The 272,845-nt window shown below is 39.2% G+C and overlaps 6 protein-coding genes across 9 annotated transcripts; 2 read left to right on the forward strand and 4 right to left on the reverse strand.

Moving 5' to 3' along the window:
• Positions 1-12,312: 12,312 nt before the first annotated feature.
• On the reverse strand, positions 12,313-50,370 carry epb41l5 (erythrocyte membrane protein band 4.1 like 5). Its single transcript, XM_063887327.1, is given in 27 exon segments — positions 12,313-14,469; positions 15,408-15,535; positions 15,795-15,857; positions 16,678-16,742; positions 16,745-16,757; positions 17,525-17,606; positions 18,768-18,890; positions 19,984-20,051; positions 21,002-21,136; positions 21,332-21,429; positions 21,853-22,004; positions 30,407-30,525; positions 30,764-30,809; positions 31,454-31,472; positions 31,640-31,746; positions 32,540-32,709; positions 34,380-34,449; positions 34,552-34,640; positions 34,756-34,843; positions 35,718-35,838; positions 38,033-38,085; positions 39,947-39,991; positions 40,313-40,391; positions 40,675-40,717; positions 41,903-42,007; positions 48,563-48,774; positions 50,189-50,370. Coding segments are annotated over 26 exon segments (2,331 nt in total). The 5' UTR covers positions 48,743-48,774; positions 50,189-50,370; the 3' UTR covers positions 12,313-14,399.
• Positions 50,371-51,902: 1,532 nt separating this feature from the next.
• Positions 51,903-139,014, reverse strand: ptpn4a (protein tyrosine phosphatase non-receptor type 4a). Its single transcript, XM_063887786.1, has 27 exons — positions 138,501-139,014; positions 107,296-107,450; positions 97,977-98,084; positions 96,259-96,301; positions 95,547-95,625; positions 93,336-93,380; positions 92,556-92,608; positions 85,355-85,475; positions 83,990-84,077; positions 82,955-83,043; positions 78,261-78,324; positions 75,139-75,311; positions 74,122-74,190; positions 73,870-74,004; positions 72,766-72,930; positions 66,693-66,852; positions 66,135-66,218; positions 65,861-65,917; positions 64,534-64,690; positions 62,628-62,794; positions 61,749-61,839; positions 61,529-61,590; positions 59,692-59,838; positions 58,854-58,982; positions 56,308-56,456; positions 55,756-55,891; positions 51,903-55,670 (listed from the first exon to the last, which is right to left on the reverse strand). The coding sequence occupies exons 2-27, from the start codon at positions 107,431-107,433 to the stop codon at positions 55,245-55,247; spliced, it is 3,135 nt and encodes a 1,044-aa protein (XP_063743856.1). The 5' UTR covers positions 107,434-107,450; positions 138,501-139,014; the 3' UTR covers positions 51,903-55,244.
• Positions 139,015-142,239: 3,225 nt separating this feature from the next.
• Positions 142,240-145,520, reverse strand: tmem177 (transmembrane protein 177). 3 transcript variants are annotated; one of them, XM_063886991.1, is made up of 3 exons: positions 145,438-145,520; positions 143,553-143,818; positions 142,240-143,291 (listed from the first exon to the last, which is right to left on the reverse strand). In XM_063886991.1, exons 2-3 carry the CDS (start codon positions 143,751-143,753, stop codon positions 142,560-142,562), a joined length of 933 nt encoding a protein of 310 aa, XP_063743061.1. In that variant the 5' UTR covers positions 143,754-143,818; positions 145,438-145,520; the 3' UTR covers positions 142,240-142,559. The 3 variants fall into 3 exon arrangements, with proteins under 3 accessions (XP_063743061.1, XP_063743060.1, XP_063743059.1); XM_063886990.1 differs by lacking the exon at positions 145,438-145,520 and adding an exon at positions 144,931-145,256; XM_063886989.1 differs by lacking the exon at positions 145,438-145,520 and adding an exon at positions 144,951-145,247.
• Positions 145,521-153,135: 7,615 nt separating this feature from the next.
• Positions 153,136-173,766, forward strand: mrasa (muscle RAS oncogene homolog a). 2 transcript variants are annotated; one of them, XM_063887604.1, is made up of 6 exons: positions 153,136-153,288; positions 164,807-165,064; positions 165,942-166,095; positions 167,664-167,763; positions 168,872-168,951; positions 170,384-173,766. In XM_063887604.1, exons 2-6 carry the CDS (start codon positions 164,872-164,874, stop codon positions 170,481-170,483), a joined length of 627 nt encoding a protein of 208 aa, XP_063743674.1. In that variant the 5' UTR covers positions 153,136-153,288; positions 164,807-164,871; the 3' UTR covers positions 170,484-173,766. The 2 variants fall into 2 exon arrangements, with proteins under 2 accessions (XP_063743674.1, XP_063743673.1); XM_063887603.1 differs by lacking the exon at positions 153,136-153,288 and adding an exon at positions 162,062-162,124.
• A 35,077-nt stretch (positions 173,767-208,843) lies between these two features.
• LOC134867842 (uncharacterized) lies at positions 208,844-210,849 on the reverse strand. The gene is made up of 3 exons (XM_063888697.1): positions 210,720-210,849; positions 210,027-210,142; positions 208,844-209,795 (listed from the first exon to the last, which is right to left on the reverse strand). The coding sequence occupies exons 2-3, from the start codon at positions 210,075-210,077 to the stop codon at positions 208,989-208,991; spliced, it is 858 nt and encodes a 285-aa protein (XP_063744767.1). The 5' UTR covers positions 210,078-210,142; positions 210,720-210,849; the 3' UTR covers positions 208,844-208,988.
• Positions 210,850-222,809: 11,960 nt separating this feature from the next.
• On the forward strand, positions 222,810-264,877 carry pth2ra (parathyroid hormone 2 receptor a). The gene is made up of 12 exons (XM_063888062.1): positions 222,810-222,887; positions 225,040-225,138; positions 225,729-225,844; positions 228,521-228,618; positions 233,702-233,885; positions 238,587-238,740; positions 243,259-243,319; positions 246,900-246,966; positions 249,157-249,251; positions 253,622-253,757; positions 262,532-262,573; positions 263,148-264,877. Exons 1-12 carry the CDS (start codon positions 222,818-222,820, stop codon positions 263,532-263,534), a joined length of 1,509 nt encoding a protein of 502 aa, XP_063744132.1. The 5' UTR covers positions 222,810-222,817; the 3' UTR covers positions 263,535-264,877.
• Positions 264,878-272,845: the final 7,968 nt, after the last annotated feature.

Consider the following 272,845-nt stretch of genomic DNA (forward strand, 5'->3'; position numbering starts at 1 on the left):
TATGGTGGCAAATTCAAATGTTTTTTTTATGGGAAGGGGGGATTGTGGACCATTACAATTTGGAAGCCTTTCAAATAATTATTCTTAAGACTTAGTGTTTTTCAGTCTCTCAAAAAGTGTCCGTCAAAAGTACATACATGCACTCACAGGTAAACCTAGTAAAAAAAAAAAAAAGCTTACAAAACACATAGTATACATTAACACACACATGTGTTACTGGCGCCTGGTTTGCTTTCCAACTGAGAAGCATTGGCACTCACCCAGGCTCCCTTGTTGAGACTAATAAGACCTCTGCTCAGGTAGGGTGGAACTATGCTGGGAATTCCATGAAGAACACCAAATCCAACATTTTAAAAAAGATGCAAGGGGAAATAATACCCTATGTGTGTCAAGAGGTGAGGAGGTGTCAATCAAGCCCAGACTGTTAACGACCCCACTGTACTGAGCAGAGGTCTAATTGGCCATCAAGTGAAAGCACCTGTGTGGGCACGGTAGGTGAGAACCGCCTTTAGGAGTGGATGTTCTGTGACCTGGGTGAATAATTGGTAAGTGCAATGATAACTATTTTCTTGTAAAATGTGTTGACAGTGTTGAAAGTGTGGACGTCTATTAAAACTGCTGTTAACCCACTTCAGTGGTTAATAAGCTATTATGCCAGTATTTCTAGGTACAGGGTGGTATCAGTTTTACAAAACAAGAACTCACAAAAATAACAGGTGGGAAAACCAGGGTATAAATGAAATAATACTTTAACACAAATATTTGGTGGATAAGGTTTCATTAATACAATAGATGATTGGAAAGATATAAAAGATGGTGAAAGTATGTTTAAAGGTAGAGAGGCTTACATTTGGTCTGTAATTCGATCTGCGTTGCGATGTTCCGCTTCGACCTTCTTTAGAACAGTGTTGTTGCTGATTTACATGCTAGCTCATGGCAGACATGAGCAGCTAGTTTGCTAGTATCGATTGTTTTCAACTTTTTTACTCCACCCTTTGGTTAGCACTATCTGGGAGCTGCAGCCCACAAAAATGTAGCTCCAGCTGCACTCATTTAGGTTGTTTAACTTGTATGAAAATCATGCTGTTCAAGAGGTTACCTTTTAGAGCCTAAATGCAAAACCAGCTAAATGCTAATGTCCCCATGCTAACATGTGAAACAATGATAATGCTAACATGCTCATCAGATAATGCTAACATGTCTGTGTAATATTTTAGCATGCAGACATTTAATGACCAAAAGCTCATTTAAATCCAAGCTAAAAGGTTTCAAGGTTTCAAGGTTTTATTGGTCATATGCACAGCATATACAACGTATATGGCAATGAAAATCTTATATCCCATGCTCCTCCAACAACTCAACATACATGGTGCAAATAAGATAAATAAAATAGTGTAAAAAGAGAGAAGAATATTTACAATAACAACAATAAACATTTGAGGATGTGAAATATATACATATGTGGAATACATTGGAAGTGTTTAAATACTTTATACTGTTGAATGAGGAGGTATGGACAGATGCATATATTACGTATAAACAGATGTATATGGCAGATGTGTATAATATATATATATATAGATATATATATATCTATATATATATATATATATAGATATATATATATATATATATATATATATCTATATATATATATATATATAGATATATATATATATATATATATATATATATATAGATATATATATATCTATATATATATATCTATATATATATATATAGATATATATATATATATATATATAGATATATCTATATATATATATATATCTATATATATATATAGATATATATATATATATATATATATCTATATATATATATATATCTATATATATATATAGATATATATATATAGATATATATATATATCTATATATATATATCTATATATATATATATATGTATGTGTGTACTATAAACAGATGTGAGTAGACATTCACAGAGCTCAGGAGTTCAGCAGTCTTATAGCCTGTGGTATAAAACTGTCTCTGAGTCTGGTGGTCTTGGTCCGGATGCTGCGGTACCGTCTGCCAGACGGCAGCAGACAGAACAGATTGTTGCTGGGGTGATGGGGGTCCTTTCATATCCTACCGGCCTTCTTCCTACACCGCTGGGTGTAGAGGTCCTCCATGGATGGCAGCTCCGTCCTGGTGATGTGCTGAGCAGTTTTCACCACCCTCTGTAGAGTCTTACGGTTGAGGGCGGTGCAACTGCCATACCAGGCGGTGATGCAGCCAGTCAGGATACTCTCGATGGTGCACCTATGGAAGTTGCAGAGTATGGAGTCCATGTTGAACTTCCGCAGCCTGCGGAGGAAGAAGAGCCGCTGTCGAGCCATCTTGGATATGACCCTGGTGTGTCCATGTCAGGTCCTCACTGATGTTTAACCTGAAGCTGCTGACTCTCTCCACAGGAGTCCCGTCGATGGTGATGGGTGTGTGTGCCTCTCTCTGCCTCTTCCTGTAGTCCACAATCAGCTCCTTTGTTTTGCTGACATTGAGATGGAGGTTGTTGTCCTGGCACCAAGATGTCAGTGCTAAAAAACTGACTTAAAAGGTAGTTAGTTAGTTAGTTAGTAACAATTAATGTATTTATGAACAGAAATACTCGTACTAAAAAGAAAAAATACCCTCATGCTACATCTGATAATATTATAGAACAAAATGTATACCTCATTCTGCATTTCCTAAAGGGTGTTAATGAAAATCCTCCAATAATATCCCAAACAAACTTCTTCAGAAGCTTACACATCTGCAAGAGTCACAACCTGTTTTTCATTCTTTCTTTCTTTTTCTAGTCATTCACAGTCATTTTTACACTTAACAATTACACTGTTATGTAGATCAATGAGGCTTCCTGTGAACAAACATTTCAATGTGTTTTAATGAGCTGTTGCTGCACAAATGATCCTCAGCCCAAGCCCCGTTTCCGTATCATTATTTTTAAAGATAAAACCCAGTCAAAAAGTATAAACATAATTTGCTGTTGTCTCGGCAGATGGTGTCTCTATCGCACATTCACAGAGAGAGACCCGTCTGTATTTAGGCCCGCAGACTGACAGAATTACACTCCACTAATTAACTTGAATAAGGCAGCTTGACACTCTACCCGGAAAGTAATGCAATGCTATCAGTCAGTGTGTGTGTGATCGAGAGATGAAACAAAACGAGTGATGCAAGCCACATGGTAATGAGTAACTAATCATATACTTTCAGTTTGAATCGGTGGAATAATAGCATCTTCTGTTAAGCAAATGTGACCCATTCTGTCATTGACATATTTCTGAGTGTGTGTTTGCAACATGTGCATGGACAGTATGTGTGTCCATAGGCGTGTGCATCCTTCCCTTTTGAGTTAATTGACACTCTGCATAGACTGCAGTTGCCCGTCTCAATGATGGTTGTTATGGAAACGATGTTTGGTGTGACAGATGCGTTTGTGGCGGATCAGGATGCGGCAAACCACGCGGGACACACAAGGACCGGCAAAAAGAATAATTACACAATACAAAATCATCACAACGGACAGGGTGGATGAACACATTCATAAAATAAAAAAGGATTACTAAATGCCAACAAACCGGTATGAATATTTCAATCTGCATTATTATTCCGCCTCATTAAAGACAGAGACGTAAATAACAGTAGCCTAAACAGTGAATCATATCATTCCCAAGTGCAATCCTAAAAGGTTTCTCCTGTGTTATTCTAATTACTTTGTAAAGTTTAAATTGGGTTTGCAAATATAATTAAGATAAGTTCCGCGGCGCTAAACTATGCCTCTGTCAGTAAATATGACAATAAAGAGCTTGAAAGGCATTTCTCTGAAAATTAATACAAACTTTTCTGTTAAATCATTGAGTTTAATAGGAAGTAAAAAAAACTCAGGACGGACTACTCAGATCCTTTACCAAAAAATACAAATAAATACTAATACCACATTCAAAATATACTCCCTTACAAGTAAAAGTCCTTAGTTCAAAATGTTACTCAATAACAGACAGTACAATACAGTAGTATTATCAACAAAATGTACTTAAAGAGGTCAAAGTATTCATAGTGCAGAATTGCTCTTTTAAAATGTGTAGAATTATTAAAGAAGGTTATAACATTGTGTTTTTATCACAAACAAATAGATTTTAGAGTTTGTGGTTCATTAAAATGAAGCAAATTATGCATACTTAGTCTTCTGCCAAGTAGATTATTAGTGTAAAAATCAAATAATGTTACTAAATTGGCAGGAAAAGTACCTCTAACTGATACTTCAGTACAGTCCTTGAGTAAATGTACTTGCTTACATTCCACCACTGGCTAATATCCATTACTTTATATAGCACTCATTGGGTGGTTCATAAAGAAACACAGATGTGAAAGCTCACCCTCCGGTTCCCCCTCAAGTTAGTGCTACAGTATATACAGTATGTAAGCTCTGTCAGCACGGTTGCCAGTTGTTGTGTTTCAGCGCGATTAGCTGTTAGCTATAAGCCATTGCCATGTTATGAACCATTTGGTTGCGATCTCCGTGCTTTATTTAGAAACCTTATATGCATACTAATATTACACTATTATTACAAATTTCACAATGTTATCAAATCTATATGTTTCATGTAAACAAAATATTCCAGTTCATATTTGAATATGGGATTTTCTGCTTATGTGGGATATGCACATTTTATTTGGGCTTTAGGTGCAATCTTTAAACATTTATAATGGTGTTTAAGAATATTTATCGCATTTGCCAAAGGTCAATTGATTCTTTAGCTAATCTTTGCCTTGTACAGAAGAGTTTTAAAGTTGCAGAATGGTGAACATGAGGGTACAGGAGCAACATGTCTGCGGTTGGAGCTTAGAGTGGTTTTAAGGGTGTAGCAGAGGGATGTTGGGCATTTTACATGAATTGGTTGCATGTACACAGGAATATTAGTAGAATACAAAGTTTCATGAGCTATTTAAACAGGTTAGTAGGAATATTGTCTTTTTCTAAATAAGGATAAAACTGAATATTTGCACATGTAAATGTTGGCAAAGAACCAATAGAGTGGATGATGTGTAGATGGTCAACAAACTGCTCATTTATGAAAATTGGCAGCAGCAGCGTTTTTGGGGTTGTTTTCTATTTCTGTGCTTCCTTGTATCCTTTGATTCTCAGCCCACATTAGATTGGGCCAGGAAGGTTTGGGCAAGGTATGGGCCTGATTTATTCTAATTACTTTGGGCTTGATCTGGTCAGGTTTCATTTTAATCTGCAGGTTTTTTCCCTTTCGCTAACAGTGTGAATGTGACCCCCTGGAGCCTGACAGCACATTCAGTGACATTCTAAGAGCTTGTTAGTCCACTCTGGGTTACAGAGTTGACACAAAATGTGTTGGCTTATTAATCATGGCAGGGGCTCAGGCTTTGATCAGGTTTAAACAGAGTCCACGTCCATATGAAGCCAGATTTTGGGATCTAATAACCACATTTCCCTTTGTTAAAAATGATTATGTTTGCAATGTCAACTTGACAGTTTATTACTCATTATCAGCCTTAGAAAGTATTTTATTGCCTTCGCCAATGTCTCTGGGAGGATTTTGTTGTTGTTTTCTGACATTTGTAATTAAACAATTTATAACATTTTACAATAACTCATAAAAATTCAACAGAATAATTAAAAATGGAACTATCTCAACGGATAAAAGCACTTAAATGATGCTTAATTATTGTAATATCGGATTAGAAACATTCATTAACTGTCTTTGGTTGCCAACTGCAAAGTTACCAGGGAAATACTGTGTTATTTCTGCCCACCCTGTAAGTGCACACTAATGAATTGAGATGTCAATGTGGTCTTGAATTTGTTCAGGTTATGTACACAAATTTAAAGAGACAGTCAGAGGAAAATATGTAATCTGACTTTCATCATTTGATACAATGAGGCATCATTCCAATACCGCGACCAGGTGTATCCCTACTAATGAGAGCTGTACTCCTGCAAGCTTGGTGCCAAGTGCATGCACGGCTGTGTGTTGTTGTGTGTGTGTGTGTGTGTGTGGTCTGGATGGTGGGTAGATGTATGGTCCCCTCGGCTACCGGGTGATTGGCAGCGCCAGTTTGGGAGTCATTGATAACACACAAGAGGGCCACTGCCACAGATGAGCTCTGTCAAGCTGTCTGCCTGTCAGACACCCACCTATAAACACACACATACACTCCTCTCTCTCTCTTTTTTCAAAGACACACACATCCACACACACAGTCCCACCAACCTACCACTCAATATCCTTCCAAGTTCTTTCTCTGACTGTTTGCGTTTAACCCAAACAGAATCCCTCTGCCTTCACACACAGAAAAAACCACACACACACACACACACACACACACACACACACACACACACACACACACACACACACACACACACACACACACACACACACACACACACACACACACACACACACACACACACACACCTGTCAGCCCACTTGAGGCCAGCCATTGAACCCGTTATACTGATAACAGTAACAACAACCCTCCCCGCTGCAGGAAGAGAAAGACTCATTCATATGTATCTTGTGATGTGTCAGGAGTTCTCTGTCACTTGTTTGTCACTGTGGAGGCTTGAAAAGAGCAGGCTGACATTTGGAGGTATATTTCAATACAGCAGCTGAGAATGAAACCATGCTGCTTCAATGCTTTGGCAGCCATGTTCAGATTGTCTGAGCCTTAGTTTAAAGTGGGAGAATCCTTTCTCCACCATACTGGTGACATCTTTTGTCATCAAACCTTTGTGACAGAATAATGAGAGGCACATGGGGAAGTTTTTTTTATAACAATGCAAAATGTACTAAAAAAGGAACAAGTTTCTCTGATGTAATAATCAGACCTGTTTTTAAGGGGCCCATTTCTACTTTTTGGGGGGTTTCCCTTTCCTGTAGTGTGTTATATAGGTTTGGTGCATGATAATGGTCTGCAAAGGCTAAAATCCCAAAGTTCTTTCCAGATGGACTCCTTTGTTTATCTTCTGTAACATAGTGACATCACTATGTAACACTCACGTTCATATTGGCTAGCGCTGCAACACATTGTTAGTGATAGGCTAAAGGGCGGGACATCTTTGCGATTGACTAATCACAACAGAGCCCCCACGTTAGCTAGGGGTCCTCAGTTTACTCAATAAACAAAAGCATAGGAAAGATGGGGGAAATGTTGCTCAAAATGCTTTCGTCTTGGTAGAAAATAAGTATACATGCACTTCATCGTCTTGTGAAGAAATGGGTATTACAACAACAAACGCTTGAAAGAAAATCCTGATAAAATATGTAACTGATAAAATTTAGAAAAATGGATTTCCAGATTGTCTCTCAGGACTTCCGTGGCACACCTGATAAAAAAAGACAAATGAAAGACCTCACCTGGCACATACATAACCACATTCATAAAATGCACACTTACTGACACAATGCAGCCCTTTGGGGATCTATTACTGCTCACTCAGGTCTTATCATCTCAAAGCTTTCACTATGAATACCTACCCTCTACGACACACTCTCTCACACGCCAAGGCTATAAACCTATTTTGATAGTTGAAATGTATAAGCTTCTTTTCAAATGCCCTGTCAGAGAACGCTATCTCCTGCAACAGCTCGCCAAACAGCACAATAGCCTTTATTGTAATGACTGACAGAGAGAAGTGTGTGTGTGTGTGTGTGTGTGTGTGTGTGTGTGTGTGTGTGTGTGTGTGTGTGTGTGTGTGTGTGTGTGTGTGTGTGTGTGTGTGTGTGTGTGTGTGTGAAGGACAGATAGAGAGACTGTCTTTTTACCGGTCGACACACACATACAGTACATAGCAGTATCTCATGGTGTCACCTCTCACCGTACAGCTGTGCCACCATTTGTTCATCTTTTGCTGGATGAAACTTTTCCATTGAGGTTAGTTTATTCTGCAGAAACAGCAAACTTTTTCAGAACAGAGAAAGCGATACAGACAGATGCAGAGGCAGTTGTAGAGCATCTGGGTTTGTCCAAGAATGAGATAAACGTGTTTTAATTGGAACATGCTTGATAAAGTTTTCTGGTCAAAAAAGAGATCTGAAATTTCTTGGGAAAACTTCCCTTAAGAAGAAGTTATTACAATGTTCCTGCTTAAATTGATTTCAAACAGAAGGGATGCATATTGTATCACTGTACCGTTTTTAGCCGCCTGTGATTATTCACCCCAAAAAAGCAATGTACCTACTGAACAGAGGTTAGCTCAAAACTAGCTGGCTACAAACAGGGCATCCACATAATGATCACTGACCTCAGCCCCCCATCTGTATCCAGCCACAGGCAAAATGTTAGCATGCTTACCCTTTGGGTCAGACCCAAGGGGACACCTGTGGGTATGAAATGTGGAAACAATGCAAATGTGCCTTCAACCTGCATTTTAGCTAATGGCCAACTCCCCTGGTTACAAAAATAAATCAGACTTAATGGAAGTCTATGAGAAATTGAACTGACAACAACTCACCTGATTTATAATCTCCTCAAAGATTTTTCAGATTAGTTTATAGTCACAATCCCTATATTCAAGTCTTATCCGCTACAGAATGATGTTCAATCTGCAATGTGTTGTTTAATTTAGAGTACAAAACGGGGATGTTTTCGGGCATGGCTAGATTGTTATTGACAAGTTACTACCATGGCATCGGTTATACTTCATTGTTCTTAGCCTGGTTTAATGCTAGCAACAACAACAAAAAAACCCATCCCAATTAATATCAAAGTTAATGTAAATGACAGATCTGCCTTTCTATTTAAGCTAGCTTTAGCAAGTAATTTTCCAATTGGTAAATCCACCAACTAAAAGGTGATGTCAGACGATTCATGTCCACTTCTCCGGCCATCTGGATAATGCAATATTTACCATTAAGCATGGAAATAACGTTTGGCTATATAAAAAAGGCAATCATTTTCACCCGTATGTAGTTTCTTCTTTTCTCTTCTTTTTTCAGATTAGCGGTGCTGGTGGCTAACTCTGCTGCTGCAACCTGTGCTTTTGTTAGCACAAAATGCGGAATCAAAAACACATTACTCTTGCTGTTGAAGTAAGTTGCGAACATGCCGAAAACATATTTAGCTATTTGAATGAATTCCAAATTAAAAACACAACAAATCCAAGCAATTGTATATGATTTATAGATCAATGAAACACACATACGTGGTTTAACATCTGGAAGCTAGGAGCCTAAAGGTTTAGTTGAGTTGCAAAAATCTTTATCTATTAACACATTGCAAAAATGTGGGGTTAAAGTTCAGAAAAACAGCACTGATATAATTTGAAGAATATAAAAAATGAGGACATAATGTTTGCTTTAGTGGGATCTGATCTGGTGACATCCGGGCACGGTCCTCGAGCCAAAGCTCCATGAATCCACGGTGAGCATGCTTAAGCAATCATGACCTGGCATAAGGTCCATGTACGTAATCAATTATTCATTTGGAGGTGGGTGAAGGCGGCCCATCTGCTGAGGGGAGCAGTCCTGGCTGAGTTATTGAGCTGTGCGCTGTCTGCTGTTTAATAATGCTCCAGCTCTGTAGCGCGGACCAGTCGCAGTCAATCACTCTCAAATCGCTGCATTTTGAAAATGTAAACCAATATGGCAATTGACAAATAACAGCAGAGTCTTTGCTGATTTTTTCCTGGTACTGATTGAACATTTTTCTCACATGATGAAATCCAGTGTTCCCCCCAAAACAAGAACAGCCTCCAAACTGCGGTCCATAATGAGCTGGATTTATTTGTTTAGTCTTTATTAAAATCCCATTGGCATTAGCACAAGCTATTTATATTGCCTCAAAGGCACACGATGTGTTCTGTTTTCATTAATGAAGCAACTGAAGAGATAAAGGAAAGTTAATTTGTAAAAAAAAAAAAAACAGGAGAGCTTTGACTGCCCAGAAGAGAAGCGAGTGTGAGCATTACCCGATGCATGTTCTCCCCGCTAATACCAACCCCCTCTCACAAATAAGTGCTGTGACATCGCTCATATCCAATCTGATTATCAGGACTCCCTGAGCAAATGAGACACTACTCTTGAACCTGGATATATTACAATTTGATTTATAGACATGGCAAAGTTTGTCCTGGGGGAAATATTCACTCAAATCCTGGTCAAATCGTTGGATGGGTTTGTGAAGATTTGTATAATATCATGAAAAATGATAATTGCTTATGGTTATGGTGTGGAGCCACACTACACAAACACAGACAGTAAAATTAGAGCAAACTCTTCCTTTAGAACATGTTGACAGAGCCTTCAAGCCAATGTGTTGTGGACCTATGTTGTTTAAGCTAAGGGTGCACCTTGCATAAAAGTTAAATTAACGGCAGCTACTTTCAAGGGTTTCTGTTCAGATTGCCTAGATTTTAAAGTATAAAATAGCTGATTTCATGCTCCAACTTTGTTCATGCCTCATAACTTAGATATTATCATTTCTGCAGGAAGAGCATGGAGGAGATCTGAGGAAAAAAACTACATAGTTAAAAATGGTACTGTGCTGCCACCCAGTGGTGACTAGGCTAACGTACATTAGAGCCTGTTAACAGCTGGATAAACTGCAACTGCAATTAGTTCACAGTTCAGGGACTAACAGAAAGAGTGCGGACATATAATCAAAGATATTGGTCCAACTGAAAAAGTTAATTTATATAAACTCTTTTTGCTTCCTTTAGGCAACGGTTAAAGTCTCAGTGCAACCATCATATATAACGATTTAAAGGACCAAACTCAAAATACAGTCGACACATTTCATGCATTTCAACTTTTAACTCTTGTATTGCCAAACATATATTAAAAAATATATACAATTTTGGTTTCCAAATAGTCCAAATGGTCTTTATCATTGAAGATCTTTGGAAATGAAGGCGATCCATTAGGCAGTTTCAGGGTCCGGCTCCTGTGCATGCTAGAGTCGATGTTATTAGGAAGTCTGTGCTACCTCTATAAGAAATGTTAAAGTCTGTTGTTTAAAAGTACGGGAAAAAAGGCATACAATACCTAATGTATCGTCGTTCGGCCTTCACTACATAAATTGGAGACTTTTACGCTGTACAAACAGTTCATTGAAACATTGTCCACATCCGATCAAAGTGTATACAGTATGTAAAGAAAAGTCGGGGGGGGGGGGGGTGGTTTAAAAGTTCCCTATTATACTCTTTTTCAACTAAATATTGTAGGTCTCAGATATATACAAAACATGTCTCCGAAGTGTTTGGCTCGTAATACCAAACAGATCGAAAATTGCTGATTCAGTGTCTGTAGCTTTAAATGCTAATGAGCTCCTGCTGGCCGCGCCCCTCTGAAGTTATTGATTTACTAAAACACAAAAAAGGTGCTCTAGGAGGAGATTCAGGGGATATTGTGGGTGGATGTTAGCTTGGTGTGTTATTGGCTAATGGTCCCACATCCCCCAAAAACATTGAGACATCACAAAGTGGCCAAAATCTGATCATCAATCAGCTCCTTTTCAGACAGCTTTTATATAATTGGCTCAGGACAAAAAGAGAGGGAATCTTTTTCCTGAAACTTTCTGAATCCCTAAAACAGAGGGGACACACATTTATCTATAAAAGTGGATCTTAAACAATAGGCAAAATCAAAAATAATTCCCACAGTCAGCTACATAAAGTTGAGTCAGTGAATTATACAGTGCATTTATATCATAAAAGCCAAAGGGTTCTGCTTTTGGGTGTTAAGCAATAAGCAATAACTGAGGGAGGGATGGTCTTTATGGTTTGAATGGAGTAAATAATGGTTTGACATGAGCTTGTTGTTACTGAAATTATCTTATTAAATTATGTCCTGCGACTTGTCAGCACGTTTCCAATGGCGCATAAGAAGAGTTAGTTTGATCCTTTCTAAGTAGCACACAAGATCTAAGAAAACCATGTTGATTGTTTTGGGGATTGCTCTTCAAAAAATAAAATTGGGAAGCTGCGAGGGAAAGAAAAGCAATTTGTTACTAAATAGCGCATTTCATTATAAGAGACATGCACATACACTTCAGTTGTTATTGCTACACTTCTGAAAGTGATACACTAGCTTCCCAGAGCAAGGGAATTTAAAGAGTGCAAAATCTGATTCTTTCCCCTCAGTGATCCGGGTCATTGTTTCATAGCTGGTTTAACATGACGAAAATCACATCTGGCCCAGCAGACAGTAAATCAGATTGTGTAGTCTCTGAAATGTAATCACTGATAACCTCCTCTGCAAGCAAATCATTTCAACAGTAGCCAGACGGTTATAAAGAATGAAGAACAATTGACTCCTACTGTAGCAAAGCTTTACTGAATTATGATCAGGTATTCCAGAAAAAATAATAAAAGTTTATATAAAATTGCATTTGAGACGTCACTACTTGTTTTCTAGTCAGATGATCAGTAAAATGTTCCCTACTTCATTAGAAAATACAACAATGCAGATATCTGCTCAGTGTGTATACTGCCAACATCATTTTCAAAAAATATATATAAATCTACTTCATATCTACAGCCAGCTGATGTCATTATACTGACAATACATAACTGCACGCTACAACACTTTTGGACAACATGTAATATTTGAACAATTACACTGAGGATAGCATAAATAACTGTCGCTGCTAAGAAGACATGGTAAAAACAGTCGGTCAGCTTCCCGTGTTCGGGACAGATCACCTTCAGACATCATTTAAGTGAGCGTCCAGACAGGGTGGTTATTACGAACAGGGGACTGAGATCAAAAATAAAAATAAAAGTCATTAATAACTCAGAAAATGTATAAGTAGGCCTCGATTTCACATTTTTAAAACCAGCTTTTAAAGATACTTCACATGTTTTCCTCCAGGTATGTCAGCACATTTAGATCAACACGTTTTCATACTGTATCTTCTCCAGCATTCTCCGAAGAGATTTTTTGAATACATTCATTTCCATAAGGCAGGGCAATATCTACAGCACGTTAATACCAGGAGAGATGTGGAACAACAGGACATATTGAGGCCTATTTAAAAAATAAAGCAGAGGGAGGGGGGCGATATTCAGAGATATATTTTTTTTTAAATTTATATGTAACTACTTATTCTCAGATTACTCTTCCATAGTCTCCAAATTATATAAACTATAAAGTAATGTATTTGTATAAAAAAAGTCTCAAAAATTAAGAAAAGTTAAGAAATTATGAGAAAGAAACAACTAGATATGGTGCTTTTTGTCACTTTTCTGACTGTATTTTCAACGGTTATTATTTTCTGTCTTAGATTGGTGAGTTTTTGTGAACAACAAACCCTTTTGTTCTCAGATAAAACATATTGGAATATCACAGCTCCTCCCCCAGCTTGTGGTTATATTTATTTTCCTAAAAAGGCCTGAATACCCCGCTGTAATTCCAGTGTTATATTAATTAAGATATCCAGTTTGGTAATCGAGCTGGGATCACAGTGGACTTTAAAGTTTTCCACAGTAACACTCCTGCATTCACATTACAAACATAGAAATGACTGTGAATGAAAAATTGTCACAGGTAGAGGCAGAGATTTCAAGAGGAAACCAAGTATATGATCATATTTATAAATCCTGATGAGATCCATAAAAAGACACAGAACAATTGTACGGTAGTGATGTTCGAAACGTCCTTATGCTGCTACAAAAATATGACAACTATGATGGGCAAATTAAACACAAGTAAAAATAAAGAGCAGGATAATAAAAACTGTTGAGAAATTAAAGTGGTCACCTCTAGTGTCGTCAAAAAAAAAAGGTCCAGTGTTGCAAAAATAATCCAGTGAAGTTCTCATATCCAGTGGCTACCAACACAGTAAATGAAGTATAGAGTGGGATTTAAAAAAAGAAGGACAGTACAGTGTCACATCCATCATGTTAAGAGTCCAGGCGTTTGGGATCCACATTTTAAGTCTTTCTTTTTTTATAGATTTTAGTCCTTTGTCCAGTGTTCTTCAGCTCTACATGCTGTGTGTGTTCACAGCAGCAGGGATCCAGTGGATATGCAACAATAAACAGCACGATTCAGAAAGGGGGGAGGAAAAACCACCTACCCCTTTGAGTCTTGTACCTTACAGTGTCATGAGATTTAAACACTGACCGCTAACTCGTACAGTGGATTCACAAGTGTTCTGAAGAAGTTAATACTGGTGCTAAACGTTGTTTTAACTAGGCTGTGTGTTATTGTGAAGAACGGTCATATCTCTATTCTCTGTGTGAAGTGAAGGGTTTGCCTCTTCCCTGTTTCCTCTTTCCTTGCATCCTTCAGCACATCTGGTCCAGCTTGCTTGTGTGTGTGATGGGTGAGGAGCTTGGGGAGGTGGGAGAGCAGTCAGGGAGGTGAATGTTGTGATGGCTGCTCCTCGTTCTCTCCATCAGAGCTCAGTGGTCAGGAGACCTCTGAGTTTGGCTCCATCCTCCGGGGCTGGCGGCTGACCCACAGTGCTGCGGGGGAGGGGGGGATACAGCATGAACACATGTTACCTGAGACCTCGTTGTTATAGGGAGTTTTAGTTCTAGAAGTGCCTTGTATCAGAACATACTGGAGTACACAAATGTATTCAGAATAAAGTAAATGAATAAAAGCAGCATTAAAAAGTGCATTTGTGCACAGACCCCAGTTTGACTCCTGTCTGAACTTGGGTAAAAGCACAAGCGCATTTGCAGGATAATAAATGTAAAGTATCACCAGGACTCCTCACAGTATACTGTATATAAATGAATAAATGGTGATTATGGATGCAATTCTGTGTCCATTACAGCTGGTAAACGTGAAGCTAATTTTAATAACTGCTGCAGGATTTTAACGCATAATAATGTGAATGTTTATGAAATAATCAATGTTTTTTGTAATAATCTCAAAATGTAAAGTAACGCCCTACTAAAGCTATCGAAGAAATACAGTGGAGTGTAACGTAGCATAAAATACACAGGTAAAGTACAGGCATTTCAAAAAAATTCTTAGGTATACAGTCCCGGAAAAAATTAAGAGACCACTTCAGCGTTATCATTTTCTCTTCTTGTATTATTTATAGGTATGTCTTTGAGTTAAACGATTTTTTAATTGTATTCTATAAACTACTGACAATTTTACTCTGTGTTGGAATTCAACAGACACTGGAAGGGCTGCCATACATGTAGAGATACAGGTTTAAGAAACATTTGGAGTGGACTTTTCCGGAGCTGTATGTACATTTCCCCACTGTTAAGTATGAGTTTCTAGTTTGTTTTACTGACAGAAGCCATAAAGGGTAGCAAAGACCAAGCAACAACGGCAGTGAAGAGCCAGCCTCACGCAGCAGTGTTGCTCCTGCAGGGGTCAGCAGGCTACCAAACTTGCTCTTAAAACAAGCTTGACTCGCTCTGAATCCCAAGAGTTTTACCTGGCCGAGATGTTGTTACGCGGGGGGAGGACTGGGGTGAGAGCTGCTCCCACTTCTGCAGGGAGAGGAGGGTTGACCTTAGCGGGGGGGTCAAGGTCGAGCAGGCCGTTAGTAAAGACGCCGGGAGGCTGCATTAGAAGGGGGTAAGGGAGAAAGCAGGATGTCATTCTCTACAGAGCAGCTACACCAGCCAACGTGAGCAGCGACTAAGCGCGTGCTTATGGAAAATAATCACTGAGTCATGAATCACCTGCGTCAGGGCAACAGACGCTATTTTAAGTAACTAAATACACATGAACATCTTTAATTTCAATAGAACCTGTGGGGAAAAGGCAGGCAGACAGTGAACAGGAGAGAAGTTGGAAGGATAAACAAAGTGATACTCACAGCTGTGGTAGGAATGATCCAGCGAGGAGTGATGACAGGCTTGGGCTGCGGCACTGCAGGCAACTGGAAAACAATCAAAGTATTGTCACACTACATAGTGTCAGCTTTTCCAGGTTAAAAATACAGCTCCGGAACCACTGCAGCATTATCAGTTTCTCTAGTTTTTACTATTTCTAGGTTTGTCTTTAAGTTCAATTATTCTTTTTTTTGTATTATTGTATTCTATTAACAATATTTCTCTGTGTTGGAATGCAACAGACACTGGAATGGCTGCCATACATGTAGAGATAAAGATCTAAGAAACATTTGGAGTGGTCTTTTAATTTTTTTCCGGAGCTGTATATCTGAAATAAGATCCATGATAAAACAAGCTTATGAGATTTACGTTTTGTTGTATATGTCAGTGAATACCCTACTTGTAAATGTCTGAAGATTTTACATGTCTTAAAAAAAGCGGTTTCTCAAAAGTGGCTGAATAAGACAACTTAACGCCATCCGCCGCTAAGCTAAAGGCAGTGGTGGCTGAAGTCATTACTTATAAGTAATTAAGTTATAATAATACTTTTTATTTATCAAGCATTTTATCAGGTGCTCAAAGGCGCTTTACAGAGTTAAAAACTAAATTAAAATCAGGCGATAAAACAACATTTATCACAAGGATACAGCGTCAATCACACATTAAAAGCTACTTTAAAAAGGTGAGTTTTGGTCAGTGAACTGAAGGTGGGGAGGCCAGTGCAGTCTCTGATGGGTTGAGGGAGGGGGGAGTGATAGAGAAGGCCTATAGAAATGCCTTTGCACTTAACCCTGGTAGCATTGGAATCTTAAACGTATGTTTTTCATGAATTGTAGGAGTTTTACATGAGGTGGAACTACATCTTACCACAGGAGTTGGATCGGTGAAGTCGATCAGGTTGTCAGACAGAGGGGCGGAGCTTGGCAGGTCAACTCCTCTGCTTTAACCTGCACAATGATACAAACCCAAGTAACACAGGAAGCTGAGACAAGTTCTTTATTCATCAATGTTTTTACATTTGGTTTCACAGAGGAACTATAGATGTGGAATCCAAAATACATCTTTAATAAATTGATAGTCACACTCTCAAATAAGAGCTTAAAGCAGCACTTTACATGAAAAAGGCTAAACATGTTTCCTTTCCTCTGAGAGAAATACATGTTTAGGTAAGGAGCTAACATTTAGTTAGATTTTAAAATCTAGATTTGTTTTACTTTTTTTATCTTTTAATATGTTCTGATTAATATATGTCCCATTCTAGATGTGTTAGTAATAAATATTGCTTGGCAATAATATAATAATAATAATTTCTGTTTAGTGTTTGGGTTACTGTTCTAAAGCTTTCACAATAGCTTATTGGGGTATCCCGTTTAGCATATTTCCATTATGCTTTTATGACTGTACCTTTAATTTAAAAATTGTTGTTGAATAAAATATAGTGACAGCGGAGCCCCTGACGCAGTGTATCGTAGCAATGATGATTTTCTGGCAAAGTCAAAGTTGTCCATCTTAAATAATAAAACGGGCATCTTTAATCCCAGTTAGATATAACGTTTAAAATCCATGTACCTGTACCCTTATTAAATCAAATCTGTTATATTGCTGACTGTACATGGCATTTTAACTGAACAGTGAACACTATGGCCTTTATTTCCATGGTGAAAAACTGTAAACGCACCACAGTAAATAATTCAACTATTAATAATCGTGTTACCTTTGGTGCCATGCCTTCGCAGACGGGCTCAGAGGGCATCTTGGGGACAGACGGGTTTACATCTTCAGCCAGCCTCTCGACACTGATGGATCATGAAAAAATAGAAAGAATAAGCAGTCGTATGGATTTATGTTCCAAGAGAAAGACAAATCCTCCCAGCACCACAGAAATGTCCCTCAATCTTTGAAAAAAAATTGAGTTAACTGGTTATCCGTCTTGATGAAATGCTCTGTGATTGACTTATCGATAAAAGGACTTCATTGTGTCAGCGCAGCGCGAGTGAACATTCTCCAGACGGTAGGAGATAAAGAGGCTGAACAGAGCCAGCGTTTGCTGCATCAATGAGCCCGGGGCCTTGGGGGCCTTTTGTGAATTGTCTGGTCAAGCGTCTGCATTTCTGTGTCATCCTACTGTCAACACTTATTGAGCAGAGACGGCAGCGGTATCCAGGCAGAACTCAAGTCATGTGACTCAACAAACACGCACACACATACTCAAGCACACCAACAGATGTCAGCAAAGACCAGGGAACACCTCGGAAGACAACATCTTAGATTACTGTGAGTTTTATATTTTACTGCTCAGATGATTCCACTGAAGGAAAAGCATGTGGCTGCTACATTCATTCACTCTGGTTTTCTTTCTGTCTTTATACTGTGACTTATTATTGTTTTTTATCCTCTATCCATCCATTCTAGAGATCTGAATGGTCAAAGCCCTTTCTTTCTTCTTACTCTTAATGTACCAACAGCTAAAGTAGATAAAAGGGGCCCTTTTTGTCTTATTTCAGGTTCATATTAGTATTTTGTGCCTCTATTGGGACATGTTTCCATGCTTTAATGTTCAGAATGCTCTTTATTTTCCTCATACTGCCTGTGCTGCAGCACCTCATTTCACCCTGTGTCTGAAACCAGAGCCCAGTCTGCTCTGGTTGGTAAGCTAGCCGGCCCTGTTGTGATTGGTCAACCACTTAGTGATGTCCCACCCCTTCACCTATGACATACAATGTGTTGGAGCGCTAGCTAATAGAAACGCAATTGTTGCATAGTGTTGTCATTATGTTACAGAAGTAAAGGAGGGAGTCCATTCGAGGCGTTTCATGCTGGGGGGAGGGAACTTTGGGATTTTAGCCTTTGCACACCGTTGACATACACTCAAACCCAGGTTCTTGGTCTTTCTGTCAATATCTGAAACCATCCAAAACTTTTGGACTACATTTACATTAGTTCGTACAGACACTCACCTGGCCCCGGCTGATGAGACCACTGAGGCCGGTTTGAGCAGGTCCCATGAGTCCTGGTTGTCGGGGCGACTGCTGACAGAGAGAGACGAGTTACTGCCCATCCGTCCCGTACGCACCTTCAACCTGGAACAGACGGCACAAAAGTCCTTTATGCCAGGGATTATATGTGTCTATCCTTAAGATCATAAACAACTCCATTATTCATCAAGACTTGAGTGGTGCATCTGGGAAAATACACCAAGAAAGTGTAAATGTATTTATTAATACTTACATACAAACTGTATAAATTGTAACTCACACATGTTTACATATGAATTGTTGTTTTACATTGTACCACAATAGGCACTTTTTTGCTTTAACTTCTTTGGTTAACATAAATATTTGTATTCAGTTTTATTTTATCTTCTTATCGCACAATTCACTTCTTATGTTTGTATAATATTTCTTCAATTTCATTTTATTTATATTGCATTGTATGTATGTATATTTATTTATTAAGTATTTTGATATTGAAACAGCATCTGCCTCGGATACCTCCCAGTGACAGGGATTTGCCTGACAGTCTGTGAAAGCCTTGCTTGTAAGAATGAGCTGCAGGTGATGTAATGTTTTGAGCCACAGCGATAATCCTCATGAATATTCAGGGAGATAATCAGCTCTAACAGAAGGCTGTGCTGAGATTGGCTGAGACAATGTGTTGACAGTTGGCATGACTCAGGAATATGGAGGAGGAGGAGGAGGAGGAGGAGGAGGAGGCCTAATTTCAGGACAATGGAGCACGACTGACAATGGCTTTCTTCCTAACCATGTAGGCTCTGTACTGACTGATTCCACTGTACGGAACATTTAAAAAAGGAGAGGAGAGTTTGCTGAAAAACTTATAAACAAACACAACATGTTGAACGGCTGAATATGTTTTGGTTGCCTTAGCAAATCCTGCTTACTGATCTATTTTGTATTTCTAAATCATAGAAGTATTTGAATTTGAATTAATAATGTTTTTAACAAACTTATGATAAAACAACAGGATGCAAGTTGCAGATTTTTATTTTTATTTGAATGGTTGTGTGTATAAAGTATCATATGTTTATATATTTTATTGTATTGGTAAGTTGTTCTATTAAAGTGTATTCTAACGTATTATGCATATTCTATAGACATTTAGCTTTCTACTGTCCCCTCTACTGTAATGAGTGATTCCAGTGTATGGTCATACCTGACCGAGGCCTCCTGCACGTTACAGTTTTTATCTCCCACAATGACGACGTGTTCCTCCAAAGATCCCTACACAGAGAAACAGCAGAAGGAGATGAGTGGACGGATAGATAGACGGGGTAGAGGACTAATAATACAAACATGCATTTCCATCTCACTTCATAGCAGTTTAACAGCAAAGCCATGACATTAACATGGATATTTTCCATATAACTGATACAGTCTATCTGTATTTTGCAGAAACAGAGACACTGAAGCCTACATTGTTCTAACTTGCACAGATTACTCTGGTTTTTGCCCTTATTTAAAAAGAACAAAACAATCCTACTAAGCTGTTTACACTGCCAATGAAAATCAATACTCTCAAAAATATTCCCACTTGAAAGTGTATGACTGTGTGCACATAGCCTCCATCATTCCTTCAACCACCTTCTTGAAAAGGTTTGCGTTATGTCTATTCACGTTCAAAAAAGTGCCGACGTAAAGCAGTGATGAGGCTGTGTATACATTCCCAGAGAATGCTCCTAAAAAAAGAAATGCAATATTATCCAAATCTGGCAAACCCCAAGTCTTGATCAGAAAATGCTTCATCCAAAAATATTTCAGATTACCCACTGAATATGTTATTCACATGACCCATATCAAATTTGGAATATTAGTGGGCATGTAAAGAAGTCAATGTTTGAGCTTAAAAGGGTTGTTTTGAAACCAAGGCCCTAGATTAATTCCATTATACATGCATACATGAAAAGTATCAGATTTTGGTTTTAAAACCAATAAGCAGCATTAAAAGTGAAAGAACCCGATAATATCCCTCACTTCAGTTTGACTTTTCATGGATCACATTAGCAATATCTGGATTTTTGGTACTTAAAACAGCAAGGCTACAGTACTTTCAAAATATTTCAATTCAAGCCAAAGGGTTACCAGTGCAGACAACGGACCCCCGTTCTAGTCTCACTGTTATTCAAATTCTAATAAAACGAAGCATTTATTTTCATTTGTGCTCTGGTCCTCACCTTGAGAACGGCAGCCTCAGCTTGTGCTTTCAGGATATTACTCTTCAGTTCCTCAGGGACACACAGAGGAGTGACGGCAGGACTGCTGCCTGTACTGCTCAGAGCACACTTCTCTGTCAGCTTCAGCACATCCTCCTGTTGGAGCAGGAACACCACACAATGAGAGAGACATGGGTTAGATAGAACTTCTAAACAATCAGACAAAATGCTATCGTTTCCGTACGGTTATTTCTCCATGTTTGTGATAGCAGTCTTTTTCTACAAGAACAACATTGTTTAGTATTGTTAAAGTATAAAATACACAGAAATACTTTATAAACAATGACCCACCTGATTATTCATGGCCATGTTGACATTGATGTTATTTTTTGGGGTGCTAACAAGCGGACTGGTCTCCAACTCTAGCTGCTTCAGACGGGCCGCTGCTTCTGGAGAGACATAACCATTAACCTTAATACAAGTACAGTGTGATAGTTCACAGCATGCACAATAAAACAACAACTCTAAGGAAGTTACATTTACATGTTCCTCTTTTCAGAATTCTCCTTTTACTTTCCTTCTTTTTTCAAATGAACACATCTGCCCTGGAGGCTGTCTTTAGTTAAAGTAAGTGGAAGGATTGTTGGAATGAAGAATGGGAGCAGTGATGTATTACATGTGAATAAGATGGCAGTGAGTCTAAGCGGTGGTGTCAGTGTCTCGTAGTCTGACACATTGTCACTACACTGTATTATCTCCTGAAATACATTTTCATGGAGTGGATTTTAAGAACAGATTTGAATTAATTTGACATTTTCATTACATTGTCTTTGACGGTTTGAATTTACTTTGTGTTTTTTCTGTACGCTCACCAGCGAGACCCAGAGGATCCTCCCCGTTGGCACTTGGGGGGGCGTAGGTGCTGCTTGCTCCGGCGTCGTCTGCAGCCATCGCCGTGGGGACGACAGGAGCCCGGAGGACATCATCAATGCACGTCTCCATCAGGTCAGTAACCATGGGCAAACTAGAGACGGAGAAAAGGAGACAAGGAACTTATGAAATATCAGCACATCAACTTGGGGTTTAAACATGTATCATGATCAAACAGAAACAATAATGTGATAATAATTATTAAAAACATACAACAGAATTACTCTGGATCAATCAGCTGTACAACTTACCAGCGGCAGCCATAAGACATAAATGGACTCAGCAAAGATGTCAAAACTGGACCATGATGATGATGAAAAACAACTTGGCAGAGCAAGGATAACCGTTACGCTACTGTTCTGTTTGTTTTGTGCCAAGCTAGGCTAACAACCCTGTCAAGCTTTATGTTGACCTTTTTATTAAACTACCGTTCAAAACAGAGCATCAGATATCCATTTACATGCTCTTAGGATGGTAACATTCACAAAGTTATGAAGTCTATCTTCTTTGGTGAGTTGATTAGGAAAGATGTTGCTTTTTATTGCACAGGGCATTAAAACAACTAACAATTGTTGAGTTGTTATTGAAAGGGAAACATAATGCTTGCTTTTGTCCTGCAATGTGGATCTTTTACAACATTTAATTGGTTCTTTCTTGGCCTATTGGACACTATTCTACCAAGTTCCAGGAAATCCAGGCCAATATGCTTTGCTGGAATCCGGGTGACAGATAAACCAAAAGGCAACCCAGGCTCAAAACATGCAATATACAGTATCTACATAATATATTCGAAGATCCATTTGATTCGGCGAGACAATCCCACAATCATGAAAATGCTGTTGACAGGAAAACAACAAAGCAAAGCAGTTATTGTCTTTTCTACCAGAACATAGGAGACTGTGTGTCCAGAGAAAGAGAACATATCATTTCTGAGGGAGGTCTTCTTAAGAAGCATGATTCAGTCCTTGGAAATAAGTCTTCAGAGAAAGCAATATCTTTAGTGGGGAAAAAAAATTGGAGTAATATCCTCAGAATTTGAAGTGACCCGAAGCGAGACATCTGATACATGGATTACGGTGGAAGCTCTTCCAGCAGCGCAGTACTTATTACCTCATATTTCTGTAGCCTGAAGACACAGTGAAACATGAGAACTATATTACTGCCTGTGAAGAACATGAGCTCAAGCACAGCGAACACAAAGATATGAAGAAAAGTACAATGTGTTGCCTTAGGACTCACAAATAGAATGTATATATAAACACTCCCACATGTTTAGTTATCCATGAAGGAAATGGTGAGGAGGCATCCAACGCTTATGTGAGCAAAACACACAGTGCATTGTTCTTATTGTATTTACACTGATGTGGGACAAAAACAGGGATACCATTGGGAGATAAATCTTTTCTTAAATACCCCAAAAGTTCAAGACAAGAGACAGTCCCTCTGGAGGGAACTTTGGGATTTTAGCCTTTGCAGACCGTTTACATGCACACAAACCTATATACACACTACAGGAAAGAGAACCCAAATAGTACAATACGGCCTCTTTAAAGATATGTCACTATTAAATCCTTAGAGTTTCATTTATTTGTTTAAAGTGTCGTGGACAGTCCCCATTAATCAACGGTCACAAAAAAACAGTAAATGGGGCAGCTTTAACCAACATCGCTCAAGTAGCTTTATGTATGTTTTTTTGTTGTAATTGAGCTAAAATCGAAAGCATCAATATACCAACCAACTACATGCGGCCATATTTTAAATCATATTTATTATGTGTTAAATAGCTTCGGTACAACTTGATAACATCAAAAGAAAGAAGACATCAGTCATTTTTTGGTTATTGTTCTCCAACAGTGTGCATAGCATAGTGTGATAAAAGTCAATCAAATGCTACATTCTTTCCTGTATCAAGAGTAATCCTGTCTTTATTCTCTGGAATTATTAACAAAAGTTCAGTAAGATATACGTCCTTTGGACAGAGTTTTGATGTAAACATTAAACTAAGCAATAATATTATAAAATCTTCTTCATTGGTTGAACTGTTCAATAAAAGAACTAACAGTGATGCAGCTGAGGTGTGCAGTAGGTAAGCATTAAGTGATTATTTGCCTTCTACAGACCTTTCAGACAAACCCAACAGTAGCTTAGTGGCCATTGCAGTTGTGTTCACAAATTACAGTAGATAAATCATTTCCATTTGATTTTGATATACTTTTAACCATTTTAATGGTGTTATGCTTGTTTGATTGTTCAGAAGAAGTTGGATGAGAAGGTCAGAGAGAATTCAATTCCTGAGTGTTGAGTCCAGGATAGGTTAAACAAAAAAGTATTTTGTGCCTCTACTGTGACATGTTTCCATACTTTAATGTTCAAAAAGCTCTTTATTGTTCTCATACTGGCTGTGCTGCAGAGCTTCTCTTCACCCTATGTCTGAAACCAGAGCTCAGTCTGCTCTGATTGGTTAGCTGTCTGTTGTAATTGGTCGACCGCTTTGCATATACAAAGAATGTGTCCGAGCGCTAACCAATGGAACGCGAGTGTTGCATAGTAACTTCACTAATAACTTTTAAGGAAGTAAACAATCATCAGACTACAATCATGGCGCTTCAGGCAGGGGGAAAGGGTGTGGGAGAGAAACTCCCTCTGGAGGGAACTTTGGGATTTTAGCCCTTGCAGACTATTTACATGCACAAAACACTATCCAACACATAGCATAATAGGGTTTTAAGGGTAGCTTAAAGCATGGACAAACTGCTTATTTCCAAAATGCCTAAGAGCATTTCTAAAATGTGTTCAAAACACAAGAAACAATGTGCAAAATGTATTCATTCAGATTTTTTGAAGCACCTTCGACAGAGCTAAAACAACCCTGTTGACCTGCTTCATTTGTTTGTGCTAAGCTAGGCTAACAACTTCTCAGACTTTATAGACAAGAAAAATATTGACCTTCTCATCCAACTACCATTTAAAACAGAGCAGCAGATCCTTGAAACGTGCAGATCAGATTTAATACACAATAGAGAAAATCACATTTTCTAACTTTAAAAAAAATCACTTCATGAGCTTATTAAAACAGCAATTGGAATATTATAAAAAACACAAAACTTATTTTGAGAGAATTGCAATGAGAACAGAAGAGGGCTTAGTTAAACCTTACTGGAACTATGTGACACTGGAAACTATTGTTTCCTTGCAGAGTGGGGTAGAATTCCTAAGCCTAACATCGAAACTATCTCCCCCCAGCAGGCTGGTTTCACCATGAGGGTCAACAGTGAAGGTAGAGGACAGAAATAATGTGTAGAAGGTGAATCAATGAAGTGGTGCAGGGATGACATATTTTTGTAGTTAGCATTGCAAGGGCTACCTGGACGAAAAGCAATGGGGTTCTTTCTATTGGATTTTCTAAACGTGGCAGAAAATAAGATCTTGGGCAAACAAACGTTTATGATACTTCCTCCTTTTGTTCAGCAGCATGATCTCCACGTATGATGTTAAAGTGTAAATGCAATAAAGTAAATAGCTAAAGTTTACAGCTACAAACAAACTACATCATTCGCATGACTTCACATCAGGACCGCTAAGCTAAAGAAAGCTAATGTTCGATGTGACGATGTTTGCTCGTCTTATTTAGCCGCTTTTAAAAGACAAACACAAGCTTTTTCAAAATTTACCTAAGTAGTATTTACCGACATAACTTTTGTCGTAGAATACAACATTCCTTAGGTTTGTGTTAACCACAGCCCTTATTTCTGGTATCCAACCAAAAACCCGCTGATAAAACTAGCAAACTGGAAGTGCTAAAATGCTAAGTCTTTCCAGGTTTAACTACTCATTCCTGCACTACTATATGGAGAACATAAGAGAATAAAGAGGAGAAAATGAGGACTCTGAAAGAGATGCGAGAGTCTGTGTTTCCAGAATCTGTCAGACGTAGAGCAGATTGTGTTGAGGAATGTTTCAGTAAATAGGGCTTCATGTCTTCATTCACACCAAAAGTCTCCTTCCATGTGGTACAGTCACAGCCACAAATACCACACGTTTTGTTCGAGGGTGAGTCCCTGCTGAGCTTATCAGTGTGCCGTCCATTGCATGTCAGTACAAAGGGTGAGACCGTTGTCATTTCTTCGGATGGGTCTGACTTCACGTTGGAAGCTTTGATGAGACATGAGCAGGAAAGGTGGAGGGAAGAGGAGACCTGAGGAGAACAGGGTGGAGGGACGTGGACAAACAGCAGGGGGATGTAAAGAGATGGGAGGTGGGTGAGAGTGTAGGTACAGTAAACTGGTAAGCAATACTGGTGGAGGAAAGGAAGGGAAGCTTTGAATGAAAACAGCAAAGAGAAGGTGATTGTATGCACATGAAGGTGAGAGCGATAACACAAACATTGTGAAACTCAGATATAAAGCAACATACGAAAAGAGGAAGAGCAGGAAGGCAAGAGAAGAGAATTTGAGGTAGCTGATGAAAACCTTGAGTCTTTAAAGGGTATTTCATTACATATGGCTTGACATTTAGACATACTTTTTAATCTTTAAAGATTTGCTATCTTTAAAGATAGTATAATTTCGGAAATAATTTCATTTTGTACTACGACTTAACCAAAATGTTTTTTTAGAGGGCATAACACAGCATGAATAAATAAATGAGCTGTTCATGGTTGTGTTTATCTCGTCGGTGTCAGGTTACTGTATAAGACAAGTAACTTATGGTACATTTCTTCAGTTACACTGTACACTGGCGTGCATTTAAGTGTGCTGTGACAAGTGTGACTTGCACACTTGAGTGGAGTGAAGTGGACTGGGTGTCTCTGGAGCATCAGTGACCTGGCTTTGCAACTCTGGCAGCTGATGGCCTATGTCATAACTGCATTTATATATTCAGTGCTGGAGGCCCTGAGCCAGAAGCTGTTATTCATGATGACAGCTCCACTGGGAACACAAGAGGCAAGGGAGCATACAGTTTCCCATCTCCACTGTTAAACAGTGACTAACTCAATGATCTTTGACTAGATTTACACGGGATGAACTTATATTGACCTTTTTAATTTTCCCATTTCCTCTTGTTAGGGATGGAGACTAAAATGTGATGAATTTATTCCAATGGCATTAATGTAAGAGTTATCTACTCTCACTTATGATAATGGGGTAGTGAAGGATATAGAAGTGGAGCAGTTTACAAGAGCGTGAGGAAAGGGTCAGAGAGAGGGCAACAAACACAGACACAGCACTACATGACAAAGTAATACAGCTGTTTGCTAGTACGGCATACAAGGGCCATTGTAGGTAAAAAACATTAAGTACAGAACCAGTATGATGGGGTAATATTCAGACAGAGAATATTTTCTGAGATGGTATATTCATTTATAAATAATAATTTCGATAAGGTTGAACCAACTTTTAAGGCATATGGTTCCTAGACAAAACATATTTTATTTTTATGAGTTTTTATCTACATTGGTTTTACGAATGTATAACATCAGAAAACATTTTTTTCTTCTTATACATCTATGAGTTTTTCCCTCACAAGTATCACTTTAATTTAAGAGAATATTAAACTCAGATTTAATTCCGAAAACATTACCCCCCTCATCCTGCTTCGTCATTTTTAATGTATCATTTCGATTATATTGTAAGTATTAAAGCATCATATCATAACTTTACATGTATGAGCAATAGGCTTGAGCATATTAGAATATTTTCTCATTTGTTTCAAGTAAAGTTGAAGTAACACAGATAGAGTAGATTAAGCAGCCAAGGGCTTTACTGATGCATGCAGGATCAGTGACAAGGGAGAAAGGATTGGAATGAGAAAGGTGAGAGCTCCAGGAATTAGTCTGAAATATAAGCGGTATAGTCTCTTTCGAAGCATCCTCCTCCTGTCCGCTGTAACTGCCGCCACATTGTGCAATTATTATTATAATTTTTTTTTTAAATCAGAGGATACATTTTTTCCTCTAGAACACTGGACTAACACCGAGCAATGTGGGCCTGGAAGACCTCTAAACATATGGTTCCAATGGAAAATGCCTTTATACACATTTAACACTTACACCAACTGCCAAGTAAAACATTGGAAGGCATTGCTTTCCAGCTGAAAAATAATCCTGTATCCTGAACATTTAAAAGAGTTCCAATATCGCAAAATGACTGTTATCTAACAAACAAAGCTGTTGTTTTTATATCTGTGTAAAGAACTTTTTATTATTTCTGATATTCACTTTAAATCATCCTACAGTTCACTGTTAGCCAAGAAAACGCGTTGTTGTCGTGTCATTGCCTTGACATGTCGATAAATCTGGATTTGTATGCCCTCATGTTGTGTCAATGAAAATGTAATCAAGTATTCCTATTCTTTCCTGCTAAATAAAATAATTACATCTGTTTTCTTCATGATTTACCATTTAACCTTCGACCAACAAAGTCTAAAAGAGGAGGATACAGCCAAAGTACTGTGATAGCTCATCACTCTCTATGCATAGCCCGATCCAAGGACCTGTCTGTGCATTCTGTTTCTCAGGTTATTAAATAAAAAGGGAAAAGCTCCTGCAGTATAACTGGCAATCCTCTTAGTATAACAGAAATATTCTTTACTAGAAACAGGATCAGCCTGAGCTGTAAATCTGAATTAGCTTTGTTCCCATGAAGCTTGATAAGTCTTATCGGGAAGTAAGAGTACCTACTTTACACTGAAAAAAAAAAGGAATAAAACACGTCATGTTTTCTTACCAGCGCAAATCTAAAATCTGTTTCGGTAATGCCTTAGCATCACTCATTATATTGGCTGTAGATTGGTTGGCAATGTCCATTCATTCACAAATGTAATTAAAATATTGTGTGAACCTTTTAACAGATAGAAAAATAACTACTGGTAGCAGGTAGTTGGTTAACAGGATGCACAGCATGATATTAGTTTACTGAACGTAAAGACGTCTACAAACTTGAATGCCCCAAAGTCTTCAACAGAACAGATCCAAAGCTGAAATCATGTCACATCATTGATTAAAGACGCGATTAGGAAGAACCCAGCACAGCACCCGAAAAAAAATCATAATATTTCCAACACCAGTTAGCTTGGCATTTCATGCTGATCAAAAGCGGACAGACAGCAAATTACAGGAGACAATTCCATCGCAAGAAAACCCTTTTTCCAAGCCAAAAATCAGAAAGCCCGACACTGCAGAGCAATTGATTGGTTAGAGCCAGAGTGATGGCGAGGTTCACTTGGTACCTACCTGGCCTGTTCCACACAAGACCAATCTGTCCTCAGTACATGTTAGTACTGGAACACACAGGGGGGACATTGCAGGTTTATAACAGAGTTCATAGATGTTTGCTTTGCTTGTTCATTAACACAAACTTTAAAAACACATGAAAATGCATCCATAAATAACAGAATTATCCCAGGCTACAAACAGGCCTATCATTTTTGGAAACACACGGCTCAGAAGAATACACTCACTGAAGAAACACGGGAAAACATTCAGTAAATCAGACAAAAAGAAACCATGTAATTCTCAAAGCACATAGGGTGAAGTGCATCCCTATCTGTGCAGCCAAGCAAATGGTGTCTAAGTGCTCCTGTGCTATTTGCACATATTTAAATTAGGTCATGCGTCTACATTTGGTGAAAATTGTATGCAGACTCAAAACTTTAGCTAGACAGCCGATTTAGATAGCGGATGCTAGTGATGTATTATTCATGAAGTCTGTTACATGTCTATCTGCAGTCCAGTTTACTAAATAGGAACACATGCATACAATAATCCAACATCCTTTCTCATCCCTACTCTAATGTTTTTTTGGTTTGTGCACGAGCATTGTGCTTGAACTGTTTTTCTATTTTGCTTGACATGTTTGTCTTGGTTGATATATTAATAAAATTAATAACTGCAATCCATCTTTCTTGAGCTTGAATATGCCACCTTGCTAAATATTGTACTTCTGAATTTCAATATCTGATATATGGTGCACTCACACATACATGACAAGTAAATGCACACTTGACTAGGACTTGTAAATAGAACAGCCAAGCATGGAAGAGATGTGCAGGCAGAACAAAACACACCAAAATACTCTGTCTCTGCCCTCCTCGCTTTCTTCCGTGTCTTCTCTAGTCACAGCGAGACAGGGTCAGTGGATAAGCCATGTTAAGCCACTCTTGTGGCATTAGAAGACGAAAAACACACTCAGCTATGGAGCCACTTTCAGCAACCAGCAGGGTTATAGTCCCACCCAAACCTTAAATAACTTGGCCCTGTTCCACAGTGAGTATTGTAAGCTGTCGATGGAATAAGGCATGTAAAATGACAGTACCTCAAAAGTATCCATCCATCTAATAACCAATCCACTCTCTAAAATAAATGTAAAGCTCAGGATTGTAAAAGCCTGCAGCACATTTCAACAAATATAAAAAGAAAGGTGAGTTTTAAAAATGTAAAAAATTAAAAATGAAATAAGAAAGCCTTTGAAAGAACTGATGCTGAACTCGTGTACCAACCTCCTCTTTTCCCCTCCAGGGCTTCTGGGTAGAGCCTCGATTTCCATGGGTGCACAGGCAGAAGGAGCTACAGGGCTGACCACAGGCATAGCTGACCATGCACCTCTAATGTTAGTAGCCTACAGGTGAAAGAATAACAGAAAATATGTCAGAGTAAGGATGGAAGACGTAAAGTGATGGGCACTGAGAAGGATGAGACTGAAACTATTGAGAAAGGGAAATAATTATTATACCTTTTATTGTAAGTTGACATAGATGGTTCTAGACTTTTTATGCAGGCTATCTCTAGTCATACAGAATAACTCTTTGTTTTGTAAGTAAGAATAGAAATACACACGGCAGTATTCTACTACTCACCTTGTTTACTCTGCTGGAACTGAAGCCATTGCCAGAGGAGAGAATCCTGAGCAAAGAACGAAATGTAAGATGTTATTCAGAGAACAAATAGAAACCACCTTGCAAGAATTATGAATATTACATAAAAGATTAATTTCCAAACACTTCAACAATAAAGCAAGGTCTGTTCAAGGCTCCCACAATGATTTCTCAGACGCTCAAATTATATGACAATAGATTTTACATTACACTTGTTTTTGAATGTACCATGTTTTCCGTGAGCCATTTTGCAACTCCCAAGCTACATCTTTCTGAAAAAGCACCTAAACTATCCAATCAAGTGTGATACAAGGTCATACAAACATTCATCACAATGTTTTGAGTCAACTGGTCCCATGACATCTTCAAGCTACCACTGACATCATGTCTTTATCCAACACACACACACCCCAGGGCTACTTCTGCAACAAGATTACAAGTCAAGGCTTATGGTGGAACTGAAATCATTTAGAGTGGGTGCGTTTTTGTGTGAGTCAAAGCACGTTAAGCACTGTAGATACTTTTATATGACCTTCGACTAAGTGTTTTCCAGTGCTTTACTTTACATGTTATTTTAAAACAGGATTACACAGCAAAGATGGCTACAATAATTAATAAGAATTTAAATCAGGGAATGGCATGATAACATTGTTATAATATCAGTGTACTCACTCTTGGGGATGGTATGGTCCTGTAAAAACACAAAGAACAGACAGTTCAGAAAGATTCTAAAACATAAACATATACAGTACAGGTTAAAATCTCACAGTATGTAAACAAGGGCTTGTCATGCAATACATTTTAAGTTTTGATATTGTTATACGCAGAGATTTGCAAGTGTTTGAGCGCTGTCCTCACCTCTGTTCTGCATGGTTCTTCTGGAGTAACGTCGACTGGGCCTTCTCTCAAAAGATGCTGAGCGCCTCGCTTTATTGCCCTTGGTTGTCTGATACTCCGTTTTTCCACTGGAAACACAAACATATATGAACACTATAATTGTACCCCTGACCAATGCAGGAATAAATGCAAAAGAGACATGTTCTTATGATTCTTTGCCAAATCAAAAAGGAACAATAAATTAAAAGGGCCCAGCATTGACCCCTGGTGAACTCCGGACCCATCCGAGTGATAACCATCTATAAACAACAAAACCCTGTAACCTCTGGGTAAAACCAACATGACTGCCAATGCTAATCCAAACTGGGTTATGTTTAAACACACACAGAAGGGAGCTAGCTGGCCGCAGCAGCATGTTGACATTGAGTGCCTGTCTTGTACCACTGCAAGTATCTGTGTGTACACACGTGTTGTTTTACACGTCAAACTGGGATTATCTTTGCTTGTAGGTTGAGACACATGGCACAGAAACAAACACATGGCTCTCTTTGTGGCATATCAGCATTTAACACACCTCCTACCCACGCTTTTTTAAGCAATCCAAGCTGCGTTTGTTCTCGACCCTTATCTCAACTATATCTCTCTTCTTAGGTCAGTAGTGCTCAGGATGTGTTGCCCAAAACACACAGAGAGAAACGCCCTTGCAGACCATTTACATGCATAATAACCTACACTACAGGAAAGGGAAGACCCCAGAAGCATAATAGGGCCTCTTTAAATATTGCAAGACAACTTAATAAGCCCTGTGTATTTGATACAAAAGGATATTGAACCCCTACATATTAACTTGCAAAAGAAAAAAAGAAGCCCCTAATTGAAAAATCTTTAACCCTTTGATCTGCCTGTACATCCGACTGTTACCTGTATCTGAAGCGTGACCCCATGCGGATGAATCCGGACTGGGCGGCATTCTTCTGTACCGGCCCTCTCAGCCTAAAGAAAGCATGATGCTCCACGGCACACTTCCACAGGTGCTTACAGGCCTTAGGGTGGTCCATCCTGAAGACAAAGGTGTGCTCCTGTTCTTTGCCCTGGGAAGGATCGTTTGTCAAATTTGGGCGACACAGAAGAGTTGATAAGTTCTCACTTAAGGGACATATAACATGTTCCTTACAAGGTGGACATCAGCAGTTAGTTTATGCTGCAACAGTGGCAGTGTTTGTCACCCATGAATCATACAAGAGGAATGTCAGAGTCACTTGAAAGCCCTCAGCCCAACATATTCACAAAGCTTATGTGCCAGCTCTCGCTTGTTGAAGCCGAAAAAAATAAGACCAAATATCTATAAAAAAAGACCTTATAAAGCAAGACTACCATCCTCCAGGTCAGAATGTCATTCAAGAAAATGTAAATTACTTTTGAGAAAAGACTGGCATACAACATAACTGTTGAGGACAGTGCTGGGTGGCAGGAGTGTGTGTTTGTGCGTGTGTGTGTAGGAGAAAGGTGCATACCAGAAATACCAGAGAGGGCAGGCTTCTTTATTAACCTCACTGACAGACCTCCAGGTAGACATAAACAGACTGTCCTTCTCTCTCATATACACTAGCCTCTGGGCAGTACAATACTAAGCCTTGTTTCATTTCACTTTGGAAGCAGCCTCTTTTAGGGCTCAGGCACTGCTTAGGCAAACGTTTTAGGAAGAATTACCTTCTTAAGTTTGTTTCTTTCAAGTGGGACAGAGTTTTGGATGCTTTGTTAAGTATTTTGTGAAATGTTGAGATTTACTTAGCTCAATTGTTTCGTTTCATTGGAAATGCTCAGATATGATGGAGACGGTGTTTTACAATTTCTTATAATATCAAGTTACAAATATGTTGCACTTCCTTGAGAACATCAGCTGAATTTAACTTGCTTTCACTGAGATACTGTGCTCAGATGTTTTCTATAAAGCAGACAATCATTGGCATTGGTAGTAGGGCTGAAATATGAATCAACATTTTATTGAAATTGCAATATGGACAAGTGGGATATCCAAAATCGCATCAAACGCAATAAAAGCTTAATATTAGTAATTATTCCGAGTTAAGTACAGCAACATAAAAAGTCCCGGGCTACAAACCGTATTCTACAGACTTTAAATAATCATTTTTTGGCGCATTTAAACAGAATTGTATCTTATTTTATTATAAATGATGTTACTTTTGTCCAAATTGTGCATCTTTATTTAGTAATGAATGACCCATGTGAATAGCTTCCTACATAATGAACAAACAAAAGATGTATATTCTTATGAGAGACGCCTCCCAATGATAAAAAAACAAAACAAACTTTGTTTAGCCTGAAAGATGAATTGATTTAATGAACAGATCTGCTGTCATTCAGCATGAAAAAGCCCACACCTGCTTATGATACCATCCATAATTAACTTCTATTAGTTAATAACTAGTTATTTAATTGAATGAGTTAACTTACAAGTGGTGATTTAAGTATGGCAATTACAGTACATTCATTATAATGATTACATAAATATGTAGGGAGCATTGGGATTGGGTCATTCACGTTGTCAAGAGGGATTACTGTGAGTAATGAATTCATGTTTGGCATTTTTTACATTCCACTGTATAGCGAGTGTGTGTGTGTGTGTGTGTGTGTGTGTGTGTGTGTGTGTGTGTGTGTGTGTGTGTGTGTGTGTGTGTGTGTGTGTGTGTGTGTGTGTGTGTGTGTGTGTGTGTGTGTGTGTGTGTGTGTGCACACTCACCTGGTCATCGTCCTCCACTACCACCAGAGTCAGTTTGCTCTTCTTGAAATCCAGACAAGTGATCTTGGGCCTACATCCAATACGTCCACAACAAACACAGAGAGAGGAAAGAATGACGAAATCTGAAAAATGTGTTTCTTTTAGGACCACAGTAAATGAAAAATAAACAAACCAGAAGAAGAGCCCGATCTTTGTTTCTCCTTCAAACACCAGAACTCCAGTGGGTGTCAAACCCAGACTGTACTCATTACCATCCCTAGCCTGCAGAAACAAATAAGATACGGTCACACTTTTTCTTTTTACTTCCTCTCTTCCATATAGGACCATTTTCATGTTTTACAGTACATGCTAGTGAGACAGAGTGAAGGTCTGTTACCTTGACCATATGCATGTCCACCCCATACATTTCCAGCCACTTGGCTTTATTCAGGTAGTTAATTTCAGCTTGGGCCGGCATCTGTCCTCTGCAGGAGAGGAGGGAGGAAGGGACGAGGAGAAACAAAACATTTATGACGTTTTGCATCTTCAAAAAGACAATGGCAGCTTCAAACCACAGAATTCAAAGCAGAAGTAACCATGCAGTGATGCGCCGTAATGTGTGCAGTAGTTTAGTGGTAGTAAAACGTCTGCTTCCCTCTCTTATAAAAGACATTATTGGAACTGTACAATTCACTATGGGCCTAAATCTCAAACACATGGGTTGAGTAGAATGAGTCTAATATAGAGAATCCATCAGGAGTAAAGAACAACAAAAAGATAATTATATATATTTAAAAAGGACCATGTTGAAACACCATGTGCATGCGTGTGTTCCTATGGTTACACTAGATGTAAAATACAAGAAAAAATGTTAGAACCATTTTTTGTTGATGTGAATAAGTCAAAAAATCTGGAGTCAGGGAATAAAAGACAGGTTATAATTCCCACCAATATGTGCGGAATACTTAAGAGACCAGTGAGGAAGACGCCGCTGAGACAGAGTTGTTAACCGTTAAATTATTTTACGAATAAAATAAGAGAAAAAGACGATCTAAGTTTGTTCATCATTTTCTTTGAGTTCTGCCTCTTGTTTTGACAATTATAAAAGCCTATTTTGTTTGTTGAATGACCAGGAAATAATTTTATTTTAGTTTGATAACAACAAGCCATCATCAGAAGCCCTCAGAACTGTGGGTAAAACTAATAAATTAAAAGATACTGCTTTACAAAATATCTGATTAAAGAAGTCTAAGTAGCTTAAAAGCAAAGGAGGTAAGGGGCCCTATTTGTTATTACTCTCTTGGAAAATATGCATTAAATCTAAATGGAAAAAGAAAAGAGTTATGGTGACATGCTTACCTGCACTCTTTCCAGGCGTTGTATATTGCTAGCTCCACGTCCTCCGTCTGGTTGGGGATGAAGCGAAATTCTGACACCAGGTCCAGATTATGTTCTAATGGGTCACAATCGCCGAGTTCAGCTGAAAACACACACATATTGACACAGGTTTACAACATAGATTTGTAGTTTAGTGAGGGGGGGCTGTAGGTGTGTTAATGCGCAGATCTACCAATCAGTGGGTCAGTGGTTCGATCCCAACCCCTGCAGTCCAATCCAATAGGAATGCATACGGTATTTAAGTGAATGGAAATTGCTTAGGATGTCATTCAGTGTACAATTAAACTGAAGACTTGTAATACTCCTAAATGAATACTTTTGTTAACTCTTCTTTATCCCTAGGAGAGTCCCTGGTAAAGTAGTAGGAGTGAATTCTAATGCTAAAATAAAGAAACCCTCCCTACATGTTTCTGCACACATAATGTTGGGTAGCATCATGTCAGAGGTCATGGATTTGGAGGTGACAAAAAGAAAGATTGGTCAGTAAATATAACCTAAATCTCTTCTAGATAAGAATGAAAATGGTGTTGAAAAGGAAGAGGAGAAAAAACCCTTATCTCTGGTATGTGGTGTAGAGAAACAGGACGGACTGAAAAGGCTTGGTTCTGATTACATGTTGCAGTGTTTGGGCAGATAAGAGAAACTAGGACCTCACAGTTTAGCTAGTCCAGCTGTGAGCATAGCCTCAGGATACAGACGAGAGAAAGGGAGATTTTATCCTTTCCCTATCCCGCCGACTGTCAGTGGGCCAACACATAATTCTGAATAAAGGAAAAAGAAGGGAGGAAGCTGAACCCGAAGGAAAGAGAGAAGACAGAGAGGGTGCTGGATTAGGGGGCCTCCGATGAGGATGGAGCACTAATGAGCTGGCATTTACCCCACAGCCACTGTGCGAGTGTGTGTGTTCAAGAGTTGGTGCACGCAATCTCATTCCATGAAATGCCTCTAATGATTCAAACTTGGTTCCTCTGAGGCAGCACTTGTTGTATTGCTCTTGCAGTAAAAAGCTGAATTTCATAATATTAGGAAGAGCAAATGTGTGCCATGTGTTTCTTTATTTGTATATGTACAGTATTGTAGGAGTGGAAATATAAATTGCTCTGAAACGGACAGCGGGACTTGCTTCTCTTAACGTTGTAACTGAAGGTTTGATAAGCAAATATCGTTCGGAAACAGAAGATAATATTCAGTCTGATGCAAACACTTTAACGGACACTATTAATTCATAATGTGAGAGGTACAGTAGTATAAAACATAGGACAGTAAGTACTGGTTCTCCTGTAAAATATATATTTATTTCGAGCCCATGAGACTTTACTTTTTTCCCCAATATATTTCATCATATTTAGGAACAAATATGCATTATAAGAAAATAGCTGTACTGTAGAATTTATAAGGAGCACAATCAATGATTCGGTATCTATAAACCCATAAGATATTGGAAAAAGTAGATGGCATTTGGGATATTTATTAAACACTTTTTCTTATTTAAAAAAGGATGATAAAGATAACTCTTACAGGGACATAAGGGGACAATCCAAGCCAACTGGAAGTGAGACTGGCGCACATTTTCCTAGTGGCCAAACAGTGCTACTACAAATTCCATGACATTGACGTGAATTTTTTTCCTCACATTACATCCATTTATTTGGATGAGCCGAGAGTGGACGTGACGCTGCAACATGGAGGCGGGAGTTAAATGAAAACACAAGCGCGCCTGCTCTATGGGTCTAGATGGGACATTTTTGGGAGTCAGGTGACCTCTAAGCAACTTCCATAGGATTGATCGGGCTCTGCCTCCAACACTGTATCCAGATCTCTTTATACATCCATGGGCCACTCTCCCAGCAGGGATTGTGAGTAAATGTCTCTGTCTGGTGAGTATTTGGTTGCTCAACTATGATTTTGGGACATAACTTTAGATTTAATAGTTACAAAGTAGGTTCGGGGGTTAGGAACTGTAACAGATGTAAGCCATAGGGACAAAAATAAAGTAGCTAGTAGGAAAGGGGACTTAGTCACTGCAGATTAAAAACCAGCAGACTTCTTGGTTTGTGAGAGTATCGTGCTCCAACCTACAACTGATGCTTGTCTGACTCACACCACACTTCCTGGTATGAGCAGATGCTGTATTTGTGTGGCTCTGTGCAGTGAACACAGTTCATGTCTCAGCTCTCCAGAGGAGTGTGCACCGCAGCATAGAAAATAATGGCGGCTATTACAGAGGTGAACCCAATTACCAAACACACAGATGGAGAGAAGCCTGCTGCGCTTACCCTGTAACGAGAAGGCAGCCAACTCCACCGCTGTGTCAAACGGACATTCTAGCCTGAAAACACAAGACAGGGTGAGGGTCAGACACAGCAACATCAATAAGGATAAAACACAACAATAGGCCATTAAAAATCCCCCATTGTTCTTCACTGAGTCCTATTTGTGTAGTGTTAATCAAACAATGCATAAAATGTTGCTTTTGTAGTTAAAACTTACACTTAAGTTCCATTCTACTTACTGACCACTGTTTATAATTCAATCTGTTCCCCAACATGTAATCCTTTAAGCCTCTTATAGTAACATGGCAGTTCACCTCATGTTTAGAGGGGTGATTACTGATGAAGAAAGGCAGCAAAGTCTATTGTCCTGCTCAAGTGATAGTAGATATTTGTCTGAAATACTCAGTTAAATGGCAAGACAGCTGGGCTATGAGTCAGCATTTTAGCCCTTTCGATTCTTTCATCTCGAAGTCAACAGCTTTTTTTTTTAATGGTTAGATGCCTGAAATAAGGTCTGTGCTTAACAAAGAGATTCCAACGTTGTGTTCTACGACATCAAATATGTCAGTGAATATCCCACTGGTTGATATCGGATGCTTTTTTTTATCTTAAAACGTTTGATGCCAACTATTGGCTAAATGACACCGCTAAACGTCATCATACCGAACATTAGCCGCCTTTAGCTTAGCGGTGGTTATGCATAGCTATGTGGCTGTAATTCAGTACTAACTTTAGCTTTTTACTTTGAGCAATTGCATTTACGCTTCAAAGACAATCATATGCGTTTTGCTCAGATCTTTTTATCCTGCAATGTTCCAAAATCCAATGTTTCTTTGCCGTGAGAACATGCTAGCTTGCGATGCTAACTTCCTGTTCAGCCTAAAAATATGTCATCACTGCATCAATCTATTACGACGATAATGGGCCAGGAAAACCTCGATTTTTTACACAGTGCAGAGCTATGTTGACCACTCTGAATGCGTGAAATAACATGTAAGCCAGTACTTTGAACTACAGTCAAAAATTCAAGGTTGTGTTAAGTGTTCGCTAGGTCTTATCATAAGGAAAACAATAAATCATAATAATTTCTATAATTGAATGTTATTATTATTTGATTTGAAAGGATTCTTTACTACTGCTAACTGCAAGAATATTCAACAGACATGCTTTAACCAGGTAATGGTTCATTTATTTGGAGAATCATAACCCTATGTTTTGAGAATTCTGTGCTTGGCAATTGATTAAAGCTGAAGTCGGCAAGTCTGGCTAATCGAGGGGACTTATGCAACATTTTGAATGTTTACTACTCTCACGCCCCTCCCCCACTGCCAGCAAGCTCCCTCCCATCGAGTTTGTGCTCGTCAGTGCGTGTGCACCAGATTTCTGTGAACGCGCCCGTCTCTTCAGCATCGATCTAATTTAATGCCGGTCCGATGTTGATTCTGGTTTTATCACGGCCACGGTCGCTTTCTTTCTTTGTTTCCTTCTTTTCTACAGGTGTTTTCTTTTCCTTGGTTGTTTTGGACCTCCTAGCTTCAGTTGTTAACTGAGGAATTGGAAGCTTGTTAGTCTTTCTCTCCGCCATCACGCTTCGTACAATCCAACACACCTGCGAGTGCGAACTTGAGGCGTGTGCATGTAATATTGTAACGTGCGCGAGGGGGGAGTGGGGGATCTGTTGCGTGTGCACGAACTGTAGCCCAGCGCTGATTGAACCAGAAGAACCGGGCGCGGTGGATTTTTGCAAAACAAATAACAGGCTCTAGGTGGAGGTAGAGACGCATTTTCTAAAACCGGCTGATTTATGTTGTTCTGTCAGAGCATAGTGTCGGTTTCAGTGAATATGATCAAAACAATCCTGCCGACTGCAGCTTTAATATGGAGGGAAGTTAACAGTTAAAAAGTAAAATGACTTACTTGCCACTGAGGATGTCTTGCTTTAACTGCAAAACAAAAAGGTATCTGGAAAACAAATAAAAAAACAGTTAAATATGTTAATAAAATGGGTCAGAAAATAATAATTGCTTAAGAGGAATGGTACACTGAGGAAAAGGACATTTTGTGTTTAGATCAATGGATAAGTATCCCCAACATATCGGTCTTACAACCCCTAAAGTAGAAGTGAGCTGATCTAGATAAAATAAAGCTGCAGGAACCCAACATCACGCTGACTTTCTGAGATGTATAAAATGTACTGATTTCCAATATGAAATCTTGAATCTTGAAATTGTGAGTTCCAGGAAAAGCAAGGCTAGCGATTCAGATGTGTGTAGTGTCACTGACCTGGTGAGCTCCTCGTGCAGGTTGTTGGGTTCTGAGGAGTAAAACTTAACTCTCAGGTGAAGGCAGTATGGTGGCCCAACTGGAAGACACAATGAAAATACAACTCAATAAATTGAAACAAGCTTAGCAATCATATATTATGTGGTAACAAAACAAAACAAGGTCAAATAGTTTTTGAATAAACCACATTCATTTCAACACATTGTGTTATTCAAGGACAAATAATGACACCTCTGCCTAAACACACAGAAGTGTACACAGCGCAGTTATTTGCATAGTATTTTTATAGATACAGTTAGTAATCATGCATTTTAGGGGAAGGGGAAGGTAAATAGATAGAGGGATTGCCTCCGTATACTCACTTTTCACTTGCTTTTTGATGCTTTTTGTAACGTCAAGCCAGTGCTGAAATGACATAAAGGCAATACATTTAAAAAATAGATCAATATCAAAAGCAATTTAATCAAGTAGTCCACTTCTCCACCAGCCTTTATTACCATTTTTAAACATTAAATATGTATATGTAAAGCTGAATGAGGTGCATAGTTATGTAAATTAAGAGCGGTGTGAGGTCACACACACTAAAGTCATTATCCTGCTCTGTGCTCGGTTTTTCTTGGAAGCTCAGGCTCTATGAGGCATGAAAAATGTCAAGGAGAGGCGGTGCATATGCAAGTTAGAGAGAGCGAGAGATAACAGGAACTTTCTAGTCTCCTCTCCCCCACATTCTTTACCACGGCCCTCCCCCTCCCCCTCTCTCTCTTCTCCACCTCTCTCTCTTCGGTGTCCCTCCCTTCAGTTCCATCCTCCCACCAGCTTTCCTTCCTTCACAGAGTCAGGGTGAAGGAACAGGGTCAGTGGCAGAGCAATGACTTAAAACGGTTCGTCTCCCAGCACAGCCTGACTCCCAAAGTGCCATAACCAATCCCTTTAGCCCGATGGCTGGCAGGGAAAGTCCCCGCCTAAAGCTCCCCCTTCAAACGGGCGAGAAGTGATTTGGACTGAAACCTGAAGTCTGGCTGTGAGCAGCAGCAGAGAAAACTCCACGGCTGGGTGAAATGTAAACCAAAAGTACTGAACAAAGTTGTTTATTTTGCAATATATAGGTGGGATTTATATATATTTTGAAACGTTTTTCTTATTAGCATTGAAAATATATTACAATGATCATGGTGTGATAAAAAAAAAAAGATCTGCACCTAAAGGAGCCCTATTATGCTCATTATCAGCTGTAATCATTTTGTTTCCGTGCTTTAATGTTCAAAAAGCTCTTGATTTTTCTCATACTGTCTGTGCTGCAGCACCTCTTCTCACCCTCTGTGTGAAACCATAGCCCAGTCTGCTCTGATTGGTTAGCTGACAGGCTGACTTAACCTATAATGTGCAATGTGTTGGTGTGTTTTATACTGATGTCATAATGTTATAGGAAGTTAACAACCGAAATCTCCAAAAAGCATAATAGGGCCCCTTTAACATTTTGATTATTGTGCAGCACTAATGGATGGAAAAATCACAAGAACAGTGAAAGTACCAAAATTAAACGTGTAAAAGAATGAGATATTATTTTGTAAGGTCTATCTTTATTCTTACCGCCACTTGTGCAGAGTCCATGAAGCGCAGGCCGAAGTAGTCCTTCTCTACGATGTCCAGGTGGTACATGATCTGGTCAAACAGCTCCTCCCCTTTGGCTTTTTTCTGAACAGAATAAACAGAGAACATATCTGAGTGAGAAATCTAGGATCATGAAGCACAAGGTGTAAACAAGTGTTATTAGAAAGAAGTTTACAGTGTGAATATTTAAAGTAATAATATTGATTTAGTCAAGAACTGTAAGCAGAACTAGAATTCTAAGTAAGGGGGAAATGGGTAGCGTACAGGTTGTCAGTCCTGAAGATTAGGTCACATTACAACTCAGAGATCTGCAATGTGGTGCGACTCCTGGGGAAGTATTTCCTGCCCTTGATCTCCACCTTTCAAATCTGCCTCTATAATGAAGTAACCCAAAAATAATATCCTTACATTTTCTGTTGAATACATCATTGATTAACCAACTGTAACTCCGATATCAAATGATTTAGGAATAAGTATTTGTTTCAAATGTATCTCATTCCTCTGAAGTAGTTTTTAAGACCTATTTTTCCCTCTGTCCAGGGAAATGCTCCAGCCTGGACCTCTTTTTTAACCTGCAACAAATTGCAAGGTGCAGAGCTTTGAGTGTGCTCAGATTTGTTTTTCATGGATTTGCAAAGAGAGATGAAAACATGTTAATATGAAGAACTGAAGTTTGAAAGCAAGGTGTGGCCCTTTCTGACAAGGCCGTACCAGTCACTGCCTGGGTTCAGCCTGAGAGATCTCTCTCTCACATGCACTCTCACACACACACATCCAACTTCCCATGAGGCACAGTGACAGAGTTGCCATGGTTACGGGGGCTGAAGTGCCCCAGACGCCAGGAGCTGAGGGGAAGTGGGGTGGCTGAAGACATCATGTGATCATCTGGCTCTGTGAGCCCTTCACTAGATCAGGGAAAAATGCCATCCAGGATCAGGCTGAGTTTTCTTCCCATCTAGATTTGTATTACTTTGGTTGTTTTACTGACTTTCATTGAAATAAATAAAAATGTTCTCAGAAAGACGCTTTTAAACTCTTCCAACGCTTGCATATGATCTAAGGTTTTACCTTTGTTGGTTTGGCACTGTGTCAAAAAGACCATCGCAAACTCAATTCTTTTTTTTCACAATTCCTACAATTTTGCCTCTATGCTTCTGGCACTGCGGACGATGTCTTTAACAATGTCATGATTAAGACTTTCTTACATTTTTCTCAGAAGTACACACTTCCTGAGCCTTTCCCATCAATTTGCAATGCAGGAAAAGAGACCACACACTCTGGCCGATGTAACGTAGCAGCGATACGTTCAGAGGCACTGAAGTATGGGTCTACATCAGTCTCCCTAAAAAAATGGAACTAGTGAATGGGAGTTCTGAATCCTTTTTGTTCTGGCACTCAAATATAAGAGTTTTCTTGCAACAAGTATGGTTGCAAGAGAAAAGAAAATTTACAAAAGTGTGTTAGAACCTTGAAAACATCCACATTGTTTTCCCTTTGACCGCTCATGTGGACATTAACATCAAGTCCCCATACAGAACACAGAGTAATGGTCCTGGCATCCATGTGACTGGCCTCCTAGTAGTCGAGTCCAAAAGGTATCCCTTCAGTAAATCCCCGGGGTGTAAGGAGGTTTTTTGTCTACTTGTTTAATGACACACTAACCGCTGCAACAACTAACTACTGTAACTCTAGCAATGGGCATGGACTCAGGTCCGCAGTAACTCAAGATTGTTTGGGATTTATTTCCAAATTAAAATGAGCAGACACTTTTGATGCAGGTATCAGAACATAAGCATGTGTTTGCCATTTTTGTTGTACTAGTTTAATTAGCTTTTACCATTTATATGCAAGATGTCCATACAAAAATCAGGAATAAATCACTGTATGTAGAAAAAGAAACACACACACTATTTCTTTCTCACAGACCCCAGAGAGCTCCTGGGCAGCTGAGGGTGGGGGACTAGCCCCATGCTAGCTGGCATAGTTGACAAGGCATACCGCACCCCTACAGTACCCAGGGAGAGAATACAAAGGACTCATTGTGTGTGTGTGTGTGTGTGTGTGTGTGTGTGTGTGTGTGTGTGTGTGTGTGTGTGTGTGTGTGTGTGTGTGTGTGTGTGTGTGTGTGTGTGTCCGTCTGTGTGTGTGTTGCACTCAAGGCCTTGTTATATTGCCTGCTGTATTGTTGGGCTGTTTGCAGTCTTCCTGCCGGCCTGTGAGCACATATTTCTGTCTCTCAGGCACTGCGTCACAATGTTCAAGTTACAATCAAGGTGTTTAGCCGATGCGCTTATCTCCTGCGATTTACAACTCCATTCAAATCATAGGGTGTAGTAACGCAACCTGTGTAAAGAGGGTAAACACGATGTGGGAGAATAGCAGATTTTGAGAAGGAACATCAGGTGGTTTGTTCATTTTGCACACTTGCCTGATGATTTTCTAGCACAGGAATGAGTCAAAAACCTGGGAATGAGTTAGCATCCTAGCAATTGCAGGATCCCTAGTCTTTATTTAAACAGTTTATTTACTTAGGAGCCCAGAATAAGGGCTGTGGTCAAGAGATTACATGTTAACGTTTTGTTACACAAGATAAAATATGTCAGTAAACACCCCACCATATCTAAAGCTTTTACGCGTACTGAAAAGGCTGAACATTAAGCACCTTTAGCTTAGCAGGGTTGATCTATAGTCCCTAAAATGTCATGAAGTTGGTTTATAGCCTAACAATAGCTATGAAATGTTGATTGCATTTACGCTTCAGCTATTGTAAAAGAGGTGTTAATACGTGGAGATTATCCTGCTGAAGAAAACATGTTGGTATCAGAAATGTGTGTCACTATCTTGTTTTCTGCTATATTCCAAAATCCAATGGATTAATACCATTGGATTTAGCAGAGAGAGCCCTTTGCAATGCTTACTTTCGGGTCCTATAATCTTCAGGCCATGAGTACTCATTACACGGCGAGAGATAAGCTATAGCGAGCTTCTGTTTGTCCTCAAAGGTGCATCACTTTGCAGGACCATTAAAGTAATAAAGTCCCAGTGTGTGACTCGGGAAATTCCACTCAACCACAACAAGACAAAAGATGACCAGACAGCTCGGTAATAAATCGGCTCCATGCATTTGAGTTATCACCAAAGTTATAAATGCATCTTGAGTACTCTTCAGGGACGCAACCACGACTGCACTTTAAAAAAAATGCTGTTTGTATTTTGGGAACCTTAACATTGTGAAAATTAACAGGAAGTTAAAGGGCAAGGTTAAACAATGGATAACCAAACATGGCTGCACATTCGCTCCAGTGAAAGTTGCTTAACAACTGCAAAGATATATACATTGTGGGTATATTTTCAACCTATTACAGTGTGTTCCAAATTAATCCGTTTCTATTCTGTGAATGCTGCATAGATCTATAATCTACATGGTTTTACTGTTGGTAAGTATGTATTTACTGTTGACGGTTTTTTATTTTTTAAGTCATATAAGGCCATGTTAATATGCTCCAGTAGGAAAAAATATATACCAATTTGGAATCAATTATAGATAGCACATAGAACAAAAATAGAACCTTAAAGTTGGATTCCAAATTAAATTAGGTTGCTTTAATGTCGAGCTATTCAGATTATTATTCTATTGGATATCCTTTCCAATGGTGAGCTGTACGGTTTTACAAATCAACAGAAATACCTTTAATTAAAAAAAAATAAAGCTAGCACGTCTTCTCTGGGATACAAATCTACATCGAGAGAAAAGGAGGGTGGAGGGGGTGACAGTGTGGGAGGCAGGAGGGAGGGGGAAATAAAGAGAAAAGACAAAAGGAAGTAAATAAATGTATAGGGAGGAATGCCAATGGTAAGGCTGTGTGGAACTCTGTTTGGACATGGCTGCGGCAAACAAAAGTATCCCTAGGAGTCAACTTCAGATGGCCTTACATGCCACACACACACACACACACACACACACACACACACACACACACACACACACACACACACACACACACACACACACACACACACACACACACACACACACACACACACACACACACACACACACACACACACACACACACACACACACACACACACACACACACACACACACACACACACACACACACACACACACACACAGACAGACAGACAGACAGACAGACAGACAGACAGACAGACAGACAGACAGACAGACAGACAGACAGGTGGGACGTTGCCAGGAGTTCAATGTAAAGCCAGGACACATTTAAAACACCTTAAAATGAAAACACGTAGTCCTCTTTTGATGTCTTCCCTTCTACAGCTCTTTTCTGGTTGTATTCAATACTGATGCTGTTGTTGGTGCAACAGATGTGTAGAAAGCTAACAGAGCAATGCTCCTGACTGGGGTCTTGTTAGCATCCTATCACTTAGAAACAGATGGATGATAAGACAGAAGGACAACCTATATCTGGGGGATGGGAGACACCAAAGACAGCTCCTTTTGAAACCTAACACAAGCCCAGGGCTCTGCTGGAATGCACTCAGAAATCAGATTTTCCTTCAGGCGCACACAGAAAAGCATGAAAACACACTTAGGCTCTCACAAGGTCAATTTAATTCACCGATTAAATAGGAAGTAATAAAATCCAACAAAAAAGGAGAAAGAGAAACAGTGAGAGAAATAGAAAGACTCTTTGCACACAATACTGAGCTGATAAGAAGGGTTACATTATTTGGCAGCTCTTACAGATAGACCGACTCAAACATGTGGGACATAGTTGTGAGAGTCTCATAGTAAAATATGTTCATGCATTCTTGTTAAATAAGCTGGTAAGGAATTCTCCAGTTTTCCACAATTAAATACCACTGCTTAATCTCAGGCCTGTGTAACACCTTTACAGAATGAAATATTTCTTAAATTAGAAATAAGGGAAGAATGTTTTTTAGACAAAACAGAAACATTTGGGGTTTAAGCATGATAGATGCAGTAATGTTGAGAAAGTGAATTCTCTATAGCACATCTTCCATGTAATTTATGCCAGAGTTAGATTTTAAGATAAGGTTGAGTCATTTAGATACAAGACTGGCCTCACTGGAATGCAGCAGGTTTGCACATTGAATTCCAGCGGAAACATGGTAGCAAAACTAAAATAAGGATGACAAAGGGAAAAATATTCAAATAATCAAGCCCTCAGTCTTGATGCTATTGCATTCTATTGTTTGTTGTCTGAGAAATAACTCGTAAACTAGGGAAGAACAAATTTAACTGCAAAACATTGGTATCAGATGATGGCTTTAGCTGATTTTTATCTGCGGTGTCAATTTTACGCTGACTAAATGTTGTTTTAGGTTTTTTTTGTTGGACTCAGACAATAGTTGTCATACCCAGCTGCTCTTTAGATAAGAAGTCACTGGCTTGACACGACTTTTGAGAGCGGTGAGAACGCAACAGGTGTCACCGTGCAGGGTGTGTTTACAAATTAAAATGAAAAGAAATGAACCTCTGTAGGAATTTTCTTGGAAATACATGTGCTAAACAGAAATGTGACTGCACCTGTCTGCTCAAATAAGCCTTAGTAGATACTGGGCTATAGTTATATAGCAGGCAAAGAAAGGAAATAGTTTTCATGTGAAAGAAGACTATATTAAAGGTTCTATCATACATTTGTATATAAGAAGGTTTAGGTATTTTTTTAATATTCAAATGTAGTTTTTCCTTCCTGCCCGAACACATTGAAAAGGCAGATAATTAACTAAATAAACTAATAAATAAAAAACAACACCCAGCAATTCTTATTTTAAACATATGTATAGACAGAGTATTTCAAAAACTTTAAATGAAACACTTGAAGCGAGAAGAAAATATGGGAAAAATTGGAGGGAGAAGAAGAGGTGAGTCCACTTGGCTAGATGGGACCTAGATGTCATGTGATGCTGTCATGTGAAAGAGTGTGTGCTCCAGAGAGGATCATGGCATTACAGGTAATCAGCAAGACTCGCACACACACATATCTTTCCACTACATAGGCTCAAAATTACTGCTCTACTGACACTGCGGTGACTAGTACAGTGTTTGCCCTTTAGCTTTCCGGCTTCCACATAAACACATAAATACTGTTGGTTATGATTTGCACCAAATTGATGTCTATTACATGACAAATCATGAATAAATGTATCAAAAGTATTGCTTTCCAGCTAGCAAAAGAAAGAACAAGAGTGTTAGTGGCCATAAAAAAAACAAGCTAAATTAGAAATGTAACTAGTTGTGCTAGTATTGTAATACTTTCCCTTGTGTTAGACCACTGATGTGTCGCCATATTGTCGTTCTTTTAAAATGTTTGAATCGTGCTTGAGCAAGATACTTAACTCTAAATGGCTCTCAATGGTATGGCTAACATTGTATAAATCATGCGTGAATGTTAGTTTCCTAAGCAGGTGGCACCTTGTATGGTATCATGTTTGCCTCTGTATGAATGTGAATAAAGGTTATGTGTATTAGAAAGCTCTTTGAGAGGTCTATGTAAAAACAGTCTACTAACAGCATGCTGAACCCAACATTCAAGGAATAAAGATGCACAGTCTCAGAGTTGATGGCTAAAGATCAGAAACATTTGAGTAGTGATCACTGTGCAGAAAAACAACACAAGGCCTTCTCCTTACCGGCAAATCCACACTGACGTCCGTCCCGTCCAGTAAGGACACACGGCAGGTGATGACAGACTTTGCGTCCCCAGCAGCAGGGATGTGGGTGACGGCACGCTGGGCTTCCCGTAACCGACTTTTCTCTGCGTGTTTCCGGATGGAGCGTCGCCCCAGCGTCCTGCGCAGGAAACTCAGCATGATGAGGGAGAGGGAGGGTCACACTACCACACCTGTAAAAGAACAGAACATAACTGTGTACTGCACGTGCCTTCAGAATAGAAACAGTAGTGAACAGGTGTATGCTACGACAACAGGAAAATAAAATGTTTTTTTTTGTAGTCACAATGGTTACCTGACAAAAAACTGCAAACTGACAGGTGAGCCCCTTATTCATTTGATTATATATCGTTATTTAACATTACATCATATTATGGGTGCAGAGGAGGCAACTGTTTACCTTGTTTGTTCCTAACATTAAGTGTATATTAACTGAATAGTTTGCCTGGCAACCAGTGGTGTAACTAAGTAGATTTACTCAAATACTGTGTACCTTTACCAGCTTTGTTAACACATTAATGTATCAATAATTGTATTCAAAAAGTAATCTATATTATTCTGAAATGGGCCAATCTGCATAATGAGTTGTTTACTTTTGGTGCTAATACTTTAATTGAGTAACATTTTGATTGTAGGACTTTTACTTGTAACAGTGTTTTCCTGCACTCTGAGTATCTGAGTATTACTTCATCCTCTGCTGGAAACAACCTCGGTGTGACATACACCAAGATAAATGTTGGTTGACAGAGTTAGCTTTAATCGGCTGACAAATAAAAAACAAGGAAAAATAAAGTAAGCTAGGGTCCATCAACGGATATAACGTTTTATAAAGTAACTCAGTTGGGGAATGGAATAATTGACATCATTACATTATATACTGTTAACATTTAAGACATTCATTCTAAGACTCTGCTTATTAATAATAACGGTAACAATTGGTTTTAAGGTGAGCTAGTGCTAACTGTTATTTCCAGTGTCATAATGCTAACACTAATACAACATTAAACTAACGAGGATTAAAGTAAAGATTGAAACGTTTTATTATTGCTTTTAACGTTAGTGCGTAAAGCCGAGAAAGACAAATAATCTTTTTGAAATATAGTTATCACCACATTTAAAGTAATTTGCAAAAGTAACCTAATTTAATCGACTTAAACATGTGTAAACTTGTTCGGTGTTTGTGGTGCAGGTCATCCAGAAAAAGAAACCGCTGAGATAGACTGAGTTTACAGGGCTGCAAAGACCCCTTAAACAATCTAAATTAGAATGACAGGCAAAAAGCTTCCTTTTACTTCCGCTAAAATAATATTATTAAGTCAAATAAATCAACAAGTACCCCTTGGCTTTAAATTGAACCCAGTTTAGGCCTGAGGTACCTGATGAAAGCAAATGCAACAGGTGTGCGCTAGTTTTATAGCACGAGCTAACCGTTAGCACCGAACGCACTAGTACACTCAAGGATTCGACCGTACAGGCGCGTACCGTTCAGCAAAACAAACACCGCCTTTGCTCAGAAGGCTGTATCCGACATACACTTGCTCCGCAGCCACTTGTGGATCCGTGTAGGTTTTGATAAAAGGTACTTACAAAAACCTCCTCGAATGAATTCACGGTGAAGCACGTCCGCTTGCATTTTAGACGACTAAAAATGAACCCAGTACATTTCCAAGGTGTGTAACTTTTTTCTCTTTCTTTCTTTTCTCCACTTCGTTACCTCTGCTGGATAATTTTCTCTCCCAGATTCCAACAAAAAGTAGGAGGCAAAGCTTTCCTCAGGATGTGACGTCACGATAAATCCCTAACAAAAACGTAATTAGCATTTTTAAAGCGACACGCCTTTTTGTTTGAGTCGGCATGGTTAAATTAAGTTTTTTATTAAATCTTTTACGTATTAAAAACACCACGCTGAATTACTTTTACTTGTCGGTTTAAATCAAATTAATTCCATTATTATGTAATTTCTTAATAAATGGTATGAGAAAATAGGGTTGCTGCATAAAGAAACAAAATATGTAGTCAAATATATAAATAACGGAACATTCATGAAATAGGTGTCATTTCATTTAAAACGTATTGAGGACATTGGACTGTTTATTATATTCTGAATCAAGCCGCCCTAAGGTGTTGTCACCACTACTGTATAGATTACTGACTCTATTGGACAGCAGCACCCCCTTCTGGTTAGTTTAGGAATAAATGTTTAGAAATGTGACTACTCATGTTTTTTTGACATGCAGTTCCTACCAGGAGTAGGGAGCACTCTTAACTTTATCCTAAATGTCACTTCACTAATTCTAAACATAAAATGTGTTTCTGAAGCACATCACTTGCAGGTGCAGGTCAGAAGCATTGCAAACAATAAATGCCCAAATCTAACTTATCATGGGTGCTTCTTTCTATAGAACATTAAGTAAGCATGTTTTTGTGTGTATCAAGTTTGCCGGAACGGTACGGTATTCCTATGATGAATGTGGATGATGTACTTCCTGCACAGTGTTACTCTGCAAAATGCCTAACGATACTGCCTCAAAAAGAGGCCTGTGCTCTGCCACAAGTAATCTCATATTAATGATCTAATATGCTGTTATGTAACCCAGCTGTGGACTATACATTCAAGTAGGCCAACTTGATTTATTTTAGGCTCATACCATCTTTAAAAGTGAGAATTGGCCCAGGCCGTGGCACAACTGGCTGGGGCACCTGCACCTTACGCCGGCGACCCGGGTTCGATCCCCGACCCGTGGTCCTTTCCGGATCCCACCCCGACTCTCTCTCCCACTTTCCTGTCACTCTCCACTGTCCTATCCGATTAAAGGCAAAAAGCCCCCAAAAAATGTCAAAAAAAAGTGAGAATTGAAATACTTCCGAAGACTGGCAACTGCTTTTTTTGTGTTTAATTTACAACAATGTTTAAAACGTAGTCCTAACAGTACTAGCATCGACTTTATAATGCAGTAATACCTCTTTTTAATCGCATCCAGCTCGATAATACCAATTTAAAAGGAGATGTAAGTTGTAAGTTATTCTATGAGATAATTTGACGTTATCATAAAACTTAAAGTTCTTTTTTTTACGTTTAAGTTAAATAAAATCTAGAAACTATTGAAAAAGTTATTCGGGTTGAGCACTTGTTCTTCCCGCTGGTCACGCTAACATTTCCAAACCTCACTTGTACAGTGTGGAAAAAGTAAAGGGATCCAAAGCCACGTCTCCATGCTTTGAAAGACAAGCTTTAATTGTTCACAATCAAGCTTATAGACAAAGCACCGAAAAACAATGATATCAGAAAGAAACAAGCAACTGAAGACAAAGGTTTTTATGACACAGGTAGGAGTTAACCAAGGGTATAATACGGTAAAACATTTCTCAATTCTTTTGTGATTCATTATATATACACTCGCTGTTATAGATTATTATCTCAAAACAAAAAAAATTGAAATTGCAGTCTTGAAATACACACCATTTGTGTCACATTTAAATCATCTGAAAAAAAAGGGGGAAAAAATCAAATAAAAACAAAATCTTTCTGCTCACAAATGATTTTCCCTTTTATTTTAAAGATTTTTTTTTCATATACAACATTGTATTTACACGGTCTAGTATTATTTACACAAAATTAACAAGTGGCACTGTGTAGTTAGGAGTTATTTTCTTTTTTTGCCCCTACCGGTCTTATTTTGAAACTAAATAAAAACAAAAGAATAAAAACAACAGAACTTAAATGCTTAATATCAATTTTTTCCAGTAGCACTACCTGCCACTCAGCCTTCTACGAAGTGCTGTCCTTTGCCTAACCCGACTACAGCTGTTTTGTTTATCTTTACAAAAATACAACTAACCCCGAGCCCTCCCTATGTCTGGTCCCCTCAAACTACCTTTGATCAGTACCCTAAACACACACACAGTACCAATTATGTGTCAACAATGAAACACTTTAAACACAGATGGCGGCCTTGATTTATAACTTATTAACTTTTCACAGCGGGGCCCATGTTTTAGTTCCCTGTTAAAAATGGTCAGTTTTGTTTTTTTTGAAATCATTGATTCATCATGAGGCCTTCAGCGTTAATTAAATTTGATTTCACCCTGCAGCTGAATAAAAAACGTTAACAATGCTAAATGGTTGGGGGTTTTTTTAGCTCATACACACGGAGTCGTCCAATGAGAAAAACAAATCAGTCAGTCATTCCCTGGCTACAAACTCATGGTATTCTACTCATATGTCATTTGCCTTAAGGCTATTTAGAGAGTGGAAAATTATCACAAAAAAAAAGGCATCTGGGGAACAACAACACGAAAAATAAGACTGTGGATGTTACGTAGGATCTGAGAGAGGTCAGGTTTTGAGAGAGGGCCATGATATAGGTGAGTTTTTTTTAAAAACAGAGAAAGATAGCTTTTGTTGATGTGGCCGAAGTATGATTCAGCTGTGTTGACATGTTTACAGGCATAGATTCAGCCTTGTTTTTAGGACAGGCTTTAAAAAATAAAAAGACACTCCCCAAGAAGGATCTATTTGAGTTTTTTGGAAAAACTTTAGATTAGGTTTGTGTCACTATGGCACAACCCTTCATTCCAGTTAATGGACAAGCAGGCTTAGACCAGACAGCTAACAGACTACATGTTAGAAATAGAGGAAGGACAGAGATGTATAAAAAGATCTGAGAACACACACTCTCACACACTCACAGCAGTAAGGGTTTTCCAGCAGAATCCAATGACAGCAGGTACCAATAAGTAAAAAGATTCCAATTGATGAAGAGGCTACACTTCATTCCATACCACTTTGTTCAGTTTTACCTGTACTGAGAAAAAGACTCTATTCGACGCTGGGTTTTGTGAATTAAAAATACAAATCTTGTTACTCATTAACAAATCATCTTGGCACAACATGTGCTTAAAATTAAAGTACCATTGGGAAAGATTATTTATAAAAAATAGAGGAAAATTAATGGGTGAATGTTCTGTTTGTGCTGCTTCTTTGAACTGTCAACTGTACTCTGGCAGACAGACAGATTTAGAGACAAACTAAACAGCAAAGGTTGGTCTAAAGCTCCACTCCAGTGACCTCTGAACCCTAACCAAGATTTTAAAAAGTATTAGAAATTCTTTGGAAATACGAACTTAATGAGTTTGATGCATGGGTCATATGACAACTCCATTTTCTGCAAATGTTTTAAATGATTTAAATGTCCTTAAAAAGTGGAGAGGTCAGTGGAGGGAGCCTTTAAAATGTTTACGATTCACGCTAAAGGCTGAGATCAGTTCACCGTCAAGTTATCAACAAGTTAAGTAATTCTAAAATGGAAATACTGGTTGCATAAAAGTTTAAGCAGCTTTTTACCACTTTAAAACTAATTAAAAGTACTTGTGTCAGATGTTTTTTTTAACATTATTTGCGTACCAGGTTCTAAAACAATTTTTTTATTGTCAGTGTCTGGCTCAAGGACACTTCAGAAAGGGACCCAGAGTTGATTTGAAAATCAAATTGAGTGAATATCGATTTGAATAAATAAAATGAACTGACCTCATCCTTGATTCTTTAGCTTTATCAGCCACGGTGGCTAGGAATTAGCTTAGATTGTAGCTCAGTGAGGTCGAGTGTCTAGCGGGGCCTCTCTTTTTGACACCAAAATCGTCTTCCTGTGTTAAATTAGCATTAGCATTACATACTGTAAGTGAATTTGTTTTGTTGAAATACATAATTTTCTGTCCCTGTGTCATTCAGTGGGAGGCCTAGAGTAGAGTAAAAGGGGTGAAAGAGAGGTGCCCAGTAAACACCGGCCGTAAGGATTGTAGATTTTCTCCACCACGGCAAACAAAGTTTGCTTCGGAGCATTTGTTGTCCGTAAAGCTCAAAAACACAGCACAAAGCAGAATCAAAAACACAGCTTGCCGCAGCATTGAACAAGAGGTGAGATGTCCATCTGTCAGTCTGCACTGTCAGGAACTCAGAAAGCCAAGAAAGATAAGTACAATAAATTAAATCAGTTTTTTTCCCCCATCGAAAAAAGGCAAAAAGAAAGTAAATAAGTAGTTAGAAGAAGAGGAATACTTTACTACCTAAAAACGTAATCAGGAAAGCATGAAGCTCTAGATTCATACAAACAAACATACATGTTTCTTTTTTTGTTTTGTTCAGTGGACAGGGTTTGACACAAACTAAAAACACAATAAATACTCTTTCTGAGGAACAAAAGATACGGTATATCTCTTTATCAGCTAAAAGGACACTAAAAAAAGGCAGGTCCGTCTGGCAGACTCGCTTGGAAGGGGACAGGGCGACCCTTTGAGGAAAAAAAAAACGTTCCATCCATTGGGGTGGCGGCCCTTCCCCTTCGTACTTATGGCACTACAGCAATTCCCCATCCACGTTTTATCCTTTCGAACTTTTCTCCCTTTGTAGACTTTTATTTTCACCCGGAACATAGAATATCCCCCTAATGGTACCTTTTCAACACGTCTGGGATTCTTTTTTTATTCTAGCTTGTCCATGACTTTCACGTTTGTTTGTTCATTTGTTCGTTTGTGTGTCCTTTTTTTATTCCATTTTCTCAGCGTAAAGTGCAACAGTGCTTTTGTTCTCTCCTCCGGTCGCCTGGCAACCTCCCGGTAAACCCCGGTGACTGCCAAAGGTCAAAAGTTAGGGGTGAGCAGGGTCGGGGTCAGGGTTCTCGCTGGTCTCCGTGTTAGCGCTAGCAGCACTAGCAGCACTAACGGCGCTGGCGGCGCTAGCGACACTTGCGACGCTAGGCTCCTCCACCTCCTCGTCCTCCTCGTCCTCTCCGTCTTCTGTCACTTCCCCCACGTCCAGCACCTCCACCTCTTCGTCGTCGTCGTCCTCTTCATCCAGACCTTCTTCCAGCAACTCCACCGCAGACACCACCTCCCCGTCTTCCGACGCTTCCATCTCCGATCCTTCTGCGGCCTCCTGCTGCTCTCTCTCCTCCTCCTCCATCCCGTCCTCCTCCACCTTTTCTCTCAGCTGGTAGACAACGGTCATGAATGGTTTGACCAGGCCCTCCTCGTACACTCTCAGGATGGCCTCGCACACAAAGCGGTACTGGCTCTGCAAGGGAGATAGAGAGACATATTTTAGCGCAGGGTATAACATGTAAGAGCAAAGAGACAAAAACAAGGATGTGTCTACGTACTGGAGTTTGTATCATCATGGCCCTTTGGTCTCTCATGGTCCTGACGATATCCAGAGGAAACACTGGCTGACCGCACTCCATTAGACACAACGCCGTCTCCATGGTGATCAGAACCCCTGTTCGACCAATGCCAGCACTGGAAAAAAGAAACATTTTATTTGAAGAGAATTAAAGTAACAATGAGAAAAAAGTTGCCCAAAATAGATTTTCACATTTTCTCCCAAATCAGATAAAATTCCATAAAACATCAGAATTCATGACTTTTATGTTCCTCTCACAAATGTGTAATAATTCTGCACTAGCAGCGTTGATTAAAGTCAACGCAATCATGAAAAACAGTTGTGATAGACATAGTAAGTGGACTGCGTGTGCCATCTCTGTTATTTTACTTCAGTGGGTCTTTTGAGGACACCATTTTCCCATTTTAGCAATACATCTGCACTAAGGCTTGCATTGTGAAAGTAGCTGAGTTCAGTCAATCGTCATCAATCACAGAACATTTTTGATAACGGGTCCACCTCTTAAAATATTTCCCAGAAAGAATGAGCATACCTGCAGTGCACCACCATGGGATGGTCCTGTCCTGCCCGTTTTGTCCGCACCAAAGCCACAAAGTCCAGGAAGTCAGTGGAGTCATCAGGAACGCCGTGGTCAGGCCAAGCTAGGTACTGAATCTGGGTAAGCTCTCTCTGCTGCTCACTCTGAACACACACACACAGAGGAAAAAGAGAAATGACTTAATACTACATCTCCATGTTCCTTTCAGAAAGTCTTCTTTATTATCGGAAACAAACTGAGAGGCTTCTCTCTCACCTCAGTCAAGACCTTAAGCTTAGTAAGTGATGAATAATTCTCAGATATCGCTCATCCTCAGAGCCCAAAACAGGTTATTGTATTTCATGTGGGCGACCTCCAAGCTTTTCTCATTGAGCTCTGTGTCCTGGGGGGGGGGAGACTGCACAGCACCCTGTTTGTGTAATTATGGCCTTTAAACACGTTATGAAACAGGGCAATGTGAATAACAAACAGTGGGTTTATTTCTTCCGCTCCGCTGGGCCACTTTGTGATTCACGTTGTTCTTTAAACATCAGATACTGGAGACAAAATCTCTGCAACTGCAAAATCGGCATTTAATGTTGCTGCAATCAAACAATGAATATATGTCAAGCTTTATCTTTTGTTCAATTAAAAAGGGAAAGGAAAACTGTAGCAAAAAGTGAGATTTAAACCCAACAGGGACACAATGACAACGACACACACACACACACACACACACACACACACACACACACACACACACACACACACACACACACACACACACACACACACACACACACACACACACACACACACACACACACACACACACACACACACACACACACACACACACACACAAGAATGTCCTCACAGAATGGGTTGTTTGTCAACGCTTGGGCCCCACAACTATAGCAAAAAAAAGACACATATACACAAACACACAGCAGATAACTACTGAACGCGGTTTGATGTGCAACTCAGAGCCCCACGGTCCTTCTTTAATATTGCCATGCTGCATCGCCATGGTAACACATCTATCTCCATAGCAACAATCACAGGCAGAGGAGAATGCTAATTGCCTCCTCCAACAGCCATATATTTCAAAAGGTCACCATACATAGGCGACACACGGGGAAGTTATCAGTAGAACACAGACCTAAGGAAACGACGAGGATCATTCTGCCATTAAACGTTAATTTTTATGCAGCACCCCTTGCCCTCAGCTTAGTGGCTGAGGGACACTAAACAATGAAATAGAAAATGTAAGGGGACCTTTTCTGAAATCATTTTAAAACCTTTAACTCAAGACTTATTTCTCACTTTAGTTTTGTCTTTCTAATGTTTCTCTGTAAATGTTCAATCTGTATGAATGTATCAATTTTTAAACTTCTCTTATTCATTACTACTACAGTGTTAATATCAAATATTATACTCTGTTGCAGTTACTCATCTGTTATTTTTTTGAGTTGATTTTGTTAACTTTTCATTGCAATTCTTTAGAAAAACAAATAAAGGCCTTAACTTTAGAACAGTTTTCCTCCTGCCTTCACAAACTTTACACAGGTATTTACAAGTATTGATCGTCTGAATATAGAGAAAAAAAATTCATAAGCTGCAAGTCAAGACCTCATCTCTTTCTCATATCACAAAAGTGGAAATAACCAAAATGCAAGTTTAAAAAAAAAAATAAATCCATGTGTGTCTCTGAATGAGCCGTAGCGACACCGGACTGACTAACAGAGCAGCACATTCTGTGAAGAAGCAACCGACTGTTGGTTCTGGTTCCGCTGTTTTTCGTCTCGGTTGCTGAAGCAGACTTTGCTCCGTTTTTGGTGTCGCTGTACCGCTGTAACTAAGCTCTGTCACTCACTGCCTCACTCTGCCTCACACAGTGACTGAAGTCGCATCAGTGTGCATGTCACAAAACCAGATGTGTAGGACATGTAGTTTATGGGCAACGAGCTTCTGTAAAGCTGAGTGTAGCCATATAATAAAGGTATAATATTCTTTGAAAACTCTCACGGGCCACATCAAATGAGTTTGCAAGCCGGATTTGGCCCGCAGGCCTCGAGTTTGACACGTATGCTTTAGAAGATGCAACCAAAAAGTTCAGATGATGTGTTGAAGGCATCAAAAGGCTTCAACGTTAGTAAGTAAGACAAACACACATTGTATCTATTTATGTTTTCCAAACAACCATCGTCCCACTCTCTGTTCCTCTCTTACTGTTTTTTTCCTTCCTATTCCACTAATGTGACTGACTGGGGCGGTTGGGGTTGTCATAGTAACCAGATCCCAATATGTGTCCCGCATACTGCAGCGTGAGCCAGAAAAAGAACAACCCACACTGGTCACTATGGCAACACACCTCCTCGGGGTCCACGGCGGCTCATCCTTCCTGAGACGCTGGTGCTGCGCTCTGATTGGACGCCGCGCCTCCCTCTGTGCCGCCTTCGCCCTCCTCTTTCCCCTGCTCTGCTTCTTTCTCTTGTTCCTCTGATTCAAAGCTAATTTACCTTTCTTGTTTCTTCTCTCTTATGAATTTGTGTGTTTACCTGTATGTGTTCCAGAGTCATCTCCCGGACAAGGAAGGCCGAGTTGCCCTCTTCGTTGTGGCACGTTACTGTAAAGTCTCCGTAGGTGGCGCTGCAGTCTGGATTGGGCCAGTACTGGTGACACTTTACCTTTAAAACACAGTCAGTATACCCGTTAACTAAATGTCAACTGGTCACAACTGTGCAGGAATCACAGGTCAAGGCTACTGAATAAGAATGCCCACTATTAAACTGGTTTAATTCACAAAAATATAGCATTACATTCACTCAGTCAACCTGGAACCATTAAAAACTTTCAGCAGAATATAAAAAGTATTTATTTTTATTTGCTGCCAAGATATTTCCCCTTGGGAATAAATACTTATTTCTTATTTCAAAAATAATAAGCAAACCATGCCTACTTAAACATTTATACCGGCTTTGATGATTAAAGGGGCCCTATTGTGCTTTTTGGGTTTTCCCTTTCCTGTAGTGTGAAATATACATTTTAGTGCATGTAAATGGTTTTCAAAGGCTAAAATCCCAAAGTTTCCTCCAGAGGGAGTTTCTCTCCCACACACGCCCCCCCCCTGCTGGAAAAGCCTCCATTAGAATCCTTTGTTTACTTCTGTAACATAGTGACATCACTATGAAACACACACATTTAACATGATAGGCTGTGAGCGGGACATCTTGAAGCTTTATTGTATAGTTGCGGCCAGCAATGCCACATGTACAGCTATTGTTTCTGAATATTCTTTTTCTGATGAATTTACACACAGCAATATCTTTCTCTCAACATGCTGCAGTCCATATGTGTTTTGAAGGTCTCGTCTTTGAAGTTTTTTGTCCTACATACCCGTCCTCTCTCGACCTGTGTAGTCAGCATGACCACCATGGATGAGCCCTGCTCCCACGTCATCTGCCAGAAGTCGGGGCAGGTGTTGGGCAGCGGGCCCTGGCACGCTATGTAGCGGTTTATAAGACTTGAGGCTGGAATCTCCATCTACAGAGAGAACAACACAGAAATAGAGACACACAGATATGAGGTCGACATAGCTTCGCTTTAACAGCTCTAAATTATTTTCAATTTAGAGGATGGCTTTGTGTATTTTTAGCCTTGTAAAGAGCTAAATGTTCCCAGGTTACTCTAAAACAACTTCAACTTTTGCCAAAACAAATCATGCTGCTTCCAGACACACTCTTTAATACTTTATCGTGATCTCAGTGGTTGGTCTCTGAGTCTCTCACAGAGCCAACAACGTTATTGTGACTCCATGCCATGCGATAATGCCAAGTTAACAGCAGCACAGGGTTGAATAAACAGAGGGATATGTTGAGTGAGTTGTGCAACTTTTTAAGCTGCTCTACGATTCCCAAAAAATCTCAACTTCTTTGTAGCCATAAAAACTATATTGATTATTTCCATAATCATTTCTAAGTTACTTTTTACCACACAAAATGGTAATTGGTTTAACACACCTGTAAGATCTACATTAGAATGTAAATATATTTGATAAAAAGTATTTATGCTGATTTGACTGAGTACATAGGTGTTAAATATCATGTGAACTCAAGTTTATACATTTTGCACAGTTAAGTATATACTGATATGCTGAAGTTATGCTTCTGTTTGTTACTTTTCTGTTATAAAGTGCTAAATGTCCTTATTAACGATAAGTGAGAGGGTTGTAATGCAGCTTTCAGTGCACATAGTCAAAAAAAGTTTTTAAACAGTAAGCACAATGCTGGAATTTAGCAACTTTGAATATTAACGTTCTTGACATGGTAACCAAGTTTTAGGTAGTTAGTTTTATGATGCAGTGTTACAGAATTAACACCAAATCAAGGTGATAGTGGACACGGCAAGATAAAATATGTCTGAACATCAGCTGTCGTGGCGCTGTAATTGAATTTCTATAAACGCTTGCTCAAGTTCTACCTGCCTCACATGTGCATTGAATAAATGATTTGAAATATTATGGAATACAATTCACATCGAACAGCATGAATACTCAAACATTTACCATGCAAAGAAAATTAAATGAAAATACCACCTTCATTTCTTGTTTTTTTTTAGACTATGCTTGGTACCATCTGTTTTACAGTAGGCAGCAGGATGTGTCTAATGAGTTATGACATTGATGAGAAAATGTAATGTAAAGGGTTTATTAGATGAGTGAGAGGCGGGGGCGAGTGTCCTTCACGCTCACAATGAGCCATTATTAGGCTACAGAGATAAACAATCAGAAAAGTCTATCCTTGTTTTACACAGCCTCTTAGAAAACTAACAATCATTTTATTCCCTTACATCTTTTAGACCTTACTGGCTGTTTTACATGTGCAACTCTATCAATAAAGGTCCTGACAGGTTCAATATAGCCATTACAAGGGTCTGTGTAACAAATAGCTTAGGTTCACTTAAAAAAAGGCATTACTTAAACAGATGTCTGAAAGGGGCTTACAATAATAGCACCCATAAGCTGATGATAGCTATATTGGCCAACTCGAAAACATGCAAAACATTAACTCACAATGTTTTCCACTTGTGTTTGATTCATTCACCACTATGGCGACCCATAGTGTTTAAACATATGTTTTGAGGGTTAGCAAAAACAGACCACCCATAAAGCCTCTAACGGGCGAAAAACACTGAGGTATTGTTGCGAGAGAAAAATGAGGAGGAACAAACTCACATTGATGTAATTTGCATTGATGTAGTCATCTGTGCTTTTCAGAATGACTCGCGTGGCATCATCTGCGGAGAACAAGACAAGAGAGGGGGTTGAGATTACAGACAGAAAGACAAAAAACTACTGACAAGGAAAAAAGAAAGAAAGAGTATGATGGAAGAAACATCTGAACATATTTAGGTAAAGAAGAAAACTGAAATAGAATGCTGTGTGCCCTACGTACAAGGAGAGATGTCTCTGTAGCGATTTTTGGAAACGTTCTGAGGTAATTTGGCACACAGCATGGTCATCCCCGGCCTCTTCCTGTACAGTTGCTGTAAGAAAAGGAACACATATTAGAGTTGTGGTAACTGGAGGAAGCTCAGTACTAATTTGCTAAGTATTTTGTGAGCATGAGTGCTTTCCTGCAATGGGTTAATTTGTGTGAATGTGTTTGCATCTAACACGTTTTTAGGAAAACAGCAAGCCGTATTGCTGATAAGGATGAAGGACAGGAAGCAACGGAAATTTAAATGAGGAAATAACTCCGGCTGCTTAAAAAAACATTAAACAATCAAAAAAAATTCCAAAAAAATAGGGTTAGGGACAAAACAGGTAAAAAAAATGGATTGATAAAAAGTCCAAAGTAGGGATTTTCCAAAAAGAATCTGAAAATTCTGATGTGAAGTGGAAAATAGATGAAAAATAATTGGATGCAGTGGAAGAACTATTGAAATTATAAGTTGCAATTTGATTCAGCAATAGGGAAATACTTGTGAAATTACCAAATTATCATAAATGTTTGGACGTTTTTACGTTTGTACATAGCTGTACATTGAGTCTTTTCATGAGAAAATAACATACTGATTGGAGTTAAACACTGTTTTAATACGTTTTTCACGTAAATCTCAGAGAAATTATATTTGTTTTTTGCAAAAGTATGACTTTATAAATACTGAGAATATTTGAGTTGTACATTTTAATCTCAAAAGCTTTTCCCAGAGTAATACTCTCCTTCCTTGGCTTTTTATTATGACTTTTTTCCCTACAATGGCCCTAATACGCCACTATATATATATATATCCATTCATGTGTGTGTTTATTGCCATGTCTTTGTCCTTACATCGAACTGTGCCAGTATGGCTCCACCCATCAGGCCGTCCTTCAGTGTGACCATGGAGTCCCTCAACGCATGCTGGTCTAGCTGGGCGGGGTCCTGAGGGGACTTCTCAGGGATATACTGAAAATCTGGCTCCGAGTCAGCCTTCTCCTCCACCACGTCATAGATGGCTGAAACAAACAGAAAATAAATATATTAAGGTTTATGTACACACAGCTGTTTATGTAGGTTGGGGCTCGGGGAAGGCGATTTACCTTTTAGTACATAATGAAGGAAAGCGTCACAACCTTAACCCTGCACCTTAGGGATATACAGTGCATCTGATTGCAAATATGTACATGCCTTAATACATTTAAAAAACTGCAAAATTATATAATATGAAATATTAGGAATTAAATACATTGATGCAATCTTATATTGACTGATGTAAGACGAGACCGAATCCATAAAGCCCCCTTTGACCCAGTTTGAATACCAACAATATCTATGTTTCATCATTTTTGTAAAAGCTCCCCTCCCACATCGCTGATGCAGATTAAAGAAAACGATTTCCATCTCCCTACACAACGCACACATATAGCTGAGATGTGCAGAAAGCAAAATGTAAAGTTTTATCTCCTATAAATTACCAGAGAGATATTAAGTGGTCCAGAGAAGAGCAGAAGAGTGAGCACTGGTGAGCAGATGTGGAGCTGTTAATCTTCAGGAGTGTTGCACCAGGTGTTTGCGTTTTACACGTTGCCTAGTGCTCACTAAGGGGCCCTATTATGCTCAGTCTCAGGTTCATAATTGTATTTTAGACCTCTACTGTGACATGTGCACACGTTTTAATGTTCAAAAAGCTCTTTATTCTTCTCATACTGCCTGTTCTGCAGCACCTCTTTTCACCCTCTGTCTGAAACCAGAGCCCAGTCTGCTTTGATCGACCGCCTAGCACGTGCTATGTGTTAGAACACTAGCCAATAGAAGTGCTCACTAGTGATGTCATTATGTTGCTGAAGTAAACTAAGGAGTCCAATGGAGGCGTGTGTGGGAGAGAAACTGGGATTTTAGTATTTGAAGACCATTTACATGCACAAAAACCTATATAACACACTACAGGAAATGGAAACCCCCCTCTGTAATAAAAAAATTTAAAAAGTGGAGATGAAGGCAGCACTGTTACTAAATGGGTTGCAACACACAAAGTACTTATTAAGGAGATTAGCTTTTATAAAATGTTTGCACTCCTAGTTTAAGGCAGAGGCGGAGAAAAGTGTTAAAAAGAAGGAGACGGAAACTAGTTTTCAATAACGTTCATGAAGGTTTGAAATAGGCCTGGCTAAAGGTTTTAAGAACTGCTGGGTGAATGTAAGTAGGGTTACGTTTGTGCTAAGTATTGGTTGCTTAGTCACCTTTCTGATACCATATATGAAAAAAATGTTTTACAGCAACAAGAGCGATACCAATTTGAAGAAACAACAACAATGTAAAGATTAATGAAATATCAAAAAGGCACAACCAAAAAAAGGGGAAATAAAAACAATTACTTAATTTAACTATCTTATGAATGAAGGAAAAGATAGTACATATGGGGAAGGTAAATAGTGGGGCTAGTCTTTAACTGTCATACACTTCTTTTCTTAATGTACTGTATAGAGGATAGAACAGATAGCATGATTTAAAGCATCATAAGTGATGGTTGTTGAAGTATTTTGAAAACTTAAATATACAGAAGGTGGCTTAATCAACAGCAATATCTTACATTCCAATACAACAACAGACACAGCAACCTTTTTTAGACTGTTGTCATCACACTGGGATTACACTGTTCTATTACACTGCGCATTTTTTATTTGCCCCTGTTGTTACCATCTGCTGTATTTGAGGGTAAGTTAAAGTGGAGATCCGACCGATGGGAAGCACTCACCGTTTGGCCTGACCAATAGGATGAGCTCTCCAGAGTGGCTCTCGCAGCTGGCTTTGATGAACATGACCACCTGGTCGTGGGTGTGGTCAGAGATGTCCCGGCCATTAATTAGGACCACCTGGTCGCCCTCGTTAAGGCGAGGCACACACAGGTCAGCCTGAAGGGAGGAGAGGAGGGAGGAGGAGGAGGAGGGAAGGGAAGGGAGGGGAGGAGGAGGGGAGAACGGGGGGGAGGAGGAGGAGGAGGAGGAGGGGGGGGGGAGGAGGAGGAGGAGGGGGGGGGAGGAGGAGGAGGAGGGAGGAGGAGGGGGGGAGGAGAGGAGGGAGAGGAGGGAGGAGGGGGAGAGGAGGGAGGAGGAGGAGGGGGAGAAAGGAGGGGGTGAAAGGAGGGCAAAGTTCAAAGGGAGAAAAGAAAGAAAAGACAAAAAGAGAGACACGGGTGAGATACCAGCGTTAGTACTGAGTGTTGAGTTGGATAAAATGATTCTTATACAGAATAGAGTGTGTTAGGTTACATAATGCTAAAGTAGTAGCTATTTGTAAAGCTGCATTTGTTCCATCACATGCATTACCTCAGCACAAGTGAAAGACATATACTCCAGGGTTTTTTGAGTGCGCTAACCAGCCAAAATTAGGCCCCACTCACTTTCTGGTGACAATAATGCATTAGAGCGAGGTAGAAAATAGTAGGTCCTTCGTGTCTTAAAACTGCTAAGTCATATATTGCACCTCAAACAACAAATAAATCTGAGTTACTGTACTGTTTCTTTACTTCCTCTGCAGACAAAACGACAATAAAAGAAACAATCTATTCAGAAACCACAGTTTCAATGTAAGCCTGATGCCTGCCACTCCTCCACCAGCAGACCAACCGGACATCCATCCACTATTTATTCGGAACTTCGTAAAAACAAAGCTGTCTCTGCTGCCTGATGGTCAATTCCACAGGATTTTTCATATTTTTGGAGTTATTATTCAGTTTTTGAAGAACAGAAATATTGTTTTCTGGCATCACTTGAACATTTTACTGGGAAAATTGGCATTTTAGTATGAGGATACAGCGCCCCTGTTACCTGGTTTAGAAAAAAACCTGTACTCTATAGGTACAAACTATAAATGCATACAGCCCTACTGACTATATGTGTATCAATCGATTGACCAAATACTTAGATATCGATACGATTTTGTAGGCTTGACTATTGCTGCTGCTATCAAATATTTACACCATGAGATTTTTGACAAGTATTCATATATTCATATTTAAGACAAGGACATGGCATAATCTACACTCATGTCATGTAATCTTTATAATATTAAAATGGACTTACTGATGTTCCTGGAGCCACTCGAGACACAATGATGGGCATCTTCTGGTCAGCTCCCCCCTGGAGACACACAAGTAGATCAGCTAACAGCACAAAGTATGACACACGTTTCTTCTGTTTCCAGGGAAGAGTAAAGGGTTTAGGCAGGGAGTAATGTATTAGTCACGTCTGACAGTTTTTGCCAATGATCACTTGGCATAAACAAGAGATGGAGAGATGAGCCATGGAACAACAAAGACAAAAGGACCGCTGTGTCTCAATTAGTGTCAGCGCTTACCTTGACGTTGAAGCCAAAGCGTCCGTGTTCGTCGGGTCTCATCTTGATCAGGACCAGATTATCATGGGGGACAACTCCATTTAGCTGCAAGAGTAATTTTGGACACAGATGCATCAAATACATATTCTCCAGTCTGTCATACCGTCCTCCTCTGAGGCAAAGGAACATTGGCTCTGGGGCTAACATTATGCATTATTAATTGGTTTGTCATGTTGGTTAAAACCTTTTAACTTCATTCCACTAGATTTAAAGATCTAAAGCTGCAAATAAATATGTTTGGCCACTAGGGGTCTAAAAAATACACCAAAACAAACTAATATATCTAAGGGGGTAAGTAAGTTAGAAAATGTACATCTATGAACATTGCAAATGGGGTTTATTAATTAGAAAAATATTCTGCATAATCAATCTGTCTAATGAAATCTAAGGAGGTTTACATTTGTGCAACATTTTCTGTCAAAGATATAAAATAGAAATGCTGAAGGGAATATTTTATTACGATAGATAAAATAGTTTTAATAAGCACCACGTGTGACCGTCTTGTTCGGTTATACTGACCGTGGTCTTGTCGGCGTTGACAGGGACGTCGTACATCTCGTTGAGGTGGTTGTCCAGGAGGCTCTGCTGGGAGTGGGCCTGGATGATCTGGCTCAGGGTTTTCCTGCTGAGCTGTTTCGGGGGCAGAGCTGGAGGGAGGCCGTCAGACCCGTCTGGAGACCTGAGGGAGGTAAAGAGAAGGGGGGAGTGTGAAGTTCAGATAATTGTTGAAAGCTTATATTTATTATTGAAGCATCTGATTGGGAAAACTCGTGTTCCAGCTGTGGTGATATTTCCCTTATTTCCCATTCTGATTTTGTTGGCCAACAGAGAACAAATTACAAAAGCAGAAAAAAAGTAGAACACTGACTAGAGAACCAAACATAATCGTTTACAGTGCAGATGTTTTTCACAGTTTCCCAACAAGTACATTTCAGATTTTGAAATGCCAGAATAATGTAATCTGAAATATTTATCATTGCTCCCGATATCTTCACCTTTTTTAATCATCAGTTTTGCATAAACTGCAGCTTGTAAAGTTCTTAAAATGTGTATTAATGTTCTTTTACTGTCTATGAGTAGCAGGTTAATATAAGTGATCATCATTTGCTGAAAATCCATATCGTTCCTCCCTATTTACGGTTCAAAAATGAAATTGCTCTCTGGCAGAATAACTGCTGATGAAAAAAGTTTAATGGCCTGACATTTTAAAACATGCTTGGAAACTAAAAGGAACAAATACACAGCCACAGAAAAGAGGAGAAAATAAACAAAGGTCCTAATAAAGTGTGTTGATTGAAAAAGAAAAAAGAGACAAATAGTGAAAACCAGATAAAGCGGAGTGAGAGAGGAAGAGATTGCAAGAGACAGAAAGGCTTAATAGCGCTGCGTTAGTCACAATGCATTAACCTCAATAAAAGGGCTGCGAGATGAAGGAAAACACCCCCCCTTCATCATCCACACACTAAAAGGCAGTCAGTGTGTACGAAGGAACGACACAAGGCAGTCAGGTAATGCTTTCAGAAACATCATGGGGCGCTCTCTGGGGGGTAAGAGTGTGTGTGTGTGTGTGTGTGTGTGTGTGTGTGTGTGTGTGTGTGTGTGTGTGTGTGTGTGTGTGTGTGTGTGTGTGTGTGTGTGTGTGTGTGTGTGTGTGTGTGGGCACTCCTTTGGGGGCGAGAGCACCAGTCAAAGCACATTGCCTTTGTTTTGGCTCTGGCTACTGGTGCCACTTTGTGTTTGAAACACACACATGGAATCTAACATGTATTATGGGTCAGACGCAGGTCAGGCTTTCAGAAGGAGGGCAGAGCACAGCAGGCCCGGGCCCACACCGAACATCCCCCTGCATTACTGTGATTCCTCAACACAACACACATGAGTGAAATGGATATGAACGTGTCTTCCTACCACACCACTACACAGGCAAAGCCCTGGGATATGGAGATGTAACCCTTGTCGACAGCGGACATGACTAAACGTTGCTTTTTAGTTTTCCTTCCGTCAAATGCTTTGATCCTTTTTCCTTCAGGAACATTTTGAAAGCCTGATGACATACATGAGAAGGTCTGAAACAAGCTGCTAGGAAGTATGAGGTCAGATTATTCTCAGTATAAATTAATTCACACAGAAGGATTCACAAATGTAAATTTGTTTATATATGAATATCTCTTTAACCCATTTTGGCCTAAAACGCCTGGAAAAAATGCCTGTACAACCTATGGGCGATTTTAGAAGAAGCCCCTAAAGCCTGAACTGTTTCTGGAAATTCAGCAATTGTGTCAACGCCTACTAAATAATTTATTTCTCAGCCTCTGTAGCAGATAGAAACACAATTCAAAAAGTATTTGAGAGCTTACAGCTGTGGGTTTCATGAGTGGCCTCTGCAGGTAAATCGACTTTCAACCCTGGGGTACGGTTGGAAAAACTCTGTGGATTAGAGTGGTAATTCTCCGTCCTCCACTCGGTTTCAAAACCTTGGAACTCATGGTCATCATCATCGTCGTCTTCAAACATATGTCTTAACCATAAATCCCGGTTGATTGGTTTGATGGGTTCAAAGTCGTCAGCAATAATGTCATCAGCGCTGTTCAGATCGTCAATATCACTACCTTCACTAACTTCAAAATTCCCTCCGCAGTAAGCTAAGTCTGCCACGATTGCTCGAAAAAAATCCAAACAGTGCCACGTGTATATTCTGATGCATTTCATTGGCTAAGAGGCCGATAATTAATGCTAAAAAATACCACAGAGCTCTTGTACCAGAAAATGACGTATCCGCTTTCCCGGCTTCAATGGCAGAATGACGCAACAGTGCCCCCGGTTTTAATGGTAGAGATGCAGCAACGCTTTCCCGGATTAAATGGGTTAAAACATTAATGCAAAAAATCTGTATGTTTTAATTAAAATAAGTTCTGCAAATGTTCGTTTGATCCAAACACATTTCTTTTTTCAAATATTACAAATTGTACCCACATGGAAACACACCAACATGATTGGCTGAAAATAAATGAGGCGCCTGATTGGCTACTGAAAGTTCTTCCGCTGAAAGAAATGCATTGGTGAATAGAGCAACGGCACAAAAAATTAAAACCGAAAAAAATAAAATAAACCGAATGCAGGGAGGTACATGCACGAAAAGCGGTTTGTAAATGCAGGTTCATGGGTTTGTATATAATTGCAACACTTGAGAAAAAAAAAAAAAGCGTTTTTTTTTAAGGAAATGTCTAACACCTTAACTTTTTGACCTTATAATAAAGCATAACATTGCATTCAAAGCCACCAAAAGATATACTTAAAAAGACTTCCAGTGCACACCCAAAGCTGTTTTTCCAACTAAAGGATTTTTGCTCAAACCAACCCTTGCATGACAACCTTGAAAAAGCACGTCTGTTTTAAGCATATAATGTAATTTATCATGGCATATACCATACTGCTGTAGCGCTGTTGTGTCAGCACATTATGTTATTGTGCCTTTTTGATCCCCCACACTGTCAAGAAAATATAGACGCTGCATTTTGAAAAGCGTCGCTGTAATGTGGCGCGGTTAGCTAAACTGATCATTTACACAACTAAAAACAGAACATTATGAAGAAGAGTGTCTGAGGGTTATGGCTTTGTTGTATTACTGCTCGAGAGTGGAGCTGACACAGCGTCTAACTGTGGCCTGTGGGACAGGAAGCAGATTCTAATTTAGATTTTATTGGAGGAAAATCTTGGGAGGAACTTTTGGATTATGGGGTCTGAGAAAAGTGACAGACGATAAAATATTGCAATATGTTTGGAGTCATATCATCTTAAATAGCAAGTAAAAAGTCATTGTATATGAATATTTAAGATTAGGGATGCAAATATAATTGGATGACTTATTTTAGAGGAAATTGAGTGGTTATTGTTAGATATTCATAAAAGGCACCTATAAAGTCGGAACGGAAGACTTACTAAAATTCCTAGTCAGTCACGTTTTTTGGAGCCTATTCGTTTAGCAAAAGTAAATATTTTGGGTGAAAGATTTCACATTTTAGGGGTTTTGTTTTCGGTTGTCCGTAAAAAGCTCTATGGCGTAACAGAAAAAAGCCTCTTGGTATTATAATGTAAACCCAACAGGAAGTCAGCCATTCTGGATTGTATGGGCTATTGTTTGCCCATTTTGCACATTACACAAACTCCTACAGTTTTGATCTGATCATCTTGAAATTTGGTCAGCGCCATTGTAAGACCTTGAAGATCCAAAGTTATTCAACACTTCCAACTTTAATTTTCTATTGTATTTCATTCTTTGTGTAATGCCTGTTAACATGCTCCTAGACATAGAACAAAAAAAATTGAGGTGAACAAAGTGTATCTAATGTATTCAGATCTAAAACTGATGGCTCCTTAAAACAAAACTTGGAATCTGGATTGGAAACAGTTCTTTTCGGAAAAGCATCACAATAGAAACAGTGGAGGAGGCAACACTGAGACACCAAAGCTTCATTAAAAACATCAGTTTGTTCTTTTGTTAATATTCTAGTTTTAAAATTGTATCGAGGTAACTTTTTTCAGATTCCGCTTTTTGTTTTGACGGGCCCGACTAATGGATAAACTTCTCAAAAAAGTAGTAATCTTGTTTAGGCATTAAATGTGGTAGTTTTCCATTTTTACCTCTTGCTGTTATTCCAAATGAACTGTGCATGAACTGCATGTAAAAAGCTCCGTTTGATCTTACTCATCATGAAATTATGGTGAGTAGCTTTTATGCTTCAGGCTGAATGTGGTTGTTACAATAACAGAATGCTTACACGAGGAGAATGATTGGCACAGAGCTTCAAAAAACTTGACTCCTTTGTGTAAAAAAATTAAAGTAATAAGTAAAAAGGTGAAACACAATTACCAGATAGATTTTCAATTTGATTAAAAACTAAAGTTGATTATTTTACAGACTTTGTTGTTTTTTTAAGCAGAAAAATGTAGTTTAAAAAAAGAAAACCATATGTGGGTGTACAAAATGGTATTGGCTATTGTGATTGGACACATTTCACTGAGCCAATATGAATGAGCATGAATAATGTGCATGAGGAAGAGAGCGCAGGTGATTATGTCATTTTTTGGCTCTGTAAGTGATGAGCCAACTCCTGCTGTCCGTGTGTGTGTGTGTGTGTGTGTGTGTGTGTGTGTGTGTGTGTGTGTGTGTGTGTGTGTGTGTGTGTGTGTGTGTGTGTGTGTGTAGCTTTGTAGGCAGCGGAAATACCACTGTAATGTTACTCAACCACTCTGATCTCCAACTGAGATACGTTCCATCTTCCCATCGCCATACACACACACACACACACCTACCATTGTAACAGGATGCCGTATTTACACTGCATCTTTAGCCTCATCCAAATCCCAGAGACTCAAACACATAGTGCATATCACATCCCAGCTCTTTTCCAGATCAATATAGCAAATATATGGCTGCTGGAGAATCAAATAAAATAAACTGATATATTAGGCATCTTTTAATATATAAGTCTCTAAATGTTTTCCTATCCTGAACAACACATTTGACTAACTAACTAGTTGTCACTGAAATAGACCTGTCATGAGTGCCTCTTTGTTTGGTATGATATTTTCTAGAAATAGTTGTGATAAATTATATAAAATTGTCTTAAGACCATTCAAAGTTACTGGTGTGATTAAGGTATAAAAGCAATATAATGCAAGTATACCCTTGCAAAGAGCAATTCCTTCAATTACAATTTGTATTGAATAAAAATAAAAACACTTGGGATTTTTGTATACTGTGATGTAAAGATTTTAAAAAAGATCCCCAAAAATAAATAAAAAGCCACTGTACCTGAACGATAAATAAAGTACACCCTTAGGCCGAGATAATAAAACCATAAGTCGGCAATGTAATTATTGTGATAGCTTTAGCACATTTTTTAAAATAACGTATATTTTGTTTATTTAATAGTGAGACTGCACATTAATAAACATGTATGTGAATGGCTGTTTTTCATCTGCTTTCCCTGGACTGATGTTGTTAGTCCCCCTTTCAAAAGTCGCTCACTCTACTTTTACCCATCGGTTTGAGGCTTTAAAACTGAAATTATGAACTTTATTAGTTTACAAACAGTCACAGTCACAAACACACACACTGTCACACACACACTTATTCCTGGTTCAGCCCTGTTGTATAACCTCTCCGCCCTGCTACCAGCCATAAACACATTTTACAGGCTGTTTTTCAAAGGCTTCATCTTTCAATGGGACTGGCTAAGTGACACTGGGAGAGGGTGTGAACCGTCGGGAGAAGCCACAGGCACAGACAGACATTTAAAAAGCAGCCGACTCAGCAGAACAGTCAGACTCAGTGGCACTGACACTGATGGGTGAAATTAAACTTCAGAATTAAACGGTGGCTGTTTGAGGAGGGTTGTTTAATTCATGAGGCTCATTTAAAGTTAAATTATTTCCATGCCACTTAGTCAGAGGTTGTTGTTTTCCTTTTTTCTTAAGACAAACAGCTTTGAAGAAAATATGGGGGGATGTGGGTGCATGAAAAAGAAGAAAATAGAAGAAAAAAGGAAACTTGGAGAAATTAAAACTTTGTCCCCTGACAGAGACTTACGGTGTTGAGTCCAAGCTGATGCTGTTTGCCTGCGTGGACGATGCTGACTTGTGATTGGACGAGGAGAAGACAGGTAGGCTGGGTGAGGCGTGGATCACATGATCGACCAGGTGGCCGACGGACGACGGGCGTAGTCGCGTGCCCTCTTGTACAAACATTGAGTTCCTGAAGCACAGACACGTACAAAGATCCTGCTGTTAGAGGGCTGATGATACAAGCTCAAATGTTTTTAATGTGCTGAATTTAGTATCACACACACACACACACACACACACTTATGTAAATCAGACTCATATTAATTACAAATTTAGATACTAAATATTACACAAGATACCCAAACTGGTTTATTTATTTTTGATTCGAATTTAAACACATTAATACTTCATTTAGACTGCAGGATTGGACCAGGAATACCAGGAATTTATGCAATTTTTACTTGATGTTTGTAGAAAAGTTGGAAGTCGGGCCAGGGTTCAGCTTCAGAAACTTGCTCATGGACACTTATGCAGTATAAATGATTGCTAATACATTCTAAAGCCGAGTGATAAAGTCATTTTATGAATGAATTCAAAGTTATGTTTAACAAAGAGGTTTAAAAAGAGGCCACAGGGCATGCTTCAAGCCAGAGAAAGAAAAACCTGTACAAAAAAGTGTTGAAATACATTCAAAGCAGCTCATGTAAGTTTGTTTTCAATACTGAACCTTGTTACTCTCTATCAGGGATTTCATTTTAGTTGTTTTTTTTGTAACTTATTTGAATTATTGCTTTGGTTTTCAAATTATTTTAATCTTAAATCAGATTTTGGGGGAACAAATTAAAGATTTCATTTTTATTCCACATTCCTGTCAAGGTATACCTTACTGAATTTAAAAATATATATATATTTTCCCACAAAACAAAGACACAGACACATAAATAAAATATCTTGAGCTGCATTTCCTCTAAAACTAAATGGGACTTCTAATTTTAAATGAGCTCAATAAGTGTAAAAACTGTGCTTAATTTTATATTTTCCTCACTATGAAAATGCTTATTTAAATGTGTTCTTTCAAAAATGTCTAATGTGAACCTTCAGTGAACGTAGACTTGAAACTCGGACTCACTGATTGGGCGTCCCGGGCGGCGATCGAGTGGGCAGGCTCTGTGTCTCCAGTCTCTCGTCTGATAGGCTGTTCCTGCTGACCGACTCCCAGTCAGTCCCGCCCACCAACTTCCTGGCTAATGGCTTACTGGGAGATCTGTGCAGAACAAGACAATAATTTGGTTTGAGCTAAAATAAACCCATAGTTAGAATACCCTACTTCTACCCTTATAGCTTTGTGATGGCTAGAGTGAATTAGAACGTTCCGGATTACCTTGCAAACACTCTGTCCTTGATGCCTTTCTCCTTTCCATACTGCACAGACTGCACCTCCGTCCGCCCGCTAAAGAAAAAAAATAACAAAAAGAAACCCAATCAGTGGGCTGTCTTGGAAAATCTAACTTTAACTAAAGTGAACCAAGCAGGAAATGTTTAACTCTTGAAGGTTTAAAAAAAGAAACTGATTTCCAAAGCTAAATAGAGGTGAGAAATTAAGTGACCATAGTTAGCAAGCCCGTAACAAGAACAACATTTTCAATATGGATTCACTGTTAATAAACAACAGTCAAAAGTATTTTTTTACTTGAAAAATCAGTCACCATCCAAAAATGAAAACACACACACACACAGCAAAACCAAAACATCAGAGCAGCAAGGCTTGTTGGTTTCATCACTGCTGCTGAATAATTCATCACAACCCCTCCATCGCTCAGTTCATATCTCGCTCATACTTCATAGAAAGGGATATAAATAAAAGCTACCAATGAATTAAAACTGAGTTGTCAGTAGTTATGATACAGTCAAATCTTTGTAGAAGCTATTTTATTGTATTTTTCTGTCTCTTTTCCAATTTAAAATCCCAGAAATGTACATTATATAATCAAGGTGAAGGGGTTTATTAGAAAATAGCAGTGGCAACAGTGGTGTGGGACTTTCAAGTGACTTTCACGTGGTCAAAATGAATAATTAAGTGGTGGTTTTTCTAGGTGGAAAGAGAATTAGTGGCAACCGCTAGCCCTTCCATTGTTGCAGTCTCTCAACACAGAGTGAAACAACTGCATCAACTTCCAAACAAACATGTCCTACTGTTGATGTTTCCCCGGAGTGCTAATCCTGCTGACTGAAGGCCGACAAATCTACTACATGTCCGCTCCATTTATGTGTGTGTCTGATCAAGTGTGTGTGCACGTCAGTCTGTCAAAGTCAGGCTGTCAACAGGAAGACTCTCCAGAAATCCTCTGTGGATTATCCCCATACCCCATGAGGAGTGTGTGTGCCTGATCCTTCTTACCAGTATCTGAACTTAGAGCCCAGAGTGAAGTAGTGAGCGAAGAAGTTTTTCTGTGGCGGGATGGGTCGATCCAGCCTAAAGAAGGTATGATGCTCCACACAGGACTTCCACAGGTTTTTACAAGCCCGGTAGTTCACCATGTTGAAACCCAGCAGCGTCTCCCGGGTCTCGGTCTGCGTGCAGGGAGTGAAAGACAACATTAGCAGGCCGTTAAATATCACTTTGGTATTCAGCATGTGATGTGACCTGTACTCAGTTAATTCAGAGTCAAACTGTAGTAAGACAGGAAGTGTGTGACTGCTTAAACTCGTTATATATTACTTCTTAAAGGAATAGTCCGGCAAAAATTGACCCCAGGGTCTTTTTCTGCATGAAAACTGATCAAGTAAGCTAATCAATCAGTATTGGGCTGGCCCGGAAAAACCGGGCGCAACGCTAATAACCAAAGTGGCTTACAGTGCATTCGATCGGGGCAGTGACCAGAACAGAGGCGGCTGGCCCATAGGGGGCGCTGGGGCTCTGCCCCACCAGCTGTTGAGGGGAACAAATATTTTTTGCATATTTTTTTTTAAATCAATGTCAGTTTTACTTAATAGTGTGTGTGCCTACATGCAATTTAAATCATTTAAACAACATTTCCACCAACTAACACTCATTAAACAGTGAATTTCCACTGACAGACAGTGTATCATTCTCTCGTGGGGCGATCGGCAAAGTGCCCCTGACCGGCAGCTAAACAGCCAATCCGGTTATGGTTGCTAGGGAGAAATTATGAATAATTGGCCTATCAACGTCGCCAAATTTAACGCCGGTGGGGCGCTGGAAATTTAGCCCCAACTGCTACGTAAAATGCGTGAAGGTTTAGGATTGCTGTAGCTACATAAGGAGCCAGCGATAGTTTTTTTTCGTAGTGCGACTCCCAGACTCTGTCCTACGCTACGTGGGGAAAAAATACGTGCGACGACGAAGAGAGATGATGGCGATGTAATAGGTAATAATATTATAGTATGTAATTATAATATAGTTGTGGAGAATGCTTTGTTGTTTCTCTCAGGCTGTGACATGCAATGACAACTGTATGGCACTGATGCTGTTTTCTCCAAGTAAATGCATTTATCTTGAGAGAGGGTATTAAAATAAATTTATGTAAAAAATTTTGAAAATAACTTGGTTCTAAATTCTTTGTATATGTTACATTTGAATAGGAAAGTTCTGTTTCATTCTCTCTTCTCAACCCACACTCACTCATTCACTCACTCACTGTTGATTTGTATAGATTCAGCTGAAATCATACCCTTGTTGTTCATTTATCCCTTGATTGTATTGTATAGTATTTGATAGCATAAAGTCTAATATAGCTGTACATTGTTACTTTTTCTGTGAAGCTGGAAACTGTGAAATTAAATTATTATTGTGGAACTGTAGTCATTTTCCGACTGTTCATTTGAATGCTTATGCTAAATTAGGCAGGGAAATCTGTTGGCACACTAGCCCCACCAAGATTTTTTTTCACCAGCCGCCACTGGACCAGAACGCTTCCAAAACGGCATTTTTTAAACACTAGCATGGCTTGAAACAGCACCAAACCTGTGAAGTAGCATGACTAGGGTCTCTACACATAAAACGGAGCACCAACAACGTAGTTTGCAAACCCGAAGTTTATTAAAAGGAACGGTTTTACAAGACTCACCAACTGCCCCCCATTCCAGCTCCTCTCCAAGGAAAGTCCGCACAAGTCGATTATCGAATGCACCGGAGTTCAGTTCAAGGAGCAATGTTTTGGAATGTATAATTCCATGGAAATTCATTTATCATATATGACACGGAAATGAAAGGAGTCACATGTAACTTGCATGCAACTCCTTTCATTGGAATTATACATTCCAAAACATTGCTCCTTGAACTGAAGCTGGTGCATTCGATAATCGACTTGTGCGGACTTTCCTTGGGGAGGAGCTGGAATGGGGGGCAGTTGGTGAGTCTTGTATCATAGTTCTTTTTAATAAACTTCGGGTTTGCAAACTACGTTGTTGGTGCTCCGTTTTATGTGTAGAGACCCTAGTCATGCTACTGCAGAGGTTTGGTGCTGTTTCGAGCCATGTTTGTGGTTAAAAAATGCCGACTGGAAGCGTTCTGCGCACTGCCCCGATCGAATGCACTGTAAGCCACTTTGGCTATTGGCGTTGCTCCCGGATTTTCCGGGGAAGCTCAATACTGGTTAATGAAAGAAAAAAACTCTCTGGAGGGCTTACTTGATCAGTTTTCATGCAAAAAAAGACCCTGGGGTCAATTTTCGCCGGACTATCCCTTTAACGCTTGTGTCTACTGTTTCATTTTTTTAGCCTTGAGCAACGGTTTCTCCATTACTATTGGCTAACTGTTTTTTATTTTTTATTTCAACAGTTACTTTTGGCTAAATGTTTCGACAATTTGTCCAGTTCTGCTAGCTAACTATTTCAAATTTTAATCCAACTCCTTTTTTTTTGGATTATATTATGGTCTTCAACCCTGGCAGCTCTTGAAAGATGCAAATATATACAGTATATACACTGTATGTCCAGATGAATTCAGGGAGGAAGACAAGACAAGAACATTTTTACATAAAAAAGGCTTCTAATTTTAAAGAACTCTAAGAATGAATGAGGACTATGAAAATGAGCGTGAAGCTATTCAGCGAGTTGACCGAACATGTCAAAATTGTTTGTTAAATTGAGAATATAAAAAGAGATCCACATGTCAAACAAGGGATGCAGGACACAGAGGGGGATTAGAGAGGGGTGAACCAGGACACAGGCAGCAGGGGGTTAATCTGACACTGATTACACACACATATATGCAGACACAGCTCAGCTATCAACAACACACACACACACACACACACACACACACACACACACACACACACACACACACACACACACACACACACACACACACACACACACACACACACACACACACACACACACACACACACACACACTCACAGTCACAGTCTGTATGTACGGGGACCCAAAGGATGAACTCTTTTATCTCTTCAAAAAACACAATTGCGGTGGGGAGGTGGTGGTGGTTAAGGTGTGTGTGTGTGTGTGTGTGTGTGTGTGTGTGTGCACACCTACCACTTCTCTTCTTAGCTGGATGAAGAACTGTTTGCACTTGAAAGAGATTTTCACTATTTTCAACCTGCAAGCAGAAAAAGACAAAAGCCATACAAAGAGAAATGAGGGTCTCAGCAGTTAATGAGCGCATCACCATTTTGACACACTGATGTTACATTTTTACACTTGTGTTTGTAAAGGTCAGTAATTGTACCTGGAAAAATAAATAGTGGGTTTGCCCAAATACTAAACAGTATAGCACTTGTGAACAAAATGACCTTAGAAACTGTATTAAATATTAATTTGATGATTTTGTAATGCTAAAAGGTCTCCTATTATGCTATTTTATGGCATATATTATAGGTCTCAAATATATATAAAAAAACACGTCTCTGACTGGTTTTGCTCAAAATACAAAACAGATCATCCATTTTAGCATGTCCGCTATCCCTCTGTTTCAGCCCCGTTTTCGAAAGTGCTGATTCTGTGAGTGTCGCTTTAAATTTGAGCTGAGCTGAAGCTGGCCACACTCCTTTGGATGCAGCTCTCTGTCTGAAGAGCTGGTTTCTAACCGAGATACTCAGCTAAACGCTGCCGTGATTAAACGCCATATTATGTTCAAAACCACATCAGGCATTATTTCTGAAACACTTCTCAGAGTTTACCACGAGAACAGAGACCTTATATGTATTATAAATACAACACCTCTAAGTCCCTCCTGCAGACATCCTGCTGAATACACACACACAAAGAGGTGGATTCAGTTTGCGGCTGTATATTGCGGACGATAAGTTGAGACGTGTCACGTGGATGGGACGTTGCCAGGAGTTCAATGTAAAATCAGCCTACATTTCGGTTATGACATCATATCGGCTGCAAATCTGAAACAGCTCGTTTGTACCCCCGTCTTTAGAGATGTGAGTCAGGAGGAAAAGAGAGAGGGTTGTATTATCTGACGCTGTGAGTCTGTTTACACACCGGGGACACATATTTATGTATAAAAGACAACACAAAGGGCATTTTGCATAATAGGGGACATTTAAGGGGAATAAATGGCATCTGTAATAATCAACATTTTAACAGTATCATATTTGTTGTTCATGAGAAAGGTTTTTTAGGCATTTCAGTAACTATTATAGCAACCCCAAATGATTCCTGTGTATCTTTCTAAGTCCTCAGTCTTCCTTTGGGAAATCATCTTCTTCCACACTGCCTGAAATGATGCTATACATTTTCTCTCACCTTGTCCCAGTCCATCACTGAAGCTTTATGATGCGAGTGAAATATTTAAACACAACTCCATAACTTTAATGGCTAGCAGATGCTATTTCTGGAAGCTAACTGACAGCACCCTGGACAGCTTTTCATGGATAACAAGGGAGATACTCTGGAATAATGGAAAACAGGAAACATTATTATCCGCCCTACAATGCTCTTATTGGTCGTCTGTTTCTTAACAAGCACAAACAAAATATTGATATTGTGAGAATAGACTAGATATCATCTGAGATTTTGGATAGGGTAATATTGCAGCAAGTGTTTTCTGATAATGATCATTATATATGAAAAATCCTATTGTGTTAAAGGGGTCCTATTGTGCTTTTGGGGTTTCTCCCTTCCATGTAGTGTTATATAGTTTTTAGTGCATGTAAATGGTCTGCAAAGGCAACAATCACAAAGTTCCCTACAGAAGGAGTTTCTCTCCCACACACTCTCGCCCTGCCTGAAACGCCTCCATTGCACTCCTTTGTTTACTTCCGTAACATAATGACATCACTATTTAAAACTTGCACTTCTATTAGCTAGAGCTCAATCACATTGTACATTGTGTTTAAGGGGCGGGACATTTCTGAAACATCACTAATCGGTGGACCAATCACAACAAAGCCAGACACCTAACTAATCAGAGCCGAGTGGCTCTGGTTTCAGACAGAGGGTGAAGAGAGGTGCTGCAGCACAGGCAATGTGAGGAAAAAACCACACTTTTTGAACATTAAAGCATGTAAACATGTCACAGTAGAGGCAAACATTAAAATATCAACCTGAAAATTAGCATAATATGTACGCTTTTGAAAGACTTACTCCATATGCCAAACCTTGATCCAATCCACCCACATCAAGTACTACACAGTAAACATAGTAATAAAAAGACAGTAAAGATAGATACACAATGGCATGTTCAAACTAAACTTTCAGGAATAAATAAATAGACCTACAATCCACACTTTCTCTTGAATCACCAGTTCATCAAGTAAGCTGACCCATGTGTCAGATCCTAACTGTTCATTCAACCTCCGACCTCTTACTTATACTGAGCTGAAGGCTACGATTAAAACCATCTTGGAGTCTCCTAAAATCCAAACCATGCCCTCCTTTTTCAATCTGTGTTGTATCTAGTCATGCGTTTAAAGAGGCACAAATGAAATAATATTCAAATCAGAGGACCACGCACACGCGCAGTAATAAGAGGTCTGCTGACGAGCGGCAGCAGAGTAACATAATCCCTTCCCAGAGCTCTGTTGCCGCTTTGACTCATCGCTGCCTGCTAAATATATTTTACATTCTTACTCACACACTCTCGCATGGGCAAACACGCGCACGCACACATGCTTGGGCAGAGTGTGAGTCATGCGGGATCTAAGTGTGGCTCATTTGTCAAGCTGCTGTGAACAGGAGTAGGAAAGAGGCAACAATCTAAATGTCTCTCACTCTTGGCCCATTTCTTACTGTATCGTACAGTTCAATTCATTATAATAACAGAGGACAAATACTAAGACTTTCTTTAGGAGAGGGGGGACAAAATCAGGGCGCCAAGGCTTGAGAGACACTGTTGTATATTGTGTTGCTCTGTATTTCTCACACGTGGTGGTGGACAGCTGTTGGGGAAACCACTGTTGGTCTCTAAATTTAGCTCAACTGACTGGATATGCAGACGCGCGTGAACAAGCTAAAAAACAGTTGAAACTAAACTAGCTTAAACTGATTTTTCTCCAATTTATGCCAATTTATATTCATTCCAAACCCCGAAAAACAAAGTCTTTACCCTGAAATGTATCAGGATTTGACTTTTTTTCCCCAAATTGGAGTCGTGCCCCCAAATGTATTACTTTGATCTGTTCAATGTCAGTAAAGGTCCGCACAATGTCAGTAAAGCAAAACCCTTCTTTCTACAAACCCATTCACGCATTCAATCACCTCACTGTTGTCTGACATTCGCTGATGTCGACACACACACAGCAGCTGCTTGGTCAGGGTGTATGTGTGTGTCTTAGGCCTACACACGAGTGAATTATCTTCCGGAGTTACAGGGATTTGAGTAGTTACTATCCAACCCCCCGGCACCCATTAACATTTAGCCTCCCACAGAGCAGCAGCAGAGGACGGGAGGTTTCCAAGAATCGATGCTTTGGAGGGAGCAAGAGACATAAAGAGTGATGAGGGTAAGAGAATTGGACACAGAGAGGAGTGAAAAAAAGAACAGTAAGAAAGGTGGATGGCAAGCAGATTTGATTGCTTTAATATTTCCAGGAAATCTAGTTTCAATCATGGTCCTCTGCTTAGAAAAATCTGAGGGAATCATCTCCTTAATTCTGGAGAAGATAAACTAAGGCTTAATGTGATAAGGAGATATTACACGGCACATTCATCAGCAAAAAGGGTTCCTGGAGGCGGTTCAAGTGAAGCTGGCAGGGTTGATAGACAGAGATGTGGGTTAGAACATCCAGCTTGTTTCCCTAGATCAGGGGAAATGTTGCTAGGAGAAATGACGGAGAGATCAACTGTGTCTCAATTTGCGTACTTCATATTATTACTTCTTATAATTATTATTTTGAGAGCAAGAGAGCGTTCACAATATAAAACAAGGCAAAAAGGCAACACACTAGCAATACCACAATCACGGTCAAAAGTTTAGCGATAACACTACCTAGTGGAATTCGAACACTGGACACGTGTTTACAGTGTACGACAGGTGGTGTACAAAGGGAAGTATCCCTCAGGAAGTGGTGGTATGGCATTGGTCTATAGCCTCGTCAACATTTGAATCCCAGAAAGTAAGGCAGCAGAGATGCAACTGTTCCAGTGGAGCTTCTAGTAGTGACTGTTTTTTGAAGATGAAATATACCTGGAAGAAGCTTTGTTTTTTTTGTTGTAGCTGTGTTTTTTTTTTTTTTATCCACAGTTGTACTCTATCGCAGTTGATAGCTGCCAGGTTTTCTGCTTTTGCCACAACAGTAGCTTCACTGAAACTGTTTTGGGTCTGTAATTTTTATTATCACAAGCTTCATTCATTTCTCAAACTTAATTGATTCAGTTACATACTTGTTCAAAAAGTGTGTATATGTTTGTGGTCTTTTGGTACTAATTGGGGGAAAAAAACTGCTATTGAAGGGAAGAAACATTCTAAGCTACTGCACCTCACTCCACCCTGACCAACTGCCTCACTGAAAATAAAATCATTAATGCAAGCCAACTTTCTAAAACTGGACTGCGACAAATCTGATATGACAATCACGTGTATAACCCTAACAACCCACAACTTCTGCCTAACAACATCAACAACGCCACTGTCTTCTTCGAAACACTTCACAACAAATCTAGGAAAGTCCCCTCTCTTGGAAACGCCTTGTGCGCAAATCACACCTGGATGTGCTTCCTTTATGACACATACAGTGTGTGTGTGTGTGCGTGTGCGTGTGCGCGTGTGTGTCACTCACCATGCAAAAAAGTTGATCCGTATCCTGTTCTTGTAAACGACAATGCCGCCGGACATTACCCCAAGGAGAATCTCTGTGTTGCTCTGGTCCTGTAGACCGGGGAAAAGAGTGTGTGAGGAGTGTGTGTGTAGTGGATCCAGGTACACAACGCTAGAAACACAGAGGCTTCCTCACTGCCCTAAACAGGTTGCTGTTGGACAATGAGAGAATACTTTCCTTTGGAAGGTTAAAAAAGATGTGTAACAGTGCATGGTTGATATGTGATCCATACACCTCCCCCCAAACCTTATCGTAAGGAACACATGTGGAATGTAAATTAACTACAATGTGAAATAAAATTCCACAACCAAATCTCTACGGATATTTAGTAAAAAATATGTGATTTATTACGAACAACTGCTAGTAATGTTAGCTGTTAGCATCCGGAGAAAGTTTGCCTTTTTTTTTTATAAGAAAAAGAAAAATGAATATGAATAGATATATAAATATAAGCATTATTATGATGTCTGTGTCATGAATCATGGCTCCCTCTGTAGTAGTGGCTGACTCCCACTAACATCCACCTGGATCCATCTTTTTCATATATCTGTACATATATTCACATTAATACTTTTCAATTTTTTCCCTCTAATTGTGGGGTTTCTTTGGGGACAAATGTGTCATTTGTTATATGTGGCTACATAAATAAAATGTATGTATGATTGATTGAACAATAACATTATAATAATAAAACATTTTATTTAGAGGCGCCTTTCAAAGAGGCCAAGGACACCTTACAATTCAGAAAATAAAAACAGTACAAAAGGACAGTAACAGGGAACATGTAGGGAAACAGGGGACATGTTACTAAGGCCTGTTTAACTTGTTAATGTGCATCCTTTCTGCAGGATGTGGGCATCAACATCTATTATAAACAACTTTAGTTCTTTTAAACAGCAACACAGAAAGAAGCAAACACATACAGCAGTGTTTAACATAGCACACATATGCACCCAAACAAGTGTGTTATCAGTGAGGAAATAAAACCTTACTTACCCTTGCATAGTGCAGCTCTACCCCGTAGAGCTCCAGCGTGCGTGCTGTGTTCAGATAATTAAACTCTGACTGGGCAGGAGATAGACCGCTGAGAGAGGCGAGGGAGAAAGGGATGGGTTCAAAGACAGATGGGGGAGGGAGGTTGTGCGTGGGAGCAAAGGGAGTGATGATGACAGGGTCAGTGGAAATAGAGAGAATAGGTGTCAAAGAGACATATGGAGGAGGAGAAAGAAAAGGAAGGGCACAAAAAGAAACAAAAGAAATCAAAAATTTGAACAGCAGGTTAAGGTCAGGTGAACTGTGGAAGTCAATAGTCAGCATCTGTAAGTGTAAGGTGGTGAGATTTCTTACTTTTCTCAGTAAAATAAATAAATCATCATTTCACTATGTTGCGCTCCATCATATTGTAAATGATAAGCTAAGGGGCGGAACATCCCTTAGCAGTTGACCAATCACAACAGAGCCGTCCAGCTAACCAATCAGAGCAGACTGGGCTCTGGTTTCAGACAGAGGGTGAAAAGAGGTGCTGTAGCACAGGCAGTATGAGAAAAATACAGATCCTTTTTTAACATTAAAGCATGTAAACATGTCACAGTAGAGAAGCTGAAAATTAGCATAATAGACATTTACTATTATTTAATAGACAACCATTTAAGACATGCCCTCGATTTAAATTATAACCTTTGATTTGTCTCACTAGACAACAATTGAGTTCATAATTAAACCAGTCAAACAAAAAACAATTGTAAAAATGGATGCTTTAAGGTTCATAAAAACAATAATTTCAATGGTTACAGGTTTTGATGTTGACTGGGAAAAGTAAACACCAGCCTGACTTTAGTTATGGAAATATAAAGCAAAATTGTATTGTATTGTATTGTATTGTATTGAATATTCAAGACCTGATTCTTTCTTCAGGATTTCCTCATCTTTCATTTCAAATACAGAAAAAACACTGTTTAAACAAACTACAGCGCTGTGAATCATGTAGGCAGAATTTGTAGGTGAATCCCAAAATCCCGCAAGAACAGCTGCAATGCTGGTCCTGTTTTTGCCAAATGTTTACTGTTTTGGCACATTCCTACGTAACAGTATAAACCGTCACATCGCCAAACCCGTATGATGTACACCGATGGTGGAATGAATCACTTTTACTGCCACAAATGGCTGTGTAGTGACTCCAGATGAAAAGAAACTTTATCTGAACACAGAGTAATCTGTTCAAGGTCTGGGATTCAATTTATTTCTGAGTGATTTTCCTGCCACAAGCACAGTTGAATGCTTCACTTCCTTTGTGTTTTTCTTTTGACATGCATTTGTCAGTGGAATCACTTTTCTGCTTGGTATTTTTGAGTCTCGGCGTACCTGTGCTGCTGGTGATGTTTGGCGACCTCTTTGTGGAAGTCTTGTGGAGGGTTGAGCAGGAAGCAGAATTCCGACAGATATCCCGCTGTATGCTCTGATTCACTGTAGTCCCCCAATTCAGCTATAAAAAAATACATCAATATTCAAACATATGAATACATTCATTGTGTTAACATACAAGTCATATTTATCTCATTAGAAAACGTATTGTAGCTCTGTATTGACATGAGTTTATTTTTTGTATGATAAATGATGCTATAGTGGAGCGATTTAACCCAGTGCTGGTGGATTGGCTTAAAATAACAATAATAATAATAAATAATACATTTTAAAAAGGTGTTCATATCATACAATTATGACATTTAATTATCAACTGTAACAATTTCCATTTATGTTGGATCTAATTTTTCTTAAATAAAAACACCTGCCCTAAAATATGTCATTAAAAAAACTGATACAAAAAAAAGCCAAATTATTAAACCAAATCATAACATATGTATGTCTATTATGTCCTTGATCTTAAAGTTTTTTGGCGCAGATCTGCAAAAACATGTTTTTTTATACTGCATGTGTTTACACAGGGAGGCATTGGAACAAACTCACAGTGGTGAAAAAACAATGAGAAAATGAGACTTCACACTTTAACTGCAAATTCTCAAACCTCTGACAATCATCTTCAACAACGAAAGTAGGATTTGTTTTTTTTTTAGTGTGCTGTTTATACACGTGTTTCTGTTACTTTGTTCTTGCAGATTTTGCAACAGAGCTAAAAAGCTATTTTATAATCATAATACAGATCACAAAGTCCTTATAGTGTGACCATACACCAATCTGATATATGACATTATTAAAAGAGATGATAAAGCAAGACTATGCCTTGGGGTTTCCCTTTCCTGTAGGGTGTTATCGGTTTTTCGTCATGTTAATTGTCTCCAAAGTTCCCTCCAGAGGAAGTTTCTTCCGCACACACTCCCCCCCTGCCTGAAACGCATTGATTGGACTCTTTTGTTTACTTCCGTAACATAGTGACATCACTGTGTCACATTTGCACTTCTGTTCTCTTCTGTTTGTTGCATGTGATAGGCTGAGTGGCGGGACATCTCTGAGCGGTTGATCAATCACAACATAAAAAGCCAGCTAACCAATCAGAGCAGGCTGGTCTCTGGTTTTAGACAGAGGGTGAAAAGAGGTGCTACAGCACAAGGCAGTACGAGAACAATAAAGACCTTTTTGAACATTAAAGCATGTAAACATATCAGAGTAGAGGCATAAAATACAAATATGAACCTGAGAATTAGCTTTATATGTCCTCTTTTAAAATTCTCTCCAAAACTGGATTGCAAGTATAGATCAATGTCTTCTTTTCTATAAAGATACATTCAAAATAGCAAAAGACAGAAGGTTAAGAAAATACAACTCTTTTTACTCAAAGATGATGAAAGAAGTGAGAGTAAGAAAGATAAAAAATGAAATAATTCCAAGGTCTTTCATCACCCTAAGAGGGAAAGGTGAATCTCTGAAGCGGTTGGCTCACTAGCTAGCACTATACACTCAAAAAGCATCAATTTAAGTCAAGTGGTCCCTTTCCGAGACCCAGCACCTTATCGTGGTGGAGATGTTTGTGTGCCCCGATGAACCTGGGGGCTGTGTTGTCTGGAACCTTGTGTTCCTGGTAGGGTCTCCCATGGCAAATTGGTCTCAGATTGGTTCAAAAAGACTCCATGAATAACACAATTGGAAGCGAGGATACCAGGCCCGGAGGAAGCCCGGGGTCCCCTTCTGGAGCCAGGCCCAGGAGGAGGACTCGTCGGCGAGTGTATGGTGGCCGAGCTTGCCACGGAGCCACAGCCCGAAAAAGCAACGTGGGCAACACCTCCGCTTCTCTGTCCCGCGGGCCCACCACCTACGGGAAACAGCGATGCGGTCGTGTGCGCTGCCAGAAGGGTGGCAGTGAAAGCAGAGGGTCTCGACGGACCAGACTCAGGCGACAGAAGTTGGCTTTGGGGACGTGGAATGTCACCTCTCTGGGGGGGAAGGAGCCGGAGCTTGAGGTGGAGCGTTACCAGTTGGATCTGGTGGGGCTCACCTCTACGCACAGTGTCGGCTCTGGAACCTTACTTCTGGATAGGGGTTGGACTCTATTCTTCTCCGGAGTTGCCAAAGGTGTGAGGCGCCAAACGGGTGTGGGGATACTCACAAGCCCCCGGTTGAGTGCCGCTTTGTTGGAGTTTACCCCAGTGGACGAGAGGGTCGCCTCCCTACGCCTGTGGGTCATGGGGGGGAAAACTCTGACTGTTGTGTGTGCTTATGCACCAAACCGAAGTCCTGTATGGGGCTCCTGAAGGGGACTCCTTAGTCTTGCTGGGAGACTTCAACGCACACGTGGGCAATGAGGAGACACTTGGAGGGGCGTGATTGGGAGGAACGGCCCCCCTGATCTGAACCGGAGTGGTGGTTTGCTACTGGACTTCTGTGCTAGTCATGGATTGGCCATAACAAACACCATGTTCGAACATAAGGATGCTCATAAGTGTACGTGATACCAGAGCACCCTAGGAGGAGGTCCATGATTGATTTTGTTATCGTATCATCGGACCTGAGGCCACATGTTTTGGACACTCGGGTGAAGAGAGGGGCGGAGTTGTCAACTGATCATGGCGGGGGAAGCCTCTGGACAGACCTGGTAAGCCCAAACGTGTAGTGCGGGTGAACTGGGAACGTCTGGAGGAGTCCCATGTCCAGGAGGCCTTCAACTCACACCTCCGGCGGAGCTTTTCAGGCATCCCTGTGGAGGCTGGGGACATTGAACCAGAGTGGGCGGTGTTCAAAGCCTCTATTGCCGAAGCTGCGGCAGGGAGCTGTGGTCTCAAGGTCTTAGGTGCCTCAAGGGGCGGTAACCCTCGAACCTCGTGGTGGACACCGGTGGTCAGGGAAGCCGTTCGACTGAAGAAGGAGGCCTTCCGGGATATGTTATCCCTGGGTACTCCTGACGCAGTTGCAAGATGTCGACAGGCCCGAAGGGCAGCAGCCTCAGCCGTGGCCGAGTCAAAGCAGCGGGTGTGGGAGAAGTTCGGAGAAGCCATGGAGAAGGACTTTCGGTCGGCACCAAAGTTGTTCTGGAAAACCGTCCGACACCTCAGGAGGGGGAAGCAGGGTACCATCCAAGCTGTGTACAGTAAGGATGGGGCGCTGTTGACCTCAACTGATAGTGTGTTAGGGCGGTGGAAGGAACACTTTGAGGAACTCCTGAATCCGACAACTCTGCACTCTATGTTAGAGGCGGAGCTGGAGTATGAAGGGGGATCAATTCCAATCTCACGGGGGGAAGTCACTGAGGTAGTCAAACGGCTCCACAGTGGCAAAGCCCCGGGGGTGGATGAGATCCGCCCAGAAATGCTGAAGGCTCTGGGTGTTGAGGGACTGTCATGGTTGACACGTCTCATCAACATTGCGTGGAAGTCGGAAACAGTACCGAAGGAGTGGCAGACCGGGGTGGTGGTTCCTCTCTTTAAAAAGGGGGATCAGAGGGTTTGTGCCAATTACAGAGGCATCACATTACTCAGCCTCCCCGGGAAAGTTTACTCTAAGGTGCTGGAAAGGAGGGTCCGGCCGATTGTCGAACCTCAGATTGAAGAGGAACAATGCGGTTTTTCGTCCTGGTCGTGGAACGACGGACCAGCTTTTCACTCTCGCAAGGATCCTGGAGGGGGCCTGGGAGTACGCTCATCCGGTCTACATGTGCTTTGTGGATTTGGAGAAGGCGTATGACCGGGTTCCCAGGGAGATACTGTGGGAGGTGCTGCGGGAGTATGGGGTGAGGGGGTCTCTAGCTCAGGGCCATCCAATCTCTGTACTCCCAAAGCGAGAGCTGTGTCCGGGTCCTCGGTAGCACGTCGGACCGATTTCCGGTGAGGGTTGGCCTCTGTCAGGGCTGCGCTTTGTCACCAATCCTGTTTGTGATATTCATGGACAGGATTTCGAGGCGTAGTCGTGGGGGAGGGGGTTTGCAGTTCCGTGGGCTAAGGATTGCACCACTGCTTTTTGCAGATGATGTGGTCCTAATGGCTTCATCGGTCTGTGACCTTCAGCACTCACTGGATCGGTTCGCGGCCGAGTGTGAAGCGGCTGGGATGAGGATCAGCACCTCCAAATCTGAGGCCATGGTTCTCAACAGAAAACCGATGGACTGTCCACTCCAGGTAGGGAATGAAGCCTTACCCCAAGTGAAGGAGTTCAAGTATCTCGGGGTCTTGTTCTCGAGTGAGGGAACAATGGAGCGTGAGATGGGCCGGAGAATCGGAGCAGCGGGAGCGGTACTGCAGTCGCTTTACCGCACCGTTGTGACGAAAAGAGAGCTCAGCCAGAAGGCAAAGCTCTCTGTCAACCGGCCCATCTTCGTTCCTACCCTCACCTATGGTCATGACCAAAAGAACGAGATCGCGGATACAAGCGGCCGAAATGGGATTTCTCCGCAGGGTGGCTGGCATCTCCCTTAGGGATAAGGTGAGAAGTTCAGTCATCCGGGAGGGACTCGGAGTAGAACTGCTGCTCCTTCGCGTTGAAAGGGCCAGTTGAGGTGGTTCGGGCACCTAGTGAGGATGCCACCTGGGCACCTCCCTAGGGAGGTGTTCCAGGCACGTCCAGCTGGGAAGAGACCGAGGGGTAGACCTAGGACCAGGTGGAGGATTATATCTCTTCGCTGGCCTAGGAGCGCCTTGGAATCCCCCAGTCAGAGCTGGTTGATGTGGCCAGGGAAAGGAAAGTTTGGGGCTCTCTGCTGGAGCTGTTACCTCCGCGACCCTGACGGAAAAGCAGGAGAAGATGGATGGATGGATGGATGGATGGTCCCTGGACTAAGCTACTAGCCGGTAGCCTAAGCATATTGACCAACGAATCTATCTGGGCTCACTTGTTATTGATGGGAACATGGCTCCAGGGAGGGATATATGTTCGGTCAATAGCATATGGTTTAGAACAGTGGCCTAATGTTGGTATGGCTTTATACTGCAAGGCCACTGAAGCTCAAACACAACCTGATCTCTCTTTATGTATTCATCTACCCATGTGAAATCCATACCAGCTGGAGCTCAGGCTCCCTATAATGATGCTATTGACTAACACGGCAGAAACAACACATTGACCTCTCCGTTTGTGATGATGGATTTGCATACATTGTGTGTGCGTGCCATTTATTAATATAAATATTGACAGGAAATCTGAGCGTTTCTAACATTTACTATCTTCAATATGAATATGAACTACCCACTCTTAGTTGATTAGATGACAAATTGGTCTTTTGACAACAATTTAGTCTTTTTTACATTGATTAATGTGAGGAGTGGTGCAGGAATGAGTCTTCAAGCTGGAAATGAGTCAGCATTTTCGCACTTCCAGTTCCCGTACCTCAAAGTCAATACTTTTTAAAAAGGGCTTAAAGTTTAGATGCCTTCAATTATGTCTTTGGTATTTTAATGTTTTCATCTACGACATTAAATGTGTTACTAACCCTTTCGAGATTTTTTAAAAATCTTCTGTATCTTAAAAACCCAATAACAAATGTCATTACGCTCAAAAGATGTCGGCGCAAAGTATTGCGACCATTATGACGTTTGTTTATAGCCTAACGTTCGCTTTTTCCTTCTGCTGATTGCAATAAAAGCTTTAAAAAACATCATAACAGTGCTGGTTATTTGTGAAGATCATCCTGCTGAACGAAATGTGTTAATATCATGTTTGTGTTTTGGTCAGAGAGCTTATTTTCAAATACAAAATCGAATAGAAAATCCCATTAGCTTTTGTAGAAGCAACCACAGCGATGCTAGCTTTTGGGTTGGCCTACAAGATTACTCCATTCCTGCATTCCTCTATTTCCAAGAAACATATGAGCACATCGCTGGTATGCCCATGATTTAAAGTTGTGTTTTTTTTGCATGATTTTTGGTGAAGAAACTTAGATTTACCGATCTATCGACGGAAATAACGAATCAATGAGTCCATAAAAGCATGCAAGTCGACTAAGAATGTCCAAGACAAGTCCAAGGCATTTGATGTAAATCAGGCAACAAGGAAGATGTACTGCTAAAAACTGTTATGTCGAGATTTTTTACAACCAAACTACCTTATTTCAGAATTTGGTCACTTTACACAATAATCTAGCTCTACAGGGATGGAGTTGTGGTGTTTTGAGAAAGCAAGCTTTGCTGTGGGATTTGGAGTGATCACTGGTGGCACTTGGTCCGATCTAACTGAATTAGCAGCGTAGCAGCTGCTTCAAACTGTTTTTCCCAAAGCAAACATTTATCTTCATAATCTGGGCTAGCACTGGGCAAAGGGACAACATGTGTGTGTGTGTGTGTGTGTGTGTGGGGGGGGGGGGGATAAAAGCAGTGGTGTCATGATGTTGGTAGTCGAGGCCAAATCTCCTCTCTGACCTATATACTGTAGCAGTGTAAAATCCCTTCAGAATATGCCAAAGCGAGGTGGCGGACATAAAGAGGGAGAGAACGGAAGGGAGAGGTGGGGGTAACAGAGAGGGGGGTTTGGTGTGTGTGTGGGTGGCTGTGTGTGTGTGAACAAAAAAAGGGAAAAGCAGAGAGGGATGAGACAGACTAAACAGAGATAAAAGAAAGAAGCAGACTGCATGTAAACAATGAGCAGCAGTGAAAGAGAAGGAGCGAGTGTGTCATTATTCTGATGATGTCATTAGCATTTAGCGCAGCGCTACATTTCCATGTGACGCTGTAGCATATTTGACCAATAAGGAGGGTTTTTGTATCCAAATGTATCGGTAAAATTAACATACATCACGTGTATTCATTTTAATACTGTGAACCCAGCACGGTCCTCTATATAATTTTGCACATTTCTGTAAAGCGCTTAACTGCACAGCTCTCCACTCTATACACCAAAGCAAATTCTCTGTATGTGTAAAGCAACTTTGCAATAAACCCAATTTTTTATTCTGATACCGATTCTGTAAATAAACAAAAACCACATTGTCTATTTATATCACTGCTAATAATATCAACATATCACCACACAGCTTAATTGACTCGTAATGGCTCCAGAGCAGCAACTATAAATGCACTGGAGCAAACCACAGACGTTTAATTTAACAGTGTGTGCAGCTAAAAGGGAAGCCTAATTAATTGCCCTCCCATCGTTCTGTATAGAGGGGATGTATCCAGGGAGCCATACTCACATTGAACAGAATAGGACGCCAGCAGTGCGGCTGTGTTGTGTGGACAGGGCAATCTGAAACACACACACACACACACACACAGGATAAACAAACACAAAGATTAAGCTTTGAATCAATGGAACACAATATCACAGTTATATGGACTTCATTTATGCAGCGCCTTATCCAGTATTTACGGCTCTCCAAAGCGTGTTCACATACGTCATCATTCATCTATTCAACAGTAAAAAATACACTAATTTATAAAAACATGATCTAATTTCTTCTTTCTTTCTTTAAAAATCAGCAACACTTATTTTTTCGGTCAAAAACAATAATGAAAGTTCCATGTTTGTGTACGTCTGTACCATACGCTTGTGTGTATGTGTATGATGTGTATAATGCATTGTATTCAGTTAAGGCTTTTCGAATGTGTTTATTTTGCTTACATTAGAAGCTTCTATTGAGGTTTTTGAATGATGCTTTTCAAAGGGATTAGATCCAGCTTTAATTCAAAAACATTTTGAATGTTTGGATCCCACGATTTGGAAACAGCTGTAACACCAATTATGTTTGTGTAAATAAATATTTATCTTCAACCGTGCAGCAACACTCATGGTTTGACCAGAACGCATTACAAGCCAAATAAAACCAGCCCAGGAAAAATGGAAAGGTTATAAATAAATCCTGATTGAATGGAGCTTCTAATGGACAGTATTTAAACCCACTGATGAATACCCATTTTAACATCTTGTTATGATACAACACATAGGATAATTACACAGCTGATGACACACTCACCTTCCAGTGACGATGTCCTGCTTGATCTGAAGATAATATTGGTACCTGGGGGAGGGGGGGACACACGCATTAGGATAAGAGCACCTTCAGTATTTGAATTGAATACAGTTTCATTTAAAGAGAAAGGTGCTTATATGGTATAGAACTTATAGAACTTTAATATATAGTTTTGTAGTCGTAGGTCAGTCTATAACAGTGTGTTGTAACTTATTCTGTTATTTTATATATACAGTCCCGGAAACAATTAAGAAACCACTTCAGCATCATCAGTTCCTCTTGTTTTATTATTTATAGGTATGTCTTTGAGTTTAATTATATATATATATATATATATTTTTTAATGGAATGGACACAGGAATGGCTGCCATACATGCAGAGATAAAGATTTAAGACAAATCTGGAGTGGTCTTTTAATTTTTTCTGGAGCTGTATATATATTTGACATTTCATTTGATTTTTCACTCTTGAAGAATGCCCTGTGACAAAAACTATCCTGATTTGGGATCAATAAAGTTAATTAAATCTGATAAGCAGAGGCTTTTACATAAAGTACGTAAAGCTAATTTGCCTTGACAGCAATAAAGAAAGAAAAGGCTCTTCTTATCAAACGTTAATAACAAATACTTAAGGAAATAGAAGCGACATATAGTATATTGTGTTACTGTCATAAGCAGAACCTCAGTTTGAATTAGACACTGAAAGCATCTCTACTATTAGCATTGCTTTCCTTATCCAAGCCGTCGTTATCCGTCTTCTTTATTCCAGCGTCCCCGTGTACTACACCATCTCTGTGTTACACATTGTCCGACAAAGCCATCAGGAGTGTGTTTTGGTCGTGACTTGAGTGTACAACACGCCCGATCGGCGAGTCAGATCCCAGGCTCACCACTCACAGTTTAATATGAGCTGCATAAAGAGTGTTGATAAGGCTCGGGCTGTGAGGCTGAAATAAACACCGGGCAGAGAAAAGGCGGCATGACGCCGTGACGCCTCCTCTGCATGTTGTTTGAGCGGAGCGCGCTGCTGCAGACCTTATGTTTGCAGGACTGTGGGATGGAGTCCACATAACGGCGATGATACGAAACATACGGGTTCCTTTAATGAGCCCGCATCAAGAGAGGACAACGCTCCATTTGCACTAATTGGAAAGCTATTTTCATAAAAGCAAACCTTGTTTACTTAAGATCCACATTATGCAAATACCCTTACTTTCCATACATAGAGTATATAATATGTTACTTATTGCATGATAAGCTCTATGTACACATTTTTACTGTGTCCAACCCTAACCCTAACCCTAAACCTAATCTCAATAAAGCTGTTTAAAAGATCTCAGAATCTAGAATATTATTTAGTCTTGGCCATAATACACAGTTTTCCCTAAGTAACAGTGTAATCAAATGATACATCTTCCTAAAAGATGCATGCATGTCATGAAAAATGGGGGGAAAAGAACACTTATGGAAGTACTTTAGTGTAAAGGGCCACTTAGTGAATAAAATAGCATTAAGAGAGAGTGGTTTCATTGATTATAGTCCAAGGAAACTACAACTACATGCCTTGATAATGGACTTTGTTATATAACTTTAGCATGACTATGACTTGTTTTATAAGCGCTGTAAACGTTTTTACATAAACTCTTGTTTTTTTTTACCTTGTGTGAATCTGTACGGTCCTGTTTTTCACTCTCACCCTGTCGCTGCTTTAAACTCCTGAATTTCACCACGGGGACGAATAAAGTTCCATCTTATGTTAAACACATAACACCTGACAGAATTTCACACCCATTTTTCCGAAACATTGAATTCAAGTGGAAACCCCTGTGTAAGTTACCATGGATGAGTTTAACATACGAGTACTTTACTTAAAGCGGGAAAAAGAAATGCATGACGAACGGATCAGAGGAATCAGAAGGTTTTTCATTGTATTATGACATTAATTATTGGCATGAAGTTCGCCAATTCTCAGACTTTTTCTTGTATATATCATATTCTATTTACGCGTATATAGACCTATGCTTGCACTACCATTACTACACTGTAGCTTATGTGGTTATAGGTTATTTTAAAACCTTTGAATCTTGAGTCTCCATCTGTATATTGAGATCATTTTTTGACGCGTTTAAGTTCCCAGCCTTAGTTGTTATCCTTCCATCAGAAAATACTAAGCATTGTTGTCGGTGATAATCAGAATATTACAGTTGTTTCTTACCTTGTGTATTCTTCCTGAAGTTTTCCCGGATCTGTTACAAAGAATTTGACTCTGAAGCTCATATTATAGGGAGACCCTCCTGATAAAAAAGAAACAAAAATGCCAACTGTTAAAATGGAAAGCATAACATGGCGTATCTGTGAATGGATACAAACTGTACGTGCGTGTAAGCTCTTATACTGTTAAGAGTGGATTAGTTCCACTATTTTAAAAGAAGATAAAAACAACGGGAATAAATGACTTAGTGTAAACATAAGCAAGCATACATTTCTACAAATGAGTCCTACTCCATGCAGCGTGTAAAATACCAAACCCTGAGGTTATTCTTCAATGAATCAATCACTCAAACACACAGAGTTGAAACTCAGTTCAATCATCGCTGGAGGACCATTGCCTTTCTCACTCGGGCTACGTCTTAATTCTGATACAAATTCTATTACTCATTAATTTTTTTTTTAAACGAGTTGAAATGAAGTTTAATCATTGCTCACGGCAGATTCAGAATTTTAAATCATAAAGTGACTTTAGCTTGAGGTGGAGGCTGGATTTTTAACCTTCACTGTAGTTGGACTAACTAATAAATTGTGAAATTCAAGCAATTACGTTGGACTTGAGTGAACTGCTGTGGGTTTCTTTTGTTCCTGAAAATAGACTGGGTTTGTTAGTAGTGGTGGACGTGTCAGTGTGGTGGTGTGTTGTGGATTCCACTCACTTTTCAACTGTTTCCTGATGGGCTTGGTGGGATCGAGCCAGCGCTGTAAAATATTGATTAAGAGACACTTAGAGACACCCTCCATGACATGGTTAAACAAGATAAATTATTCACCACTGGCCATGCGTGCACACACACACACACACACACACACACACACACACACACACACACACACACACACACACACACACACACACACACACACACACACACACACACACACACACACACACACTCTCTCCCAACAAATATACTTACACATATCAATATAATATATGCACCGACATGCAGTAAAAGTACATACTAGCTTGTTATTCACACACAGCCATAATGTATGTGCGTTTATGAGACAGACCTAAGAGTTCTGCTTTAGGCAAACACTTACTCTAGTGCACACACAAAACACACATTTGAGGTCCATGCACCCACACAGTGGATTAAAGAGACCCGATTTTCCCCAAAACATATTTTCCCTAATGTCTATAGTGCTTTTTATCTATCTAGATTGTTTTAGTGTGAGTTTCAAAGTGTTGAAGATATCAGCCGTAGAGATGTTTGCCTTCTCGCTAAAGAATGGAACGAAATGGCTTGTGATGCTGAAAACGCAAAACAAATAACATTTGTAAAAACCAAAACAGGAACTCATCTCTACTGAAATTATGACACCAGAACTCAAGAATTACAGCCACCACCATGGCAAACCTACTCATGGACAATTGGAGGGTGGAGTTTGATAGAAAGAAAATAGATGGTACATGAATGCCCACAACAGGTGTTTGGATTGTCATGAGCAACAATGATTTGTTTTTTAATTTGTAAAAAAAATAAAATGCTGTTAAGTTTTTTAAAGTTGAGTGCCATCCAGTTCCATTATATTTGAGAGATGGAAAACTCTATGGCGGATTCCAATTTTCTACAACTCGCACCAAATCGGATTTGGATCATGAGGTAGAGAAGTCAGTAGTTCAATCTCCCGGCCCCTGCAACACGTCTAAGTGTCCTTGGGCAAGATACAGAACCCCAAATTGCTCCCGTTAGAATGGCCAATGTTGTGTGGGACCTTGTATAATATTATATGCTATATAGCTGGATACTGACTTGAGAAGCACTATATCATATCTGGTTTACTAGAAATCAATACAGGTTAGATTGTGTGTTCCATTTTGGGGTATAACTGCCCTTTCTAGATTTTCAGTTGGCACACACCAAAAACACAGGAAGTGAGCAGGAAGTTGAAGCTAAATTTTGTATTCGCCAAACAGTGGTACAAGAACTTCCACCTTAGTCATGGGCCCAAAAAGTTTTTTTCCTTTTGGCTTACATTGCAAAAGAGACATCTATAAATCTTACATTTTTTAAGGTAAATCAGCACTACATCATAAGGTGCTTAAAGCCGAATCCAGAGGTTTTTTTCCCGTTTCTATTTATTTGTCCAAGCAGGGACCAGACATGACGCTGCTATGATGGAGTGGTTTGGAAGTAGGGCTTAAGGAAAATGCAAGTGCTATGGGGCCAATCGATGTGGAAGATCGCCGGAAGTCAGGGTATTTATGTTCTAGACAGAGAGTCAAGGGATTTCAGCTTCAAGAGTCCCTGAGCACCTTTCATAGGAACGAACGGTGCCCCGCCTCCAATGCTGCATTCTATACATTTTAGACATCCGTAGCACACACATTCTCACAAACACTCTGTAGATTGATGAACATTATACTGACTGGTGCTTCTAAGGAGTCATCAGCCAAGTGCAGGCCAAAGTAGTCTCTCTCAGTCAGCTCCAGGTGCTTAAAGACAGCTTCCAGCAACACCTGGCCAGGATCCGACTTCTGCGGAGGGACAGGAAACACACAAGGAGTAAGCATTAATCACTCGGTAAAAACTTGCAGAATAGAATGTGAATAGGACATGTTATTTTGTGGTATATCGGGAAAAAGATTGAAACAATGCAGAATCTTCAAAAACATTTCCTTACTAAATAATTTAAATGCTTACATTACATTTTCACCAAGTTTAGATTCATGTGTGATTCATCCATGTTCAGCCTTATTGAATATCTTTCCAACCACATAGGGAGAAACATATAAGGAATTAAGTTGATGCGTGCCTGTGGGCCTTTGTCGCATATTTATCTTTTTCGCTACATGGTTTGCTCAGTGACCGTGTAATGCCATCTGACATCTTTCTAGCAATTTAGCAAAGCAATATAGCCCTGTATGCATAAGTGTGTTGAGCCGCAATGAATTTTTAAGCCATTAACATATATAGATGTACATATCAGGTTGTTTTAATGTGATCCCACATTCACCAGCTGTCTTGAAGAAAACTGTAACATAAGGAGACTTGGCTTGATGGGTAAGCATGTAATCATAACATACTATTTTATATTTATGTATAGGAATACCACAGAAACAAAGATTTATCTAGCAATCATCAATCTATGTTTTTCCATCATGTTGGAATATGGGTGGAAAAAACGCAGCATAGTAGTGAAGGTTCAACATGTTGGTGCCTATAACCAACTAGAAACCGATCCCAAAACAGATTTGATGTTTGGGTAAATGCTTTCATGTAAACTGCCATGAGTTTAGAAAGTGGTAGATACAAAAAAGTCTGAAGTTAACTAGTGAGGAACATTTGGCTTAGAAAAAGCACCACAGCAGCGTGGTAAAGGAGTGAAGAAAGAGCACTGAAACCACCGTCTGTCTGCGGCAAAGCTTGCATAAAACTGAAATTGGGAAAGAGGAACATTTAGAGCAGGAGAGGGGGTAATTAAATCAAAGTAAACTCAATGGCCATGTGCTTTAACGTGCCCAGCGGGGCTTTTCAATGAATGTTACTGCCTCTCTGAACCCCACAACCAGCCAAGATGTTTCCTTTTTAAAGTTTGGCAAAATTACACCATTTACCATAGCGAGACAGTGTAATAACAGAAATTATCTTCCGATTTTCACATTTACCATGGTACCTAAACAAATAATGAGTGACAAATGCTTACCTCAGCCTCACCCAGATCTAAGCTTAAAGTGGCCCTATCAGGCTTTTTGGGGCTCCCGATTTCCTGTAGTGTGTTCTATAGATTTTAGTGCATGTAAATGGTCTGCAAAGAATAAAAACCCAAAGTTCACACCAGAAAGAGTTTATCTCCCCCACCCTGTCTGAAACACCTCGATTGGAGTGCTCTGTTTACTTCTGTAACATAGTGAAATCACTGTTTAACACTCGTGTTTCTATTAGCTAGCGCTCCAACTCATTGTACTTGACAGGCTAAGGGGCAGAACATCACTAGGCGGTCGACCAATCATAACAAAACTGGCCAGCTAACCAATTAGAGCTGGCAATGGTTTCAGGCTAAGTGGGAAAAGAGTTGCTGCAACACAGGCATTTTTTTTAATGAGCAAAATAAAGACCTTTTTGAACATTAAGCATGTCACACTAGAGGCACAGCATATAATTATGAAACGTGAAAGTTAGCATAATAAAGCCCCTTTAAAACAGTGATAATTCCTCAAAATCAATCTACAATTATACGTCTCATTTAGAATGGCGCTGTAAAAAACTTTAAAAACATTATCATATATAGGAAGTCAGAAATGACTCAGCTGAGACCAAGGATCACATGACAAAAATGTGGTGAAAAGAAAATGACAAGAAGGGTAGTAAAACTGTAAAAAGTGTAGTATACATAGAGAATGTCGAGTTTTCCCCAAATATTACACAATTAGTTAGAAATTCCACTTTGTTTCTTTTTTTTATGATTTATGGCAATACAGTATTACTATGTCATCCTGTACAACGTTTCCTTTAATCGTAACTGTGATTGTCTTCTATGCATGTATTATATAGGAGAGGTGCAGAAAAATCGGGGCCACACCAGTGTATGTAAAATGTGACAAGAGCAAAAAATGAAACTGATTTATATTCAGTAGGTTAACAAGAACTGTTAAATATGTAATTATAACTCTTAGCTATCATTAAACACGGCGCAGAAGGAATGTCTGCGTGCTTTAAAAAAGGAACATATTTCCCTTCTTTACAAATACTTGGGCCCCTCAAAATGTAAGTGTGCGAGCAGTCTAGCCGTAATTAAAGACTTGTATGTACGTTTTGGGTGTCATACCATTTATTTTCACTTTCAAAACAAATAAATTGATGTGGTATCATTGCAATATTACCAGTGGAAAAAACATGTTGGTAACAGTGGCTTAACAAAAACCGAGGTTGTAAAAAGAAGGACTTTCCCAGAGCCGCCTTGAAATACAGGATAGATAAAGATGAGAAGAGAGACGATGAAAGGCTGAGGAATCATTCATGAAACAGATCATCAATATCACATCGTTTCACGAGTAGAATGAAGGGTGAGAGGATAAACTGTGGGACCACAAGTGGAGCAGAAATTCACACCTGATCCTGCTGCCACTTTGACAGAGGGAGGGAGTGTGAGTGTGTAACTCCATTACAACTCCCATGGGAGTCACTGCTCTCCCCCACCTCTCCCCTGTCCCCTGGTGACACACTTTTACAGCCCAGCATGTGTGAGAGTGTGCGGGTAAGGAAAGTTGACAGTTGACATGTTGACATGGCTGCCCTTCAGGATCACCTGTGTGTGTGTGTGTGTGTGTGTGTGTGTGTGTGTGTGTGTGTGTGTGTGTGTGTGTGTGTGTGTGTGTGTGCATGTGTGCGTGTGTGCGTGTGTGTGTGTGTGTGTGTGTGTGTGTGTGTGTGTGTGTGTGTCTAGCAATGTACTGTCAAAGCCTAGTTAGCAGTGAGTCAACACCGATAACCTCTCTGTGCTAACTTCCTCAAGTCTTAACCATTACAATTATATTAAATATGCATATAGTGTTTTAAAAGCATTTAGTGTTATGGAAATGTTTCACTAAGGTAGTTAGTGAAGTTTACATGTTGTGCTGTGCTGTGGTCGAGAAAATACCATATGTTTGACTGTTATGAGATCACTGGTGTCTCGCTTTTAAAAACGATGTTGTAAACAAAGAAATAGCTATTCAAAAAGAATCTGCTATTAGAAATAAAAGGGTGTTCACAATTCATTAAAAATAAATAAACATCTGACTAGCTGTGACCAGACACTGAATAGTGTAACTGATTTACAGTATATTGTCTGATTTATAGGAAAGACGTTTTCAAAGAAATGGTTTTCCTTCTTGATAAAAAAAAATGTCCCTCCACATGTGGGTCTCTTTATTAACCGCCAACATTGGCATCACGGTCTGTGTTATCGGAATCTAAAGCCTCTGTTCCTCAATATAGCAGAAGAGAAACTGTACATGTATATGTAAAGATGTAAAAAGTGTTATGAGCAAGTTTTAAACATTGTTTTGCGATTTCGCAGCCTTATTTGAGGTGCCTCACAAAGACGATATCCATGACAAGCCAAAATCATAGTTTTCCCCGTCTAAGCCACATACCATCGGTGATGAGGGGAACTGAACATCTTTGCCCTGAAAAGGAGTGTCCAGGTGGACATGGCATCAGAGGCAAACAGGTAACATACTGTAGTTCACAGGCTATTGGGTTAACAAAATAAGTGAAATGGTTGATTAAAAAACTAAATCTAAACCAAAGAACTAAGATGTTCAATAGAGGTATGCCTTTACAAAATAAAAGCTGCTCAAAAGTCATTAAAAAGTTCTTGTGTGGAGAAAAAAATTAAAATAAAAAAGAAGCTGTGTACAGACACTGACTAGTTTCAGATTTTTTTTCACAGACATTTGTAAAAGATGGGTGTTTCCTTTTACTTGAAAAAAAAGAATACATTTTCAGAAGTGTGTGTTTTCCTGGCAATGGTTGTGTCATTACTCGTGGGAGTGTTGGAGAATGCAGTAGTTTCCCCTGCAGTGCTTTCTGACGCCTGTTACTTGTATTGTGAGAGAAATGTTGTACGTGGAAGTAAGATCAGAATCAACAATATTTTGACCATAACGTATTATTTGTGACGCCTCAAAATGAGGAGACAACAATGTGTCACGTGACAACCCGAGAAATGCAGTTTTGAAAATCTAACATACTCATCCAAAACCCAGCAACATTTTTACAGGCTGTCTAACAAAGTGTGATGATTCAACAGCTGACTGGGGTCAAACAGACAAAATGAGGAAGTGAGAGAACATGCAAACCTCTAATATGATGTTTTCACATATAAGGCTATTCATAGGCATGAGTCTGAGAGTCTGTGTGTGTCCACTGCTTCCCCTTTGTGTGAAGCAGCTTTGCAAGCTTTATGTGGGAGCCCTCTGTGCACTTTTCATACTGTGCTCCCAGGAATCCCATCGCCACTGTGTTTGTGTGTTCTGTGTACGTGTCTGGTATTCTTGTTTTGTCATGTTCTATATTTTTTTACTTTGAACAGTAAGATGATATAATACAGAGACCTACAATTAAGACCAAATATACCACGAAAGAAAAAACAGAACAAGAAAATAAACCAACGGAAAAAGAAACATAAAAGAAAAAAATGTTATTGCTGCCAGTGCAAAAGCAAATAGAAATACATTGCTCAAACTGATCTTGCATATACATACAAGCATGTCCACGCAGAACAACGTACAGCAGCAAACTCCAAACTGGTTCAAGTTCATGTGCTACACACTTTATGAAATTGAGAGAGTAGCAGAACTCATATTAAAAGTAGAGACGTACAAATAAAGATAGATAGGGAGGACAACAGTCCACAGAGATGGTAAGAGGGAGACAGAGAGTCATAGAGGAGCAAAGAGTGGAGAAGAGAGAGCGAGCAGGGGAAGAGAGAAAAGGAGTGATTGACGACGAGGTTGTACCAGACAAACACTCTTTGTGTTGATCTTCATCAGAGCAGCAGCAACACTCACTGAAATAGTGTCCGTGTGCGTGAGAGCGAGGAGAGAAGAGGGAGACGTGGTGATGGAGCGCCATCAGAGAGAAAGAGTGGGAGAGTGAGAGAGAGTGAGAGAGAGAGAGAGAGAGAGGGAGAGAGAGATGTTTTCTCTAAAGATCTCACAGAAATGACCAATTAAACAGAAGTCTAGAAAAGTGAAGGCACAAGAGAAGCTAACTTGGCTAACACCTGATGACATGGAAGAAGAGCGGGAAGGCTAGGCTAAGCTAAGCCAAGGAAGAAAGATTCCAGCAGAAAGAGAGAGATGTTTTCTCTAACGCTCTCACAAAAATGATAAATTAAATAATAGTTAACTCAGATAAAACTACTGAATTCTGATATAATCAAGTCCTACATGAGAGAAAAACAGCAGGAGGCAAAAGGAAAACCATTTGAAAGAAATGTATAAAAAAGATCAAAGAAGACAAGAAAAGTAAAGGCACAAGAGAAGCTAACTTGGCTAACATCTAATAGCACAGAAGAGAGTGTGAAGGCTAAACTGAGCTGAGCTAAACTAGAAATGCTAAGCTCTCACAGAATTGATAAATTACCTGAGACACATATGCTAAGTTCTTTAATCCTGAGAAAGAAGAACGGTAAAGGGATAACCGTTTACAAAATGAAAACAGAAAGATGAAACGAAAAAGAAACAAAAGGGAAAGGCACAAGAGAAGCTCACTTGGCTACCATCTAAATGATACACAAATAGTGGAGGAAGGCTACGCTAACCTATGCTAAGGGCAAAACGACTCCAGCCGAAGGATAAGAGAGAGAGATGCTCTGATAAATTTCCCCCCTGAAGGTTTATTTAAAGTGTGAGAAGGGAAAAGAGCCCCGGACATCAATCACACGGACGGACCTAAAATTCAAAGCGGCGCTTGAGGGAAAATCCCATAGGTTTTTATTTTATGGCAGGTTAACAAAAGGCGCAGAGTGTGACATTTATTTCCCCCCTTATTTCTTTCCTTTCACGAATGAATGTGCTGCATGTACGTGTTTGTGTTAAACAATGGTGGAAATTCAGGAATGCGCCAAGCAGCTTGTTCGGACAGGAAGAGAGCTATATTCCTGAAGGAGGAGGCTTCCCTTCTACCTCTCTATCCAAAACATACTCACTCAAAAAAATGTGGAAAATCCAACAAATAAAAGAGAAACGAAACCAACTATAGTCTCAATTGTAACCAAAATACTACAACCAGACACATTTTAATTCTTTATATGAATCCGTGTCAGAAATGGAAGGGTGCATAGGGATAAGAATAAACTCAAGAATAAAAATAAAAATATCCCAAATGCTGCAACCCTGACACTTGCTTTGTTTTGACCTTGTGTGTCTGTTTGTCATGGCAGAATGTTATCCTGGAGACCCCTACTGTATACTACTGGAGAAGGTCCGATTATCTCTTTAGTTTTATTTCAACTCAAGTCTTTAATAAATCGTTAACGCATGGAATAAGCAATTTAAATGTAGCTAATTTCAGATTTTAAACTGTTAATTTATGCACTAACAATGTGTTTCAGTCAAATAGGCATACTTCAAACATTTCCTACAGTTATACTACAAATGTTTACCCTTGTAATTTAAGGAAATACCACTGGTCTCACACAGACACGTTATTTATGATGCAAACAAATTCCGTTCGTTTTTTTTGGTTGGTAGGCCTGGCAATCATAGCCCCAAAACTATTCAGTGTCAAGGTGCATGGAAACTGCAGTTCTGATAACGAAGTTATTCAAAGCCCTTGGTTTAAACTTGGGGAAGGAGCAAAATTGTGTTCAGAAAAAAAATCTACTTCTCTAATCATTTAAAATCATTTCTTCCACGTGGCTTGCATTTGTTTTGTCCGGAGGTATAATTCAGCAGTAAATGACAGCTGTTTGGCAGGATAATTGATCCTTGTCTCATTATTAAGAGCTCCTTAATTACCGAATAGCTCTTACAGACAGCTGGATGTGTATGTGGTAGTTCGTGGTCACTATGGTTACTGCTGCATGTCACTTGACTCTGAATAAATCCTGCTACTGACCCTGCCTTTGTTTTTTTAGAAAGGTGGGTCAGTAGTGGGCTGGGCTTTGTTTAAATTTCTTGTCATTTATCAAGCCTTCACTAGATTGTTGCCAAAGAAGACTTCCCATCTATAAGATCATCAGTACCCCCACCCCCCTCTACCACGAGTGCCTCGGTTCCCATGACGATAAGTGGCTGCTTCTGGATTTTCGCTCTCCGCTAGAATCAAGGCCAGTCGGCCAGGGAGAGGATCAATAGGAGTATTGTTGCGCTCGGGATGGCTTGTCTTTCCAGGAAGTTAGAGCTGCTGCAGGGGTCTGATCAATGACACTGACAGAGAAACTGACAGAGGCCGAGTCATTCATTCAGAGGGAGGCAGGGGGGGGGGGGAGGCGGGGGCGTCTGGAGCAGGAAGCAGAGAGGGAGAGATGTAAAGAATGAGAAAATGCAGAGGAGAGATTTTATATAAGAGATTGTGTAAGAAAGTGATCCCGGATAATCCTGATTAGGCATCCACCAAAGGAACATGACGTATGATGTAAGTTCACCAGCATTTTGGATGAATCAATGGGAATAAGAGCTGCACAAAAAATAACTTACTCTGATTAGTTTAACTGATTTTTGCAATTGAGAGATGATCGGTGTTATAAGAGGAAATGACTTTTTTGTACCTTTCACATTAAAAAAGATATTAAACACGATCATGGTGTGACATTTATTGAGGATCTGTACCAATCAAAGATTTTTTGCAAAGTCTTTAGAATACTATGACCTCTCTACAGCACTTAAAATGTAATTAATAAATTCAGAATATTTTCCAGAGTATTGCCCTTTCTGTGATTTGAATGTTGTTTGTTTTTTAAATAAATTGTCAAATAATTGTGCAGCCCTAGTTTTAAGTATTTAGATCCTTTAGTGAATTAAAAGTAATAAAGCCACACTGTGCCAATACTCGATTACAAGATAAATGAATGCTGTTCAAACCTTACTTAAGTAAGAGTCTGGAAGTATTTTAGGTTTAATATAGTCAGAGTGCAGTAAAATGTTGCCTGTCAATGTTTTACTATTATAAAGGAGGTTTCTGGGTTAATTTTAAGGCTGCATCATTGAGCATTTCAATATAGATGTTTAAGGTTTGGCACATTTGAACTTCTTAATACATTGTTGGTTAGTTTAAGCACTAGTTAAGAACAGCAATGCATCATATCCTATAAAGCTATTGTTAGTATTGTAACATAGCGGTTCTCTGATAAATATGTATGCAAGAAAAAAGCCCCTGTTTTTCAGCATTGTCCAGCTGATCAAAAAAAAAGAAAATGTAGACTGAACTTAAGAATAGGAAGATTAAAGCATATAAAGCAACACTTCATACTTCAGGTTATTATACATTCCTGAAACCAACACATCTGGAGATACAAGGTCTACAGGGGTGATTAGAAATTGTATTTTAGAATATAACTAAAGCTGTCATTAAAAGTCAACTAGTAAAAGAAAACAATAATTGGCAGAAAGTAGAAATACTCCGGTAAAGAACAATACTTTAAGTTCAGCACTTAAGTTCAAGGTAAATGTACTTAGTTTTTTTTCCACCTCTGTATGGTTCACACAGCATCTGTAACAGGTGGAAACCGCAGAAAGAGCAGAAGAAGAGTGACAGGAAGTGAAAGAGATCCTCTCTCATCATCATCACCCCTCTCAAAATGAAACACAAAAATAACTTTATTGTGCAATCCCTGTGAAGCTGTATTTCTGTAGAAATATACTGTTACATAAACTTGTTCCCAGGCACACACTTTGACACTGACAGGATGTGATCTATCAGAGGGGGATGTAATCAGAGGAATTGTGTTTTTTGACTCGCATAGGAAATTTCCCCTCCTCATTGTATCAGAATTAAACACACGCTGACAGACAAGGGGTGCGTCACAGTTTTAAAACATTTCCTATTATTACAGTAATGTGATTAAGCTGATTTCTGTCCAAAGTGACCTTCATTTAGACAAATAAACTAGTAAGATCTGTAATAAACTTGCAGGTATATTTGCTTTCTTTTTTAGAATGAAGTCCTTCTCATGTGGATAAATGCATCCTCTCATATATTTTGAGATTCCATTTGTTAAAACCTAAAAGTGAGATACTTTTGGAGAGCGGTACTTACGCAGACTTTGAACGCCTGGACGGTGTTGTCCAGCAACAGTATGTTGCACACAACCTGTGTGTGCTGCCTGTCTCGCTCCAGCTCCGTCGCCCGGACATTGTAGGATCTGCCAGCAGGCAAGTGGAAGCGCGCGCTCATCACGCTCCTACCAGGGTCTGCAAACAACCAAACACACAGGAGGAATGATGAGTGAGAGAAGCAAGAGGTCAAACAGAAAAAAAAGAGTACAAATAAAAGCATCATTGTGCCAGTCATTGAAATGTTGACATACGATACAACCACTTAGGTGAGCTAAAGGGAGAAAAATCTGTCTCCAAAGAACACAATAAGCCAATGTACAGTACGCCATGATGTATTTTTCTACCCACTGCCTTAGAGAAGGGATCCACACAGCGGGGCAAGCCTGTACAAGCAGCAAAGAGCGACTGCTTCATGAGAAAAGAATGTCAATGAGTAGGCAAGCAGCAGATTCCCTACCAGGGGACGTGGAAACTGTACAGCAGAACAGCACTAAATCACTCAAAAGCTACTATAAAATGAAATGAGGAAAAAATATTTGGAAGAGCTTAAAATGTTTCAATCCTCCATGTGTCATTATGTCAACATGTGATTGTTTTAATAAAAGGGAATTTCGCAAGTGAAAAGTGAATAAAACAAAAGAAAAAAGTATATCGGGTCGTGTCGGATGTGTTGTTTGATTTCAACTATTATACATGTTACACAATGGCAGTGAAAGAGTGGCTGATTCTGCTTTTCTGCTCATCAGTAGGAATAAATAACAATTACTCAATCTGAAGCTGCTCCATTTACAACAAATCAAAGCCCCCTTTATTACTGAGACCACTTCTGACTGCTTTCCTTGTCTGGCCTGATTGTAAACCGGTCGCATGTGGCTCAAATCCAAGTTTACACAGATAAATAAAAATGGCCTCTATACTTTGCAGTATATCTTCATTCTGCAGCAAAAGAATGGATAGTGACCTCTTGTTTATACTAAAATTGAATGTGACTCAACCTACATTTACAGATCGTATTTGAATATGCTAGGTATTAGCATTTCATGTTGGTTTTTGTAAACCAATTGTTATTTATTCTTTTTTTTTGGTATGGGTTATGAGGTAAAGACCATTTATAAGTGAGTTTTAGGGGTGCTGGTAGGCAAATTCTGTTACTCATGGCCAGCTGGTCCCATCCGTTTCCAATATTTGTGCTAAGCTAAGCTAATAGGGTATTGGTGCTAGTTTCATATTTAGAGACCAAACATGAGAATGGTGTCCATCTTCTCATAAAAACCCCAGCAAGATAACCAATAAACATACTTCCCAAAATGTTCCTATTCCTTACAAATAATTAATGTTCAGTTATAAAGTTTATTACGCAACTGTATGTGATTGTGTTCCGATTGGTATGTCGCTATGATTATAGCTGTCTGTCACTGCTAAAGTCTAAACTAAGATCCAATTTTTTCATGAAATAAGCGAAGAGGAAACACTTTATGACAAAAAGCTGCATGATGTAAAGCCTCACCCGCCAGCTGTTTCTGTTTTTCTGTACTTGCAGCAGTGTTTTCAGTATTTTGTTGGGTAACATATGTCGCTGCAGTGGGATTTGTGCCTTTCCTGTCCGCTTCCTACTTTTTCTTTTTTTTTTATTCTCTGGTGATCCGTCTTGACAGGACACATAATAACCCCACAAGGGTCATGGCCCCGTCATCAGGAGTTGCTGTATTTGTAACGATGGCTCTGTGTGAGCGTATTTGTGTGTGTATAGTATATATGGAGGGCCCTCAGCGTGTCTGAGCGGCTTGTCACTACACATCAGCTCAAACCCCTAGGACCACTGGCAGATGGTGTGCACACTGTGAACGCACATCTAAATGAATGTATGGCTGAGGCCTCTGACAGCAGCCTCGTCACCTACACACACTGACGCTCTACTCACACCAACAACAGGTGGATTTAATGTGCCCTGTGTGACTGCATCTTACATTATGTTGTTTCTCACTCAACAATTTATGAAGGGGCAGGTTTAATGAAGGGGCAGAAAAATGTGGAAACTTTATAATTGTTTTAATATCTATCCAAATAAATAGTAAATAACCGTTTTATCATAACGATTTTTTAGTCTTTTGCGAGCCTTTCAAAACGTTTTTTTCGGAAGTCAGCAACAGGGACAGACATTCATACAGAAGCAGCGGCTACCTACGCAGGGAGACTAACATTCACACACACACACACACACTCACACATCAACGGTCATGCCAATCGGAAGCACTTTGGGGTAGGGAATCTTGCCTAACGACATGTTGACTTCAGGGGCTGGGGATCGAATAGCTGACCTGCCAATTCGTAGATGACCGCTCAACCTCCTGAGCTACAGCCACCAAAGACTGATAGTCCTCATTATACATTTTTGAAGTGCATGACAACACTATCAACATATTTACAATTTTATAGGGGAAATACTAAGTTCTAGGGCTGTATGATATTTGAAAAAACTGACATGGTCATAAAAGAAATACTGGAATTGTCACAAGATGATGTAAACATCAGGCTTTCTGTAGCTGATCTATTTCCATATGTGACCTTGTGTATCTCACTCAAACCAAATATTCTGACCAGATCTTGTTTCTGGTTCATGTTCAGGTTCTGGTTGACGACAAGTATGGCCTGCTTTGGTTTCTGATACATTTATCAAAAAAGATGGTGATTGGCGGCTCACTGTTCATACAGATTACACTTAATAGCATCACATTGTGTATACAAGAAGTCTTAATAGTCAATTTTATCAAGCAGCTCAAAGTATAAGTCAAGGGAAAAAGTATTTAAGGGCCCAACAACGTCATGTGACAAAGAAGTTCTAGTACCAGCGTTTTGGTTTTTTTGCTTTACACCCGACACACTTGCTGGGGGCTTGATAACAGCTATAGCTTGTAATATCCAACCAGGCGTGGTGAGATCAATTCTACAGTCGGCCAACAGAACAAGCGCACACACACACACACAAATTCAGTCACACGTATACCGATACATGCAGTGATTCCAGCCGCAGCACTGTCAGCCTGGAAAACAGAGCGAATGGCAAGATGAGCACAGACCTCACACCAGGCGGAAGGAAGGAAGGAAGGCAGGAAGGAAGGAAGGCAGGAAGGAAGGAAGGAAGGAAGGAAGGAAGGAAGGAAGGAAGGAAGGAAGGAAGGAAGGAAGGAAGGAAGGAAGGAAGGAAGGAAGGAAGGAAGGAAGGAAGGAAGGAAGGAAGGAAGGAAGGAAGGAAGGAAGGAAGGAAGGAAGGAAGGAAGGAGGGATGTCTTGTGTCACAGGCTCTCAGTGTGGAACTACAGGCTACAGGATACATAGATGATGAAGTCCAACACAGACTCTCTCTCCACAGGCTGCCTCACATTCCCCGCTCTCTTCCTGTCCCAACATTTCTCTCTTCCATCCGGCTGAAGGCAATTTAAAGACCGCTGACTGTACTGGATCATTCCAGTAGTGTGCAACCATTACATCCCAATTACCCCCTCATGTAGGTGACTTAAAATGACCTGAATTCTCAAAATAATGTGCACATTAGCATCATTTGAATGGATTTTCTGATTTCTGTACATAGTGAATATTTGTAACATTTCTAAGATTCTAATCGATTCGCAACCTTCCTAACATAGATAATACTTTGTTTGTTTCTACAAAAGAAACCTAGATACCTGTCCCCAGCACTCGTGTCTACTTAGAATTTATATTTTATGTTTGCCCTGCTTTGTGTTTCATCACTTTCAGAGTATTTATTAAGTTCTACTGTGTCCATGGGTGTCGTGAAAGGTGTTTCCAAATACATTTATTATTAATCAAAATTGTCTCAGGCAAACAAATTAGGATTGTTGTGTAAACATTACAAAAATACCAGTTTTACAGTATTATTTATTGTATAGTTTGTATTTTAAAAAGTCCCGCCTCTGAGAAACTAAAAAGGCAGTCAGCCGAAGCCTTCAACGTTATTTATGAAACAGGAAGCACTTGGTTTTTTCTGTTAACCTTGAAATTGAACTGAATTTGAGAAATACAATAATCGTTAGTTTAAAAAATGTATTTGTGTTAGTTTTGAATGAATAAATGTAACCTTTTGGCTAAAGTTTGCCATCCTTGTTTACTATTGCAATCACTTTTTCAAATATGAAAACTCTCTAATCTTATGAACACTTTACTGAGCTTTCATGCAATAACGTGCCTCACAGGCTTTATTTAGCAGACAACTGACTGGGTTGATTCTGAAATTGGACTCCCTATGTACTTAATTGAGAATTGTATTAAATCGAGAGTCTTTTTTAATCTATAGGATCAAATCAAATTTCCCTCCCATTGAAGTATATTGTGACATTTGATTGAAAATAGCCAAAGCTTGTTTGTTTTCTAATCCTGAAGCAAAGGCATGCAGTAATCGAGCAAATACAATTTAACGTTGAATTATATTACATTTTGATTAATCTGCTTTTGTGTAATCAGTTCTTTGCTCTGCTCGTCTATATCCTAATGCCATTGTTTCCTCATTTAGCTTCCCTGCTTTTCTGGATTATTTTTGGGTCTGTCCTGCTCTATTGCATCCCCTACCCTATTCTATTGTATCATTTCCTATTCCGCATCCATTCTGTTCTCCATGTTCCATCGTTTTCTGCTCTGCTGTGTTTCTTTTCAGTTTTGCTCTGCTGAGCTGGACAGGGCAGCCGCTCTCCCCTGAGAGAAGCCTCCGGAACTCCGGAAGCACGCTACCATTATTGCTTCCTGTAGTCAGCAGAGCTTACAAACAGGCAGGAGTTTATGTGTGTGTATGTGTGTGTGAGTCTTGACCCTACAGCTTCCCTCAGTGGTGGCCTGCTCTGAGCTTATTGCAAACACAGACGGTTCTGGAGCCTTCCCGTCTGTACACAGGAATACACGCCCTATATATATGAACACATCCGCTGAAACAAACTAAAATACGGAAAAACGGAAACACACAAAGGTTATCTAACATCAAAATGAGGTTATGTATGGCTTTCTGAATCAGGACACACAAACAAACACAAGGCACAATAAAAGTTTTCCAAACATTTACCTAATGAACTCTGATTCTCCCCGCAATATTCCTTATTTATACAAACGGAATAAAAGTCTTCAAAAGGAACATTTGCAAAGCAGCCAAACATCCGGTCCCAGTTTGAATATGGGACACTGAATGAACTTCATATGCCCCTTACAATTGTATTTATTCTCCCAATTTCTTCAAAAGATGTGCTATGTATGGCTTTTCTGTCCCTTTGTGGTGCTGAAAAACAATCGAAATAATAGGCAAGGAGTTAGGAATCCCAAAGGAATTACACATCAGCGCTCCCTAGTGCTTCATATGGCGGAAAGTAGGCCACAGACCAACAGGTGGTCAATTACAGATGTGTGCCATTGTGTGTGCGTAGACAGCTTGTGACTGCTGTAAGCTCTGATAATAAACGATTGAAAAAAAACTCCTTTAAAGCCCTCGTAGATCTTTCTGTCTTTCTGCGTATGATATTTAAATGAGAACATATGAATGAAACATGCAATACACACGGAATTAACGTCTGCATTTTCATGGCACCACCTGATATGACCCAATGTGATATAAAACACAAAGATGTATGGTTGATGCAAATGCCAATACATGTTCGTAGACTGCAAGAAAAAACAACGACTCATCCTTTTTCTACCCTCAATACAGTGCAGGAATGAGTCCTAAAACCTGGAAATGTATTAGCATTTTACCCCCTTTGGTTCTGTATATACCATAATTGTGGATGTCTAAAGCTTAGTCACTTAAAAGTCTCTTAGCCATCTTAAAATCTACAGTTGGTAACAAGTAACAAAATCTTTGAGCACTGGGAAAAGCGCTATAAAAATATTATGTAGTATTATTATTATTAGTATTATTATTATTATTATAATAACAAAATCTGAATAGTCATAAAGCCTTACACTAGCAGCCTTTAGCTTAGCGGTGGTGACAAGCAGCCATGTGACTGTAGTTTGTTTATAGTCGCTGACGTTAGCATTTTACTTTTAGTTATAGCATTATGCTTCAAATGTCATAAAAAAATGTGTTATGTTAAAGTTTTATAGGGAGATTATCATGCTGAACAAAACGTGTAAGTATCATAAAGGTGGTGAAGATTTAGTTTCGTGCAATATTCCAAAATCCAATTGAAAAATTAGATCACTTTCTGAAGAGGGACCCATTGCTATGCTAACATCCCGGTCTGCATGCCTACACATCACTCTTTAGACCCTATACCACTCATTGAACTTCATCCCTCTTTCCCTCAAAATATTTGACGTCACACCCTTTTTTTTGTTCCTCAACCGGCCATACTCCTCCTCCCACATCCGCCCCCCCACCCCCCACCCCCAATGATCTCCTTTACTCTACTTATTTGATGTAGGGCAACAACAGCGGCAGACAGAGTGCTGTTTCATGTAACTGACAGACTCAAACAAAGCATTTAAAATGTGTCAGTGTGTGTGTGTGTGTGTGTGTGTGTGTGTGTGTGTGTGTGTGTGTGTGTGTGTGTGTGTGTGTGTGTGTGTGTGTGTGTGTGTGTGTGTGTGTGTGTGTGTATGGGGGGGGGGGGGTGCCAGGGAAGTTGCAGCTTAAGGAATGTGAGCAGTAAATGACCCTTGACCTCCTTCAGGGATAGCCATATGTGGTCCCGGCTCATGGTAAAGTCATACAGTGCAGCTTGTAATCGGATTGCTGAAGTTTCTGACAAGGAGGAAGTAGATTTTTCTCAGAATTAATTACAAAGTGTGGATTTTTATGGTGATGTTGCTGTGAAAATGTTTGTCTTGGTATATGACATGCATAAAAATGGACTGAAATAGCAGTCAAGTAAAATAAAAATAAGAGGTTATGAGTAATTTGCAGTCCTTTTATTCTCACACTTCCACCATTGTAAAATCGAAAGTGTACAGATAACATGCCTTATCTAAAAAAAACTAGCAATTGGCATTACAGTAATTACTCCAAACTTGCATTTGAATCATCAATTGGAGGTACATTTCAAGCAACACCCTCGATTTCCATTCAGTGGTTTAGAAAGTGTGGTTCAAATTTTAAAAAGGGCTCGCGTAAATAACTCAATAGTGCTGATTATTATGAGAGGAGAATGTCAAGCCAGGTTTCATCACAATTTTTAAATAAAAAGTTGCAAACGTCTGCAAACCTCTGCTTGAACTGCACTGAACCCTTATGGAATAATCCTCTTCAAGTGCATGATTGAAAAGCCTGAGTCAGCCAGCCCGACTGCATTGATTAGACAAAAACAAGACGATCCAATTCAGTTCTCCCCTGCTCACATTCCTTTACATCATTTCAACGTAATAAAAATGTGCGAAGACGGTGAATGGGAAAGCAGTAACTTCATTTATTTTGTGAGCTCAACCTGAAAAACAGCCAAACCACAGACTTTAAACAACAACAAGACACGTAGGCGTTCAAGCTAGTCTCTCCTTATCTGCAAACATGGCAGTGTGTCATATTTGATACAACATTTAAAGACACTTTGACATTGTTATTTGACTGCAAGAAGGAGTGTTTTGTGGTTTCAGCTCCATTAGAGCGACACAAATGTTTAAAAAAACATGCACATTAATGGGGAAATCTGCAACATGAGAAAAGGAAGTTGTGTGTCAGTTTGTCCTATGTGAAACTGCAGCTTCTGTCATTTTTATTTTGCAATTGTTTCCATTTCTGTTAAAATGTTCTCTAGTCTTGGCATTATTCTACAATAAATGTCAAGAATAACTTTGTTATGCTACTCAAATTAAATTATTAGAACTTTTGTTAGCTAAGGTTTATTTGTAACGCAACCTTCCCAACCGAGCCCCCAGCTCGATCACTAATTATATCAATATGAAATATCACATTTGTATTATTTATTTGCTGGTTAAGTTGAGAACTGGTTGATAAGAGCTTTGAATTGTTATTCTCAATAGATGTTCAGAGCTGCAGTTTAGAAAAAAACTAACCACAAAGTTTCCTGTGGTATTTACAGAGGCCCGACGCCACTGCAAGTAAAATATACCCATAGCAAACATTATATAAATGAATGCAGCACAAGTCAAACTAGGTGAGTCAATCAGTAGGATTAAGGTTAGATTACAGTTGGGCGATATTGATCACAACATGTTGTTATTTTAGTGGTTTTCTGTGGAGAAATGCCTTCAAAAACATGAAAATGACTTAAAGTATTTGTGTCATGTTTTTTTTTTACCAAAGTTCATAATATTGTGATCATCAAGTACTCTTTGGTTGTTTACTGGCCTAAACCAAATTTATTTTTTTTCAAATTCAAAGCTACTATTGAGGTTTTTGAAAGAAGCGTATTTTTTAGGTATTTTTCACCCTAAAAGTATGAGGAATCTTTTCATCGACTGTTCTGACTAATATGCCTCTCATTTGCCTCAACATAAATACATGTGTGGTTATACAAATGTGATTTATTTACTTATGATAGCAGTGTAGCCTCAACTCATCTGCAAGTGTGGAGATATACTAGGTGTAAACAGAACTAAAAGACATTAAATAATGCTGATTCAGAATGTGATTTGTACTGTAATGAATAAAGCTTCCAAATGTACAACTTTTAAGTGAAGCCCTATTTTTTTACACCAGACATTTAAGCTGTGTCTCAATTCAGATACTTTCCGAAGTACAGGCTATCGAGCTGCCTATCTTAGCTGGCTATCTAGCTGGCTATCCTAGCTGGCTATCTAGCTATAGCTCACAGTAGCAAATCGTAACATACTGTCAAATAACGCATACAATTAACAATGGTTTATTGGACATCATTATAGTGGTACGTTTATTAAATATAAGAAAAAAACACATCGCGACCGGATGTTCCATACTGTTACGTATGAGTGCAACATCAGGATATTCATTGTGCACTGCATTCCGCCATACTAAGTATTTGGTTGCACTTATAGACTCAAAATAGCAAGTCTAAGTACAAAGGTATTCAAATTGAAACACAGCATTAAACATGTCAGAGCAGTAAAAGCCCAGGTGGAACTAATAACATTAACAAAGGCCCAGCAGTGCAGTGCAGTGGTTAATGAAGTTATTAGTTACACCTGTGTCTGACAAGGAAACACTTCTCGGGGAAAAAAGGTTGACATTTCCAGGGATGTAAAAGGATATCTGCCTGTAGTATAACTTGTCCAGACAATTACACATTTTTGGACCCAACCCTAACCCTAATTTTCTGAAATTCTAAGATTTGATATCAGCTGTCAGATGTCATTTTGACTGGATGAGAACATGAGAGAAGTCCAACACGATGTTTTTTAATAATGGCTTCCCTTTTTCCTTGTCTTTCCCTCTTATCTCCTCCTGTCTTTAACAGTTATTATGGCCTGTGAGGCCATTATGCAAATTACAGTCATCAGTGCCAGGGAGAAGCCACACACACACACACACACACACACACACACACACACACACACACACACACACACACACACACACACACACACACACACACACACACACACACACACACACACACACACACACACACACACACACACACACACACACACACACACACACACACACACACACACACACACACACACACACACACACACACACACACACACACACACACACACACACACACACACACACACACACACACACACACACACACACACACACACACACACACACACACACACACACACACACACACACACACATCGCAGAGATTCCTCCTGAATCAAAGATGTAGATAATGGAGACTGACAGGCATTTAGAGCAGCGGCTCATTTCAGCTCATTCTGCTCAATGTCATCTCCTCTAGATGTATCTCACCATCATAATATCCCCTCCACTCTGTCTCTGCCTTCATCAGCTTTTATCTCTCTCTACTTTTCATTCTAATCTGATCCTATACGTCATCCTGCTCATTAATTCTTCCTTTAATCACCATGCTTGTTGTGTCATAATATATGTTTTCCTTCTCCATGTTCTACCTTTCTTTTACCCTCACTCTCTTTGAACATTTTAACCTTGCTAACATATATTTATATATATATATTTTCTCCATGTTGGAAAAAAATTAAGTTGAAAGCAATGGTTTTTAAAAGAGGATTAAAACAAGTAAAGCACTGTATTGGATATTTTAAGAAGAGGAAGAACATCAGCTCTCAACAACTATTTTAAAGGTTTTTGTTCAGGTGTCAGGCTCCACCAACAATTCAACATACAAAGACTGAGACAGTGATGACTTATTTTTGTCGGCTGACCCAGAAGTTGGTATCACAATGGGCTAAAGGCAATGTGAAAACTCCATTATTTTTTGGAATATTTCAACAACAAAAAAACAAGCTCTGTGGCTAAAACACAAATATGATAATTACATGTTTTGTTGAGCAGGATCTCCACATATTAACATCGCTTCATGACTTTGGCGTAAATGCAATAGGCAGAAGAAAAAAGTTAACGTAAGGCCATAACGGAACGATATCGCACGTCACCAGCGCTGTGCCAATGCGGCTAATGTTTTTTGCATGATGACGTTTAGTCATCTCAATGAGCTTTTGTTGGAAAACGCCGTTTCTATGACACTTAAAAAAAATGCTTCACACATTCACCTGTTTGGTATTTACTGAAAATGTTATGTCTTAATTCAAAATGTGAAAAAACTTGCCAGCTTACAGATCACGTTGCAGGTGTCCAACCACAAACACGTTCAAAAACCGTTGACCTGTGGTTTAGACCAGGGGTCTTCAACGTTTTTCAGGCCAGGGACCCCCAAACTGATGGAGAGTTGGAGCAGGGACCCCCTACTATTAATATGGCATACAATTGTGTTTTATATTAAACGGGGCCTAGTGCAGTGTGTAAACATAGATACTGTTATTGTACATTCAATACTAAGCTATTTAAATAATACACAGGTTAATATATTCATGTTTTTATTTTAAACAAGTGCAAGGTACAGTGTGGCCGTACCACTGCCATTTATGAACATATATCTTGCACACAACACAGGGCTATTAAAATAAATCACAATAAAAGTTTGAACTTTAAACAAGTGCAAGGTGCAGAGTGGCTGTGCCACTGTCATTTATAAACAAACACTGAGCTATGAGATTTTAACACTAAACATGCATGTAGATGGGACAATGAATCCTCAAACCATCTGTGGATGGCACACGTACTCTCACATCAGTGAGATGTCTGACCCTGATGAGCAGCACACAGCTGATCCAGCCTTGGACGGATGGAGGTTGTCAGGCAGAGGGTCATATCAGCCTCAGGCTGCAGCCTTGACCTGTATTTGTTTTTCAAGTAAGTCAGTGAGGAAAATCCACTTTCGCAAAGATAGGTTGTGGCAAAGGGCAAAAGGCTCATCATGGCTTTTCCTGCCAATTGCGGAAAGTCTTTCTGGCAAGAGATCCAGAACTGGGTGAGTGGTTTTGTGTCATATATGTGTCTGAACGTACTGTCAGTGGATAGTTCGATTAGCTGATCCTCCTCCGTCACTGTCAGGTGTGTGCCGTCTGCTGCGTTGTCTGTGAATGGAAACAGTATCCATGTTTTGTCCCTGCGCCAGGAGTCAGCCTCAGAAAAGTAGTGCCCAAATTGTCCCTCGAGCGCCTCCAAATGCGCAAGAATTGCGCGTGTAATGGGGGGCGAGAGCACAGCAGAATCTCCCAGCTCATCCACTGATGGAAACATGGACAATGTTTCCTCCCCGATGCGCTCCCTCCACCTTTTGATTTTTTTTAGAAAGCCTTCCATTTTGTCATACAGTTGAATGGCATGGGTATTGCGGCCTTGCATTGAACTGTTCAGTTTGTTCAGCTCAGCGAAAACATCAGCAAGATAGGCAAGTTTGGTGACCCAAACATTGTCACTGAAAAGTGCAGCCAGCTCTGTGCGCTTTTGGAGAAGTAAAAACTCCCGAATAGACTTGCGCAATTCCAGCACACGTGACAACACTGTTCCACGTGAAAGCCACCGAACCTCGGAATGGTAGAGTAGCGCAGTGTGTTCTTCTCCCTCAGCAGCAAAGAGATTCGAGAAGAGACGTGTTTGCAATGCGCTCTTCTTGACTAGGTTGACTACTTTCACTACCGAGTCCATGACATCTGCCAATTCAGCGCTCATATCTTTGGCAACAAGTGACTCCCTGTGTAGCATGCAGTGCGTCCAAATCACTTGCGGAGACACATCCCTTACAAGCGCGATTAGTCCACTTTTTAAACCAGCCATGGCTCTTGCACCGTCAGTGCACAGCGCAATACATTTTGTCCACGGAATGTCATTCTCTCTGAAAAAAACATCGATCACTTTGAAGATTTCAGAACTAGTTGTGCGTTGAGGGAGGCACTTACAAAACAAAAATTCCTCCTGCATTTCCTTATCATCGACAAAGCGCACAAACGCCAGAAGCTGGGCGTCCTTCGACACATCTGTTGACTCGTCTAATTGTAACGCAAATGCATCTGCCAACCTCAGCTTCTCTATCAGTTGCATCCTCACATCAGATGCCATCTCGTCTATACGGCGAGCTATGGTTGTGTCCGACACTGGAATGGTTTTCAGTTTATTAATGTCAATATCATTTCCATACATGGTTTTACACATATCGGTTGCTGAAGGCAATATTAAATCCTCTGCAAGTGTGTATGGCTGTTTCTTCTGGGCAATCCGAAGAGCAATTTGATAAGAGCATTTCAAAGCTAGCTCCCCAACTTTGGCTGATTTTCTGATCAATGTCTGTTGACCTTGGAGGGATTTGAGGCTAGCTTGGAAGTATTCAACAGGTTTGTCTTTTAAGTGGCTGTGTGTTGTCTCCAAGTGACGCTGCAGCTTTGATGGCTTCATAGATTCATTTGAAAGAACAGTAGAGCAAATGACACACATTGGAAACTCAATGCCATCTGTCTCCTTAAAGGTAAACCCGAACTTCAGATAATGATCTGAATATTTTCGTGTCTTCTCCCTTTTGCGCTTACCCTTATTAGCTGCAACATCTGCAGGCGCAGCAGGTTCTGCCTCGTCACTTGCATGTTCACTGGTGGATGGTATCTCGCTTGTGCTTGTTGATTTTTTCGCTCGAGTTACAAAACGATCCATTTTATATGTATGGTCTTCTCAATAATGTCGCTGCGTGCATCCCTGTGTCTGGGTCTTCAGTAAACTGGGGCCTGAATAGGCTCTCGTCCAATCACGGGGAACCTGACAGAGCCAGCTCATAGACATAATATTATGTCTATGAGCCAGCGTGTGTCACACGGCCTCGTGATTGGCACATCTGCCTCCATTTTTCCGTTCGCTATAATATTTTGGATTTGTGTTGTGCATTTAAAGACATTGCAATTTGTGGGAAAAAACGGTTTGTAAAAAAAATATATATATATAAAAAATTGTCTAATCAACCAAAGATTTCGCGACCCCCCTGCAGTACCTCCGCGGACCCCCTGGGGGTCGCGACTCCCCTGTTGAAGACCTCTGGTTTAGACGATGACTCATTTCCAGGTTTTATGACTCATTCCAACACCGCCCTAGGTACTTAAAATGAAAAATAAAAGACTTAAAATGGTGCAACAAACTTAATGGTGCGAGTAAATTGCAAGAAAAAATATATATATAAATATTAGATAGAATAAGATACGACAGAGTTAGAAAGGAAATACCGTATAGAAGAATAAATACTGCAATAATATAAAAAGGTGATGATATGAAGACTAACACAGATTATGCATATAATTGAACAGTGACTTATAAATGTTTAAGGGATTTACCAGTGCACAGAAAGTGGTTACAAGTGGCTACAGGTGGACGTTGCGGGAGAGACAACAGCACTGATCCCTGTATCTACCTTTATTGAAACTCCCTTTGGCTAGAAGCACATTCCTCTGATGAATGGGACTTCCACAGAAATGTTTAGCCTCTGGCAACGAGAATTGCTAAGATAGCTGAGGATCCTCCATTACATGGTTCACATGACAGGACTTACAGTTTTGTGGTTCCCAAATTACGAGACGACAACATTCACCTGGGTATAAAAACACCCAGGAATGTAATACTTCCACTTATGTGCCGAGTGCCTCACTTGAATCTTAATAATTCAACGATAATCCAAGAAAGAAAAGCAGTCCCGCTGCGGAATCCTTCTCTAAACAAACACCTTTGTGTGATTACGTCAACAGCATTATGATCATAACTGCTGTGAAACAACAGAACTCACACCCAGGTTTGTCCTCGGGGCATGTAAACGCACAAGCGGACTTCACCTGGTGTTTTGAATTTACATACAGCACAAATGTCACTGTGGCGACCGCGGTGGAGAGAAACCCGCAAAGGTAGGGTTCCCTGCTTTCGGCTGACACTGCAAGTTAAAAGCCCACCGTACACTTATTAACCCAATATATAACAAATAATAAAAATGGAATTGATGTTTATTTTGTGGTGTTGTTCAGACGTTTATCTGGCACTACCACACATCCTTCAGGACATAGACCACCAGATTAAGATCTGTTTCCTGTCGTGCTTTTCCTGACCAGCAGCAGTAGTTTTATGTAACATCCAACTTTTATATATGAAATGATGCATTCACAGGCTGGTAAAACAGTCCGACTATTCACACAAACATGATAGACACACCTGATTCAATAATTGATTTAAATAGTGGCTCACAGACATGACATGAACTTGCTAAAGGGCTTTTGCACTACTTTAACAAATTAAATATAAAGATTAAATAAAAGTCAAATCTACTTTGACTAATTGATTCAAAATAAATACATCAAAAAAATAAAAGTGGGGCTGTACCAAATCTAGCTCGCTCTATTCATAACATTAAAATGCATTTTATTTTTTGAATCCAATACTTGGGCTGCAATAAGGTTATTGTGAATTTTGTTATTGAAATTGTGTGATCCAAAAGATCTTTTTACCACAGAACATTCAAATACATTTCTAAAAGTCTAAAACGTTTTTATCTAACGAGATATTTTCTTTAATACATGTTTACCCCCAAGGTTCTTCACACAAAGGGCAAGCAACTACCTCTATTAACAGAGCAGTGCCGCAGATATTAATAAATTATATTTATATAACCGCAATAACCTGAAATCCTCCTTTTTCTCTCGGAAGTCATGAACTCATACCTTTAAAACGGGCATTCAAGGCTTTATTCAAAGCCCCTCAAAAAAACTCAACAAAGGCAGTTTGTCAGAGGGAAGTTTTAAACATAGGCTATGGGTTATTATTCATGCAATGTAGGGGGAAAATGTAATGTAAGTAATTTCAAACAAAAAAGCTAAACTGAACACAGATTGGAAACACAAAAGGGCAGGACAGTGTTCCCTCATTTATATAACAAGAGGCCCTCTTTTCCACACACACACACACACACAGAGAAAACAAGCAGGCAGAGAAACAGAGATGCAGGTTTGATTAAAGCAGCACATTCCCCTGATTTTTTCCCTTTCCTGCTGACGCTGGCACCTTTAAATGTTAGCAGGGGTCGTGTTCTGAGCACGCTGCACATTTCCACCCGCATCCACCTCAACCCGGCACATTCCTGCCCCGCCAGCAGGGAGGCCAGGTGTTCTGCACCGAGCACACACACCCCCTGCTGCGAGGCACTTACTGCTATAAGCTAGGGGGTATAACAAGTCAGCAAAACAGCCACATTTACACCTGACACCTGTTTGTAATGAAATATTATCAGGTGAATTATAGGGTGATGCAGGACTGAGTCCTAAAACCAGGAAATGAGTTCACTTGTCTATAAGGTCTGTGGTTAACACAAGCTTAAGAGATGTTCACATTTTGTTTTATAACATAAATGTATCAGTTCATAACCTCGCCTGATTTAATTTTGTGTTCTAAAGAAAGATGTTTGATTTATAAACGTAGTAAGTCTGCAAGAAAAAAAAAGACTCATCCTTTTTCTACCCTCAATAGAGTCCAGGAAAGGGGGCTAACACCTGGAAAAGAGTTATCATTTTACCACGTTTTGGTTCCCTCGTCTCGAAGTCAATGTTTTTTTAGCTTATTTTCTGGTTAGATGCTTGAAATTTGATCGCTGGTGCTTTAGATATATTTTTTTGCTTTGTTTAACAAAATAAAATATGTCAGTTGTAAACCCCCGGAAAATGAGTTCACTCGTCTAGAAGATCTGTGGTTAACACAAGCTTAGGAGATGTTTCAATTGGTTGTACCACATAAAAAGCATCAGCATATACCCTGATTGTGGATGTGTAAAGCTAAGCCACTCGGCTGCAACTGGTTTTAAAACAGCAGTTGCTAGCGAGTGACTTATTCTTACTAGTTAACGTCACGTCGAACACATGTTAATATGTGTAGATTTTCCAGCTGAACAAAACATGCAAGTATTGTAAAATGTAGGTTTCTCTTTTGTTAACTGTATTTAGAATTGGACTTTTCTTCAAACTGTACATTTATATTTCATTTAAGATGCTATTCCTTGCACACTTAATGTCAATATTATCTTACTTCATTTCGTTATCTGTAATGTGGCCCTTCATAGAGTGTATTTAACAGATAGTCTACAGATTTTTAGCTTTCAACTTACTTTTTATTTCTGTTTTATTTTCTATTTTGTTTGTACTTTGTTTATTTTATACTTTTTATTTTTCACATTAATGTCCAATGCCTAGTTTTAATATACTGCTGTGACCAAAACATTTCCCAATTTGGGATCAATAAAGTATATCTTATCTTATTTTGTATCTTCTACCCCAGATCTTATCTTTGCAATATTCCAAATTCCAATGGAAAAATCCAAATGTCGAGGAAGCACTAGCGATGTTCATTCCCAAATCGGTCTTTTGTTGACCTTGGACTATTTCTGTGGAAGTGTAGCTACTAGTCAAGAGGAATAAAAAGGAATCAATCTTGGACATTTGTCCCCAGCTGGCGATTGAGTCTGTTTGTTTCGCTTGGACCCCCGATCAGAGATATATCTGGATGGTATAGATTCCTTCACCAGCGCACTCAGCAGTTAGGCCTATGCGTTTAACAGTGTGTAGGATCAATAAGCAGCAACTTAATCAGCCTCTCATCATTGGAGTGTAAAAGCTCCCTGGACACCACAGACCATAAAGAGCAAACAGCTCACACACACACACACACACACACACACACAAGCTAGATGCGTCCATATTCATGTGTGTGTGGGAGCTGATCTCGGCTCTTTGCATCTCAATGGCTTTATCTTAAGAACCTGGGCATGCATGTGGGAAAATCTGCAGTAACCTCCAGCAAAGACACAAACACATTTCAATACAGATTGTTACACCTGTTTTCAAAAGATTATATACATATCTAAGTTTGATGAAAGACTAAATAAATCAATACTTAGTTTGAAATAATGATATTTTAATACATTGTTATAAGTGAATAATGTTCTGCCTATTCTCTCCGTGAAGACTTGCTCTGTGGTCTTAAACCAATGTTTTCTTAAAAAATGTAGGTAAATGAGTCAATGATATACCTTTAATCATTTTGGGTCTCAAATATTTCAATTACACCACACCATTTGTGACCAAATCAATTTAAATATAAAAATGTTCATATTTAGACCTGATTTTTGGCAACACCTAAGTAAAAAATATGTCAGACAGAGCGAGGAAAGCATGTGACTGGGACATGATGATTCCATGATTTCCCTAATCCCCCTCACCCTTAGGATAACCCTATAGGACTATTCTTAGGAGCCGTTTACACCACGATACTCAAACACTCAACCAATAGCAACTCATCTCATCAGATTTCAAACCATCCCGCTCATTACTCCCCTCGCACCCTTCAAGCCTTTTTTCTGAGAAGCCTTTGATATTCTATTCTCACTCTTCGCAGAGAAATAGAATTACACTGGGGTTGACATTTAAAAATGAGAGATAGGCAGCGGGTAGTTGAGGAAACAGTACTAGGAAAAAAATCTTTTATCATCAGCCTAATCCTTTAGTGGCAATACAAAAGTCATTTTCCTGGAAAGTCTGCGCCTCCTGCTGCTGATCGGAGCTTTACTAAAAATGTGTCCGTATTATCAATGCCACACCGTCTCCGAAAGGTCACTAGCTCAGGCTCTGAGAAAAGATTACCTGTTTTGTTGATTATTTCTTCACTTTGAAGAAAGTGTTCTCAAGGTCTCTGCAGAAAAAATACTATACTGCCAAGTCTTCAGCCCTATTCATATTTTAGACAAAGTTTTTAGAAAAAGGATAAAGAGGTAAAAATGATTCACTAAAGAAAAGATCGCAACCAGCAGGAAAAGGAAAGAGCGCCTAAATTCCCCGCCTCATGCATCAAGATGGTTCCTTCCTACCTCTGGCTAGAAATGTACAGTGGGTTATGTTAACGTGACAAATGCAAACCCACATTTGCATTTTTACACAACCTGCCTAACCTTATCATTCACACTTGTGGCAATTGAAAGCTGCTGTGGTAAACGCACAAAATCCAGCAAATTGCTTCTACTTGCTGATATATGACCGAAAATACAAATGTATACACGCGTTTAAAATGCTTAAACAAACTGTGTATTATTCACACTTGCACCCACACACTCAAACCCATGCACATCATCTGCTGAACGTTGGAAACAATAATTGTTTAGGCGCTTTTAGCACAAATGTTTCATTTTGTTTTTGTAAATCTAAAGTTCTTAGATTTCCAATGTTTTGTTTGTTTTTAAACACCACATCAATTTTATTAGCATATCCTTCACGAACAGGGACAGACTCACATTTTCAGATTTAGCTTGATGCATACTTTAAGAATCTCGAGGCTCTGCGTACGTTTCAAAATCTCTATACGTCCTTTCTGTTTTTTTGTTATATTCGCCATCTTTTTAAAGCCAAAATTACAACAGTAATCTCTAAGAAGTTACCCATCATCAGCTTTCTTCAGAAAAACTCACTATTTGATGAACAGCTGCTACAGTTCGACATTCTTTGGCATGGTTTGGTGGTAACAATTGTAATAAGAGAAACATTGTGTCTGGAAGTACTGTGAATACTCAAGATAGAAGTCTATTGGAATAAAAAAATCAATAAAAATAATATCCCCAAGGTAGATAAACTTCAAAGTGTATACCTAAAAAGCTGAACAGTTGGACGCCCCGATGTAACGCATGCGATTCAAGAGCAAGAGGCGATTGGAGATGAAGATTAAACGGATTGATTGAATGTATTATACAGCACATGTAACAAGAATAGTGCGTGGGAGAGGTGTTAGGGGACGTCTCTGTACCACTGGTTGTATGAAGAGGTGAAGATGAAAAGATGGAGGTGGGTGGAACACATTGTGGTTGGTAAACAGGGCCAAAACAGGAAAGCGTGGGCCCACCTGACAATCACCTCGCAGCCTGTACAATGTTTCCACGCTGCAGAAAATAGGGTTAGCGCCGCGTGAAGAAATACTGAGAAAGCAATTAGTCGCTTGTATCTGTGTCCTGAGGAAAGGGCCAAATGTGTGTCTGGATTAATCCCTTTAAAGGTCACGGTTTGCTTTACACGAAAATATCAGGGTTAATGCTAATGCTAATGCTAACGGCATCCCGCATTATCGTATTTCATGTCATCATTATATCTTGAGCAGTTTTGTGAAGGAGCTACTTTTCTAGGTCTGGGCAATACGGAGAAAATCTAATAATATGATATTTTTAACCAAATGACCCCATATTGATTAGCGACGATACTGTACTGTTGGTCCTTTCACAAAATATTTAAACAATGAAACTTTTGACAAATAATCAGCGAATGCGAATATGCCCTTTTACTACATCAACAATCTAAGAGATTCTAAGATAAATATTCTAAGATATTTCACAATATCTAGATTATTGATATACTGTTCAGCACTCATTTTTTCTACTTTATTACCATGTGGAAGGATGCCAACAACCTACCATGTGTCCTAAAGTTTTGGATTTAGGCATTAACTGTATTTTTAATATAGACTTTTAGATCATCACAAACCTTTTAAGAATGTTTCTGCTAGCATCACTTAGCAAAATGCAATGTAGCATTTCATTTATCCATTAAAAGGTTGTTGGAATAGCAACATTTTAAGCAATTGGTATTAGTTTGACTCCACATATTCTGTAGCATTAAGCATGCTAAAATGACATTGGTAACGTACATGGACTGCTTGTTCTTTGTAGCTTTGTTATTAGGGCACATTTGTAGGACAGTACCAGTTGTGTGTTTCCGGTGATGTGACTAAGCAGATGGCATTTCCTCTGAAGCGTTGACCTTAAAATATAGCAATCTCAAACTGGGTTTTTTTAAAACAGGGGTTACACAGTGCTTGATTTAGCCCATTCTGCATTAATCTGATTTTACAGAAGAAGATTAGTGTAACCCTCTGACCTAAGTGAGAGATTAAACAGACCAATGAAACAGATTCAATTTTAGGGAAAATGCTATTGTTGTTAAATAGAATGTAGAATATACAGTTAGTAATGTTGGAGAGAATAGAATGTTCTACAAGAAGTAGAAAATGGCCCCCAGCACAAACAGATTTCACCCGTTTAAAAAGGCATATATTATTTAGAGCATTATGTCTATATGAATGTCTAATAGATTGTTTTGAAAAAGTTAATGTTGTTCCAGTGATACGGTTTGTACAGATCAGATTCATTTTTGTTCCAAATCGTGCAACCCTAGTTATTTACACCTAACTGATATAGCATGATATTTAATATCTAAATAAGACCAAGTCCGCAACTGAAGCATCTGACATTGGTCCTGAAATAGCCTGAAGAACAGACCTAACAAACTATAAAGTAAAAAATGGCCACTGTTCAGCAGCCAGTGTTATGAATTGCTGGGTTAATGCTCTAGCAAGATGTGGTAATACAAGCACAGATTAGTGGCTCTGCAATTAAAGTGTAATAGATTAAAGTGTCTGAGATATGTCATGTATTGTCCACTTGCTAGTAGCTCCCATGCTGGCGTACAGGCAGAGAGAAAGCAGTGAGTCAGCCAGAGCCAGCCCCCTGCCTCATGCTGAAATCAGAGAAACCACAAGAATGTAACAGCTTCTGTTATTATCCCTCCCCGCTGCTCACTGCCCGATAGCCTGCCCCAGAACATAGCAGCAAGCGAACGACTGCTCTCATACACTCACACACACACTTTCTTGTCCTCATGTTCTCATCTCTGACACACACACAGTTTCTCTCAGGGTATGGTTGTCCATTTTGCACGCTTTTTCTTTCTTTTTGCACACACAGACAGTGTATAAGCTCATACACACACAGGACCTGACAGTGCAAAATCACATGGATTGCAGTTTGTTTTTTTCAAACAGAGAGTTGCTGCGAGCTGTCAGCCGCGTAGAAACATCTAGACCGGTGCAGAACAACAGCGCTGATACAGTTCAACAATCAGGCAGACGCACAGTCAGATAGATTCATGGATTGAAACATGACACTGAAACGTGTTGTGTTACTGATTAATGCTTGGAAATGTGATTAGTTACTTTATAATATCGTGTTCATATTCAGAATTTTCCCTTTCTTTGCCACTGTCAACCGGCTCACAGCTGCTGGTCTAGCTAATTCACACAAGGATGGAGGCAGTTGCAGAAATAACTAAAAAATACCTTTTAGCCAGCTATATAACAACTTTCTTTGGCTACAAGATCAATCTGTTTTAAACAAGCTTATGTTTTTCCTCTTTCACTCAGTACACCAAATAGCTGCAGTCTTATTAGTTAGACTAATGTTAGCTTGCTATGGTTAGCTGACTTGTGATGCTAAAGTTATCGCAGCAGTTACAGCAGGGAAGGTTGCGAAACGGCTCTATCCATAAAGTGATGGGTTTTAGGTATTCAAGAAAGTCTGTTCTGCATGAATATTCAAATATAAATGTGCCCTGTTTAGATTTAACATATATTTTTGAAATGTCCTTATTAATAGGCTTTTCATTTGAATATTCACGCAACTTATCAAGCCATCACACAAATGCACTCTGTATAACTCTGCTACCGGTAACCAACTATAGGACTTAAATAAATAAAGTAAAGGGCACATGTGAACTTTTAAGCTCCATTTGAGTTGCTGTGTCTCTATTCATGGTTGCACAATACAAATACAGGGTGTTTTTGAAAAGCCTAGCTTGAGGGAAGGATCATCCCTATCCTCAGGCTGTGAGTTAAAGTTGAGAAAGGTTAGGCCCTGGTGTCACAGAGCACAGGGAGGTGCATGTGATCTTCAGTGTGTGTGTCTGTGTGAGTGAGATCCAAGATCACATGGGAGGACACACCCACCAGAAAAGCATGCCCCTCAGCCTTTGTAAGCAGATATATCTACGCATGTTGTTGATCCTCTCGCTCTCTACATCACATTTACAGTGACGACACTCACAGCCTCCACCTAGATTCAGCACAGGTCTGTATTCAAAACAAAGACAAACTATGGAGGGACAGAAACGTCACACACCCTTGTCTTTGTGCTGATCATAAAGACTAAGAATCGAGGACAATAATGTGAAAAAAGATGGATAGAAAAGCAGAGAAATTGGAAGAAATAAGATATGGAATAATAAAAACAGCAGCACTGTCGTTTTCTTAAGACTCCTCTTTATGTTCCTGTTTGAGTTGGATATGGAATCCCTTTGCTCTTCCTCCACACATCTCCAAGTTAAACAAGCAGCGGATAAAACAAGGTTTCACCGTGTAAACTGTTGATGTTCCAGTAATAACCCTGTCAAGTGTAAAAAAGAAAATACACTGAAACAGAAAGAGACAGCAGGAAACGAAAGGTTTAACACCACGTACAGGTCTCTCACTAGTTGACCCTGCTGATTAGCTGCACGGATATAGGGTCATTTAATCAATATACATTTGCAAGCATATATTTTTGGTTAAACCTAACAGATCACATATTAACCCGAGATTACAATAATGAACCTTTCTAGTTCTCGTAGGGGGCCCCCGCAGAATAGGGAGTGCAATCCATATTTGGCTCTGACCCACTGTTCTTAAGCAACTGTGTCCTTTGACCTCTCGAGGTATTCAAGGCTCTTTAAGCAGCTGTTTTAACGGCAGACCTGAGGATCTGAAGCTCAAAAACACACACCAACACACACACACACACACACACACACACACACACACACACACACACACACGCTAAGCTCAGGTTGCACAAGCAGCAGGTTGTAAAGGGCGCACGGCAATATGTCTACAACCCATTGCTGGTGAAATTGCAAAACACCTTTAGGAAATGGTGTGTGTAAATGTTCGCAGAAAGGCATGTGTTGCTCCATTTCGGGGGATACTGGGAAGGATGATAGCGATAGAAAGGACAAGCCAAAACACGCACCGGAGCATAACTCTTGAGTAAAGAGTGGGGAGCCAGCTGTACTCGCATACCTGAGGAGTGTAAAGGTGGGGGTGGGGCTGCAGTGGAGAGGAGTCCTCTGTTACAGATGGGGGATGTTGAAATATAATCATCCAGTTATACCATAATAATATGACATGGAGCAGTGGCAAGCCCCCAGAAAGTACGCCAGGCATTGAAGCAAATGTTGTGATGGTTGCCAAATGGTGAGTACTACAACTGTGATGCCATTGGTCCCAAAAATACTTTTTCCCCAACTGAATAACATTGACAAAGAGAATTCCTAGGTAAATCAACTACCCAGTTAAAACATCTGAATAGCCTGTATATGAATGATGAGACCCTAAAAGCAGTAAACGGAGCTAAAAATCTGAATCAGGAGTTATTTTCCATCTCAGTATTTTTAAATGAGCCGAAACTGGCCGTGATGCAGTGGGTTGGAGGAAGAGGCTAAGGAAACGCAAGTGTGCTAGGGCTATGAGCCCAATGGATGAACCCTGGAAGATTTTGGTATTTTTTTTACTATTAATTTTTGAGATTCAGGACATTTGGCTTCATGCGCAACTGAGTCGTTTTCATAGGAATGAACGGGACCTGCCTCCAATGCTGTGTCCAGTTCTCTTTACACATCCATGAACAGTGGTGGTTGGGATGTACTGATCTTATTATCTCACCTTAATTCCAGGGGTGTACCAAATAACCCCAAAATGCAAATTCCATGCCTCAAAATGATGCATACTAGCATTGGTGTGAATTTGCGACAGTTGCATTTGTTCAGTCTAAGGATTGAGTAGTTTTGCGCTAGCTCATTCATACAGAAATGTTGATTGACCTTCATTCTCTATTCTATTGAGTTTCCTTCAGTGAAAGGAGTGAATTTGAGTTCCCTCTGGTACACTGTGTGTTTAGAGAATTTTATTGTGAAAGGTAAAAAAAACAATCATTTGGATTTGGTATACGCCGTCTTTTGTCTAGCTTCCCTGGACTACAGAGAATCCATTGCTAAAAAAAAATCCAAAACACTCACAAATTTAGGTTGCTCATACACATATTACTCGACAAAAGAAATACTTCTTATTTGAACGTTAGATACAGTGTTCCAAGACCCATTAATTTCAGTCAGTGAACCCCCAAGTCCCATGTTGTTTGCCCACCTGGCCAGCCACCCTTGCCTTACATTTCTCCATTTATCTGCAAGCTACCGCTGTATCCACCCATGTAATATCCGGTGATCACCAATGATCATGTAAATCCTTTAATGTCTTTACGTAGCGCTGTTGTAATCCAAACTCTGCAAGGCTAGCTGAGTCTCACAGCCCCAAAACCTTAATCTAGCTAGCTCTGTCTCCGGGCTCTGTCAGCATAATCTAGCCCTGCATTTTTTCTGAAACTGGGTTAGAATACATGAGCAACTCATAATAGGGGAAGATACCGATGATGAATTACAACAGATATGTAGAGCCACTATTCATGTTGCCAAGGCCTAAAGGCTTGTGGACTAGTGGAGTAAAATGTCAATCCCTCTTAATAAATCCGAACATTTTGAGCTCTTTTGGAAAATTAGGTCTGGGGAAGAAATGTACCCAGTGGTCTTTTGTAAAACAAAAATTAAACAATGAAACTTCCAATGATATTCTGCACTGGGGTAAGTAGATAGTATAGCTAGTTAGTAAGATCTCCAAGAGACCGTAGAGTACATTTAAATATGATGATGTTCTCTACTAATGAGTGTATATTTCATTAAAAAAATTGGAGTTTTAAGATTTGTTAGGGTCACAACATAGTCTGAATCATTTATTTAACTAGCGGTTTCAAAGTCTTTACCTGTGTGTGTGGCTGGCTGGGTGTGCGTGCGTGCCGTCTCTCTGGCTGGATTAAATGCTGTTTCAGCTAATCAAACCATTATGCCCACTACTCCACCATTACCATAATATGCAGTTTCATCTGATTAGCTATGCATGATCCAGATATTAAACTGGGCGCAGAGAGAGAGAGAGAGAGAGAGAGAGAGAGAGAGAGAGAGAGAGAGAGAGAGAGAGAGAGAGAGAGAGAGAGAGAGAGAGAGAGAAAGAAAGAGAGAGAAGGGAGATGGAAGTGGTGACCCTGATTTGATGAAAATACATCAAGAGGGAAATCTTAAAATGGAACAGACGGAGAGTAAAAACCATGACAATCTTACGTTGCATGAAAAAGGTTCCACGGAGTGTGATGCATGACTTACACTCACAACACCCTTCTGAACATTATACGCCTGAAGAATCACTGGGATCCATAGGACAATACTACCACTGTCCAACTGTGAATACATTTCATTTATTCCTATGTGTAATGAGGTTTTCCCCCTGCTTGAACTGAAGCCATCGACAACCAAGTCACAAGGCCACTGATATTTTTGACCCAGTGTTAACAGGCAGAAAAATAAATATTTGTAGTCTGGGCTTAAAATGCACCGTCTTATGTGAACATTGAAGTTTTCTCCTCTGTTTTAATAAATAATATACAGTATACAAGAAAAGCCTGACCGTGCACTAGGGCTGGACTGGTAAAGGCAAAATATGTTAAAATATCAAGGAAGAATTGTGGCTCCCAAATGGTATTCTGCAGACAGAAGTGATCATTTGTATCATTCCTGTGTATATCGCAAATCATACAGCAATTGCAATTTCAGTCAAAGGAATCACAGCACGTTATTTTTTTCAAGATTGTGCAGCAATTAAATGAAATTATTGTATGTCACTATTAATATGGCATCACTTGCTTTTTCATGGGGCTAGATCAGTCAATGCACCTTGGTCCCGAAGTTCTGAAGCGATGTAATCGTGACGTGCACGTGTTTGGGGCTTGGGAGATAATTTCACTATAGAGTTGTGCCATATCTGCCCCAGCAACAGACCACTAACAACCTGCCTTTCTGGGAGCTATCTGGGAGGATATTTATGTGAATTAATGGTTCACTTAAGGATTGCCAGTCAGTTCTGTAGCTCAGGTTGCTGATAGTGATCTAAGGCTAATTCCCGCCTGTGGCAAAACTGTTTTTGCACCGTGCCAAATTAGACCTATTTGTTAAGTATGGCAGATGTATTTCGCCTCCCATTTCAGATATTGGCAGTAATTTCTCATCATGTAATTACTGATGCAAGACGCACAAGATTCGAGGAAAACGCTGGCACAAAATATCCAGTAACTTGGCAACGGTCGGGTCGGTGTGCAGCCACTGTTAACAGAAATGGCCGAACTCTGTCTATCAATGGTCCTGCTTACTGCGCTTCCCAACTGCAAATAGGACTGTGAGCCTTCCAAAGGGTTATAATAGAATGGGCAGGCAGCTGGTCCCCTTGGTTAAACATGAACAGGCTGCTCTTTGACAGGGCTGTCACCAACAGTCAGCGTAGGTCACACACAGCCAGCCTGGGCTCACTCTAATAGAGAGGCGGATCTTATTAGGGATCCTAAAAGGTAGGTATGTACCACTCAATTTCAAAACACTCAAGTTATACCCTTTATCAAGCAATATCAGCGGGTTTGTGAAGTTCTGTAAGTTCTGTTTAACGTACAACATCACAGATTTACCAATAAAAAGGGTTAATAAATAAAAGTGGCGAGTGATCTGTAGTCCTTTTTTTTATCCATTACTTGTTCAGTCTCTCTTTCAATCTCTCAATCAATAGTTGGTCGTTTTACAACACTAAAGAATACGGTTTTGATCAGTTCTATGTTGTTCCTGTCAAATTTGAATAAGTGTGCTTTACAATCATGCTGTTTGTGTCAATGGTGTTTCAGGCTGTGTTGTGCATTAATACAAGTAAATAATTGTCCAAATGACCATAGATTTGCCTGATATATTCAACTGCAACATGGAAAAAGGGGAACAATACGCTTGTCCATCATGGTGTTTATTTTCTGTCCCTGCCAATGGGAGCTGGCAATAAACAGTTGTGACTAATGCCATCATGTGTCCCAGAAATGTGCATCAGTTTTTGTTCTCCAGTGTGGAAGAGGACTTAACAACCAAGTTACATTTGAGTAACAGGTGAAAGAAAGACAACTACGTTAATAGTATAGACAAAGAATAAATCAATTCAATTATGGTGACACAAGAGAGGGAATTAATACCAACAGTTTTTTTCACAGCTCTGCTGGCAATGGATCCAAGCCATCTAATGTAAGATACTAGGCAAATGCTAGCATCTTTGAAGGCTGATAATGTATCTTGCCTGCAGCACGCAGTCAGATGTCTTCTCGCCAACACAGTCAGTTTGCAGCAATACTAAGCTGTCAGCACTACTGAGCAGCACCATGCAGAAAGGTAGGGTGTGTCCTTTTTTAAAATTGAGGCTAACCAGACATAAGGTGTCAGGCAAAGATAGAGAGAAAAAAGGAAGAGTAGAAAACTCAAAGCAAATGTGTCAGAAGCAATTGAAAGGCGGAAGTGTTGAAATCAGAGACAGAAACTGAGGCTCACGGGCCACAAAGAAATTCTAAAACATGTTTAGTCCATAAAGTAATGGTATTTCCCTACTAAAAAAAGAGCTATTTTATCAAACATCCTATGTTCTTTATGCACATAATGTCCTACACATTCTCTAACCTTCTGATCTCCTAGCCCATCCCATAGTGTATACACATCTAAGCCTTTCAAACAGACTAGAACAATGGTTGACCTTTGACTACTTGGCTATGTGGGCTGGTTTATGATGTTTAACCAGGATAATGTCATCTTTATGCTTCTTCTCCACAGGCACCACCCAGACTTGTAGATCCACATCTAAAATACTGGCACGATGATAAATTGGTGGTTAGAGGTCACCAAATTGGGTATGAATTTGGTGCACCATACCTTATGCAATAACTCTTATCCAGATCAGAAATCCTTTGATGTACCCAGGGGGAAATTGGTTGAAACAGCCTAATGCTCGCATCCATAAACCAAAGTACTAAAATACATAGTACTACCAATATGACTGAAATATTTAACAATGTTTACCACTAAATAACTACGCAATATAATATCATCAAGTGATCCATAAGGAAGAAATTCCTCAAAAAAATCTAATGTACTGCTTCAGGTCACCATGAACTATGTATTATTGTACCATCTATAGATAAAGCGGCAAGATGTCGGAACGGAAGCATTCTGGTGTTCAGTTGTAGTCCAAGTACTATTGACCAATTACGCTTGAGTGAGGTAAAGAAGAAAGAAGAACGCATTGACCGAAATGAAAGCCATCATCTAACTTCTAATGATGATTTAGCTTTTGATTCTTTTTTTTTAATCTGCATTGAAACACAACCTCTCTCAACTCCAACTGTATTGTTGCATCTCAAGTCGGTTATTGGACAGTGAACAATGACTGGCACCCAGAAGAGGAAGCCTTGGCCCAAATATCCGGATATCCACCGGCTACACTGGAACCTGCAAAAATATTGACTGTTGTACTTTATCGTCGTAACACCTATTGGCAAAAGCTGGTTTAGATTATCAGATACAAGCAATGTAGTTTGAGAAACCAACAGTTTCTCAAACAGTTTCTCAAACTACAGTTTCTCAAACTACAGTTTGAGAAACCAACAGTTTCTCAAACTGCAAACTATGTTCCAAGATTAGGATCATTTGAATTGCTCTACACAAACATAAGGGTATATTACATTTTGCTTCCAAACAAAATCCCCGGTTCAGTTGAGCAAGTTACTTTGGGATTTGGTGATACTATCAACAACCATTTTCTCCCATTGGACCCCACCGACCTTTGCAAGCAGGTGCAGATTAACCCCATTACTCCAACTACACCTGGGCCTCCTCTGTCTTCTAGTATCCTTATCCCCTCCACACTATTTCCCCTCATTTTTACAATCTGTTTTCTCTCTATGTTACACACAGACACACTTTTGCTGTACACCACAGGGTGTTCAGGTGCCCTGCTTAAGTCAACCGGGGCCATTGCCACAGGCCATTTAAACCTCACCAGCTGAGTCCGTCCACTCCTACAACTAAAGGTTTCCTTCTTGCGGAAAGAAAATAATTGTACAGTTCAATCCAGGATACTCATCAGCACACCATTATGAATTAATAATATACATATAAATAATTACGAGTAGACTAAACTTCCTTCGGTCTATTTGTAGTGATGTGCAGCATTTTTTAAAAAAGTGTAACTCTGTCTTTAGTCTTGCTGAGCTACAAATCCACTGTTGCAAAACAGCCTAGAATGGTTCCCCATATAAAAAATGTGCATCATGGCAGTACTAATTCTGTAGATAAGTAAATCAGCTTCAGTAACCATTAGCCTCAGATAAGGATTCCCAAATATAATCAGGTCAAAGACAACCTTTTTTTAGGAACCCCATCTGCTTAGTTTTTTGTTCATGATTCATTCAGAAATGGATATGGTATAATGGATGCTGTCAATGCAATTGCTAATGTCTAATCTTACACATTGAAAAATTAATCTTTATAAATTACCCAGTGTGTCACGTGGGTAGGGGTGTGAGGGCTTCTGTTGCCAGATCACCCAAATAGATCCCCCCTCAACCTCACTTTTGGGGCTGCTGATCATAGAGAAAACTGAACCCAACAACTGGGTTTCATTCACAATTCCTTCCTTTGCTGCACCTTGCTGAGATCCCATTCAGAACCAGTCGTTTTGCAGTTGAGATGGAGAAAAAGACAAGAAAGAGCCAAGGAGGGAGGGAGAGAGGCTAGACAAAGTGGACAGAGCAGGGTCCATATGATCTCAGCAGCGGCAGCAGACTGGCGAGCAGCAGGCGGCGGAGGAACCAACTGCGACCCAAAAGATGTGGCACGGATGGTGGAGGATTACGTCATCGAAAAAAAAGGAGGACGCCTCATCACAGCAAACCATCACATCCATTACTTAACATCACATAGTTAAGCAAACATGGTCCGTTTTTGTCTTTAACGTTGCAACAAAACAAAAAAAAGCAAAAATGATTGATGCATATGCAACTAAAAACAAAGGTCACAATACAGCTTATCATTATATGTATAGGCCCTCTCTTGGGACATATCTAGAATGTGACATGATGAAAGCGGTTGTGACAAACGGTGGTTTACCCATCATTTAACAATGAATGACAAAAGCCTGCATGGATTTTATTCGAAGCGTCTGTTTTGTCTATATCTACTATACCGCTGATGCAATGTGGTAAAAGAAACATATTCGCCCAGTCAAACAACACTACAGAGTGAATCACTCAATAAGCACTAATTAATAGCTTTTAGATACGATAAAGGAATGCCCTCTTTAAAGCCACATCCGTAACACAACCGACGCCGCGCTACTTCCATTCAACGCCAACTGGACTCTGTCATTAAAGGGCTTATTGTACTGTATAATGAATGAGCTATTAACGGCCTATTTAACTCAATTATAACGCCGAATTGAGGAAGCTCAAGTGAAGTTTTATTAATCCAATGAACCTATGAATGCATACCAATACTGCGCACAATGCATTAGCGACTCTTTTGCAGCTCCAGTAAACTGCGAGATATTGAATGGGCTGAGGAGCAGCTAGCTAACAAGCAAGCTACACAACCACTGGCTACTAACGTTATGGAATAAAATGTATATTGTGTTTCTTTCTGCGAAGTCAAACTTAGTCAGACATAAGAGTAATGAAAGAACGGGATATTTTTAGAAGCGTCATTCCAATGTTATTTCGCAATAAAGCCCGTTTTAGCTGGGCAGGGAGCAACTTGGATAAAAGTGACAGCGCTAAGCTAACGTGTGCTAGCTAACGTCAGCTGGTTGTAGAAGCTGGTGGCCTGTGAATGGGTCTTTCTTACCGTCATAAACTGCTCCAGGGGCGTCCAGTTTTTAAGGAATATATGTTTTGCCGTATGAGGAAATGTTTTGTGAATGGGCGATATAGCCCGAACATCCAAGATCAGTTGACCCGCTGCGGATGAAACCCAAGCATCATCACTATCACCGTCTTCATCAGTACTGGGAGTCCGGCGCTGCTTCACACACATCCATCCAGCAGAGCGGGGCCTCCTCCGGGCTCGACCATGCAACTTGCTGGGCGACGACGGATAATCCACAAGACAGGAGCCCCCGCAGTAACCATTGGCTAGACACGGCGACTAGCAGTCATTTCAGGTCGACAGAATGCAAAATATATTCCCACGCATGCGTAAAAATGAAGAAAATAGGATCACCGAAAAGGTTACAATTGAAGATCTTGACTCATAGAATCACAAAATAGGCAAATGTTTCGTTTCTGACTTTCCTAACATGAGCCTCTCGGTTGTTGTCGGCGTTCCCTGGTCTCTGCAGCTGCTTTGCCTGCCTGCTTGCCTGCCTTGCAGCACAGCAGCGATCAGCATAGCGACGTAATGGCGCAAACCGAGCGCACAGGGGCGGGGCCACAGAGCGGGAGGCGCGCTGTATGATTTTGAACGCACCCAGGTAGATCTAAACCAGAATATAATACTAAATATTCCCACATTTAGCTGCATGAGACCCATATAAAGACCACAATGACAGTTATTGATTTTGTTAATCGAATTATGCTGCCCAAACATCTGCATTATGTGACCACTGGTATCAAGAGCCGCAAACGTATATAAACTGGTATAAACTATGATACTTTCGCATAATATGTCCTGCAAAATCTATTTGTATATACTGAATTATTGTAAAGCATGCGTAGAAAATGTGTATTATATTGCAGATTGTAGAAATGATTTCGGTTTTCCACATGATGTATAGATTCAAAAAGATAAAACAGATATCATAAACCCTAACCCTAACTGCCATCTAGACTATTATACAAAATGTGTTTAAAAATACCAGTTTGCCTATTTTTAGTTTGTATTGTGAAATCATCCGTGTACCTTGAATGAATGCTAATAATATGTTTGTGAATAGCTCAAAAGCATTACCTACATAACAATATAATACAGTCCAAGATAAAATAAAATAATGTAATGACACAGGAATGGAATATTATTAGAAGAAAAAAATATGTTTATATTTTAAAATACTTGAATACCATGTTAAAAGAGTCCTTAAATGAATCTTTTTTCAGAATGAACATCGTTGTGTGACCTTCAAAATTGCGGTTATTATGAAAATACCTTTTTTTTTCTTGTCCTCATTCACTTCAAGTCCAAGCTTGTTCATTCAGTCTATATTAATCTGTAACCCTGTCATTCACAGGACTGTGAAAGAAAGAGAAAAATAAACTAAAGTAAGTGTGAGGGTGGTAATGTGGGCTGTACTGACCTCAAGTGGCTTGCAAAAGAAATAGCCTACAATACAACTAACAATGGCCCATTATACAGTAACACTGTTCGGCATACAATGGAGTAAGCAGATGAAGCGGAGCGCTGAGAACAAGACAATGAGCCCAGTGTTGTTGATATGCATATCCCAAAAGCCACTTTGTAGTCGGGGAAATGATGCAGTACTGTAGTGCCAAAAACGCACTCTGTTATTTTTGTGTAACGTGTTATAAACTATGGTTTTCTAGGGTTTTTTACTGTGATTTGAATATAGTATGACCAGATGAAAAGGTGGTTTATTTTGGGGGGAAAATGTCTTTCTACATGTTGGGGGAAGAATTTCTTTAAAGAATGCAGCGCGTTCAAGGCCCACAATGTGCCGCATAATCATAGATCTGGAACAAATTCTGCATTTTGCTCAAGGGCACATCAGAAAACACTAAACCCAAGCTGTCCCGATTTAGGAACAGTCACTCATCTCAACCAATGAATGCTTTTTATATCCAGATTTTTTCATAATATGCACCTTTTAGTTTTGATATTGACTCATTAAAGAAAAACAGTGGATCCCACTTAGTGCTTCTAAGGCTAAGTCCACCTCAGGACAATGATGTAAAACGTAAGTGTGTGTCTATGTAGAACACTATTCATTATATGCGTTTATATTTAGCTAAGTCCACAGGGTACTAGATTGGAACTGTAATTAAAACAGCAGCATATCTGAACCTTGTTAATAAGCAGACAGACGACCTAAGGGGACTCGGGTGCAATATGATGAGTTCTGAGGCTCAATAAGCTGCATATTAAGATTATTATCGCTAAACAAATTAGGAACGGCCATGCAAATCATGTGAGCACAACGAGTGCTACCCTCTTCAAGTGTTATTTGAGGCCTGACCGTGAACGGAATAAAATGCTGCTGTACAGTGAACTCAATTAGATAGATTAACAAGGAATAATCGATGGTAATAGATATAAAGAGCACAGGGAAGAAAAAAGATGGCTTTTTTTTGTAAATTAACTAGGAAAGTATTGCAACAATTTTTTAATCATGATGTCTTCTTTAATTATGCATACTATTGAATTTATTATATTGATTTATTTAATTTGTATGTATTAAATGACTTATTTATGTTATTATTTGTCCCCTCTTGATCTCTATTACTCTTGCTCCCTCTCTCCTCTATACATAAAAGAAAAACAAAATGAATGGTATTATCTGTATCAAAGTATCAAAAATCCTAATATAATCATGAATGTCTAACGTACGTAAATTATCTTGCTTATAAGGGGCCCTATAATGCACATTTTCAGCGTTCACATTTGTATTTTGAGCCTGTACTGTGACATGTTGACATGCTTTAATGTTCAAAAAGCTCTTTATTGTTCTCATACTGCCTGTGCTGCAGCACCTCTTTTCCCCCTCTGTCTGAAACCAGGGCCCACTTTGCACCAATTGTTTGTGGGCCTGCTCTGTTGTGATGGGACAACCACTTATAGATGTCAAGTACAATATGTTGGAGCGCTAGCCAATAGCAGCACGAGTGTTGTATAGTGATGTTACTATACAACAGCGATAGAAAAATACTTTATGTGAGAATCCAACGCATTTTCTTCCACCTGCCTTTCATTGCAGAACTAAAGGATGCATCAACACAAGTCATCAACAACGGCAGTGAAAAAGAAAAATTTAGCGGAGCTGCTAAACACTCAAGAGCAAACCCTTGAGTTAGTTTAGAAAATGTGCGCCAATGGTGAAGAATAATACCCCTAGTGTTGCATTGACCTGTTAAGAGTAACATTTTTGACAACTGATTCTAGAACGAGAAGAAAAATAAAGGGATAATCTTATTTTAAAAATAGCCTTGGCTGGAAACAATGCACCCGCTACTCAAGACAATCCGCAGAGGTCCAACGTTTATGGATAATCCAGGGTGGTCAGAACATTGTTTCTGAGAGGACTGGTTGAAGTTTTTTTGTTGAATATTTATTTTTTATGCAGGGAATCGAAAAACACAATCATTACCTTGATTTTAATGGGAACTATTGCAAATGGTTATCTCAAACCTGGCAAAATACGAACTAAACTAAACTCAAAAAGCATGATAAGACACAATTAAGTGCAAGTAATGATATGTGTTTTTTTTTTCTAATATGGGTGGCTCGACCTGTTTTGCAATTCTGATCATTTCCAGGTTCTAACTATAATATCTAGAGCCAAATTAGACCATGTTATGCATGACAAAGACTTTCTACATGTCTATTAGATAACATATATTGCATCAAATGCTCTGAATAGGGTTCAAAAATGTTTATTTATACAGTGGGAAACCATTTAAATCTTGTATTTTGTTTCATAGTTTTGCCATTAAAGAGTCGACACCTCCAGACGCTACAAGAATGTGTTGTTATTTGTATTGTTCAACACTTCAGGATTCATAAACTTACTATCAAATAACAATTAGCACATGGCGGATGGAGTATTTCAATCTAAAATAAATTAAAAAACCTATTGGCCAGGGTTTTTTGCTTTTTAAATCAGCTCAGGAACAGGAAGCACAACTTCATTCATCATTACAGCTTCAGGTGACATCCGTTCCCACCTCCTGTTTATTTTCAAGCATTTTCTTCTGCCAGCAGTTGGAGGATCCCTTTCCTCCTGGCTGTGTACGGCGTGTGTTTGAGCTGTAGGAGGTTGGCAGGAAACAAGTTCCCACTAGGAGCGTACATCTCCACTCCCTTCTGCCCCATCAGGGAGCGCAGTGTCTTGTTTCTGGACAGAATCTTATCGTAAAACTCCACCCCTCCTTTGGCGTAAACCTTGGACACTCCCGCCGCGCGACGGTCCGAGCTGTAGTCAATCCAGCTGCGAACGGAATCTGAGGCGAGGAAGAATGAAACGGCACCTAGGCCCAATGCCAGAATGTTCACACAACCGCGGAGTATCAGAGGCCCAGAATGAAGCCCAAACAGCTGCTTCATTAGCACGCTAGACACCCAAACCCCACCCAGGCAGACTGGGGCGACTGCAGCATTCAGGACGGGGCCCCCGGACTGCAAGCGGGCCACTTCACGTGCTATGGCGAACTTCTGTGCATCGTGGGACAACACCAGCGCCTCCTGTAGAGCAGAGCCGGTGTCGCTGCTCCAGTCCACTGCTTTGCCGTTGATGAAGATGGTGCGGTTGGTGATCCCTTGCGAGTCATCAGACGTGCTGTTGAAGTTGGCCGGGATGCCAATTTGTGCCCTGGCAGGAAGCCAAGGGACCCCAGCACCAACAGGATGGAACCCATAGGAGGCGAAAGGGGAGAAATTCTCAGGTGAGCTGATACCGTAGTCCTTCAACACCTATGAATGACAACATTGGATTTTTTTGTTAAAAAAGCAGTTATTTGTACATTATAATGCTATGAAGGCCAAATAGTTTATTTTACTGTCACTCGGGGTGGCTCAATAAAATGTTAATTAAAAAGGCAATGTTTAATGTTTAGTTCCTTCGGTCTTTTATAACATCTGCGCCATTTGACACCTAATTGTACAAATCTAGTTACGTTTAAATATTTTGTTATTAGATGCCATCTTAAAGGTGAATTGGACAACACTTCCTACCTGTTGGAAAACATCCTGGAGCTTCTCAGACAGCTTGACTGGCTTTCCTTTGGACCAGGCTTGATAGAGCTGCCTGTAGGTCATATCAGGGAACACGTGATAGAACATGTTAGCAGCAAAGACCCCGCCACAGCTAGTGATGAGCAGCGGAGTCCGGTACTTCTGGAGAAGCACTGCATACTTGAGAATGCGAGAAGCCATGTCGCCTCTTTGCTTTTAACTGATTTTGTGTCAGTTATTTTTCCTCAATCTTCCGCAGGTGGCATCTGGGAAGGAGGTAGACAACATGTGTATGAGCAGGCCTGCATGTTGTTATCAAACTGCTGAATGAATATAACAGAAACTTGGGGCTCACAAATGTTCTCTCGATTTTAGCTCCCCACAATTATATTAACTGAGATATTGTTGTTTTAAATGTGTGCTCCACTCATAGAAAAATGTCATGCTGTACTCCAGAAAGCAACAATTCATACAACATAGAACATGACAAAAATGTGGACATTAGCATCATGTATGAAGTGTAACATGAAAGTCAGAGGAGTGCTCTGATTAAATAAATGCAATTAAAAAAAAGCAATTAAAATATCTGGTACCTAAAATCAATGACCTGAAAATAAAAATGTAAAAGGTAAAGCACATATAAATTTGACTAAAGAGCAACACTTATTGTAACGTGATGCAACACCTTCACCCTATAGAGCAAAAGTGCTGCATTAAGTTACATTAACTGAGGTTCTTTAGTCGTACTTTACTTGAGTTTTTATTTTCAGACGTCATGCTTGTACTCCATTCCAATTATCTGACAGCTATACACTTCAAATGTATTTAGTTACTTTACAAATTAGGTTTTTAACACTGAAATCACACGAAGAGTTTGAAATATACATAATTGTTGTTGTTTTCTTAAATCATACAAAAACATTTCATGGTTCCCAAATAATCAGATGAGAATATTTGCTGATTTCCCATGCACTTATTAAATATATTTATGTATTATATATTATATATATTTATGTATTATATATAGTATATAATTGTTGTAAGGGTCATCTTTCTTATACAATCGGGTTTTTAAAGGGCCAAATGTTGCTAGCAGCAGTGGCAAATTTGAGTTAGCCTACCCTTACACTACATGCAAATGATTAGCTATAGTAGGATAATAGGATTTAACGTATCTAGAAACATGAGAAAACAGCTCAAACAAGCCTCAGGTGTACTGTTAACCCACTGTTATGCTACAAAATGACACACTTACACATCAACACTGTTAAGGAACCTTAGCTAACTCACTCCATACGGATATGCTTTAACGGTAGCTCTCTAAATGAAAACCCATAAGATTATAAAATAATATGCAATGTCTTAATAGAATACAAACCATTTCTAATTTAGACTCACATGTTCTTCACATCTTTGCAAGGGCAGCCGTCAGGTTACATGATGATTAAAAATCCCGTCCGTAAAGCGGATTAGTTGTCGTCACGGTGCTGCACGACAGTTTTTACGACAGTGGATTTCAAAGTAAAATACGCTATTCGGTTGATTTATTTAAAGCCCTTTCTCTAAATAAAAGCGTTTTCATGAACTTTCCGACAGTTATTCACACGGAGAATAATGACTCTGAAATATTAAAATAAATTATAGACTTATTGTTATTTGAATTAGGATCACATGAAAATGTTATGGTCATGCTGATGTGTTTTATGTTTGAGCATTAAATCTCGGCACCAGCATGTAATGAACAAATAATTACCATTGAGGATATTGTATATAAAGAGGGATTCAATTGTAAAAGATTAACTATATTTGGATAGGGAAAGATCTTTCCATGTTAACCACATATTCATCATACGTAGGTTAGGATACACATTTTTTTTTTACATACCAGTGGGCTGTAAGGAGAAGAGAAATTAGTAGGTCTCCTGTGCTGAACACCAACAACACATGCAGCACCAGAGAATCGTTCTCCCACCACAACCCTAGAGTTCCCATTGTAAAAAAAAGGAAAAGAACAACTTGCCACAACTATTTAAAGCCCTGCTTAGTCATGCTTTTATTTGCTGCTGACGTTTTGCACGTGATGTGAATTTGAGATCAGTCTAACTTGCCTCAACAAGGTCATTGTCCTTAAATCCAAATACATGTAAACTGTTTATGAGAGCAGTCATAACTGTGAAATTATGCTGATGACAAATTGTGAGATTGACTCAATTTCTGACTTTGAGTTGAATATAAACACTTTTGGAGGTTAAACTAAGATGAACTTTGACCCCAATGAGGCTGTTGTCAACCAAAGTTGACATTAAACAGGACACACATACTTGACCTTTTCAGTCTATTTGAAGTTGCCTTTGTCTAAACGCCAGGGTCTTTTAAAATTGATTCCAATGAGCACAGAGCGCCTAACCTAAGAAATTAAGTGAATATTTGCAGAGACATTGTGCTTTTTGATTCTTTATAAGGAACTGAGCTTTGAAAAGTGAATACTGTACCTCTATCACAATTTTGTGTTAGATATTTTAAAATACAAATAGAGTACATTTTTGAATAAAATGTAAGATAATAGAAATTATAAAACAGTAATGATCAGGTAGAAACTTAAAAAATCTAATTTAGGGTTGATTCATCAGTATTTTTAGTATTTTTAATGCTTTTTATTTTATGAGAAAAATGTGAAATAATGACATTTTCCAGGATTTAAAAGTAAATCCTATTTTGATTCTGTGGTGACTTTTTTGATAAGAATAAGGTCATATTTTGTATTGTTTTTATATATGTCGTAATAGAAATAAATGAGGTAGAACAATAATTCTACATAAAAAAAATAAAAAGAATAACAGCAGTTGGGAAACGAACAATAATCGAAAAAACACATATTACAAAAATAAGGAACAAAACTCATGAATTTGACATTAAAACTGCTCTCCCTCACCTCTGTTTTATTTTTTTTTAGCTGCTGTGATCCATGTGTGTGTAGAATAAATGGCAACTTTCAAATGTTTTATTTTAAAACTACAACTGCAGCGTGTTGTTCCACATTTCTCTAGATCCATACTACGCAGATGCAAATTAGAATAAATTGGAAGGGGTGAGAGTGTGTGCGGCTGCTGCTGATCTGTAATGAAGTGTGTTTCCTTTGAGGAGCTCTGAGACCTGGCTGCATGCCTGTGAGCTCTTGGTACATTTTTAATGGTGTAGCTGAGCTTGGCGCTTATACACAGGATGCAACTGAAAGCTGTGATCATGCAGGTACACAACACAGCTGATTTCCATGCCTTAGCTGTCTGTGTATGGTGGTGGTTTCTTGAGGAGGAGGAAGTGAAAGTTATGCAGTTGCTTATGACAGTAAAACACGTTTGGTATTTTAGACTTCCTCAGCCTGTGATGACCTATGATAAGCCTTGTAAGATCACAGTGTGTAATGCTGAAACAGAACATTTAAAAATATATATATATTTATTGAGTTATCATCAACACAGTATTCTTGCTAACTGTATAGGTGTAAAGTGTAATGAGGTGCAGAAACACCTTCTTGAAAGAATGTTTGAAGTGGGCATTTTCAGTCTGATAAACCTAACCCTGTAGACAAAAAGGCTAAAGAAGACTTGAGTGTGTCAACTTTTTATTACTTGATAACCACAGACTGTGAGCAAGTGACCACTGTTTCTAACCAGTGTTTTTTTCTCCTGTATAATTCAGACAATTTGCTTCTACTTTTTTTTAACACACTTTAAACAAAAAGTTGTTTTCTTATGTCTATTGCACTGTTTTTATCATAACATAAATAAAACCTTGTGAGTGAATACAATTGATTTTTTCAGCACTATCACTGTAACATAAAGTAAACAAACAACGTCATGAAATCAAGTGTCAGTAGTATGGCGAAAGGGGCTGTAGTGAGACACAACTTAATATAGTATAAAACACTAAATGATATAATGATATAATTTGAGATACAGGCATGAGATATAGGAGTGTTTCCTGAATTGAGGAGCAAGTGGGGGTGCAAGTACCCAAGGGGCGAGCAGCAGTCTGTAGGGATTTGGCCATTGAATCGTAGGGTCGCCAGTTCACGTCCCGATCAGACCCAAAATATATGGAGTGTGGACTGGTATCTGGATAGATGCCAGTTCACCTCCTGGTCACTGCCGAAGTGCCCTTGAGCAATGTGCTTGCTGGTACCGGCTAACTCTCTGTGGTATAATCCCACTCAATTACAAATGTGAAACTGATGCACTTTATTTAACTTGCTCTTTAAAATGCAGTTTTTTATTTTAAATATAGAGCAAAAGAAATCTGCAAGATATTGTAAAGACAAACTATGTAAATTATAGAGTTAAATAACAGAAATAGATTCACAGCTTGACAGTAATGATGCGTAACTAATATATCCTTGTACATGTTGTGATATACCATACATAGGACACACATTCATTATAGTGCAGACCAATCTTTCTTTGCAGTGTGTGTGTGTGTGTGTGTGTGTGTGTGTGTGTGTGTGTGTGTGTGTGTGTGTGTGTGTGTGTGTGTGTGTGTGTGTGTGTGTGTGTGTGTGTGTGTGTGTGTGTGTGCGTGCGTGTGTGTGCATATGTTACATTGTGATCAAATCAGACTGTCTGATTCTAGTGAGGAAACAGCTCACTACAGTCTCCATGGAAACAGGCAAGAGGCGATTGAAGTGTGTGTCTCTGTGTACGTGTGTAATAAGTGTGTGCGTCTCAAGGGAAAGGGACAGAGAGAATCCCCTTTTCCTATTTTATTGTATTCTGTTCTGCACTAATAACACAAATGCTATGTATACTGTGTACATGCAGGGTACAAGTTTATGTCATTTGCCTGCCTTGAACTAAAGTATTTCCATATTTTTCTCTCTTCCCACTTAACAATGAAGGCTGGGAGAAGTCAAATCCCATTTCAGTGGAAGGAATCATGCCGGCACCAAATTGCATGAACATGTTTTAAAAGCTGACATTGGGAGAAAAGTAAAACATGGTATTGTACTCTTTAAACTTGTGTAGCTAAATAGCTTATGTATATCCTTGTCATTTGTAGTGAAAAACTACTTAACATTTTAGACAAAGAAAGATCATTTTGGTGTATGACCTCTTGCTACACTGGTACTCTTTAGTCCTTGACCTTTTAAACACTACTGAACAGGACATTATGGACTAATATAATAAACCAAAAGAGAATTATAACAGACCATATTTTGTCTAATCTCTGTATGATAAGATATACATTGAGCGATCCCATTCAAAGCCTTAGAGGTCAAGTAGGCTATTTGATGGACATGACGTGCATTGGATTCAGTGTGTGATAATTTAATACACATATACACATTCTATACGTCAGTGCATCAACACAGACACACACACAGATGTCCCTGGTGCTTAATGATGCATCACACTGAATGTCAATTCCACTTTTCATCACAACACGGTGGCCTATTGATGTTCCTTAAGAGAAAACCAACACTACAACTAGCTTCAGTGCTGAATAGCCTACAGCTATGGAGAAAATCAAGATCTATCAGTTTCTCTGGTTTTACCATTTATTGGTATGTGATTGAGTAAAAGTACAACATTTCAACAGACACAGGATTGGAAAGGCTGCCATACATGTAGAGATTAAGATTTAAGAAACACTTGAAGTATTCTCTTAATTATTTTGAGAGCTTTATATACCTGTGAGCATACAAACCTTTGAACACATAATTTGCATTATTGTTCCTGATGCCTCTGTAGATATAATTAATTTGCAGAAAAAGCTCACTCAACCTGACCCTGCTGCATCTGAAGGAAAATGAGGTGGACGCAGGACACAACAGAGCAATCAATTTTCAAATTAAGATCCCATCAACTTGTCGTCCAATCCAGGGAGTGACTTCTCAATGAATGAATAAATCAGTAACCCAGTCAATCAATTCACCACCTCTTGATTGCTTCCTAGAAGTCTTCCAAAGCTTAAATCAATATGTCCTTAGAGTAAGCTTTGGACTCCCCAGTAGATGTGCTAGAAAAACAATATACTATAGGATCTTCCTTGCTTAAAAAAATCTAAGAAATGTCAAATTGAAGTCTGATAATGTTGTGCCTTATATTTGTGAATGTATCATGTATCCAGTTGTAGAGAATATAACCTTATTGTGGCTAAATGATGAAAATGTTGTTTCCTTGACGCTAACATTTGTACCTTCCATTTTAAAATCAGCAGCTCTTTTCCTTCCAGTGAAGAGCTTTATGCAAAGGACAGCAGGCTCACACTTCCAGATCATAACCCCATCCACACACTGACCCTGCCACGCTGAAAACAACATGAACGTCCTCCGCTTCACACTCTCAAAGTCACATTTGTGTTTAATGGTGAACCAAGCCAAAACACAAACCCTGGCAGTGCATGGCAACTGATCCTACAGAGTTGGCCCCTTTCAATAATACTGCCTAACTGCCTTTAGCTACGGACTTTGTCATGGCACAATTTCATTGAAATTCTAATGCATGTATGGAACATCTGGTTCGGCCAAAATGTCTCTGGACGTAGAGCTGTCGTCCACCAATCAGAAGATAGTTGGTTTGATCCCCAGCACCTGCAGTCAACATGTCGACGTGTCCTTGGGCAAGATACTTAACCCCCAATGGCTCCCGATGGCAACAGTAAGTGAATGTTAGTTTAGGTGTTAGCCAGCCTCTGCGTGTATGCATGTGTATGAATACGTGAAAAGTGCTACAGTATGTTAATGCCATTCAAATACCATTTACCATTTAACACACAGTATAGTACAGTAAGCATATTCTGAATGTCTTAGTTTAAACAATAAAAAAGTGAATTGTTTTTTTTAGTTCTCTGGACAACATAGAGGGATGGACCTTCATTTTGTCAAATGCCAATGTTACATTATATAACAAAATAATAATGTAACCAGGAAAACAGAAATTGTAAAATAAAAAAACAATAAGATTACATCTACAATGGGTTGGGGTCCACAAGCATAATACCTGAAAGGACCCTTTCTGGATTTGGAATTAACAAGAGTGATGTTATGTAAATTAATAATTTGTTTAGGACTGCTAACTAAACATATCGTCTTTGAAATTCTACAATGATGTGTTTTAGAAGAACTGGTTTAAACCTTCTTTTTCTTTCTTTCTGACAATGAAAAGAAAGAAAGATATTGAACGACACACAACTAATATGTGTGTTTATGTGAAAATGCTTCACTTCCCATATCCACTGTAACTTGAGTTCTAAATGGGCTCTTTCACATTTCAATTGAGTTATTCACAATTCTACCTTCATCACTCACTCACACTCACACTCACACACACACACACACACACACACACACACACACACACACACACACACACACACACACACACACACACACACACACACACACACACACACACACACACACACTTCCCACATGGTTGCCTGTTACCGGTAATAGACCACTACATCGTAAACTGTCTTTCCAGTAATGGAAAATGTGTGTGTTTCTGAGCTTGTGTGCAAGTATTCACTACACTAAGTCATGTCTCTTTTTAAATAAAATATCACATCTAATGAGATTTTCATTTGTGTCAGCACCCTGGTCTCTATTGCTTCGAACTCATATCCGGAATGTACTAATAACCTCATAGTTAGCCTTCTGGTAAGCAGTTCTTTTAAGTATACACATTGTTTATTCATATTAAAGTGTCATGTTGTGACAAATGACAAAAGAGGCCCTTTGGCTCTCAATCACCTTAAGTCACACACACACGCACACACACACACACACACGCACACATACACACACATACACACACACACACACACACACACGCACAGACACAGACACAGACACACACACACACACAAACACACACACACACACACACACACACACACACACACACACACACACACACACACACACACACACACACACACACACACACACACACACACACACACACATACACACACACACACACCACCCTTTTTCCTCGTGATTGATCGTATCCTTATCTGTCTTTATGACCTCTAGCTAAAACAAACCAAGGGTGCAGTGTTATATCCTTTTTCTTTGAGCAAAATGAATATAGTTTATGGTAAATGATTACCTTTTATGTCTGTGTCATGCTTTGACCCTTTAACATTTGAAATGCCAGAACATCTACAAAGGTGCAATTCATTCAAAAAGAAGAAAAAAAGAGATGTTCTCCAGGATATAGGCCTTGTATACCCCTGATTTTAGTCTTCTTAGCATCACATGATTACAAGATGTCGCCTCTCAAAGTTAGGAGAAAAACATCCTAATAACGATAAAATGTCACATTTATAAACTTAAATAAATAAACACATACATAAGATGATTGTGTGTAAAGGTCCCCGTTTATTTATGTTCTGCCTCTTATGTGCCTCTGTAAAAAAACAAAACATATGATATTAAGTTGTCTATCTATTGTTTTTACACTAGATTCATTTAAAAAAGGAAGCAGATTTACACATGTGGACTTAAATGTGAGTTGTTCACACATAAAATGGTTGTTCCACATTGTTAAAATTATATTTGAGAGTAATGAATTCAGCATGCACAGGTATACAATGAATGATGGTCAGATTCCATTGAGCTGTTTTATAATCCTGTGATTAATCATCCTGACCCACTGTCAGACTCTAATGGTGGGACACTCAATTAGAACAGAGCCATTTTTAATGTTATAACTAAATAAGACTGTGGTGCATTTCCTACTATACCTTACCTTGCCTATACCAATCCAACATGTATGTAAAGAATGCCTTTTGTCTTTTGAAATATCAGTCTTTTTGGTGCTTCCTTAATGCCTACTTTCGTATGATGTCCCATTTTTATTTGTTGATAAAAGTGTGATGTCAGGGAATGAAAATAGTTGTATTTCAGCAGTTGAGGTCCTCACTAAACAAAAAAAAGCACTTGGAGAATAACATGATCTAAAACTACAAACTAAAAGAGTGAATGAAAATGTATCAAACCTCACTTTTTATCATTTTCACCTTTTGCTGAGTCTCCAAGCAAATAGAAAAGAGCCGTCGGTCTCTATTTCATAACCCTTCGTGCTAAATGCAGAGATAATAATGGTTTCCTCATTCAATTAAAGCAAGGAGAAAATAAAATCATCTAAAAAGTATGAAAACATAATCTGATTTAGGTAATTACTAATTTATACATTATTAGTCTATCAATTAATTAAAACAACAAGTTTTCAATTAATCAACTAACAAAAAGCAAACACATTTCCCTTAATTAATCCATTTAACCCCCACTTACACTAGATATGGCTAATTTGACAGGACTAGCCCTTTAAAGTAGTGCTATAAAGGAAGAGTCCATTTCACTAAAGGGGGGACTCAGTCACTGCTTCGTGAGATTCAGACATTTAAACACAAAAACCCACATTACGAAATAAAACAAACCAGTCATTTTAAATTTCTCTAACGCTTGAATGTTACAGTACTCTGAATTGAATAATGTAATGGTTTAATGTTTTCACAAAAACGACGTCCCCCCTTCAGGGCTTTTCTATTAATAGCATCAGCTGTTGCAATACAAAGATTAGCTATTCAACGTATTGTTTCGCAGATGTGGGGAGCACACTCCCGTCTGTGGCGAAAGGGCGGCGGTGGTTTGAAGCCGAGAAAGAGGGAGATGAGGAGGAATATGTCGGGTTGAGGACGTCTCTTTGTGCTCACGACAGCGAAACTCATATCGGTAAGTAGCTCTCCTGCTGACAGAGAGGAGGTCGTGAATGCGGGCGTCTGTATTTAGGGACAGTGAAGGCAACACCTACGTTAATGTAAAACTCCTCAGTGTATCAACAATTTACTCTCGGCTAGCTAACTGTCAACGGGGTTTTCGACTAATGACAGCGAGGTGGAAGTTAGCTGGTGTCAATTGAGAGACTGAGCGACTGAATTCAGTTTGCGGAAATTCCTTTTTGCTGCAAACTTCACGAAAAAAGATGAAGCAACCGAAATCCGTTATTCAGGGGCGGCTACTGTCGGCTCTCCAGACCGCCGCTCACACTCAGGGAGACGGGCCTTGCCTCTGTGTGTCAAAAATGTTCCCTGACACAAAAACACACTGTCTTTTACCGTATGTCAGGAATATCCATAAAGGCTTCCACTGTATTTTTTTTATCCCTCGGTGTTTGTATTTTTAACAGCAATACATAGACACAGTGGTGTGATGGTAAACGTGTGCAGATTTAACCGCTGGACACACAGAGAACAGAGGGATTCTTCATGTATCAAATCATAGGATGAGATCATTCAGAAGCACCTCAGACTACACACACACACACACACACACACACACACACACACACACACACACACACACACACACACACACACACACACACACACACACTTTATCCACTATTTATAGCAAAGTGAAATCACCAGATAATTTGGCTATCATCATAACTTCATAGAAGTGTTCAATCCCTGCTGTTGATGCTGATGATGCTGCTGCTGCTGCTGATAGCTGCTTCAAAATTCCCCAAAGCTTAATTCTGACCATTGACCAGGGTAATACCCTAGGATTATTGGCAAAGCGAAGTTTCCCAGATAGGCGATTCAGTGTTTGGTTTATTACATGTATGAAGGCCTGCATTACACATGATTAAATGATTGTGATTATATGATCCTGTGAGATGCATGTTTATGAAGTTCTACCTAGGTGACACCTTTTGAGGTTTATTGGCAACATTTGGAATATAAAGTGTTGAGAATCAGGCTTGTGTGACCATAGGGTATGTAAAATATGAGTGTTAACAGGGAATGATATTATAGGGTAATCTAATGCACTTTACTCCATAATATTCCAATCCTAATTTGTCCAAATATGTTTGTATGTGATAGCCTTCACTTTCAGAAAGTGACTAGACCAGCCAAAGAACAGCTAAATAAAGTGTTTATTTGGAATGTGTTGAACATTTCACCACAAGGTAGAATTTTATTCCAGGTTAGTCTTTGTCAAATCAAATTTCAGAAGACCTATGTTACAAAACATGTAAAGCCCACTATCTTCCCTGTTTCTGATATTTCCTTATATTTGTTTTTGTAAATTTTTCTAACGGATTTAATATTTCTTAGATTGACAGTTGGTTAGTTTCTACATTCCTCAGTTTTCTATCCAAAGAAATTCACTTGACATGGTGTCTTTTGATTTGTCACGTAGAATTTAGGTAAGAGTTTGCCTTAGTCCTTTAGTTGTAATTTTGTATACTAGCCAACTGATGTTGTCTTATTTTGTGTATCTCTATTCTAGCTGTCTCAAAATCACCCTGATAATTTTACCTCTTTTTTTGGCTCTGTTGACACTGGTGTCCTAATAGCCTCAGTCATGTCATTTATTAAAAACAATACATTGCTTATATTTTAAAATGGCATTTCTCTTCTTTTCCATTGGGCAATAGGGTTGAAGAATTATGATGATTTTATAGTATTTTCTTAAAGGTCTCCTATTATGTTATATTTGAACAATATATTGTAGGGCAATATCTATACGAAACATGTCTGTGAAGTGTGTTGCTCAAAACACCAAACAGATCACCCATTGCAGCATGCCTCATACCCCTCTATTTCAGCTCTGTTCCTGAAGTGTTGATTCTGTGACTGTAGCTTTAAATTTGAGCTGACCTGAAGCTGGCCACGCCCCTTTGGAGCGTCATGCAGCTCTTTCTCCTCTGTGAAAGTTTTCTACCAGGAGAAGATACTCATCTAAACGCTGCCGTGATTAAACGCCATATTATGTTCAAAACCACATCAAGCATTATTTCTGAAACACTTCTCAGAGTTTACCACGAGAACAGAGACATTATATGTATTATATATACAACAACTCTAAGTCCCTCCTGCAGACATCCTGCACAGACACACAGAGCTGCTCGAGGGGATTCAGCTCGCCGACTGTATATTGTGGACGATAGGTTTGGTCGTGTCACATGGGCGGGTCGTTGCCAGGAGTTCAATGTAAAGCCAGCCCACATTTCGGTTATGATGTCATATTCGGCAGCAAATCTGGATCAGTTCGCTTTCACCCCCGTTTTTAGAGATGTTGTTATGGAGGAAAAGAGAGAGGGTTGTATTTTCTGACACTTTATGAGTCTCCTTACAAACTGGGGACACATATGTATGTATAAAAGACAGCCAAAAGTTCATTTTGCAGAATAGGGGACCTTTAAGTCAATATAGAACATGAACATATGGCAAAAATACACATTAAAAATCAAATTGATGTTGAAGCAGTGAAGTATTTATTATCAAGGGTTATGTATTACATAAGACCATACTCTTCGTCTATAAAATCGAGATTCCATTATTTACAAAATAATAACGTGATGTTCATTTCATCTGGGTAGTGAGTTACTGACGGCCCTAAAAACAATAACATCTTTCAGCCAGCGCTAAGTGACAGTATTGAATTATTTCCTTGCATGGAAATATTATAGAAAACATTAAGCCCACTGGGTACTGTTTTGATTTGTATACTACCAGTGTAATTTGTATATTGTATATTGCTAACCGTTTTTTTTTTTTTTTTGCCATTCTTGACTGCTGTCGGTGGTGTCTAACGTGTATGAAAATATAGTAGACTTCTGGTATCTTATGTTTAATTTACATATACACAAGATATACATGAAAAAGTGTTTTGCAGTTAAAATACAGCTCGTTCCAATTCCAGGAAGAAGTACTCCACCATTCATTCTTATTCATTCACATCCTGTATCCTTGTTGAAATTTCCAAAAAACCAGAAAAAGAGTGAATAATTAGAATGGATAAATGGAAAGGTCAGAGTAGGAACGGCCGCCAGCAAGTCAAATGACATAAGTGAGTTATTTGGGTTGTGTGTATGAATGGCAGCCTTATCTACAGAGAGTTTGAAAAGATGGCGTAGCGTTATGAAAAAAGACATAAATATAATTTATGGCTCAATGAGTTCTCCAACCATGCTGAGAGACTGGAGTCAAGTTAGTCATTGGGGATGACCCACACTCATGTGATCAGCTGCACAGACCTCTGTTAGGCTGCATGCACTGTGTTCCTCTGCCAAGTGTTGCAAAGGGTCTTAAAGATCGGGCAATAGAGTGGTAGACAAATGAATCCTAAACCAGGAAATGAATTAGCATTAGCACTACCGGGCTCCCTAGTCTAGAAGTTAATATTTTGGGTTGGATTCCTAAAATAAAGTGTGTGGTTTACACAAGTTTACGAGATCTCCACATTTTGTCATGACATAAAGTACATCAGTTAATACCCCACTGATGAACGTCTGGAGCTTTTGTTTGTCTTAAAAACGGCGGTTACTGTCACGTGACTAATTGACACTACTAGCCTAAATGTGATCACGCCGAACATTAGTCGCCTTTAGCTTAGCGGTGAAGCCATGCGACCCTGATGTAATACGGTTTAGCCTAACATTAGATATTTAGTTGTGGGTATAGCGTTTTCACTTGAGCTATTATATAAGCAGTGTCCAGGGTTTCCCTTCGCCTGAAGAAGCCCGCAATTTTGGGTTTTTCCAATTCATGACACGGTTTTTTTTATTATGATTTTTCTAAATGCGTTCTGCAGAGAAGGGAGGCTGGCGTTGGTCACGGTTTGGAATGAGAGAAAACAGGACAGAGTAACACGACGAATATCGCTCATATTTGATGAATTTTTTTGTTTGTTTTTTGGAAGACCTTATTTAAGGCAGCAGGCGTGCGTTGCTTAGGAGGCCGCCTAAGCTGTAAAGTGCTACGGGAAACCCTGGTGTCAATATGTGGAGATTATCCTGCTGAACAAAAAGTGTAAGTATCATAACAAGTGTGTACCATAGATACTAATTTCTGCAATATTCCAAAATCAAATGGAAAAATCCTATTGCTTTAGTCAAGGGAGCCCTTGCCATGCAAACTTCTGGGTCGGCCTACAAAAATATGTCATATCTACACACCACTGTGACGTCTGTCATTATGAGTGAAAATGGGATGAGGGGGCAAGCTGATATTGCTTACCTCATTGTCTGAAATAGTTGACCAGAAATGACTGCATTCATTCGAGATTAGCAAATAGGATATTCAAATTAGACCTTAAGTTGGGCTGAGGGATGTGAAGAAAATAAAATCTAACTTTTTTGACCAACTAGCTTGATGTTTCTGTGAAAACAGTGTTGGGTTTATCATTGATGCTTTCACAAAGTAGTTAAATAAATAATAAATCAGTTATATGGATTTAAAGACTAAACGGGTAATGGCAAATAAGAGAAAAGGCTACAGTCTCATGAATCCAGAAAAATAACATCGCTGTAATGCAGCCGTTAAAGCAAGAAAAAACAACACTTATAATGAATCAAAATGTATCAATATCACAAAATGGGCTAGTGCAATGTCCAAATTAGAGTAAGTGCATTATTACGTTTGCACCTTACTGCACATTGAATTTGTATCGCACTTGTTTAGGAGATGCTAGAAATGTACGCTTTCTGCAAAAGAGACATTGTTTTTTTGCCATGTCTTGCCATGTTGACAAGCAGGGGGAACTTATTAAAGCCTGTTTGAGTAATACTGGATTAATTGCACATTTTTACCACATGAATAATTAAAGAATATTGCTAATATTGATGCTGGTAAGGAATGCCAGGGTCCTTCTTCTTTATTTTTGGCAGACAAAGATAGCCCCTTAGCTGTGTATTGCAATCAGTACTGCCAAGAACCAGGAACCTGCTTCTCCAACGTTCAAAACTAAGTTTAGCCAAAAAGTGAGTATTTAGGAAAATATAGATTTTGATCAGCCATGCCGTAGGTTTCATAAGTGCTTTCAAATACAAGCTGATCTGAACCTGCCCCAAAAGACTTTGTCTGCAGCTTCAATACATTTTGAACTCAATGGACTGAGTCTGAACACATCCTTTGAATGATGGATGAGTGTTGATATCACCGCTACAGTAGAGGCCGGGGTGTGCACCGCTGTGTTCCTCCTTATTCCCGCTCTGTGAGATGTGTTGCTGCTTTGTTCCCATGTGAAGAGGGAAGTCCCTTTATCCTTTCCCAAGGAAACAACTCACCACTTCTCAAGAGCCCAGAGTGGCTTTATGGAGTCATGGTGAAGACAAAATACAAGTCCCAAACTCACCAGATACAGTGGGGCAAAAAAAGTATTTAGTCAGCCACCAATTGTGCAAGTTCTCCCATTTAAAAAGATGAGAGAGGCCTGTAATTGTTATCATAGGTATACCTCAACTATGAGAGACAAAATGAGAAAATAAATCCAGAAAATCACATTGTCTGATTTTTAAAGAATTTATTTCAAATGATTGTGGAAAATAAGTATTTGGTCAATAACAAAAGTTCATCTCAATACTTTGTTATATACCCTTTGTTGGCAATGACAGAGGTCAAACGTTTTCTGTAAGTCTTCACAAGGTTTTCACACACTGTTGCTGGTATTTTGGCCCATTCCTCCATGCAGATCTCCTCTAAAGCAGTGATGTTTTGGGGCTGTCGCTGGGCAACACGGACTTTCAACTCCCTCTAAAGATTTTCTATGGGGTTGAGATCTGGAGACTGGCTAGGCAACTCCAGGACCTTGAAATGCTTCTTACGAAGCCACTCCTTCGTTGCCCTGGCGGTGTGTTTGGGATCTGTAACACCATGCTGAAGATGTTCTACCAGTCGGTGGTAGCCAGTGCCATCTTCTTTGGTGTTGCGTGCTGGGGAAGCAGGTTGAGGTCAGGAGACGCCAACAAGATCAGCAGGATCGTCAGGAAGGCTGGCTCGGTCCTGGGGGTCCAGCTGGACTCTTTGCTGGTGGTGTCTGAGAGGGGGATGCTGCGCAAGCTGCGTAGTATCATGGACAACAACGCTCACCCTCTCCACCAGGTGCTGACCTCATACAGAAGCACCTTCAGCAAAAGACTCATTCCACCCCGGTGTACCACAGAACGCCACAGGAAGTCCTTTCTTCCTGTGGCCATCAGACTCTTTAACTCATCCACCTCAGGTCGTTAGAGGAACATTGGAGACTCAGTGACACTTTATTTCATCGCAGTGCTGTCATTTCACTTTACTTTCACTTTCACATGTCACTTTATTCACATGTCACTTTATTCACATGTCACTTTATTTAGTATTTGGTATTTAGTATTCAGCTTAGTTTTATTAGTTACCTTATTACTGTACTGCCATTTGCACTATACTTATTGTTGTATATTGTATATACCTGTAACTATTTCACTATTTCATATTTGCAAAGCTGCTCTTATTGTTGATACATTTAGTTTATACTTAGTTATTTTAGTTTATATTTAGTAATATTTGATGTATATTTAGTGTATATTTAGTAGTTTAGTTATATTGAGTGTATATTTCTCCTTCCTTCTTTGTATTGAACTGTTGCACCTCAATTTCCCTCGGGATAAATAAAGCTTCTTGAATCTTGAATCTTGAATCATTGTCATGCTGAAAGACCCAGCCACGCTTCATCTTCAGTGCCCTTGCTGATAGAAGGAGGTTTTCACTCAAAATCTCACGATACATGGCCCCATTCATTCTTTCCTTTACACGGATCAGTCGTCCTGGTCCCTTTGCAGAAAAACAGCCCCAAAGCATGATGTTTCCACCCCCATGCTTCACAGTAGGTATGGTGTTCTTTGGATGCAACTCTGCATTCTTTCTCCTCCAAACACGACGAGTTGAGTTTTTACCAAAAAGTTCTATTTTGGTTTCATCTGACCATATGACATTCTCCCAATCCTCTTCTGGATCATCCAAATGCCCTCTAGCAAACTTCAGACGGGCCTGGACATGTACTGGCTTAAGCAGGGGGACACTGCAGGATTTAAGTCCCTGGCGGCGTAGTGTGTTACTGATGGTAGCCTCTGTTACTTTGGTCCCAGAAATCTTGCTTGTTTGTAGGTGACCAAATACTTATTTTACCGAGGAATTTACCAATTAATTCATAAAAAATCAGACAATGTGATTTCCTGGATTGTTTCCCCCATTCTGTCTCTCATAGTTGAAGTGTACCTATGATGAAAATTACAGGCCTCTCTCATCTTTTTAAATGGGAGAACTTGCACAATTGGTGGCTGACTAAATACTTTTTGGCCCCCCTGTATGTCACTAGCCCCATAGCAAGTGAAACAACATAAAACAGTCATTTACTGTATAATGACTGACATGTGTGTGTCTCATAGATATGCCTCACTGCTCAACATTTGGAGTGTGCAACAAGACGTCCAACAAATTAGGATAAAATGTAATTGTGTTTAACAGATATCAATAAAAGTCACTGTGATTACGCCTCACTTCTTGCACAGAAATGTGGTTATAGATTGCTATGTTGTTTTATAATTTATGTTGTGGTGCAAAATAAAATCAGCTGGATTTGTTTATAAAGTGCAGGACTTTGAGTCCATAGTTGAGAGTGCAAACCCCAAAGCTATTGTTAGTTTAAGGCAACAAATGCACCTGGTTAAGGTTAGGGAAAGGTCATGGTGTTGGGTCATTCTTTATAAATACATTTTATCTTGTGGTCATTCTCTGTATTAAATCAAGAACTTTGTATTCATCCAACCAGGTGTAAATGTTTCCTTAAAACGATTTTGTTTTTTAATATGAGTTGTGTAAAAATGTTACAACAATATATATGTTAATGACCACACTTCCAATACATCATGATATATTATAATCAGTAACAACAAAGGCTAAACACTGCCTAAAAAGCTATTTACCTATACATAACTGTGTTGGACGAGTTCCATTTCTGTTGTCCGTTATGCACAAAACCACACTTTTAAGGGGGATTTAAAAGTGGCTGAATTTCCCGGGGTGGAAAATGCCAGTTTAGTGTGAATAAAAGGCCAAATACAAGAGTAAAGGATCCAGAGTCATTGGCATCATTGTAAACATAGAGTGTGTTGTGTACAATACTTAAAGCTTGTCTTCATGCACTCTTGGTTGTCCCTCTGAAACACCACATTTGGAAAGCCATAGCCACATTGGTCTGATGACTAACTTTGGTTGGGAACATAAAATTTCCTTTACAAAGCTTCCACTCTCAAAGGAATTTGGTTGAAGCCAGTGTGTGGATTATTTTAGTTTCCTAAACGATGAGAGGTGTTTCAGAGAACTGTGCCCTCCTACATTCGTAGAAGGAAACGCTGACACACCATACGTCCAAGGTTATGACCTGACATAGCTTGAGGCGTGGTGTGAAAAGCACCGGTAGCAGGTACTGTGACTTCACGGTGCTTCTCAAGCTGTCCTGTTTTTGTTTTTCTGCACAGCGTTGAAGATCGAAGGCGGTGTCTCGTGAAATGGTATAGCGGCGTAGACATATACTTTGTGGCTTTATGACAGCCAGCCAGCCCGAGGCATTTTAACACCAGGAATTTGGCTCGGAAATTCTTTGCCCAACCTGGCTGACGGACTGCTGTAGAATGACCGACTGGCTTTGGAAAGGAAGGAAACATCTTCCTTCCCTCCATTGTGCTGGGCAGGAAAGGATGGACTGCAGCCAGCTGACAGCTGTTTCCTGGTGGATGAAGGAGGAATGGGTGCGTGGGTGGATGGGCGGGTGGCTGGTGTTGGTGTTGTGCTCGTAGTGAGTGAATGTGCTTTTTTTCTCTGCCTGTGACTGGTGGTACAGTTTCATGAGAACTACAAATCTGAAGCATAGATTAGTTTTATTGCAATCTTTAAAAACTTTGACGAGCACATTGCTTGACTCGGTTGTTTTAGTTATTCACTACAAATCACACATACTTAACATCACTCCCAAAATCCAAATAGAACTAAGAACTAACCAAACAGCATATTTGGTACCTGCTTAGTTTTCTAGTAAATTGCATTTATATTCAGTTTTTACATTTGTGACATGAAGCCTTATAAAAATTGAATGCATTTTTTCCCTTAAAAAATCGGAATATTAGAGATTATGAAAACTTAATATCCTTTATTGGCTAGCACTCCATCAAATTGTACCTGAAAGCCTAAGATGCGGGACATCTCTAAGCGTTTGACCAATCACAATAGAGCCGGCCAGCTAACCAATCAGAGCAGACTGGGCTCTGGTTTCAGACAGAGGGTAAAAAGAGGTGTTGCAGCACAGGACTGAGAAAATTAAAGAGCTTTTTGAACATTAAGGCACGGAGACATGTCACAGCAGAGACATGCAACTGTGAACCTGAAAATTAGCATAATATGTTCTCTTTAAACATGCTTGAACTGTACATATCAAAAGAGAACCCTCAGTAATGTAGAGACGGAAACATTTTAGTAAAAAATTGGAGGCACATGGTCTAATGATGGTTTCTATTGAATTGCCCTAACACCATATTGTAATATTTCTATCAACGTTATCCTTTCTTCCTTTGCCTCAAGTTTGCTTCCTATTTCTTTAAACCTCCTCTGCCGCTCTTTACCTTTACCCAGATGAGCTGTTGTGCTTTTTGCCATAAGAGCATGAGATTGTATTCAATTATACATACAGTAAAGCATGCATGTCATTTCCCATAGTGATTTGAAACATACTGTACAGTTTAAATGCAAGCCTCTCAAGAAGAGCAGAATCATATTGTACTGTACACACTGTTCCCTGAGGCGTGAATGCAGCTGAATCATTCACTGTACTTCCCTTAATTAAAAAAAGAAAAACCCTCTTCTGTTAAACCTCTTGTAATCTAGCAAGATGGATACATTATTTTTGTTTTCAAAAGGCCATAATTACAAACTACAGTTAGCCATCATATTTCTCTGCTGGTTCTGTGGTTATACTTATTTTCTGAAAGTAGACGTCATTAGCATGGTTTCTGCTCCGAGGCCAAACCAGGATCACTGTGGTTTGCTTCAGCTGCTTTTCCTCACAGTTGTGATGTATTTATTCTGTGAGTGGCTTTGATTAGAGCCAATCACGTGACAACAGTATAAGTGGTTTTATATAAAGCTGGTTGCCTAAACCCTCTTTTCCAAACTGTTTTGTCGTGGCTGCTGCTTTTGTTTTTTTATAGAAAAATATGAAGATAATGCTTTCCTCCATAGAAGTAAGGCGCTAATCTTTATGACAAATGGAGCTGCATTTCCTGTAGCTGCCTCACAATCAAAGCTGTTTGTGGTTTACCAGTGGAAAGCTTTCAATATGAGGCAGCAGCCACACTTAAACTTACTGTGCGTCCTTAAGCTCTAACAAGCATGGAACTCACTTTTTATTTCTCATAAAACCATTTTTTTAATGAAATGAAAAAAGCTATAAAAAATGTTCTTAAAGTAATTAAATAAACACAAGCAGTTAAAGTGAAATGTCCAATAAAAAAAGTAATAGAATAATTGTATTTATATAAACATAAGAAGTTAAAATAAAATGTTAAATCAAATATAAATAGAATAAAACTATTTAAATGAACATAATAAATTAAAGTCAAATCATGCAATAAAATTGAATACAAATATTTTATAAACACAAAAAGTTAAAGTCGAATAAAAGAACAACAATATAAGTAAAAGAAAAGCTTAAGTTGATGTCCAATTGAAATAAAAATAGAAGTTTACACAAATATAAGAATTTAGAGTAACAATTTGCAATACAAAGATAAAACAAAATACATTAAAGATATTTATATAAACATAAGATGAAGAAAATGTCCAATAAAAGAAAAAATGTAATACAAATAGAATGCAAATATTTATAATAAGTTAAAGTAAAAATGTGAACATTGCACTACAGTTTTATTAACATGTATATTATAACACATCTGATATAATATTAGAAGTGACTCCTAATAGCCCTCATATTGGATTATTCTTATAAAGCTTGTGCAACATTGTGCATGCTGACTTCCACCACACAAGATCATATTGGTAAAACAAGCCATATAACCAATCCAGTGTCACTGAACTTCAGCCCATTTTTCATAAATACATCAGTCAATATGTTAGTCCGAGCAACTCCAAATCAGCTGCTTTGTAAAAAGTGTGTCATGCTTAAAAGGTTTCCGCCAATTTTCTTTATTATGTACAAATGTCATTCAGTTTGTTGTCTTTCTCTGGGTATTACTGCCACTGCCTTTGACCTATTTTGACCCACCTTTCTGCCTTGATCCACAACTCCTATCTGTGGTCTCCATGGTGATTAAAAAAAAAAGCAGCTGCACCAACCTTTCTCCCTCCATCTGTTGTCCCCTGCTATTGTTAATCCCTTTTTATCTTCTGTCTTTTCCCAATTTCTCCTCCAATTCATCCAGGTGTGTCTCTTCAGCGACCTCCTAGCTTACTTCTTCTCACCTTTCCCACCACTGTCGAGGTAGTCATGGCGACCAGCGCACTGCCAAGTGACAACCTGCCAACGTACAAGCTGGTGGTGGTGGGGGATGGGGGTGTCGGGAAGAGCGCTCTGACCATCCAGTTTTTCCAGAAGATCTTTGTGCCGGACTATGATCCCACGATAGAGGACTCGTATCTGAAACACACAGAGATAGACGGACAGTGGGCCATACTGGATGGTGAGTACAACAGCATGTCAAGAAGAAATTCATATTGGAAGCTTGGAATAATCCTGTGCCTCCATGCTGATCTTCCTTTTTCTTAACTCATATTTGTAGCCTTTTGCTGTTTTGAACTTACTATAAAATAGCAATAGAGTGGTGCAGGAATGAGTCAATGGTTTTGAACAAGTTCTTGGTTAGATGCCTGAAATAAGGTATCGTTTTTTTTCTAGGACATAAACGACCCACTGGAATGTGGTAAGCTGTTATAAAGAGATATACGGACATTGGGACGTACTGGATGGTGAATGAAATGTGTGAGAAGTTAAAATCAACAGCTGACAGTAATAATACCCCTCTGCTGAGTTTTATTTATCCGTACATCACTCAATACATGTTTTAGCCTTTCACTACATTGCATTAGGTTGCTATCAATTGCTATCACTTCGATAGCAATTGCCTGAAATATTCCTCAAACTTGTGAACATGCTGTGTAGAGCTGCATGATTTTGAAACATTTTTGACTGATAATGCAGTTGCGATAGGATTTGTAATTTTAAAGGGAATGATCATTTTTACAACATTGAAAAGTATATTGAAAAGATCATGCTCTGATTTCTTTAAGTGGATCTGTACCAAACAAGAACTTTCTATTAAGTCTGAAGTCTGAATACATTTTTTAGGCAAGGACTTCTCTGCAGCACCACCAAACCTATTTCACAATGATTCTTTTGCCTTTCCAAAATACAGCTGCGATTCGGATATTGCACTTGTGCATATTGCAATTTAAAAACAAATGTTAAATCATTTTGCAGCCCTACTGCCTGATTGAGAAATCTTGAAAGAGAAACCCTTTCATGTACAGTCATACATTTGTGTCCTTCCATCCTGGCAGTGCTGGACACAGCGGGCCAGGAGGAGTTCAGTGCGATGAGGGAGCAGTACATGAGGACAGGAGACGGATTCCTCATTGTCTTCTCTGTGACGGACAAGGCCAGCTTTGAACACGTCGACCGATTCCATCAACTCATACTACGGGTCAAAGACAGGTAACAGCCTCTTTTCTCCATGCACAAACACAACCAAGGAACAAAACTCCTGTTTATAACTCTTAAATGATGTCATGATTTTATGTCTACCACTCATTTTTACTAATGCAGAAATTGAAAGAATACCGGGGGCCCTGAGGGCTCGACCAAATAAATAAATAGAAACAAACCAAGCAAATAAATAAATACCTTCCCCAATTTGACGTGTGAAGCATTTAGAAAAAGCGCTGCAAATAGAGAAGCTCACAACAGAACAAAAACTGTTTCCAGGGGACACAAAAAGTGATGCACACAGCTGATTTACCCTTGTTGTTGCCAATGTTCTGCTATCCATCATTGTGACAGCATAATTCAAATACTTGTATGTGGATAATATATATAAAATATATCTCATATCGTGAAGTTGGTTAAGGTGTTTCTTTGTTTACTTGGGATGTGTCTATTCATGTTAGTTTTCTTTATTTGCAGTATTTGAAGGTCTATGGTACCTGGAACTCCAGCCCAGAGAAATAACTTGAAACTGGTTGTGTGGGATGGTGTGCACAAAACAGCTGGTCATTTCACATCCACATGTAAAAAATGTGACATATCTGTCCATCAGCCTCACATGTAGTTGTCTTCAAACCGTAAATAAACCAAAAATTCAGTCGTTGTTTGATTTACCCAAAAGTATTTCAAATATGCTATGACTCCTGCTTTGCCTCCAGTGTCTCTCATGAAAACATCTTGTTGACCTTGCCTAAATAAAGCCTTTTTGGGAAAGTCAATCATTAAACATTTGTCAGTTAATCTACCCCAATCATTTGGACGTGAAAATAACAGACAATGCACCAGGAAGTTCAAAACAACCAGCACATTGATAATCTGTGTGTATACAACTACTGTGAATATGGTTAGCCACCATACCCGGAAGCCAGAGTTACCAAAAAAAGGAAGTAGCTCTGTTAGATGTAATTTACAAAATTACAAAACTGGGGATTTTGAATACCATTGTTATGTTGTGTGGGTTTGCATACCACTTCTGTGATTGGGCTGCACCTATCAAGTGTTTGTTTAAAATGTTGTTAACTGTAGACATTTTGCCAAAACACCCCAAAAGATACCCAGTGAGCTCGATGTAATCATCGTCTGATGTAGTGAAATACACAATGAGTCTAGCAGTGTCACATCAAAGCATCTATAAGCCATCTTTGCCCCACCCCACGCCTGTTTGAGTTCTGCTGAATTGGCAGACATGGTACAATCGGTGGGAAGATTTGCTTCTGTTCTCTGACAGTGACTGACTGTAGCCAATAAAACTGCTTGAGACGCACCAAAAATAGAAACTGGAACTAAGCAAGTTGCTGTGTGTCCAAATTTAGAGCTCCACTCCAGCTTATTTTTTTACAAGATTTAAGTATTGCAGAAATCCGACACCTCAGACAATTTGCAAAGCCTGTGATCTTTCTGTTCTAAATGTAGACATAAGAATTGGCTTAGGACCATGAGACACAGCCGTTGGTTTTGAAATGATTTCATGTAGTTATAAAGGGATACCTGACTTTGTGTGTGTGTTCTTTTGCTTTCAGGGAGGCATTCCCCATGGTGCTTGTTGCAAACAAAGTGGACTTGGTCCATCTGAGAAAGATCACTACCGACCAGGGCCATGAGATGGCTGCCAAACATAGCGTAAGCAGAGAATTTGTTTTAGGCTTTTTTTTTTCTGTAAACGGATCCCTATAACAACGTTTCTGCCTGGAGTTTTTACAAGTGCATGTGTAAGGATTTCTGAAAGAACAGTGAGGGGAAAGATTATGTTTTACATGTGACCTTGCATCTGAAATAATTCAATCCAAATCAGAATAAAACTCAAACCGAAATCAACATCAACGGTTCATGTTGTTTCCACAGCTGCACAGTATACCACTCTCAGCCTTGTACCAAACGAAAACAAGAACTCAAGAAAGCTGTCTAACTTTTCAAACTTTGTCTTTGTCACATTATCGTATTCCCGCCATTTTTGTAGAGACCTCTATTGACAGTGAAACACCTGGACAACATGTAATGTGCTTCTTCTCGGACCTCTTGATTTTGCATCAAACACGTTGGCAGCCAACATCTGATAAAGAGCGAAACTGAAACTGAGAACATTAGGTGTGTTTGATCTGTCTTAATTTCGATGTACTCTCAGTAAACACATCATGACCATTGAAACAGACTGAAGCAGGCAAAAATAACTTTCAAATAAAGCCCCAAGCTGTTATACTACAATTTGCACCAAGGATCCCATACACAATTCACACATTTTACTCTAATAATGAATCTGTTATTCCAGGGATTTGACATTTTGGGGCTTTTCAGTGTCACACTTTTCTCTTGAAATCAAAGGGTTCTTTTCAAACGTTTGATGTTAGGAAGTGATCATATGCAGCGATCAGTAGAAACACTCTGGGCTGTTTCCAGACTGAATATCATCTGCCAGTTGAATCAGTACGGTGGTTTCCCTGTGATGTTTTTCACTAGCTGAGGCAAATTGCAATTATAGCCCTTATTGTTCCATAACCACATCATATTATGTCTCCCTTTACTTTATATTTAACTAGGTAAGCAACATTCATATTCTAACCCAACCTTATTTGTGCGTGTCTATTGATTCTGTTTAGAAGCTGGTATTTCTGCACCGTTGCTGTATAGATTTTTGCTACACAAAGAGCTTTCAAAATAAAACAGGGAAACAAACGGGTCGTGAGAGAAATATTGAGATATATTTGAAATAATTCTTCTTTTTTTTCTTCAGATAACTTATATTGAAACCAGTGCCAAGGATCCTCCAATGAATGTGGACAAAGCCTTTCATGAGCTGGTCCGTGTTATAAGGTAATTCACTTTCTATTATTCTCTACTGTCTGTAAACAACCCTTTAAAAAGCTGGAGATCAGTAATCGGACATTTAGACTCATCCTTTCCCCCCAGTGTGTATTTCCCTTCTTTAGAGATATGTGGATTTCTTTATGAGACTCCTGTGGAAAAGCAAAGAACAACAACACATGGCTATTACCTGTCTGGATACATGTTTAACTTCAGTAGAATTTGATTTGTGTCGATGCTTTTCAAAGTGGTCATATAATGTTTAAATGCCTCTTCTTGGCATCAGGTTTTTCATGTTTTAGAGCCCAAATACACATGCTGTATTTCACTTTGCAGAGTTCTGATTGTCCTCATGGCAGCTGTGTTGGCACATTATGAAAACAAGAGGAGGTTCAATGATGGATCAACCGGGCCCTCTAGTGGTCAGACTGTAGAAAGTCAGTTATATAGTTGTTGTATAAAGAACAAATGATTGTGTATTTTCTGCCTGATCAGAGCAGACCAGGCAGAAAGTGTTTCCATGCTCTGTGTGCTCTCCATAGGCTGCTTTGAAAACCCACCTATAAAATGTTAATGTGAGATCCCTAAGAGGTGACTCACAGTATTGATTTGCTCTGAGCTGATGATGACTCATGCAGAGTCCCAATTGAACTGTTATTGTGATTTACAATAGTTGGAGCTGGATTTATATATGGAAATCACAAACGCTGCAAAAACAAGTAAAATGAAAAGAAACATTATGTTTATGAATTAAAGGGAAAATACATTAAAGAGTTGAGAGAATGAAAAGATATAATCCACTCTCAGTATTAATCTTTGTCTAACAATAAGGTATCAAATAAGCGCATTTCCTTCAAGCCCATCGTTTAGACCACAGTTGAGGAATAATTGGTATTTTGGTAATTGATTTTTATTATTAGTCAAGTCATTTTTAAAGCAAAAATGTCAGAAAATGCCTCTAAAATAGGAAAAAGTATTAATAAATGAGTTTCTATCTATTTTAAAGGTACCATCTTTGGGTTCTGGACTGACAAATCCAGTCACTAAACTTTGTAAAACTCTGAGGAAGAGTTTTGATCTTTTATTTCGATTCTTCTAGAAAATATTCGTCAGACTAATCTAATCTTTGGTTGCAGACCTTATTTGTGTTATTTTTTTCCTTTGGCACTGGCTTCCACTACCACTAATACCAGTAAGTTGAATGAGCGTCCGTAATTATTATGGCTGGTCATTTTTTATCTATTTAGTGTTAATGTTTTTGGTTATTGTAAAGCACTGTGAATTGCCTTGTGTTGGATGTGCTTATAAATAAACTTACCTTGCCTTGACTATGATCAGATTACTGCATTGTAAAGCCTGTGATCCTAAGGTAAGGTAAACCAAATCCTGAGCTAAGATTATGTGTAACAGTTTCTCTTGTATGTCTTCTCTTTCTCCACAGACAACAGGTGCCAGAACGAAACCAGAAGAAGAAAAAGAAGATGAAATGGAGAGCAGAACGTTCAGCCGGTACCCACAGGTTCCACTGCGCCATATTGTGACCTCCCTCGTCCTGTTTACCATTCGTAACACCCACAAACACATCCACACGCACGCCCACGTACCTTTGGATGTCAGGGAACTCCCCAGCAGTGGTTAACTACTGGAGCACAAAAAAGAGGGGGATGCCTGGAAGGAGGAGTGAATCTAAAAGTGTGGGACTCTTCACAATGCCTTTGAAGGAGCGCTGTGCCCTCTCTCCTCAATTTATGGTCCCTTTTTTAAGGTCTATACATCCCTCCCATCCTCTATTACTAACACAGAACAGTTTCAAAATGAGGTGTCATTCTTTTTTTTCATTACAAATGAGCCACTAGATGAAGGAATCTGGGGGAAAATGATATTGAAACTTTTGTCTTCTTGAAAAAGGAAGACAAAGGGAGGACCCGGCTCATTGGCGCCTTGTTTTTTCTCCCGACAAACTAATGGTTTTCACCTCTATATCCTCACACTCCTACGATATCTGGAAGGAAAGCACCTGTGTGATTTTTAGATAAGTTTATCATAAGGGCATAGTGGAAGAATTTTAGAGTGGTGATGGTAAATTAGGGAGTCACTTGGCGTTGTCGGCTGGCAAACTGTCAGTGTGGCGGAACACTTTGTGGTCATGTGATGCTCCGGTTTGGAGAGTGTCGGATCAGAGAGGGACGGAAGGACGTGTCGTAGCAAGCGAAGAGAAGAGGACGTGATTAGATAACGTGTTTCATATCGGTCCACAGGTGAGATCTGTGGTCATATCAGCGCGTGGAATAAGTGTTTAAATATTGTAATTGTAAAGGAGAGTGAGATCAGTTAATGTGGTTACAATTTAACATCAACATTGCAGGGTTTATACCAACACTGATGTGTCAGCGGCCATGTTTACAGACTTATTAATGGGTTATTTCCTCATCACAAAATCACACAGTATATCAGAGCCATTTTTAAGTGTTTGAAATAATTATTTAGGTTGCCTCTTCAGCCATCAGCAATGGCATGAGTGCAGTCTTTATCAGTACTGTACGGACAATATCCCTGTTAGTCTCTTTTTTTAAAGTCTTAAAACAAGTGATTTCCATGTTTTTGTATCAAAAAATATAGAAAAATGACAGTTATATTTGTGATATTAAAAAATATAATCATACGTGGCAATGTAAACAAATTCAATGCTGTTTTAAAAAGAGATCTGTTTGCGAACATTAACAAAATATAATAGAAAAGGGATAACGAGAGCGGCGCGTTTCTGATCTGAAGCCGGCTGGAGAAGCTGATTTGCACTGGCCACTAACCAAAATAATGTGATGTCACTTTATTTCATCTAGGGGGCTTTTTTCAGACCGCACCGCTGAATTCAGGACAATGAATCATGCTCAGCAAAGGAGAACACTCATTTTTAGGTTTGGGGATACATTCATACTGTAGCCCTGGGAATGCATCAGGCTGTGTGCGAGGCATCGGGGGCTTAAAGCCATTTAAATCTAGCTAATTGTAGGAGAAGAGACACACTCCAAGCAACAAGACATTCAGTATATCCATGTCTGTCATCATGAGGTGGATAAAAAATGTACATTTGAATAACCTATGAAATGGCTTGTACTGTTAACGCACTAAAAGTTTCGGTGGACAACTTTTCTTTTGTCTGGATGAATACCGTCTCTTTAAGGAAATACATTTTTGCACTTTTAATACTATTTCAGACTTTCCTATTGGCATGTTGTTTTCTGTTCAAAAACCTGTAAGTGAAAATGAAAGGCACGGTTTAAAAAAAATGATTTGAATGTAAAATGGAATATCAAAACAAGCAAATAGGCAATTAGTGTTTTAGCGCTGTGTGCCTGTGTCTATGCCTTTGTGTTGATTGTGACAGATTAAATCAATCCTGATTTAATCATTGGAAAGGTATTGAAGCAAAAGTTCATGTTACTTTGAAAGTAAGGAGGTTGAGTATGAAAAAACTCAGTTATTGAGTGGCATACAAATTCACCTCAGCATGAAAGTGGAAAATCAACCTCAGCAAAAGAAGGACCGGTATAAATCTACATCTACTGTTAAAGGGACTCCGAAGACTTCCAAGGGTCGATCATTGAGCAATGAAGCAAACTCTGGATCGTGGGGGAGGGGAAAAAACAAAAAAACAAAAACCCTGAATGTGTTTGATGAAAATGTTGCATCATGTATGTTTGATACCATTTTGTATAATTGATATGAATTATTGATATGATTCTTGCAAAGTGTTTTTTAAACAACTGAATAATTTATTACTGTCTATGTTACCTCAGCGTGTCCCAGACCTGGACAAAAAGGACATTTTGTCGACCAATTTGCCACTTTAGATGTTTATTTGGTGAATGTCAAATAACTTAAAGGAGCAGTTTAACTTTTTGGGAATCCTTATTGACGTTCTTGCTGAAAGTTACATTGATACGTTACATTTTAAGATACAGCCAGCAGTTGTTAGGTTAGCTTAGCCTAGATTTGCGACTGGAAACAGATCAGGCTCTGTGTTCAAATTTAAAAATTAGCCAACCAACACCTCTCAAGATCAGTGAGCGTGTTATTTTTTATTATTTATATCTTCAAGTTGTGTATTTATTTCTTATTTCTTAGGCTAGCCGTCACTCTGGCTAACTTTATGTTTAGTGTAGACACAAGAGTAGTAGCTATCTTCTCTTCTAACTCTCAGCAGAAAAGTTAATAAATAATTTCCAACAATGTCGCACAGTTCCTTGAACCGGACTGGACTTGTTCTCGGCCAATTTAACTTTTTGACTCAGTTCTAGGCTTATTTTACTTTTTGTTTTAGGGTCCAAAATACAGTGCAAAATTGGAAAGTTACCTTTCTTGAATGAATCATTGTGGCTGGTACAAAGAAACCTGCTGATTTCTTCACATTTCAGGCAGACCAAATACAAAATGCTGAAAGTGAATTTAGCGTATAGATTATTAGACCCCTGGATTATATGTGAGCTAAATTGAGCACTTTTGTTTCATTAAATGGAAAGGTAGCATTCTTTCTCAAAAAGTACACCAAGTTTTGTTATTATGCAATTAATTTGAGTCGTGTATGTCCTGGATTTTTTGTCAGTATTTGGCAGTAAGGGCCTTTTTAGGTCTGGATCACAAAAAAACTAAACATTTATGGTGTTACACCAGTTGTGTATGTGTGTTTTTGGACAGGTCTGTTGTGTTCTAACTGGCTGTGTCAGACTGAGGAGCTAGACGAGGCACAAACAAACTGTGGCCTTTTATATCTAGCCTCAGGGGTCGATTATATTTCAATAAAGAAATACAAGTATTGTGACTTTACATGCTTGACTGGTCTGTGTTTGATTAAAATGCCAAACCATGCACTAACATGCTGCTGAATGTCCGTGAACTACAGCACCGCTGAACACGGCTACACATGTTTGTAAAAGGAATATTGCTTGTTCGGCAGAAGCTCCCCTCATTAATCTTCAGCGTTGTCAGGGTACATTGATTCCAACACCCTGAGAAGGCTGAAAGCTCCATTTTGCCTCATTGATTTCATTCCCCTGGGGGATGTTAGGCAGGTAGGGTTTTATTGATTTACATTCATGTTCTTTCAGTGAAAGTGGTGAGGCGAGGTACCGAACATGAGATGAGACACAAGAAGGTGTTCAGGGTTATAAAAAAAAGTATGGATGTCATTTTACTTAACTGGGAAAACATGGACTGTCTTTGGAGTTTAATATGTTATGTAAATCAGCTTAAAGATTTCCTTCACTTTTGCTTGATCAGGAACATTGCTTACACATAAGTATAATCAGCAATAATGTGGCCAAGGTAGCATCACTCAAGATGCTAAGGGGCCAGCAGATTGAATCCAGAGTCCTTCTGAAAAACGGTGCATTTTCCACCAATACAGGAACCAGGAAGTACACACAAATGTAACACATATGGCTATACTGTACCTTAAAGTGTCTGTGCTATCTCTGAGTGCCATTCATGGATGTTACCACTAGGGGTCAGCACTTTGCTGGTTACTTATTCTGTCTTGGACACACAGATGTTTGCACATTAAGTTTTTGGATTTTACAGTACTTCACACAAGCATTAAAATATAAGACAATAAGAAAATGTATAAAAGAGAGGGAAAATACATAGAAAATACACTATTTTAAGGATTCAACATACTATAACATATTTAAATGAACTCAGAAGCAGCATTGGTAAGTTAGGCCTCAATTTGAAAGAACTCGATGGATAGAGCATATAAACTGAAAGCTGCTTCTACAGTACATGAAGCCCGTGGGAAAAATGTCAAGGCAGCAGGAAGGAAGAACTCAAACATGACACAATCCCCCCCAGAGCGTGTGCCTGATGGGATCAAATTGTGTCATCTGGAAATAATTGGATTTTATGATAAAGCATGAAGGACATGACATGGACCCTTCGCTTGATACAAAGGCACTCACAGCTAGTCTGAATTGTTTTACTTTGTTTTTAAAGAAAGCGTTGTTGCACAATTTGATAGATAAGCGTTCAAGGCAAGGTCGGCCACTTAGCAAGGTTTTTTAGTTTTTAAACCCTATTATAAGTGAACACGTTTCCACTAAATGTTTTTTTTGTGTGAACTAAATCAGGAATAAAGAGTGCAATTAAAAAACACAGCCTGAAGTGTGCTCACTGCTGCTCTTTGAGTGGTGTGTTGTTGACCAATGACCCCGGCCTTTGATTTGTTGTCATTACGTTAAAAAAATGCGCACACAATTACCAACATGAAGCTAAGTGCTGTGTGTGTGAGAGAGGGAGAGAAGGCATAGTGCAATGTGTGTGAAAGACAAGAGATTTTACTGCATGTTTTGAAATAGAAGTTGCGTTGGTGTTTGTGTGTTGGTTGTTGACGGCAGTGTGTGATCCCCCTTTCGATTTGTTCTGGAGCCGACCCTGGTTCAGGGGCTATTCATGTGGTGAGGGGATGTCAGAATGTCAAAAAAAAAGTTATCTTTTGAGATTTGATTTTCGCCAACTGCTATCCACTTTCTTAACTTTCTATTTTACACATTTAGAGGAACTCCTAAAGAAACATATAAGAACAACAAAATAACAAGGCAAGAGAAAGCACGAGATAAGAGGTACTTGTTTCATCCTGAACACAAACCAGAAGCTGGTTCCACAGTGCAAACACAAGAGTGATCAGAGAGAACGACTCTGGAAATGTTATCCGACAGCTGTCCAGAATGAGAGATAATCCAATAGCACTACTGTCCTGGTGGTTGTCAAATGGATGTTGAAATCACCAACCATAGATGTGCTGTCAAACCCTAAGAGAAGACGCGTTAACATCAGAGATGTACCAAAGATTGCTTCAAAAGCGCTGACTCATGCTTAATACAACCCATTTTTCGATGAATATTTTGCATGTTCAACGAAACAGAATATTCAGCAGGTCTCCTGCAATAGTTGGTTGTTATTACGAGCAGGTCGTATAAATGGAAATAACTGAGGGGGAAATAGACTTTTAAAAATTATATAAATACACAACCACAGCTGCTGTTTAATGCAAAATAATACAAATCTAACTTGCTATAGGCCAGTGTCAAACTTTCAATTATGTGCACCCTTAAAAAAAATCCAATATAAATTGACAGAAAACTGTATTTGCGCAACCGGTGTCTGATTTATAAAAAACAACCTTGTAACAAAGAAACCCCACTTAAATGCAAAATGTAAAATCTGGCAAACTCATTTTGTATCATTCATTGAAACTATTTTTGATAAGTTTGGTAACTTTGTGAGAAACATACAGTATGCCTCTTAATCACTTTTTTAAATCTACCTGTTTTCAGCTTTGTGCTATGTTTCAAAACAAAATCTATTTTCTTGTCACATGTATTATTCCATATCAGAACTGGCTTCCCGGGCTCACTGAATTAAAAAAAATTGTAGCTGTTATTGCAACAGCTTATTTCAGGGTAACAGTTGCACTGAATGTGTGTCATGAAATACAAGGTTTGTGCAGCTCAGCAGTGGATTCATCAACCTCTTCTGCTACAGTCCCCGTGCATGTGTAATTATACGGATTAAGGATTTGTTGGAGCAGGAATGTACTGAGGGAGAGAAAAGCTTGACCTCACATTTAAATTGAAAGAGTACTATAGGGTAAAAACTTCTATGAAACAGCACGGCACAAAAAGTTAATGTCAGTCGACAGTTCTTTGAATGTGAATAAATATAGCAAAAAGTGACTGCTGCTACTTCGAAAAGAGTAGAATAAATCCCAACCTGCTGTTAGTTCCATTCCTGCTGTCAAAGTAAATAACAGCTTTTTTGTATCACTAGAAAAACACTGTTATAACATAGCAAACAAAAAACATGACGTGTGGCTTTAAGATAATGCTAGTTGGAAGTGATTTTCTGAAGAGGAATGGAGGAGAGGTAAAGAGGTAAGGAAAGAAGAAAACAGTATGGGGCGAAGCCATCTGGTGCGGGTAGCAATGTTGGTGAATGGACAAATGACGAGATGTAGATAAACACAAGGCTAGAATTAAAAAGAACAGGAACTGTTGTGTGATCATGGTTGTTATGTCCCCACCAAGGTCTAGGGGACCAGGGGACGATAACACACACCAACCAATAATGGAGGGAGTCAGAGTAACGGTTAACATGTGTTTATTGGGCTCTTGAGTGAGGAGGAGGAGGACACGAGGGAGATTGTACCAAACAAAAGAAATTAATATAACAAAACAAGGCCTATCTCCAAATCTATCCTTAAAACAAATACTCAAACAAAAACCCTCACTCTCTGCACTTCTAAGGATGGAACAAACCAAAATACAGGGGTGACAACAATCCATTAACCTAGTGTGTCTAACAGGTTTGAACTACGTGATGAAATGTAGGGGGTACCCCAAACTTACCTAACGCCTCCACCTCCCACCACACACACATTCAAAGTAAACAGAAATACGATTCTCTCTAGAGTCAGACACTAACAAAAGGATCATGCAGGCTATAGTGTCTGCAGCAGGCCCAGGTCAGGGAGACAGAAAGCTTCCTGGTTGCTGCCTTTATGATCAGCCCTGCCTGCTGATTGGCCAGCTGAGGGTGAGGGGATCCAATCAGCCATCAGTCTCAGGTGAACCAGCAGGTACCGATCAGCTGCTGATTAGCTGCATTGAAGAGAGGGAGAGAAGAGAAAAGAGTAGGAAGGAAAACACACCACACGTACAACATGCTTGGCATGTAACAATAGTAATCAGGAAAAGGACAGAACAGCTGGCAGTAAGGATGGGAGTGTGGTGGCTGTGACAAATCATTGAGAGACATTGGGTTTTGTCAAATGTTCTCTCGAGATTACAGTGCAGTGTGAGATCTCACAGATAGAAAAAGGTGTTGAAGAGAGAGGGCAAATACGTAGGTGGATGTCTTTGACCTCTTTGGTGGTGTAGAATTGATCTGAAATCCAACTTGGGATCCTGAAGAGGATAGTTCAGATGGTTTGAAGGTGTTTTTGTCAATTACTACCATAAAGGGTTGTCTGATGGCAAGGAAAAGCTGTTAAAACATTCCAAATAAAGCATTCACTTGAACTGGATATTGATTTAAGGTGGGCGTTATGTGGATAAAATACATGTTCCTGCTTTCCCCATTCACAGCAGTACTTTGCTTTGTTTCAGTACAATAACTCCTGTCTGCTTTTCCAATAGCCTCTCTGCTAACTGGACATAACATGCACACCTTACACTAAACTTTACATTGCCCATTTATATTATATTTTAATTTAATATTCCAGTACATTGCACTATTTACTATCTGTATATTTCTTCTTTCTTTTTGCTAGGCTTCATATTGTATTGTATTTTGTTGCGGTAATTTAAAAAAATCTCAATTTGGGATAAATAAAGTATTTCTGATTCTGATATTGGGACGTGCAGAGCACAATACACTGGTACCTCAAAATGTTTTCTTACGTTTCAAAACATTAGAACTACTAATTTAAATCAAAGAAATGCTGCGACAACAGTAATATCAAAATGAAATTATGGAGAAATTTGGGAAAAATAGGTTAAACTGCAAGGATTGAACACATTAAAGTCAGTTAACTGGCCCATTGTGTTTTAACCAGGCAGGAAGGGTTTATCTGAATATGTTGTCAACTTGCTTCAATAGAAGTGTAATTCAGAGTAATTCCAATCACGTAGCTTGTTCAAATGCACACTGAGCGGCAACACCCTTGACCCTGCACCATATGTGCTTCCACAAGGACTGAGAAAAACAAACTTTGACTTTTGTGGACTAAAATAGTTTTCTGACTAAGAACCTTTTTTTGTTGAAGCCAGTAGAAAACATTGATGCTGCAATCTCAATGTTTTTTATGCCATTTCCTTATTTCCAAATCTGTTCAAACAGATGTCCTGGTAACAACACAGTCCCTGCCAAAGCCCTTTTAGCAGAGAGTGTGATCCTTTATCTGATGTAGAGGTCTCTTTTGTCCAGACTCACTGGCTCAACTGAATCCAAATTTGAGGGAACAACAGGAAGATTCTCGGGGGGGCATGCAAGCATTTTCACAAATCCTCCATCATATTGCATAGCCTGGTCCCTGGTGTTCTCAGTAACTTCAATTTACAATCATTCCTTACGCTGTAGTGCCTGTTTTCAAATGGACTAATGCTTTTACATTTGTGAACATAATCCTTATCCTCAGCCATTCATTTGAAATGACTCTGTATGCAGCATTACCTGATTGTTCTGTCTTTACTGTGCTCACAAATTAATCCTGAACATCCATACTCTTTGAGCCTGTACATTAAGGCACAGCAGTGCTTTTAACTGGCATCAGCATGTTCACATGCTCAGAATGACAATTCTAAAGTGCTGATGGGTTCACAATCTAAGCTTGGTGGGTTTGCATGTACTGTACATTTGCTAATCAGCACTAATCTCAAAGTGCAGGTGAGTCTTAAGGGAATGTCACAAGCATTTGCTCAGAAACCAAAGGAGATTTATTTCTAATTTGCTCAAGTCACTACATTACTCGGCTAAAGAAGCGTCCCCACACTTTCCCTGCCACAGTTTTTGTACTGAAGGCTGAAAATGTGCATAGACGTCAAGTTTGTGTGGGTGAATGTGTATGTTTGTGTTGTGGCCAACTGGAAAAGCAGTTGTGGCATTGAAAAAGGAAGAATCAACAATCAATCGAATATTATTTACACAGGCCATTATCACAAATCACACCTTTGTCTCAGGGGGCTTTACAATAAGCATTACCTCTAAACTGATTCATGTCCCAAGTAAGTCTAACAATTTAGTTACATTCCTGGATTTCTTTGTGTTGCTCACTTTATGATCAAGGATATACATGTTTTAATCCCTCATAGTGCTGTACCTCAAGGAATTCATATTTCCCTTTTAATTCTTTGAGACGTCTAAGCTTTATTTGTGATGTCTCAGCACAACTGAGGTTTATTTATCTTAAGGGTTTGTTGTAGTATCAGGTTTACTCAATAACATATCAAAAGCCTACCAAAATCTGACCACTAGAAAGGTCTAATTTTCAAGATGGCTGCCGCCAGATAATGACCTTACTCCTTCATATTTCATCCCAGTCAAGCAATTGTGGTGCCTAAACCGATGTTTCGGTGATCTAGGAACTCAATTGCACATTAAAATTATAGTGAAGAGATTACATGTACAATTATATATTAAAACAATTGGTTATAAGAATACTGATATTAAAATTGATGGTGTTTTCACAATACAATACATTGCTTCTTGCTCCACATGCAATAATGCCCAGCATTGATGATTTCACTTATAAATCACATTCTTTGCAAGCTTTCAGGAGATGTATTTGTATACCAATAAGGAATATGTTTGTTATTATTGTGTAGAACTGTGATATTAGTAAAAAAAACAGGGCCGCCTCATGAAGGCTCAGTACTGCTAACCCCTTTAGCTATTATGTTTTCTTATTTTCTTAGTTTTTTCCTATTTATGTATTTTCTAGAGGGGGCAGATCTTTGATAGTTGGATTGTGGAGCTGGTACAATATAGAATCGATTTTTTTTTTCTCATTTCCAGCAAAATAATATATAAGTAGCTTGAGATACAGAACTGCACAGAGTCCGTCTAAAAAGCACAACCTCGTAGAAAGTAATTGTACTCCCTTTTGTCCCTATACTGTATAGGCTACATCATAGTTTCTACAAACCTGTGTGGGGAGGGGGATGAAAAATAGATACGTGATACAGAGTTTTCCTCAGCAAGCAATTACGTCTAGACAGTAAATGAATGTAATTTCCAATCATTGGTCACAATTAGCATCCAGTAGTGGCATGCTTCTCATCAGACTTTTGTCCAAGCAATAAAATGTATTCCTGGAACAAGTTAACACATTCACCTCTGTATGATATATACATACTTACCATCATCTACTGTATAAGGTAGATGATGGTAAATGGCCCGTCTGATGCTAGTAGTTCCGTATGATGATTTTTTAAAGTCAGTTTGATGAACAATCTGTCCCCTTTGGGAACTTAACAGCCCAACAATCCCAGATCTGAAAGTCTGGTCTAAAGCAATTCTTTGCCAAGAAAAATACATTGAAAATCATGACTGCATCGGATTCCTTTAAGACTTGGATGGATTGTTTGGATGCCTTGATTCATTATCAACGTGGAATTTATTTAGTATTTATGAAAGAGAAATAACCAACCTGAAAGCCAATGAAATGGAATCTCCGCATTAAACTGAACACATTATGCATTTCCTTGTTTCCTTTCATTGCCATTTATTTTGATAGTATTCAAATACTGGGCCTTGAAATAGGAGTAGGCAGTTCATATCTGACATCATTGGGCAAATCTTAGAAAGAAAATACAACCTTTCAGAATATTGTAATTCAAGTAGCACCTCAGTGGAAGCATTTTTCTTTTTCTTTTATTTTTACAAATTCCTTTTCTAATTCTGCAGCTCTTACCTCTCTCCTTCCTCTATTCACCTCGTACCAGAAAATCGTGTCTACTATATGTGCTTTTCCAGTATGTTCAAGTAGTTGTTGCATATTGTGAGTTTTGGCTCTAGTTAGCTTCACCACAATATCCGCAAGCGTTTTATAGACTGAAAGAAATCTATTTTCTTTAAATACATTTTCACTTCGTTAAGCTATCTCATAGCCATTAGCTGTCGATGGTCACAGATCTGAACCTTTGGCTATTGTAAGCAGAAAGCTAAACTTAGGTAACGTGTGCTCTTAATCTCCGAAACGCTTTCTCGCAATGTCAACTCTCTTCTGGTTTAGGGTTGCTTTGCAGTGCAGGCAGTACTTTATAATGCTGGAATAACAACTTTGAATAAAGCTTTCTCCATCAGACATTCATGGGCACTTGAATTTGTAAAACAGCAGGAGCCTTGCTCTCTTAAATTACCTGAGTACCATAACTCTCCTGTCAAAGAAAGATTTCTGAACCATAAATCAGAGCCATGATAAAACCTCTCACAGACTGTAGTACAATAGGCCAACACGTAAAAAAACCCTCATACCCCAGGATTTAAAGTCTGTTAAGTAACCCAATCAACCTAAATTGCGATCATTTACGCTCATAACTGGAAATTTCAAACCTTTGTAAAACAAGCCAAGCAGTAGAATTATGGTGTCCATTTTTTAACATATAAGAAGGTAGCTGAGGTCTGATGTAATATTTAAAACATACGCTTATTACCCTTTCGCCTGATGTTTATTGGTGGTTCAGGGAATTATACCTTGAATCTAATATCTGAGAACTGATACTGAGGCATAAGGGTGTGTAAATGACACTGCTGAAAATGGGAAAGAATGGGACACCTGCATGAGTATGGGTTGTTATTAAAAAGGTGCAAAAATGTTTCCAAGAAAACTAAGTTAACAGGTGGCTGTGCTGATTAATGAACCGGATGTACCTTATTTGAGATCTTTCCACTATGTTAAATAAGGCAGTTTAAACAATATATTCTAGATGCTGCAGTTTGACAGAACACTCATTTTTTGTGAGATTTATATTCTCATCATCCTTAAGCATATCTGTCACAAATATTGACTCATTAAGTGCAAAGACAGAATTTTAAGTGAGTGTCTCTTATGAAAATATATATATGAAGACCATGGGACTTAACCTCAATTATGTCATAGTGAAAGTCATTTCATGTGAGAAAACCCATGATTACAGGGAAATAATAGAAGGTTGCTTTAATGTTTTAATAGAAACTCTCTTGACAACCTTATTATGGCAACCAGGTATTTTCTTTTCTTTGCATTTATTCAGCACGTTCTTCATTCTGTCACAGGTTTTTCTGAAGGTAGCAGATCAAATGCATTCTTTATTAGCCTTTCTACCACACTTGCCGGGTGTAGAATATTCAGTTTCAGTTCCCGTCTTGAATATTTGAGTTCTGGGTTCAAAAGCTAATGGCACTTGCAATTACCGTTGAGGAGAGAAAGGAGGAATGCAAAGCAGTGTCAGAGAAGGTGCTTGATCAAAGTGTAAGTGTGAAGAAAGAAAGTTCCACACTCGTAGCCACAAAGAAAACAATTGTTTATAATTGACCAACGTCTCATTCAAGGGATGGGTTTTCCTCCCACACAGTATACTGATGCAACTTCCACTCATCATGCTGAAATAGCTGTCACATAAATAATAAAAAGGAGAAACCCACTCCCCTTTAACAGACTTATTCAGTTGTGGTAATGTCTGTGTAGTTTTTACAGATGTGTGTGTGAGTGTGGTTTTCAGAGAGTATTAAAAAGTTGTTGCAGAAACACATTCAAAGATATTTCTTATCTGTGGATACTGTCTGATTATATATAATGTGATGCCATTGTGTGTGTACGTGGGTAAACTCTGGAATCTACAATTGCTAATGATAAGAACCTTTTTAATTAAACTGTCAGTTAGGGTATTTGCATGGTATCAGGGTGAAGGACCAAAATGCAGACTCTTGTCTCTTTTGGTTACAACAGAGAGGTACAAGAATTCACGGGGCCATAAGCAGTGAAGAAAAACCAGGAAGGCAGTCCACAGAAGCAAACAAATCCAAATAGGGTAGAGAATCATACATTTGTGATCAGGTAGAAGGTCAGGCAGACACAGTTCGGGTGTCTGCAGATCGGGTAATGTAATGGACGGGTGGAAAATGGCTGTGGTGTAATTGAAAAATTGAACAGGAAATTGAAATCTAGCTGGAGAGGATGGACACACAGAAAAAAATGTGTGGCGATTAATTTACAAAGAGAAATAACCCCTTGCACCCCATTGACTCCCTGCTGAACCCAGTCCTGGGCTTTGTGTAAGCATCCTATCGCCTTCATTAAATACAGACAACTGAAGGCAAAGCTACATTATTATGTTTTACCTGAAGCTCCCGAAACTAACCAGTGACTGTGGAAATTTGATAAAACACATTTCTTCGGGTATATACGCCATGCAAGGTAAACCTGTCTTAACCCCCTAATAATTTGATGTTGATCTGCTTTAGTGGTGCAATATCAAAAATGCAAGACCTGACACACAGCCCTGCTGAACACCTACACAACAAATTGAATCGTAGTTTTAGTTCTTCATCTTGCTTCAGGATATTTACCACATTAGAGGAACAGTGAGCTTTTCACCAATTTAGATTGTATCAGAGTGAACTCTGTGATAATACTGAAAAGTGCTGTTGACAATCTCGCATATGTGATTGGTCAATACTACTCAGACTACATACAGAATCAAGAACACTTTTATACCAAAATCCTGTTCTTTTTATATGCAGATATCTGATTATAGATCAGTGTTGTGATGACATTAAAGGCAACAAGGGTCTAAATAGTGCATTGTTTTGGCAGTTGGTTTAAAAAAGCAAACTAAAAAAACACCATACCGAGTGCATTAACTGAGTTTAATTATGTGGTGACAGCTGAGCTGTGACTTCACATATGTGTTGCTAATGGCAACTTTAAAGCCTGATTAATCATGTTATTTGCAGCAACCACTATCTGATAATCTTCCGCTGTTTCTCCAGTTGCTGGAATTACACAGGAACATAGGTAAGAGCTAGTAAGCAGTTGGTTCACAGCAGAGTGAAACATTTAAGCCTGCTTTCAACATCTCTTTATCCTAGAAGCTGAACACTTTTTTCTTCAGTGTCCAGCACAAATCAGACTGGATGCTTTTTATAATCATTGAGACAGCTGGGTGCACTGACCTGCATACATTTCCATCATTTTAACACCACCATTGTATTAGGTTAACGTTCAAAGAGGCATACTTGTTTAAAAAAATGACTCCATTCAGCTATTAATAAAGAAATATGAAATCATCCTCTGATTCTATCTAGCCAGCACTTACAAAATTACAATGGTCAAGACTTTTTCATGATGAAGAAGACGGCAAATGATGAGACACAGCATGATGTGAAGTTGAGCTTTCTTTCTTCACTAATGAAGAGAATAATCTATGATAATAAAAAGATGAATTAACATTTCAAAATGATAATGTGAAAATCAATTGCTTACCTGGTGTTATATTACATTTGGGGGGAAAAGTTTTTTAGAAATTCAGCTTTTCCTTTTTAACACGTGTTCTAGCTACTGCCTCTACACATGTATTTCCGTTCGAACCTTACTGCTCAACAGTAAGAAGAACAAAACCCAAAACCCGGAACCCAAAATACAACACCCTTTGATGGGCCATTTCTATGCAGTTTTGGTATTATCTATTTATCTGTACAATACAATAATTACTGTGTGGCATAAAATAATATAGAATACAGTAACCCTTCATGTGCATTTGTATGGTACAATAGGTTGAATGTCATCTAGACCTTTACATTCTGAATGCCCCGAGAATCTAATTATTAGGATGTTTATTGAGCCCCTCCATCATGCATTCACATATTCCAACTGAATAACTCACTTCAAACCATAGCAACATTTGGAATTACAATTAAAGTAATCACTATAGTGACATGTCTGATTCCAGTGAAACACAGTGGGAAACATGCTGTCTTCACTTTCGCTGATTTCAAAAAGACTTGAAAGAACAATTGCAGCTCAGGTGCACACTAGTTTGACGGATGACAGTCTGTTTTCCCCTCTTCTAACAGTGTAGAGACAGCGTTGGTAAAATCACCAATAAAATGTTGATGGCAGAAGACACAGGGCATCTATCTACAAAGCAGCCTTTGAGACCATCTCTCCTAAGGACATTTCTTCCACTTGGAAGATGGCACCTCTCTTGCATGGTTTGGATATTATCTTTCAGGAATACTGTCCAAAGTAAACAACTAAGATCAAATGATTGCATTGTTACTGGTGGTGTCCCATAGGGCTCTAGCCTAAGCCCACATTTATTTATAAAATGTTATTTAATTTAATCGCTACTTAGGTGACACCAAGCTTAGTATCTCCAAAGCCTACTGAAACTCTTTTTCTTTTTCCCAGTTTCCTTTCTGACGGCCTTCCGGAAATCAAAGCTTGGCTAAGTCAATAATGATACAACTGGGGTTCTCCTTATAACGATTAAATCCACTTTGGCTGAACCCTGACTAACCATAGTTGTCATTCTTTCTTCCCCCGAGTTCAAAATGACATGTCCTCCTATAGACTGCCCATTGTATTTTGATTCACACATCAAAAAACATCACTTGGTCTTCAAACTTCAAAGTACACAATATTAATGGTCTTTATCCGTTGACAAGGAACAGCACCCATCTGTAATCTGGACACTATTAATGCTTGAAATAATCATCACATCACTCCTGTTCTTCAGCCACTGACTAAATAAATACTAAATATGGCATTTAATTTCTATGCTTCTTCACCTTTCAGGCCTCTAACCACTTTATTTATTTCAGTAGTTATTGTATTAACTTGTTATTCTCTCCTGTGTTGTTTTGGTTCTCGTCGTTTGCCAATTTTGCCAGTAAGGTGTCCTTGAGTCCTTTAAAAAGGCACCTATAAAGAAAATGCATTATTATTGATATGCAAAAAAGCAATGATGATGATATTACAAAAGCAATGATAGAGTGCTTTGTCACATTGACACATCTCTCCTGGCTGTCATTCAAGCAAAAGCGAGAATAAGAGCCATCGTAGGTGAAACACAGAAAAAGAGTGACTACTAGAGGTGCAACAAAAAATGACATTGCTTATCTCTAAATAAATACAGGAAGGCAGCTAGTGTATCAGGTTGGAGCTGGGCGATGAAAAACAAAAGCCATTTGGAAAGACCCTGTACAGATTTGTTTGATTGATGATATTTGTTTGGATAAAAGGAGTGCTTTGACTGGACTCTGTTAAGGCCTGCTGATCTTGTTTTGCTCTGTCAGGTAAGTTCATTTAGTATAGCAAAAAAGACAATGATCTTGTATGTGTTTAGATACCATGTCAATTAATCTGATAGAAAACAAAGATATAGCCATAACAATGCTTCAAATATCCACAAAGCAGTTCCACATTCTAAATCATGTCCTTTTTTAAAGAGATCTTAAATCTGGAAGCACAGAAAATCTATATCATCTCACAGTTTCAAACTGTGTTCAAGGTGTTCGAACAAGATTAGAGTCACCAATGCAGTGTCTGACCAAATGTGAGATAAGGACACAATCTCTTTCCCTGTTCCTGAGTTACGGCTTGTTTTCACATAATGTTTTTCCTGGCACCAAGGTGCTGGGGACAGCTTGATCCGAGCATTTCATCTGAAAGTGCTCCCAGAGCTTTTTTTCCTGAATGAGTTTTTTTTTGTATACATTGAATATTATCTGTGATAACTATCAAATAAACGCATATATCTTCTAATCAACATTGCATTAGCTGCAATATGACAGCATGGTAAAACAGAATTCAAACATAAAAATATACACCGATCAGCCATAACATTATGACCACTGACAGATGAAGTGAAGAGCATTGATTTTCTTGTAAGAATGGCACCTGTCAGTTGGGGGGATATGTTAGACAGCAAGTGAACACTTTGTCCTCGGTTGATGTGTTGGAAGCAGGAAAAATGGGTAAGCGTAAGGATTTGAGCGACTTTGACAAGAGCCAAATTGTGATGGCTAGACGACTGGGTCAGAGCTTCTCCAAAACTGCAGCTCTTGTGGGGTGTTCCCGGTCTGCAGTGGTCAGTACCTACCAAAAATGGTCCAAGGAAGGAAAACCGGTGAACTGGCAATAGAAAATTCACTCGAACAAAGTATTGTTTTTTTATATAAAAAAACAATACTTTGCACAAACAGCCCCACATGCATCAGTGGGGAGATGGCAGATTGCAGGAGCTGCCAGTAGTACAAACACATTTATTATTAGGCAAGAAAAAAAAAGTTGTATTAGTGGTTTATCGGTCTTTTCAGCAATACTGGTTGGAATAAAATCGACACAACTAAGCAGTAGAAGAGGGAATGATAAAAAGTATAATGTGTAATGAATACAAAACAGCATTCCTGCTTGGATCTTTTGCATTACTGATATAAATTGCCCTGGCAACTCAATGCATGCAGTATGCTGTACTATAATTGTAACGCTTTGTTTAGTAGATACCAATGTTAGAGGATGGCTTGACAAGTTTGCAAATGTAAGTATTCCCTCGGCTGAGAATCTCTAGCGCTCATGCATTAGAAAGTGACTCTATTTTCAAGGAACTAATTAGCGAAAGGCGGTGTAACTCTGAATCATAAGTTGCCATGGGGATCTAGATAGGTTAAAATAGTGTCAAATTTGTAACTCAGAATTAACTGGCATAAGGCTCAACATAAAAAAACAAGAAATGTTAGAATGTGGAGTTCTGATGTTATGTAATGTCTTTATAGAGCCCATATCTCCTACTTAATATGTAGGCATCGACTGCTTCTCTAACTTGAATTCTCTCATTAAAGAACTAAGCTCATTTATTGCAGTCTCTGGTGGAAAGGTTACGGTTTGTTAGTCTGTTGACAGTGGAAAACAAGACACATTTATTGTCTTTGGCAGAGATGTTAGATAAAAAGGGCCTTGAATTTCTCACTTCCACATTATAAATGTCAAGTCTCTCTTTGTAGATTTCAGAAGGAACCTGGAGATTGTTATCTTTTGCCACTGCATTGAACTTTTTGCTTTTCTTCAAAGGGAGCATTTCCCCATGGATATCTTTTCTTTCCAGAAGCAGCCTTAAACTTAGCAGGCGCAAATTCATCAATAACATTTAAGATTTCAGGCTCTTTGACTAGAACCAAAGAGGGCTTGAGTCGAGGTAGGACCAAATTGCCCTGTTGGCAGTCCTCTTCCTATCTTCAGCCCTAAAGAAAGTATGTTGTCACACTCTGATTGGTTAAGAGGGGAAATGCGCCAAACTGTTCTCATTAGGAGACAGTAGGTGATCTGAATAACCTTCAGTCAACTCAGGGGGACCATGACACTCAGTTAAAAGTAACTGAGAAAAGTCAATGACACCAAGTAGAAGAAGTTGAGTGTCTGCCACAATTTCTGTTAAATGTTCAGTAATTGGCATTTGAAATCTTGAAGTATGGCCAAAAAGTGTCTTGAGAAATCCTGGTAACCTTCAAGCTTTGAACACCATTCTCAGCAGTTCATCCCTCAATCCAAGTGGACTTTTCTGCCAGATGTACTGTAGTTAAAATCCCTCAACGTGTTCCTGAGATAGGCGTTCACAAAAAATAGGATAGAAGTGAGGTCATAGTGATCTTGATGTTTGACAACAAAACATGTTTCTATTCCTAAAATTCAAGGCTGCAGTCACAAAAATGTGGTCCTATGTCATATGGGACTTAGGAAATGACGACCACAGTGGTAAGAAAATCTGACTGCATTTAGACTGAGCGAATTGTGATGTGACGACAGATATTATTGACGAAACTACAATTTTCTCTACTTGGACTACTAAAAGTACATCTACATATCATGCCCTGTGTTTGTTTTATGCGGGCTATATAAACATGGACAACAGTTAAAACTATCACTTCTATAACAAGGTTGGAACAATAAAAAAGGAAAGTAAAAAATAAATGTTGCTCACATTAAAAATGGTTGCTTGTGGTCACTTTCACCCCTCTGTCCACTTGTTTCAAATGACATGAATCCCACTATTAAAAAAAAACCATGCCTTATGCAACGTACGCCTAACTTTATAAGCCTACAAATATAGTACTATGCATATGCAACACAACTCATTAAACAATGTGAAATGTAACTTTATTTGATCATTTTACAATACCAATTAGCGTAACATCCCTAATTCACATATGTGTTTAACCTATTGCTGAAAACTCAACAAATGTATGACCTTTCCTTTCTCAAAGGATCATCTGGTGTATCCTATGCTAAAGGAGAAAAATAGGACAGTATAACTTCCTTCCTATCTATAGATAACTCAACAGCTCTTATCAACGCTGCCATTTACTTAGTTACTTTGGTAATTTTACTCAACAAAAGCAAAGTATTTTTCGATGAATAGTTGCACAAATGATGTCCTTTGTGTCTTCCTAATCACTTTTCCTTTACCTTGACAGAAACTTTGTTAGGTCAAAAGAAAGAAGTGAAGGAGGATTCAGAATCAGAATTCCTGTAGTAGTCCCACAGCGGGGACCTTTACAAGGACTAAAGAAAAACAGGACTGAGAGCCCCTAAGATAGTATACTTTCTGGTGCCCAGGCAGAAAGTGTACTATCTGTGCTTCACACAGGGTAGTTTCTCATGCACCACAATGTTTTCTTTTCTAATATTTTGTCCATGTTATCTTAGATGCTCTGTACAACTGCTCTAACACTAGGCAATGAAATTAAACACAGACAAATGTCATCGACGTGGGTCTACCATGTTCTTTGACCTTTGTCATATTTGATATTCCTTGCTTTATGTTCTGTGATATAAATCACTGTTTTATACTGAAAGACACTTGTTTTGCAGGCTGTAAGTAAACTATTTGTGCTGTTTTTCTAACATTTGAATGGCTTTTTACAGCATGCTGGTTGATCAAGAGTTGGACTATAATGGTAAAATTGAAAACAGAGCAAGTGTTGAAATAGAAACTAAGATTTTCTGATTGTTTTCACAGTTGATGAATTGTCTGTTACTTCAACAAATGGGAAAGCTGTTCACCAACTGGCAGGTCCACAAAGGGACTAATGACCGCCATGACTCATAACCCAAACTCCATGATGGGAGGCATGCTGGCAGGACTTAATGCACTCCGCCTCAATCAGCTCCCCTCTCAGCTCAGTAGCCACTCTGTGGGGGTCTGTCATGTTGGAGTGCCAATTTATCTGAGGCAAAACACCAGTTTGCTGAAGAGCCTTTCAGCGAGAGCTACACCCTACTTTTCAGTTGAAATCATAACAAATGATAAAAGAAAAAATAATTGGCCTCTTGGCACACAATGCGGAAGCTAAAGCTGTAAACACAAAAGGAAAACAGTGATATGCATTTACATTATTGGTCATTTAAGTGATTAAAGACAATAGATTTTCGAAGTGGGGAGGCCAATCATGAGTATTTTAACCACGGGATGTTGATTTTATGTATTCAAACTATAGCTGTTAAATGCTAATTAGATATCAAATTAAGACTTTCATCTTTTTATTTTTTATATTATGTCAAATCTTCTTAACTTCTTAAGCAAGAAACATGTATTAACATATGCCTCAAAAGAAAAACAGTGAATACAACAAATTGATCAAAATAATAAAACAAAACACAATATTATCAAAACACATTTAAACATTTCTATATAATTCATGTAAACAGCATCACATTTGAAATGCATGCGAATATCAATAAATAAAATGATGCTAAAGTTACATTTGAAAATGTCTATGAAGAAGAACTTCAATACCAGTACTACCTTTTATTCAAGTTATTTGTAGTACTGGGAATCAGAAATGCATTCCTCTGATTACAAATCAGAGTCTTTATATTAGCAGAGTTGGGATGCTTGTTATTCGTCTTTATCTGTTCTGCTCCACTCAGCAAATTGAACCACTGTAAAATGTCAATGGTCTCTTGAGGAGCAGCAGTAGAAGGAATCCGTTGGAGAGTCAAAAATAATAGTGAAAATGAATGAAACGCTCACCGCACCGTTTGTAGAGCTGAACCCCACGGCAACTTTGTAAAACCAATCAATCAAGTGCATACAAACACTCACATGAAATAATTAGCATTCAAATTCACACTACGTTGTTCTCCATCTATAGCTGAGTCACATACAGAGCCCTTGTGTTCTTGTTTACAGCTTTGAGGTTTGAAAACGTCACTATTGCGTTAGTCATATCTCCATTAGAAAGGGGGCGGGGGTGGGGGGGGGGTGGCATTTGCATTAATGTGGCAGGTTCCTCGGAGACAGAGAGGCATGATTATAATAAGTGCACCTTAAACACATAGGAAGAGACAGGTTAGACAGTATTTAACATTCATTTCATAATCAAGACATGCTAGGATTAGGGGATTATGAAAAAAGTCAAATGAAAAACCTTCCAATAACTTGCAGCTGCGTTTCTCTGATATCGGTATGACAGTCAGCTTTGACAAAACATACAGTATAGGCGACAATTCATATTATTAACCAAGGTGAAATATGAGAATATTTCCAATCATGTTAGAATGTCACAACAGACAAATTGCTTAACTCATTAATGCTTAACTACACTGACCTGTTTTACACTGCGTGTGCATTTCCAAAGAATTGTGTAATTGCCTGGTAAGAGAAAAACTGCAGGGAGCAAGGGGTTTGAGCCTGAACTAAATGTGCCTCTAGGGAGTCTGCAGCAAATAGGATTCATACACGTTTCTAGAACTCTTTATGTTTCTGAAGGGAGGATGAAATGGAGGCCATCGCTTCTGTAAGGAGGGCTTTGTGAGATGCTGAACACAACATACTGAAACATACAGTAAACAGTTGCTCTATCTTTTTCTAAAAATAAGATCATCTTGAGTGATACCATTCATCAATCAGAGCCCATTCAATCCTTTTTTCATGAGTTGTGTACTGTTACTATCTCTTGTTATTCTGCATTCAGAAGGTTTTGTCGAGTAAATGTTCTTTTTTCTCTCCTGCTCACCCTCTATTCTATTTGTCATCTTAACATTGCTCACATAAAGTTGAAAAGTGGTTCATTTTTTAAAATCATATTCACCCATTTCATGCTCGGTAACTGAAGAGCCAACAAATGTCAACTTGGCTGCTGCATGGCATCCACGGAGCTGCAGAGTGTGAGTGTATGGCGTATGCACCAAAAGCATTATTTCATCACTGAGTCATTAAACAGGCTCTGCCCACAATAATATCACCTAAGTGAGGTGCCACCCACTCGCATGCCTTCTAAAAACACTACTTGGTTGAAGCACAATGTGATACTGTGAAGAAAATTAAAAGGCAAGCTCACCAATGCTTGTGGTTTGAATTATTACCATTTCCTGCCCTGTCAGCAATGTGGACAATTTCTTCAGCACAATGGGATTAAGAAAGAGAATCACAAAAAACAGAGTATTACAAAAGAAAAAGTGACTAAGCTCGACAGGAATTGTTAGGATTCTAATAGACTGTAAGTTGAAGGAAATGTTCTGAAAGATTGGATCAAAGCCTTGAGCGGATCTGGCTGTTAATTATATGGTTTATCTCCATCTATTTAGCATAATAGTTGGCATGTCTTTCAATAGATCTCTGTGGCACCTTTTCCTCGTTTGAACCTTTAAAGAGACATCTTCATAAAAAGAACATGAAACACATTTGCACAGGAAAATAGCATGGTGAGCTCTGTTCAACGTGTTTGTGTTCTCCGCATGAACTGAATCACAAACCTGACAGAGGTTATTATTGGTCCTTATTCTGCAATAATACTACATAAACATTATTCACACCTTTATTTTCAGGTGTTGTGGATATAAGTCTTGAACTTTTTCTTAGGTTGGTTTTCAATAAGTGCGCAGTTAAGGACACATAATGTAATTCTGATTAATAGTCTTTCATTATTCTCATATAGTTTTCTCAGCAAAAAAGGCACTCACTCATCACTCTCACCGCCTCGTTTTTGTCTTAAAAGCTTTTTTAGCATAAAGGCTCTAACAACCAAGTGTACACGATACCTGCTCTGTAACAAAGGGAAGCAGAAAAAGTTAGCTAATTTAGCGGCATAAAAGCGTTTATTTGTTTGGTGTTGGAGATGAAAAACTGAGACAGATCAGAGATAAAGTATTTACAACTTGCAAACCAACTCTATAATAGTCCCTACAAAAGAAGGTGTCTCGGTCGGTCCACATTTTGTCAAGATGGAAGGCACACACACTCACAAGATGAAAGCAATAAACATGGAGGTGAAAACAATAATGTTGATGTTATGGATGGTAAAGAAAAGTCCATTTGTTTGTGTTTCACAGTGGACACCCTAAATTTAAATGTAACAATAATTAATCCCACATTATGCAGTGAAATACATTAGCTCTGCTTTTTTGACGAAAAGCAATAGGAATTTTCCATTTGATTTTGGGGTATCGCAGCAAAAAAGATCCATGGCAAACACCAGTTTTATGATTTTCAAAGCGTAAATGAAATCCCCACACATTAAAAGTTACATGACAAACTAGGCCTACATGGCGTTTCTGTGGTTATGCTAAAATAATATGTAGTATTCAGCGTAATGATGTTTAAGTCATTTGTTAGCAACTGCTGTTTTTATCATACAAGCTTCAGACATTTAAGAGTGGGGGCATTTACTGACATTATTTAGTTGTAAAAAAAACGTGAAAATCCCTTAAACCTGTGTTGACCCTTATTTCAAGCATTTAACCAAAAACCCATTCAAACGGTTGACTTCAGAGGGAACTCCTGTTGTATGATGCCCATCCACTCATTTTAGGGTTTTAGGACTCCATTAATCTTTACAACTATTCTCATGACATTTTAACTGCACCCCCCAAGCAGTGTTGCCAGTTACCTTGAAAAAGTAATCCGATTACCGATTACTCCTTTAAAAAGTAACTTAATTACTTTACTGATTACTTGATTTTAAAAGTAACTAAGTTAGATTACAAGTTACTTTATTAGTTACTTTCAGCAGCTGCCAACAACACCGCCCCGCCCCCCCCCTCAACATACAAATGAGTCCAACATACTGCCAGACCAAGTTCTTCAACTCTCCCCCACTCACTGGTTTTGCACCGAAGTCCAGGGTGGTGGGGGACCTCCTGCATTAGACGTAGCTCTCTGCTTCGCACCACCTGGTGGGACTTTCTCTGTAAGTTTGACTGTGCCGTGCTCATAGACTGTATAAATAATGGACCTAGTGTCCGTGACGTCGACCATAGGTTCGTGAAGAGCCGTAATGAAGCTCAAAGTGGGCGACTCCCACCGTCGACATTTTCTCAGTCTACCTCCCGCCCGCTCCCGGCTAATCTAAATATGGACATAGGGTTGGAGCTGAAGCAGGCGTGGCTACTGAAACACGCCCATCTAGCGCGAGGCTACCAAGCTAGCGAAGGCCTCCAAGCTAGGCTACATGCTACCTTTTGCTACTCGCGGCGCTATCCACTAAAAGTCAACAGCACACCCTGCGGTCTCGTTGCTCCTGGTTGCCTGTGCTCCAGTTTAACTGGATTCCGGTTTAACTGATGGTTTTTGTTTATGTTTTCCACTCATTGAGCGTCATATGACGCTGTACGAGCCGAATCATATGTAGTTGCCAGGTTCGTAATTTTCACGTTACTTGTGTGTCTGAAGTGTGACCAGACAATATTAAAAAAAACCTCGGCGAAAAAACGTAAGCATCACCAGTTGTAAATGCGCATGTGGAGATCAACTACAGACAACACAAAACATGCTTGCCAAGAAATAGAATATATATATATATTTATTCCAATTCCACCGACGGGATTCAAACCCGTAAATCTGAAAATGGAAGTCTCAGCCATGCCCGTTATTCATTACGCCACCGACCGACTCAGAAAAAAAACCGTGCTTAAACTATATACATCTTGTCAGTTGTTTACAAATCACCGTTTAACATGGATGCAATAAGCCCCACCCATGTTAACTGGTGATATTCACAATATCACACAGGCAGGCGCTGCCAACAAGCCTCAAATGAATAGACTAGACGGGATGTACCCAAAAAGTGAATGTAAGGAGCATTTATGGGTACAAGTTGGGAACCGGCCTACTTTACATATTTCAAGGGTGCTGAATCCAAAAAAACCGGTACCCGAGCGAAATTTTGAGTTTTTGACCTTCTAATTTGCATATCAAAATGGCCGCCAAACTCCCTATCTTGCTCAGTCGTTGGACCATTTTCCCCAAGTTTTTTTGTAAGTAGGCAATCAAAGATGATGAATTAAGTGTCTAGATCTATAGTCTGGGGTCAGAGCAAGGATATAGTGGAGGCTCAGTGCCTTTTTTATGTATATATATATGCAAAATACCAACTTTTAAGGTGAAATTAAGCATTATTTGTGTCATTTTTTAAGGCCGACATAAATATTCAGTCAATATCACTCTTAAATGTTCCCAGTGTATATATGATATGTGATGTATTCCATATTACATAATAACTAAGAAAAACACCATTGCAAGTTGTCTGAGAATTCATTTTTTTATGCAAACAAAGCATAATGCTCTTAATTCAAACATCGAAAAACCCAAGTGAATAGGGAAAAAAAAAAACATGAAACTTCCCTTGAACAGTTCTACAGATCACATCTTGTTTCTGTATATTTTCTTTCATGTTTCTAGCTGAATTGCTTTGCTTTCATCTGTCTTCTGTAAGTTCCATAGGTCACTTGTTTTGGTAAATTGTTTTTATACCTTTCTAGTTTGCTTGTGTGCCATTTGTCTTTGGAATTTCATTTTGATTAGTATTTCTTTCTGCAGTCCTTTTCCAAGTTCTTTGGTTACCCATTGCCTTGGTATGCTTGAGGACTACAACTCCACATTTAAACAAGGACATTGGTCATCACTCTGACATGTACACATTGCAGTGCATAACAGCCCCGATTTTCGGCATTTGCACTGGCGTGTTGTGCATTGTTTTTTACAGGCACACCTGATCATTTCCAGGCAACTTTCAGGTATTGGGTTCTGTGACATAAGAATGGGCTGTAGTCCTGAATCACCATCTTTCCATCCCATGTCCAAGGGTGAAGGAAGCTCAGGTGTGGCATAGTGAGCATTTCTCCAAACCATTGCCTGGTAGTGTACTCTCAGCAGATGGAAGTGGAGCGCATCGCTTGTAGGCGGCATTGCTTCTGGTTTACCTGTCCTGGAGAAAAGTATATGCCTTGCTGCATCAACAGAGTCTGTTTTATGCACATCATATATTCTGCAGACAAAAGCCTCTGAAGATCTTTGAGTCTCCTCCGTGAGATCACCAATTCCGAGGTTGCTGAGCAATTGATGGTGCATTTTCCAGACTTTCCATGATGTACTTTTGGTGTGACTTGCAATGTATGATGTGGTATCACAACCAGTTAGTGCATGAAATGCTACAAGGCTTGGTGCTGAATCCTTTGGCAGTTTGTTAAAAACAGCATCAATTGGTATATATTGTGGCTTCCTTGTGGTACCAGACAACAGCCAGAGTTTTTTACATGCTACGTGTGGGAAATGGGAAACGAGAATCACAAGTACATCAGTGTCTCTAGATGACACGACTACTGTGTCTGACTGGCAGTGCACTGCATGTAATACCAATCGGGTATCTGCCTCTTCGTGTGTGGCTCTCAGATGAGTCAGGTTGGTTGTTGCTTTTGATGACCTAACCTCCGTCTCTTCGTCTCTGAACCCACCAGCAACTACTATCTCTTTATCATCCGGTGCCTGAGCACATAGTTCTTCAGAGAGTAGATTGGCAAGATCAGCTTTGTTGTCAGGGAGGGACAGGAAATTGGTCCAGTTTTTTGGAAGAGGCACATCACGACCCTCAACAAGTCGTCTGATTGGTTGAGCTGCTTTTGTGCGTCGTGTCCTGGTAGCACCCTTGATGGTCTCTTCTCTGTATCTGTCAAACACAACGTCTATCCTTTTATAGTAACATCCTGCTTTCAACACTGCTCTGACAAATGTGTCGGCCAGATCCCCAAATGTTACTGCTTTGTCTGGCTTTCCAAGGGCAACCACAAGTGCCTGTCCATCTATGATGAGACAAGATGACATGTCGGGAAGTTCAATAGCCTCAGGACAGACTATGTCTTCAGTTAACTTATTTACTAATACAGACTTGTTTCCAGTGCGAAGTGTCCCATTCATTTCAGCAAGGGATATGGGAACTGGCAGAAGCTCGTGTTTTAGGACAGCTGGTAAGTCAACTGGACGACCTGCCTCATAGGCCGTAACAAGGCGTTTGAGAATGTTTCGGTCAGCCTTTATGACAGTTCTGTTGTCTTTGATTTTAGGATTTTTGGCCACTTCATACAGAGATGCAAATGTTTTAGCTTTGCTCTTATGTAGGGTTGCATGGATTGGGACCTCTGGTTTATCTTTGTCCTCAGGAACAATCATCCTTTTCTCAATGAATGAATTCACTTTTTCTTGTCCTAGGTCTTTGGCAGAAAGTAATGAGCTTTGGATAGCCTCTGTGGCAACGTCTTTCGTGGCGAGATTTTGCAATGAGCCTGAGGAGACTGAATCAAACACCTTGAACCCTTTGAAGACTAAAACCAATGCCATTTCGTCTCTGTTGTCTCTCTTTTCACGGGATTTGGTAGCTTCATTGTGGACGTAGGTTTTCTCAGGTGTGTTGCTGAACATCAAATGTGTCTCTTCTGCTACATGGGACCTCATGTTGTAGGAGAGTGTCCATCTGGAAAGGGCTGAAGGTGTCTTAGTAATGCCAATGATCCCCCCTCCTTTTTTCCCTGTTCCGTTGATCCACTCCATTGCTTGGTCTGGATCGACCTGGTTGAATCGTTGATCGGACCGCTTCACAACAAAGTTGCCTCTTTGGAACTCAGATAGTACAGGTTCTGGGAGTTGGTGCATCTCAGCAATATACACTGGCCCCCATCTTGCATAGTTCAGGTGGTCATATCGCATGAAGTACGGCAACATCCAGCAGAAGGAGTGAAGATGAAGCTCCCAGAGTCCATCACGCTGAGCTCGTGTAAACTGCAACAGTGTTGAGACCATATCCATGTAGTTCCACCAGAAGACAAAGTTGACATCTTCAGATTTACTTGCGATGAAATCTTTGAGGAGACTGTCAAACTGTTCCTGCTTCAGATATGTTATCAACTGAGGAATCATTTCAGGATTTTCATCAGCAGCCATAGCAGAGATCTCATCATGGCATTCCTTGTTTGATTCTGCAGCAAACGCGAGGAATGTTGGCAACAAAAGCTGCCATAGGGCCTGCAAGGTCAGTTTGTGAGCTCTCATACCCTTGTTGTATGCTTTCCCTGACATGACAAGCATGACAGCACCCTCCCCCAGCAATCCACTCTCCAGCCACACTTCAGCTAGACCAGACCCAGCCATGTGATCTCCGATAGTCTTTAGGAAGTTCATTGCAATATGAAGTCCACCAAGCCGAGGGATTAACTTGCCCTGATATTCCTCAACACACCACTTCAGTTCCATGAGCTTGCAGTAAAGAGCTTGGTCCACTGTTATGACTGTATGCTCCTGGCCAAAATGTGATGATATTGTGATGATATTGCCATGCACCTCATCACAACTGTATTGAGCGTATCATACTACATACGTGAATATTTTTCCCTATTCACCTGGGTTTTTCCCGTCTTAGAATTTAGAGAACAAATGCTTAATTTGCAAAAAAAAAACAAAAAAAAAACATGAAATCTCAGACAACTTGCAATGGATTTTTTTCTTTGTTATCATATAATATGGTGTACATCATATGTCATATCAACAGGGAAAATTTCAGAGTAACTTTTATTTAATATTTATGTCGGCCTTAAAAAATGACACAAATAATGCTTAATTTCACCTTAAAAGTTGGTATTTTGCATATATATATACATAAAACAGGCACTGAGCCTCCACTATATCCTTGTTTGACCCTTGACTATCGATCTAGAAACTTAATTTCCTCATCTTGATTGCCTACTTACAAAAAAAAACTAGGAGGAAATGGTCCAATAACTGTGCAAGATGGGCAATTTGGCGGCCATTTTAATATGCAAATTAGAAGGTCAAAACCTCAAAATTTCACCCGGGTACCGGTTTTTTTGGACTCAGCACCCTTGAAATATGTAAGGTAGGCCGGTTCCCGACTTGTACCCATAAATGCTCCTTACTTCTTATAAAAGGCCTTTTTTCTGAAATCCGTCTAGACTAGAATGCAAAAGCCATGTGTTACGGACAAAACACAAGTATGGCCATCTGAAAAGATATTGCTTTGTTTTTTAGCCTAAAAAAATGCATATAGTGACCATTACAATGCACATATCAAACGCTATGAAAAAAGCTGCTGTGAGATAGTCAGTCATGTTTTCAAAAGGTAATAATCTACTGCTCTACCGTTTATAGCATACTGTCCAGACGTTGAAACAACAACGTGAATATTTATTATTGACAATTTGCTTGTAGCTGTTCTCAATTGAGAAAAACTGCCATAATCGGCTACAAATTCATCACTGGATACATTCAAATAGAGGCATGGTAGACTTTATTTATTTTTTGGCCATCAAATACATGCTGGACAGTAATAATCTTAAAGGCTGTGATACCAGCTTTTACAAAGCGTGCACTCCGTCTGGAAGAAAAGGGCAGAAAAAAGATATGCTTTAGGACAGTTCTATATGAAAAGAATTACAGTAATCAACTTCAAGTGCTCCAAACTTGCCTTACCCATTCGTCATGGGTGTCATGTTGGCCACACACCCGACATAGCTCAGACAAATCATCTGCTGATTACAGATAGCCATGTTATTGGCTGGAATAAATGGCACTTGCATGACAATAACAACTGAAAAAAAAATAGAAACCAACCCGTTTCCTTGATGAGCTGTTGGGCTATGTCCATTCGCAGATGGCTGATCCCCTGCTCATCAAACGGACCAGCCACCAGTTTCTGTTTTAAAATCATGTCTGCCAACTCTAACAAGAAATATGTTGAGGATACATGGAAGCTTCACAAATCCAGTAATGTGTTTCTCTGAATTGATGGAAGATGAAAGGCAAATTTGCTTACTTTCCACACAATAACGCCACATGCTGTAGCATCTTGCTGTAGTGGGTGCGTGATGCTTCCACATGACCAGCGGGAGACGTTAAGGCCACGCTGCCTCATGAAAGCCCTGTTTAGTAGAGGGCTCATAAATGACTAAACACGCAAAGTGACTAACCCCTCACCCAAAAGGACCCTTCCCACACCGTGTCCCTCACGTACCTGCTGACTTCATTGCATCTTTTCAGTGCCTCAGACTGAGCCCCAAATGGATCAACATAGAGGGAGCGTTTCTCTTGCGGATAGATGGCCTAGACCAGTGTTTCTCAAACTTTTTCAGACCAAGGACCACTTAACCAATAAAAAAATACTCACGGACCACCTAACTCCCCCAATATCCCAAAACAAGATTCAAGATTCAAGAAGCTTTATTAATCCAGAGGGAAATTGAGGTGCAACAGTTCAATACAAAGAAGGAAGGAGAAATATACACTAAATATAACTAAATATAAACTAGAATAAATACAATAGGCCTGCTTACTACTCCAACAGTATATTACAAATTACAGCCTAATAATAACAGCTTTATGTGACCTTCTCTATATCGCTCGTTCACACATTAAATCAACAATACAAATACAACTACGGATTCTGCAAGCATTTCGTTCACATGCGATTTAAACGGTAAATGCTGATAGATTTTACACATCATATGAAACATAGACTACATTTATTACTGAGTTTATGTCCGAGCGAACAGAGAGATACGCAAAATGCACCGCATTTAGTACGACACAAACTTCTGCTGTGTATTTTCAAAAATAAAATACAGTAAAACTATGGTTGCAGGCCCAAGTTCAACAAGAATTTAACAATAAACACAAGGTAATTATTTACACTGTTACATTTACAAATAGCATTGTTTGATTTGAGGCATGGTGGCATTTTTCTCACAGCCAGCTGTTCTCTGTGAATGCAACAGTGTGTTGCTGTGGCGCAAGGTGCAACTGCACGTACGCGCGCTGCCAGTCCCTTGTGTTTCCCAGTCATTGCAGTTGCACCATCTGTGCAAATACCAACACATCGTGTCCAGTCGATATTATTCTGCAGGATGAAATCGTTGACTGAGTCAAAAATGGCTTCCCCTGTGGTGTTGGTCGGCAGGGAACGACATAACAGAAATTCATCCTGCACACCGCTATCATAAATGTACCTTACAAAACACAGCAGATTTGCCTCATTCACGATATCGGTTGACTCGTCCAGTTGCAGTGTGAAAAACTGGCTTTGGCGTAAACGTGTGATCAGCTGATCTTCACATTTTCGGCCATGGCTGTTATTCGCCGCTGGACAGTATCATTGGAGAGGGGGACCCTGTTAATTTCGTCGCTTGCTTTCTCCCCAAACAATACATTAGCCATAACCTTGGCAGCTGGTTTGACTAAATTCTCACCTATCGAATGAGGTTTCCCTGTTTTTGCGATGAGAAGGGATACCCTGTATGATGCCTCTGTAGCCTTCGCATTTTCCCCCGTCGCAAAAAAATGTGAGGGCGCCTTCGTCATGTGTTTTTTAAGTTCATCACGTTTTCTCTCAAACAATGCTAAAGGTTTCCCGAAGTAGGCTAATCCTTATGTTTGCTCTCAAAATGACGCTTGAGCTTGGCGGGATTCATAGCCTCGTTAGCCAACGACTCGTAGCACAAAACAGTGTGGATTGGGATCCTCTTCATCTCCAGTCCAGAAAAATCCGAATTTTATGTAGTCGCTGTGATATTTTCTCTTCACTTTACCGCTGGACTTTCCGCGATCAAGCCGAGTTTCACAGCTTTCAGCCGGGTGGTGGTTAGACGGCGAACCGCTCTCCTGGGACTCAGTAACGCACACAAAATCACTTGTCGCTGCGGCTGAACCACTTGTAGTTGCTGGATCTCCTGCATCAGGACGATGCACCTTGACTGTCACTTTAAGACAGTTTGAGAAATACTTTAAACTTATAATATATTAATTTCAAATGTGACATTTTACCAAAATACTCACGGACCACTAGGGTTCGCTCACGGACCACCAATGGTCCGCGGACCACTCTTTGAGAAAGACTGGCCTAGACAATAGCAAAAGATATATAAGGAACCATTACATCAACATGAGTTATGTGTAATCTAATCTAAATATAGCCAAGGCCCCTTACTGTGAGTGTCCAGTGGTTCTCATCACAAACCGCTCCCACCATGACATCATAATCCATAGGGTCCACCTGCAATTATGCAACATAGTGCAATGACACTGACTACCTCCTTATTGTCCACAGTGTGATTTCCACACAATAAATTACATTTATTATCACTTACCATCCTCAGGCCTTTGTATTTTCTTTGCCAAATGGCACTCATTTGGAATGAGTCTATTAAATATTCCCGTTTGCCTGATCTGTTCAAATCCCTCACCGTTGTGGTGAGATACGCATTTATGATCTGTAATGACATTTAATGTTAAATGTTCGATATGGGAAATGCCAATTTCCAAACACCAAACTTTTGCTCACCTCACTTTCCACAAGGGTCCCAGCACCAAGGTGCTCCCGCAGGTTTCGGGAGAACAATTTATATGGGCCTATCTTGCTCCACAAAATGTCCTCCTTTTCCCCAGTCCAAATTTTTGAACCACTGTCTTGAGAAATGTTGGCAAATGACTTGCAGTAATAGACAACATCAACAATCGACAGAATATGTCTTTAATGACCAGTTTCCAGAGTGTCTGCTTGTATTTCTTGTACTTGTGGAAATGTAGGGCTGGACTGAGGTGGGGATGGGGACTGAGGTGGGGATGGGTCAGTAATTGTGGATGGGGAACCAGTTTGCCATTTGTGCAGCACTCGTGGTGTTACACCCCTTGCATAAAGACCTTACTTTATGCAAGGTCTTGCCCTTTTCTGACATTATGTCAGCACTTTTTCCATCCATCCGAGCATTGACGACTCCACCTTCCCGCCCTTTCGTTGTTCCTGCCTTATATTTTATCGCCAACTATGAAGTAGTCATCATGGCCCTGCTCCTCCCTCTTCCGCTTCATTTTCGCCCTTACCTTTTCTGTGTTCTCCAGGGCAGTAGTGTAGTGCCCAGGTAGGTTTTGAATACCTGGTGACATGGATTCCTGACCAGCAAGGTGTTCCAAATGCTCATCAGTTACCTGTAGCAACAACGAATACACATGGCACAATTTCAGCACATCAGATGTGCAGCCATGCAGGAAAACTTCATAATTTCATACACACAACACATATATGGAGCACTTTACTACACACCTCGTACGCTTCGGGAACCTCAGTGGGATACCTGGCCTCCCGACCAAACATCAGAAAGTGAGGCGAGAACCTTGTTGTCACCTGCTTTTTGGTCTTTAGCCATCGATCCATCTTGTCAGTTGACAGCTCAAATTGACCGCGCAAATCATTTATGACGTAAGATCGTAACCTACGTAGCTACGAACCTACGCTACATCATGCTACACTCTATACTAGTCATTTTAAGACAGTTTGAGAAACACTTTAAACTTATAATATATTAATTTCAAATGTGACATTTTACCAAAATACTCACGGACCACTAGGGTTCGCTCACGGACCACCAATGGTCCGCGGACCACTCTTTGAGAAAGACTGGCCTAGACAATAGCAAAAGATATATAAGGAACCATTACATCAACATGAGTTATGTGTAATCTAATCTAAATATAGCCAAGGCCCCTTACTGTGAGTGTCCAGTGGTTCTCATCACAAACCGCTCCCACCATGACATCATAATCCATAGGGTCCACCTGCAATTATGCAACATAGTGCAATGACACTGACTACCTCCTTATTGTCCACAGTGTGATTTCCACACAATAAATTACATTTATTATCACTTACCATCCTCAGGCCTTTGTATTTTCTTTGCCAAATGGCACTCATTTGGAATGAGTCTATTAAATATTCCCGTTTGCCTGATCTGTTCAAATCCCTCACCGTTGTGGTGAGATACGCATTTATGATCTGTAATGACATTTAATGTTAAATGTTCGATATGGGAAATGCCAATTTCCAAACACCAAACTTTTGCTCACCTCACTTTCCACAAGGGTCCCAGCACCAAGGTGCTCCCGCAGGTTTCGGGAGAACAATTTATATGGGCCTATCTTGCTCCACAAAATGTCCTCCTTTTCCCCAGTCCAAATTTTTGAACCACTGTCTTGAGAAATGTTGGCAAATGACTTGCAGTAATAGACAACATCAACAATCGACAGAATATGTCTTTAATGACCAGTTTCCAGAGTGTCTGCTTGTATTTCTTGTACTTGTGGAAATGTAGGGCTGGACTGAGGTGGGGATGGGGACTGAGGTGGGGATGGGTCAGTAATTGTGGATGGGGAACCAGTTTGCCATTTGTGCAGCACTCGTGGTGTTACACCCCTTGCATAAAGACCTTACTTTATGCAAGGTCTTGCCCTTTTCTGACATTATGTCAGCACTTTTTCCATCCATCCGAGCATTGACGACTCCACCTTCCCGCCCTTTCGTTGTTCCTGCCTTATATTTTATCGCCAACTATGAAGTAGTCATCATGGCCCTGCTCCTCCCTCTTCCGCTTCATTTTCGCCCTTACCTTTTCTGTGTTCTCCAGGGCAGTAGTGTAGTGCCCAGGTAGGTTTTGAATACCTGGTGACATGGATTCCTGACCAGCAAGGTGTTCCAAATGCTCATCAGTTACCTGTAGCAACAACGAATACACATGGCACAATTTCAGCACATCAGATGTGCAGCCATGCAGGAAAACTTCATAATTTCATACACACAACACATATATGGAGCACTTTACTACACACCTCGTACGCTTCGGGAACCTCAGTGGGATACCTGGCCTCCCGACCAAACATCAGAAAGTGAGGCGAGAACCTTGTTGTCACCTGCTTTTTGGTTCTGAGTGCAAAGAGTGTGGCCGGGAGGTGGCTGTCCCAACTATTAGGTTTCTCCGCCACCAACTTTGTCAAGGTCCTGTAAGGTCAAATATACACAACAAAGTCACTTATAGGATTGGAAAGTGTATAAAAATAACAAAAACATATACATTTACCAAACCTTTGAATAGTCCCATTCATTTTCTCGACCAAACCATTCGTCTGGGGATGGTAGGGCGAGCACAAACTCCTTTTGATCCCCAGTTTGTCACATATTTGATCTGACAGAAAAGGTTGAAACGTGAATATAGACCCCATGAGAATGAAGACACAGATGGCATGAAAAGGTGTGCTTACCTGATTGACAAACTCTTGTCCATTTTCGGTCAAAATCCTTTTGGGTGCACCGAATTTGTAAAAAAAAAAGTCTAGACTACATTCAGTGACCTCATTGGCATTTTTACTCTGCAGTGGATAAGCCTCTGTCCACTTCGTAAAATAATCAATCATCACGCAGATGTACTGGAGGCCCTTTGCTGTTGGGGTCAGTTTGCCCGCACGTTATATGAAAATATGTCCTCACTCTTGGGCGAAAGAAATAATATTTTTATTCAGTCACCTCAATTGGGATGTAGGCCTTCTTAATTTTCAAGACATTCCTTCTGGCCTGGCATTCAGGACACTCAGATATCTAAACAAAGGAGCCAACAGTGAATATGAAGATGCATATAAGTATTGTGAAGGTAAATCATGCACAGAGATCACTTACAAATTCAGATAAAGCTCACCAATTTTCTTATTTCCTTCTCCATCCCAGGCCAGTAGTACCGTGAGGCAATGGCATCGACCGTTTTTTCCATGCCACAATGGCCTCCATGCTCGCTAGCATGGAAACCCACAAACACCTGGTTTGCCTCCTCTGGCGTGGTGACTACTTTGGCGAGATCATAGACTGTATATATAGATGGACAGAGTGGCTCCATTCAGCTGTGTTCTATAGAATTGAAGCAACCGAGGCGACGCCATCTTTGAAAATTTGGAGCCAGTTCGAAGTACGCTTGCGCAGTAGAATCTGAAGCATGCGCAGTGAAGAGGAGGTCGCGATCAGACCCGCCCACTCATCGAGTGAAACACGCCCCTAAAGCTGGGCATACACTGTGCGATTTTTGGCCCGATATCGACACGATTTTCACTCGTGCGACTATTTTGGAGATCGGGCCGAGTTTTGGCTCAATCGTGCGTCTCGCATCGTGTAGTATACATGGGGTAACGACAAACGATTAAGCCCTCCCGACCACCTCCCGATCGATCGGATGAAAATCAAACTTGTTTGAAATTCTGGTCGCCCCTCGTGAGGCTCTCGCACAGTTGAAGCAGTTTCACGAGCCGATTTGCCTCATCCTGTCACACTACGCATGCGCGAACATAGATACGGAAGAGAAAATTGACAACAGAAGAAGAAGACAACAGAACAGCATGGCAGCACAACGCGTGAACTGGACGCCGGCAACGGAGGGTCGGCTTGTTGAGCTATGGCAGGCACATCCCTGCTTGATGTGGCTTCACAGTCCTACCATGACCGCAACAACAGGGATAAGAGTTGGATGGCAATTGCAACCCAATTGCAGCTGCCTGGTAAGTTTTTGTCCGGACTAGCAATTTAGCAATGTGGATAACAACTGTTATCAATAACTGTTGTTGGTGGTGGTGGTGTGTGTGTGTGTGTGTGACTCAATTTCTTTTAAGTTTATGGGACCATCGAAAATGTATAGATGATTAGCAGATAATAATGTTAGCAGTACATGTAGTAAGCATACATCATACAGTATGTTAGCCTACTTTTGCAGTGAACGAGGTAAAAACGAGGGTGGCATCACTGCGGACGCAGTTTGGGAAATTGATCAAACCCAAGCCCAGTGGCAGTGGGCAAAAAACACTGACCCCCAAACAGCAGTGGATACTGCAGCATTTGGACTTTTTGAGGGTCCATGTCGCGCACAGATCTACAGAGTCCACTCTGAGAGTAAGTTTTAAATAAAGTAAAGTCTAGTCACTTTATTTATATAGCACTTTCACACAACATAATTGATCCAAATCCAAAAGTGCTTCAAATAAAAAGAATACAAAAAAGTAGGCTAAGAATATGTCTGTGAAGATTCTCATTCATCCAGGTCATGGTATTCAGCTGCAGTTGTTTTAAGGTGCTATATAAATGAAGATGAGTTCAGTTCAGTTAGTTAAGGCAACTGGACTTCTTTTTGGAGTTGAAGACGTTTCACCTTTCATCCAAAAGGCTTCTCCAGATCTGGTTTGGAAATTGGAAACCAGGGGAATAAATCTCTGGATCGTGGGTGGTACTGTGACCTGCAGACCACTCCCCTCATCATGTGACAATCATAATCATTTTCCCATGGCAGTGCTATGTCTAAATTAAGTTACTCCTGCTCACATTGTCTAGGTTTAGTGGTAATACAATGAGAAATTGGTATTTGACCTAAACAACACTGTTAAGATCTTAACTTGTGTGTAATCACTTTCCCCGTCTGCTTTCTGCACTGTTTCCTTCAGCCTGGGTCGGAGTCGGAGGACACAAGTATTACAGAGGAGGGAGAGGAAGACCAAACCACAGTTGACATTGACGCAGATGTCGAAGATGTCACTTCGAAACATCAGTAGTCCACTGTCAGAGCCCACGGAAAACCCCAGTCCACCAGTCAAAGTGTCAAGTGGTCAGTCTAGCAAAAGACCTCGAGTCCAGAAATCCAACTCAAAATTTGATGAGCACAACCTTGAAATGGCCAAATTGTCCGTGCTTCAGCAGGTCCAGAAAACCTTATCTGGCTCCGATGCTGATTCAGAGGAACGGTTTGGCCAACAAGTAGCATCAGAGCTAAGAAACCTTACCAATCCCGCTGTACAATTAAGGGTAAGGAGGAACATTATGAACTTAATTTATGATGCTCAGGAGACAGCGATCAGCCAGCAGGGCAGCGTTCCTGGAAATCTGTATGGCAGCCAAGCACAATTTCCAGGTACACAGGTTAGGCCACCTTTATACCCCATGCTGCACCCCTATCAGGTCCAGTCAGCCCCCCAAAGCCACCAGGCCACAACCCAGCCAATGTCATTTTTGTCAATGCTGAACACTAGTCAAGACTAGTCCAACAATAACACCCTTCCTGTGTTCTTTCACTAAATTTACATGTTCTTTATAAGTCACTAATGTGAGTTACCAACTACCTCAATGTTGTTCTTTGTGTTACTGGAAATATTTTTGGATTTATTTATAATTGTTAATGAAGAAAATCATTTTGTTTATTTTCCCCACAGAGGTAGATTTATTTTTGTAATAATGAAGGGATGTGTTTAATGTTTCTGTACATAGTTTTTATACATGTTCAATAAACAAAGAGTAATGTTTCTTCAAATACAGAAGTGAACTGTCATTTTATAATAACACAAAAATAATGACTTGGTAACTTTTCTCAGACAATTTGGTTGTCTCATCTCCTACACCATGCCTTCTTGCCAAGACACACTCCCTGCAGGTGTCTGAAAGTAGCTGCAAAGGAGGTCCCGCTGCATTTTCGCTTCCACTGAAGGGTTTCTTGCTCGTCCCATCGCAACTGACTGAAGACCTCCCTCCCGTCTCCATGCTCCTTCAATGAGCCTGTGGTTGGCATCTTCTGTGTCTACATACCCAGGTGGTACATAGGCATCTGATCTGCGTTGCCGCAGGAAATTGTGAAGACACATGCAGGCAAAGACAATCTTCACAACCTTGTCAGGTTCCAGGCAGATTGTGGTTCTGAAAACTCTGAAGCGGTTTGACAGAATTCCGAATGCATTTTCTACCACACGTCGTGCTCTGGACAGGCGGTAGTTGTAGATGCGTTGGTTGGTGTTGAGGTTTCTGTGGGGGAATGGCTTCATGAGGTCAGGGCGGAGAGGATAAGCCTCATCACCAACCAGCACATATGGCATCACAGCGTCAGTGCCTGGCAGGGTTTCCACAGGGGGGAAGTTCAGGGTGCCTTTATCCATCGCCTCCCTCAGGTCCGAATGCGCAAACACTCCTGCGTCTGACACCCTTCCCTGTGTCCCTGCGGACGCGTAGACGAACTTGTAATTAGCATCCACTACAGCCATGAGAATGATGGAAAATCGTGACTTGTAGTTGTAGAACAGGCTTCCGCTCTTGGCAGGGGGTTGGATGAAAATGTGTTTGCCATCTATAGCCCCCAAGCATTGGGGAAACTGCCACTTATGGTAAAAGTCGCTGGCAATGGCCTTCCATTCGGCATCAGTTGATGGTGTCTGAAGGAAGTACAAAGTAATACATGACATAATCTGGTGAAATAATGTTTTCAAAAACACTTTGAGTTCTTTTTTTTTTAAATTTCACCTTTCATAAAGACAGTATAAATACACAAAGGACTCAGCTGATTTAGGTGAGAAATCATTGTGCAAGTCAACCTTTCAATAGTCTGACCATGGGTAATGTGATGTTCTGTATGATTTTACATTATTATTCCCAGTTAAATTTACCTTCAAGTAATCTTCACGCAACACAGAGGTAAGGGCTGTGCATGTTTCCATGACGATCCTGCTCAGTGTGGTGCTTCCAATCCTATACTGGAAACTCAACGAGTTGAAGGTCTCGCCTATCAAAATGGAGAAAATGTCTATAGTGTTGTGTGGATTTAAATGTTAAAGGTGGACAATGAGATCTTGCCTGGTTTTTAGTAAATTTTCATTTTTGTCTAAAATCGTAAGCATCTCCCTATGATCAGCTTGCTGCCTGCTCCCAGAATACATTGTGAAAAAGTCCGGTCTTGGGAGACAACATGGGCAATGAGCAAAGTTGGGGGACAATAAGTAAAGTTAATTTAGTAGTGTGAAATTGAAAGTAACATTTTGTTTGGTGTTTACGTGGAATATCAACAGAAGTGACATCATGCAGGATCTCATAGTCCACCTTTTAATGTAAGGGAAGATGAACATCGACAGATTTTAGTATGGATTGAGAATAGAATCTAGTAGGTGGTAATAGTACCTACATGGATAGAAAGAGGTGTAGTTGGAGGTGCCAGCATAACTGATGTAGAAAGGTGAAAGTTGTATGATGTAGTGTGGTTGTATGCAGTTGCATGTGTGAACTTGATTTTTAATATGACAGATAGATGACCTTGCCTCACTTTCAACCTTTGAGTAATAGGGAGCATATGTCAACACACTTGCCTGTTGCCAAAAATCTAAGGGTAACAGAAAGCCTCTCCTTAGGGCTGATGGCCTTCCTGAGGTGAGTATCCTGCTTCACAATGTGAGGAGTAACCCTCTCCAGAAGAAAATAGAACTCCTCTACAGAAATTCTGAGGAGGTCCGAAAACCCCTCATATCATCAACCTATAAAACAGAACACAGGCGCATTATAGATGTTAGATGTCGTTGTTAATTTAAGAGTCTGATCAAAACATTTAAATGTTGTATAATAAGACAAACTGTCAAAGTAAAACTGATGCCTCCATCACATCAATAAGATTGTTTGCATAGTTCCTCCCCCTAGACAGCTGCAGTCATTGGATAGACCATCACATTTCAACTGTATTGTATCTACTGTAGGCTACCCTAGGCTACTACAAACACAGAACAGTAGAAAGTCAGTTAAAGTTGACAGAACTATAACAAGTAGTCTACTTATGGATTTATTGACTGACCACGTTGGTGTACACGAGCTGAAAGGGTCTGATAGGCCTAATGTGCTATTATAACAATTTACTTACCTCCAGCTCTCGTTGAAGAATTGACAGGCCATACTGCCCACGTCTACCAAGCCATTTCCTCGTCCATACACGTCGCCGTCGTCTTTTTTTTTTGCTGTCTGCACACAGAATGGCACAAATTGCCAGAGCAACGCGCTTTTCTTTGGTGAGTAGCATCATCTCAGGAAAGCATCTGTGAGAATCCAAGCATCTCCTACTTCCGGCTTCTTCTTCTTGCAATTCCGGTCAGTCCGACCGAGTCCGACGTGTCGTGTAGTGTGAGCAGCCAGATCGCATCAGACCATCGGATCGTACAGTGTGAGAACGGGAATCGTGAGCTGCGACGTTTTAACCCTTGCGATTCACTCGTACAGTATGAGCAGCAGCTGAATACCGCGATTCCAAAAATCGCACAGTGTATGCCCAGCATTATCGAGTGAAACACGCCCCCTTCTCCGTCCGTTCCCCACCACACACACAGGCCGAGTCCGACTCTCTGGGGCTAAACTGGCTGAAACTACAGTGAGTGCCCAGTTCGGTCTGGGTATTTGGATTTTCTCCGGTAAGTGTAACGTATGTAAAACAAACCTCTTGTCTGTGTTTTGTGAAATACACCTCAGACAGCTTATATTTTTTAATGATTAGACTAGTTCTATCTTTAAATTAATAATGCATAGTACCGCTGAATGCTGAGGTAAATTAACCTGGTAACGTAACAGATTGCCAACTAGATCGCTATTCCTGGCACAATGTCAAATGAGATACATAAATAATAACAATAATAACCATCCTTCTACCTAATGTCACTAAGAATAATGTTATTTGTTAATTTCACCTCATGTATTTCACAGAGCACGTCAAACACCCTCATCGCAAAGCCAGCTGTGACAGCTGTCATTAAATATTCAGCCTAGAATATTTAAACGTTAACGTTAACTTTTTTCTCATTAGAAATCTCGATGTTTCGAGCGTCTTCAACATACAAATCTATCTGTTTTTCGTTGGTATATGACCATAATCCTTTCAAGGATGTCCGAAAATCTATAGATTACTGTCAAATTAAGTTAACTTTCTAACGTTAGCGGCTAAGCTATCGCTACCGTCATTTTAATGAGTTCGCTAGCTAATATTAAGTTAATATTCACTTACCGAAAAAACTGCACAGAGCTCCCCTGAGATGGCCTGTTAGTACAATCAACAGCACAACACGACATGACTGTCAATATATAAATGTAAAGTAATAACAGCAAATAAAACAAATATGAGTTGCCTGACAAAAGAACACCACTACAGCCGAGCCTACAGCTACTCTGAATGAAATGAAATGTTGAAGGAGGTTGCAAGCGGCTGCACTGTCAATCAAAGTGTAACCACGCCCCTTTTATATTTATTAAAATAACATTAAAGAAAATAATTTCTCGGGAAAAAGAAAAATGGTGTGATGTGAAGCACCTTGAAAGCTATTTTTTCGAATAAAAAGTTGTGGATGCAAAATTTGTTTTAGGTGAGAAAAGTGACATAGAAAGTTGGTTACTTGCCCATTGAAAATACATGGGAATGGGCGGAGCTACGCATTGTACTGCAGCCAGCCACCAGGGGGCTCTGGACTAGCGCTTGCTTCACTTTTAACGGACGAACCTCTGTCCATCAATATATACAGTCTATGGGCGAGATAGTCACCCTGCTTCCTTCTATGGCATATGTGGCGTCCCCGGCTGAATGATAGTCTAACTCTCGAACTGATGGTATCTGTTTATTGTATACCCTTGCTTGTATACAAATCATTACCAACGTAAGAGCTATAAAAAAGATATAAAATACAATAATTGGTTATTGTCCCACAGATAAAACCTTTTACATCCATTAAAAACGAAATCATACAATTATAGCTCCTACTGACAATAAATCATGAAACATTAGCTCTTTACTCTTTCAACTGAACATGGCCAAAATGACATATACACAACACTGCTCTGTATGTCTTCACAGTAGCAGGCAAGCGCCGCTGTAAAACTGGCTCACTACTTCCCTCTAACTACATGAGCGGAACACATTACTGTTGACTAATAGCAGTTTCACTAATTGGAAGCATGGACACAAAACTCTGCAAAACTACGAAATAACACAACATAATATCACTCAACATGTCAAATAAAGTTAGAACAAACCTTGTGCCCTTATCAGCCAGGTGCGTTGTAGCGTTATCGATCGTCAGTACACGTGTCACTTTCACTGCTTCGTTGTCCATTGTTTTCCGGTAGAAGTTATTTCAAAACAAAAGTCCGGATCTTATATTACCAAAATAAAGGTGCAAAAAGAAACTCCAAAGGTTATTATTTACAGCATATGTAGTGAAGCAGCCCATCTGATGGGCCCTTCCTATTCGTAAATCTACATGAGTGAAGTATAGTTTGAAATGACAAAGCCTATCACTTACCCTTAATGTGGTAATTATTGCATCTTCTTTTTATTACAAAGCGCTCCTTGGACGTGGAGCCCACAGGATAGGCATTATGCCCCAGGAAGTCTTATACCTCCCTCACCAATCGTGGGTCCATTTCAAAAACCTTTCACTACTCTTAACTTCACTTACCTCACCTCTCCTTACCTCACACCACACAACACACTCTCACGCCAGTGTTGTAGTCAAGTCACTATGCCTCGAGTCCAAGTCCAGCTTCAAGTCTCCAGTGTTCAAGTCCGAGTCAAGTCCACTATAGTGGACTCGACTTGGATGAGTATACTCATCCAAGTCAAGTCCGAGTCGAGTCAATTGATCAAGTCCGGGGGCGGCACACACACACACACACACACACACACACACACACACACACACACGATAGCAGAGCTAACAGGTACAGGAGGCGTAGAGCGAGGAGATCGTTGTCCACTAGTTAATTGATCGTGGATGGCGTCGTGCTCGCGGACGGATAACATTTTTTAACTAAATGGGTCGCGAAATACACTTGGACGGCCGTTAATATGCCTGGGCGGCCCGCCCAAGTAAAGTCTATGTGTGGGAAACCCTGTGTTGTTAAACTAAAAAAACATAACTGTACACCGCAGCTCATAGGCGTGTCCTATTGGCGCTATGAGCTTTCATATGCATTGAAAGGGCGAATAAGAGAGCTTGACACACACATCATTCACAAAGATGTATGAATCAAGCTCTATTATTGGCCCCTAGCTCCGGCTGTGAATCACGTAGCATCTCGCGGGAGAATGCATCGGAAAGAAGAGAGTCTACCGGTTCCGGCAACATTTCCACGCCGTATTATGGCATAAATATTAATGGAAAGTTTAGAAACATATCGAACACGTTGCGAAAACAAGCCAGCGCGTTCGTTGACCTCAGGGTTTTAATGACAAAGTCGAGTCCTTTGAGTCATCACGAGTCCTTAATGCACGGCTCCAAGTCCGAGTTCAAGTCATTAGTGCTAAAGTCCAAGTCAAGTCACGAGTCTCTAAATTTAGCTCACAAGTCGGACTCGAGTCCGAGTCCAGGACTCGAGTACTACAACACTGGCTCACGCTCACTCTCTCTATCTCTATATCACTCTCTCTATATTTAGCTCTCTGTTTCTGTCTGTCTGTCTGTCTGTCTGTCTGTCTGTCTGCTCTGTCTCGTCTGCTCTCTCTCTCTCTCTCTCTCTCTCTCTCTCTCTCTCTCTCTCTCTCTCTCTCTCTCTCTCTCTCTCTCTGAATCACCAAACTCGATACAAGTCAAAAGTGTCTAAACAGTGATAACATATATATCTATCCTTTGTCACCTAATTAGCTAATTGACTTCATCCAGTGATCAATTTCAATGTCATTGTTACTGTTACTCCCAATTGTTGAGAACAGCTACAAGCAATTTGTCAATGTGAAATATTCATCTTGCTTTTTTAACGTGTGAACGGTAGCTCAGGCCATTAGCGGTATGACAGTGGAATATTACTTTTTGAAAGCATGACTGGGTATCTCACAGCGGCTATTTTCATAGCGTTTGATATGTGCTTTGTAATGGTCACTATATGCACATTTTAGGCTAAAAAACAAAGCAATATCCTTTGAGGTGGCCATGCTTATGTTTTGTCCGTAACACATGGCTTTTGCATTCGTTTTTGAGGCTTGCATTGGCAGCATCTGCCTGTTCGTTAATCAATGTTGTTAAAACAAAGATGTGTGCTTAAGGACGCCACTAGGGGCGCCCCCCCCCTGCCAATTTGGCGCCCTAGGCGGTCGCCTTGATGGCCTGTAGGAAGAACCGGCCCTGAGTGCATTATTTAATTGTTTGCATTTTGATATTGCCCGGAACTAATGTTGTGTGTGTTTACCGCTGCATATTTAGTTGAGGGACGGTACAGTTCATAGTTCAATGAGTCGAGCGGCAGGTGCTCACAGATCTCCGCTATTTAATGTAGGCCTACCAATTATTGACGAAAGAACCTCTTTTCACGACAAGCGGCCAACGAGGTATTTTGTTGAAGTTATCTGTAAAATGTCATTTGTTTCATTTCGCACCACAGCGTAATTGTGCATTGTCTGGTTTTTATTTGTTTTATGTACTGTATAGTTCTCACGGCGTTAACAAGGCATGAGTGGCGGGACCAAAGGTGGAAGCAACAACATTAAACGCCCTTTCCAAAAGAACCGACCTGTGTCTGTGTCGTCGTGGAGAGAGCTACACATGATAAACGGTGATTTGTAAACAGCTGACAAGAACTGACACGATGTATATGGTTCAAGCAGGACATTGTTTGAGCCAGTCGGTGGTGCAGTATAATTCATGGTTGATATGTATATTGCCCAAATGTACGGGTTTGAATCCTGTCGCTAGAGTATGAATATTGTTCATTTTCATTTTTATTTTTTGGCCAGCATATTTTGTGTTGTCTGTAGGTGATCTCGACATGTGCATTTTACATAAACTGGTGATTTTCGCCGAGGTTTTCTCCGTTGTCTGGTCACACTTCAGACACACAAGTTACGTGAAAATGAAGAACCGGGCAACCACAACATTTGGCGGAAAAGGTTAAAAAAAACGCCATCAGTTAAACCGGAATCCAGTTAAACTGAAACACCGGTCGTCTTACTCAAGGTAAGTTAACCTGAAGCTATACAACAAAACTTGACATAAAGATATATCTGTTATTGAGATTATACTGCACTAGTTTAAAAATGCTTGTTTCAAATATAGACGTAATTTGCAACATTATATATTGTACAGAAATGTGGCCAATGTTACCGTGAATCAGCCTAACGTTAACGTTTAATTTGAAACATAATTTTAATTGTCACATGATTCAGTTCACGAGTCGTTTCTATGGAACACTCGATTACAACGTTACTTTTAATACGTTTAATAAGCTAAGACATGTGATGGTAAATGTATTATTGATACTGGCTTGCATAGTCATAGTTATTATTGCTGCTTTAAGGAATTATACCAAACAACACATTATCATCAAATAATCAATATATTGGAGCGGAACTTTAAAAGATAATTCACGGTTTCTGGACGGATCATATTTGTCCACTTCCGGTAGTATTACCGGATGTTGTGTTTAGCCTCAGATAGCATAAAGCTAATATTGTATTGTGTATATATGAGAAGAGGGAGAAGGACCAGTGGAGTTACATACTAAACACACCGCCTCTACCTCTCACTCATTGATGCTGCAATGATAGTATTGTTTAATAACTGATAAACCTCAGAAGCATAATAGAATATTGTAGTTGAGATCTCCAGGACTTCGCTAACAAGATGGCGACGGTGACGTCACAAGAGGACCCGCCCCCGACGACGTTAGCCTATAGAAGAGTCCGGAGAACCCCATGTGACAAGCGGCCTACAGGATACAGCCCCCCACTACCAACCAATGAGAGCACGAGAGTGGAGAGCGTCTTATTTTGAAGTTGTTTATTGTATGGTCGGAAAGGGGTGGTTCTATAAAACATGTTTGTATTGTAGAACCGAGCTCTCTTTTGTTCCGGACCGCCAGACAGTAACTACTGATATGCTCCACTCCCGGGCTATTGAGCCACAGCTGTGAAACTTTTGTAAAACCTACTGCTGCATCCTTGTATTAAATAGGCTACTCCTTTTAAAACTTACTTAAGAGGAGGTTTGCTTTCTTTCTTTTGAATCGACACCTGGGCTTCGAATAAACGAACATTTCTTACACTGACACAAACTCAAAATAGTGACTGTATTTCCAGCTAGAAAAGGCGCATATCTCTCCTCCCTCCATTGTTGTTTACGTTTGTGTCGCTGCGTGGTATATTACACGTGAGTTGTCCTCGTGCTGAAAACGTGACTTAATTGTGGCAAAGACGTAACTCCCAGAGACGCAAGAAGAAAGCAAAGATATATGTTTTTGCTAAGGAAAATTATAAAAATAGTAAAGTACAGTGACTTGGATAACTTTAATCTGATTACTGGTTTGGAAATAGTAACGCGTTAGATTTCTCGTTACTGAAAAAAGTGGTCAGATTAGAGTAACGCGTTACCCACTGCCCCCAAGTAATGACATTAAACCTAAAGTAATAGAGATATACACAATTTTCCATATCTTTTATAAAATATGTCTGTGAGTCAGTAACAATGCTGCCAAAAGTGACGCACGCGTCGGTGATTGCCCCCGTTCCCAGCAGCCCGTGACGTGAATAAATGCATGAGAAGAGAACCACAAATCTTATCAGGGCGTAATACAACATATGGAGGCAGAATGCGCTTTCTAACTGTGTGGTGTGACTGAGCAGGCTGAGAAGACTCCTCACACGTAAGGCTTTCCATCAATGCATTTTCTCTAAAATGGACGGGGAGCTCACTCTAAGGATTCTCCCCTCGCAACCCGCATCCCAGACCAGCGGAAACCACCAGTGTCAGCGTGCGTCCGGGACTCTTCCTCTGCGGGGACAGCGATGTCACGGTGACCATTTAACAGACGCTTGCTGAGTTTATATCAGTGGAAAAAATACGCGGAATGTTTGATTAGGTGAAGTCTATTCTCACTCTGCACTTTTGGAACACAACTTGCGATGAAACTTTACGTGAAGCTCCTTCTCAATGATGAACGGAGGAGATAACGAGCCTTGCTTTGCTTGACTTCACATGAACGCATGGTTTATATCTTTTTACACTACAGGAAATGAAACGAGAAAAAAACGATGAATTTGTTTGTGTGGATATTAGTCCTAAACTTTTTCTTGTGCTGGACCACTGTGGACGCACAGGTGAGGAAACGATATCCTTTGTTTTAGCAAAATGCTTTCACCTTAAAATAAAATTATAGAACTAAATTCATATGTAATGCCTTATAATAATTCCTCCTTCAGCCTGTTGATTAAGGATTGATACAAATGTTACCTTATTATTATTTTTGAATATTCACCAGCATAAACACTGTACTGGATTTGCAAATTGGCATAACTTGCAGGAATGTGCTTTACCTCAGCGACTATTTTAATTAATCATTCATCAAAATGACAGTGTTGCTGAGGGGTTTCCCTTTAGATACAACCAAATATAAATAAGCGGTCAGCAGGGGACTTAACAGTATGAGTCATATCTGTCTTTTGACTTTTTTCCACAGTATTTTGTGTATGTGCAGCTCTTTGGCAGGCATATATCTTTTCATAGATTGTCACAAAAATTGCTGTAACACCAGCACTGCAGAAAGTCTGTTTGCATTTATAACGAATATTCTCCTCAAGAGCTTTTTTCCCCTGATTTGAGGAGTTCAATCATCATCATCATCATCATCATCATCATCATCATCATCATCATCATCATCTGACAATATCTCATTCTATGATGAGGCTTGTGGATGACTTAAGTATCGGCACCTTAATCACCACACTTTATTAGTCACATGTGAATAATCCTGTTATTCAGAGAAGAGTGTAACATAAAAATGATTGTTGTTTTGTCAATGTGTGAAATCTGCTTTTCATTGACTGGCTCTGTGTCAATGTGCAATTTTAGATTACAAACCAGAGCTATAAGGTTTTTTTGCTACCCATTGTGAATTAATGTTTGCTAAGACAGAAACATCAAGGACTTGTAGGTTTTGTTGACCCTTTTGAAGTGTGTTAAATGTTTACTGTTGAATCAGGAAGTAACAAGACCCATTTTGCAGCTTCAATTACAAACCAGAGCTAGAAAGAAGGTTCTTTCTAAACATTACGAAGAAACAAAGTGCTAAGATTTCCCTGAAAGTGGTGTCACATCAATCATTGCATGAAATATGTTGACCCAATTGGACACTGTCTTTTTATCATAAGTAGAAGGTTAAAACTAAGTGGCCCCTTAGTCTGCTAAATAGCTTTCCAATATTGAATTGGAGGGTAATTTATACAGCCAGATCCACATGTGTATTTCCCTGCTGGGAAAACTAATGAATTGCTGCTTTAGCAGCAATTCATTAGTATGCTGTATTCACAGCATTGTTGCCTGTGAATACCCATCATTGATTACTATAAGGAAACCACAGCTTGCCTTTCATCTCTGAAATTAAAACGGACTGTTTTCTCATATAGTATATATATATACTATATGAGAAAACAGTCCAGGGCTGCGATCTTGTGCTGCACATGAGCCACAGGGAGTTAGGGTTGGATGGTGGTGGGTGTACAAATCACAATCCTTTGATTCCAGAGACTGAGCTGTGAATTTGTCTCATGTATGGTTAGGAGTGGGCTACAAAACAGTCAGGCAAAGATAAAGTTTAGCTGAAAGTCTGCAGCTGCGGTTGTAAATATTATATTATATTTCATTTTTTTGTCCAGAGTAACTTACTACAAGTGCATTGAACCATAAAGAAACAAATTCAAAGATGCCAGAATCCTGTAGGTACATTAGCTATTAATAATCCAAACCATTGTAAGTGCATTGGCATTCAAATACGCCTAGCCTTTCTAAGTGCTACATAAGAGAGAATTTCTTCGTATTGATCAAGTTGGTGTTGTAACAGGTGGGTTTTCAGTCTACGGCAGAAGATGTTTGAACTTTTTTGCTTTCCTAGGATATATTAAGTAGATCTCGATGATCTACTAAGATCAAGCGAGGCCATTTAAAAAAAGTAAACTTCAATATCTCTAAAATAATGAGCCACAAACCTTGTCATTTCCAAGCTTTCCAAAGCATGATTTCGGAGATCTCTTAACAATGGTGAGACAATCAGTATGCCTCATTGGTTTGCTAAGCAGCCCGTCTGAAATATTCTTTCATACGGTTCAATACCCGCGACAAAGGACGACAGGCTGACAGGTTAGGAGACAGCATGACTCCATAATGACCCTTAATTTAAATGTAATGGAGTTAAAATGGAATAATCACCATCCATATGCACAAGTCGATATGATACACACTTTGAGGCAATGCTCACAACACACAACATTCTGTGTCTTAATGTGGTTTTCAATACAAATTAACATGTTTTTTTACTCTCATGTTAATTTACCTGACATTACAGGATGGCCACAATAAGACATATTGGTTTTTTTTTCTGCTGCTGTACTTTTGCTTCTACCTCTAAGTCAGCAACAGGTAACAAAAAGAAAGTAAAATGTAAAACCAAAACATCACTATTCAAGTGTGATTGGGAAACCAGATAATACAATTCATGAACTATTACATATATATATATATATATATATATATATATATGTAATAGTTATATTTGTAGGGTCATCACAGCTTGAGTTGTCAAGCATTGTGTAAGCATGTATTTCCTTGAAATAAATACATTATTATACTTTAAAAGATTCAATGGCTTTATTTGTCATATGCACAATAGGTACAACATAGTTTTGGCAATGACAATCTTGAGTCTCAGCCTATTCCAAAAATGCAAAACACAATATACTTAATACAAAAGGAAAATATATACATTTGTGCTGTAAAAAAGTGCTAGATAGATGGCACCTAAGTCCTAATAATGTGCTGTGCAACGTTCACAAACATCGTTAGAGTCTTACAGTTGCAACTGCCATACCAAGCTGTTTAGGATACTTGATGGTGCACCTGTGCAAGTCCTGGAGTCCATGTTGAACCTCTGCAATCTGCGGAGGAAGAAAAGCTGTTGTCAAGCTGTCTTTGGTGATATTGTTTTGCGATGGGTCAATGTTAGGTCCTCAGTGAAGTGAACCTCTAGGAACCGGAAGCTGCTGACTCCCTCTAACGTATTCCGGTTGATGGTGATGGGATTGTGTCCTTCTCTCAGTTGCTTCCTGTAATCAACAACCAGCTTAGCTTTGGTGATGTTTACATGGAGGTTGGTTTTCCTGGCATTGAAATGCCAGGGCTCTGATCTCCTCTCTGTAGGTCGTTGGGGATCAGGCCGATGACGGGTGTGTCATCACCAAACGATGGTGCTGGAGTTGTGTGGGTTGATGTACGCATTGGTGTGTAAACAGGGAGTTGCATTACTGCTTAGCCTACAAATGTTAGGACGTCATTTCCTTAATATGAATGTTTACATTCAAACAACATTGTTGGAATTCACCCTCCTTTTCATTGGAGATTTTAAGCTGGTTATGAATAACTGTTTGCCATTGTAATTTGAGTTAAAATGTTGGATTGATGAAAATAATTCTCTTTTTTTAAGCTTCTAACCATGACTTTAGTGCCATAGTTGTAGGTACAGATACTACTGTACCTAGCATTGGTTTAAAATCATTAATTATTATTCACCATAGTAAAAAATGAGGGTCTTTAAATGGGTGCTCCTACAGAACCAGTGTTTCACGTACAGCAGCACAGACTCTCTCAGTATACTCTCTTAGGAAATTGGAACCTGCACAAACAGTTTGTTTAAGCTCCTCTTCAATTTCTGGTTTGGTTTGACAGATTGAGTCGTTTTAGGCACAGAGGCCTCAGGCAGTGTCATGGGAAATGACATTGGAAATTGTGTGAGTCTGACCAAATAGCACTAATAATGACTCTAAACTCTGACATAAACATAGTTACATGGTGAAGACACTCCCACCAACCCATGAATGAACTGCAAAGATCTGGGAACTTAACAGCAAGTCCATTTACGTTTGACTGTATTCTTCTACTGAAGGATAAAATACCAGGAACTACTCAGGAAAAATCCCAAGGAAAGCTCAAAAATGTTAATCGATACCGTGTGTGAATAAATGATTTAAATATTGGAATAATGATGGTAGTTTGTTGTAAGGAGGGCTTAAGTCTTCAGATCAATTATTTGAAGCTTTAGCTGTGTATCTAGCGATGTTAAAAGTACAACTAGATGTAAAATGCATAGGGAATTAATTAGGATTAGAGGAGAAGAAATAAACAGATGCAAAAATAATCTCTCATGAAAATAACAACAGTTTGATATCAAAACAGCCTCAGATATGATGAAATTGTGTTCCCCTATACTGTTTTCACTTGTTATCGTTCCCTCCACGTGGTTGCCTAAATTGTTGACCTGGCACCCAACAGATGGATGCTGAAATAAATCCCAGATGTTATTAAAAACCAAAGGCAAATTATAATTTGCAGACATACAAAGATGGTGACTGATTTCTTTTTTTGCTCCACAGATGGGGTTTGATGTCCCTCTCACAGCACATGAGCAGATGTACATCCTTTATGAAACCAAACTGCAGTGCTACCAGAACCTCTCCAACATTGATCCCGGGGCCACAGGTACCTAACATGCAGAGGAAATAGCTTTGTTGCTCAACAATTCTACAATCTTAAATTATTTTGTTACATTTTTTGGGAAAATGTCTTTATGTTCATGTGAATGCAATGCTGTTTCACATGGGAAACATGGCATATCCTACTACTACAGCTCTTTGTTTGGTGTTTGGTATGTGGATCATTTCAGTATTTTTGTTATTTTTGTCCCTTGATTTCAAAGGCTTTTGCATATTTAAGATGTGCGAGGCGAACATCCAAAACCAAAGACAAAGGGGCTAACGTTAGCTTAAAAGCCGCTAGCTTCAAGGATCGGCTTCCTCACACTGGAGTAATACTATACAATGTGCTATTTTCTGAAGGAGGCGTGACATGGTAAGATAATGTTACCTTTTGAGTCAAAGACTGTTTACCCCATGTGTTACCTCATTTATAAATCCGCAACTTCTCAGTGCTATACATGAACATCCTGAACTACGTAACTACCCAGTTGAGAAGGCTACTCTCTACAAGGAATGCATTTGGTTATTTTTGTATGTTAATACAACTCAAAGGAATATGTTAAATTAACCAACCAAAAATTCTACCAAAACATACCATCTATCTAAAATATTTCATGGAATCACAATGTGAAATGCAAAAAGGTAGATGCTTATCAGTTGTGTATCGTCATAATAATGTAAGAATTGTTGAGCTGCTCTTCTATTGGTACAAACACTCAATGAAGTTCTGACTGGAGCTCTTGTAATGCTACTATTACATTTTCTTTCTTCCACTTTAGTTCAGCTAACAATAAAGGTTGATAGCCGCCAAATGAAACCTCCATCAAGTGCTTTCCTGCCCCTCATCAGCTACCCACTCTCAGTTTAGATGCTCTCATTTCATTATTTCTCTGTTGTCAGTCAACCTTATACGCACATTGTGATTTGATTGTTGCTTATAAATGAGGAATGCTGACAAACCATAACTCTGCTGTCATGACACTCTGGTCAAACAAAGCTGTTGTTTGTACATTCAATAAAGAACAAATCTTTTCATGTTGGTTGGTTTAGCGACACAGAAAAAAGCCTTGTATTTTTGGTTGCAGATTTTCTTGAGGCTCTGCCATCGCACATTTGTTTGTATTTTTAACACACCATAGGTGTTCATTTACAATGTTGGGCACAAACAATGCCTGTTACTTTATTTTACTGTATACATGTATAATAAAACAGCCCTCCACCAAAATCCATAGCTTGCCAGAGATAAAATCACTTCATAACTTTGCATTGTGCTTCAAACCTTTTAAGACGCAGCGTGAGATAATCACAAGCAGCAGCCAGGAGCTGACCAATAACTCCTTTCAAACATAGTTTTTTGACTAATTCATATTAATATTTTGGGAAATAATGTTAAGTGGAGAATGTTTGATTGAATTGAAGAACATTGCTTTTGAAAGTTTCCCTTTGAAATGTTTTCCATACATAAGTACATTCATTTTGTGCAGCAAGGGTGCTCAATTATTTTTTGAGCATCTTTTCTGTTGTCCATAAGTGGCTTTCACTTCACTCCTCAATATGATAATGTCATTTTGAATGGCAGACATCCTGCACAGACCAATGACGCCTTTGTTTCTGTTGATCGTTTTTTTTGGCAAAAAACAAAGGAACATGTGCTCCTGGAAAATCAGTTTTAAGCCAAAATTAAATACCTGAAATATGTTGCACTAATGTGTGAGTAATGGGAAACAACTCATTGCAGGGAACAACACCATGAATAGATCATTTTTATTCATTTTTTTCAAATTCATATTCACTATGTCAACCATTACATTTTGCACATGGTTCCAGGTCCTAAAGACCGAGAACTAATTTTTCCAAATTATTCTTTAACTCTCTGGCATGTAACGGATAGTGTGAGCATTCATTTCAAGTTTACAGAATGTCATTTCAGAGAAAATTGGGTTCTGGAAATTACATTACAAGGAAATTTGCCCTAGAGACACTGTAAGCTGTTTTATTTTATTTTTAGTTAAGACCAATCTAATGCCCCGGTCTTGATTTATTGATTTTAAATGATGGAAACCCTTCTATCCAGCTTTTCTTTACTCTGTGGTTTGTATGTCTGATAAAAAACAGTGTGTGTTGACTTCCTCTAACTCATAATCTTCTTCCCGCAGATGAGGTGTGTCCTCCAGACTGGGACGGGCTTATCTGTTGGCCCGGGCTTGCTACCAAGGTCCCCTGCCCAACTTACATCTTCGACTTTAATCACAAAGGTTAGCAGTTATTTGTATTTCTCTGCAGATATACCACCACTAGAACTGAGAATTACTAGTAAGTTGAACACAGACTTACTTTCAGGCCATTTATTTAGATGATATACAGTATAGAGTAGTGCAGTGAATACGTCATTTTGTAGGCCGATCAAAAACATAGTATCATAAGAGCTCCTTCGACAAAAAACAATGAGATTTTTCCTTAGAAATTTTGAATATTGCAGAACATAGGAACTGTGGTTAACACAAGTTTATTACACACTTTTGATTTGCTTAGATTTTGAACACTTGCAAGTGCGTGAAGTTTGACCTGTTAGCTTTGTCTCAATTTGCACATGCCCTTCTGTGCCCTCACCACACGTGAAAATCGCCACTGTTAGCTAGCAAGCATGCAACTTTTTTGTTTGTGTTACATCACAGACTGCTCAATTAACCCAATGCTAAAATAGGTGTTATAAAAAAACATTAAAAACCTTCCAGGTTTTCATGATGCACTGCAAGTTGCATGAATTGCGGTTATCATCAAGAAATCCTGTATTTGTATTTGTATTGGAAATGTCCAAAATTATGTAAAAAGTTTTTTTTTTCAGGACACGCTTACAGGACATGTGATGTCAATGGTTCTTGGTTGTTTGCGCACCGTTTGAACAAAACATGGAACAACTACTCTGAATGCTTCCTTCAGCCCACTGATGAGAAAGGGAGAGTAAGTATGACTGCTATTGTGCTGCATTGGATGTGAGAACGTGTTGCTTAGTTCCATACACAACAATAGTCATTTTGGACCAAGAGTGTCAGCATATGTGAGAGTCCAAGCTGTCAATCTCACAGGGATAGCTCATGTGGAGGCTGACTGTGAATCATCTGACAAAGAATGTACTTCAATAAGTGAATCATTACATATGCCACATAACACAATAAAATGCACAAAGGCACCAATAAAAAAAGAATCATATTCAAATTTTCAAATGTAATTTCCCCCTTATTTTGCCTATAACTCCTTAATACGAAGCAAGGTTAACTTATGTCAAGAGAATGAAACTTAAAAATGAACATCTCAAATACAACTCAAATACATTTTCTAAAAGTCTAAGATAGCTGTGTTTTGTTTGCTCACATAATATGAATCTCCTTTCCTACTTTTGAAAATGTATAGGTATACATTCTCACTGGTTTTATGTATATTAAATTCCAACTTTTGACCTTACCTATTCATCTGAGGAACCATATTGCCTGAGGGAGTCATGTGCTCTGTGAAGATTATAAAATACTCCCAGGGATGGAGCTTTTTTTTTAGCTCATGGTATCAACTTAAACTTCAGTCTCCTTTGAGTCCATCTGAAATCTAACACAGTCTTCTCAAGCATGGAATCAAACAGGTGCTTTGTTGAAACTCCTGGTGTTATCTCCAGTCTGTAATCACACAGAGATTAAGGATTTAAGACTGCCAACTCCTTGCTAAGCCTTTTAAATCAACATAGTAACAGCTCAGGGAATAAGTCAGTGATCGAAGCTTTAACATGTCACTGATCCCTTCTTTAAAATGGCATATGTTCAGGCTATACAGTGGGGCAAAAAAGTATTTAGTCAGCCACCAATTGTGCAAGTTCTCCCATTTAAAAAGATGAGAGAGGCCTGTAATTTTTATCATAGGTATACCTCAACTATGAGAGACAGAATGAGAAAAAAAAATCCAGAAAATCACATTGTAGGATTTTTAAAGAATTTATTTTCCAATTATTGTGGAAAATAAGTATTTGGTCAATAACAAAAGTTCATCTCAATACTTTGTTATATACCCTTTGTTGGCAATGACAGAGGTCAAACGTTTTCTGCAAGTCTTCACAAGGTTTTCACTCACTGTTGCTGTTTTTGGCCCATTCCTCCATGCAGATCTCCTCTACAGCAGTGATGTTTTGGGGCTGTCGCTGGGCAACACAGACTTTCAACTCCCTCCAAAGATTTTCTATGGGGTTGAGATCTGGAGACTGGCTAGGCCACTCCAGGACCTTGAAATGCTTCTTACGAAGCCACTCCTTCGTTGCCCTGGCGGTGTGTTTGGGATCATGGTCATGCTGAAAGACCCAGCCACGCTTCATCTTCAGTGCCCTTGCTGATGGAAGGAGGTTTTCACTCAAAATCTCACGATACATGGCCCCATTCATTCTTTCCTTTACACGGATCAGTCGTCCTGGTCCCTTTGCAGAAAAACAGCCCCAAAGCATGATGTTTCCACCCCCATGCTTCACAGTAGGTATGGTGTTCTTTGGAAGCAACTCTGCATTCTTTCTCCTCCAAACACGACAAGTTGAGTTTTTACCAAAAAGTTCTATTTTGGTTTCATCTGACCATATGACATTCTCCCAATCCTCTTCTGGATCATCCAAATGCCCTCTAGCAAACTTCAGACGGGCCTGGACATGTACTGGCTTAAGCAGGGGGAGACGTCTGGAACTGCAGGATTAAGTCCCTGGCGGCGTAGTGTGTTACTGATGGTAGCCTCTGTTACTTTGGTCCCAGCTCTCTGCAGGTCATTCACTAGGTCCCCCCGTGTGGTTCTGGGATTTTTGCTCACCGTTCTTGTGATCATTTTGACCCCACGGGGTGAGATCTTGCGTTGAGCCCGAGATCGAGGGAGATTAGCAGTGGTCTTGTATGTCTTCCATTTTCTAATAATTGCTCCCACAGTTGATTTCTTCACACCAAGCTGCTTACCTATTGCAGATTCAGTTTTCCCAGCCTGGTGCAGGTCTACAATTTTGTCTCTGGTCTCCTTTGACAGCTCTTTGGTCTTGGCCATAGTGGAGTTTGGAGTATGACTGTTTGAGGTTGTGGACAGGTGTCTTTTATACTGATAACGAGTTCAAAAAGGTGCCATTAATACAGGTAACGAGTGGAGGACAGAGGAGCCTCTTAAAGAAGAAGTTACAGGTCTGTGAGAGCCAGAAATCTTGCTTGTTTGTAGGTGACCAAATACTTATTTTACCGAGGAATTTACCAATTAATTCTTTAAAAATCCTACAATGTGATTTCCTGGATTGTTTCCCCCATTCCGTCTCTCATAGTTGAGGTATACCTATGATGAAAATTACAGGCCTCTCTCATCTTTTTAAATGGGAGAACTTGCACAATTGGTGGCTGACTAAATACTTTTTTGCCCCACTGTATATCAGCACTTCCGTTGTATAATAATACATTTTTAGTGCAACTGGTATTCTAGTATCTTTCCCTGTCAAAATGCAAATAGAAAGGGGTTAGACCTCTGGGTTTCTTGTTCTTATTTTAGCACATCTTTTATCCCATTAGCTATGAGCCATATATGTATCTCTCACCTTAAAGAGTTCACTGAATAGCAAATATTTCTGTTATTCTCTGTTCACAGCAAGACTTCTTTGAGCGGCTGTGTGTCATGTACACCATTGGCTATGCTGTGTCCTTTAGCTCTCTGCTGGTGGCAATCTTTATCATCGGATACTTCAGGTAAGAAAGGGCAACTCAACTGGTTTGTTTTTGTGATACGTCTGGGGAATAACTACAGGAGGCTGTGTCTGCCATATATCTGATACAACATGAAAAAAACACTCTATTTCACACAGAGCTCTAAAGTGTGGGTCCCAGAATGGAGAAAAAGTATCAATTGCAAGAAATGCAAAACAATATCAAGGTATAACCAATGACAACCCTAAACTTTTAGGGTTATCAGGTTGGTTTTGTAAAGATTCATAGCACCACATTTAATTTATTATCCAATGGTTACTGGTAGTCAAGGCTGACTGTCCCCCCGAAAAGTATCATGAGATAGGGTGCCATAATTCATGGAAGGGTCTACTGTGACTTATTGAACAGAATCCGAAATTAAACTGGGAGACCGCCTCTTCGTTTTTTAAAGTCTCTATCTCTGCTTCAACCTGAAACAGCATCAGCAGCATTTTACAAAACATTTCCATATACAATGAATTGCTGGATTTTAATGCTAGAGAAATGTAGGTTCTTAGTTTAAAAGTGAAGCAATCTATGCCACACATTTTGTTCTTCCTTTTTTCCCCCAAGTGCTCTGCCTTTTTTTGTGTGGCTGCTGAAGTTGAATCTATTTCAAGATTTCAGAAAAACCCTGGTGACATCACTTTAGAAAGTGTAGGAGAAGCCTGTTTTGGCCCGGTCTTTCAGGCAGAAACTAACATAACACAGAATGAAAAGCCTGTTTCTTTGAGCAGATCAGCCGTGCCAACCATGGATGTTTCTGCCTGTGAGTGTGTGACTTTTATCCCTTTACATTGATCGTCCTCTTTACAGCTCTCAGACTGAGCTGGGACGAGCTCATTCATACAAAGTGTAAGCGCAAGAATCTTCTGGTGGGTGTTCATGGTGAAGAAACAATGTCAAACAAATATATAGTAGCACAGATAGATAATAAACTCCAGGGGGTTGAAGATGTTGGCCATTTAACAGACATGACACTTTGTCAGCAATAAACAAAAAAAGGGACAAAATTGCAAAACTAAGGATATTCGAAAAGGCCAGTATGACTTTATTAGTAGAACCATTGTCCCACACTGCTGCAGGGATTATGGGAATTGTCTCTCTATCCTAGTAAAATAATAGTATTAAAAAGCACACTCGACAGAGAAACACAATACTGAGGTGACTGAGCTCTAAACATCAATTATGCATTCCAATATCTCTTCAAATTATGGCCCCCTTGAACTTTCAATACCAATTTAGGAAATGAGTTATGGGGTATGTAGTTCGCATAACAGACAACTTTTCAATGTTCTTTTTCATTTCTGCCTTGACACCATAAGGAAGTGTTCATAGCTTTTTATAAACAGTGAAATATTGACAGTTTTGGCTGGTAGTACTGTTTCAAATATTCTATTTTATGTTTTCTCTTATTCAGATTATCTAATAGAGTGAATGAGCCAAATAGTGCAATCAGCAGTTTAAACAGAGGAACATCAAATGTCAGTGTATTTATTAGTATGTTTGAGATATGATGGAAACAAATACTTCATTTTTAGACACACACAATTAATCCAACTCAATGATAAATATTGAAAGGAGACTTCATCAATTTGATCCACTTCCTGCTTCAAATTGACTTTATGGAAATAGCAATTATTTGGAAATACTTGAGCCTTTAAACAGAATTTTTATGTAACATTTAATTAAATTGAACTCTGGATTCATTTTTTTAAAATGCCTTGGGGTTTTCCAAAGTTTCTCCACAAATGCTGCGACTCTACCCCTTTTAAATTAACATAATCAGAATATAGAGCGTTACTGGTAGATAAATGTACATCTATTTTGTGATAAAAGGGTTAAAGAGGCATTATTATACTTTGGGGGGTTTTCCCTTTCCTGTAGTGTTTTTGTGCATGTAAATGGTCTGCAAAGGCTAAAATCCCCAAATTCCCACCAGAGGGAGTTTCGCTCCAAACCCCCCCCTGCCAAAACCAACGCCTCTATTGGACACTTCTGTTTTACTTCCATAACATAATGTGATAACACTTGCTTGTTTTGGCAAGCACACCAACACATTGTACGTGATAGACGAAGGGACGTCTCTAAGCAGATCAAAGCAGACTGGGCTCTGGTTTCAGACAGGGTGGAAAGAGGTGATGCAGCACAGGCAGTATGAGAAAAATAAAGACCTTTTTAAACATTAAAGCATGGAGACATGTCACATTAGAGCCAACAACTACACATACAAACCTGGAAGCAAGCATAGTATTGTCCTCTTTAAGACGATACTGTATACATGTGAAAATATGAACATTTTGGAGAGACTTAAACATTAAAGCATTTTGGTAAAGGAAGCATTACCTGCTTCCACCTTCACCTACAATAAAAGATAATGGAATAGTAGTAGATAGAGTAAGAGAAGACAATTTCTCTTCATGCGCTACAAACAGCGATCTTCTCTGGAAACTGATTTATTATTGTGTTTATTCTTCTTTTGTCACTGGCTCCATGTTTCAGTAAGTTTAATCATCTCACTTCAAAACACTTTTGGAAATCTTTGCCCACTTGAATCATCGTTGTAGCCCACTTGGCTGAAGTGGCCCTGCTTTTTTATTTTGAGCCTTTGAGGGGAAGACAACAAAACAGAAAGAGACAGATTGAGGGAAGCACAGGAAACTGCAATATACAACCAGCTTTTTAGGCAAATCACAGTTGATGTAACATATATTATATTATCATGTCGACTACAGAGAAGGGCTGGTGTCCAGATATAAACAGTTTAATGACTGTAATTTATCAATAGACATCTATTTTCAGGCAAAATCAACATTTGGGGCAATGCCAGTGTTAAGTGCGTTTTTTAAGGCATCTCTCCTAGCTTCCATCCATCATAATAAACACTGTGTCACACCTTAATTTATTGTGGGTACACAGATTCAACCTGAACTTTTTTTTCCTGATTTGAAAACCAATATTTTCACGAAAAGAAGGTGGCAGAATTCAGAGTTCAAATGTTCTTTATTTACTTAATTTTCTCTCAATTAGACAGGAAAATCCCAAAGGCAATCAGAGCTGCATGTTTAAAGGGACCCTATAATGCTAATTTTACGGGTTCATATATTTTGTGCCTTGTTTCCATGCTTTAATGTTCAAAAAGGTCTTTATTTTTTGTCATACGGCCTGTGTTGCCACACGTCTGATACCAGAGCACAGACAGCTCTGATTTGTTAGCTGGATGGCATTGTTGTGATAGTTCAAATGCTTAGAGATGTCCCGCCCCTTAGCCTATCACCTGCAATGTATTGGTGCGTTAGCCAATAGAAGCGTGAGTGTTACGTGGTGATGTCACTATGTGGTGGAAAAAAACAAGAAGTCCAATGGAGGCAATTCAGGCAGGGGGGGAGAGTGTGCACCTTTCAGACCATTCACATGCACACACACTTATATAACACACTACAGGAAAGGGAAAACACATTTAGAAGGAACACTTTACACAGAGCACATTGTATGGATTATTTGCAGATGAAATGTTAAAAATCCATCAAGGAAGACTTTGACAAACACAGGTTGTGTGCTTGCTATGTGTTTAACATTATAAAAACAGAACTTATACACACATTATAAATGCTCATCTTCAGCTTTTTCTGCATCTGCCAGTCTGTAATCTTATTAACCACATATAACACACTTCTTATACACTGCTTTATCAAGGATGTGTAATGCACAAAATTAGTGTCCATATAGGCATGAAAACTAAATAGTAAAGAAAAAACAACAACACTCCTAATACACACTAGAAAGGCTCATGCTAATTAGTACAACACTTGGCTTAAATTCAGCTGCCACACTGTTCTCTCGACAACAATTAGTAAATCATTAATTCCACTCTTAATCAGCTGACTTTGAGAGCCAATTAAAGAAGAAACAATCCCATCATACAGAATATGGTGCTATTATCACCCATGAATGAGAGGTTGTGAGCATTTTGTGCTGTAATTGTGAGCAGCAACAACAATAACAATAGTGCTGCTCAGAATACACATACAGTATGCTTTGTTAGGACTCTCTTGAATGGTTGAAGCTTCTCTCATTATTTTTATATTTGAATTCTACATGTAAACCAACATGACTTTTTCCTAATACTTCTGTATTATTTGTAGAGTTAGAATCCAGTGGTGGCTGCTTTGGAACTTCTTAGTTTTTCCATGAGCATGTAAAGTCTAAATGTCAAAAAGTATTAAAAAAGAAATTGATTTCCAAAATTCACAACATCTAACTAAATACTTTACTTCACTATCCATATTTATTGGTGTTTAGCTTTTTAAAAACAACTTTTTTTCTGCTGTCAAAAAGCTAGGAGCACTTTAAAAGCATCATTATTTATATGTATCAAAGCTTGAAGGTAGCTAGAGTTTGGTTTTTCCTTTCTGGGCTACTGTACAATAAGACGGTGCATTATGACGGACACCGTGGAAGAGGACCATGTACAAACAAATAACTCATGATTCAGGTGATGATACACAAATGAGAACAAGTTGGAAGATTTGGTTTGAGGATTTGTTTAGCTTTTAGTGCAATGTCATCACAACATATGTACACAGGAGACTTTGAAAGTTAGTTTTGAAAGCCCCATAAAAACCTTGAAAAGAAGGACATTTTACTCAATACGCTGACGATTTTCACATGTAAGACTTGTGAATTCTTTGACAGAATCAAAACACTGACATGTGTGTGACAACACTGATAGGCTGTAAGTTGAAAGTAGACGATAGAAGTGAGAAAGTCAAGGGCATGATTTAACCGTTCTTCCGGAATTGCAGTCTGAGTGTCACAAGTGTTCCTATTCATCTAGAAACCCCTAATAAAGGCTCTTCTTTTTTCTTCCATCATCAATACAGAGTAGGTGGACTAGCCTTGGACTGTTTATTTTATTTTCTATCAACTAACACATCCCTTTCAGTCAAAGCTGAGCTAAAATAAGTGGCATGTATCGGACGAGAACTCCTTGTTTGTCCCCGCCTAAGATGTTTCACCGGTTTGCAGCTCATTGTGCTCTTAATCATGAAATTATAACAGTGATTACTATTTGTTCTCCTGGCAGGCGTCTTCACTGCACCAGAAACTACATCCACATGCACTTGTTTGTTTCCTTCATGCTACGGGCAGTCAGCATCTTTGTGAAGGACAAAGTGGTCTATCCCAGTGCTGGACTGCAGGACTTTGATTCTGCCCTGTTAGACAACTTAAAGACAGTTAGCCTGCCTCCATTGGACACCTCTCAGTATGTGAGTAACAGTTCTACTTGTATGATTGTGTTTTTTCTTACTGCCTGTTTCAACAACTATACTTTTGGCTGTTGGACTTGAAATAAAAGTGCGTTGAGGACACAGACAAAAAATATGTTCTTTAGAGTAATTGACTGTGGCCTTTAAACTGAATAAAGTGCTAGCTGTTATTATGTTATATATGGATTGCAAGATGCTGGCTATAATGGCTTTTGCGTGTTTATCCTTTCAAACTTTGATTGGATGCATGCAACAACATTTTTCTAATTATCTCTCAGGGGCTCAAATTATTTGGTACAGATGTTTCTCTTGCAAATAAAGAACAACTTGTTGTATGATATTGGGCAAGAACACTTTCAAAACTGACTTCATCTAGCACAGTACTTCTCTGAAAAACCTCATGGTTTTACAGCCACTTCTTTCTCAAATCTCCATTTGAGAAATTTTACATTTTCCTTTTAGGATTTTTTTATTCAAGTCCATCAAGTTGTGTTGACTACAGAACAGGGTTGGCACAGCTGTTGGCAGAATAATGACTTTTAATAATCACCAAACATTTATTTCCAGGTAATATCAGTATTCGGGACAACACCTGTTTTGCCAGTTTCATTCAAAACAGTATTTCTCCTACTACCATCCATCAAAATGAACAGTGTCAACCCTTAATTTGTAGCAGATTTACAATACAACAACATCTGTTTTTTACTGTTTTGAATGCCAACATATTCTCAAAAAGTTCGTCAACAACATCTTATCTCAAACCCAAACGTGTTTAGAGCTGCAGATTTAAATAGAACCACCTCAAACAGAGCACATTTTCCGGATCAGTTGGAGTTAAAATTTCATAGAGCAATCAAGAAAGAGCTTGACAAACACAGGTCTTATATTGTATCTGTTTAATGTCATAAAACAGCTTGAACGTCTTGATTTGAGTTCCTCCTTAGCCACTTTTAACTTTTCTGCTGTTGTTGCCTCTTTATATATAACATCTGACTAACCACAGTCAACACATTGCTTATTTCAGTACTGCACACATATACGTGAAGGAAATAAGTATTTGATCCCCTGTCGATTTTGTAAGTTTGCCCACTTATAAAGAAATTAAAATACTATACTTTTAATAGTAGGTTTATTTTAACAGTGACAGAATATCAAAAAGAAAATCAAGAAATGTACACGAAAAAAAGATATAAATTGATTTGCGTTTAATTGTGGGAAATAAGTATTTGATGCCCTTGCAACCAAAAAGAATTCTGGCTCCCATGGACCGGTTAAATAAGTCCTCCTGCTTTAAGAAAGTACTCTTTACCTGGTTAAAAGACACCTATCCACAGTCAATAAATCAGATTGCAATCTCTCACCGAGGGCAAGACCATAGACAGGTCTTGTGATCATGGTGGAACTAATGTCTAAGGAGATAAGGGACAATTTTGTAGACCTGCACATGGCTGGAATAGAAGACAAGAACACCAGCAAGCAGCTTGGTGAGAAAGAGACAACTGGTTTGATTATTACAAAATGGAAGAAGCACAAAATTAACATCAATCGCCCTCGGTCTGTGGCTCCACCATCTAAGATCTCGCCTCTTGGGGCATCAATGATCCTGAGAAAGGGGAGGGGTCAGCCAATAACTACACAGGAGGGACTTGTTAATGATCTGAAGGCAGCTGGGACCACAGTCACCAAGAAAACTATTGGTAACACACTACGCCATAATGGATTAAAATCCTGCAGCGCCCGCAAGGGTCCCCTGCTCAAGTACACATGTACAGACCATCTGAAGTCTGCCAATGAACCTCTGAATGATTCAGAGAAGGCTTAGGAGAAGGTGATGTGGTCAGATGAGACCAAAATCAAGATCTTAGGCATCAATTCCACATGTCGTTTTTGGAGGAAGAGAAATGCTGGCTATTACTCGAAGAACACCATCTCCAGCGTCCAGCACGGAGGTGGAAACATGATGCTGTGGGGGGGTATCTCTGCCAAGGGGACAGGGTGATTCACAGCATCGAGGGGATGATGGACGGGGCCATGTATCGTGAAATATTTGCTGATATCCTCCTTCCCTCCGCCAGGAAACTGAAAATGGGACATGGATAGGTCTTCACGACAATGACCCAAAACATCCGGCCAAGGCAACTAAGGAGTGGCTACAGAAAAAGCCCATTAAGGTGATGGAGGGGCCTGGCCAATCTCGGAACCTCCATCCCATAGAAAATCTGTGGAGGGAGCTGAAGCTTCCAGTTGCCAGGCATCAGCCTCCAAACCTTAAGGACTTTGAGAGGATCTGCAGAGAGGAGTGGACCAACATCTCTCCTGAGATGTGAGCAAACCTGGTGACCAACTACAAGAAGCATCTGACCTCTGTGCTGTCCAACAAGGTTTTCTTTCTAAGGCATGTTTTACAAGAGGATCAAATACTTATTTCCCACCATTAAACGCAAATCAATTTATATCTTTTTTTTATGTACATTCCTGGATTTTCTTTTTGATATTCTGTCTCTCACTTTTAAAACAAACCTACCATTAAAAGTATAGACTGTTCAGTTCTTTGGAAGTGGGCAAACTAACAAAATCGGCAGGGGATCAAATACGTATTTCCTTCACTGTATATGTGATAGAGCACAATTCATATTCATATTTTGTAAAAATAATGAATCAAGACTAGATTATGACTCAGCAGGCGTAATGTTAACTGAGAGGATTTGATTAAAACAAGAATACGTATTGGATCAATGCTACGTCTGATTGCATTATAATTATTATTCTACTCTAAAGTCACATGAATGATATGATTCCAGTAAGTAATGACATTTACATCATAAATTGGTGCAGAAAATGTTGAAATTAAAACACCTTAGCCCTTGAAAATAACTACGTACATAAATTCAGTGCTGATCATCGAATAAACTTGCATGAAACTTTAAATGACAAACATTAGTAGGACCTTCGATTCACTGTGGCAGAAGCTTTAGAACCACTTTGTATATTAGACAGAAAGCTTGAGGCTGTTTCTACCTGCATCTCATTTTTATAATCACATCCAGGATGTATATCTATTTGCTTAGAAAACTGAGAGTAAAGTGGGTAACAACTAGTAAAAACTGAAAAAAGCAAGCAGAAGAGTTAACAGGAGACTTTGTTGTTAAACCAAAGTCTAATCCTTCTATGTTTTTTGCCGCAAGCATCCTCCAGAGCACTGAGATCAAATTAATGTTCTTAACTTTTAAAAATAACGATTTGGTACAAGAATTAATTATTAGTCGCCCTTTGGTTTCGCATATGTAAGCCAAGGTTGCCACATTGATTTTGCTGATCTATTATGCTAATTTTCAGGTTCATATTTCTATTTTCTTCTGTGACAGGTCTCCATGCTTTAATGTTCAAAAAGCTCTTTATTTTTCTCATACTGCCTGTTCAGCAACACTTCTTTTCACCCTCTGTCTGAAACCAGAGCCAAGCCGGCTCTTTTGTTATTGGTCAATGGCTTAAAGATGTTCCGCCGCTTAGCCTATCACGTACGATGTGTTGGAGCACTAGCCAATAGAAGCCTTGCCTTGAGTGTTACGTAGTGATGTCACTATGTTATGGGAGTAAACAAAGGAGTCCAATCGAGGCATTTCAGGCAAGGGGTGAGTGTGTAGGAGAGAAACATTGGGATTTTAGTCTATGCAAATCATTTACATGCACTCAAACATAGTATTTAACACAAAATAGGAAAGGGAAATCCCCCAAAGCACAATATGTCTCTAATCTTTGGTTTTCTCAAATTTCAACCAAATGATGATCCACTTGCAAACATACAGATATTACATTGCCTTGCACATCTACCAACTTGGATTCTGACATTTGCAGGAGAATAGTGAAAAGAAAACTGTGCTACTTTTTAGCAAAAAGTCCTTCATTATTCAAACCCATAGAACGCAACATTTTCTTCTGACAGAACACATCTGCAACATATTTCCAGCGGTAATTTGTCATTTTCTCTAAATAACAGAATTCCAATTCAGATTCATGGTGAACCGAAAGTTCCCTTTTGAACGTTTGTTAAATTGTGTTCAGAGAGAACTCCAGCGATCTCTAATTGGCATCAAAGTTCAGGATCGCTTGTCTGATGCAGGTGGATAATTACCAATAAGTTTGCAAATCTGAATGTGACAGCAATTATTTTTGATAGTTTAATCCTCGCTCTTGACTTCTGTCATAAGATGGAACCGAAAACAAGTTAAAGATTTAGAAGGAGTGTAGAAATATGCTCAATGTGTTTTTAATATCTTTTAAATGATGTGATAAAATAAAACTATACAGTAGATCATGAAATGTCCGATTCGTGTGAATACCCTCATATTGTAAAGGATGTTAAGTTTGAATAACAGCCACATTTTAAGAGGATAATGCAAATAAGATCTTGTTATTGACATGATTTGAAATGATTTGAATACAGTGATACAAATAAAGGTTGTCTGTTTGTTAATGATGTGTTGGATGTCAACATTTAACTTGAACTTTGTGGTTCCTGTGCCACAACTGTGTCCTTTCCTCATTGATGTGCAAATGTGCAGTATACAGCAAGGTGCTACAAAATGTAATCAGATCATCTCTCCTACAGCACCTCTGGATTAGGGATATTTTCTGAAGGCAACTCACAGGCTCAGTAATGTATAAATAGGAAACAATAATTGTGTTAATGTTTTGTTACAGATTGGCTGCAAGTTCGTTGTAGTGCTCTTCATCTATTTCCTGGCCACCAACTACTACTGGATGCTGGTAGAAGGCCTCTACCTCCACAGTCTCATCTTCATGGCCTTCCGATCAGACTCCAAATACCTCTGGGGCTTTATCCTCATTGGATGGGGTAACAATAAAAAGTTAAACATTTTGTTTGTATGAGCTTCATTGCTCAGTCTTACAGTCATAGAGCAAGGAGGGCGATCGAAGTATGGAGATAAAAGTCAAACTCAACGGCAGCAATGTCCAGAATACAAGCCTCTTCTCCAGTTTCTACCGTGAACCAGCACTTTTATGACAATCTAAATTATTTTTAACTTGATTTGCCAACGCAGAAAAAAAGATGACGGGCTTAGAGAAAAATGCAGGAATGCAGCTCTTTTGCTCAAGGCGGTTGCTTGTGCTTGTCCGTTTTTCTTTTGAGACAATCTACAAAAGATGCTGGCTCTCAGAAAAAGGTACTATACAGAAACAAACTTTTAAAAGTTCAATTAAAACAATCCTCAGAACACTTAAGCTTTATAGCCTAGACTAAAAACTCAAGTTTATACCAAGCCAAAAAGCCAATTGGGCAATGCTCTAAAGCTGAATTATTTTAATGACCAGCAGATGGCCTTTTCTCTGAGGGCAAAAAAAGTGAGATTGTATGGAAGCCTATGAAAAATGCCGACCCTACTTCCCTCCTCACTTGATTTATTAACCTGGTTAACATTTTCCTTATGCATGAAAGGTGTGACATGCGAGGTTCAATTCCTCTTCAAAACAGCATGATTGACCTATTTTAAAATAAAGTATTTCAATTTGGAAATTCTACAGTTGAATGGGTTCAAATCCCCAAACCGACCAAGATCACGTGAACTGATACCTGGTTAGATGCTGGTTATAACCTGTGGGCACTGCTGAGGTGCCATTAAGTAAAGCATTGGAACCCCCTTTCCTCCCCCGGTGCTGTATAGTTGCTGCCCTCTGCTCATTATACTACTTGGATTATTTGACTGCATAGTCTAAATGAGGGGGTCGAATTATCCACCGGGAGAAAACACAGTAGATTTATCTAATATATCCACTGTCTTACACAGAAAAACACATCCTGCATCCTGCCCTGCTGAGTCAAATCGAAATGCACTGTGACACAATGATAAAATAACCTTTGACTAACAACAAAATACTGAAAAACAATAATATGGACAATGATAAAGCACAAGCTAACAGATCATAATATAAATGTAGTGTATGAAAAAGGAAATAGATGCAGTAATACGCAGTTTCTGCATCTAAAAGATTGGAGAATTTGTGTCAAAAACACACTATATTATGTTTACTCGTTTAGTTCTACCTCCCAGTCAACAGACCTTTTCTTCCCTTAAAAAACGCTTGCACATTTTTTAGGTTTGTTTGTAAAGCTATTGGAAAGAATTTGTCTCATTTCCCTTGTGTAAGTGCAGGACAAGCAATTCCATTCCCCAAAACACGTTTCAAACTACAGGCTGTGTATTCCACTTATTTCCATGTTTACTGGTCTGTGTCATCCATAATGTGAAAGACCAGCACTCACAAACAATCTGATAACCCCCACTTCAGGTACCCCCAGGAAACAGAGGCACCAACTTAGTTCTACTGCACAAATTGTGTTCCAATTAGTCCTTGGAATGTGATGTCTGATAGATTTTCTCTCTAACATGCCAAGTACTTAAAGGCCTTGCTGATGCATGCTGCTCAGCGATCACGATGAGATTGTGGTTACAACCCTGCACTCTCCTCCGCTCTCAAACCTAAGACTCTTAGCCTCTGTTACTTTCTTTCTCTTTTCAAAACGTTTTAGCTACAGATAAGATACATTTCAAATGTGACTCGCTGCTTCAATATTCAAAGACAGGGGAGGACTTCAAATTATAAATCATGGTGACTGTGACGAAGCTGCCTTATTTCCATGAGGTTCTTTAGGGGATGAAAGAGGAAGACGAATTTGCATTTCAGAGATTGTTCTCGCACAACCAAAATCCTAGTCCTATACAATCACTTCTGGGAAGATTGTAATGATAATAATAAATCACATTTTATGGTACTCAAAGACGCTTTACATATTGCCCTATCAAAACTATGCTAACAGATCATTTATTCATTTATACTAGGGTTAAAACAAAACAGAGGTTAAAACAAGAAGAAGAAGGTGGGGGTTAGGTGGGGAAAGCTAGTGTAAAAAGGTGTGTTTTTAGTGCAGATTTGAAAGAAGAGAGGGTTGGGGAGACTTTGAGGTGGGAGGGAAGCGAATTCCATAGGGTGGGGGCAGCAACTGAGAAGGCCCGATCACCCCAGGTCCGGCACTTTGTCCGGGGGACTTGTAGTAGGTTGGCAGAGACGGACCTGTGGGATCAGGAGGGGGCATGGTGATGGAGGAGGTCAGCAAGGTAGGGGGGTGCTAAGTTGTTGAAGGCCTTGTAGGTGGTGAGTAAGATTTTGAAGTTGATTCGGTGTTTTATTGGAAGCCAATGAAGTTCACAGAGGACAGGTGTGATGTGTTCTCTGGAGCGAGTAGCGGTGAGGAGGCGTGCAGCAGAGTTCTGGACATATTGGAGTTTATTGAGGACTTCGGTGGTGGTGCCGTAGAGAAGACTGTTGCAATAGTCGAGCCTGGATGTAATGAATGTATGGATGAGTTTCTCAGCAGCGGTAGTTGACAGGTTGGGGCGGAAGCGGGCGATATTTCGGAGGTGGAAAAAGGCGGCTTTGGTAGTATGATTGACATGGGGGAGGAAGGACAGAGTGGGGTCCAGGATAACTCCAAGGTTACGGACTTTGGTGGAGGGGGAGATAGTGGAGACATCAATGTTAAGGAGAAGTTCTGGGTGGAGTGGGTGAGGGAGTCAGGACCAATGATGAGGATTTCGGATTAAACCTCATGAATACATTGTAGGTGTATTCAGGAGGTTACATAAGTAATGTATCCATCACAATCATTGGTAGTAGATATAAATTCTTGCATCTCGATATGCAAGATTTACATCGAGCTACCATAAATCCAAATAACTGCTGTTCATTTAGAGGGTTGGTTTGTCTTGCTTCAGTAGCAAACATCACTTTTTCATTGTTAGTTGTTGATGATTTTTAGGGGGAAAAAAACAACTCATTTCTAATATACCTCATCGTGGGTCACACTCTTTTCTAACAGATGCTTTCTTCACAGTGCCATTTTCATTCCATGAAATTGTTTTAATCTTTAACATCTATTGAATTCTAATCTCTAAAATTGCCTTAGGGTGTTTCCAAACATGATATAAAAACCATGAAATGAACTAAACACATTCAGAATTCAGAACAGGTTTGATAAGTTACTACGTTGATACATAAATCTATGATGTTTATTTACTTGAGAATTTTATAAATAAAACATGTGCAGTGAAAGCGAAATCAATAACAACCCACGCAACGTAGAACAATGGCTAGTGTTATTGTTAAGTTTAGTGTTTCTTAACTTTATGAGGAAGGATGATTGACGATGACAAAACAAGGACCAAGAAATGTTGCACTAATGTCACAGGGTTCAATTCGAAGCCAGGTCGTTTTCTTCAACTATTTATCCTAAGATGAGTCATTTATAAGACTTGCTAAAACCATATGAGCAAGACATTGTGTCATTACTGTCTTTTCCTTGCATACCAGAAGGAAAGTCTGAGCCAATCTTAATTCTTATCAAATTTTTGTCCGACAGTTGTTCATGTTCAAGTTATGTGAATATATTTGGGAGACGATGACCCAACACTAGAATAAATAGGTTTACAGTTTAGGGTTGAAACAAGACATGCATGTACCTCAAAAACGACTTAACAATGACATAAATGTCAGTTATGAGTACTGTTGATCTTCAGACAAGGACAAGGGAAACAGCTCTTGTTGTTTTGTATCACTCTCGCCACCATAGTTGTTTTTAATGTGTGGTGGCGAGAGGTGAAAATATTTTCATTGCCTCATGGTTATTACTAATCTAGAGTCTGTTTCATGGTGTTGAAGGAAGCCTATTCAGCTACATTTCAATTTTATATTTTGTGTCTCTAATGTGACAAGTTTACATCCTTTAATGTTCAAAAAGCTCTTTATTTTTCTCATACCACCTGTGCTGCAGCACCTCTTTTCACCCTCTGTCGGAAACCAGAGCCCAGTCTGCTCTGATTGGTTTGCTGGCCGGCTCTGTTGTGATTGGTCAACCCCTTAGAGATGTTGCGCCCCCTAACCTATCACAAATAATGTGTTGGAATGGAGCCAATAGCCGCATGAGTGTTTCATCGTGAAGTCACTATGTTACGGAAGTAAACAAAGGAGTCCAATGAAGGTGTTTGAGGCAGGGAGGGAATGTCTGGGAGAGAAACTCCCTCTGGAGGGAACTTGTGAGTTTAGCCTTTGCAGAACAATTACATGCACAAAAACCAACACACTGCAGGAAAGTGAAAACTCCCAAAAGCACAATAGGGCCCAATTATATTTGTATTTATTAAACTATACTAACCCTATCTCTACTTCCTCAATATCATGCATGAAGGAATATAAAGAGAATGTGTTATGTGTCCTTGACCACAAATCAGGTAAACAAAGTATGTGACATCACCCAGACAGCACAGCTCATTGTCTGCTCTTTGTTCATTCGTTTCAGGTGTTCCAGCTGTATTTGTGGTAGTGTGGGCGATTGTCAGGGCAACGCTAGCAGATGTAAGGTGAGAGAGTAAATCATAATGTATTTGAATGCAGTTTTTCAAAAAACAAGGTCAACAAGTGTTATGGATAAGGTTGGATATGAACATAACAAGAGCCACTAAAATATTTTTGGGCTGGTATACTTATCTTATAAGTGTGCTGAGATTCACATCAACATTGACATGTATTAAATATGAATGATTTCATTTGCAAAAGAAACTCTTTTGTTGGATGGAAACTTCACTCTCCTGGGAAGGCTTTCCAAATGATTTTTGAAACCTGGCAGCAGAGATTTGCTCGCATGCCACTGTTTGTTCAGTTCATAGTTGACTTTCTCAAAGATGTTTCATGTGGGTACAGTTCATGATCCTGAAGCAAGTTGTTTCACATCAAAACTTATAAAAAAAACCTTCTCTCAATGGAAATCGCTCTGTGCACAAGGGTATTGTAATGTAGAAGAAAGGCAAAGAACAATTTCCAAACTGTTTCCAAACCCTCCCGCCTTAGTTTTCATTGCAATTATTAAGTTACTTTTTGCCTATACCAGGGGTTTCCAAACTGCGGCCCAGGGGCCAAATGCGGCCTGCAGGCCATTTTGAATCGGCCCTCAGCAAATTCTAAAAGTATAATGGAATAAGACAAACAAATTAACTTTTGCTTGTCTTATATTGTACTTCTCAAATATATATGTTCAAATATATTAATGAGCCTATTTTCAAATAAAACAAATATAAACCTTTTCTAACAAATCTCAGTTGATAAAAAAAACCAACAACAACTTATTTCTATAACAAGCTTGAAATTTAACCTTCATATTTACTGTAATTATAAGCAATCTGAGGCTTCTGTTTTAAGGAATGAGCTGCCAACAAAATAAATGAAACCCTAAAGACAGATGGGATGTAGGCTGTTTTTTTTCTGAAAGCTTTTTCGAGTATCGCGCATTATTCACCTACATTTGATTTGTTTTGCTAACTTATAACTTAACTTTTGAGACAATATTCACCTCTATAAGTGGCCCAGCTCTCCGTATATTTTTCTGTATGTGGCCCTCGGTGAAAAAAGTTTGGACACCCCTGGCTATACTGACCAAACAATTAAAAACAGACCAAATGTACTGTACTGTGTCTGTCGTACAAACACAAAGGATATAACTATATGTGCAGTGCACGACTATGTGCTACTATGGATATGGTGGAATTATTATCATATTCCGAGAGTTGGGACAAACTGAAGGATTTAATCTCTGCTCAAAGTTATGTATTCAACAATGCAGGATGCAATGAGTATCATGTTATGAAACCTAATGAGAAAATAAAGCTACCTAAAGTTCATATCATTCTGAAAGAAAATGAAAAGAATTTAGTTGTATAAAGAAAATACGATCTATTACTTATTTTCACTAATCTTCAGCTTACATTTCCAAAGGTTTGGAGGGAAGTTGCATCATTGAATCATTAGAATCAGCAGTAGAAAGGAGGCCCTCTGCTGCAAAACTGTATGTGCTTTCAACATATTATTCTAAGAAAGCTAAAAGACCCAAATACACCAATGAATAAATAAATGCAAAAAAACAACAACAAAGAGACAGTAAAAACAAGAGTTTGCATATAATACCAAAGGTTTACCATTCAACACTTTCGACATGCTCAGGGACATACAGTACTTGTTTGAACTCCGGTTTAAAACAGTAGGAGAAAAAATAAATAAAAAAAGGAGACTGTTCTGCAAGGGAGAGAGATGCTCAATATGAATCATGCCTGAAATTATTCAGAGGTGTCTTGAGAAGTTGAACTTAATAGATTCAAGCAAATGGGAACCCTATTTTGATTGGCTGACAGTAGAAATAAATTGCCCATTTAACCCATGTGACCTGTCCACAGGGCTTCCTCCTCTGAGCTCAGGCTGAGGTGAACCCACACACTTTCCTTACAGAAAAATGGAATGGAATTTGTTATGTGTTATTGGTGGATCCTTGTTGTTTTTTTTTCTGTTTTATTACTCTGGACATTACATTAACCATTAATCTCAGCTTTTAATCAAAAACGTTTCTCTTAGTTTGAACAAATATTAAGAAACACAGGACTTAGGGGGCTGATGGTGTTAGCTCTTTGGCAATGGTTGGCCCTGTGTGAGCAAAAACGTTTTTAGTTTTTTTCTCATAGTAGAATAAAAGAGGTCAATTTTTACTCAATAACTGGAAAAATAGACATTCTGTATAGAAGTAAAAGCAGTAACAGGACTGTATACAAATCATTTATGACACTTGTGCTCACTTCTACAGTTGTTGCCTCCACTTTGGCAGAGCGGTGTGTAATTCACTCTGGTAATTGTTAATGGCCATGATAAGTGCTGATGTATTGAATTGAATTAGCATTAGCGGTTGCTTTTAATGGTAAGTAGATGTTAGCATTTGTAGAGACGCAGCTAGAAATGACAGTGACTTTCTAGTGAACGGATGCAGGAGACATTTTGCACTTTCTTAGTTTCCACACACATTTATCACGCTTGACATTTAAAATACATTTCTTATTGTTCTTGTATTATTGTTTTGCATGATTTGAAAATAACAGATAATCAATTATATCCAGTGCAAAAAGAGTTCCCAAAAAATGGAAAAGCAAAAGCAGTACAAAATGGCCAATCAATTGTCTTCAAAGTGTTTTTTGAACATTTCATAGAAGAACAGTTAACATCCTATTCTCAGTTTGACACACTGCAACTGTACTTTCCTATCATTTCCCTACAAGACATTGAGAATGTATTTCTAGAGACCATGTTTGCTCAACATGCCAATTACACACTCAATACGGATTTGCACAATAATATTTGCATAATCCCCTGGAAGAGATGCATTGTTGGAAGCTATACATTTGCGTTATAATGCGTGTTCACATATGGAGAGAATGTCAGGTTGAAAAAACATAGAAGTAAAATGTATTTGATGTAATGTCCATCATCGTTTAAAATAAAGAAAGTATACAAAAAAGAAAAGGCTATACAACTTTTACTCTACTACACAGGCAACATCAATTAAGAGAAGCCATGCCAATGCTTAGAGTACATATAAGGTTCCCATATAAGGTTCAATTATAAATGGAAATAGGAAAAGAAAATCAAAACATTAATTATGGAAAACAAAGGAAAATGAGATAAAAAGGGACAAGGTAAACATTTCCAGCAACCTCGACAATTAGCCGCAAAACATACCACAGTATATGTTACAATTGTTTATGTTTTTCTGTTCCCTCTTGCGTTTGCTATTCAGTATTGGTCTTCATTAGTATGTAAACAAGGGCACTCTCCATCTATTTCTGCAACTCTTTGCATCCTCTTTTCTGTTACTGTTGATGTATTTTCTGTCCTTCTTTCTCTGATTATTTTTACAAACCAAAACATTTGAGACAATTTAAATAATTGTGAACCAAAATGCAATCTCTAACCTCCCTGTTCTTTTTTGTACTCAACTGATTAATTTTCATTTTGGTCTGCTTTTTCTCTGCTCCTCAAGACTGTCATGTGCCTTTTCCTATGTCTTTTATTCTTCCTACTTTATCCTTCCTTCTCTTCTCCTCCCCTCTGTAACTGTATCATTTGCAGGTGCTGGGAGTTCAGCGCTGGTTACATTAAGTGGATCTACCAGGTTCCCATCCTCACAGCCATTGGGGTAAGAGCTTTCTGTTATCAATGCTTTGTGTGAATGTAACTTAGGTTTCATTTGTAACTTGTACTGTGTCTAATGTAAGAATGACCTCACTTACCTTTCAATAGGGGTAAGTGATCCTACAATTGGGGCCATTTTGTTTTTGCATGTCTAAGTTAAGGAATACTGCAAAGATTGAGGTATGGTAATAATAACCCTTACCATACCCATGCATATCCAATACCTCGTAGACAAATGGTAACTATCAAAAAGCTAATTAAAAACATTGTATTGTATATTGGCTTATATTTAATGACCACAGTAAGTATACATTTAAATACTTGTTTGAAAAGCTTGTGAAAACATTACAATTGTAAGAAATCTCACTTTTTCGATCAAAATCACTTATTATTCTGTTTTTAAAGAAAAAGTTGTGGTATATACATGGTTGTACTAATCTTAAACCTGACCCTTGCATATCCAAGTTCTTCAAAAACGTATAAGAAACAGTGCTCTCTATGACCTGAAACAGCCTATGTTTCATGACCCCAGTAAGTATACGTACAAATACAAGTGTTTAAAGCTTGTGACAAAATCAGTCTTCGAAATAAATGTCCTTTCCTCACTCAAAATCACTGCACTGTATTCTAAGCAAACATGGAGGTAATGGGAAATGGGATTCTAACAACTGACCTGAGTTGTAATCCTGAAGTCATTTAACAACTCAGGAATTGAGCTCACCTGAAAGAATAAGATTGTTTTTTTTAACCACTGTCAGCTAGTCAGCTGGTCCACTTTCATCCAGATTGAAATATCTCATCAAAATGTTTGCTTGACTGCTGTCAAATCTTGTACAGACAATCAATGGTCCAGATAAGGTTGAAGCATACAGGTCTCCCTCAGGTTGAATTGGAATCTGATATGAACTTCCCATAGCAACACATCTTGGGTATAAAGCACCTTATTTGTAAAGTGCTTTACCTGGATTAAAGATTATCGAATATAGACGTTTTTAACTTCCTAAGAGATTGCAGCCCCAATATCTGTCCAGAAGATCCTTTAGCACTAATTATAAAAAGTCATCAAATGTCTTGATAAAAAAAGGTTTTTAATAAACCCTTAACTTTTTACTGCTAGGCATGTTTTTTTTCTCAGTTGTGTTATCAGCTTATCTACAGCAACAAATACAAAAAGAAATTCTGTTATTGCTATTTCCAATCAAAGTCTGGTATCAACTTTTCTTCACTGTTTGGTAACATCAACAATATTTTCTTGGTTGCTATTCTTTGAATAGCCTGCAAGAAAACATGTGGAGACAAATGAACGGCTGTTGTTGGATGGACAAAACATTCATTTACAAGTGATAGACAGCGTGATGTTTACGTCTCTTTTACAGTTACCATCACACAAGAGAGACAAGCATTTCAAAATAGAGTAAATAGATGTTCTGGGTTTTCAGGGTCTAAAAGCATGTTCGTATTAAGATTTATAAGGAAAGCATTTAAAACCACTAAAGTAAATTTAATGAAGGATATATAAGTGTTGAAGAACTGGCTATAAAACTATATGCATTTGAATAAAAGTGTGTTTGGATACTGTTGTTCCTGGCATTGAGAGGATGATATATATATTCTGGGCCAATGTAAGCCTCAATTTGCATATTGCAAATCACTTTGGCTCATCCTCATTAAAGTTTGCCAAAAAAATGTTTTTTCTTTGGAACTTGGAACATGTAATGGACTCCCAAGATTGTTAGCTACCATTGTTCACAAAATCAAAGTGTAGCCATTTAATACTGGAATTGACTTAAAAAGAGATGATGATTTGTAAGAAGTTCTTAACCATAGTATAGTTCAAGTTATTTTTATTGCAATATAAAGCAGAATTAAATAAATCAATCATTGATATGTTAAGCAGAGGGGAAGGAACTGTTCTATCCTATGTTATTCACAAGTTGATAGCATATGTGAATGTAATGTAATGTTTGTGATCATGTGTCATAAAACCGCAGTAATATACGTTTTTGTGAATATGACATGAATGATGAATATACTGTACATGTTTGGATCTATTCTTGAAAACGTAGATGTTCTTTAATTACTCCATGCTAAAACATAAAAACACAGTAATAATCAATACAAGATTAATGTTTTTAGAATATTTACATGCAATGTATAAATAAAGGGCTTTTTTATCTCTGTTCTTCTGTTTCAGCTCAACTTCATCTTGTTTGTGAACATCATACGAGTGTTGGCCACAAAAATCCGAGAGACAAACGCAGGGAGATACGACACCAGGAAACAGTACAGGTTTGCACTCAATTGAATGTATCTAAAGGAACCAGCATGCAGATTAAGTGAAGATTAATTGTGTAAATAAATTAAGTGAAATAAACACAATTAACAAAGTTGTAGCATTTGATTCAAGATGAATTAACATTTATGCGTCTTCTTTCCAAATGTAAAGATACGTCACTTAAATTATAACTAATTCAAATGTTAAGTAACAGCTGTACATAATTATAAGAGTGATGTAAGTGAATTAACACCCTTGCACAAAATTAGTTGTCGCCTTATTTCCTGATCGTCTTTTTTTAACATTATTATACTTTTTTAATATAGCACAGACTAAAACAGACTAACCCTAACCTTATCGACTACAGTTCTTAAAGCAACACTAATACCTAATGATTTGTTTTGTGGGAACTTGCATTTTGTCCTGCAAGTAAGGAAGTCCCCCTAATGTGTTGTCAAATCCATGTCCCCACAACATGGGTTAAACATGCATGCACACATGCACACACACACACACACACACACACACACACACACACACACACACACACACACACACACACACACACACACACACACACATACACACACACAATAGGTTCTATCATTTTTAAATCTGTAATTATCACCGTTATTCTCCATGCTGATGCTGGCATCAATGTGTCAGATAAAAAGATTAAAGTTACATTACTTTTTCTAAAAGAAGCACTATGTTGAATGCCGCATGTGGGTTGCTTTGTGTAAATGAGCTGACCACATTTCATGTAAAAAGAATAATCAAAATGTCAATGTGAGGGTACCTCAATGTACATCGAAAGAATGGGTGACGGATTATAGCTGTTGACCGATGCATTAAAGAATGCAAAAGAGAATGTGGGATATAGTGGGGAATAGATAATCATCACTAATGTTGATTTTATGACTGAGATGGTTAACAGTATAGATAGTTAAGAAGGCTTACATCACAATTTCAATGTCATCTTGATATATTGCCTAGTCCTATCTACAAAAAGCCAAACTCGTTCTGATGAATATTAATCAGAAGCCTTCAAAACTGTTTACAGGGATGCTGTAGAAACAATTTCAAATCTGTCATTGTGAAAGAAAATATTGACACTGACTGCAAATTGCATTCGGATTGCATTATATTTCTTTGTATTTGACCTAAACTGAACCTTTTTTATCTTTTATTTCACAATGAGCAGCTAATCCAGTAATGTTTCGAAAAATAGCTCACTGTTTGACATTTTGCTTTTTTGAGCTTTTTTAGCCCCGTAAACCAAAATGACCATGCATACAAATCTTCTCTAATGTAATTCATTTTTCTTCTGGATTATTGAAATGGTTTTTCATTATGAAATGAACGAGGATGAAATATTGTTTTGATTAGAACTGACAGTGTTTATTATGTTAATTGTAAATTGAAATTCACATGCATTTGACAGTTTAGAGCTCCCACAGAGTATTACCATCACAGCTGAAATTGATGGTTCCCGCCCCTGTCCAAAGGGCTGGTGATAATAATGCTTGCTGGATGAGGGCAATGTGTTCAATGAATGCGTATGTATACACTCCTTCAAGTAGTGTAAAGTTATTATGGAGATATGCTCGTCAAAATTGCTCTCTAAAAAAGATGATCCTCTTTTTGAACGGATTTCTTTTTGCCTTGAGTTTTTTTTACATTGCCATGGACTTTACCAATGACTCACTACATTCCCAGCACTTCCCAGTTAATAAATGATTGTCTTCAACTGAAGGAGACTGCTTTTCAATAAGAGTTTTCACTGCTGGCAGGTTGATTGCATGCCCCGTGCTGCTGCTAAATACAAGGCAGATGGTCCCCATAAATTAAAAGAAGGAAATGAAGAACTCTGTATTTTTCTCTCAGGGGGACCAAGCTTTAGCGGCCTTAACTCAATGGGAGTTTGGCATTGACACAGAGATTGCTTAAATAAGTCAAAAAGTTAAAAAAGTTACGCATTCTTTGTTTAAAATGCTTGTCTTTTACAGATATTCCTTAAAAGGATCACTGTGCACATTTGACAGACCTGTTGCATCTTGTATAGGGATGGGTTATCTTTACTTTAACGGTACTACTACTACTCTTACTGCTTATCAATCCGGTACTTTAACTGTATTTGTATCGTTTTTTTAAATCATTTACAGGGAAAAACGTATTGTTTGGAAACAGAATTAAACGTGGTGATGTGGTACAGGTACTCGATATGGGGCAACAGAACTACCAGTTTTGGCAGTTGAAAAACTGTGCATTTCTCTGTCTGAATATGGTGCACTTTTGCTAGATGTTTGGATCGATTTTTAGTGATTCCACCCTAAACGAAAACACTTACTGCAAACAAGCATTGTCCACACTGGGACTTGTAGGTTGTAACTCTACTACAGAGATCACTCTTCAGGATTGAAAATAGCAAAAAATGAATCAATGAAACATTTTGTAAAGATATTGCAAATTAGAAATGGAGTTGGTTGGATAAAATGCGCAAGATAAAGTTTATGTAGCCATCATAAATATCAAATTCATTTTCTATATTTTTTTTATTTATCCAGTTCCGCAAAACCGCTAACGTACAAGCTTATCGATACCAATGTTTTCAAAAATGTAGCCCTGGAGCCTGTTTCATACTAGGTTTCAGTACCCATCCTTACTCTTGAAGTGTTTTAATATTGTATTTCAGATGTTTGATTCGATTTGATTGAAGTTCCTTTGATGTGCAGTGATTGGATTATTAGAAGAAGTTATAAAAATGTTGTCTTGTTTGTTTGTTAAAGCTGTATCACATGTGGAGTAACATCAAGATAAGATCATATAAGATGGAACTTTATTTATCCCTGAGGGGAAAAAATAGAATGATTTAATAACTGTTGAAACAAGATATCACGGTAAATCATTGATCATTTAAAATGAACAAATACATATTTAGATTGTTAGATATATTTACAGAAGTATGTTTTTAGTAGGTTAAAGTATTGTACAAACAGTGCAGGTTTTATGTATGTACAGTCCTGGTTAGCCCGTGGTTGTGCAGCCTGATGGCTATAGGCACAAAGGATTGTTCGAGTCGCTTAGTGCTGTACCGAGGAGGGCTGAGTCTGTGGCTGAACGTGCTCCTCATCTTTACTAGCTCTGCATGAATATATAGCTGTTCTAAGTCATAACGTAGAATAGAAACACCTCAACACATTTTTTTTACCTATGACTCATCTGGGGAAAAGTCCTTAGAGAAAAACATGAATTTAACAACACAAATTTGAACATCTGTCACTTTTTTTAATTAGACGTGTGAATAAGCTGGTTGGATGTGAGTGAAGTCAGCAAAATACCAAAAAGTTGTGATAGGTTTTGGGAAGTAGAGCACGCAGAGTTGGTTTGCAGGATTTATAATACAGATTCCCTCAACACTAAGCCAAAAGAAAAAGCTGAAATAACATCCTGTACCTCATTGTCACAGTCTAGTATTTGAAGAGAGAAATTTCTCGCTCAAGGACTAGTTCTGTTCCAGTGGAAGGAATGTGAGCTTGGTTACAAAAATAAAACATCACTTATCTCAGTATCTAGGGTCTTAGAAGCCATCAACACAGTTCCATGTGACTTATTTGCTTTTGATTTATTTCCCTAACATAAATATTGTCGCATTTATTTTATTTGGAAACTGATTGTTTTCATTTACACATTTAAAGTTAGCAAGATCCATACTTTTACTAAATCCCACCAAGCACAGCATGTCAACGGTGGGGAAAATAGGACCTTAGTGCAGCAACAAAGGCAGGCAGGTATAGGTACAAAGAAAAAGGCGAGCTTTATTCCAAAAAACTGTTTTACAAAAATACAAAGTTTGGGAAAATCCAGGACATGAAAAACACCGGACTTGACACATGAAGGACGATAACAAACTGACAAAGAACACAAGGGAAAGCAGGACTAAATACAAAGACACTAATCACAACACAAGCCACAGCTGGGGAGGGGAGGAAGAAACAGGAGGACAACAGGTGACAACAATGAGACAATCAGACACAAGGAAATCCAAAGACAGGAAGTAAAACTACACATGACACAACGGATGGAAAACATTTCAAAAATAAAACAGGAAACAGACGCAAAACAAGGATCATGACACAGCATGTATTTTTTAAAATCTGCATATCAAATACATACCTTTAGACAAATACCAGCTAAACGAGTATTTTGGAAAATGTTCCCTGTGTGTTCTGAAAGAATATTATCTAATATATATATATAGATATTGGCCTCTTGCTCACCTATAAAGGGTTTGCTTAGGGTAAAACAATAAATGATATCACTGTAACTAAAGCAAGTCAGCTCTGCTCTATACATGATTACCTGTGTGTTTGTGTCTCTATAGGAAACTGGCAAAGTCCACCCTTGTGTTAGTGCTGGTGTTTGGCATCCACTACATCGTCTTTGCGGGGCCTTATACAATCGAGGGCCTCAGCTGGGAAGTCCGCATGTACTGTGAGCTGTTCTTCAACTCCTTTCAGGTACTCTCTTCTTTTCAATTAATAACACTGCGGTTGCTGAAGTTATGTGAAAAGTCTGGCCATAACCTTCAGGAAGCACTTAGGCAAGTATGCCAAGTCAAGGTTGGTCCTCACATTCACAGACTAGGTGTTACAGTGAGGGTCATTAGTCCCCTGAAGTCAACATGTCCTTGGGAAAGATACTGGCATGATTGAGTTGTATATGAGTCGCTTTGGACAAGAGCATCAGTCAAATGACATGCTTTTAACTAGCTTTCCTTATCATTGGGCTAGGTTGAGTACTTGTTTCTGATGTTCAATACAGACATTCAAAGGTCGGCTCTTTTTTTTCGATCCCACACAACTGCTAGGGATGTTCTGATCAAAGGACCATGTGCAGTCATATTAATCCGCAGAAAGAAGTCATTTTTAAACTTTTGCAAAGCTTTGGATTTATGATGGCTAAACTGGGACCATCAGAGAAAAGAAAAAATAACCAAAACAAGAAAATAGCTAAAGAGGAGGAAGAGGTTAAAGATTTAGAGAGATGAACGTGAGAGAAATCAGCAGAAGAAGAAAAACAGGAAGTAAACAGTTAAGGCAATATGGTTTGGGTTCAGTGTTTAAAGACTGGTTAATGGAAAATAAAATGTGACTTGGAAAGTGACTGGGCAGAACACCTCAGTGTTGTTGTCATTTACAAATGCGATGATATGGCTGATTCTTACCACATTATTCTCTTCTTAAAGTAACCAGACTCCATTATCTCGCTGATTATTCTTTGTGCGTTTTTTCACTGTTAAACAAACACCAACTCTTGTTTAGGATAATGCAAAATGAAAACAATATACAACCACCACAACATTGACAGCACAGATGCACCAGCACTGGAAACAGGATCAGACATGATATATACAAATAAAATAAAACATAAAGTCATACTCATTTACTGCCAATGTAAAAAAAGTCTTCCTCTTATTTTTTGTGGGTTTTCTCTCATTTTAAACCCTTCATATAAATACTATTTCGGTTTAAAGGGTGTCTAAACAATTAATTGAGAGTCAATTTAGTGTCAGACCATGCTCTATGTCTCCCACTTCTCATTAACTTTTGAATCTTCAGCATGAGGCTGTCTGAGTCAAGAGTGCACTTCATTATTCGGTGAAGCAGCTTCATAATGACTTTGGTTAAGTGTCATAATTCAGCTCTGCCTAAGATTAAGTGAGCAATTTCCAAATACCGTTAGTCTTGACCTTTTCTAAATATGAACTAAATTACATTTCATATCCAGTCTTTCTTTTTTTTCTACCTTGACATATGAAACATGTTTGAGTGTTGGGTACATTTTCCTGCGCTAAAAGTATGAGATCTTGTAATGATCATATTCTCAGTTTGACCTTAAATTGCCTTGATGTAATAAACGTATCAGGAAAAGAGCGCTTCCGTGGGGAAATTAAATACAAGGGGGCAAGTCAAATTACACTACTGGAGCCAAAGACATTCTCACATGCTTTTTTAATTATTGCTCATTTAATTCAAAATTGATTATGGAGAACATCTATCCACCGGAAATAGTGGTATAAAGTCCACAGTATTCATTTGTATCTGAAGTATAAAGTCTGCTGGTTTTACTGAAGTTTCTTAACACTTTCAAGAAGCTTGTGGACGCTTCTTATATTTTTAGGCAAAGTATTCAAATGATCTTTGGATATGGAGAGCACTGGTTCCATCCCCACTGCAGTCAGCATGTCGTTCTGTCCCTGGGCAAGACACTTCACCCCAAATAGTTACTGTGGGGATTGCCCACAGCTTTGGATAATAGCGTCTAACAAGTGACTAAATGTAATGTAATATGTCATTAATTATGACCACATTTATTGGTTATAGTAGATTAAAAGTAAATTCCATGAAACATTTCTTAGAAGTATATTTCCCAAAGTAATATATAATAGCACATCTTCTGCTATTATGGTTTACATCCTGAATGATGGTTGTCCATGGCCAAGGGAGTGATCAGTTAATTTTAATATAAATGTAGTTTAGATTGTCAAAATACTAAAGACACAAAGCATATATGAAATTACAAAACAGGGGCTTAATCAATGTGAGTACTTCGATTGATTTACTGTGTGTTTTAACTTTCCTGAATTTGAGTGTGATCAAAAGATAAAAAGGACATATTCTGCTCATTTTCAGGTCCGTATTGGTATTGTATACCTCTACCCTGACATGTTTACATGCTTTAAAGTTCAAAAACTGCTTTATTTTTCTCAAACATTCTCTTACATAGTGATGTCATCATATTACAGAAGTAAACAAAGTATGTTTGTCAAGGAAGGGGGGAGAGTGTGGGAGAGAAAGTCCCTCTGAATTGAACTTCAGGGTTCTAGCCTTTGCAGACCATGCATTTACATTCACAAAAAGCTATGTGTTGAGAAAACCCAAAAAGCACAATAGGGACTCTTAAAATGTTGCCTCACCAACCAAACAAGACAAATAATAACGAGCTTACACGTTCTTCAGAAATATGGAAACAGAACAAAATGATCAGAAAAGGTGTTTTTTTTTTCTGAATGTGATTAATGTAAATAGGAAACTCTACTGCACTTTCCCCCATCAAATTGCTATGCGTCTCCTAAAAATCACATTAACATACACATAACTTCTTTGGTTGCGAACTGCATGGCCTGCCTTATAACTTTTTTCTCAAATATTCAGAAAGTGTCTAAATGTTTTGCATACTGATGACTGTCAACCAACTTAACTTGTCCCCTGAAAGCACATACATTGGAGGCTCAAAGGGAATCAAACTTTGCTTTGTTCTCAGCGCCCATGATAAAAGTTATAAGGTATAATATTGAACAGTTATTGATAAATCAGATTGCAGTGATTTTGGAAAATGTTCTTAAAAGGCTGGCAGTGTCCATCAAGGCAAGCTATTTGATATGTCTAATGGAGCAGGGTTAGTGGGTTATTCAAGGAGTGCTTGAAGGGCAATTTACTAAAAGACTCTTTTTTTTACATCTGCTATGTTTGAGGAAAGGAGTGAGAATAATGGATAAGGGGACAAAATCAAGACAAAAACTTAAAGCAACGAGTTTCAAACAGGAAGCATTACTCATATTGACTATCTTTGCTTGACCAATTGAGGAGATTGCAAATCAGCTTTCAAAAGGGTCTATGACTCCAATGTGGAACAGAGTATGAGTTCAGTCAGCCTGAGATTTAGCAACAATTGTGTGCTCCATCGACACTCTCTAATTCGACAGCTGTCTTTAAATCAACATAATGTTAACATTCATTTGTAGTTAGGTATGTGCTAGTTTAGATATCTTATGTCAGAGTGACGGAGGCAAATTGATTTAACACGAAAAGGATTTGTGGTGTTGGGAGAGTTCTGTGCGGACATCTGCTAATTAAAGCCAGAACATTATTCTGTTAGCATTTGTAATGGTGGCCAGCGACACAACAAAAGCCAACTGTAATGCCAAAATTGCACGCTGCCACCTGGTGTGCCAGAAATACGCTCAGAGGCATCACTCTATCCATCTCAGCATGAACAAACAGTTGTAATTGCAGAGATGGGATGCGCCCGATGACAATGGCCTTGCACCTGTGTGAAAATAAAATATGTATTATATGTTATTTTCATCTATTATCAACTCCATCAAACCAACATTTGCATTGTATGAATTGAACGATTATTTTACAAATATATTTGTTAATTTGACTCTTTTTGAAACTGTTGATTTATGACATATTATGTGTCTGTCAATTGGAAATGAATTTGGTCATTTAACTACTTTTGATTCTTCATTGGACAATACATATAAAATGTCCAAATTAAATTAAAATTGTTTTAACTATGTTTGGTTCCAAAGACTAAAAGCCTCACAATTTTAATCAAATGCAAATACTACGCACTGTTTGGAACCGTTGGACATGAAACCCTTTTTCCACTGAAATGACTTCCATTCTAGTTTAGCATAACAACAATGACCGTCTATGTTGTAGCTGTGCTCATGTTGCTAAACATACGAAGATGTTATACTCTTCTCCAGATTGATGTGCTTAATAGTATTCCTCTGTGCTTCAGAATATTCTGACTGTTGGAGTGGTACGCCACTCATCTACCAGTGTAGCCTGCCGTCTCCTCTTTAGCCAGCTGTGGCTTCAGAAGTAATTCACTGTCTGACTGTCTTGATGCATATTTCCCCATTTTTCTGTTTTAACTGACTGGTTGGCAACAAAGAGCCGTATATTAAGAATCTTATCTCTTGTAGTTTATTTTTACATGGATGATGGTAGCGTAGCAACCGTAGTCATTCTGATTAATCAATAACAAGATTTAGAGCCAACAAACTAAATGGTACTTGTGTTATTTTGGGCAAGTTTAATAGAAGAGTGCATCATACATTATAACACATTAGGTGTTGTGGAACATCAACCAGGCAGAGAAATGATGTATAAATAATTTCCCATAAATGGTTTGAATGAGTGAAGGAATTCTTGCAAATGGGTTGTATTCAAAGTATGGTAAAGAATACATCTTTTTTCACATGCATGCCATCTCAATGTTGTGCCAGGGTTGAGACTTGGGATTTTTATGTAAAAGGGAACCTAAGGAGAAGAGCTCAACAATAATTGAAAACCACTTTGAATACAATACAAAGAAAACTCCACAAGAGCAGGGTTTCTCAAAGCAATAACATTTGCAAAAACTTTAAAACATTATCATTGTCACACCATTTCAGCCAAATTTAAATGAATCCACACAAAAGAAAGAGTCTGACTCCTTTGTCTTTTATCCCTGGGATGCGAAGGACCTAGAGAAGAGAACCGCATCTGAAATGTTATAATTAGCGCACCCACTAGCATATGTGCCCAGACTGAGACTTTAAACAATGAATTAATCCTTTGTGGCAGTTTCAAATTAGTGCTGGATCAGAGAGTTCCTTTGTCATACATCCAATATTTATTTAAAAGTGAAGTTGACTTTGATCAGAATTTAAGGCTATACTACCAACGATAACCCTATGCAAGAACATAAAGAAAACACAGTCAGCAGGGACAGACTAATACCCAGTGCTCGACTAACCTGAAAAGAGGCCACGGGGCAAAAACATCTACCGACCTCTCGTACTTCCCTCGCTCTTTTACTTCCTTGCTATGTGATAATAATAAAAACATTGTTTCAGAAGTAAATATTTAAGCAGAAAGATAAGAAAAATGAAGGGATTTGATACAGGGATCACTAGAGGAGTTCAAGTTTTGAGCATGACCAATGTTGTACAAATTGTTTTCCATCACTGATGTTTCCGTATTAATGTGTGGATTGATCTGTTATTTGTACAATATTGTGAATTATACCATTTTTTTAAAGTTCAGTATGCCCACTGTATTTGTTCTCTTTCTTGCTGGAGTGTGTATTATGTAATCTGTTACGTTTGTGTATTTTTAAATTGTGCAAAAAAAACATAGACCAACCTTAATAGGACTCCTTTAATGCTAAGGGCTACATTGACTTCAAATCAGCGCGTCTTAATCACTTCATACACTTTACATTGTATTCACTCAGCAGTCAATACCATGTCTGATGGAGCCAGTGATATTGGGGCTGCTCAAGTCTGTAGTGAGGGGTTGGAGTACATCAGAGGTAACAGTGGGTCTAGTCTTGTTTAAAAGGTAAATGGACTGCATTTTATAAAGCACTTTTCGAGTGTATCCGATCCCTCACACCACTCTAGATTCAACATTCACGCCCATTCATACATGCAAGATGCCAACTGCTCAGGGAGACTAACATTCACACACCATTAATGCTTGTCTGAACATCGCACCTGCTTGCTCAGTCTCACAGGAGATGTTTCCTTGAATGTGTTTCTGCAGTCAAACAAACTGAGCTTTCTTTTGGCATGGTGCCCCCTCTGGGGAAATCTGGACATTGTGAGCTGCTGTTGGCAACGTGAAATGATACCAACGCAGTGCTGGTAGAGTTACGTCATGACGGATGCCTGCACAGTAACATTTTTTTCCCATTACCACAAAAATGTTGGCCTTTGGGAAGCTTCAAATCATTTCCCCCAGAGTTGGGAAGTGAGCAGTGTGTTCTCACTGATAAGCTCTTTTAAATATTCACAAAAAACTTCTTCTTTTTTTTATGCGTGCATACATAAGTAAAACAAGCTTATCTTTTTCTTGCAAGCCTCAGCTAACAAAGCAAGGTCGTTAAACCATTCATGGTTGTTCAGTTCTTTCAGGACTACATATGTTTTTTATTTCTGCGATGGAAATTCCTGTGCTTTGATAGTGACACCTGGCATTTACTATGTGAATGTAGTCAGTGTGCCAAATGGATTTTTTAATCATAATCACTCATGGGCCATAATAATTGGACATCCCTAAATTAGCACCAACTATTCCAAAAAAATTGGGATTTTCTTCCGTTGCAGCAGCATGTAAACAAAGTATTGCACATAATTACAAAAGAAAAGAGTAGAAAATAAACAATTATACAATTTAAACATCTCAAATATAAGATAAAACAGAACTAAATATAAAATATAAAAGTTGACTGTGAAGATACAAATCTGTAAACTATGTGACAAATAAAACACTATTGAAGGGCTAAATTGCAGCTAACACAATAACAAATGAGGATATAATTTACATTAAGTGTGCAAGAATGGCATATTAAATATAAATGTAAAATGCACAGTGTGAAGTTACACAAGAGAAACTATGGAGCAGTGAGTTCTCTGCTACCCAGAGGTGATTTGTTATACACAGTGATTGCTGTTGGCAGGAAGGATTTCCTGTATCTGTCCTTGTGACAGCGGTGCTGGAGCAGTCTGTTAGAGAAGGAGCTCCGCTGACTATCCAGCTGCAGGTGGAGAGGGTGGTCGTGGTTATCCTTGATTGACAACAGTTTGTCCTAGTGTCCACCACAGCATTAAAAGTATCCATTCAAACACCAATGACAGAGCCAACTTTCTTAAAGAGTTTATTCAGTATTATGTATATCTTTCTGGTAGTAATCACAAATGTAGCCTGGACCCAGTGACTTTTACCTTAGAGTATTTCAAGGGTCATGGGCGAAATGAGCGGAGGAAAGTGGCTTCCTTTCCAATGAATCTTCTTTATAATAACTCTCTTTTCTTCACTGGTTATCAGTTCAGCCAGCATGAATCCAAATTGTGTGCTTTCCACAAATAAAATATCGATATAAAAAATGAGTCCACAGTGTTTTCTGGTGGAGCAACAATAAATGTATGTTTTCTTTGACCACAGCTGATGTTAAACGTTGACCGAACTTTCTTCCTGCTGATAGTAAAAACTGCATATGGTCCGTGATCCGAGATCCGTAGCATCAGTCTGCTATACCTTAGTAGCATTTAAAATGTAGGTACCAAAGAGTATCAAGTATTCAACAAAGATGTATAATTAAGTAATATCAATAGATGCAAGGTTTCAATCTGTCTGTACTGCTTCATTTTCATGTTGTTATACATACTTTGATCAATAACTTTTTTTCATCACTATTTTCGGATGAATATCTGTGGGTGTTGTATATTTTTTTAATTGTTTTGGAACTTTTTAAAAAATCGTTTTTTCTGACTAGTTGTAGAACTAATTGAGGATTAAACAGCAATATTCTTATTATCCAGGTGCATATTTGTTCACTGTTTTTTAGTTTCTCAGAAAGTCACTGCCTGATTGCCTCAAACCAGCAATGATGTGCAGCAAGCGTAAAACCTCACATACAAGGGCACACTCCTTCCCATAACCCATCATTTTCTCAAAGACACCGTGTCTCTCCTTCAACTCTAATCGAGCAGGGAGGCAGGAACACAAGGTGAAACAGGTCAAAACAGGCACAGCCAAAGCAGTTAACATTGCTGTCTTCTTTCTTTTTAATAAGATAAGCACTGTTTGAAGAGACATCTACAAAGACATAGTTGGTGCCCTTTACCATTATCATCTTTGTTGGATAATAGATAGTGAAGTGTATTGTTTGCATTGGATTAAGATAACAATGACATTTATGCACCGTTCACACGGTTCCGTTCTGTTGACGCTTGCCGGGGGCGTATCTGGCGCTTGGGGTTAACGCGACCGACAACCAATGAAATTAATCTCGTGCCTCTGGAAACTCAAAGCAAAAAAGCCCACTTTCTAGGGCTCGATTATTGCAAGAATGGATTTATATGATGAATATTTATGGCATTAATGTCTATGGCGCTATTTTATGCAACATGCCATGACAGCTTAATATACTGTATGCCTGCTAGCTGTCCATTCAACGGATATAAACTCCCCAAACAGGCGAATACATACCAGTTTCACCCACTGTCTCTGCCACCTTCTTCATGGCTGGTTCCTCCTGCATGTGTCCCTGTATGTGTACAGGGACTGGTTGTACAAGACTTCCCTACAGTTGTTATAATTGTTTCGTCCATTTTTGGGAAAATTAGGAAATGAGCTTCACTATGGCTTTCCCGGCATATTTACATACACGCGGTTTGATTGGCTAGCACTTGTACTGGCATATTTGCATACGCGGGATTTGATTGGCTGGCGCTTCCGTCGCGGCTTGAAAAGTTGAATTTTTCTCAACTGAGCCGCGAGCAACGGAGCCGACGCGACGCGACGGAACCACTATGCAGTTCGGCAACGCAACGGAACTGTGTGTACGGGCCGTAAGTCAACTGTAGTGAAAATGTATCTGTATGTGACATTTCTTCTAACTTGCTTCCGCTGAGCTCACAACTTGTATTTCAATCTCTTCCTTTAAGGGTTTCTTTGTGTCCATTATCTACTGCTACTGCAACGGAGAGGTGAGTGGATCAATTTTTTCCAAATGCAACTGCTCACAAACTAGAACCCAAAAAAACGGAGAAACTTAACTAAACGTAGCCATTAAAAAGGGTATAATTAAATATGACATGCATAATTGAGGTTCTGGATGAAGATATAAAAAAAGTGTCTTTAGCTTCCTATCCTTTTTCTCACTTCCGATTTCTTGCCTTAGAGAATATGACAGCTCTTTTTTGTTATCACTTTTCATTTGATCTCTCTGTGTCGCTCCACTATCTTAACAATTTGTATTAAGAGCTTTCAATTTGCAAAAAGGATAGCCTGCTGGTTTTATCTTTAAAAAAAACGTTCTTTTTTATTATGTTTGTCTCATGCCTTTCTGAATGACATTGTACCCTGTTGAGCACTCCTTTCCTGCAATATTGGGTTGGGACAGCGGCCCCAAGCGGGTGGATGATGTCTCCCTAAAGGACAATCTCACTGTTGTTATTACCACTGCGACAGATAAGGATCAGAAACATTTTAGTATTTTGCATTGATATTTTTGCAATATAATTTGTGACATTTATAGTTTTTCTTCTTGCCATCCCACAGGTCCAGGCAGAAATAAAGAAAACATGGACACGCTGGAACCTGGCTTTTGAGTGGGAGGGCCCGGTGGTCTGCGGCCGTTATCGTTACGGCTCCGTAGTTGTCGGCATCAACAACAACAGCACCAGCAGCCACTCCCACCTGGCAGGGGCGGGACTATCCACTCGCTCCACCACACTGGTTTCAAGCCGTGTTTATCGGAGCACAGATCCTGCGGTGATTGGCATGCATGCAGCCCTCCCGGGATACGTGATCAGTAACTCGGACCCATCCATACCTGAAGAACCGGAGGACAGTGGCCCCAAGCAGGTGGACGATATCTCGTTAAAGGAAAATCTGCCTGTTGTTATGACCACTGCGACAGCTGACGATGAGGAGGAAACACTGTAGCATTTGTCCAAAAATGCGTCATACACTGACGATAAAAATTCGTAGTCTAGATTTGTCTGGAGTGCAACCCGATCCATGTCATTCAAACTATAAAGAGGGTTATCAAAGGCAAACAAACTTTGACGATATGTACATGATATGGAATAATGTCTTGAATACATGGTTTAAAAATAGAACACGTCAATGCTGACAGATAGTTTGACACAGGAGGAAATGTTTAAATCTCTGTTGGACTCCACGTCAACATTTAAGCCTTGGTGTTAGATTGTTGTTGATTGCTGATGGAGATTGCTTGTATTTGCATATATTTGTGGGAGTATGAGGTGCCACAAGGTGAATTGCAACTTGACAACACATCTAAAATGATAGTGTTGGTACTTTGACCTTTTCACGGAAGACAATCGTTTCAGGAACTCTCAGGGAGAGCTAAGCTTTCAGTGGTCAATAATAGAAAACATGCTTCTGCATGATTTATGTTGGTCTGAAGTTATGGAATTGTATTTCAAAAGCACACAGAAAAGATTGAGAATCATACATGGAAACAATATATATATACTTTGGAAACAGTTGTAATAAAAGGTTGATGTTTTTTAATAAAAAAAGGGCAGCAGCAGCATGATAGCTGCAGAACAAAAACTAATATACAGGAATGTGTAGATGTGATAAACCTTAATTTTTGCCAACAAATGTTCACTGAATTGAACCACCGTGGTTTCATTTTCTCCACCTATTACAAAGCAGCATATACAATTGAATCTACAGCCATCTTCAGGAGTTGCTTACTCTCTGGTTGGCTTAACTACTATTCCAGATTATGACAGTTTCCGTCATGATGCATCCCAATGAATCTTTGCTTTGGAAAAATTAAGTGTCATGGAGACCCAATGTACCTGCTTGAACAATCAGCCCAAATATTTCAGGAGAAACATCCTTTCTAAAGCTGCCAATGGAACTAAATGATATGCGGAATATTTGTGTTTTCTATTGCCTTAAACTGCTGACATCTGTGGATTCACTTGATATGTTTACTGCTTGTAGGCAATGCCACAACAGAATAGACTAACAGTTTATACGGCACATCAAATGCAACAATACAGCAGCATTCAAATGACTACTTTTGTGACAATCAACTATTGTGACTTCTGTGAAGGGCTACATCTGGTGGCTTCTCAAGTGTTTTGTGTGTTTTTTGTGCATGCGTGTTTGTTAGTGCGTTGGATGCCTTTCTTGTTGTTAAAAAAGGATCTTTATTGTATATGCCTCTTCAAAAGAATATCTGATATTTTTGATCTTGTTGGGTTATATGATAAAGGCTGTTTCTCTCTGTTATTTGTCTTTGTCTTCCCTTTCATTTCCCTCTGCTTTACTTCCCTCCCTTGCCACTAGCCTGATAACTGAATATAAATGTTTGATGTTTTCAAAAGCTTTTGATGTGTGGTTTTGTTTTTAATTAAATTGTCAACCAAAACTAAAACAAATGAGGTAACATTGATTTACCTGAAAACAATGTTACCTCACTTTAAGGCCACCAAACTGTGTCAGAAAAACTGTATTTCACCTCAGATCACAAGCCTCACTGTTAAACTGCTACTACATTAGGTCAGATAGGTCATTTCTTGTATGTTACTGCGTGACTTTGGTGATTCCAAACTAATCCTAACACCAAATTGAAACTAAATTATTTTCATGTCAAGCCACATACTTTAATGCATTCTCTGATACCAAAGTGGTTTCTTACTAGTGGCTATTGGCAAGTTAATGGGTAAGTTATACATTTGACTCAGTGGTCATTAACATTAAGTTTCTTTTCAAGCCAGTTAAAACGGTGTACTTCCTCCTAAGAATATACTATAACGTATCACAATAGAACATAGACACATTGCTGATACTAACTCACATCCCACAAAGTAAACACATAGTAGAAAATCAGACAACCATGGTGCAGGTTACAGGTTATCCTATATAATGACTACATTCTTGGTAAGATTAATATTATATTGACAGAAAATATAACTTCTATAGTGTTCTCACTGCAGTAAAAGATGTACTGGCTCAGTGCTCGAATTACGTGGGAGCCAGAGGGAGCCGAGCTCCCATAGAGTGATGACTGGCTCCCATGAAAGCAACAAAGTCAAATTTTTGAGGGGGTCTCTCATATCTGAAGGTGTCTGCCATATATTGCATTGTAATTTAATCATAAACAACACTCATTATCCATCCCTTTGCGGTCTCCAACCTTTAAAGACGTTACATTAAAATAGGCTAATACCGGACGTGCTTATACGCTCAAGAGCGCAGCATACTGCACTTCACCACCACACCACTAGGCTACGTGAGCAAACTGGATAAGATCGATTTGACAGCACTCGCAAGTCCGAAGAAGTCACATAAAAATGTGCTTTTGAGGTAAAGACCAACAACACATCTTAAATTTAAATGTAATTGCCAGTTATGCCGCCGAAAAAAAGGCCACCTGCACCGAATTCATATTCGGCCCTGACCAGTTTCGGTTTTACCACTAAAAAAACAAAAATAGTTGCAGATTTAGAATCAGAAAATGGCCTAGCAACAGCTAGTTCTAGCCAGGCGCCTAACTCTACTGAGCCAGAGGACGTTGTGGCTACAACCAGTCATCATGATGTTTTAGCTGGGACACTTACCAATGACGATGAGGACGTTGAGGAGGAATTGGACGGAGAAGAGGCTGCGGAGACGGGGTCCGGGACCGATATGGAACTGAAGCACCTGCGCCACCTGCCTCAGAACTGGGGGCTCACACAGTGGCGATCGTGGAAAGAGAGAAATCCATGGTTGTGTACAAGTGAGAGTGGCCTTGGGTGCGCTCCCTGCCAGGCAGCAAAAACTCTCTTGCTCCATGAAAAAAAGACTGGGGTGCACCTTTCGGATGCATGGGTTAATGGGACCGTCAGTAGCTCATTGCAAAAGCAATTACGTAAGAAGATTTACCTGCACCGGGACAGCCTTGCTCATAAAAGAGCAGTGGAGATAGCAGAATTAAAACAAAAAGATGTTCTGCCCACCAAAGTTGTAGAGCTGAGTTTGGCTGCCATCGACGTTACATCAAGCTCATTTAGGGCGGCGTACACTATAGCCACAGAGAGATTGCCATACACCAAAATGACGCTGATCATGACAGTTAATGAGCTTAATGGTGCAACAGTGGGCCCTGCACACCGCTCCGATCACTCCTGTGCTGCTATTGTGAAACATATAGCAGATGAAATGAAAAGAAGACTTGTTTCCCATGTCTTGAAACTCGACTCGCGTATCAGCATAACGTTGGATGAAAGCACTGTGCATGGACGCTCCTATATGATTATCTACATGAGGTGCGATGTAACAGGTAATGGAGACGTAGAGAACGTGTTTTTGGACATTGTTGAGTTGGAAAAAGGAGATGCAGGATCTCTTTACAATGCGTTAAAAGACAGTCTTCAAAATGTGGGGATAGAGGCAGAATTTCTTAAGAGGAACTTCATCAGCATAGCCACAGACGGAGCCGCTGTCCTTACCGGTAGGCATACAGGACTCATTGAAAGACTTAAACAAGACTTCCCTCGACTGCAGGATGTACATTGCCTGGCACACCGATTAGAACTAGCTGTTAATGATTCTTTGAAGGCTGTGGCTGGGTGCAACCATTTTGACATTTTTATTTCAAAGCTTCATAGTCTGTATCACCAATCCACCAAAAACGCACGGGAGCTTGAAAATGCTGCTAGGGAACTAAACATGCAGATTTTAAAAATAGGCAAAGTCTTCACAATCAGGTGGGTGGCAAGCAGTTTCCGGACAGTTAAAGCTGTGGTGAAAGATTTTCCTGTTTTGGCACAGCACTTTACAATGGCCAGCGAAGATGCCTCGCGCAACGGTGTGGAGAGGGCGAAGTATGGTGGCCTACTCAAGCATCTGACATCTACTGGCTTCCTCTCCGATTTGGCAGTGATGAAAGATGTGCTTCGTGAACTGCAGGGGCTCTCATTGAGACTACAGAGAAGGGACACGTCTCTGGTGGATGGCAGCAGACAAATCCATCAAACCATCGAGATACTGTCTGCTATGAAAGAAGATGCCGGTAAAACGGAATCCAAGATTCGCGCAGGCATAGCAAGTGGTCGGTTCAAAGGCGTTGTGCTTAGGGAAACGGAGCCTAAGATTAATAAACCCCAGTTTTATCAGTCCATCCTTGATAATCTCAGATCACGTCTTCCTGACAGTGAACTTATTGCCATGCTCAAGCCTCTAGATCAGCACTTTTGGCCTGCAGAGAGGTCAGACCTAATGCTATTTGGAGAGCGCAAAGTGGGGAGATTCGCAAAACTCCTCTGTGAATCTTCTACCGAGGCTATCGAGGAATTCCGAGATTGGAAGCTTCAAGGTTCTCAGGGGAATACTCTTAAGAAACTTATCGTCGCATGCCGCACTATACTCCCGACCTCAGCGGAGTGTGAGAGGGGTTTCTCGGCTTGCAATGACACAGACGATAAAACTAGGAACGGACTGCGTGCAGCGAGCCTCACTGCCCTGCTATTCATTGACTTGAATGGACCTCCTATTGAGAAATTCAACCCCGTGCCGTTTGTCCACTCATGGATTAAGAGTGGCCACCGGACATCAGCATCATGGATTCCTGGGCGCAGGCCCCAGCCAGCTGAGAGCAGGGCAGTTTGGTCTCTTTTGTCTCCGTAAAGCCCAACAAACATGATCAGAGCATCGAACTGAATTGTTACATGATGGGTGAGTTTTGTCTATATATGCGTTCATTGGGTTACATTATTTGACAAGTCCTGAGAATGTCATGTTTGCTGTTGAACTTGTGCTTTCTTCTATGTTGTTTGACAAAGCCATAGGCTACATAATGCATAACAGTTCACAGTCTAGCCTGTCCCTAAACTGAAATTCAAAAGAATATGTTTAATCTATTTCCGTAAAGCCCAACACGGTCAAACATGATCAGAGCATCGAACTGAATTGTTAGGCCTACATGATGCGAGTGTTTTGTCTATATATGCGTTCATTGGGTTACATTATTTGACAAGTGCTGAGAATATCTGTTGAAGTTGCGCTTTCTTCTATGTTGTTTGACAAAGCCAATATAGGCTACATAATGCGTAAGTTCACAGTCTAGCTAAACTGAAATTCAAAAGAATATGTTTAATATATGTATTTGTATGTATTGCGATATTGGAATGAAATATGGACAATCAATAATATGTTTAAATTAAATGGAACCGATTTCTGTAAAACAAACCCCAAAAAATCTGTCTGTTGTGTTGTGCGTGTGTTACGTGTGTAAGTTGTGTCTACCGTGCGCAAAAGCGCCATTCGCACCTATTCGCGGCTATTTAATTGACATGTTAGGTTATGGGGGGGGGGGCGGGGAGTCCAACTTGTTTTTATAAAATAGAGAGACCCCCTTGAAGACAAAAACATAATTCGAGCACTGTACTGGCTACATAACGGAAGTGGAGTGACTGGCCATGATTTTGGTTGTTCCAGTGTACAAAGCACTATACAAATACAGTAAAACTTATAGATATAGGTTTTTTAATGGTTTAAATAAATTCACTGCTATACTGTGCTCGAAAACACGGCATTGTAAATATTATTGGCTTATAGAAGTGATTGTCACTTTGCCATTTAGGGCACAGCTGCTCTGTTTTGTTTCAGACAACGTTACGCACTGAATATTCAAACTCTGCAATATTCAAAGTGTTCAGAGTATCCAAATTAAGACACAGCATTGGTCGAGAGTATCTGTTTTTGATCCAATGGTAATTAACAGAGCGTCTTTAGAGTTAAGGGGAGTGTTAAGCGGCTGGGTCCCCTGTGAGAAAGGCACTTCTTGAGAGTGCAATTATCTGAGCTCTGGTCACCATACTGATGCATGGACTGGCCACTCATTTTACCACAATGACTCATTTATATGCAACATTTGGAGTTTGGTGGATTAGGACGGAGCCTTTGATGGAGCCTGTCTCAGTAATAGAAAGTAATGATCACTCCTGGTCTCTTATTCAGAATCATGTACAGGTTGTAGAGATGTTGGTTGCAACCTTTCATAACGCCCACCACTTTGCTCAGCTGTATTATTATGTCCCCAGACACCATTCAGTGGGATTCAAACTACCAGCGTTACAGCAACAGACCTTAAAATGGCTAACAGTATCTATAAGCAGAAACTGAATATGATATTCATAACAATGTTTGCACTGGTGTGTATTCACCTGAAACAAAAAATGGCCGTGTTAAAGCAGGTCTTCTTCCACAGCGTCCATCATTGAGAGGGCCTATCCCGTTTTGTTACATGACAGACACCATAGTTCTTCATCACCTCTGGCTTATGATACATGTGTTAAGATGTGAGGCTGTGGCGCAGTGGAATAGTGCGCTGATCTTTGAAACAGCACAGCGCTGGTTCTAGTCCCACTCCAGCCAGCAAGTGGTTGTGTCCCTGTGTAAGACACTCCCCCCCAAAAGCAGGGATTTCCCACAGTATTGAATGAATGTAAGTTGCTTTGGATAAAAGCGTCTAACAAGTGAGTTAATGTAATGTGTGATATCTCTTAATATGGATAGCCGTAATTGCCACTGCTTAAAAAGCATATCATAAGGATTGAGTGAGTGTCATTGCTTAGAATACGTTAGGGTCTGCTTAAGGAAAGAGTAAGCTCTTGGAAACAAAGCTATAAAGGATATGCATTGTTTAACTTGCTTGACTCCTTCTTTACGCAGTGCTTTTCTCTGCATGTTTATGTAGAGAATTGCATTGCAGCATAGATGCTACAACATTATGGGCATTTGAGGAGGCACTGGTTTGATTGGCCTGGTTGTAGATGTGTAAAGACAACCAGGCGAGGTTCAGAGTTCTGTGTTTTCTTACAGATCAGTATGCTCTGTTTATTCAACTGCTCCCTAGGGGTTATGCTATATGTTAATATGACTAACCCTTCTCCTCCACTTTGTCGTTTACTTCCTTTCAAAGAACTACTCCTCCTCCCTCGCGGTTTGACAAAGACTCTTGCTTAATTGCAACCCAGTCATAGAAAAGAGAAACACAGCACCCACGCTCACAGATAAACACACAGTTATACAGTTAAAATAAGAGCGTTGTTACTTGTCAGCGCAGGGTATTCTAAGACAGTGTCCGTAGCTTTATATCTAAAAAAAGGTTATGCAACACAGTTTGAATTTATAAACACAAATACATCTAAATGTATCCTCAAGAAAAAGGGAACTTCATACTTCTACTAGAGGAAGTTTTACAGTTGAGTTCGCAACTGTATATAGAGGATAAGATAAAAAAGATAAAAAAACATGTTTGATAACCCAGAGTTGATGGAGACCCTGGATATTCTGTCTACATTAACTCCATCTAGGTTCCTCTATGGTAACTTCAGGTTTAACCCCAAGTAAACTAGAAAAAGTATGAAATTTCCTTTTTCTTGAAAATCAAGTTAACAACGCAATAAATGTGTACGTCCTTTCAAGAATACTGGATATGTTGTCTTTATTCAATTTTAGTGAAATTAAAACTCTGTTTATTATGTGTTTTGCCTTTTGTGTTTACCAGTGCACAATAGATTAAGAGACCTAAAAGACTGATAAAAGGAATAATCATCCAAAAATAAATAGTTTAATTGACTGGCTGCCATTGAAGATAATGATGTGATACAGCCTCCTTACCCAAACCAGGTGGATGTACATGTTTAAGACTCACCCAATTATCATGTATGCACACAATGATACATATACGCACAGGACACAACTTGAATTGACACTGAGTCGTGAGTCTGAGTTAAGAAAAATACTCTATCAGAGTAAGCATGCTTACCCAACCTTTTTGATAATAATGAGAAACCATTGTCAGTTTGGTCTTTATGTATTGCAAATAAAACTGCAAAAGTTTACAGTTCTTACAATAATCACAATTAACTACCTTTGGGAACCCATTCCTGTGTGACTGGAGCTCATGTGGTTCGATTTCTGGTTTGTCTATACAATCCATAGATCATTGACGTGGATAGATGAGGAATCAGTTTTTTCCAAGGAGGTCATTTTGACTTGTAACAAAAGTCTATACCAGTTAACTGAATAAGCACTTGGTGAAGATGCTATTATGTGAATTCATGAATGATGTATGTAAATATATAAAGGAGCTGAAAAATAGTAGTTCTAAAATATATGTATAGAAAGGAGAGAATAAAAAAAGGTGTTCAGCTTCATCATTAACTTAAATATAGTTTTTTGTTAAAGGTCTCCTATTATACTATTTTATGGTATATATTATAGGTCTCAAATATATATAAAACAAACAGGTCTCTGACGTGTTTTGTTCAAAATAACAAACAGATCATTTATTTTAGCATGTCCGCTATCCCTCTGTTTCAGCCTCGTTTGCGAAAGTGTTGATTCTGTGAGTGTTGCTTTAAATTTGAGCTGAGTTGAAGCTGGCCACGCTCCTTTGGAGGGCATGATCTCTCTGTCTGAAGAGCAAAGTTTCTATCAGAGAAACTCAGCTAAACGCTGCTGTGATTACACGCCATATTATGTTCAAACCACATCAAGCATTATTTCTGAAACACTTCTCAGAGTTTACCACTAGAACAGAGACATTATATGTATTATATATACAACACCTCTAAGTCCCTCCTGCAGACATCCTGCTGAACAAACAGACACACAGAGGTGCTGCGGAGGGGATTCAGCTTACGACTGTATGGTGGACGATAAGTTGGGACGTGTCACGTGGGCGGGACGTTGCCAAGAGTTCAATGTAAAGCCAGCCCACATTTCCGATATGACGTCATATTGGCTGCAAATCTGGATCAGCTCGTTTGTACCCCCGTTTTTAGAGATGTGGGTAAGGAGGAAAAGAGAGAGGGTTGTATTTTCTGACACTTTGAGTCTCCCTACACACCAGGAACCCATATTTATGTATAGAAGACAGCAAAAAGTGCATTTTGCATAATAGGGGACCTTTAAGGGACCTAAAAAACCTCTTACAAGTGAGTTAATGCATAAGGTTGATGACTGAAGGATTCAGTCATTTCTGATATGACTTTTCTTTTTAATCAGGGCCTTGCAGAAGAACATTGTGGTGAGGTGAATAGATCTGGTTGCTTATTTAGCATCCCCCTCTGCCTGAGTAACATTAATGGAAAAAAGCAATGACAGTTTTCCAACACCCTTATTAATATTTCAACCCACTGAGCTTAAACATTAGAAATTATTCATACAGGCCCATGCTTGCATGGAACCTTATACCAAAGTATGTCTTCATGACTGCC

This window comes from Eleginops maclovinus, chromosome 7 (assembly GCF_036324505.1).
Source record: "Eleginops maclovinus isolate JMC-PN-2008 ecotype Puerto Natales chromosome 7, JC_Emac_rtc_rv5, whole genome shotgun sequence".
Lineage (NCBI taxonomy): Eukaryota > Metazoa > Chordata > Actinopteri > Perciformes > Eleginopidae > Eleginops > Eleginops maclovinus.

Coding starts and splice junctions, on each gene's coding strand:
- pth2ra (XM_063888062.1), top strand. CDS start 222,818: ATGTACATCCTTTATGAAACCAAACTGCAGTGCTACCAGAACCTCTCC. Junction 225,139..225,728: donor CTTCGACTTTAATCACAAAG/GTTAGCAGTTAT, acceptor TTTTTTTTTCAG/GACACGCTTACAGGACATGT. Junction 262,574..263,147: donor ACTGCTACTGCAACGGAGAG/GTGAGTGGATCA, acceptor GCCATCCCACAG/GTCCAGGCAGAAATAAAGAA.
- mrasa (XM_063887603.1), top strand. Junction 167,764..168,871: donor AGATGGCTGCCAAACATAGC/GTAAGCAGAGAA, acceptor TTTTTTCTTCAG/ATAACTTATATTGAAACCAG. Junction 168,952..170,383: donor GAGCTGGTCCGTGTTATAAG/GTAATTCACTTT, acceptor CTTTCTCCACAG/ACAACAGGTGCCAGAACGAA.
- tmem177 (XM_063886991.1), bottom strand. CDS start 143,753: ATGGCTTCTCGCATTCTCAAGTATGCAGTGCTTCTCCAGAAGTACCGG. Junction 143,292..143,552: donor TCCAGGATGTTTTCCAACAG/GTAGGAAGTGTT, acceptor TGTCATTCATAG/GTGTTGAAGGACTACGGTAT.
- LOC134867842 (XM_063888697.1), bottom strand. CDS start 210,077: ATGGAAACATGCACAGCCCTTACCTCTGTGTTGCGTGAAGATTACTTG. Junction 209,796..210,026: donor TGCGTGAAGATTACTTGAAG/GTAAATTTAACT, acceptor TACTTCCTTCAG/ACACCATCAACTGATGCCGA.
- ptpn4a (XM_063887786.1), bottom strand. CDS start 107,433: ATGAGCGCGCGCTTCCACTTGCCTGCTGGCAGATCCTACAATGTCCGG. Junction 75,312..78,260: donor TCCAGCTAAGAAGAGAAGTG/GTAGGTGTGCAC, acceptor CCCTGCACGCAG/ACCGAGACCCGGGAGACGCT. Junction 72,931..73,869: donor CCGCCCGGGACGCCCAATCA/GTGAGTCCGAGT, acceptor TCTGTGCTTCAG/GAACTCAATGTTTGTACAAG.